The sequence below is a fragment of the Coccinella septempunctata genome, chromosome 8 (assembly GCF_907165205.1).
Source record: "Coccinella septempunctata chromosome 8, icCocSept1.1, whole genome shotgun sequence".
Classification (NCBI taxonomy): domain Eukaryota; kingdom Metazoa; phylum Arthropoda; class Insecta; order Coleoptera; family Coccinellidae; genus Coccinella; species Coccinella septempunctata.
In genome coordinates, this window is record NC_058196.1 from 15,360,943 (window position 1) to 15,649,300 (window position 288,358).

At 36.5% G+C, this 288,358-nt stretch overlaps 5 protein-coding genes across 11 annotated transcripts; 2 read left to right on the forward strand and 3 right to left on the reverse strand.

Annotated features, from left to right (window-relative positions):
- Window positions 1-24,666: 24,666 nt before the first annotated feature.
- Window positions 24,667-69,582, reverse strand: LOC123318922 (leucine-rich PPR motif-containing protein, mitochondrial). Its single transcript, XM_044905708.1, has 13 exons — window positions 69,212-69,582; window positions 68,777-69,155; window positions 68,503-68,725; window positions 56,128-56,316; window positions 54,279-54,480; window positions 51,718-51,930; window positions 49,939-50,153; window positions 49,451-49,618; window positions 44,081-44,454; window positions 40,150-40,326; window positions 35,662-35,893; window positions 25,072-25,234; window positions 24,667-24,828 (listed from the first exon to the last, which is right to left on the reverse strand). The coding sequence occupies exons 1-13, from the start codon at window positions 69,477-69,479 to the stop codon at window positions 24,668-24,670; spliced, it is 2,964 nt and encodes a 987-aa protein (XP_044761643.1). The 5' UTR covers window positions 69,480-69,582; the 3' UTR covers window position 24,667.
- Window positions 69,583-69,931: 349 nt separating this feature from the next.
- Window positions 69,932-72,314, forward strand: LOC123318793 (60S ribosome subunit biogenesis protein NIP7 homolog). Its single transcript, XM_044905534.1, has 3 exons — window positions 69,932-70,092; window positions 70,316-70,541; window positions 72,001-72,314. Exons 1-3 carry the CDS (start codon window positions 70,037-70,039, stop codon window positions 72,259-72,261), a joined length of 543 nt encoding a protein of 180 aa, XP_044761469.1. The 5' UTR covers window positions 69,932-70,036; the 3' UTR covers window positions 72,262-72,314.
- Window positions 72,315-82,851: 10,537 nt separating this feature from the next.
- On the forward strand, window positions 82,852-159,372 carry LOC123319007 (progestin and adipoQ receptor family member 3-like). Of its 7 annotated transcripts, none has more exons than XM_044905804.1 (7): window positions 82,852-83,151; window positions 117,743-117,863; window positions 148,943-149,178; window positions 149,238-149,394; window positions 150,701-150,853; window positions 157,077-157,265; window positions 158,936-159,372. In XM_044905804.1, exons 2-7 carry the CDS (start codon window positions 117,744-117,746, stop codon window positions 159,167-159,169), a joined length of 1,089 nt encoding a protein of 362 aa, XP_044761739.1. In that variant the 5' UTR covers window positions 82,852-83,151; window position 117,743; the 3' UTR covers window positions 159,170-159,372. The 7 variants fall into 7 exon arrangements, with proteins under 7 accessions (XP_044761739.1, XP_044761736.1, XP_044761737.1 ...); XM_044905801.1 differs by lacking the exon at window positions 82,852-83,151 and adding an exon at window positions 117,365-117,586; XM_044905802.1 differs by lacking the exon at window positions 82,852-83,151 and adding an exon at window positions 117,367-117,586 and having other exon boundaries at window positions 148,961-149,178.
- Window positions 159,373-242,744: 83,372 nt separating this feature from the next.
- On the reverse strand, window positions 242,745-247,778 carry LOC123318343. The gene has a single exon (XM_044904953.1). The coding sequence runs from the start codon at window positions 247,776-247,778 to the stop codon at window positions 242,745-242,747; it is 5,034 nt and encodes a 1,677-aa protein (XP_044760888.1).
- Window positions 247,779-251,768: 3,990 nt separating this feature from the next.
- LOC123319372 lies at window positions 251,769-254,317 on the reverse strand. Its single transcript, XM_044906290.1, has 5 exons — window positions 254,200-254,317; window positions 253,816-253,986; window positions 253,467-253,756; window positions 251,956-252,112; window positions 251,769-251,895 (listed from the first exon to the last, which is right to left on the reverse strand). The coding sequence occupies exons 1-5, from the start codon at window positions 254,270-254,272 to the stop codon at window positions 251,780-251,782; spliced, it is 807 nt and encodes a 268-aa protein (XP_044762225.1). The 5' UTR covers window positions 254,273-254,317; the 3' UTR covers window positions 251,769-251,779.
- Between the last annotated feature and the right edge of the window lie 34,041 nt (window positions 254,318-288,358).

The following is a 288,358-nucleotide window of genomic DNA, read 5'->3' on the forward strand; positions in this document are numbered from 1 at the left end:
GAGATATCCAAATCCGAATTCTCTACAAATCAACGTTATAATCGTTAACCGTTGATCCATCATCGAATTAAATAATGCATTATTCATTCGATCGCGTTGTGGAAGTTGGCCGGTCAGTTTTGATTTAGAATTCGCGGAGTACGGCTGTTAAATTTTTCCTCGCTCATTCGGGTTGTGTAAAGTGTAGAATAATTCAATTTTTTGAGAATTTTGCGATATATGCACAAAATTGTAAGATTTTGTTGAAATTTCGGATTAAGTTAATGACAAGTTGTATTGTTCGAAAATACCGTATTTTTTCAAATATCCAAATCCGAAATCTCTACAAATCAATGTTATAATCGTTAACCGTTGATCAGTCATTGAATTACATAATGCATTATTCATTCGATCGCGTTGTGTAAGTCGCCCGGTCAGTTTTGATTTAGAATTCGCGGAGTACGGCTGTTAAATTTTTCCTCGCTCATTCGAGTTGTGTTCAGTGTAGAATTATTCAATTTTTTCGAGAATTTTGCGATATAAGCGCAAAATTGTAAGATTTTGTTGAGATTTCGGATTAAGTTAATGAAAAGTTGTATTGTTCGAAAATACCGTATTTTTTCAAATATCCAAATCCGAAATCTCTACAAATCAACGTTATAATCGTTAACCGTTGATTCGTCATAGAATTACATAAAGCATCATTCATTCGATCGTGTTGTGAAGGTCGGCCGGTCAGTTTTGAATTATAATTCGCGGAGTTCGGAAGTTTAAATTTTCCCCCGCTCACTCTGGTCGTGTTAAGTGCAGAATTTTTCGATTTTTTCGAGAATTTCGCGATAAATGCGCAAAATTGTAAGATTTTGTTGAAATTTCGGATTAAGAATGAAAAGATGAATTCTTTGAAAATACCGTATTTTTTAAAATATCCGAATATGAAATCTCTACAAATCAACGTTAAAATCGTCATCCGTTGATTCGTCAACGAATTACATAATGCATTATTCATCCGATCGTATTGTGAAGGTCGCCCGTTCAGTTTTGATTTAGAATTCGCGTAGTACGGACGTTTGAATTTTCCCTCGCTCATTCGGGTTGTGTTAAGTGTAGAATTATTCAATTTTTTCGAGAATTTAGCGATAAATGCGCAAAATTGTAAGATTTTGTTGAAATTTCGGATGAAGTTAATGACAAGTTGTATTGTTCGAAAATACCGTATTTTTTTAAATATCCAAATCCGAAATCTCTACAAATCAACGTTATAATCGTTAACCGTTGATTCGTCATCGAATTACATAATGCATTATTCATTCGATCGTGTTGTGTAAGTTGGCCGGTCAGTTTTGATTTAGAATTCGCGGAGTACGGACGATTGAATTTTCCCCCGCTCATACGGGTTGTGTTAAGTGAAGAATTATTCGATTGTTTCGAGAATTTTGCGATATATGCGCAAAATTGTAAGATTTTGTTGAAATTTCGGATTAAGTTAATGAAAAGATGTATTGTTCGAAAATACCGTATTTTTTGAGATATCCAAATCCGAAATCTCTTATCGTTAACCGTTGATTCGTCATCGAATTACATAATGCATTATTCATTCGATCGCGTTGTGTAAGTTGGCCGGTCAGTTTTGATTTCGAATTCGCGGAGTACGGACGTTTAAATTCCCCCTCGCACATTCGGGGTGTGTGGAGTGTAGAATTATTCAATTTTTTCGAGAATTTTGCGATATATGCGCAAAATTGTAAGATTTTGTTGAAATTTCGGATTAAGTTAATTATAAGATGTATTGTTCGAAAATACCGTATTTTTTCAAATATCCAAATCCGAAATCTCTACAAATCAACGTTATAATCGTTAACCGTTGATCCGTCATTGAATTACATAATGCATTATTCATTCGATCGCGTTGTGTAAGTCGCCCGGTCAGTTTTGATTTAGAATTCGCGGAGTACGGACGTTTGAATTTTCCCTCGCTCATTCGGGTTTTGTTAAGTGTAGAATTATTCAATTGTTCCGAGAATTTTGCGCAAAATTGTAAGATTTTGTTGAAATTTCGGATTAAGTTAATAAAAAGATGTATTGTTTGAAAATACCGTATTTTTTAAAATATCCAAATCCGAAATCTCTACAAATCAACGTTATAATCGTTAACCGTTGATTCGTCCTCGAATTACATAATGCATTATTCATTCGATCGTGTTGTGAAGGTCGGCCGGTCAGTTTTGATTTAGAATTCGCGGAGTACGGACGTTTGAATTTTCCCTCGCTCATTCGGGTTTTGTTAAGTGTAGAATATTTAATTTGTTCCGAAAATTTTGCGATATATGCGCAAAATTGTAAGATTTTGTTGAAATTTCGGATTAAGTTAATGACAAGTTGTATTGTTCGAAAATATCGTATTTTTTTAAATATCCAAATCCGAAATCTCTACAAATCCACGTTATAATCGTAAACCGTTGATTCGTCATCGAATTACATAATGCATTATTCATTCGATCGCGTTGTGTAAGTCGCCCGGTCAGTTTTGATTTAGAATTCGCGGAGTACGGAAGTTTAAATTTTCCCTCGCTCATTCGGGTTGTGTTAAGTGTAGAATTATTCAATTGTTTCGTGAATTTTGCGATATATGCGCAAAATTGTAAGATTTTGTTGAAATTTCGTATTAAGTTAATGAAAAGATGTATTGTTTGAAAATACCGTATTCTTTAAAATATCCGAATCCGAAATCTCCACAAATCAACGTTATAATCGTCATCCGTTGATTCGTCATCGAATTACATAATGCAATATTCATTCGATCGCGTTGTGTGAGTCGCCCGGTCAGTTTTGAATCAGAATTCGCGGAGTACGGACGTTTAAATTTTTCCTCGCTCATTCGGGTTGTGTTAAGTGTAGAATAATTCAATTTTTTCGAGAATTTTGCGATATATGCGCAAAATTGTAAGATTTTGTTGAAATTTCGGATTAAGTTAATGAAAAAATCTATTGTTTGAAAATACCTTATTTTCTAAAATATAAGAATCCGAAATCTCTACAAATAAACATTATAATCGTCATCCGTTGATTAGTCATCGAATAACATAATGCATCATTCATTCGATCGCGTTGTGTAAGTCGCCCGGTCAGTTTTGAATTAGAATTCGCGGAGTACGGACGTTTAAATTCCCCCTCGCACATTCGGGTTGTGTGGAGTGTAGAATTATTCAATTTTTTCGAGAATTTTGCGATATATGCGCAAAATTGTAAGATTTTGTTGAAATTTCGGATTAAGTTAATTATAAGATGTATTGTTCAAAAATACCGTATTTTTTGAGATATCCAAATCCGAAATCTCTACAAATCAACGTTATAATCGTTAACCGTTGATCCGTCATCGAATTACATAATGCATTATTCATTCGATCGCGTTGTGTAAGTTGGCCGGTCAGTTTTGATTTAGAATTCGCGGAGTACGGCTGTTAAATTTTTACTCGCTCATTCGGGTTGTGTAAAGTGTAGAATAATTCAATTTTTTCGAGAATTTTGCGATATAATAATAATAATTTAATAATTCTCAGTATCAAGATACAGGAAGCGTCAAAGAAAAAAAATCAAATACAATAGTATTCAAAAAATATGTAATTTAATCTGTAAAGGACTAGTACCACAATTACACATAAAACTAACAAAACATTGTTGATCCATTTATTCATGTAAAAAAGAATGAAGGCCGGTCCAAAAATTCTTTCAAGCTATATACAGTAGTCTTCAACAGAGCCCTCTTTATCTCCCTGTCGAATCTCGTAGCATTTAACCGTTTTATAGTATCCGGTATCGAATTGTACAAAACGGCTCCCTAGTAATCAACAAATTGCTGTGATGATGTTAGACGATGAAAGGGTATTTCTAAGGCTGTTCTATTTCTCGTTCCATACGGATGCCTCTGCATATTCCTCGGGAAGTTTCTGATATTAGCATGCACATACTTCAGTGTGGATGATATGAAAATACTTGGGACAGTCAAGATGCCCCCAGCCCTGAATGCCTCTCTACAACTGTCTCTGGGTCCAAGGCCGAAAAGAGCCCTTATAGCCCTCTTCTGGAGTAAAAGCACTCTTTGCGCTTCCGATGAACTACCCCAAAAAAGAATGGCGTAGGAGGCCACACTATGGAAGTTGGCAAAATAAGTTAGCCTGGCCATTTCATATGTTGTGCACATTTTCACCCGTCGAATGGAATACACAGCCACTGACAGTTTTGCTACCAGTGCATCAATGTTGGTCCTCCAGCCTAGTCCAGATTCCAAATGGACTCCCAAAAACTTAACGGAGGCTCTCTGATCCAATGCATGGGAAAATGTGAGCTGCTGTGTCTTGCTCTCATTCATTTTCAGTCTATTCGCCTGAAACCATTTTCCGATGTCTTCCAATAGTTTCTTCGCTTTAGTTCGTATCTCGTCCACACTTCTACCTCTCAGCATAACAGAGGTATCATCAGCAAACAGTACACCTCCATAAAAACTTATATTCCAGATCAGGTCATTAATGAAGATCAAAAAAAGGATTGGGCCAAGCACCGAACCCTGCGGGACACCTATCTTAATCTTTCGGCTGGTGGACTGCTCATTCAACCAGGTAACCAGTTGTTCTCTCTCAGATAAGTATGAGGCAATTAACTTAAGTCGAATGCCCCTCACTCCATAGTAAAACAGCTTCTCAAGCAACGTACCATGATCAACGGTGTCGAAAGCCTTTGAAAGATCAACACACAACAACTCAGCAATGTCATTACCATCCCAAGCTGCAGCAGTAAGCTTGAGAACCTCCCATATGGCTGTCACAACCGATCTGCCCCCCCTGTAGCCGTGTTGATGATCGGAGAAAAATTTGTTCTTTTCAAAAAAATCAACCAATCTCTCCTTGATTGCCATTTCCAGCACCTTAGACAGGACTGGCAAAATTGATATGGGCCTGTAATTTTGTTCTTCATCGGCATCACCTCCCTTGTGAACTGGAACTACCTTTGCCCGTTTCAGCACAGCAGGAAACACTCCCTCTTCCATACACTTATTCACAACGAACGACAAAGGATCGGATAATTCCCTTTTTATCTTCTTCAATAGTTCCACTGAAAAATCATCCACATCTGTGGCAGATTTTTTTTTCAGATTTCCTATAATTGCTTCAATCTCTTCTGGTGTGGTAGGACGAAAGTAACACGATTTACTGTTATCTATTTTGACATTTTTCAGGAAATCTTCGGGTCTGATCTCTGATACAGGTATACTTTCAGCAACTGTCCCACCCAATTCACAAAAATAGGTATTTAAATTTTCAGCACATAGTGAGGTCTTGGCTGAAGATTTCCGTTTCTTATTTGTTTCTGTCCTAATGAGGTGCCATATAGCTTTCTGCTTATTCTCTGAGTTTTCTATAAATGAGGCATTTCTCTGCTTTATCGATTCAGCAATTTCTTGGTGAAACAATCTCTTATAATTATTGTGAACCCGGTAATCTTCATCACTTTTCGTTGTTGCTGCTCTTACTGCTAACGCATCTAATCTGTTTTTCATCCTTATCTGCACATCAGTGAAATAATAATTATTTTTCCTCTTTTCCGGTCTGTACCTCACTGGAAAGCATTCATTGTAATCTTTCAGGATAATTTCATAGATCGTGTTGAACATCTCCTCAGAAGATTTCTCCCTCAAGATATCCAACCACCGATATGACAGAAGCTTTTGTTTATATATCTGCACATTGTGGTCACTTATATCTCTTATTTTAATCTTTTTCACTTTTTCCTTCTTTATCCGCTTTTCAGTTATCGCCAATAGTTGTGCCCGATGATCCGACATATGCATATTTATTGTTCTCACCTTAATATTGTCCAAGTCATTATTTGTGAACACATTATCTATGCAGGTACTGCTTGTCTTGGTAATCCGTGTTGGCAATGTCGATGTTATAGCCAGCCCATGAGATTTTAGTAGATTCAACAAGTCTCTCATATCGTTACTTTCCACTAGGAAATCTATGTTGAAATCTCCTGCCAAGTATACTTCATGAGCAGGGAACCTCTCAGCCACCTCGGACAATATCTTGTCAACAACGTTCATAAACAGATCAAAATCGCCAGTCGGAGGTCTATATAATGCAATTACCACCAATTTTCGCTTGTTCAGTTCGACCGCCGAAATCTAAATGTGCTTCTCAATAGTGGAGGAAACAAGCTCAGACAGATTCCTATATTTTAATCCGTCCTTTACAAGAATCATCGTTCCACCATGAATAGAATTTTCTCTACAAAGAGACGAGGCTACTCGATAGTTCTGCATATTCAGAACGTCCATATGCCCTTTTCGAAGCCAGTGCTCCGTTAGGCAGACAACATCAGGATTTAACTCAGCCATGTAAGAATTGAATTGGTCAACTTTTTTCGATATACTTTGTATATTCATATTCATGATTGTAAAATAGCTTCCTATGACATTGACTTTTTCTCTTTCCTGATGGAGAAAAAATACCTTCGTATTATTACGCCTTTTGGCCATATTTCATGCTGCGCAACCTCGTTCAATAGCGAGAAATCGAAACCAACTTTAAACGATTTAGTTTTTCTCTCGTTTTCGTTTCCATCGTGCCTTTTAATTTCTTCTATTACAAAATCCTCATCGTTGAGTTTCCCCTTCAGGAAGTTTTTAATGTTTAACTCCGTTGCATTCACATCAACGTTACCCACATAAAGCCATGCTCGCTTACCAGCACCCCTGAATTCTCCACCAACATCGCTGCTGCCGACTATCGCATTGTTTCTATCCTGTCTCCTACTACGATTAAGAGTTGTCTTCCCATGAACTGGCCCAATTTCAACTCCATCTGTTGTCTGATTGTCGACTGAATCATGAACAGCCATCATCGAAACTGAATCCCGCATCGCTTCCTTGCGACATATGTCACCCGATTGAAGACTTCGACTGTCCCGTTCAGTAACACCCACATCCGAAGCAGATTTCTTCGCCGTCAAATTCTCGTCCACAGTGTCAACCGCCGATGACAGTTTCTTTGTTGAAGAAAATGTTTTTGTTTGCCTAATATTTTTCATCCGCTCTTCCGAAAATAGCTCCATGAAATGTATATGCTTTTTCAGTAAGTCAACTTTATCTTTAAGCTCATCTATGAGGATGTCCTTCTGTTCTATAATCAAGTTTAGGTATTTTAACTCATTGTTTACCTTCTCCGATAATATCGACGTTGAACTATCTCCACTTATATCATCCCCCCGGTCCTTTTCATTCTCATTTTCGCGATTTACATCACACATTATAGATCTCTCATATAAAGACTCATTCAAAGCTGAGAGCCTCGTCTTCAACTCTCTCACTTCCTCGTTTACTTCTTCATATTTTTTGTTTACGTTTTCGCAGCAAATAACCGCTCCTTCAGTGTTAACGTAGGCGCCCAAAATTCTCAGTACACAGCTAGGATGATATCTCAAAGAACATTTTCCACATAACACGCAATTTTTAACTTCTCTTGAACATTTTCTACAAGATGGATCTGAATCAACATCACCACGCGGCGCCATTTTGAATATATGCGCAAAATTGTAAGATTTTGTTGAAATTTCGGATTAAGTTAATGACAAGTTGTATTGTTCGAAAATACCGTATTTTTTTAAATATCCAAATCCGAAATCTCTACAAATCCACGTTATAATCGTTAACCGTTGATTCGTCATCGAATTACATAATGCATTATTCATTCGATCGCGTTGTGTAAGTCACCCGGTCAGTTTTGATTTAGAATTCGCGGAGTACGGCTGTTAAATTTTTCCTCGCTTATTCGGGTTGTGTAAAGTGTAAAATAATTCAATTTTTTCGAGAATTTTGCGATATATGCGAAAAATTGTATGATTTTGTTGAAATTTCGGATTAAGTTAATGAAAAAATCTATTGTTTGAAAATAGCGTATTTTTTGAGATATCCAAATCCGAAATCTCTACAAATCAACGTTATAATCGTTAACCGTTGATCCGTCATCGAATTACATAATGCATTATTCATTCGATCGCGTTGTGTAAGTTGGCCGGTCAGTTTTGATTTAGAATTCGCGGAGTACGGACGATTGAATTTTCCCCCGCTCATACGGGTTGTGTTAAGTGTAGAATTATTCAATTGTTCCGAGAATTTTGCGATATATGCGCAAAATTGTAAGATTTTGTTGAAATTTCGGATTAAGTTAATGACAAGTTGTATTGTTCGAAAATATCGTATTTTTTTAAATATCCAAATCCGAAATCTCTACAAATCCACGTTATAATCGTTAACCGTTGATTCGTCATCGAATTACATAATGCAATATTCATTCGATCGCGTTGTGTAAGTCGCCCGGTCAGTTTTGATTTAGAATTCGCTGAGTACGGAAGTTTAAATTTTCCCTCGCTCACTCTGGTCGTGTTAAGTGCAGAATTTTTCGATTTTTTCGAGAATTTTGCGATATATGCGCAAAATTGTAAGATTTTGTTGAAATTTCGGATTAAGTTAATGAAAAGATGTATTGTTTGAAAAAACCGTATCCTTTAAAATATCCGAATCCGAAATCTCCACAAATCAACGTTATAATCGTCTTCCGTTGATTCGTCATCGAATTACATAATGCAATATTCATTCGATCGCGTTGTGTGAGTCGCCCGGTCAGTTTTGAATCAGAATTCGCGGAGTACGGACGTTTAAATTTTTCCTCGCTCATTCGGGTTGTGTTAAGTGTAGAATAATTCAATTTTTTCGAGAATTTTGCGATATATGCGCAAAATTGTAAGATTTTGTTGAAATTTCGGATTAAGTTAATGAAAAAATCTATTGTTTGAAAATACCCTATTTTCTAAAATATAAGAATCCGAAATCTCTACAAATAAACATTATAATCGTCATCCGTTGATTAGTCATCGAATAACATAATGCATCATTCATTCGATCGCGTTGTGTAAGTCGCCCGGTCAGTTTTGAATTAGAATTCGCGGAGTACGGACGTTTAAATTCCCCCTCGCACATTCGGGGTGTGTGGAGTGTAGAATTATTCAATTTTTTCGAGAATTTTGCGATATATGCGCAAAATTGTAAGATTTTGTTGAAATTTCGGATTAAGTTAATTATAAGATGTATTGTTCGAAAATACCGTATTTTTTCAAATATCCAAATCCGAAATCTCTACAAATCAACGTTATAATCGTTAACCGTTGATCCGTCATTGAATTACATAATGCATTATTCATTCGATCGCGTTGTGTATGTCGCCCGGTCAGTTTTGATTTAGAATTCGCGGAGTACGGAAGTTTTAATTTTCCCTCGCTCATTCGGGTTGTGTTAAGTGTAGAATTATTCAATTGTTTCGAGAATTTTGCGATATATGCGCAAAATTGTAAGATTTTGTTGAGATTTCGGATTAAGTTAATGAAAAGATGTATTGTTCGAAAATACCGTATTTTTTGAGATAACCAAATCCGAAATCTCTACAAATCAACGTTATAATCGTTAACCGTTGATCCGTCATCGAATTACATAATGCATTATTCATTCGATCGCGTTGTCTAAGTTGGCCGGTCAGTTTTGATTTTGGATTCGCGGAGTACGGCTGTTAAATTTTTCCTCGCTCATTCGGGTTGTGTAAAGTGTAGAATAATTCAATTTTTTCGAGAATTTGGCGATATATGCGCAAAATTGAAAGATTTTGTTGAAATTTCGGATTAAGTTAATGAAAAGATGTATTGTTCGAAAATACCGTATTTTTTGAGATAACCAAATCCGAAATCTCTACAAATCAACGTTATAATCGTTAACCGTTGATCCATCATCGAATTAAATAATGCATTATTCATTCGATCGCGTTGTGGAAGTTGGCCGGTCAGTTTTGATTTAGAATTCGCGGAGTACGGCTGTTAAATTTTTCCTCGCTCATTCGGGTTGTGTAAAGTGTAGAATAATTCAATTTTTTGAGAATTTTGCGATATATGCACAAAATTGTAAGATTCTGTTGAAATTTCGGATTAAGTTAATGACAAGTTGTATTGTTCGAAAATACCGTATTTTTTCAAATATCCAAATCCGAAATCTCTACAAATCAATGTTATAATCGTTAACCGTTGATCACTCATTGAATTACATAATGCATTATTCATTCGATCGCGTTGTGTAAGTCGCCCGGTCAGTTTTGATTTAGAATTCGCGGAGTACGGCTGTTAAATTTTTCCTCGCTCATTCGAGTTGTGTTCAGTGTAGAATTATTCAATTTTTTCGAGAATTTTGCGATATAAGCGCAAAATTGTAAGATTTTGTTGAGATTTCGGATTAAGTTAATGAAAAGTTGTATTGTTCGAAAATACCGTATTTTTTCAAATATCCAAATCCGAAATCTCTACAAATCAACGTTATAATCGTTAACCGTTGATTCGTCATAGAATTACATAAAGCATCATTCATTCGATCGTGTTGTGAAGGTCGGCCGGTCAGTTTTGAATTATAATTCGCGGAGTTCGGAAGTTTAAATTTTCCCCCGCTCACTCTGGTCGTGTTTAGTGCAGAATTTTTCGATTTTTTCGAGAATTTCGCGATAAATGCGCAAAATTGTAAGATTTTGTTGAAATTTCGGATTAAGAATGAAAAGATGAATTCTTTGAAAATACCGTATTTTTTAAAATATCCGAATATGAAATCTCTACAAATAAACATTATAATCGTCATCCGTTGATTAGTCATCGAATAACATAATGCATCATTCATTCGATCGCGTTGTGTAAGTCGCCCGGTCAGATTTGAATTAGAATTCGCGGAGTACGGACGTTTAAATTCCCCCTCGCACATTCGGGTTGTGTGGAGTGTAGAATTATTCAATTTTTTCGAGAATTTTGCGATATATGCGCAAAATTGTAAGATTTTGTTGAAATTTCGGATTAAGTTAATGAAAAGATGTATTGTTCGAAAAAACCGTATTTTTTGAGATAACCAAATCCGAAATCTCTACAAATCAACGTTATAATCGTTAACCGTTGATCCGTCATCGAATTACATAATGCATTATTCATTCGATCGCGTTGTGTAAGTTGGCCGGTCAGTTTTGATTTAGAATTCGCGGAGTACGGCTGTTAAATTTTTACTCGCTCATTCGGGTTGTGTAAAGTGTAGAATAATTAAATTTTTTCGAGAATTTTGCGATATAATAATAATAATTTAATAATAATTTAATAATTCTCAGTATCAAGATACAGGAAGCGTCAAAGAAAAAAAATCAAATACAATAGTATTCAAAAAATATGTAATTTAATCTGTAAAGGACTAGTACCACAATTACACATAAAACTAACAAAACATTGTTGATCCATTTATTCATGTAAAAAAGAATGAAGGCCGGTCCAAAAATTCTTTCAAGCTATATACAGTAGTCTTCAACAGAGCCCTCTTTATCTCCCTGTCGAATCTCGTAGCATTTAACCGTTTTATAGTATCCGGTATCGAATTGTACAAAACGGCTCCCCAGTAATCAACAAATTGCTGTGATGATGTTAGACGATGAAAGGGTATTTCTAAGGCTGTTCTATTTCTCGTTCCATACGGATGCCTCTGCATATTCCTCGGGAAGTTTCTGATATTAGCATGCACATACTTCAGTGTGGATGATATGAAAATACTTGGGACAGTCAAGATGCCCCCAGCCCTGAATGCCTCTCTACAACTGTCTCTGGGTCCAAGGCCGAAAAGAGCCCTTATAGCCCTCTTCTGGAGTGAAAGCACTCTTTGCGCTTCCGATGAACTACCCCAAAAAAGAATGGCGTAGGAGGCCACACTATGGAAGTTGGCAAAATAAGTTAGCCTGGCCATTTCATATGTTGTGCACATTTTCACCCGTCGAATGGAATACACAGCCACTGACAGTTTTGCTACCAGTGCATCAATGTTGGTCCTCCAGCCTAGTCCAGATTCCAAATGGACTCCCAAAAACTTAACGGAGGCTCTCTGATCCAATGCATGGGAAAATGTGAGCTGCTGTGTCTTGCTCTCATTCATTTTCAGTCTATTCGCCTGAAACCATTTTCCGATGTCTTCCAATAGTTTCTTCGCTTTAGTTCGTATCTCGTCCACACTTCTACCTCTCAGCATAACAGAGGTATCATCAGCAAACAGTACACCTCCATAAAAACTTATATTCCAGATCAGGTCATTAATGAAGATCAAAAAAAGGATTGGGCCAAGCACCGAACCCTGCGGGACACCTATCTTAATCTTTCGGCTGGTGGACTGCTCATTCAACCAGGTAACCAGTTGTTCTCTCTCAGATAAGTATGAGGCAATTAACTTAAGTGGAATGCCCCTCACTCCATAGTAAAACAGCTTCTCAAGCAACGTACCATGATCAACGGTGTCGAAAGCCTTTGAAAGATCAACACACAACAACTCAGCAATGTCATTACCATCCCAAGCTGCAGCAGTAAGCTTGAGAACCTCCCATATGGCTGTCACAACCGATCTGCCCCCCCTGTAGCCGTGTTGATGATCGGAGAAAAATTTGTTCTTTTCAAAAAAATCAACCAATCTCTCCTTGATTGCCATTTCCAGCACCTTAGACAGGACTGGCAAAATTGATATGGGCCTGTAATTTTGTTCTTCATCGGCATCACCTCCCTTGTGAACTGGAACTACCTTTGCCCGTTTCAGCACAGCAGGAAACACTCCCTCTTCCATACACTTATTCACAACGAACGACAAAGGATCGGATAATTCCCTTTTTATCTTCTTCAATAGTTCCACTGAAAAATCATCCACATCTGTGGCAGATTTTTTTTTCAGATTTCCTATAATTGCTTCAATCTCTTCTGGTGTGGTAGGACGAAAGTAACACGATTTACTGTTATCTATTTTGACATTTTTCAGGAAATCTTCGGGTCTGATCTCTGATACAGGTATACTTTCAGCAACTGTCCCACCCAATTCACAAAAATAGGTATTTAAATTTTCAGCACATAGTGAGGTCTTCGCTGAAGATTTCCGTTTCTTATTTGTTTCTGTCCTAATGAGGTGCCATATAGCTTTCTGCTTATTCTCTGAGTTTTCTATAAATGAGGCATTTCTCTGCTTTATCGATTCAGCAATTTCTTGGTGAAACAATCTCTTATAATTATTGTAAACCCGGTAATCTTCATCACTTTTCGTTGTTGCTGCTCTTACTGCTAACGCATCTAATCTGTTTTTCATCCTTATCTGCACATCAGTGAAATAATAATTATTTTTCCTCTTTTCCGGTCTGTACCTCACTGGAAAGCATTCATTGTAATCTTTCAGGATAATTTCATAGATCGTGTTGAACATCTCCTCAGAAGATTTCTCCCTCAAGATATCCAACCACCGATATGACAGAAGCTTTTGTTTATATATCTGCACATTGTGGTCACTTATATCTCTTATTTTAATCTTTTTCACTTTTTCCTTCTTTATCCGCTTTTCAGTTATCGCCAATAGTTGTGCCCGATGATCCGACATATGCATATTTATTGTTCTCACCTTAATATTGTCCAAGTCATTATTTGTGAACACATTATCTATGCAGGTACTGCTTGTCTTGGTAATCCGTGTTGGCAATGTCGATGTTATAGCCAGCCCATGAGATTTTAGTAGATTCAACAAGTCTCTCATATCGTTACTTTCCACTAGGAAATCTATGTTGAAATCTCCTGCCAAGTATACTTCATGAGCAGGGAACCTCTCAGCCACCTCGGACAATATCTTGTCAACAACGTTCATAAACAGATCAAAATCGCCAGTCGGAGGTCTATATAATGCAATTACCACCAATTTTCGCTTGTTCAGTTCGACCGCCGAAATCTAAATGTGCTTCTCAATAGTGGAGGAAACAAGCTCAGACAGATTCCTATATTTTAATCCGTCCTTTACAAGAATCATCGTTCCACCATGAATAGAATTTTCTCTACAAAGAGACGAGGCTACTCGATAGTTCTGCATATTCAGAACGTCCATATGCCCTTTTCGAAGCCAGTGCTCCGTTAGGCAGACAACATCAGAATTTAACTCAGCCATGTAAGAATTGAATTGGTCAACTTTTTTCGATATACTTTGTATATTCATATTCATGATTGTAAAATAGCTTCCTATGACATTGACTTTTTCTCTTTCCTGATGGAGAAAAAATACCTTCGTATTATTACGCCTTTTGGCCATATTTCATGCTGCGCAACCTCGTTCAATAGCGAGAAATCGAAACCAACTTTAAACGATTTAGTTTTTCTCTCGTTTTCGTTTCCATCGTGCCTTTTAATTTCTTCTATTACAAAATCCTCATCGTTGAGTTTCCCCTTCAGGAAGTTTTTAATGTTTAACTCCGTTGCATTCACATCAACGTTACCCACATAAAGCCATGCTCGCTTACCAGCACCCCTGAATTCTCCACCAACATCGCTGCTGCCGACTATCGCATTGTTTCTATCCTGTCTCCTACTACGATTAAGAGTTGTCTTCCCATGAACTGGCCCAATTTCAACTCCATCTGTTGTCTGATTGTCGACTGAATCATGAACAGCCATCATCGAAACTGAATCCCGCATCGCTTCCTTGCGACATATGTCACCCGATTGAAGACTTCGACTGTCCCGTTCAGTAACACCCACATCCGAAGCAGATTTCTTCGCCGTCAAATTCTCGTCCACAGTGTCAACCGCCGATGACAGTTTCTTTGTTGAAGAAAATGTTTTTGTTTGCCTAATATTTTTCATCCGCTCTTCCGAAAATAGCTCCATGAAATGTATATGCTTTTTCAGTAAGTCAACTTTATCTTTAAGCTCATCTATGAGGATGTCCTTCTGTTCTATAATCAAGTTTAGGTATTTTAACTCATTGTTTACCTTCTCCGATAATATCGACGTTGAACTATCTCCACTTATATCATCCCCCCGGTCCTTTTCATTCTCATTTTCGCGATTTACATCACACATTATAGATCTCTCATATAAAGACTCATTCAAAGCTGAGAGCCTCGTCTTCAACTCTCTCACTTCCTCGTTTACTTCTTCATATTTTTTGTTTACGTTTTCGCAGCAAATAACCGCTCCTTCAGTGTTAACGTAGGCGCCCAAAATTCTCAGTACGCAGCTAGGATGATATCTCAAAGAACATTTTCCACATAACACGCAATTTTTAACTTCTCTTGAACATTTTCTACAAGATGGATCTGAATCAACATCACCACGCGGCGCCATTTTGAATATATGCGCAAAATTGTAAGATTTTGTTGAAATTTCGGATTAAGTTAATGGCAAGTTGTATTGTTCGAAAATACCGTATTTTTTTAAATATCCAAATCCGAAATCTCTACAAATCCACGTTATAATCGTTAACCGTTGATTCGTCATCGAATTACATAATGCATTATTCATTCGATCGCGTTGTGTAAGTCACCCGGTCAGTTTTGATTTAGAATTCGCGGAGTACGGCTGTTAAATTTTTCCTCGCTTATTCGGGTTGTGTAAAGTGTAAAATAATTCAATTTTTTCGAGAATTTTGCGATATATGCGAAAAATTGTATGATTTTGTTGAAATTTCGGATTAAGTTAATGAAAAAATCTATTGTTTGAAAATACCGTATTTTTTGAGATATCCAAATCCGAAATCTCTACAAATCAACGTTATAATCGTTAACCGTTGATCCGTCATCGAATTACATAATGCATTATTCATTCGATCGCGTTGTGTAAGTTGGCCGGTCAGTTTTGATTTAGAATTCGCGGAGTACGGACGATTGAATTTTCCCCCGCTCATACGGGTTGTGTTAAGTGTAGAATTATTCAATTGTTCCGAGAATTTTGCGATATATGCGCAAAATTGTAAGATTTTGTTGAAATTTCGGATTAAGTTAATGACAAGTTGTATTGTTCGAAAATATCGTATTTTTTTAAATATCCAAATCCGAAATCTCTACAAATCCACGTTATAATCGTTAACCGTTGATTCGTCATCGAATTACATAATGCATTATTCATTCGATCGCGTTGTGTAAGTCGCCCGGTCAGTTTTGATTTAGAATTCGCTGAGTACGGAAGTTTAAATTTTCCCTCGCTCATTCGGGTTTTGTTAAGTGTAGAATTATTCAATTGTTTCGAGAATTTTGCGATATATGCGCAAAATTGTAAGATTTTGTTGAAATTTCGGATTAAGTTAATGAAAAGATGTATTGTTTGAAAATACCGTATCCTTTAAAATATCCGAATCCGAAATCTCCACAAATCAACGTTATAATCGTCTTCCGTTGATTCGTCATCGAATTACATAATGCAATATTCATTCGATCGCGTTGTGTGAGTCGCCCGGTCAGTTTTGAATCAGAAATCGCGGAGTACGGACGTTTAAATTTTTCCTCGCTCATTCGGGTTGTGTTAAGTGTAGAATAATTCAATTTTTTCGAGAATTTTGCGATATATGCGCAAAATTGTAAGATTTTGTTGAAATTTCGGATTAAGTTAATGAAAAAATCTATTGTTTGAAAATACCCTATTTTCTAAAATATAAGAATCCGAAATCTCTACAAATAAACATTATAATCGTCATCCGTTGATTAGTCATCGAATAACATAATGCATCATTCATTCGATCGCGTTGTGTAAGTCGCCCGGTCAGTTTTGAATTAGAATTCGCGGAGTACGGACGTTTAAATTCCCCCTCGCACATTCGGGTTGTGTGGAGTGTAGAATTATTCAATTTTTTCGAGAATTTTGCGATATATGCGCAAAATTGTAAGATTTTGTTGAAATTTCGGATTAAGTTAATTATAAGATGTATTGTTCGAAAATACCGTATTTTTTCAAATATCCAAATCCGAAATCTCTACAAATCAACGTTATAATCGTTAACCGTTGATCCGTCATTGAATTACATAATGCATTATTCATTCGATCGCGTTGTGTATGTCGCCCGGTCAGTTTTGATTTAGAATTCGCGGAGTACGGAAGTTTTAATTTTCCCTCGCTCATTCGGGTTGTGTTAAGTGTAGAATTATTCAATTGTTTCGAGAATTTTGCGATATATGCGCAAAATTGTAAGATTTTGTTGAGATTTCGGATTAAGTTAATGAAAAGATGTATTGTTCGAAAATACCGTATTTTTTGAGATAACCAAATCCGAAATCTCTACAAATCAACGTTATAATCGTTAACCGTTGATCCGTCATCGAATTACATAATGCATTATTCATTCGATCGCGTTGTCTAAGTTGGCCGGTCAGTTTTGATTTTGAATTCGCGGAGTACGGCTGTTAAATTTTTCCTCGCTCATTCGGGTTGTGTAAAGTGTAGAATAATTCAATTTTTTCGAGAATTTGGCGATATATGCGCAAAATTGAAAGATTTTGTTGAAATTTCGGATTAAGTTAATGACAAGTTGTATTGTTCGAAAATACCGTATTTTTTCAAATATCCAAATCCGAAATCTCTACAAATCAACGTTATAATCGTTAACCGCTGATCCGTCATTGAATTACATAATGCATTATTCATTCGATCGCGTTGTGTAAGTCGCCCGGTCAGTTTTGATTTAGAATTCGCGGAGTACGGACGTTTAAATTTTCCCTCGCTCATTCGAGTTGTGTTAAGTGTAGAATTATTCAATTGTTTCGAGAATTTTGCGATATATGCGCAAAAGTGTAAGATTTTGTTGCGATTTCGGATTAAGTTAATGAAAAGTTGTATTGTTCGAAAATACCGTATCTTTTAAGATATCCAAATCCGAAATCTCTACAAATCAACGTTATAATCGTTAACCGCTGATCCGTCATTGAATTACATAATGCATTATTCATTCGATCGCGTTGTGTAAGTCGCCCGGTCAGTTTTGATTTAGAATTCGCGGAGTACGGACGTTTAAATTTTCCCTCGCTCATTCGAGTTGTGTTAAGTGTAGAATAATTCAAGTTTTTCGAGAATTTTGCGATATATGTGCAAAATTGTAAGATTTTGTTGAAATTTCGGATTAAGTTAATAAAAAGATGTATTCTTTGAAAAACAGTATTTTTTAAAATATCCGAATCCGAAATCTCTACAAATCAACGTTATAATCGTCCTCCGTTGATTCGTCATTGAATTACATAATGCATTATTCATTCGATCGCGTTGTGTAAGTCGCCCGGTCAGTTTTGATTTAGAATTCGCGGAGTACGGACGTTGAAATTTTCCCTCGTTCACTCGGGTCATGATAAGTGTAGAATTATTCGATTTTTTGAGAATTTCGCGATATACGCTCAAAATTGTAAGATTTTGTTGAAATTTCGGATTAAGAATGAAAAGATGAATTGTTTGAAAATACCGTATGTTGTTTCTTTGATTGAAACAACACTTGCTTGAAGTTTAGGGCAACTGAACGACCAGACTCAGAACGTTCAAGGGAATGTCTTAACTCCACAGTTGCCCATATATATATGGTATATTGATCAAACTGAAGATGAATGATGATTTTATTAATTACAATCTAAGCTTATATACTAAATTGAATAATGACGATAGAAATAACATTGCCATATTTGGTATTACTGCACTGACGGAGTCCCCGGTTGCATCAATTGTTTCTAGCCAGTCAGCGGATTTCGGTAGATCGACGTCTCGCTCGGCGTGACCCAGTTTTGTGAATAATTCAGATGGAATTTTCCATATTATTGAACCTGATTATTTTTTAGAATAATGTTCGAATTTCGAACACTCCCTTTCTGTAGTATAATATCTATCAATTGTTTTTTGTTGTTCAATTTTTTATGTGAAATGTGATTTCTTTTCCTTTTGTACCTGTTGAAGTATCATTAAAATATTTTTATTCTTATATAGTATTCTGTATTTCATTTGAAAACTTTGTAGTTCATTTAAAATTGAATGTGGTAACCTCAAACATTCAAATGAAAGAAAAAATGGCTTACAAAAGAATTTCATATAAAGTCTTACAAACAGCGATTTCGTGTGCGCAAATCGCTTTAGGAATGTTCTATTGTGTACATGAAAAGGCTATCAAAAAAACTTCTGAGTAGTTCTTTTTGTGACATCCCAGGGACATCCATATAATAGCCGCCTGCGGCGGACATTGGCTGTTCTATAAAAGTTCTATTCATGTATAAACAGAACATCGCAGTGGATGTTCAATGTCTCGAAATCTCTTACTTTTAACATCTCTGAGATGTTTTTGTGCTCGCTGGGACTCAGGCCAATTTCAAAAAACTAACAGAGATTCGCCCGATTGGAAGATGGCAAATATCCGTTAGTTCCAAATTTTAAGCCACAGTTGTAGGGAATTCTTTATCAAACCATCATAACTCTTACGAGTCACGAGTACCAGTATGAGGATGTCGGTTAGACCCACCACCTACTGATATTAGGTTTCGTGGACTGCCTGTCATTCCACACCTATTGAAAGTGGGCTAAGTGGGCAGTCATCCGGGGCTAGGTATATATGTATTTTTAAAGGAATTTATGCATACTATGCTTTCGAATATCAGTCTGGTGTAGTCTTCCACCATCGATCGATAAACATTCCGAAATGTGGGGAAGTTGTGAGTTTTGAACTCCAACACGGTTAACTAGTCAGTTCGGGAAAATAAATCGGGAAACAAGTTAGACAATAGCAATCGGTAAATTTCGGGCTGCGGAACTCCGCCTCTGGTAATGCTGCAAGTAGCATTAATTTCCAGTGCCGGTCCCAAGCCCGGATAAAGGAGGAGGGTGCAGCAATGAAATATAAAATTCTGAAAATTGTTGTATTATTGGTTGTTTTAAACATACTCATTCAGTAGAACTGGAATATTTCAAAAATTACCAAAAATTTAATCATTCAGATAATAATGGTAAAGACGTACCTTTGAATCAAATAAGTATTGACTCCTCATAGAGACTAATTGTTCTTGAAAATTGAAAATCTGAGAACCTGTATTTGCAAAATATTGTATTTGTTGGATATTCACTCAGGTCTTGTTAAGTGCAGAATTATTCGATTTTTTCGAGAGTATTCCGATATATTCGGGAAATTGTAAGATTTTGTTGTTCCGAAATTTGGAGAAGTTGTGAGTTTCGAACTCCAACTCGCTAGACGGTTCGGTTCGGAATAATAAATCAATTAATACGCGAATTCGGGAAACGGGACATAAAATAGAAAAATATAGAAGGGTGGGCTTGATGTATTATTTAATGAAAGTCTGGTGTAGTCTTCCACCATCGATCGATAAAAATTCCGAAACGTGGGGATGATGTGAGCTTTTTTTTAACTCCAACTCGCTTAACGGTTCGGTTCGGGATAATAAATCGGTTAATACGTGAATTCGGGAAAAGAGACAGACAGTAGAAAAATTTAGAAGGTTGGGCTTGACGTATTATCGAATAAAAGTCTGGTGTAGTATTTCACCATCGATCGATAAATATTCCGAAATGTGGGGATGAGGTGAGTTTTGAACTCCAACTCGGTTAACGATTCGGTTCGGGAAAATAAATCGGTTAACACGCGAATTCGGGAAACGGGACAGTCAATAGAAAAATTTAAAAGGGTGGGCTCGATATATTATCGAATAAAAGTCTGGTATAGTATTCCACCATCGATCGATAAACATTCCGAAATGTGGGGATGAGGTGAGTTTTGAACTCCAACTCGGTTAACGATTCGGTTCGGGAGAATAGAACGGTTAACACGCGCATTCGGGAAACGGGAGAGACAATAGAAAAATATAAAAAGGGTGGGCTTGATGTATTATCAAATAAAAATCTGGTGTAGTTTTCCACTATCGATCGATAAACATTCCGAAACGTCGGGATGATGTGAGTTTTGAACTCCAACTCGCTGAACGATTCGGTTCGGAAAAATAAATCGGTTAATACGCGAATTCGGGAAACGGGACAGGCAATAGAAAATTAGAAAAGGGTGGGCCTGATGTATCATTGAATAAAAGTCTGGTATAGTCTTCCACCATCGATCGATAAACATTCCGCAATTTGGAGAAGTTGTGAGTTTTGAACTCTAACTCGCTTAACGATTCGGTTCGGGAAAATAAATCGGTTAATACGCGAATTCGGGAAACGGGACAGACAATAGAAAATTATAAAAGGGTGGGCTTGATGTATCATTGAATAAAATTCTGGTGTAGTCTTCCAACATCGATCGATAAAAATTCCGAAACGTGGGGATGATGTGAGTTTTGAACTCCAACTTGGTTAACGATTCGGTTCGGGAAAATGAATCGGTTTACACGCGAATTCGGGAAACGGGACAGTCAATAGAAATTCGGTTCGGAAAAATAAATCGGTTGACACGCGCATTCGGGAAACAAGACAGTCAACAGAGATTCGTTTCGGCAAAATAAATCGGTCAACACGCGCATTCGGGAAACGAGACAGACAATAGAAAAATATTCAAGGGTGGGCTTGATGTATTGTTGCATAATAAATAGAAGAAAAATCTGGTGTAGTCCTCCACCATTTACTGATAAACATCTCGAAATGTGGGGAAGTTGTGAGTTTTGAACTAAAACTCGGTAAACGATTCGTTTCCGGAAAATAAATCGGTTAACGAGACAGACAATAGAAAAATTAAAAGGGTTGGCTTGATGTATTGATCTCGACGGTTATTCGATAGCATAGAAGCGAATGGTGAGTGGAGCAGTACCTTTAGGTTGATTCCTTATTTCTTGGTTCTTATGTAATAGGGGTTAACTTCTAGAAAATCTTGTATGAGCGCTCAAGAATGATGCATTCATGCAACTCTTTCCAAGCAGTAAATATTAAAGCTGCATCCACTTTATGACTCTTTGTACCTTGCGGTCTTGCCAATCGGCAAATCCATATTTTTCTGCTTCTTAGTATAATTTCATTCATTTTTTACTTTTCTCGCAGAAGCCTTGCACTCCCTTTTTTTCTATTCCAAAATTGACGGCAGCATATTGGCCGATGGTGCATACACATAAGCTTTGCAGAGCGGCCTTGCCGGTCAGCTCACAGAGTCATGATGTGGATGCAGCATAAGAACCGTAAAAATGGTGGTTTCATACAGCATTTCAAGAAACTCAGGTCACTGTAAAAAAAAAACAGAGATTTGCCCGACTGGCAGAGGGTGAATCTCCGTTAGTTCCAAATTTTTGGCCACAGTTGTTGAGAATTCTTGATCAAACCATCAAAACTCTTACGAGTCGCGAGTACCAGCATTTGGATGTCGAATAGACCTACTGATATATGGCTCACTGGATTGCCTGGCATCCATACCTATTGAGGGTGGGTGCAGTGGGCTGTCATTCGGCTAGGTATATATGTATTTTAAAGGAATTTTTGCATGCTTTGCTTTCGAATATCGGTCTGGTGTAGTCTTCCACCATTGATTGAATCGGTTAACACGCGAATTCGGGAAACGGGACAGACAGTGAAAAAATATAAAAGGATGGGCTTGATGTATTATCGAATAAAAGTCTGGTGTAGTCTTCCACCATCGATCGATAAACATTCCGAAATTTGGAGAAGTTGTGAGTTTTGAACTTCAAGTCGCTTAACGATTCGGTTCAGGAAAATAAATCGCTTAAAACACGAATTCGGGAAACGGGACAGACAATAAAAAAATATAAAAGGGCGGGCTTGATGTATTATCGAAGAAAAATCTGGTGTAGCCTTCCACCATCGATCGATAAACATTCCGAAATATGGGGAAGTTGTGAGTTTTCAACCCCAACTCGCTTAATGATTCGGTTCGGAAAAATAAATCGTTTAATACGCGAATTCGGGAAACTGTTGGAAACGAGTGAAAATCCGAGTTACCGATTGACCGTTGTCAATTAATAATTTCATGTTGTATTTTTCAATCACTTTGAAATATATTACCAGTTTCAATAAGAGAGTATCCATACCTGAATATATGAACAAGGCATCATAGAAGTGGCGACGAGGATGAGATACTGTGAATAATTATCATGTCGGAGCAATTCCAAAAAACAATAATCGAATTCGTCAAAGCCCAACAAGTCCAGGCGCAGTTTCAGCAGGATCAATTGATGAAGAATCAACAAGAATTTCTTCTACTTCTGTCTCAGAGTTTCAAGTCAAGGGAAGTTTCACCAAAGTCTGCAGAAGTAAGTGAAGAATTTCGTATGGAAACTCTAGGCAATGGAATCACTGAATTCCACTATGATCCAGAAAACAGCATTACTTTCGATGCATGGTACCGACGTTATGATACATTTTACATGATACATTTGATACATTACTCACATTCATAAAAAAGCATATCATGAAATTCAGACATTCCCTGTAGATTTCAATTCAAAAATATAATTGATTAACTTTATAGATAATACTTTATATAGAAAAGCCTAATTGTTTCTCTATTCCAAAGTTTAAAATCAAATGTAAAAAATATATTCTAGAATATTAACACATCTTGAATGATTTCCTCCAAATCCTTTTCTCATCTTTAGAACATTACAGTCAAAGATTATAGAGTTAACTCTTTAATCTTTGATTACAGTCTATGCGCTATTATTTTCAACATTCACTTCATTTTAAATAGATCATATATATGTCTCTTGTTCATATTTCAGGGTAAAGAATATATAAATTATATAATCACATGGAATTGAATCATTTTCCCTAAATAGATACCTTAAAAATCCCACCTCAGGGTGCATAACACTTTTCTTACTCAAGATGTTTCGTTTCTATATTCCCCTTCACAAATTTAGTCAATTCAATCTTGTTTACGAAACAGAACATAACCTCCCAATTTCCAATTACTGTAAATAATAACTGGGGAAAAAATGTTGGGCAGTGAAAATAAGAAAGATTCGAAGTTAATATCAAGGTTTGTTAACTGAAATATTGAATTACAAATCTGGATCAGCTGCTTACTGAAGGTACAAAGGCTACGTCAATGTCAGCTGATGTCCTGGTTCCGCTTGGCTGTTTTGCGAAAATGTACCTTATCGACTTGAGTGAAAGAAACGAAGTGATCTCGAATTTTTTCAATTCACAATTCATCTCGATATTTTTCGCCCGAATGTGGGTCACGGATTGTGCTACGGGATATGGAGGTGATTTTCTTGCTATGAGTTGTCGTTTTCAGGTTGGTTTCGTGTAGAAAGGAGGAGGAATAATAATAGAAGGAAGTACAACAGGCTCTAGGTTGAGCTGGATGCGTTTACAGTCTCGTTACAAAATCTCGAATTTCCGAAGCTTTTCTTTCTTATTTCGTATCCGTTTCCCGAGTCGGGAGTAGTACGTGCTTATGCTCTGGTTATTCGTCTTTCGTTTGGCATTTTCTGCGGACATATAAGTGCGGCGGTTTTCGAATGAACAGAGAATTCCCAAACCTCTAAATCATCTGATTTTCCCCTCTTGCCTCTCCCACTCGTTGTTTACGAAATTAGTACACTGACATCCTGATATTTGAATATTGCTATAAAGCAATATTTCTATGTTGAAAACATCTATCTGTGATTCTGGACATGAAGTTTGATAGACGAGTGAATAATAGCTCATAAATCACAAGTGATTAATGAATATTCGGAAGACTACCAGTGAATAATGGTTTATTAATCACAAGTGGTTTATGAATGCAATATATTGCTCAAGGAAACGGATTAACTTTTTATCCAAATTAGTGGCCCTGATTCAGTTCATTTGGAAACTGGAAAGAAAAAGAACGGACGAAAAAAAATCACTTCAATTTATATTTCATGTCTAAATTTTCAGGCGAATTAAATTTACATCTACTCAATAACTCGCAAAACTCGTTATCAACTTCAGTATCTACATGATCTTCTTCATCAACGAGCTCCTTCCAGAATTTTAACGCACCATCACAGTCATTACGTTTACCTGTAAACGACAATAATAAGGATGATATCATAATACACAATTTCACTTTATTAGCAGCCCTGTGCACCGACTTATTTAAGACAGGATTAACGTTAATTCGGTGATTGCTATGGAGACTGCTATAGAAATCAGTGAAATAAACAAGTATCAACGTTAATCTCGTCTTAAATAAGTCGGTGCACACGACTGTAAAGGACATATTCCATTATTCTATTGATCAAACTAAGACCAATAAAAACTTACTGTACAATCGCATGATAGATAATTGAATTTTTGGAATATTCAACAATTTGGAGGGCAATTCTTTCGCTGCTTCCAATAAAGTCTGAAGTGCTTTCATATTACTCATTTGAACCCATCTATCACATCTTCTTTCTATATCAGCGGATGGATTTATCGAACAACCCTGTAGGAAATTATTCATCAAAAAGAGTTTCACGAATAGGAGAATTATGTGACAGTAGATCATCTTATTTTACTATTAAAAAATTAATTTTACTACTAATAAATTAATATATCATTAAAGTAGAACATCGATAGTTGAAAACATTGATAATCAAAATATTTCATTTATCAATATACAGGGTGAATTACCGCGATGACCTATCAGACGCTTATGAAACACTACTCATAATAAGGATTAATTCAGATGACAGAAAATATATGGAATTTGAATAACAATTAATTCAGATACAAACAAGTGTTACGATCTGACTTGAACTAGCCAATTTGCCATCGTCACCGCACCATCGAAGAAGAGCAGATGCTGACCATGGTTTCGGACTCATTTGACCTCATCAGAACAACATAGGTTCTTCTCCGATGGAAAACATTTGGAATTGATGGATTCCTATACAATACTAGTAAGCGTTACTGAGTACTATTTGGTAACACAGAGCCCTACTGAGTACTATACAATAACACAGAGCGCCACCCATTATGAAACGATATCCGATTCAATCCCCTCCAGATATAATCCCAGACAAAGACAATATGCCGATTCGCTTTGCGAACAACATGCCTGTAACGAATTGAGAAGTCTGGGAACACGTTAAGATCACGGCAGAAATTATGCCAGCGGTAAAAATAAGCAAGAATGATCACGCCTAAGCGGGGTGGCAATAAATACAACAATAAGGATTAATTCAGATGCATACCACCCGCCGATATGAATATCAACAAGTGTTGTCTGAATTACACTAGCCAATTTGCCATCCCTTTTAGACGTGATCATTCTTGATTATTTTTATTGCTGGCATCATTTCTGTCGTGATCTGAACGTGTTCCCAGACTTTTCAATTCGTCACACGCATGTTGTTCGCAAAGCGAATCGGCGTACTGAATTAGAGAAAATATGGGACATATGCTATTGTCTTCGTCTGGGTTTCTATCTGGAGGGGATTAAATTGGATATCGGTTTCATACTGGTTGGCGCTCTTTGTTACTGTATAGTACTCAGTAGTGCTCTGTGTTACTGTATAGTACTCAGTAGTGCTCTGTGTTACTGTATAGTACTCAGTAGCACTTGCCAGTATTGAATAGGAATCCATCAATTCCAAACGTTCTCCATCGGAGAAGAAGCTATGCTGCTCTGATGGGGTCAAATGAGAGCGAAACCATGGTCAGCATCTGCTCTTCTTCGATGAACTGTACTCCATTTAGGGCCCTGAGGATGGCAAATCGGCTAGTTCAATTCAGATCGTAACACTTCTTGATAGTCATATCGGCTGGTAGTATGCATCTGAATTAATCCTAATTATTGTATTCATTGCCTTCCCGTTTAGGCGTGATCATTCTTGCTTACTAATCATAATTTGGTGCTGAATAATTGCATATTGAGGGTTTTCAACATTGAATTACCCCCTTAAAATATATTAGGACCTCTGGATCTTACGGTTATACCGGAAATTTTAATATTTTAAATGGCACAACCAGTATATCTCTGCAACATAAGATAGCTGATTTGATGAAAATTTCAACAGTATACCGTAATAACAACGTATATATTTTATTATTTGAGTCGATTCCAACTGAAAAAGAGGAGAGGTGTTACCTTGAGGTAACCTCAAATGAGAACTTTCCGAGTAATCAAGGGGAGTAGCAATTTCGAACTGCTTGTCTGTGGCTTCCAGAAGTCCCAGAAAAGGAGATCGATGTTCCGATAAATTATTATATTATCTTATGAATGGTTCCCAATAAATTGTTCGCTGAGATTGTTGAGAATCCATCAACAATTCATGGAATGTTACAGTTATTTATCGGAAATTCATATTCCTTTTTTGATTTCCGGAAGTCGCAGACTAATTAAACAGTTCAATATTGCGGTCCTTCCTTGATAACTCGGAAAGTTGTTATTTTAGGAAAACTGGAATAGCGTTTTATAAGGTACAGCTCTCTAAACACCAGAGGCGGCTCGTGGTCATGAGAACTGAGGATGCTAAAAGTTTTCGAGGAGTGTTGGAACAAACACTTCTCAGTCAATAAGGTATATTTCTTCAATATAATGAAAAGTTGGCTAATTTTCAATGAAAATAGTTTGCAAAATATATTTTATCGTCCAGCGAGAACCAGCGCAAGGTTCGAGTTCTCCACGAAGCCGTTGGAATCATTTAACAAACTACGCCGGACAACGCATCTACTGCCGGAGATCAAGTGAACATAGTCGAAGACGGCACGAAAGAATCGATGGAGAACAAGGGAGATGTGCCTCCTCTGATACATTTCACGGGCTTATATGGTACAGTAAGTCAGCTGAATTCATATTCGGCTAGTATGTGAGTCTAGAGAACGTACGCGTAAGTTACACTATCAACGGAAGCAGAAGGCCCAATAGCCTCCGTCCAAATAGGCAGTCTTAGGAAATATTCACATTCGACGCGGCGGACGCGGCCGGTGGATGTTGATTGTATGATTGTTATGCTGGATTTTTACGAGCGGAGGACCGACAAATGAACTAACTTTTATCTGAATATCTAGTTCAGGTGTTCGAAAAATTTATACAGAAATTACTTTCTGAAAATAAGGACAAGCCTGAAATGAATGTATTTTAGCTCTAAGCTTTATGAGGAGGCTTAGCCTCCCTTGCCTCCTCTGACGAGCCGCCCTTGCTAAACACTCAGTTCAAGAGGGTTGTGATCAGAGCTGTGGGAATGAATTCCTAAAGTGCTCTCTAGTACTTCTGGGTATTACTAAGCACTAACCCCTTCGGAAATCTTGTCGAAACATGAATAAGCGATCGACGCGTTCTCATCCTACGATCATGTATGGATACCACGGATCATCAACTTTATTGATGGGTAAGACTTTTTGATGAAGAATTAGTGGTCAGAATCAATCGCATCCAATGTAACCTCTTCAATAAAAAGGCGTAGGTTAAAGGTGAGCGTCCACAGTTTCGCATCGTACGCAACGCACTAATCGCATGAAAATGATCAATTTTTGGGAGTGCGTCCACTGCAACCGTATTATCGGATTGCTGACACAACTGCCATCAATCGGTTACAACGTTACTGAATTTTTGATTTTCATAGTGAGCGAACTAGCGGAAACTGTGTATGTTTGAGATAGTTGGGATAGAGGGAAATTCGGGATTTACTCGAGCGTTTCAGATTAATATAAGGTGAGATACTTTGGACCCTGTAGACCTCTACCGAAAATTAGACCTGTATATAGGGGGAATTGTCTAGGATAGCCTGTCAGAATAATAAAAAAAGCGATCATTGTACATACTCGAGCGTGTCAGATAAGGACATATGTGGTTAATTACATGTTGAAATGTATACAGTATGTTTCCAAATTAGACTTGGAGGAGGTATTATTATCACCCATTTGCTATCGTTTGAGCCATATTTATTGATAACCAAAAATCAACAGATCCCGAAATATTTGAGTTCTTGTGTTTTTCAAAATATTTCTCATTTCACTTCATTTTTCTTCACCTAATTGTATAAGGAATGGTATGAATACATTTTCTAATGAATTTTTGAGTTTAATTGCAATGAAAACATAGTCAATTCATTACTTTTCTTTCTTTGCTTCTATCCCCTTTCAAATCAGAATCTTTTGAAACGAAACTAGTGCTTGCATTCTAACGACAATATTTTCAGGAAATAAAGAAGGAATTAGGTTTGGAAATAATTTTTTCATACATAAATTTTGGAATTCGAAAGTTGCAGGCAAATTGATATTAGAAATTGATTCCTCTTTTCTTTATATACCAAATTTTAAATCATACTAATTCTTTTTCAACATATCATACAGGATAGTTTTGCTTTTTTCATAAGTATGATATCTTCTTTTTGATGAAAATAATCCAAAATTATAATAAAACTTGGTCAACGTAGAAAAAATTGACGAAAAATGAAGTAAGGTGAGAAATTTTTTGAAAAAACACAAGAAGTCAAATATCTCGGAAACTGTTGATTTTTGGTTATCCATAAATATAGCTCAAGTGACAGCAAATGAGTGATACTAACACCTCCTCCAATGTTCACGTCTAATTTGGAAACACCCTGTATATTCTCTTGATCTGAAAATTTGAGCGTGTCGAAATATTTGGGAGGGCGCCAAACTTGCAGAAAAAAGTCACGTGTACATTCCCGAGCGCGGTGGCTTTTTTCTTATTTTGAAGCTGATGATTCAAGAATATAATCTGACAGTTTCAGCAAGCAGAAACAATAAAAATTTTCCATGAAGGTCACAAAAATCAGTTTTTTGGAATATTTCCTCTCCTGGGCTTCAAATTGTATTTGCATTCATTATAAAAGTTGTTGAGCATAACATTTTCTACAAGTTTTGACCAGAACAATTTTTTCTACGTTTGGACGTTTTTGAGATATATGGAAATGAATGTACAGGGTGGGCAAATTTCGATGTTTTAGCACTACAGCTTTTAAACCAGAGGAGATAGACAAAATCTGATACCCCATTCTCGTTCTCTTTTTCTGAGAAACTAACAAGAGTAGTAGTCATTTTTGGCCACCTTCTTTTGTTTTCGAGTTATAAGCGAAAATTGGAAAAATGGCGATATCGAAATAAATTTATATCTCCGCTAATACTGATGATAGAGCTCTGAAATTAAAACATTATACAGGCACTTTTTCAAGTAGAATCCAGTAGCGTGCTTGCCTTTTCAGCAGGATTTTTAATTACGAAGCTATGACCCAAAGTTATGTTTTTTTGAATGGGAACACTAGATTTCTGTGCAATTTTTTGAAAGCTTAATTTTTACTGATTTCGAAAATATATAACATCATATGATTTGCATCAATATAAATAATAAAAATGGTCAAAAACCTTTTTTCTCAATATTTCTATGGTTTCAACTTTTGATGAGAATAGAAAAATATAGCATCTTATTATTACCACAGTCTCCTTCTATTAGTCTTTCATTTCTATGCTTCTTACTCAATTTTTCCAAGATTCAAAAAAATTGGTAAAAAGCATAGAAAGAATGACATTGTCGGAAGGAGACTGGTCTTTATATAGGAAGCTCTATTTTTCTGTGCTCGTCAAAAGTTGAAACCATAGAAATATTGAGAAAAAAAGTTTCTGACCATTTTCTATTATTTATATTGATACAAATTATATGATGCTATATATTTTTGAAATCAGTAAAAATGAAGCTTTCAAAAAATTGTACAGAGATCTAGTGTTCCCATTTAAAAAAACATAACTTTGGGTCATAGCTTCGTAATTAAAAATCCTGCTAAAAAGGCAAGCACGCCACTGGATTCTACTTAAAAAAGTGCCTGTATAATGTTTCAATTTCAGAGCTCTATCATCAGTATTAGCGAAGATATAAATTTATTTCGAAATCGCCATTTTTCCAATTTTCGCTTATAACTCGAAAACAAAAGAAGGTGGCCAAAAATGACTACTACTCTTGTTAGTTTCTTAGAAAAATAAAACGAGAATGGGGTATCAGATTTTGTCTATCTCCACTGGTTTGAAAGCTGTAGTGCTAAAATATCGAAATTTGCCCACCCTGTACATTAGACTGGGTTTTTACATTGACCCTTCGTCTGTCGCATGTGTGGCTAAGCTCCTCGACCTTGTCACTTATCCGAAAACGGTTAAGAGTATGTAAAATTGCTTCAGACAAAAGAAGGAGAATTTTATTATCTACAACTTTCATAACGAATACAGAAACGATCAGAGGTACAGGAAGGGAGATATTTAAAAAAAAAATGCCTTGGTATCATCTTCGAACTGTAAGATTAAGAAAACTCCCCCTGATTAGTGCCAGTAATGACACATCTGCAACACCGAGGTTAATGATCTATATGAAAATCTGAAACGCTCGAGTATGTACAAGTAAGGATTTTTTTTGCATTTTCAAAGGACCGCTGTGACCTTGCGTCACGTACGAATTGCCAGTCTCTTGAAAAATAGCTTCCTTTGGGTCCAATTAACACACCCTCTAAAAATCTGACACGTTCGATTTTTTTTGCCATTTTCAACTCTTCAGTAGGGTCACCCCACCACGCTAACTGTCAGATTAACACGAATTTATAATCAGAGACACGTGGGGCATATACAGTATCTTAATCTGACATGACACGCTCGAGTAAATCCCGATTGAGCATCGTCGGCTCCCCAACTAAGATGCACTGAGTGCGTCCACTGATCGGCAATCCGTATGACATTGTCAGCTTGCATCGGAATATTGAAAAAATTTCCCCCACTGATAATGCCGTCGGAATTTCCGACTGATCAATGCGTCCAGGTAGTACGATACGTATCGGTGGACGTACGTAATAAGTTTCCATACAAACCATTCTGAAATCCTATTGATGTGATCCGTGCGTTGCCTACAATGCGGAACTGTGGACGCTTACCTATAGGGTCCATTTTGCATTTTGCTCATATGATTTCGGAGTTGAAGGCATCTGAATTTTCCAGTATTTCAGAAATACCGACATAAATAAACCGCAACACGATAGCTATTTGTAAAGTACAGATTGGAACATTTGAGCACACTTTCGCGACAATCGTATAAACAGAAAATATGAGAAAATCCTCAGCATCCGTTCGGCAGATGCCGACCAAATTCCGCAAAGTATTATTTTAAGGGCTACAATCAATTTCCAATTTCATCTTAGTTCTCTGTATAATATTTTTTCTCCCATCCAAGCAGTGCTGGACGCGTTCGATACCTGAATGGATGACCGCTGTTTGTTTCACTGTATATCTAAACTAAATGTTCATCAAGAATCCAAAAACCAAGAAATTACGGCCGCGCGAAGTTAACGAAAAGTTGGTAGAACAAATTCTGAAATAAAGCTCAATATTTAGTACCTACTTAGTTTGGCCTGTATGAAACTTTTCAAGCACCGTTATTTCAGTAATTCGCATTTCTATAATTCAGTCATGAGTTCACTCTCAGCACCAACATTTCCAAAATTCGGAAAAATTTTAATAATTGTAATCCAATTCCTTTTAATTTGTTTTGTTGAAGTTATTTCAATATCATTTTTTTTCGTGTGATTCACTCACGTTCTTGATGAAGTGGGCGAAAAAGTTTAACATTTTCAATATTTTTTCAGGTCCTTAATTATGTATTACCCAAATTGTTCTTTGGAATGCCAACTACGAAAACTTCTTCAAAGCAAGCACAAATTTGTCGTAAATTGTATCTGTGGAGGCTGCGCCAGTTTCCAATCAAAAAAGAGAAAGCCGACAAATGTATTCTTGATAACTTCGAAAAGCCATCTGAAGATAAATGTGAATAGCTTAAAAATTACTAATGATATGGAACTCATGCCTACGAAAAAAATGAAACAGATTGTGTCCTAGATAATAGCCTGAAACTTCAAAATCCACTGATGGAAATCTAAATTGCGAAGTGAACAAATCGGATACTGAATATTGGCATTAAAATTTTTCCGCGAATTGAAAATGTTTGTGCAATAAATTATAGAAATGATCATTACTCAAAAACTATAACGGTGCTTGAAAACTTTTTTACTGAACAAACTGAATACCTACTAAATATTGAGCTTAGAATTCGTTTTACAAAATAACTTCACGCGCCCAGAAATGACCTAAGTACCAATATTACTGCTGCAAGAAAAAGTTCTCTTCATAACTGGAAGGTTTTCTTTCATATTTTCTTGTTCCTTTAGATCTATAACACCTAACTTTTGTTGAGACGAATGAGCATTTGCACGATCAGAAAAAAATTGATGTGGCTTTGGAATTCATATTTCCATTCGTGAAATCATTAATTTCCTATATGAAATCTTGAAACTTTTGGAGAGTAGAATGAAGAACTTTTCGTTCCGAAGATATTTCGAATCATTAAATTTTAAAAATCATTATTTTGCTTTAATGTTTCTTGTCCGTCAGCATTCCGTCGTCTTATATATAAGAGGTGTGTTTTTCAATCGAGTAAAGTTTCTATAAGAAAAAAATCTGATTTCCAATAGATTTTGAGAAAAGTGCTTAGTGCTTGCAGAATCGAATTAATTTTACAAAGTGCTTAGTATTCGCGTGCTTTTATTGACAAATTGCTTATTACTCGAGACTCGGGAGCACCTTTTGTCAGTGCTTAGTGCTCGAAGCAATTTTTTCAGAGCTCGTCACAGCTCTGGCTTTGATTATCCCATTTCAATTATTTTTTACGTAGAATTGAATGGCATAATAAACATATATGTCGTTTTCCGGAAAAAACCTCCTCTGCAGAAATATCAAAAAAATTCGACTTTCAGGTTTTTCATGTTCTTCATAAAAATTCCATTTACTCATAAACCGTTGATTTTTTACCTTGATAGGCATACTGTTGAAATTATTATCTAACGATGCAAAGATATAAGGCGAATTTCGGCGTTGGAAGTTGCCAACTGCTAGTTCTGTCTGATTTGTTGTTCCATTATTGGAAATGGAGTATTGAATGGAGACTAGAGGAAAATATTGTTCAATGGGGAGAAGATAAATACTTTTGTGAAAAGTACCACTTGAAAGGGGACTCAGTTTATGTGTCCATATCAATGAACATCTGATAATCTGAATGATATAAACAGAGACATGGGGCCCGATTCTCATATGTATACGGGTTATAACCGTATGCGACAGTAGTAAATTCCAACCAAAGCAGTAATCGGTAGATTTTGTAGTGTCCCATACGAGACTTATCGAGTAAACATTTGAGAATCGGGACCCCGGAATACAAATTCACACATATTTTTCACCAAGTGGAAACTTAAGATTCATTGCACTAGTTTTTCAAATAATGAACAGCAAAAATTTTGATATCAGTGATGGTGGACATTTAATGACAAAGGGGAGGCATTTCAATTTTCTACTCCCCGAAACAACAGTTCGGGTGCTCAAAGGAAGATGTAAGATGTGTAATATCAAAAGAGATCAGTACAACCAATTCCATGGGGAGAAAAGTGGAAATTGTTATTATCTATATATTTTGAGAGATTACAGAATATGCATTTATGAATTGCGCCTTTTAAAAGACCTGTTTTTTCACCCTTTAACAACAACAAACTCACAAATGTGAGTTTGTCTTACATACAAATGATTATCTTTTATTTTGAGATTTATTATTTCACTTTCTATACAGGTTCTAATGTAACGGAGGAGTGCTCCTATAAAAAAAGTAAGGGGTCTATTCATAGGGGAAATCCTGATATTTCGTTTCCCCCCACCGTTACTCGACATAATCCAATGAACGAAGGAGCAGAGTAGATTGATTCGCGGGTGGATAGCTACAGATCTAGGGTGAGATGAAATGCGGTAAAAGCCGATTCAGGATACAAGAAAATGTTGAGAGCAAAGATTATAGAGAATGAAGATGTGAAACGAAACGACTAAAGTGATGTGGGCGCCATCTCGTGATTAGAATGTGTTACTAAGACTAAATTAAATTAATTTGAGGGCCATTTGCAGAATATTATAAAATTTTGTAAGATTTCAGATAGCCATTTTGAATCTCGTACCGCTTGTTGTTTATCTAGCTTCTTCTAGTTGTTGATTATTCAAACTTTATGTGTATTTTCTTGGTGTAAACCTCTTAATGTGGTTCGAAAATTATTTCATTGTGAAGAAATGTGGATCAAATAAAAGGGATTTTTCGAAATTAAGTTTTATACTGTGCAAAAGAAATGAAAATGTAAGCATTAAAACTCGTAGCATGTGACTCGGACAATGACTTGATTGAGCATGTGCAGTGAACATTTTACTGCAACTCAATTGAGAACTGTTCATCCACGTAAATTTTATGCAAGAATTAACCCTTGCCTGAAGAGCCTTCTTAGGTAAAATAATGATCTACAATACGCCCATTCAATGATTCCCAATTCCTTTAATATATTCAGAATGAAAAGGTATTATTGATTTCGTTTTGGAGATCTAGTAACTGTCAAATCGTTGATCGGGCAGTCAAAGTTTTGTGAAACCTGCTGCGAGTCTTTTCTTCATTCATTAATCAATTTGTATATTGTGTCATAAAGAAACCATATCTTGAAGGAATTACAAAAAAACAAAGTAAAGAAACTACATTCATTCCGAGTTAACATACAGATCTTGTAAACCTCTGTGATGATTTTTTCAATAGTGGTTCTGAAAATCCTGTAACTAATATGTAAAGAACTGGAATGTGTCAGCATATCCGTCAATACGCCACAAATCGTTCAAGTATAATCTGAAACTCCATTTCATCGTTATTGCTGAGTGTTCTTATTTGATTGTCACTCAATGTTTTTGCCTCAATCAAAAAAGAACAAAATGGTTTCAGTTGTGAAAGTGAAAGGCGAGAATTGTTGCCATCTTATGTAAACAACTCTGATGATCTGCCGCAGACTTAACAGATGAGGAGCTTACCTGTAAAATTGTGACAACCTGTTTGACGAAACCTTTTTCACACATGGCTGCCACCAGTGCTGATCGTGCAGCAGTGCTCCCATGGACCACGGCTGAAGCATCCAGAATTCTCTGTAGAAGCTCATCTTTGCCAGCTTCTAATGCTTCAGACAGTAAAACAACATGCATCGGCGTTTTGCCGTATTTTTTAGAGAAATCAACATACAGGTCCACCGTGTTTTCTAACGTATCTCTGAAAAAATAGAAGGAATATGTACTCATATTGGAAATTGTAAAGAGAAGTACAACGTGCACATTTTCTCAGTAGGAGCATACTAGAATCCAATCAACGCATTGATCGCATTCAATATTTTCGAAATAAATTCAAACATTTTTGTGTAGGACGTCACCGTTGCAACGTAAACCCACCATAAAATGAGGAAGCTCAGGAGATTCGGAATAAGGGTTTCAGAAGATATAGAGAAGAACATGATTCAAGGGGGTCTAGGAGATCTAAAAGAAATAAAGATATCTAACTCATTCAATAGTGGTCCAGTTGTAGCAAGAAATAGAAAGATAGGAAAAGGAAAAAAAATACTAAGGAAAACTCCTTGGTATCATCTCTACCAGATCTATCGAATAAATTAAAATATACTTATCGCAGATGTATTTTTTCACCAGAGAAAAAACACATTGGGCGAATAAAACGGAAAACTGTAAATAACGAAAACGCAGAAGGGCCAAGGAATTATTTTATTTTCAATCCCGACTTAAGTCGGGATCTCAAGATCCCGAGATAACATGCATAAAAAAATATTGCGTTACCATAGCTCAACGAATAATAACTCATTATCAGTGTGAAGTTTGAGGTCAAAAAAGTAAATCAGAGTTACGCAATAAATTAAAAGAAAGAAGATGTTCACCGAAATTGTGAAAATCGAAAAATTGGAAGATCGAGCCATCATCAAGTACCTGTATTTAAAAGGGTTAAGAGGTAAGCAGATTTACGAAGATATGCTTAATACCCTTGGTAATCAATGTCCTTCGTATGGGTGAAAAATTTGACTGCAAGCTTCAAAAGAGGTAAATTTTCCATTGAAGATGATGACCGATCGGGAAGCCAGTTTCAGCGTCAGTGTCCGAAAATAAAGATGCAGTTCATGACATTATTTTATCAGACCGTCTCGAATTGGGCTAAAACGGATATCTGAAGCACTGAATACATATTTCATACGAACGCGTTCCTCATATAGTTCACGTCAATTAGGGACATGAGAAAAATTGCTGAAAAATGTATTCCCAAATGTTTGAATGTTGACCAGAAGCGTGCAAGCGTAGAAGCATCGCGTTCGATCTGTGCTCGATTTGAAAACTATGTAGACTTCTTAAACCGAATTGTTACTATGGATGAGACTTGGGTAAATTTCTGCGATCTAGAAACAAAGCAACAATCGATGGAATGGCGGCACTCTGGTGGTTAATTGCATGTTGAAAAGTATATATTCTCTCAATCTGACAATTTAAGCGTGTCGAAAATGTATGGGAGGGCGCCAAAGTTGCAATAAAAAAACGTCACGTGTACATTCTCGAGCGCGGTGGCGTTTTTTCTTATTTTGAAGCTAATGATTCAAGAATACGGAAAAATATAATCTGACAGTTTTAGCAAGCCGAAACAATAAAAATTGGCCATAAAGGTCACAAAAATCAGTTTTTTTTTAATTATCTCCTGCCCTGGGTTTCAAATCTTTTTGGCATTCATTATAGACAACTTTCATAATGAATACAAAAACGATTAGAGGTACAGGCTGGGAAATTTTAGAAAAAAAAAAGAATTTTTATATCTTCAAAGTGTCAGATTGAGAAACTCCCCCCCCTGAATAGTGAATAGTGTCAGATTAATGGGTCAATACGTTTACAACACTGAGATTAACCATCTGTATGAAAATCTGACATGCTCGAGTATGTAAAAGTAACGATTTTTTTTTTACATTTTCAAAGGACCGCTGTGACCTTGCGTCACGTCCAAATTATTATTAAATTGTCAGTCCCTTGAAAAGTAGCTTCCTTTGGGTCCAATCAACATATCCTCCAAAAATCTGACACGCTGGTAAATTTTTTTTTTAAATCATTTTCAACTCTTCCGTACGGCCAGTCCCACCGCGCAAACTGTCAGATTAGCATGAATTTATTATCAGAGACACGTAGGGCATATAGAGTATTTCAATCTGACACGCTCGAGTATGTACACCTGGCGATTTTTTTTTTTTACATCTTTGAGACCCTGCAGACGCTTTCACCACCGCTGAAAGTGCATACATCATAGAACCTTTTTTTCTTTCTACCATCTGATCTTCAAAATCCACTAGGTCTCCACGACGCTCGAGTAAATCCCGATTTAGCATCGTCGGCTCCCCAACTACACTGCGCAAAAAAATTAACGCACATTATGGAAATCTCAAATTTATTCTACAACTGAAGGTGTTCTCAATGATAATTATTTTTATCAGAATTATGCATGCATATGTTATCCACTTTCAACAGTTTTCTTCAATACAGATGTTTTTTCCCAGCAGGAATAAAAAAAGATGATATTATCAGATTTTGAATGTATTGGCTCCATTCTAAAATCAGTTGTTCTCGATCAATTCTAGTGATCAATAGTTTTTCTTTCTTTTGATTTTCTACACTCGATCGCTAAGCAACGCGAAACACGCAATTTGACCCAAGAGGAATGTGCCCAAGCGGTATTTTTGCGAGAAGAAGGGTGGACATACACAAGAATTGCAGAAAGGTTGGAGTTTCCCATACAAGTGTGTCCAGAATGTTGCAGCGATTCAGGGAGAGAGGTATGAATGTCCGAAGACCAGGACAGGGTAGACCACGGGTAACAACTGCCATTCAAGAACGTTACTTGAGAGTTTCTTCGTTGAGACAACGGTTTGCAACCGCTCGCCTACTTCAAATTCAGCTTGAGCAAACTCATGAGGTGCAAATTAGCACTCAGACAATAAGAAATCACCTCAGAGAATATGATTTAAGGCCTCGTGTCGCGGCAAGAGGACCAGCTCTTACCCCAGCCCATCGAAGGGCGCATTTGGATTTTGCGAGAGAGCATATCCATTGGGAAGAGGCCGATTGGGAAAGAGTTCTCTTCACAGATGAGTCTAGATTCTGCCTCTACCATTGTGATCGACGTTCCTTTGTATACAGACGTCCACATGAAAGATATGCTTCGTGCGATTTCCTGAATACTACTGCTTTCGGGGGAGGATCGATTATGGTATGGGCTGGAATATCTTTGAATGCTCGCACAGACCTAGTGGTCGTTGATAATGGAGCTATGAATGCTGATAAGTATATAAGGAACATTCTTGAAGAGCATGTAGTGCCATTTGTCCCATACATTGGTGAAAATTTCATTTTTATGGACGATAATGCCAGACCCCATCGTGCGCGCATCGTTCAGGAGTACCTTGAAGAGGTTGAAGTCTCTCGAATGAAATGGCCAGCAAGAAGTCCAGATCTCAATCCGATTGAGCAGGTTTGGGACAACCTCAATAGAAGGCTGAGCAGTTCAGAAAATCATCCAGCTACTCTTAATGACTTAGGAATCCAACTCGGAGAAATCTGGGAAGGATTAGATCAGAACATTTTAAGATCACTCATTTTGAGTATGAACCGTCGTTGCCGAGCTGTAATTAACGCAAGGGGTGGAAATGCCAAGTATTAAATCACTTATCAGCATTTCAGTATTTTGAAAATTGTTCATTTCTCTTCTTTCACATAAGATTCGGTGAAATCCTGAATTTTTCTTCCATTTAATGTGTCTTGTTTCGTTCAAAACCTTCCCGAGAGAACATAAAAAATAAGTTGTAAAGTCAATGTAGAGTTAACTTTCATTAAAATTGAGATTTTCAGAATGTGCGTTAATTTTTTTGCGCAGTGTATTTTCGTGGCTTGAAAAGTACGAGAAATTCAACCTTCCTCGGACGGCCTGTAAGCTGCGATTCTACCGATTACGTAGCGCTTGGCAGTAGTGCCAGTGCCGGGTGACGGTACATTATGGGCTCAGTTTTAACTGCTATGATTTCGAATACTAGATACATATTGGGTACCTATAGAAGATTTTTCGGTACACAGATTTAATAATTTCGAAAGTTCTTGTAATCTTCAAAGAAATGAAGAATTTCGGACGAAGCCTTCAACTCTTCAAAATCATCCTTCGATTTTTTCTTGTAGCATTGTGAATTTGCAGGTCAAAAACAATTTTCTGCTTTGCAAAGTAGAGAATAGAATACTATGGCGTTGACTGAAGTACCTATTTGTTGTAATTAACATATAAATCAACGACTAGTAGTCGTTGTCCAACGAATACAAAAATTGATATAATTATATCATCTACTATGTATATTCCGTTTTTGTTCTAAAACATGCATATAGATACTAAACTTCGATACTTTTTGAGGCGAATCGGCTCGTAACGGTAGATCTATCGAAATGGTGACTTACTTATGTAAATGCAGCTGAATGATGGCGCCCAAAATCACGTTGCTGGGTTCGCAATAACCGTTATCAAGTAAAACTTTGAATATCACATTCTGCTCATCTATATCCCGTGCACTCTTCAACAGATTCACACAGTTCCTCTCCCAGGACTTCCAAGCCTCTATAGATTGCCGAGATTCTCTGCAAAATAGAAAAATTTTTGAACTTGGCCTTGCGGCTTCAATACGATTCATTTCAAGGTCAAATATATTTTTTCGAGGAGGCAATATTCACTTTTCTTTGCAGAATATTATTCTTCGTAAAAAAAAAACTAAGAACATTTTGTACAATTTCAATGGAAACATTTTGTACAATTTCAATAGGAACATTTTGTGCAATTCCAATAGTTCTGAAAGTAGCTAGACCAGACATTCTAATAATCCGGGCACTACTATGATTCGGAATTTTGAAATTTTTACCCATTACTCGAGTGAAACGGTTTTCCAGATTTTAATTTTTCATGTGGATATTTCCTTTCATGCAGATTACCTATGATATAGGCTCGTCCTTGATGTTTGGATGTTTTGTTTAGCTTCTAAATCCTGAAAATGTAAAATTATTTTATTCCGAGGAGTCCTTTTTTTCTCTTATGAAAACACTGACACTTGATCTTGGATGGCAATGATGAAGCCCTCTGTCTCAACTTGCCGGAAGTCAAACAGTATTTCGACGCAGATATGTGGACGTAATCATGGTTGACATCGTTCTGGTGTCTCCCATGTAAAGGCTTGCCAATCATTTTTTGCATTTTGCTTTCTGCAGAGTGTTCGACGATTTCTTTGTGATCCTGTTGCAGCTTTAATGGGGTAGAATTATCAGCATGAGTAACTGCTTGATGAAGTCTTGATGAAGCAGCATAGTTCAGGAAATATTCTCTAAATCCTTCTATTTCCTGGGACATGCGGTTGGACAAATCGAAAATTCGTCGACCTCCAAGGTGTAGTTGCAGCTATGTTCGTTCTATTGAGCTTTTAAGGTGATGTTTTGACAGCATTGTTCTAATTTTTCTCTGTAAAGCTGCTAAATCGGTGGTTGTCCAAGAGATGATTCCGAATGAGTAGCTGCGAGCATTGAGCAAGCGTAGGTATCAATTTCTTTGGTCAGGTTATTGCTGTTTAGACTAGTTTCCATCATCCTTCTTAATCTTCGAGTTAACTCCTCCGTCAATTCTCCTTTCTCCTGATTCTGATTGATCCGTCTAGATACTTGTACGTATTTCCTTCCTTCAATGCTTCGATTTCCGCACCTTCCTAGAGTTTGAATGTACCGTCTACTATTTTGACTCTCATTATATTGAGGAGACCACATCTTTCTAGTCCAAACTTCATTTTGATATCGTCGGTTAATTCTTCTACCATTTTCAGATATGTTTCATCTGATTCATAGTAAATGCAAGGAGTTTTATGTGGTCGTTGAACCGTCGCCGTCTCGCCTGGTTAATGAAGCGCTGGAAGCCTATGCTATTGAAATGCTCGACAGACCAAATCTCCGGAAACACCCGAACGCTGACGCCAGTGGCGTACAGACTGATTCAGTTTGCATCATGAGGATTGGATGTATAATGGGAGACATAGTTCAACTATCAGTATATTGAAGACTTCAAATCTTCAATCGTTGTTTTTTCAGATTGAATCGGATATTGAACGTTCGAATCGGATAGGTTCATTGAAATTTCTACCCTCCAATTCCAAAATCCTATTTCATATGAAAACGTGAATCCTGCATCATAAAATTCACAGTAAATATTCTTTAGGGCGAAAGCATCAAATATTGATTAAAAAATTTGACTTCGGATGGGGCTCTGGGGTTGAACTTCCAACCCTTAGTATTGAAAATTCATATTTCATAAGAAAACGTGAATCCTGCATCATACAATTCACAGTAAATATTCTTTAGGGCGATTGCATCAAATATTGATAAAAATAATTTACTTCGTATGGAGCTCCGGGGTTGAATTTTCAACCCTTATCATTGAAAATTCGTATTTCATAAGAAAACGTGAATTCTGCATCATAAAATTCACAGTAAATATTCTTAAGGGCGATTGCATCAATTATTGAAAAAAAAATTGACTTCGGATGGGGCTCCGGGGTTGAATTTTCAACCCTTAGTATTGAAAATTCGTATTTAATGAGAAAACGTGAATTCTCCATCATAAAATTCACAGTAAATATTCTTTAGGGCGATTGCATCAATTATTGAAAAAAAAATTTACTTCGGATGGGGCTCCGGGGTTGAATTTTCAACCCTTAGTATTGAAAATTCATAATTCATAAGAAAACGTGAATCCTGCATCATAAAATTCACAGTAAATATTCTTTAGGGCGATTGCATAAATTATTGATAAAAAAAAATGACTTCGGATGGGGCTCCGGGGTTGAATTTTCAACCCTTATCATTGAAAATTCGTATTTAATGAGAAAACGTGAATTCTCCATCATAAAATTCATAGTAAATATTCTTTAGGGCGATTGCATCAATTATTGAAAAAAAAATTGACTTCGGATGGGGCTCCGGGGTTGAATTTTCAACCCTTAGTATTGAAAATTCATAATTCATAAGAAAACGTGAATCCTGCATCATAAAATTTACAGTAAATATTCTTCAGGGCGAAAGCATCAAATATTGATTAAAAAATTTGACTTCGAATGGGGATCTGGGGGTTGAACTTTCAACCCTTAACATTGAAAATTCGTATTTTATGAGAAAACGTGAATCCTGCATCATAAAACTCACAGTATATATTCTTTGGGGCGAAAGCATCAAACATTGATTAAAAAATTTGACTTCGGATGGGGCTCTGGGGTTGAACTTTTTTTAATCAATATTTGATGCAATCGCCCTAAAGAATATTTACAGTAAATTTTATGATGCAGGATTCACGTTTTCTTATGAAATACCAATTTTCAATGTTAAGGGTTGAAAATTCAACCATCCGAAGTCTTTTTTTATCAATAATTGATGCAATCGCCCTAAAGAATATTTACTGTGAATCTTATGATGCAGGATTCACGTTTTCTTATGAAATATGAATTTTCAATACTAAGGATTGAAAGTTCAACCACAGAGCCCCATCCGAAGTCAAATTTTTTAATCAATATTTGATGCTTTCGCCCTAAAAAATATTTACTGTGAATTTTATGATGCAGGATTCACGTTTTCATATGAAATAGGATTTTGGAATTGGGGGAAATTTCAATGAACCTATCCGATTCGAACGCTCAATATCCGATTTAATCTGAAAAAACAACGATTGAAGATTTGAAGTCTTCAATATACTGATATATACTATGTCTCCCATTATACATCCAATCCTCATGATGCAAACTGAATCAGTCTGTACGCCACTGGCGTCAGCGTTCGGGTGTTTCCGGAGATTTGGTCTGCTATCTTTGGCCGCTGTATTCACACCGGTCCATCTCGCTCTCCATGCGTGAATATGCCTGCGCAGAGATGTCTAGTCCATATAACTGGCCGCCCTAGAGTATCCTATTAACAAGATGGAGCAGCTTTCAACGCTTTAGTGGATATTTGGACCGTTTTAATCCAAAATTTCATGACAAGTTTTATCAAAAGTATATGTCGAATAGCAGAATGCTTGAGACGAGCTAGTGGTCGACAAAGAAGTACTAACTTTATCGAGACTTTAATTTTTTTTTGTCGTTTGATTTTTTTGTCAGTTATTCAAACCTAGAATGTCTCAAATATTAAATTAAACATTTTTTCTAAGAAAATTCCTGTTCAGAAAAAAAAACAGAATTACAACTGAACATACTCTGGTATCTGATAAATATAAACATCTTGAAGAGAATATTCCGTGATCCGAGATCCGTTTTGGAGAGTATTTCCAGTTGCACTATAGGTACTTTCAAGTGAATAAGATGAGAATACTTACTTTTGTATTGCTGATCTCTTCAGGATTTCTACAGCCTTTTCTAACCTATCGTTCTTCACCAGTAACCTGGCAAGATCAATAATTTTGAAACTATCCATCTTGAAGTAGGGACAGGAGGTCATGATTTCTTCGTAGATCTCGAGGGCCTCTTCAAGATCGCCCTCTTGGACGTGAGAATGAAGCACTGCCGATTTAATGCCAGGCGAAGTGCTGTAACCCTTCGCCGCTAGCTCGCCTCGCAGTTCTCTGACTCTCTCTGGGTTTCCGTGACCGGCATACTTTTGAATCAGTTTTCTCAGAACTCCTCTCGTCTCCATCCCCTTGCTCTTCAGCTCGATAAGGTGCAGTTCTAGCTGTTCGATAGTCATGTCTCTCTGTGTATTCAAATATTTTATCAATGACATTTGTTTTATTTATCGCGCTGAAGGAGTAAGAAGTGAATATTTTACAGTAAAACGCTAGTAAGATATAATTAAAATAATTCAAAAAAGATAATGAGCAGAACATTAAGAAACCTCACTAAAAAAATGAAATCAAAAAGAAATATTAATTAATAACAACAATACTCAACACAAAAAAATAATAACCATGTAACGAAAACCCTCGGAAAATTAAAAGCAAACTCCAATTATTGAAAGATTCGAGCAATCTTCCAAAAAAAATCTACAAGTGCCCACGGCCTACGACACTATCACTTATTACACTGTTAGTCCAAACCGAAATACTGTAACGTTTTATTCGCTTGATTAAAACGTCCAACTTATTAAAATTATTTATTTACACTTAATACACATATAACTCACAAACTATAACTATTACACTACTATTTATTTCCACTCTTGTTTATTTCCACTAGTCGCTTGCACTGTAACTGTACTTGTACTTGCCTACCTGCTCCTCCGCTGGGCTTATATAGGCGCCGGAAACATTCAGGTAGATTCGCGGTTATTCTGGAAGCTCTCGACCGCTCTGGTTCTCGAAAGGTCCGACCGCAAGGGCCGGACTGGTTACACTGTCCCCTCCTTAAGCCTGTTCTGTCCCAGAACAGATTTAATGAATTCCTCCGAGGACCGTGGCGAAACTTGCACTCATCACCATTCCTACAGTAGCCATTCTGATGGAAGTAGCACTCCACAGTTTTTCCAGGCTCCCTGGCCTGCTTTGGGTTGAAACTGCACACCAGGATCCGTATACCAGTCCACCTCCAACATGCTTCGCACAACTCGCCAATTTAGCTGGTCCAATCCACAACCGAGCTTGGGAACAGCTAATTTCCTAACCCCAAAGCGTTGAAGGTCTTCTTTCAAGCTATGCAGTGCCGTCCATAGATTCTGATAGGTTGGCTTCTGATAGGAATGTTGCTTTGTGACTAGATAATAAATGAACCGACCTTCAGCCTTCAATTTCAAAACTGTTCCGATTCTTGGCTGCTGTCGCAATAGTTGTTCCTGACGTCCAAATTTATTTCTGAATACTCTTGCTATTCCTTTGCTCATACGAAGGTCCTTCGCTACGCAATGAGCGAGAGAGTATTCCTCAGACACGGTAAAGAGATCTTGATGTACTTCCTGTGTAACGCCGAACCGTCAACGCGTGTCTCACCATAACAATCCATAAACTTCTGGTAATCGCTGCTACCTTGCATCGGGGCTTCCACAAGACGTACTTCTTCTTTGTCCTGCGCGTACGGGGCTAATCGGTTGAAATGGACAACCTTTGGTTTTCCTCTGGGGAGCTTCCTTATCCGGTAAACTACATCATTTATCCTCTTGATTATTTCATACGGTCCCTCCCACTGTCTCTGCAGCTTTGGTGAAAAACCTTTCTTCCTTTGTGGATTATGTAGCCACACCAGATCCCCAGTGGTGAATCCACCTTCAATAGCCTTGATGTCGTAGCGCATTTTCATTCGGTCACTTGCTTGCTGCATTTGATTGCGTACCTTGTCATGAATGTAATCCAGCTTGTTCCTTAATTTACTAACGTAGTCCTCCCCAGCTACGTCTTCTCCAGGCTTACATCCAAACTCTAAGTCGCAAGGCAGCCTTATTTCTCGGCCGAACATTATACTGGATGGAGTATCCTTGGTAGATTCTTGAACCGAAGATCTATATGCCATGGTGAATAGATGTAAATATTCATCCCAATCCCGCTGGTGATCAGAAACTACTTTGGCTAGATGTTTTCCCATGGTCCGATTCATTCGTTCGACCATGCCGTCTGATTGTGGATGAAGAGGCGTAGTCCTTGTTTTGTGAATCCCCAATTTGCTGCATACTTCTTGAAATAACTTCGATTCAAAATTTCGGCCTTGATCACAATGCAGCTCCAGAGGTATTCCAAATCTGCAGAAGAATTCTCTGACCAATTTATCAGCTACTTGGCTCTTGATTAGGAATACCGTAGGCTTCCACCCATTTAGTGAAATAGTCCATCGCTACCAAAATGTACTTGTTTCCATGGTCTGTTTCGGGAAAGGGGCCAGCGATGTCGATAGCTACTCGTTCCATGGGAGATCCGACGTTATATTGCTTCATTGGTGCTTTTCCTCTACCATAAGGTCCGTTAGCAGCAGCGCAAACCTTGCATCTTCTACACCAATTTTTAACGTCCCTCTTACAATTTGGCCAATAAAATCGCTGCCTGACTTTTTCCAATGTCTTGGTTATCCCGAAATGTCCACCTGAAGTTCCGTTATGTAGTCTGGTCAGAATGTCTGTCACACGGCTCTTCGGCACAATCAACTGAAGTCTCTGCTCAGTTCCATTTTCATTTTCCCAACAACGTTTCAGAAGACCTCCATCAATCTTCAACGTTTCCCATTGTGCCCAATACGACTTTACATTCTGGCTCAGTCTGGATACTTCTTCCCAAGTAGGTCGTCTACCGCTCTTCTTCCAACTCAGGATTATTTTCAAGTCGTTATCTTCCTCTTGTGCTCTTTGAATTTCTTCAGGTAGCCAGTCGTCTTCGATTACGGTGGTCCGCCTTAAATCGATCTTTTCTTCCAGGCGCGAACAATGGCTGGAATACTGGAGACACTCAATGGTTTTGGTCGAGCTATTGTCTACCACAGCGACTCCTTTTATTTTCCCAGCTGTAGCCCTTTCAAATTCTGGACGATTTTGCTTGAAATGCCTCCTTTTGTTGCAGTTCCAGTACACAACATCCTTTTTCCTAGCAAGCAATATTCTGCGAACTTTTTCTCTGACAATCTCCTCAACAGATCGATCTGTTTCTTGCTCTTGTCTTACACGAAGGTGTCCTCTATGCGACGCTTGCTTCGCTGCCTCAATTTCCAAAGCCTGGGCTAAGGCATCATCAATGGTTCTAGGGCGTGCTAGTCTCAGGGCTTGTTGTATTTCACTATCCTTTATCCCATCCACGAATGTCTGGATTGATAGCTGTTCCAGGAAGCTATCTGGAGCAGATGGATGAGCCAGCCTGACTAATCTCGCCACATCAGCTTCAAACTCTTGGAGATTTTCCCCTGTTTTCTGCACTCAGTTCTTTATTTGTGCATGGTATACTTGTTGTAGATGAGCATCACCATATCTCATCTGAAGTTTCGATGTAAGAACTTCGTAACAGGCTTGTTGACTCTCCGGAATCGTTTGAAGAATGTTGAGTGCCTCTCCTCGTAGAGCTATTATTAATGCCGTGGCTTTTTCGTTATCGTTCCAATTGTTCGCCAGCGCAGCAGCTTCAAACTGTTTCTGATATGTTGACCAGGGTATTTTTCCATCAAAAGTTGGAGGCTTGATCTTCATTCTACTACCTTCGCCGTCATTTTCCGCTTTCGCTGTGCTGTAGGGTGTTGAAGCCAGAATATCTGTTCTGTTTGACATTCTTTTCAAGGAATCTATCAACTTGGAATTATGTTCAATTATTCCTGCCATTTCTTCAAACTTGCCGTTAACCTTGTCAAACTTTTCATCAACTTCGTCAAATTTTCCACTCACTATATCGAATCTCTCGTCCACTTTATCGAATTTTCCATTTATGGTTTCCAGTTTCTCGTCCAATTTGTCTGTAAGTTGACTCACCACATCATTACAATTTTCCTTAATCTGGTCCATTTTCTCATTGAATTTTCGAGAATTTTCTTCCATTTGGACCATTTGTTCATTCAAATTACAAGAGTTCTCGTCCATTTTCTCATTCAACTTACAAGAGTTCTCGTCCATTTTCTCATTCAATTTTCGCAAAAAGTCCATTACCGCTTGAGTCTCCATCGCGTTCTGCAGTCTTGTGGTCACTGGCATGAACTTCAAATATCCAAAATTATTTATTTAATTCGAGCGATGTTGAACCCCACACCTGACACCAATGTAACGTTTTCTTCGCTTGATTTACTTCGTCCAACTTATTAAAATTATTTATTTACACTTAATACACATATAACTCACAAACTAACTATTACACTACTATTTATTTCCACTAGTCGCTTGCACTGTAACTGTACTTGTACTTGCCTACCTGCTCCTCCACTGGGCTTATATAGGCGCCGGAAACATTCAGGTAGATTCGCGGTTATTCTGGAAGCTCTCGACCGCTCTGGTTCTCGAAAGGTCCGACCGCAAGGGCCGGACTGGTTACAATACGATCATTTATCATTTCTATTTTTATAACCTCGCTTCTAATTAGCCGTCAGGAAGATTTTATTTCTTGCCTAAATTTGTAATGCGTCAACCTGTCATATCTCGCGAAATATCTGTTAGAAAATAGAAAATATTTTGGCACAGTCTGGATTATATATTGAAGCGTGGTGCAGAGAAGCACAAGGCTTGCCTTTTCTCTAGGCTTGAAATTGTTATTGTTAATACCGTTTTTGGAATTATTTTTTGTTTTTCTCCTCATTCACTACATTTTATTCATATTGTTGTTATATTTTGAAAGTAAGAATGAAGAGAATTATTATTAGATTATTATTATTATAGAACTATGCTGTAAGCAGCATTTTGGATCAGAAATGAATGCCGCAGAAAAAGGTCCCATTCATTGTCATATTAGTTCATTCCACGTCAGTCAAAAATCCTCTTCGAATGAAACATTATTTGGGCTTGGATTAAAAATGTTAAAATTGGTAATCGTGGGTTATCCACGCAAGTTAGATATTATGCAGGGTGTATATGAATTACTGCGAAAAAAATTAGGGGATGATTCCTTGTCAAAAAATAGGTTGGGTCTTTGATTTAAACTTTTCTTTTCTGCTTAGTTACAGCCCCCTAGATATGGCACCCGAAAATCAGTTTTTGATATTTTTCTTCAAAACCAAAAAACAATTTGGAACTGATAACAGGAGGCGTATGCTCCCTCCTGTTATTCTATAATACGACCTCTATGAAGAGATATTTGTTTTTTACTTACCGGATGTATAAAAGGTTGCACTGTTGGTATTTGAGAAAAATCGAGTAAGTCATTGATAGCACTTGTTAGTTCTTCTTTTTTGTCAGGCAGATATAAATTCCCATTTAGAAAGAAAAACAGAGAATCTGCAGTAGAGGTGCTAATCTGTAAGTTACGCTTTTTGTATTCCTGAAACGAAAATAACAAACTGATTTCAAACTCAATAATCAACATAAATTGCTAGTTTTAACAATCATTATCAAACACTGTATAAATGCTCAACATTCATTAACCGAATTTCAAAGAATAACATGAAAGTTGGCATAGGACTTGAGGACTGTATAAAAAACCTAATCGAAAAATGACTGAATATTTTCTATTGAAACAACCATTACGATTGCTAATGAATTTATCTGCTATATTATGAATGTACTGAATATAAAAGTTATTCCTCTGTGGTATGAATTCAGTGCAATAAAGTGATAAGAACTCTCATTAATGACACTCACCCTGAGTAAAGCAAGAAAGTTTTTCAGTCGGGAAGTGTTCCTCATTTTTTCCAACACGTCTATTAGAAATTTTCCTAGAAAAATTTCACTTTGTGGCTCAGAAATTTTTTGTAACAATGTGAGACATCCATTATGATTCCCTGTACTTAGCCACGTAATAGGTAGTGATTTCAGTATATCTTCTGCGTTTAGTTTAACGTCTTTGTAAGTATCACCTGGAATATAACGCTGAACTTATTCTATGGAAAAGAATTGAGCACGGAAAACAATATTTTGATATATTTATTCGTCTGTTTTCGACAAAAATCAATAAAATATATTCCACATTCTTAATTCATTCATTATTCTTAATCCGGCAGTAGAATATACATTTTTTTTTATGATTTTAGCTGTCAATTAGCAATTAGCAATGCATGCTGATTACTGAACGGACCGTGAGAGTTGGAGTCCATTGAGTTGATTGAATTTTTTTTGCAAAGATAGTGGTAGAAAGACACCGCATTCCGCTGGGTGCTCAGTTCACGAGCACTATTTGTAACACAAAAATTTTTGTTTGTAACCTAAATAGGATAATGGCATTCCCAAAATGCGAAGTTAGCACCCACTTTTTCGAAAATGAAGATAATTTTTTTTGCATTCGTTAGAACTGTTTGTAACATCGAAATTTTCGTTTGTACCTCAAAGATTGTGGGAGAAAAACATTGCATTCCGTGGAATATGTATCGATACAAACACAAAGATTCTAAGCACAAACATCGGATCCCAGACGAAAATTTTTATGAGAAAAAAACTAAAAACAAAAAGGAAATTTGTGCCACAAATATGTACAGCAGAATCTCAATTATTCAAACTAATTGGGAACAAGACTTTTTCGGATAATCATAAGTTCGGATAATCAAAATGTCGGATTTTTAAGATAAGATCAAACAAAGAACACAAGAACAGGTGAGTTTATTGAAATTTGAAATACATATATACATAAATAAACATTCAAATATCCAACTAATAAAAACAGTGAAATAGGTATGTACATTAAATACTTAATCTTTTTTCACAAAATATTCTAATATTTTACCTTCGCGTCCTCCGCCATTAGTCAGATAATTGAATGTTCGGATAAACTGATCAGCGTTCGGATAATTGAGGTTCTACTGTAGTTATAGATGGAGTATTTGCAATAAAGCAATTTTCCAAAATGTTTATGTGCCAAGTTTGCACTTTAGGGGTGCTTTTTGTTCATTACAGATTAGGTTAGTAATATAAAATTTTGTGTCTAACATCTAGTAACAGAGTACTATCGAGAAAAAGCGACATTGAGAATTTTACAACATACTGGTTCTAATTTAACACTTTTTCAAATTTTAAGTTGCAATTTTTTCATTGGTGGTTGGGTAGAAAAAAAAATTTGTCCCATAAATACTTATTTGGAAGCAAAACAGAAATAGCGAAATATCTTTGGATAAAATTCTCATTAAACATACAGTGTCAATTTGAGAAGGTACTACCCTTAATATCTCGACCCTCATGCAAAATCAGAAAAAAATTAAAAAAGGGAGCATTTATGGCCGTGTGCATCGCCTTATTTAAGGCGAGATTAACGTTAATACTCGATTATTTCTCTGAAACTCGAGTGCACCGAATTATTTAAGACAGGATTAACGTTAATTAGGTGATTGCTATGGTAACTGCTTAATCCTGTCTTAAATAAGTCGATGAAATCGAGTTTTAGAGGGACATTTTACGATACCTTTTGTTATGAGAATATATTTCATTACTTACATAACTGCAAGGCCGAAGTCGTATCCTTCCTCCTGAGTAAGGCAATTATCATTGGGGTTAATAACTCTCTCACACTGTAACCAATTTCTTTGAACATCGTTAAAACTCTTTGTGGATTCCTCAAGTTACATAGTGGTAAAATGATTGTCTCAAATGATTCAGAATCAAATTTTACATTCATTTCAGAGGCAGACCGCACAATTTCTAGAAGACCTGAAAAACGATTTATTTCGAAATAAATTGTGTATTAGCACTAGCAAATCAGCATAGTTTTTGAGGTTATGTCGAAAATTGGTATATGAAAAAGTTATAGATATGGCAATAGGGAATACTCCTTCTGACGAAAATGATGTATTTTTTATGAAATATCTTTGGAACGTCACATTTTGAAATAACCATTTCAACAGTTTCCCAAAAAAAATTATTTTGAGCACTTAAAAATGAAAAATGAAAATGGGTATTTGAAGTTTGAAGCGTTTTGTGAGAATTGCACAAGCTGGCAACATCGACTGAAATATGCCTTGATAATGAAGGACAACAAATACATCATCTTGATGAGATAAAAAATTTAATGGGATTTTTATGGCCGGTTGCAGTTGAGGCTCGCCAGTGAGTACGCACCTGTAAATCAACAGCTGTTATTTTATAAATAAGCTGATTGGACTTTGTTCTTCTTATTTTCTAGTAGGCGCTGTTGCAAAAATCGTGAACTTGAGACCAAACGATTTAAATTTTAAAACCCCATATTAGAAAAATGATTTTGAATAGTTTCCGCGGTGCATTTGAAAAAATCATGAATGAAACTCATAATTATTTGCATATGCAGTGATAACCCAAATTGAGGAGAATTCCCCATATTCCGGAAGTCTTAACTTCAAACTTTTTCGATACGAGATATAAATCAGCCGGAAATCTTAAAAATCATTTTCAACCCCTAAGAACCACCACCTACCCTGTTCAGAGTCCTTTTCATCAATTTAAATTCATTTATAATTTTCACTAAATTTTCGGACCAATCACATACAGCTAAGAATTTTTTTTCTCTCAAATCTGTTTGGCCTCGATCTATATAAAATTATAATCGGAAAAAATTGTACAGTAGTTATAAGTTCTTCAGAGTGATGTACTTAATTGTCTGTATACTGTCACACAGGGTGGGCAATGATAAATTATGTGAGTAGGTTGTGATTTAACCTATTAATACATCGGTTCCCACGACATTTTCAAATTCAGAGTTAGTTAGTGTCGTAGATATTAAGCTTCATTAATTTGTCAGGCAAATGTATCACCTCGAGAGGAGAGTTGACGTTGAAATTTTTAGCGTTTGCAAGACACGATAAAGCTGTCAGTCTGTATAGTGAAAGAGCTAGAGTTTTTATAACAAAAGTCATATTTCTGCGAAGAGGACTTAATCCGAGGTGTGGTGTATTCTGCTTTTTAAAACGCATTCGAACTGGTTGACAATAGAATATTGTTGAGAAAATTGTCCCGGTTTGGCCTTTCTCTGTTCTTTTTTATCATTTTAGGTCTCACTTGTCCAAATTGTCCAAATTCTGGGAATACAGTGATTTATAACATATCGGGATCTCGATAAAACAGGCATGTTTTTTCTTACTTTTGCGCTCAATCATATTTTCTTTAACACCACGTAAGGTTGAATTTAGAAAAAAAATAAGCAAAACTGAAATTTGAGTTAATCTTTGTTTAACAAAAAATATGCACGCCCCCCAAAGATCAGCAATCACATCCGATAGCGCATCTATTCAGGAATGCTAATAAAAAAACTTATTTGAAAATTCTTTCATTTAGAGTCTTGCACACCAAAATAGTGTCAAAAGTTATAATTTTTATGAATTCCCGGAAAATGTCGAATATTTCGTCGAATACCGAGGGACTCTTACTGAAGAAGCTTATTTTTCTGAACCGTTTCAACATCCCCTACTCGCAGGTATCATATTATCCATTCATTACGCCACAGCCTGTATAAATAAATGAATGAATATTAAGCTCCGCAAAGTTTTGTCATTCAGCACATGCTCCCTATTGATATTTTCGTAGGGATGGATACTCCCCCAAAGGGGTTGTACCTTCAAGACGGTGTAATACCCAAATATTTGTCCTCACGATTCTGAAGTTGTCGAGTCATGTAATTTTTGTAATATTTTCCAGTTATTGGAAATACATCCTTTAGAATGCCATAATCAGTATTTTATCACCTTGGTCCTTGAGCTGAAGTTGAGCAATTTGTTGTTTACGTGAGTACCCACACACTTTCAGTTAATGAATATTTTTGTGAATTCCGTGCGATGTGAATCTATCTATCAGCATTATGGACTAGATTTTTGTTTAACATTCAACATATTTTAACATCATATGATATATGAGAATATCTTGTATTGATAAATTTTCTCTCTCTTTCTGCCTCATGCATATCTAGTTGTCATATCACTTTTCAGTGGAATTAAAACTAGCTACCAAAATTAAGTGATATCCCTGTTCAAGCAAATAAAAAATAAATTAAAATATAATGTAATAATGATGATTATTATTTTCTACCTCACCTATTTCACCATCCCTTTTATGAGCTTCAATTAATAGTGGCCAAAAATAATGAGGCTTCAACGTACTGAAATGAGCAAGTAAATTCAAAGCAGACGAAAATAATTTATTCCTCATGGCAGCTTCAGTCACATTCTCTAGAGCATATTCATTCAAACCAGCCTGCTTCAAGTCGTCTGCGATCTCCACAATCTTATCTAAAGGCTGAAAAAGTACCATTCATGAATAATACAAGAACTTGCTTCTTTTCATTAGTCTACTTGGAATATTCAAAAGAACTTTCTTTAAATATTATAGAATCAGTTCTGGCTTTGCGGTGCCACACATTCGCGTATTCGGCAAATACTCGTTTATTGGAATATTTGTAAGTAATATACTGTTCAAAAACCTGAGTGAATACATGTAATAATACACAGGGTGAGTCTTTGACTCGTATAAATATTTTAACAGTAGATTCTTGAGGTCAAATGAAATACTATTTTCACGATTTTGATTCGGCGTTCATGGCGTTTTTAAATTTTTATAATGAGCTATGCCACCTCTGCAGAAACAAAATTCCCTTCAGAATAACAAGCTAAATCTATGACACTACACATTTATGGATCTTTCAAACGGAGTTGCATTCAGCCTAAATACCCAATTTTCCGAATCAAATTTTATTACTCAGAATAAACCCCCTCTAGATGATTTTTTTTAACTAGAGGGGGTTTATTCTGAGTAATAAAATTTGATTCGGAAATTTGGGTATTTAGGCTGAATGCAACTCCATAAATGTGTGAAATTATGTAAAAACTTACTGAGGTTTTCGATTAACTACTTAGAATAATGTTAATTAGGGGTGATAATACAATAATCTAGAATTGATATGAGCTAAAATCGCTATCCTTAATCACAAACTCGCCCTATAATTCAAACATAATAGTTCGAAAAACAGCAATTTTAGGTAATTCCATAAAATTCTAATTATTTTGGAAACGGTACATTTTCGCTGAAATAATATTGGTGTCAATCTATAGAATTTGGTTTACTCTATCGTGGTGCTATGTTTGATTCGCTTGTTTTAGGACACCCTGTATATTATGATTTATAATGAGGATAAATTCAGATGCATACTACCCGCTGATATGAATATCAACAAGTGTTACGATCTGAATTGAACTAGCCAATTTGCCATCGTCAAGGCCCCAAATGAAGTACGCTCCACCGAAGAAAAGCATATGCTGACCATGGTTTCGGCCTCATTTGGCCTCATCAGAGCAACATAGCATTTTTCTACGGTGGAGAACGCTTGGAATTGATGGAACTTTATTCAATATTGTCGTGTTCTACTGGGTACTATACATTTACCCAGAGCGCCACCCAATATGAAACGGTGTCCGATTCAATCCCCTCCAGATAGAAACCAAGACGAAGACAATAGCGTATGTCCCATATTTTCCCCAATTCAGTACGTCGATTCGCTTTGCAAACGTCAGACGCATGATGAATTGAGAAGTCTGGGAACGCGTTCAGATCACGGCAGAAATGATGCCAGCGGTAAATAATAAAGAATGATCACGCCTAAACGGGGAGGCAATGAATACAATAATGAGGCCGAAACCATGGTCAGCATCTGCTTTTCTTCGGTGGAGCGTACTCCATTTGGGGCCTTGACGATGGCAAATTGGCTAGTTCAATTCATATCGTAACACTTGTTGATATTCATATCAGCGGGTAGTATGCATCTGAATTTATCCTCATTATTGTATTAATTGCCTCCCCGTTTAGGCATGATCATTCTTTATTATTATGATTTATTTGATAAAATAAGCAATAATTTTAACCATATTTCAAGTACAATATATTACTTACTGCTGAACAAAGAAGCATTTCTCTCAAAATACACCCTCCATAAACAGTATCTGGCTTAACATCTACAAAGGTTTTGTATATTTCAAAGGCAGCATCATATTTTCCATAATGTACCAAATTTATACAAAGTTGCTCTAACTCGATAAAGAAATGTCTGCTGAGCAATGTTTTATCAACTAAGTTTGTAAGCTGAAATCAGTAAAATATTAATATCTAAGAGGAGTTTATACCACGTGACTTTCGCGCCATTCGTATAAGGGGGAAAGACTACCAGAATGTGGGGTGTTTCCGGAACATTTGAAAGATAAGTAGGAGTTACGAATATTACAATAGTTTTCACTTTCGTCGAAAAGATGGCAGCACTTAACGAACGTCTTTTTTCAATTTTACCAGGATACGATTTGTAGCCAATGGCGAGACTTTTCGAGAAAATTTTTTATGTGGAAATTTAAAGAAGAGATAATTGTTTCTTCATACGGAAATGAATATTTTCCGGCACTACTTTTAGAGGCCTCAGAAATCGTGCTTCTGAATTTATTCAAGCTAATTTGTCCAGTCTAACATTACCGTTATATAGGGTTTTTCAACAAGAGGTGACGGGTTTTGGTAGTAAATAAAATACAAAATAAACTAGATAATTTTAATATTCTTTCAGTAATCTTTAACATAAATTATTACAATTAGGTATGAAAAACAATATCTGTCAAATAGCGCAACGGCTTCTGTGACATAACACGACTCTCTTGGAAAAATTTGAGATTAAGTTGTAACACGATACACATTTGTGGTAGAATTTCTCAAATCTCGTGTTTTGAATCCGGAATGGCTCCTGGATGGTTCGCGTAAACCTTACTTTTAACATAGCCCCCACCCAAAGTAATCTAGGGGCATCGCACGATCTTTGCCGCCAGTTGACATCACCATTCTTCCTCTGAATTTCGTCTGCAATAAGACTATAGTTTCTCGGGCGGTGTGACATGTTGCACCATTCTGTTGAAACCACATACTTTGAACTTCCATACCCCCTAAAGCTGGCCACAAAAATTCGTTTATCATGACTCGGTAATGTTCACCATTGACGTTTACCGCTTGACCATCTTCATTTTTCGGAATATAAGGAGACCGGCGGGCACGAGAGGGGGGGGGCGAATGAGGGGGAACTGAGCGGGGTTCCACACCACCCAAAGCACCAGCAGATCCTCAAGGATCTTATTTGCTGACATATACGTCACGCAAATAAACTTGCAGCACTGCATAGCGGCAACCGATATTCTTCGGTTGCGGCTGGCAAAGTTGCACACATTTTTAACTCTGATTCAGGAGCCCTGGATTAGGGGAGGCGAGGTGAGGGGCCTTGCCTTCAAAGGTGGTAGGCTCTTCTGCTCGCCCAAGGATACGAATCCGAGAGCGTGTATACTTGCTTCCACTGATTTAAGGGCTCAATTTTACTAACAAATTTCTGTTTCAGAGATCTGGTAGCGGTTCAGATTCTAGACTGTAGAGAACCGCTGGAGAATCTAGTGGTGTGTTCGGCATACCTTCCCTACGACTCCCCGGACCCACCGCCATCAAGGGAATTGGAGGAGCTGGTCGAATTCTGTCAACGGAAGGGATGGCCCTTGCTCGTTGGGTGTGACGCTAATGCCTATCACATTTTGTGGGGTGGCACTGGGGTCAACCCGAGGGGTGAGGCGATAATTGACTTTCTATATTCAACAAGTCTTAACCTACTCAATAGAGGTGATGAGCCGACCTTCGTTACTTCGAGTAGAAGGGAGGTGCTCGACATAACTTTGTGTAGCAGTTCCATCGCTGACTTCATCGAGAATTGGCGTGTTGCAACGGAAGTGATCTCTCAATCAGATCACCGACACATCTGCTTCACTATCAAAGGGAACAGAATTTCAAAGGAACCAGAAATCTTCAGGAATCCGAGAAGAACAGATTGGTCCGATTACTTGACAGACCTCTCTGACAACCTGGGACAGGAGAACCTTGTACCAAAGACCACGAGAGAATTGGACACTGCTGCTGACAAGCTGCAGGAGTGCATTATCCCAGCCTACCACAGCAGTTGTAGACCTCAATTTCGAAGACCAAAGGGTCAGACGAAGTGGTGGACACCTGAGCCGACTGATGCCAGACTTACTAGCAGGCATGTCTTTAACAGGGCAATGAGATCTGGCCTTGGAAATGACTGGGATGATTACAAATCGGCGTGAATTGTGGAGGCGCTTCTGTAGCGACATAAAGGGTGCACCTGAAGCCAATCGGCCCAGGAAGATACTCTCTGCAGGAGGCACAGTCACGATAGACTACTTAAAGCTTCCTACCGGGCATAGAACATGCTCAGAGAAAGAAAGCTTAACACATCTCCTAGAGGCGCATTTTCCGGGCTTCACAGAGAACAACAACACGCAGGATGAGCGCTAACGACATGCCTCACGAGAAGACTGGAAGTTGGCTTCACAAGTGGTGACACAGTCTCGAATCCGATGGGCTATTAACGGATTCGAGACCTACAAAGCAGCGGGAGAGGACGGCATAATTCCGGCACTCCTTATTAAGGGACTGGATGTGTTGTCTTCCCCACTGCTCCACATTCTCCGAGCGAGTTTAGCTCTATGACATATACCATTGCCCTGGAGAAAGGTGCGGGTTGTTTTCATATCCAAACCTGGCAAACCCACGCATACGAGAGCGAACGACTTTCGTCCAATAAGCCTTTCCTCGTTTCTAACCAAGACGCTGGAGAGATTGGTAGAAAGATATATTTATTTTATTTATTTATTTAATGCTTACAAGGAATACAAACAGGCTTAGCCCACAGAACAGTATTCACCTATTAAAAACTACAAATACATCGCTTCAAACTATCACAAGTAAAAGGAACAATAGAGTTGTTTTTGCTTTATGAAAGAGTATTCCTGAGACTTCGCTTCAGATTTTTAAGTGTTATATTGAAGATGTCCAAGTCAATGCAAATGTTATTATATGCAGTGATCATCCTAAAAATTGGAGCATTCTGTGCACTGTTCGTCCTCCGAAAAGGAGCATAAAATGTGTCTCTATTTCTCAATCTAATATCAGGGACTCTGAACGGAATTGACTGCAATATATCCGGTACACGAAATATACCATTGACAATTTTATACAGAATAGTAATGTCAGCCATTTGTCGACGATTTCTTAGGTCCATTATACCAAATTTCTCCCGGATATGTGAGTACTCATGATTACTATAGACGATATTATTCTTGAAGGCTAGGAATCTGAGAAATTTGTTTTGTATTCTCTCAATTCTCTCTATATAGCATTTGTATTGAGGATTCCAAATTGTTGATGCGAAATTCAGTCGACTATAAATATACGAGTAATATAACACCAAAAATGTTTTATTATTTTTAAAAGTTCTACAGTGCCGAAGAACGTATCCGAGCAACCTATTGACATCCCGTAGAAGATTTTCGACATGCTGATCGAATAAGAGCTTTCTGTCAAACGTTACCCCTAAATCCTTAATATGGTCTACCTGCGAAAGAGAATAATCCGCCATGGTGTATTGATGCTCTATAAGTTGTACATTTCTACTAAAAATAACCTTGTGGCATTTGTTATAATTCAGGAAAAGATTATTCTCTGCACAATAATTTAATAATCTATCAATGTCCTGCTGTATCAGAATAATATCCTCCACTCCCTTAACTCCTCTGAAAAATTTTAGGTCGTCGGCATACAACAGAAAAATGCAATTTCTGAAACATTTTCCTATAGTGTTTAAATATATAATAAAAAAGAGTGGTCCCAGGTGAGAACCCTGGGGCACCCCTGAAGTATTACAAAATGTGGCAGATCGAACGCCATTTATTGTCACAAATTGAGACCTCCTACTTATATAAGAGGAAATCCATCTTAAAAGATCCCCGCATATACCCACTTCAGCGAGCCTCCGAAGCAATTTCGCATGACTTATTTTATCAAAGGCCTTCTTAAAGTCCGTACAAATAACATCAACCTGAGTTTGTTGGTCCATGGTTCTCTGAAGATACTCAGTAAATGTCAAAAGATTAGTTTCGATGGTCTTTCCTTTTTGAAAACCATGTTGTTGATCGATTATCATATTCTTAGTATGATTATAAATATATTTATGAACCAACGACTCAAAAATTTTTGGGATAATGGATATTATGCTTATTGGCCTATAGTTTTTAATTTCATTAATCGGGCCGCTTTTATGTACTGGAGTTATAGATGAGATCTTCCACTGTTCCGGAAATGTTGCAGTACTCAAGGAAAAATTAAAAATGTGGAGTAGAGGGAGGGCTAAAGATTGTGCACAACTTTTCAGCAATATTGGAGGAATACCGTCAGGTCCAGTGCCTTTAGAGACATCAACAGATCTTAATGCACCCATTACTTCGTCCAATTCGAAAACCACACTCGTCAGGTAATCACTACTATATAAATTTTGAGTGCATTCAAAAGCTGAACTACCCTGATCTTCCGCAGTTTCATAAACCCCATGAACAAATTTAGCAAAGAGCTCAGCTATGTCCCCCGAGTTATTGCCTCTTTCACGCCCGAGATTCATCTCGACAGGAAAACGAGAATTTTTATTCTTACGAGCAACATGCCTAAAAAATTTTTTCGGACAAATAGTAACCTCATCCTCTATCCTTTCCAAATAATACTTGTGATCCAAAAATATAAGTTTTTTACATAGTGATCTCAAGTTTCTGAAATGACGAAAATCATCCAAGTTCTGATATTTCTTCCACTTTTTATGAATTCTTTGTTTTGTTTTGATTAGTTTAATAGTTTTCATGGAGAAAAAAAGAGGAAATTTTTTATTTCTTTTTGTCTGAGGAACACTCTCTCTTACAATATCGTTCACAATTTGATAAAAAATATCCACCCTGAGATTCACATCACCCCGGAGAACATCAACCCAATCTACCGCTTCAAACCTTTCATTTATCAAATCGTAGTTGGCTTTCTTAAAGTTGAACGTGAATAAGTTCGCTCTGTTTTCTGAATAATGTGTAGTTTTAACATTAAAAGTAAATTCTAGCGAGGGATGGTATTCATCCTCCCTTACAAATGGGTTTTCATTTTTCATCAAATGAGCAACATTATTTTCAGTACACAAAACAAGATCAAGCAGTTTCCCATTTTTATTTAATACATTATTGAATTGAACTAGTTCCATGAAACAAAATGTATCAACTATACGGGAAGAATATACATCAACATTAGTTGCAACCAATATATTTTCTCTGTCATTCTGACTTACCCATCTGACGGAAGGGCAGTTGAAATCACCACACATCAACAAAATATTATCCTTGATGGTCAATTTATTCAATTCAAGTTTGGAGAGAAATGAAGCAGTAGCAAGTTCATCGCCCGGTGGTAGATAGACACAGCACAAATACATCCTTATGTTATTTAACCTAACCTCAACCCATACATCCTCCGCTTCACTATTAAAGTTCACCAGCACTTCAGGTCTTAGACTATTTCTCACCGCAATGAATACTCCGCCACCCTCCTTCATGAAAGAAGATGCAGAGCTACGATCTCTGCGGAAGATTGAGTATTGGCTCTCATCAATTAATTCGGAGTTAACCACAGTATCATTTAGCCATGATTCCGTTATAAAAATTATATCATGAAAATTAGATATGACATTCAGTTTGAAAGTACACAATTTAGTTCGTAATCCACGAACATTTTGATAGGCAATACTTAGAGACATAGTGATCCGTGTACTTCAGATATTTCATGTTAGCTTACATTTGTTAGGAAAGCTATTTTGTTATCATCTTCAAATCAGATTCACTCATTATGTGTAAGATCTTTGAGGTGTCATCTTTTCGTGCGAGTATGTTTCCATTCTGAACCCAGACATATTTAAAATTGTTGTTATGAGCCGCTTCTCTAGCACTTTTGTAAAGTATTTTATTTACTGTTGTGAGATGTTCGTTGATGAAGCATCTTGGGGAAACATTATCAATTTTGAACCCTTGTTTACCTCCCTGTTCAGTACGTTTCAATTTAACAGCTGCTAAGAAGTTTTGCTTCTCAATTTTTGATCTAAATTTGACAACGATGTTCTTGGGTTTATTTGTTAACTTGGTTGGTACTCTAGTTATGAAGTCCAGTCCTTCAGGCCGCACTTCGTGATTCACATAAGAGCTAATCTTAGTCATTATCTCAAACAAGTTCTCATTTTTTTTCTCAGGTACATCCATTATTTCTATGTTATTCTCTCTCGAGTGTTGCTCTAACTTGTTCATACGATGATTCAGGTCGGAGATTTCCTTTTTCATTGATTCATTTTCCTTCTTTAACTGATTAGTAAGTTTAATCGTGTCATCCAATTTCGACAATTTCTTCTCGAAGTCGGTGATCTTGCCCGAGCAGAATTCCACAGATGTACGTAGTTCGCGTACATTCCTATTCAAGTCTGCAATTATCTTCGTTAGATTCTCGATACCCGCGACTTCAGTGCGATCGCCGTCGATGTCCTCCCCATCTGATTCGACAGGTAAATCTGTTATATCCCTCATTGATCGGCATTTGACGCACAACCAGTTTCCACCGGGAAGATTGTTTATTAAAGACAGATGGTTTTTCGTCACATCAGAGCATCGATTGTTCGCATGGAAAAACTGCCTGCATGCACCGCCACATTGCAGACCTGGCGACTTTCCAGTGAGAGAATTAGTACACTTTCCACAAATTTTCATTGTAGAAGACGAGTATAAGAGTTTCTCCAACAAAAATACGAGTATCCACAGAACTTGTATCGAATTATATGGAAGTTGAAATTTGTTATTCAATATTTCCACGATATATTCACTTCTTTGAAGAGCACAACAAGAGCACAAGAGCACATATATCAGGGATGGTGCGTTACAGGCGTAGCCATTACACCCCTGCCAGCATGCTTACCAAATAGGCAAATCAGTAGATTCTGCTCTTCACTCGGTAGTTAACTGCATTGAGGACGGACTGCATCACAAAGAATGGACACTGGCTGTATTCCTGGATATAGAGGGTGCATTCAACAACACTGCGTTTGGCGCGATGCAAGCTGCGTTGTCCAAACATGGCGTGGAACCGACACTTTGTCATTGGGCGAGGTATCTGCTGAGGGATCACAGCATAACTGCTATGCCAGCCGGATCGACAATCTGGGGCTCACCGGGAAGGGGATGTCCGCAGGGAGATGTTTTATCACCTCTACTGTGGAATCTTGTCCTGAATGGGCTCCTGGTCGAGCTGACAAGGGCTGGGCTCGTTGTTGTGACCTATGCGGATGTCCTTGTCCTACTGATCAGAGGTAATCAGTGTCATCTTCGATCTGATGCAGAATGCTCTGCGTATGATTGAACGATGGTGCTTAGAGAACGAACTCTCGGTTAACCCCGGTAAAACAGAGATATTTCTTTTACTAGGAGGAGGGTGCCCCACAACATCAAGCTTCCTAGCTTGTTTGGGATTGGGCTCACCCTATCCGAGCAAGTTCGATATCTCGGTGTGACACTGGACCACAAGTTATTGTGGAACAAACACATTGAGACTCAATCGAGCAAGGCTAATGTAATTTTTTTGGTCTTATCGGAAAGTGCTTGGTAAAGGATGGGGCTTCAAACAACACATTATGCACTGGTTGTACACTGTAGTGGTGAGGCCTATCCTTACCTACGCATCAGTGGTGTGGTGGACTTCCATGGGGAAGAACTCCAGCCGCACCATTATGACTAGATGTCAGAGGAACGTATGTCTAACCATCACAGGCGCTCTGAGATCCACCCCTACGGCAGCTATGGAGTGTCCGTTGGGCTTACCACCTTTGGACCTTGTAGTTACACAGGTGGCTATGAAGACAGCTCTTAGAGTTTGGGAACAGGGATAATGGCGCGATAGAGGACTATTCAGGGGGCATGCAAGGGCTCTTAAGATGGTGAGGGATGCCAACGCATCCCTTCTCCATAGAGGGGACCGCGCGGGCACCAGCTTCTACTTTGCCGAACCCTACAGGGTAATTGTCCGTGACAGAGACCTATGGTCTACACCAAACAGGCTTCTTCTTCTCTGATGAGCCTGAAAGTCCCACTTGGTTCACCAATGGCTCTGTGATGCCCACAGGGACTGGAGTGGGAATTGTTCCATAGTGCAGGCTGTTGTGTGCTGTTTTAGCCTGCACACTGGAGAATATCCGCAGAGGGTACTCCGGAAAACACATCTATATTTGTTGTGACAGTCAGGGAACCCTGAAATCCCTTTCTGAGGAAAAGGTTAACTCACACCTAGTAGAGGAATGCAGGGAGGCTCTGCGGGAGCTGATAACATTGTGAAAGTTATCTGGTGCTCGGCTCACGCAGGACTTCCGGGGAACGAGAAGGCAGACATACTTGCAAAGCAGGGAGCCCGCCCAGCTTTTGTTGGTCCGGGACCGGCGCTGCCTATTTGTCGTATATCTGTCAAGAACTTCTTCAATAGATGGCTGGACAGGAAATTTTCCTCTGGATGGAGCATGAGAGGTGGTCTTAGACAATCGAGGCTTCTCATTGAGAGACCATCCTCTGTGCCTGAGTTCAAAAAACTCTTAGCTCTTGAGAGGAAACAACTGAGTCTAGTGACTGGAGCACTGACTGGCCATTTGTTTAATAAACACTTAAATAGAATGGGACTGACTAGCTGTTCCCTGTGCCGCTGGTGCAGGAGCACGGAGGAAACGGTTGAACACATTATTTCCTTCTGTATCAACCTTGAAGACTTAAGGATGACACACCTAGGAAACACAACACCCACAACTCCTATGGTGAGAGGGACACCTCTCTGTCGACTTGTGGCATTTTTGTCAGCATGTCACAGAGTTTAAGTCTCTCCAACTACAAGCGGACGAACAATGGGTCACGAGGCTTCAGTTCAGCCCGGTGGGGCACCGCAAGTAGAAGAAGATGAAGGTGCCCCATCCCACATAGCGCACCAAACAGGCACAAGTTGGGAGTGCATAGGCTTTTCGTATATGCGTCCTGGATTTTCAATGCCCCAAATGCGAAAGTTTTGTGTTTACATACCCACCTAAATGAAAGTGGGCTTCATCGCTAAACATTATCCTCTTGCATAAGTCATTATCAACGCCTGATTTTGCAGTATCCAATTAGCAAACGTACGGCGTACGGCGCGCGGCGCTGCAAGTGGTCGGCTGACTTTAATTCTTGAGTTAACCGTATATTGTATGGGTGGAGAGAAAAATCTTTTGTTAAAATTAGCCACATGGTAGTTTTTCTAAGAGTAAAGTGCTGCGCACGTCGTGGGACAGACATTTCTGGATCTGCAGCCACACTTTCACGAACCGCTGCTGTGTTATCCACAGAAAGGCATGCACGTTCATGTACTGGAGACTTCACATCTCGGACAGATACATCAGTTCCAAACTTAAGCACAAAACTGCGAATCGTTTTTTCTGTTGGGCTGTTATGGGGACCAAAGTAATCACGAATTCTGAGAAATGTCTTTATGACAGAAGACTCGTTTTCTCAATAAGTTTTCCAATGTAAGCACGCTGTTCTATATATATTATAAATATAATCTTTCAACATCAGGTACCTCTTCTTGAAGAACCCTATATTATATCTTTATATTATCCTGATTTTCCACAGGTATCGAAATACCCCTCAGAAGCTCACCGAGCTTGTACCACTTCAGATAACCACTTGAGTTCTGTGTAGGCTTTGTTAATCTATCCCTACGCCATTTCAGGCACCGTACTGTTATTTTTAACCTAACAGTAAATGATGGCCCGCACCCGTATCGATGAAAAAAATTTGTATTCTATCCCGGGTATACTAATCCGACGCCTTAACTACCAAGCCACGGGCGCTATGGAAATGCAGGTTGGACCTGGAGGGAGACCATTGTTCTTCCGCATGAAGTTTGGAGAACTCAAAAACAGCTCACAGAAATGCCGCGAGCCGACAAAGACTATAGCAGGCATGGGCAAACTTTTTGAGGGGAGGGCCAGATAAAATGAAAAATTACCTAGGCGGGCCAAAAAAAATACACATTTTTACAAGTGATTAACTTTTTTTCGATTTTTACATCAAACATGACTAACATCCTAAAAAATTAAAAAAAAAATTACAAAAATTAATTATTGTTCGGTAGGATACGAAAGAGTATGTGAAAAATGAAACTGTGATTGAGCTTCTAAGAATTGTCCATACTCTGGTAGAAATTGGCCGTGATGATGCTAAAAGCTGGTTACTAAAGGTGCCAACAGTGGGCCCAAGTCATAATGCGCATTATTCAAAAATCTAATATAGGATTTTTGCGGAAGCGTTAAATTAGTCAGACGTGACGTTGACACGTGTATTCCGACGTTCCCACATTGAACGCTTCCCAGCAAAATCCGATGTTAGATTTTTGAATCATGCGCATTATGACATGGGCCCACGTCACGTTAGAGTATTCTGTAGGCACATTTATAGTCGGTTGCTTACGCTGCTATTCATAGTTTCATAGTGGAAAACACCTGTTCACATAACAATGAAATATGCCCACGATACCAGATTCCGCCCGTCATATTTGGTGCTCCTCCCTCCAGTAGTATTGTTGTAAAAATTAGTCAAAGGTACTTTGAAGGACGTGATTGTTTGTTTCTTGAAATTTTTGAAAAATATGTGATATTTTTGTTGCTCTCATCAATGAAAATCAAAAGGTCAAAAATACTTCGAATTACACAGACGTTGACAACGAACCAAACGAAAATTTTAATGCTTGATTCGTTACTAACCACCACGAGCATAATATCATCATCTCAGTAACCGTGCTGTTGATTGCTATAACTCGAGGTCCCAAGACTCCCAAGCAAATCCAAAATAATTTAGTTTAGAATTGAGAGAACTAGAACACTACACCTATGCTAAGTTGCGCGCAAACTTTGCTAAACTAAAATTAATGTTAGATCCAATAAAATTAATACCGTTCTTAAAGCTCAAAAATTTTCATTTAGAAGGAAACCGTTACTTAATCGATTCAAACTACGCAGAATCGAATAATTGAATAAATTTTCATGTATTAATCACACTTGAATACTACCTTCATGTTTGGAGCTCAGCAACAAGCCATTCGTTGCAAGTTTTGGATTCCATGCATCACTATTTGTGTTCTGTGATGCAGTCCTTGGAACATCAAAGGAGATTTGGCGACTTTTGCTTTTTCTGGGGATTACAAGAAATAATGCCAGCCGCTGCCAGATGCACACGCAGTACTAAGGCTGAGCCTCGAGCACAACTCTATGCAATTTGAATAACAAATTGGTGGACTTTTATTTGAGGGATTCAGGGCTGAAGTGAACAAAGTCCATGCAGCCTAGTTTTGAGATACATGACATAGAAGTTGTTTATCACCAATTAATTCAAAAGTGACTTCTTTAGATTTGTGTAAAGTGAATGTAAGCATATGCTTATATTCTAACCTAAGTCATGTATCCCAAAACTAGGCTGCATGGACTTGGTTCATTTCAGCAGCTATGAAGCCCCCATTTATCAGTCCTTCTTCCACCTAATACGTTTCCAGCTAATTTGTCGTCTTCGATGTATAATTTTCAACATTTTAAGAGGATAATAAACAGTACGCAACTTACACTTTGAGACAACTCGGTATTAGGTGACATTGCTTTTCCTTATCAGGCGGTCAAACTTAGAAAACAAAAATACTGGTGATTGTTTCAAAATCTTGACGCGGGCCGGTTTAGACTTTCATGTGGGCCGGACCTTGTCCGCGGGCCGTAGTTTGCCCATGCTTAGACTATAGTAATAGTGAGTGTTGGTGTCCCTCAATTCAGTGAGGTTGCTATTTCCAGTGAAAATACATAGATGTACAAGACTCATTCTGTATATTTTGATTAAATTATGTTGATTGTAAAATATCAACCAAGTTGGTTATAGATGATTAAGCAGAATAAAACAAATATCGATTGAAATTTATTCTGGGGGGATTCTGCATTTCTTAATAAACTTTTTAGGGTTTTCACTCCCAATCTCTGAAATAAAATCAATTAAAAATGAAATAAACGATTTGCTCCTGCGTAAATTCTTGAACTAATTTTTGTTTGTTTTTACAACAAAAAATTATAATTTCAACGTTATTTATTTTCAGTTCATTGTCAGGCAACAATTTTTTCTAGTTAATTTGATACTGACAAATTAGTGCAAGAATTTACACAGGAGCAAATTGTTTATTTTATTTTCAATTGATTTTGTATTTATAAAGAATAAAACAAATCTTCATTCCTTCAGAAGCAAGAAGGAACAATCTGAATAAATATACAATCTTTCACTTTTGCAGTAAACTCACAAGTTTGACTCCAGCATGATTTCCACTATATCCCAATGATTCCAACAGTGATAATATCATATCCTCACTATAACTGATTTTGTATAGCTCCAGAGCATCATTGAATTCTTTCAAGTCTTTTCTCTGTGATAGTCCCTTGATGATGAAAAACAAAGTTTCACTGCTTTCTTTAAGTTTTGCCGTGTTCATTGTTTGCACTATGTTAAGAGCTGACTGCAGACCTCTATAGAAATTTAGTTAAATTTTGGATTATTTGATAGTCATTCAAACTTACCCCTCAATAGCATGAGCCAGAACAAGGTAGTTGAACACACTTTCATCCAAAACATACTGTCTGTTCTTCATTTCAGCCAATACTTTAAATGCCTTGTCATTATCTCCACACTCACAAACATTTTGCAATATTAACTTTAGTATATTAGGTGTTATATTATTTCCAAGAGAAGAAATTAATAGTTCTACATCTAAACATTGCTTATTTTTTGTACATATACTAATATAGGATTCATAAACTTTCTCTGAGAATTTTCCAGTGATTTCAAACTTTTTCAGTACAGCCTCACATAAATTGTGCTTAGTTTTAATATTTTCACTAGGAATAGAATTACTGCAGCAATCAAGTAGGAGTAATACTTGTTTTTCAGTCAAATTGTCTGAAATAGTTTCATTAAATTTAAACTATGTCATTGATCATACATTGCATACTCACCGTCTTTGATAGTAGTGAAGAGTTGTGACATCTGTTCAACTTGTATTCTTTGTTGATTACTTAAGTATAAAAGCAATTCATCGAAACTCGATACTTCTCGTTTTGGTATGATTCGACCTTCTTCGAAGGCAGAACTAACTGTATTATAATATCTAGGAATGATTCTTCCATTTGAATAGATTCTTCTGTTGTGTCGAATAACCGTATCCACTGTTTCCAGAGTAAAAGAATTGAAGAATCTTTGACAAAATCTCAGACAATGATACATTTCAATATATGAACATTTGTTTGAAATGGAAGTTTAAATTATTAAATAAATATTGAACTTTAAATATTTTGACTTTCAATGTAAGGTTAGGTCAAAAATCATAGAGAAAAAGTAGGGAGTCGCAGAACGGTGAGCTGAAGCGGAGTTAATCTTTTTGTTAATTATAAACCTAGGCCGAAGACTTTTTTATTTTTTGTTATTGTCTGTAAATAAGAACTAAAATAATATGATTATTTTCAAAAATGTAATAATGAAGTAAATATAATAATGAATATAATATAATGTGATATTATGATAAGAATTTGGATGAAAAACTGTATAACTGTAAAATTTACTAATCAGATGTTGAAAAAATGAATCATCTAGTGTCGTTTATTGAGTCCATAACATTGATAAATGAAGAAAGTTATGGAATATATTTTTTTCCATTCTGTAGTGGAAACACAGAAATGAGGACGAATTAACCTCAAAATTTTGTAACCTCGAAAGCTTCAAAGTTTGAATTTGAAAGCAAATAATTATTTTCGCAACACCATCAATTTGAGATATATAGCAATATGAAGAGATTGTCAGAAGAAAGAACGAAAATCTTATTCGAAAAATTGGCCAAGTAGTAAGTTCTGTTAAATCACTCATCTTGTTCTAATTGTATAGTAACTCACCTGTACCCAGAAAAAAGTACATGTGTTTCTCCGAACCGTAGCATTTTTAGACTGACAATTATCAAACCTCCGGTTATGTATAAAAAAAATTTTTGACTAACTTATGAATTCTCATATTTTAAATTTTCCAGATATTCATACCATGTTTCAACTTTTCAAATTCTTCATTTTCAGTATTGGACCTAATGTTAAACAACTTATAGAGAGACCAGATGGCACATATGCATTCAGGGAAAAGAAAGATAGAGTATATTATGCATCCTTGGATTTATTTAACTCCGGGAATACTATTCCTCCAGACGAGAAAGTCTCTTGTGGTACATGTTTTGGGAAATTCACAAAATCCAACAAATTCCGATTACACATAACTGCTCTCAATTATTTATCGCCTTATGCTCAGGTAATAAATGTCATGTTTTTATTTTGGTAGTAGGGAAGGTGGCTGTACTCAGTTGTTGTTGAACTCTCAACTGAACTAAAAGAGCTAATTGATATGTCTTATTAATTATTATTAGCTACTGATGAATTCTGCTATCTTTGAAAAGTGTTTTGGTTTAGCGATATACAGGGTGGGCAAAATTCGTTATCCACTGTGGGGATCTTGAGAACTATAAGAGCTAGAGGAAAACGGATGACACATTTCTGAGCTCTCTTTCAGAGAAACAGAGAAGGGTGAAAACCGTAGCCTCCTTCACTTCTTGCGAGTTATTAGCAAAAAATGAGATTTTGACGATTTTGAAAAGTTCTCATAACTTGTTGTCTTTGAAGTTACAGATCTAAAACTTGAACCTTTTATAGACAATTTTACGTAGAAGCCACTGGCGAGCTCAAAATATTTTTCCATTTCGAATCATTAGACAGGCTTTCATTCTTTTAAATGCAAAATTTTATTGAATTGGAAAAAAAAATTTCAGTGATTTCTACAAGAAAATAGCTATGGAAGGTTCAAAATTGAGATCTGTAACTTCAAAGACAAAAAAGTTATAAGAACTTTTTGAAATTGTCAAAATTTCGTTTTTTTGCTAATAAGTCAAAAACGAAAAATCGTAGGAGGATACGGATATCACCATTTCTCTGAAAAAGAGCTTGAAATGTGTCATACATTTTCTTTTAGCTCTTATAGCTCTAGAGATCCCCACAGTGGACAAATAATTTTGTCCACCCTGTACATAATGAATTATAATTTCTAATGTTTCCTCTAATTTTATCATTGGAAAAATATTCAACGATTATATTATGATTGCTATTATTCAAGCAGATGACATTTACCTATTGAGATGAAATCTAGTTTGATAAATCATCAATGAATAATGCCTATAACATGTGAGTAGAGTACTGTACTTTATCCACAATTGTGAAATTTTAATTTCTTAAATATCTCATTTTCAGTAATATTCATATTCTTTTCAATATCTCAATACTGTCTATACAGAAGCCTCTGACGTTTCAATATTATTATACAACATTATCTCCATGTTCAGAGCCTCTGTGAAGTTTGATAGACCAGTTGATGGTTCATAAATCACAAGTGATTAATGAATGTTAGACATACAATCATTGAATGGTAACGATCACTTTGTGCATCATTCATGGATAAATGTATTAGACTCATATATTTATTTCTTGAATATGTATTCATTTCTTCATGGATAAAATACAAATATCTGGGGACCTGATATCCAAAAGCGTCGGTTACAATAAATTGATAAACCATATTAATATATAATATTATTTGTTTCCCTTCACTACTAAAAAAGACGTTTTGAGAATGGATTTCTGTGGTTCATTGAAGGAGAGTTGCAACGATGCAAATTTGTATGAATAAAGCTATGAAAATTTCATATTAAATTTATTTGCAGGCTAAAATTTGGTTGAAACCTCCAGCAGAACAGCAATTTCTATATGGAAACAATGTTGCCAAATCTGGATTAGGAAGAATCAGTGAAAATACTGAAAAATATCAAGGTCTGATTGTGTACAGTATGTCTGACTTACCTTTAGGTTTTGGTGTCGCTGCTAGATCTACAATAGAATGTAGGAATGCAGAACCATCATCAGTAGTCTGCTTTCACCAAGCAGATATAGGAGAATATGTAAGATCAGAAGAAGATCTTTTTTAATGAATAGATAAGGCTGTAAATATATTATATATTAATATTTTATATATCAAGTAGTGCTTTTTTTTATTTCAACCTGATTGAACAATATCCGAGTCATAAAATGGATAACACCTTCACATTGAATGAACCCTTGGTCATTTTGATCTCTATGTCACCCCAATTGATATTTTATTTGGAGTATCATAATGGGAAATGATTCTGGTAAACAGTTAAACTCTTTCCGGTACAGCAATTTTTATTCAAAAAAATGAAAATGGATGAAACATACTGATTTGTTATATTATTATCATAATATAATAAACCTAAATTAAGGAAAAGAAATTCTGAACCATCATACTCATGTCAGTAATATCATTGGACAAAAAAGGAAAACTTAATTTTGTATTTTTTGGTTACTGAACTTCATATACTATTATGGATAGTAAAGAGAAGGAGAACGATCACAGTACTAAAAAAGTGTCCCCTTAAATGGGTATAATAAGTGAATTGCTAAAAATAACCATGATTACATAATCTTTGGAGCGAATTTTGGTATCAATTTGAAATGAACTGCAGGTTGAGTCTGAGTTTAGTTGTTGTTTCTGATGAATTTTCGAATATATTTCTCCAAATGAAAATGTAGTTACTAAGGAGTAACTTCCCATAATAAAGGTATTATGTCAAAAATATACATAAATTTATATAACGCCCGTTGAAAAAAATCGTTGTCAAGTGGGAGACTTAAATATTTAGAATTTTTTAAGATTGTTGTTCTGTGTCGGAATGTAGAGGTTGGTTTATACCACCTTATTATTCGCACAGTCAAAATATATTAATATTCCAAAACAATTCAATTCTAGCCTTTATTAAATGTGAAAAGGTTTTGAGGAATTTTCCTAGCAAATTAACGCAAAAATCCAAAAATCTTATTGGGTACCTAATATTTCTAGCAAATTTCAAAGAGATAGCCAAAAAAATTGTTTTAATGATTGAGATAGAATACCTATACTCAACGGTTTAAATTAACTCAAAATATGTAGGTACCAATTAATATAGTACGAAGACTATAGTTGAGTGCACGTAAAGCCCGTTTGCAACAGCCGAGAATTCTCTACAAAATTCTCGCAAGAAAACGGCAGAGATTATTTTGTATGGAACTAAACAGAATTCTACCGAAAGTGCGTATGCAACGGTATATAATTCACGGCGCATGAATTTTCGAGTAAATTCTCTAGAGAATTCTCGGCTGTTGCAAAAGGGGTTAAAATGAAATAATATTAGATAGATGAAAGGAGATATTATATTATCTTTATAAAGACCACATTATATTAAAGAACACAAAAACGGAAAATATTCTCCATTTCTTTGAAGTTCACAGGAACTTTCGACTTTATTGAATCTGTGTAGGTAATAAGAAATTATCTGTTGGTAATCACAATCACATTAATTTTGCAGTTAACACTGAGCCACAGCCTTCTAAAGTATATCTTGATAGACAGCTGTGATGTGACTTACCACCTAACCTAAGTCTATAATCTTTGAGCCTATAATCGAAGAGCTATAATGCTATAATGAGCTAAACCTAATGCTAAAATGCATCGGCAAGTGACAAGCACTACCAAGTACTAAACCTCTTTGGCGCTACACGTAGGTAATGCTAGAATCGCAGCTTCTACGGTGGGTTAGTGGGTTTATGCAGGGTTACTTTAATAACAATAACTCTAATAAGAATAAAAATAACTCTACCTAAATTGGGAATCCATTTACTTGGCAATTAGCCGCTCTGAAATTCCCTGAGAGGCCGAAACATCTAATCACAAACTGTACACCGGTTTCGGGATTTTTGTCCCTCATACGAATAGTGCAGTGATAAACATTTCAACCGGAGGGTGTGGACTTTAAGCGAAACCGGGGCGTAGCTGTGATGAATATTTTCAATTCTCATCACGATACGCCACCTGTCGCACCAAGAAAAAAGCTATTTTTTTTTGGATGATATGAGGCCATCCAAAAAGAATGCATTCGTATTTAAAATAAAGAAGTTGTTTTTTTTCCACCCTTTGTACAAAAGATAAAAAAATGTAAAATATGGTATCGTATTTCCAATAAAAAAGTGCATGTAGAAAGTTTTCACCGTTTTCAGATATTTTCGTAAATAAAGAAAAGTTACGGCACATTTTCGAAATCGACAAAATATCAAAATTTGGTCATATCTTGAAGACAAATGAAGATATCGTGAAATGGTTTTCAGTTAAGGACTTTCAATGTCAATTATTATTGTTTTTTTTTTAAGCGAATATGACTGAAAAATCAAAAGCGTTGTGTACAACGAGATAGAACACGTGGTTATAATATAAGAATAATTCAGCTGCACTGTTGTGAACCTTAACTTTCCCTTACCTACTCCTCGGATATCTCGCGTTTTTAACAGATGGCAGACGGCTATTTTTTCACAGGCAGCCATATATCATATTTGAAAAAAAATTAGCTATAAATTGATATCACAAAGATCCGTGTACGTCATGAACGTATAAATAGATCGAAATATTACTTGCTTACACCTGGCTGCAAGGTAGTTACGGCCGAGTGTGCAACGGAACCTATGGATTTTAGAATTCTTTACATGCATTGTTATGATGTGTATGATATTTTGAGTGAACGAAATTTTTCTTGGAATGTTGATTAACATTTATTCAATTAAAATTACTTGTGTTGCGGCCACTTTTGACAGGCTCATCAGTGTATTCTCCTATGCATAAACGTATATGTAGGAATGTGTGTTTGATTCAATATGTAATAAAATAAATAAATATAATAAATAAACTTTTATTGATCCCGTTAGACAATACAGTATAGGACAAGTCAATTTTAACAATGAGAAAAAAGAAGTATGTTGAATTCACAATAAACAATAATCAAAAACAAAGCATAGTGGTCCCATGATCAGGAAACCAATGAATAATCACCCAAATATTCAGATACAAAATAATAACCTTTGCTCGACAGAATGGTTTTAATCATCTAATCATATCTTCTTGAATTGAATAATTTTCAAATTTTTTATACTTGTTGGCAAGTGATTGTATATACGTATACTTTGGTATAGAGGCGAGTGTTCAAACTTAGATGTTCTATGTCTGGGCACAAGCAGAATATCTCCGTTCCTTGTTGAGCATTGATGACAACTTGATAGCTTCAAGAAAGATCCTTCATTAGAATTCACGTGAAGGAGGCACCTGTATATATACAAACATGCTACTGTAAAGATTTTATTAGATACAAAATGAGGTCGACATGAAGCTTGTGGAGGTAACCTAAAGATAGTTCTAATAATTCTTTTTTGGCACACAAGAACTCTATCCAGATCAGATAACGTGCGTTCAAAAAAATTCGTCGTCAAGTAGGCTATGCAATTTTGAAGGCTGATGTTCGGTATATCGACGTTCAAAATTCCATAGCCTACTTGACAACGAATTTTTTTGAACGCACGTTACATTACCCCATATCAAAATATTGTAGGACCAATGTGGGTAGGCAAGACAATAGTATACATCCAGGGGTGACTGGAGAGGAAATAAGTTTTTGATTTTGTTCAGAGCGTAGTAGGCACTATTTAATTTTTTACATACCATATCTATATGTTCATTCCAACGCAAAAATCTGTCGATCCGAATACCGAGAAATTTAGAGAAATCAGTTGAGGTCAAAGAGATGTCATTATGAGTCAATAGAATCTGATTGTATTGACTGATAATGAACGTAGTGATAGACTACTATTAGGAATCTTCTCTATGTTTGCAGAGTTCCTATACCTCTATATATATAGTTAATCAGTAACAAAATAAGTCTGTTAGGCATTTTTGTCCTGAAGAAGTTCTGGTCTATAAATTTTAATTCCAAACAACTTTTTTCAGTTGTAGCCGTTATAATCGTTTTAATCGAGTTTGTCAAGAAAAGGAAAGTGCTGATATGACCTACGGAAAACTGGATACTATTAAGTTATTGAAATTTATCAATAACAATCCAATCAGCTCTTTTATCGAATCGATGTGTTCTTAATTTTAGAGTTTAAGCCTAGATTTGAAGCCATCAGTCCACTTGTCCAGCCCTTTTTTTTCATTTTTCGTTAAAAAATGGTTACAACACAAAAAATTTAATAAATATAGCCTCAAGTAGCTACGTTAAAAGAACCAACTAAACAATTGTCATTGCTTCCAAACTATATTGAGACGATAATTTTTGTTAGTTGTATCAATTCAATTTTATTTGATTATATGTATTACTTCATTACTTTATTACAACTAATTCGGTTTATTTGATCTTACTGAAATAGTTTGATTACTAGATCCGTCTTTCCTCTTCCATCAAATAATTCATTTGATTATCACAATAAAACCTATTATTTGCATCGAAGAACGCATTCAATTATCACAATAGGATCCCTGTATTACTCCAATGCAATTTGTTCTGTTTGTGATAGGGGTAGTAGACAAAAAATTGATTTATGAAAAATTTTATTTATTGAAAATAAAATACCTACATAAGGAATGTTCAAAACAATGAAAAACTCAAACTATCCTCCAATAAATAATCTATAATATCTATAATAAGGATAATGAGGTTGTTTCCCTCAATATAATCCTATATAAATAATTTATATTTATATATAAATCAAAATGTGGGAGGTCAAACATTATATGGCTTGCAGTCGGTAAATCAAAACGAAGTTTTCGCTAATACTGTTTTCGTTCAAGTCAGTAGGATAAAACGAAACATCTTTTTCTGATAAATTCACGAATTCATCAAATTCAATCCAGTAAATAATAACTTTCAATTATAATTTTTAAGCAACTATTGCACAATAAGATAATTGAGATCATTGCCCATAAAAAAGAAATATTTAGGAAGTAAGAAAATATTCCAGAACGGTGAAGATCATTATACTAAAATCAATTAAAACATCTTATCTCGAAGCATCATTCAATCATTTCTTGATTCTTTTTTCTTTTACTCTACATATACTTTGATCGAAAAATAAGGAGAATTCCCGTATTTGATATCAGTTTCTTCAGTCTGCTCATCCAGTAAATCGAAGGCAGTGTCATCAATACATTTATCTGTAAAAAAAATCACATATGGAAAACTTCGTTTTCCTCTATAACAACTATAGGTAATATCCAGAATAAAATCCAACCATATAAACATAAACAATAGAAATGAGGAATTTTAAACCTATACGCAAACAAAAAACAACCAGCTCAATAATGAAATAGCTTTTTTCGTGATATTTGATGCAATATCCGAAAGTATTTTTGCCAAAACCAAAACCATGCACCTTTTAAAATTGATATAGTCAACTCACCTTCGAATCATTCAATGAGAAGAAGAAATCAAAATGTCTTTGACTTTTTCACTCATTATGAGTAGGTAGGTACCACTAGTCACTAGTTTTTCACTTATTTCCGCGTATCGTATGTCGCATATACTTACATTATCTGGCAGGAGTCTGGATTACTGGCGTAGGGTTGTCTAAGCAAGCTTTGGTCTAAGCAAGTGGACCGTTAGGCCTGCCGCAGACATGCAATTTTCAGTTTAGCGATAGTTGCGCAACAGTTTGATTGCAAGCGGTTCGAGGGCGCACACATACGCAATCGCTGAGTTTGTGTCGAGGCTGAAACTATTCGATCGCAAAACTTTTCAGTTGCATGTCTGCGCGGCCCCATATAAATGCATTGTACTCACTTCTGCAACTAAACAGTTGCAAAAATAAAAATTGCATGTCTGCGGCAGGCCTTAAATTCGTTCTGTTTATTGATTATTTGGAAGAAATGTTCTATTTGATTATTGTAACTCTTTGTTTCATAACTGGGAAAATAATACGTATTGGAGGAATGAACCTATGTGTTCGAAATAACTAACCAACTATATTTTTCAGTTCCTCATCACCACAAAGAAAAAGATGAGTTGGCAATATTGCATGAGTCTTATTGTAATAATTAACTGATCGAAAAAAAAATTGATGTATTCAACGGGCCATTCGAAATTGTAGGTTCAATGAAACATTTAATCGAACAGAAAAAAACATTTTAATTTACACAATGCGCAGCCTCCAACTAACAGATTTTAATTGAAATCTTTTTTCTTAGTGTATACTAATTTATTAGCATATTATGATTAATTCATCAGTATATTGTTATGCGGAGCCTCTCAAATATTTGCTTAGATTGCGAAATGAAAAACAATGCGGGGTGTCCAGATTCAACGTTCATTTATCTCAGGGGGTAATTCTAGAGCTCAATATAAATAACTTCATATCAACTTAGGACCTTAAATGTATCCCACCGACGCTAGAGCTTCTTCATCATGACCTCCAAAATCCAATCAATTTGCGATAGCTTTGTCAAAATTTGGAGTACCTATTCATAAAATTACTTATAATATTTGATCTAATTGAAATGGCGATCACAGAAATAAACTCTTCGAATATTTTCGAGAAAAAAAGCCACGCACTGATATCCGTGGACCGTGATCAAGAAATGGCTGATAAGAATTTTACGTATGCAAAAGCTGATGTGATTTCCCTGCTGCCAAACGATTCTACGAAGAAGCGTTTCCTGAACAAGTTCTTCCTTGCGAAAAAACGTTCTCTAATTTCAATCGGAGATTATGCGAACAAGGCACTTTTCTTCCTTCAGAACCTGAACGTTGTAAAAATCATTCTATACGGTTGAAAATGAAGAAGCTATTTTGGAATTTGGAATTTGCATGAGCAAACCTTAACATCAGTTTGCGACGAATTTCGATACAAAAAGGAATTCCAGAGAGGGTTCGAGCCCATTATATGGTACCTATGAAACCTGAAGACTTCCCAGCAAGATTGGAATTTTATTATTGGTTAACAAAGCAGACTGAATGCTGGCAATATTCTGATCACTGACGAAGCCGGATTCACGGTCATTTTCTTCTCGAGATTGATCCTCATCCATATAACGCTTTCAACGAAGGATATCTTTTTTGTACGAAAATAATCGAGGAGTCTATTTCTTTTATTTCACATAGATACTCAAAAATTAGAAGAAATTTTACAAAAGCTCTCCTATTATCTCCGCCACTGTCAGTTTTTTTTCAAAGGACGATTCATTTTATGAATCCTAGAACTGACATGCACTAAACTTCAATCGAATCCCTCAAATTTTGACAAGGCTACCTCAAATTTATTGTATTTTGGAGGTCTCGTTGAATATAGTCCGAGAGCTGGCAGCAAAAACAACTACCTCATAAGTTACCAAAGGTTTGGTTTGGCACTTTGGTTCAACTTTATTACCAAAACTTGAAACCGCTCGTCTGCCGGGCGTGAGTGGTCGCCTTATGGGATAAAAAAAATTGAAAAGATGAGAAAAAATCGATTGGAACTTCCTAATAGTTACCAAGATGAATGTTGTGTCAAAATGGTCTAGGATCTTAACTGAATTGAAATCGTAAGCGTCTGCCAACAGGGGTGGTCGCTATTTCGAAACAGACGCTGTCAAATACAGGGTGGTCCAGGTCATAACCAAGAAATTTCAACCACGTATTCTACATCAAAAATAAGCCCTAGTTTGTCATATGAACATATGTCGAGAAATGTTTCCTCTCCGAGATACGGGGTGTTAAAATTATAGAAAAAAAATGCTTTTTATTAATAACTTTCACACTGCTTGAAATATTTTTATGAAATTTGAGACATAGTTTTTGAGCGTCAAGGAGCACTTTTTGCATAATATCATTTCTTTTCTATTCTACCTGTGGCCTCCGTACTGCAGCGAGACTGAATATTTTCAGATGAAAAAATGATACGCCACTGGTTTTTCCGACAATAAAAATTACTTTTCAAATCCTTATTTAATTTGGAGCAAATTCGGTCTCTTGACTTTTTGCTGTACGAGGCACCGTTTCCGGTTAAAAAAATAAAACACATTCTCATGCAGGAAGAAATCGCAAAAATTTGATATAGCAATAAAAAGCTTACTACGGTTTTGTAGCAATTTTCTCCTATTTTTAGGGTAGATTAATTTGATTAGAAAACTTAAATGACAGTTTTGGTTTCCAATTACTCGTTTCAATACAAGCATAACCATAAAATACTGTAATTTCTTTATTGTGGAAAGCAAAGTGTGCCATGGAGGATACTTCGTGAATTTGATAGGAATCCAACAACAAGCAGTCGAATAGCAGCGCGCACAATTCGATTTTCTAAGTCAAAAATTCTTGCAACCCGTCCAAGGTTTACGAGAAGGTGATGAACAGCGAAGGTTATTTTTTTGCCAATGGATTCTTCGTTCAATTGAGCAGAATAGAGACTTTTTAAATTCTATATTATGGACTGATGAATCGTGTTTTAGTCGTTGGGGCGTGGTAAAATTTCATAACCAGCATGTATGGGCCACGAAAATCCACATCCCATTCGACCAAGAATTTAGTGTTAATGTTTGACTTGGAGTTTATAATAATCACCTATTTGCACCCTATTTCTTACCAGAACGAGTTAGTGGTGAAAATTTTTTACAATTTCTAATGGCAGAGCTTGCAAATATGTGGGAAAATATTCCAGTAGAATCAAGATTAGCAGCTTGGTTTCAACTTGACGGTTGTCCAGCCCACTTTCATAGAAATGTGAGGAACTGGTTGGATAATAATTTTCCAGAAAGATGGATCGGACGTAATGGGCCAGTCAGTTGGCCTCCACGGAGCCCCGATATTACCCCTTTGGACTACTTCGTATGGTGGTTTTTGAAAGAAATCGTATATATGACTCCTGTGAACTCAAGGGAAAAACTTATTGGCCGTATTCAAAATGCTTGCGACGAATTGAGAAATCGAAATTTAGTTGCTGCTGTCGGATCTATTAGACGTCGATGTGAATTATGTGTTCAGCAAAATGGGTCATACTTCGAACATCTTCTTTAAGTTCGTTTCGACTGTGGTTGTTAATGCTAATTTTTTTTTTAGTTACACGTTTCGTTCACAAAAATAGTCTTATTATTATATACCTACCATATCAAATTTTGGTGATTTCTTTATGCATGATAATGTGTTTTATTTTTTTAACCGGAAACGGTGCCTCGTACAGCAAAAAGTCACGAGACTGAATTTGCTCCAAATTGAATAAGGATTTGAAAAGTAATTTTTATTGTCGGAAAAACCAGAGGCGTATCATTTTTTTATCTGAAAATATTCAGTCTCGCTGCAGTACGGACGCCACTGGTAGAATAGAAAAGAAATGATATTATGCAAAAAGTGCTCCTTGACGCTCAAAACCTATGTCTCAAATTTCATAAAAATATTCCAAGCAGTGTGAAAGCTATTAATAAAAAACATTTTTTTTTCTATAATTTTAACACCCCGTATCTCGGAGAGGAAACATTTCTCGACATATGTTTATATGACAAACTAGGGCTTATTTTCGATGTAAAATACGTGGTTAAAATTTCTTGGTTACGATCTGGACCACCCTGTATTTGACAGCGTCTGTTTCAAAATAGCGACCACCCCTGTTGGCAGACGCTTACGATTTCAATTCAGTTAAGATCCTAGACTATTTTAACACAACATTCATCTCGGTAACTATTAGGAAGTTCCAATCGATTTTTTCTCATCTTTTCAATTTTTTTATCCCATAAGGCGACCACTCACGCCCGGCAGACGAGCGGTTTCAAGTTTTGGTAATAAAGTTGAACCAAAGTGCCAAACCAAACCTTGGGTAACTTATGAGGTAGTTGTTTTTGCTGCCAGCTCTCGGACTAATAGGTTTTAACGGCAGTGGGGTGCCTTTTAGGAAGTTGATATTATGAAGTTTTGTTCATTCGACCTCCATGAGAATCTCCTGAAATAAATGAATGAACTCTGTGTATATAAACAACAATGTAATAATAAACGTTTATTCCGAAATATAATGCAGGGTCAGAAATCCTCTCATCTTTTCTGATAACTCATATGATTAAAAACACGCTGGGTTATGGATATCTCTATCTTCCTTCTCTGTTTCGTTAATGAAACAGAGAACAGCTAGTCACCGGGTCCAGAGTATATGAATGATCAATATAATTTTTTCCAAAAAGTTTCGAGGATAACATTGAAAAGAATTCTATTTTTCCTTATATAAGTCGGGACCCCTAAAGACCCGGGGGGGGGTCTCATATTATTTATAGGGATGATACGGGGTTTTAGCGTCTCAGCACTCAACATATACGTACTTGATTTACTTTATGCGACGCCCCTGTTCATTTCGTCGAAAACGATGATTTTATATATTTTTTACAATGGTCCAGGTCCCATATTTACTTCGAAGGAGTTCAGTTCCTCCTTTATTTTTTTAATTCAAACCAAAATTTCCCATTCCTTCATTCTTCTCAAAAATAAAAATAAAAATATCAACTAAACATACTCTGGTATTTGTCCAAATACCTTGAACATCTCGAAGCAAATATACCTGAAATAAATTGATGGAAGGTCAGTGATCCCTATCACTTGTAGAGCAGTGTATTTCTTTTGAATCATTCGTTCAGAAGCCTAGTCTAACCAAAAAATTTTTTGCTATCTCGCCTCAGCCGGTAATAAGTGCAGTTTCACCAAAAAAAAAAATTAACAAATACAAAATTCCTCCTTCGAACCCGATGATTTCTCATCGGCGGCGGCGTTCTGAATAGAATCTAGTGGGGTACCTTATAGTCGACGAGGCCACCTTCTTCAAAAATATTGTCGCGAAAACGCGTACCTACGATGCGGCAGTGTAGTGAATCCGTCCACACACTCAGGAAGTGACTGACCACCGTTCAAAGTACGCGCCGGAGAAAGTCCCCCGCGGTAATCACATTTAATTGGATTTTGCTGCTATTATCTACCTGTGAATGTTTGTTTGAATTCTCTCCGGAGGTGAGTGCACTTGCTTGACAATAATATAATGTAGCATTGTATTCGAATCGAATTTCGGTTTTCGACAAAAGTATACTTGTCGAAAACCGTCTTTTTACCCGACTGTGCTGAAAGGAATAAGGAGGATATCTTTTGGTTGCCAAGAAGTGGTTATTCGATTCTATGATCATCCTGCAAAACGGGGTAGCAAGCCGCTGAAAAATTTTAAATGGCCTTAGGGATCGACTATCATATCAACCTAACATAGGTTTTATTCATGAAAATATTGAAAATTTCTGTTTGGGGTTCGTTTCGGTGTAAACAATATATTGGGAATGATGGGTGAATTGTAATAAGTATTACTGTTTCTGAATGAATTTTGGTTAATAAGATGTTCCAAATAAATTACACAGCTGGGTAAAATACTAAGTTTCTTTCTATCTTTGTTACAAATAAAAACACAAAAAATGTTTTTCTACAAGCGTTCTCACAAGCGAGTTTAACCCTTTTTTAGCAAGTTTTTCGAATTGCAAAGAGTGACTTTCCCGCATGCAAATGTCATGTCATCCACCGAATGCCAATGATGAGATACTCTTGGAAACGATATACAGAAATACGTCTGTCATTATAATATGAATAAATCAATTCAAATTTGATTTGTTTCGTGAAATGGAAATATATTTCATCCGCTTGTAGAAAAAATATTTCGGAAAGTGTCTTGCACGATTTCTGCTTCGCATCGTTCGGGCATTATCGAGCGGGCAAATGCCATTTCCATACTTGTTAGGAAAATAACTATTTAATGATAATAATAATAATAGCTTTATTGTCCAACAGTTCAACCCATTTACAGGACAATGCGAATATAAAATACAAAATATACAAAAAATAACAAAAGATAGCATAGAAACAAAAACAAAAATTTTATATTATCTGTGATACATTCCCTGAAAAATAACAAATTGCTGACTTGATCAAATTTCCCTTTGATGAGTAGAATATATCTTGGCCAACACAAAATGAATTGAAGTTCTCACACATTTTTGTGATAGGTGCCTTTTGCAGAATGTTCGTTCGAGCTCTTTCTGGCTTGAAAACCAGGATAGTTCTTGAGTTGAAACTTGGAACGCTAAAGTTGACTTTCGACAATATTTCAGAACAATCAATTTTATAATTAAAAAGGAATGATAAAGAAGCAATAACCCTTCTCATTTCTAAACTCAAATATCCAGTTCGCTCACACAAGATTACACCGTCACATCCTTGGGGTGGATAAACTCCATCAATCTTAAACAGAAGGAACTTCATAAATCTTCTTTGAACACTCTCAATTTTTTTCTTATGGCACCCATATATAGGACTCCACACCAAACTTGCATATTCTAACTTTGAACGAATAACTGCATTATACAAGATTTTAAGACAGTTCATCTCGGTGAAATCCCTACAATTCCCAATCATGCACCCATACAGCTTAGCAGCATCCAAAACTATCCGTGAAATGTGCTCAACAATTAACAAACGATAGCACCGTATCAAACAAAACGCCCAAATCCCTCAAAACAGTATACCTTTCAAGTCGTTACATTCATAATCGTAGGAATATATTTCAGTTCTTCTGGAGAAAGTCATAATCTTGCATTTGTCAACGTTCAATCTCAATTTGTTCTGCTCACACCAACCCAACACCAACATCAACTGGACCTGAAGGTTGACGCAATCGATGAAGTTCCTTATGACAGAAAACAGTTTCAAGTCATCAGCGAAACAAAGCCTTCCGCAAAGAATCAATTCGAGTAAATCATTAATGAACAAAATTAATAAAAGTCGTCCAAGATTTGATCCCTGCGGTATACCGGAAGATGGAAAGTAACTGACAGAACTGTATCCATAATAACTGACAAAATGATCATGTTGGGACAGATATGAATCTAACAGTTTAATTGCTCAACTTGTGCAACAAAACATCATGCTGAACTCTGTCGAAAGCCTTAGCAAAATCAGTATAGATAACGTCAACCTGGCCATTCTGATCCAATACCTCTGAAACAAACTGTGTGAAAGTGACAAGATTTGTAACCGTTGATCTCTTACGAAAACCATGTTGGAAAAGGTGATATGAAAGACTACAAGGAAATAAAAATTCGATTATATAACACAATTTCGAAAATCTTAGAAAAATTACTCAAAATGGAGATGGGCCTGTAATTTTCCACCATAGATCTGAATCCAGACTTGAAAACAGCACATACTTTGGTCTTCTTCCAATAATCAGGAAACTGTCCAGTAGATACGGACAACTTAAATATGAACTCAAGTGGCCTGATCCAAGATTCGGCACAATTCTTAATAAGGAACGCAGGACTTCCATCCACAACAGAAGTCATTTTATTTTTCAAACTGTTAATGGCATTATAGATCTCATCATCCTCAATTTTCTCGAAAGAAGTAATGGGAAAGTTTTCAAAAGAAACTCCAGCAGGAATGAAGGGCTCATCAAGACTAGAATAAACAGTCTTGAAGAAGTTTGAGAAACCATCAACAATCTCCTGCGGTTCGCTGAGGTTCATGCCCTCAAGGCTCATTCGACCTGGAATTCTAGAAACTCGTGCCTTAGAGTGAACAAAAGACCAGAACATTCTATCATCAGTATAAATCATCGATTGAACATTCTGCAAGTAATTCTCATACGAGGCTCTAATCTGTTGCTTTAAATCTTCTCTATCTACGAAACTCAACAATATCTGATTCCCTACGAAACTTCTTACACTTTGTTCTTAATTTATTTTATTTTCACAACAGATATACGAAATCAACAAATTGTTTTCAAATATATTTCACAAAAAGAAATATATGGGGAGTAAGTATAAATAAATTCGTGCGGTTTTTTGTCGAAAATTGAAGCTTAATTGCGAAAAATTGGTTATACATTTAATGTTCATAGTATTGTCCTATTGTCCGTCGCTAGCCACTATTTTTTTCCATCTTTCTGGCAGATGATCAAATCGTGAAAAAATTGCCAGCTCTCTGGTAGCTTTCCAGGAATTTTGTTCCATTTTTTGACTTCTTCGTAATTGGAGAAGTGCTTGTCAGCCAGGCCATGCTGCATCAATAGGAATAGTTGCTAATCTGAAGAAGAAATGTTTGGCCTCTATGGCGGGTGTACTAGTACTTCCTATTTGAGCCTCTCTTGGTATGTTTCAACGGGCGACGCAACACGTGGCCGAGCATTATCATGTTGCAGCCAAAGATTATACAGGGTGATTCAGAACTCGAGGCGAAAAATTGAGGAACGAATACAGGCTGCTATTTTTGATAAAAAAAAGTAAAATAAAATTTTCGGATACTGCATTGCTTCCGAGATATAAGTGTTCAAAACTTCTGCATGACATCAATTTTAAACTTTGATAGCATTAATAATATTAAAATTAAATCAAATGTTCAAAAATGCCACCATTGGCATCGATACATGCTTGGCAACGCAGAATAAGGAAATTGTACACTAATTTCATGTTTTGCTCATTCTAAGTGGATTCGACTGCATCAATAATTCGTTCCATTAATTGTTCTTTATCATTAATTTTAATTTAAACTTTTTGTTTCAAATTTTCGCATACAAAATAATCCAAAGGATTCAAATCAGATGATCTCGCTGGCCATAGTACCTGACCATGCCGACAAATCTATCTACCATTGAAATTTTGGTTTAACCAGACGACATTACGTCCAACATGCGGTGGTGCTCCATCTCGCTGATATCACATACGATTGTATACCAATTCCACAGGAAAATCTTCTAGCTGATTATCGTGATTGCTTTCCAAAAACTGCAAGTATGCATCGACATTCAAATATATATATTCTTTTGAATGTCAGCAATACATTTTTAGTTATCGAACAATATAGCATATGCATGAGTTTTAGCATGACTTGGATTGGTAGTAATTTTCCGTTAAAGACTCCGCCTCGTACATTAATGGAGAATCTTTGTTGAAAACCTCTTCCTTTAAAAGCGTGAGGATTTTCTAGAGACCATACATGTTCATTATGGGCGTTATTTATGCCATCTCGAGTAAAAGTAGCTTCGTCCGACCAAAGTGAACAAAATGAAAATTTTCATTTTGTTCATGCTACTGAAGAAGCCATTGACAAATGGCGACTGTGAATGTGATGAAATGGATGTAAAACTTCGGTTTCAAGGTTCTCCAAAGCAAAACTTGCTGTTATTTATGAAATTTAAATGGTTGCATACAGAAACATCAATGTCCAAAAACTCGGAAACGAAACCTCATTGGCCAAAAAATTTTTTTACGTTTAATCAAGAATATTAGTCTCTATATGACCCTCAATTTTTCGCCTCGAGTTTTGAATCACCCTGTATGATCTTTGGTTGCAGTATAACTTTATCTTGTGTGTCGGAGTATTATGTTCTTTTTTTCTCGAAATGCTAGTCTCAAACTCATCAATTGTCGTCCATAAACCTCCTTTGTGATCCTTTTGTTCGAGTGTAGCAGCTCATAATAAACCACATACCCAGTGGGTCCCAAATACAGAGCATGATCTTCGCTATGAGTAAGTACTTGGCTTGACAGTTGTTGATGAGGCATCGCCAGTTCGATGCAAAATCCCTCTTTCTTTGACGTTGGATAGTTGGAGCAGCTGTTCAAAACGTCGTTCGACGTCTCTCTGCTTCAGTTCATACGGCACCCACTATCTCTTTCGGATCCTTCCCATTGAATTTATAGGATAGCAAATGGCTCTTTAAGTGAGTCCAAGTTGTTTTTACTATTTGATCATGCGTTTGTGATGGATCCTCATAGGCTTGTATGAATTATCCCAAAACTTTGGTGGCGCTCTGGGTCATTCTTCGTCTTCCAAATTGAAATTGCCACTTTTAAACCGGGAAAACTACTTCCACTAATATGTTCGTTCAACTTGAACATGGTCACCTGAAACTTTCACTAAAATATAATTATTTTCGGCAGATTTTCACTTTTTATTGAAGTAATGAAATGAAGCTACCCTCAAACACATTTTCAGAGTACTCAGCAACAATGTTGTTAACACCTCAGCGAACTGCCAGATACTAAAGAAGAAAGCTTAAGGATGGCACTTCAAAGTGACGGTGTTACCAGATTGGAAAATGGAAAATAGAGCAGTAGCGACTGTTATCAAAACCTCACAAACTTATTTATATCCTTATCAGAGTGGACAACAGATTGAATGCAACTTCATTTTTTCAAATGTATCACCCTGTAAATTTTTCTACCTCTTCCTCTCCCGACTTCGAATAAATATGCATATATCAGTCTATCTTTCTTATTTCGAGATCTACAGAGTTTCAAATTTCGAGAACCACTTGGCAAGCTCAGTAATCAGCTGTGAAGGGGCAGGCTGCTATAAATCAACAAACTGCATTTGTAACGATATGCACTTAATCAAACCATGATAATGCTATCTCAAATAGTCTTCCCAGTTTTATTGAGAAAACGGTTTGAACTACGTATGAAATGGTGGTTGTATCCATTCAATAAGATGAACACATAAATATTTGTGTTGCTGGTTTTTATTAGGGAACGAAGAATTGAACAATACTGTAGGTCGGTCCTGGTCACTCAACGAATATTCTTTTTAGAATTGATTATTTTTGGATAGAAAATTGAAAAGCTTCTGATGAATTGACTGATGTATTTTCGACTGTCTTTTTATATTAACGAATCACCCTAGTAACTAATATGACATGAACACGCACGCTATTTTAATGAAAATTAAACATACTCCCCGGGCTGAACCGCTGAGGTTAAGAATTGAAAATAAAGAGTTCTAAAATTACGATGTATTTTAACACTTCATATTAAGATTCAATATTGTTATCGCAATATGGAAGAGGGCATATTTTAGTGATTGATCTAGTGAATGTTCCTCCTTGAGTTTTAACTTTGACAATACGAACGCGTGAGTCTTTGCCCTTAATCAATTCAATAACCAGGCCCGGATCTACGTTTTTTTCTGACCGGGGCAAAAATTCATGATGACGCCCCCCCCCCCTTCTAAGGTTCGTAGGAAAAATCTAATTGCATATTTCGTCATCGCTTCCAACCCGAGTTATTTTTTTCACTAATTTGAGGTCGTATAGATTACGAATATGCAATTAGATTTTTCTTAAGGTGTGTACTTTGGGAAAAAAATCCCTCTAATTTTTTTCCCATTGTTCCATCGAAAGTTATTTTTTTCCCATTGTTCCATTAAGGCCCAGTACTTTTACGTGCGAATAACTAAATTTATTCGATAGATAAGTCTTATTCTTAGGATAAGTAAAAATGCAGTCTTTTCACTTTCAGATAGTGTTATTCATGGAATAAAAATGTCATTGAAACTTAATAATAAGAGTTTATTGTCATAGATCGAATGTCCGTACGTCATTATTGGTTGAATTTTTTAGATGCTTGATGTATGGTTATTCTTTGTGTGATTTTCACGAAATATCTGCTTTCTAGATGGAATTATGACAATTTCTACAATGCGGTGTATTATATGTATAATCAGTGAAAAGTAGTATACAGTGTTTTCATAGAATTGTTATTCCTCAAATAAAATCATCTGAAAGCACCGAAATAAGGTATCCTTCAGATAGGAAATCATTTGACAGATACTTATTCACATTGAATAAAATTTATTCGAAGGTGAAAGTAACGGACCTAATTTTGTCAAATGGCACACCCTGTATATTTCTGAATATTTGGCTAGCTCCTTTTCCCCTGATTTTGAATATACAGGGTGTACCAAGTTCGAAGGCCTATTAGACGTTTCAGGAGAACTGGACCTATTTGAAATCTGAAAATTGGGATTATGATATTGTTCGACATTATCTACTTCAATTTCAAATAGGTCCAGTTTTCCAGAAACGTGTAATAGGCCCTAGAACTTGGTACACCTTGTTTAACATATGTACATATGCTCTGTCTCTTTTATTCTGAGTACCACAGATTCAAATTGTAAAAACCACCTGCCAAGCTCAGTAATCAGTTTTCAAGTGGTAGGCTGCGATAATTCGAAATGCCTTTTTCCTACTAGCGTTTCGAAAGTATTACTTTCCACACGCATTGACGGGAAAGTAGTACTTTTCCAAAATCGTGCTGAAAAAAGACCTGCTATTCACTTTCAGCACGCCTACCACTTGAAAACTGATTACTGAGCTTGCCTCTGTGGTACTCAGAATAAAAGAAAGAGACCATACATATGTTATATATTAGAAATCAGGGGAAAACGAGCTAGCCAAATATAGAGAAATATACAGGGTGTGCCATTTGAAAAACTCGGTACATCTTTGAAAAATTATCGATCTTACCGATTTCCACCAAAATTGGTGTTTTTACTAAATCGTGGGCATAGATTACGAATATGCAAACAGAATTATGCTCAGTGGATTGATTTTTAAGTAATGGTCTATAGAAAATCGGAAATTTTGGCCCTTAGTTCCAGATGAGATGGGGATGAGTCGGTAATTCCCCAGGCAAAGAAATTACTGCTTGCGACGCAGTGTAGACATATCAGATCTTTCAACCTATTTCACCCAAGTGTGGCGGTCATTCGTAGATGACTGAATAATATGCAGTTAATTGATCCCTCATTGATTTTAAAGATTTTAGGCATAGTGTTGGTTTATCATGTTTCCATTCTACAGTTTCCATTTTAGCACTAGGAAATTAATATTTTCCGAGAAAATCAAAAATAAAATTTTTTTAACCTCTGGTTGATTTTGGCGCCCCCTTAAGCTGGCGCCCGGGGCAAGCGCCCCGCTTGCCCCCCCCTAGATCCGGGCCTGTCAATAACACGTGCTAGTGGCCATTTGAGTGGAGGTGTTGCTTCATCCTTCAATAATACAATATCATTTACATGAATATTATTATAAGGAATGAACCATTTAGGTCTATTTTGTAATCTATTCAAGTAGTCGGTTTTCCAACGTGCCCAGAAATGCATTTCTGCCAAAGCGATAATCTATTCATTGGAGAACAAGTGATATCTTTTTCTGGATAAGTTGTCAAACTAGTCCCTATCAAAAAATGTCCTGGTGTTAAAACGTTAAAATCTGAAGGGTCATTGGAACTGCCACAGATGGGGCGTGAATTAAGTACTGCCTCAATTTGGGCTAGTACAGTACTAAATTCCTCGAAAGTGAAAATATAATTTTTCATAATTCTTATGAGATGATATTTTGCGCTCTTAATGGCTGCCTCCCACAGGCCACCATGATGAGGTGAACGAGGGGGAATAAATTTCCACTGAATATTGTTTTGAACAGCATACCTTTGCAATATTTCAGAAGTTCCAGGTTTTTTGAAGAATTCATTTAATTCCTTCAACTGGTTTTTTGCGCCCAGGAAATTAGTGGCATTGTCAGAGAATATTATAGAAGGATTTCCACGTCTAGCTATGAATCTTTTTAGAGTGAGTAGAAATGACTCTGTATTTAACCCTGAAACCAATTCGATGTGAACTGCACGAGTTGTCATACAAACAAACACTGCCATATAGCATTTCATAAGTGGAGACCTTCTCAGCGGAGAAGATTTTATTAAATAAGGACCACCAAAGTCAACAGAGGTGTTTGTGAAAGGGCGTGATACTTGAAGCCTTTCCTTCGGAAGATCTCCCATTAATTGTGAACACAATTGTGGTTTGAATTTATAACAAGTATGACATTTATTAATGATACGCTTTATTTCTCTCAGTCCATCTAGTGGCCAATATTTAAGTCTGATACTCGAAAGCGTGTTTTGAGGGCCTGCATGCAATAGTCTCAAATGTTCTGATTTCAACAAAAGTGTTGAAATATGATTTTTAGAAGGAAGTAATATGGGAAATCTTTGATTGAAGGGAAGAATAGCATTTGAGAGTCTACCTCCAACTCTCAGAATACCTATGGAATCGATAAATGGATTGAGTTTTTGAATAACTTTGTTTTTCAATATCTTTTCGTTCTTTATATTTCCTATTTCACAGGAAAAATACCGTCGTTGAGTAACTTCAACAATTTTGATCTCTGCTGAGTTGAGTTCAGTAACAGATAACGAATCAATCAATTTTTTGAATGGTCTTCTGCAATTTTGAATGAATCTGAGGCAATAGGCCATTACCCTTTTTAAGTGAAATAAATCAGAATACTGTGTGAAAACATCATAAATATCCAAAGTGTTTTGAACGAAATGAACAGTTTTCTTTTGCTCTGGAAGATTACCAAAGAATTCCTTGACATTGAATAGGGTTAAATTAAGGTCTGGTTGAAAAAAGAAACTGGGACCGTGCCACCACAAATCTGAGACTATCAATTGTGCTGGCAATGTACCTCTGGAGAGTAAATCAGCAGGATTGAGTTTGGAACTTATATGTCTCCATGGGGCACCTTTTGAATTTTCTTGGATTTGAACTACCCTATTAGAAACAAACACAGACCAAAGGGATGGATGAGATCGGATCCATGCTAACACTATTTCTGAATCAGACCATAGATTAATGGAATCAATATTTTGTAAGTGGGATGACAATGAATTAGAGATTTTTGAAATTAGTTTTGATAAGAGTACAACTCCCATCAATTCTAGTTTAGGTATAGATAAGATTTTCAATGGTGCAACACGACTTTTAGCTGTTATCAGCTTTGAAGAGACAGATTTATTCAAATAGACTGTCCTTAAATAAATACAGGCTCCATATGCCTGAGAGCTGGCATCGGCAAATCCGTGAATTTCATGTCGTAAAATTTTTGATTCAAATTGAAGAATAGTTCTTGGAATTTTTAATTGGGAAAGCATTGAAAGACCTTTTAACCCTTTCATGGGTGGTGGGAAGCAAAATTCCCACCATCAAATATCTGTATTGTGGGCAACGGAAATTATTTTTACCACTCGGAATTGATGCTGCCATATGGCGATAACATTAATGAATACCATATAATAGTTTCAATAACTATGGAGGAAGAATTCTGCATAGTATTTTTGAAGTTTATCGTGCACTGTTGGATTTCTAGTCGTTTGAAAGTTGATTTTCCGCAATTTTTTAATAAATCGACCATAATTCTCAGAACAAGGAGAGTAATAAGCTTTTTGTTTTGAATTTCTGATATTCTGGTTCATATTATACGGTTTCCTTCCATATACCCTGGGTTATTTCTTCTCTTGGTCGAGCAGTAATTTGATTTGGATAAGTGGGAAATATCCTTCCCACCGCCTATATTCGAATATTTTTTTTCCAAGGAAATGTTTCTCTACGATTCATTGCTACTTATTTATTCGTTATTCTCGCGCCTCCAGATATGTGGTCCCTGAATAATCCGCGTCACATGCAGTCTGCAATGGAATATCCTTACAGTCTGCCAGAAAACGAATTCGGATCAATTTGGCGAGACAACTGATAGGTGTTTTTTCGTCCAGAAAGCGTAGAAATAAGCCGGTATTTTTTTTAGCCAACAAACGAGTAGTCCCAGATAAAGTGCAACTATCGAATGTGGGAAATCATATGCCTCTTCAGCAGGCTACCTACAAAAGATGTCGACTTTGTAGTACTAAAGCTGCGGAAAAGAGAACACACTTCATATGTTCTTCATGTACAATACCTCTATGTATTCAACCTTGTTTTAATAAATTTCATGGAAAATAAAGTTGATTTGGAATAATACTTGTGCCATAATAGCAAATAATTACATATAAGGTTATTTTGAATTCCATGTAGCTTACTCGATAGACATAAAGATTTTTTTAATACCATTAATTTGGGCAGTGGGAAGAATACTTCCCACATGCGCTAGAAAGAATAAGACAAGAAAATTCGAATAAATTATGTTATGCGTAATTGTTAGGAATGCTACTGAAATTGATGCTTTCAATTAAACATCTTTTTTTAAAGCATTTCGGTCGTGCCCATGAAAGGGTTAAGGCAGTCTTCCAATCAAAAAGAAGTTCTGAACTTATGTTTTCATCCCATCCAATTTTTGAAATCCAAATTTTTTGCAAGAGAATTTTCAAACTAACAACAAAAGGATTTATGATTCCTAGAGGATCATAAATGGATGCTATGGTGGAGAGAACTTCTCGTTTACTATAAGATTCTTTCATTGAAAATTTTGGCAATGCAATTCTAAAATTATCAGACCGCGAATCCCATAGCATACCTAAAATTTTGTTTGAAGATTTTCCTGAATCTAAAGTATAATTTTCCTTGTGAGAATTTTTTGAAATAGAATTTAAGAATTCCTGAAAATTTGAACCCCACTTGTGGAGTGATATGCAAGCTGATTGTAAGCAATTAGTGAGTTGATGATGAGCCTCAATCAAAGTTGATACATCATGACAGCCAAAAAGAAAATCATCCACATAACAGGAGTTCAGAATTGCTTCGCTTGCGAGAGGAAATTTCTCCCTATTTTGCATTGCTAGTTCTTTTAAGCATCTTGTACTTAAGAAGGGGGCTGAATTTGTGCCATAAGTAACTGTTTTCAATTCTATACACTTCAGTTTATCTTGAGGATTGTCACGCCACAAGATGTTCAATAAATATGTGTGATTAGGATTTATTTGAATTTGCCTAAACATTTTTTCAATGTCAGCAATAAGAACGTACCTGAATGTACGAAAACATATTAATATATCGAATAAGTCTGGTTGTACAGTATAACCTTTAAGCATAATATCATTAAGAGAAAAACCAGTTGAGGTTTTCATAGAACCATCAAATACTACACGAAGCTTAGTTGTGATACTTTGATCACGAATGACACAATGATGAGGTACGAAATATTTGTTAAGGGATAATTCATTGGTTAGAGTTAAAGGTACAATTGCTGCATGTCCTAAGGATAAATATTCATTGATGAATTCTGAATATTGGGCCTTTCGTTCAGGGAAACTTTCAAGTCTCTTTTCTAAATTTAAAAATCTCTTTTTTGCTTGAGAGAATGAATCACCTAGTTTTGAAGGTTCATTTGGACCTTTGAATGGTAGGTCAACCTGAAATCTACCAGACGGCAACCGAATGGTTGTGTCTTTGAATATTTGTTCAGCTTGTTGCTCTGCTTGAGTCAATATAGATTCAGATTGAATTTGTACTTCTTCAATTTCCCAAAATTTGGTTAAAGTATCATTCAACATATCATCTGGATTGGCAGTAGGTTCTGTACATTCGAATAAATATTGTGATGCATTTAAATGAGTTGCACGAGACATGCATCCTGACTGAGGAATATTTCCAGCAATTAAATATCCTAGATGTGAATTTTGAAGAACAGGCAATCCAGGACCTAATTTAATTATACCATCAGTAATGATGTCAAAGTATATGTCTGCACCCAAAAGTATATCAACATTAGATGGAGTGTTGAAATGGATATCTGCTAATTGAATGTTCATTGGAATAGGAATAGAACTCAAACTAATTGGTAACTGTGGTTGTTTACAAGTTATAGTTTTAAGAACAGCACAAGAAACACTAAATTTTCGGTCGGTGTGTACTAATGAGTGAATTTTTAGATCAATCATTCTATTTGACATAGAACAACTTTGAGAGATACCGGAAATTTGAATTTTCTGGTCATAAGTTTTGAGATTAAGTTTTCTAACTAAATCTTCAGTTACAAATGATGTTTGACTTGCTGAGTCTGTCAAACAACGAGCTATAATTGTCTGGTTGTGAGAATTATACAATTTGACACATGCCGTAGCTAGAAGCACTTCATTATTAGAGGACTGTACTGAAAGAGAAGACAAATTTTGAGCAGAAGAATCAACCTCTTCTCGCACTGGAATGTATGGTTGAGCACTAGTGGATAAATGGGAAGATGCTTGCGTCGAACTAGTTGATCTGGATGGTTCATCATGAGATCTGGAATGGGAAAATGAATTTCGAGATGAATTCTTATTGAAATGCAATAAACTATGATGAGACCTTTGACAATTGGAACATTTGCGTTGACTAGAACATGACTGAACAGTATGGCCTAATGAAAGACAATTCAAACAGGCATTTTTTGCTTTAGCAGCAGCATGACGATCGTTTGGAGATAAATTCAGGAACCTTTTACAGGTCTACAGGAATATATTCTGTGCTCATCGGTACCACAGATGAAACATTTGAAGAATTTAGTTTTATCTAAAGTATCAACATGATAAGAACTACGAGAAGTATTATTATTTTTGTGCGAAGAATTTAATTTTGAATTTTGAGTTGACTCACTCAAATTTTCGAGAACCTTATATTTTCTTTCTAAAAATTGTATAAATTCTGGGAGCGTTGGAAAATCGCGAACATTTCTTTCCCCTTCAAATTCTTTTCTTAAACCAAAATCTAGCTTCTGTGTGAAAATTTGAATAAGGATCAAGTCAGTAAGTTTTTCTGATAAATTATAGGTGTTTAAAGCTGCCAAATTTGTTTTAATTTGTGAAATAAAGTTTCTCAGATTGTTATCATTACCTTTTGTTAAGGATGGAACATTCAGTAAATTTCTTATATATGCGTTAATAATTAGGTATTTATTATCGAATCTATCCCTCAACGTATTAATAGCTATGGGAAAGTTCAACCCGATCACTTCCAAATTTTCTATGAGTTGTAATGGCTCCCCTGTTAGAGCAGATTTCAGATACATTAATTTTTGAACATTAGATAATTTTTGATTATTTGTTATCAGTGCAGTAAATAGTTCGAAGAAGCTTGGCCAGTGTTTGATATCGCCCGAGAAATTTGAAATAGAAATTTCAGGTAACTTTATACTTGAATGAGATATTGTAGACCGATTATCAGTTGAAGAATTGGATTGTTGAGTGTCCTCAGACTGATTAACAATTTTAGTTACAAAAGAAATCAAATCAAAATATTTCTCTTCCATAATTTCTCTGTCTTGATGATGTGATTCATAATCCATAACCTCTAATTCAGTTTGAAAATTGTCATAGTCTTTGAAAATTTGCATTAGTTGTTCCAAACGTAATTTACATTGAACAATATCAAGAGGTTCATCTTGTTTGAACCAATTTTCCATTCTAGTCATCTTGGCTTTAACTATACCTCTGTTTTTAATCAGAGTTCTCACTTCATCATCGACTTCACTCGATTTTGAATTATCTTCAGACATTGTAATTGTTATAAGCACAGTAGAAAACAAAGCTCAATAAAAATGAGACGAAATTTGCACGATGATAGTGCTACTTATCGAAAATCCAGCGATGAACTCGCTCAGTAGAAGTATTAAACAACCAGCTGTCACCCGATTCCTCTGTCTTCTGGGGGTGATTAAAATCCAACCATGAAACAGCAAACCTCTTCACTACTCCTCGGGATAGGAATTGAAATCAATCTTCACTCTCAAATACGGCTCGAATTGGACCAAATTTATGTATCCATTCAATAAGATGAACACATAAATATTTGTGTTGCTGGTTTTTATTAGGGAACGAAGAATTGAACAATACTGTAGGTCGGTCCTGGTCACTCAACGAATATTCTTTTTAGGATTGATTATTTTTGGATAGAAAATTGAAAAGCTTCTGATGAATTGACTGATGTATTTTCGACTGTCTTTTTATATTAACGAATCACCCTAGTAACTAATATGACATGAACACGCACGCTATTTTAATGAAAATTAAACAGTGGTCATTTCACGCAGTTTCTTTACTTGATACGGTATTTATTGTAAAAATGATGCTTTTGAGTAAATTCATCGAATATAAAGAACTTTGGGATGATTTCACATATTTTTTGTATGACCGATCGGAAATGACAAAAATTGCTGCAAAATGAATGACCAAATGTTTGAATGTTGACCAAAAGCGTGCAAGGGTAGAAGCATTGCGTTCGATCTGTGCTCGATTTAAAAACGATGTAGACTTTTTAAACCGAATTGTTACCATGGATGGCACTTGGGTTAATTTCCACGATCCAGAAAAAAAGCAACAATCGTTGGAATGCCGACACTCTGGTTCTCCAAGAAGTTTCGTGTCCAAAAATCTGCTGGAAAAGTTCTTGCTTCAGTGTTTTTGGGATTTCCATGGAGTAATCATGATTGATTTTTTGGATAAGGGTAGAACAATAACCGGAGATTACTATTCGACATTATTGACCACTCTACGTGAAAAAATTAAAGAGAAAAGACGCGGAAAGCTATTCAAAGGTGTTTCGTTTTTGTAGGACAACGCCCCTGCACACAAATCTCATATTGCCATGCAAAAATTCGTGATTTAGGGTTTGAATTACTAGAACACCCCCCTTATTCACCATCTGGTGATTGGCTCCATCCGACTATCATCTCTTTCCTCAACTGAAAAAAAGTTTTAAAGGTAGTAAATTTTCCTCCAACGAGGAGGTAATAAAAGCTATGGAGGTCTGGTTTGCAGAGCAAGAAGAAAGTTTTTTTTTTTGAAAAGTCTAGAGACGTTGCAGGTTCGCTGTAACAAATGTATCCAATTAAGAGGAGAATATGTTGAGTAATAAAATATTTTGACATTGAAATTTTGTTTGGTTCTATAGTAGGCTAAGAATTTTTCAATATATCCTCGTATATATTATATATTTATATATATATTATATATTTATTTTTATTTATCTCTGTACAATTGAGATCCAAACGGGTTGAACCCCATATATGGTATACACGGTGTATCATCATAAACTGGACAAACATATATGGTCGGTAGATGACGGTTACGTATAAACCTTAATGTAACGGGTTCTGGTCCCATCTGACTCCATCTGAGTATTTTTACTATTTTTGAGTGCTCAATTCAGAACAGATGAAGAACTCCTAAAAAAAATTTACAAAATGGCGGAAAACCTGCAATGTTTGTGATCTTTTTTGCCAAATTGAATTTTATTTTCTGAAAGAATACAATTTCCGAAGAATTTCCGAGAAGAAATTTTTTTTATACGGTTTCGGGTTTCGATCATATTGTATCAACCCTGTAAGCATAATAACTAAAATCTTAAATGAAAATAAGGGACTTGAGTGACACTTTGTTTAAAGAGTAATTCACTTGCATTTTAAGGAATGCTAAATAATTTTTATTATTTTCCTGTTTCTTGGTAACTCTTGCTATCGTTACTATTCTACTCTTTTTTTATTTCTCAGAAAAAAGGTCAAGTATACCGAGTGTACGGCATTACTGAACAGGCAATCGAATGACCTTAAAAACAACACTCAACCCTCTCCTCATTCAATTGATTGCTTATCTTGCGTGAATTACGTCTTCTACGTCTGCAGGCAATCATATTCCGAGAAGGGGTATAGGGATGGTTGTATTGTTTACATTCAAATCTTAACTCATATGTACCATGCGCATATACATTCCGTACTGTCCACGAATATAGGGGCCGTATCAGTACCACACAGCGTCATTCTAGAATAAGAAGTCTATTCATTCACATCACTCATGTAACCAAATCCAACGAATATAGATATAAGGTTATTCACTGTTTTTTATTCAACTCAATTCACAAGTAGATCGAGTGAAAAATATCACAAGATCGAACAATGGTAAAAAAAATTACTTGAAAGTAACTTATTCCCAAGGAGGCGAGCTAAGTATGTAACTATAACTATCACTTTGGATGGTAACAATACAACTCTTGAACAATTGGAGGTCTGTATAGGTAGTGATTGTCAAGTTGAGTAAATCTGACTCCATTTGAGTTTTTGTTCGTTCAGATACCGCTTCACGCTTCTTGCCTTGCTTGCTCGGTTCCTTCTCCTTTTTGCTCCAATGAATCGTTAAATTAAAGGTTGATATCTTGTATTCTACGCGATTTTTTGCATAATTATATAGTGGATCTATGTATATTTTCAACATGAAAACAAAGACAATAATTTCGAATGCATTCTAGCCAGTCCCTGAAGAATCCATATACAAGGTGTATTTAAAGGTTAAGTTTTTTGTTAAACAGAAAATTCAAAGATAATCACGGAAATAGATCCTTATACATAAATAGATCAGTTGTGATCTGAATTATCGCAAAGCAACGGAAAAAATTATCTGATGATGAATAAATCAACCATATGGTTTCGTTTAGAATTGATCAGCAGTGGTACCACGATCGATCGACAATCTATCGACAACTTATCGATGTCGAATTCGATGAGGCGTTGTCGGCAATCTAATTACACCCGACAGTTTTCGTGTTAACAAGATGTTCATACAGAGAATACTGATCATCTTATATACAAATTTTCAACTATTCGACTTGAAGATAAGGCAGGAAAAAAGGGGAAAAACGGGATTATTGTGGAGTCGTGCGCTTGTCGTGAGCTTGTGGTACGTGGGCAGGTTGATTTTTACATAGAAATGGAAACTTAGAATTGCCGAATTTTTCTGCTTATTCATTTTGTTCCTATCTTTAACGATTTTATGAAATGGCTCTTTTCGATAACAATTGACATAAAAAGACTCTGGACATAAGTGTTGAAAAATAGAATATGAGTTTACACTCACCGATAAAATTGTTTAAAATTTTTTTCACAATTGTCATCACAGTCTCTTCTTCTCCAACAATTATCTTACCCGACGTGACAAAGGGGTGAAATAGGGTAGCAATTATAGCACTTTGTCAACACAAGCACTTTCAATAAAGTGTCTCCATTTTCTACACCGTTATCACCTTAAATCGCACGATACAAAAAATTCTTCAAGTGACCTGATGCAATCAATCAGGTAGACTTGGATTCATTGAACTATTGTAAACAGTGTTGGTCCAACCATATCTTTATGTTTCGTCGAAATTACGGGGGTTATAGCTTATAGCTTCGCCATCTTGAACATTTTATTCAGGAAATTCTTGGTGGAATTTCGATGACTGCTACGTTCTCTCACAAAAAAACTCAGTTTTTAAAACACCCTGCAGTTATCGATTGAAAACTTCAGTTTACAAAAGAAATCAGCCCACGTACCACAAGCTCACGAAAAGCGCACGACTCGACAATGATCACGTTTTTCCCCTTTTTTCCTGCCTTATCTTCAAGTCGAATAGTTGAAAATTTGTACCAAAGATGATCGGTATTCTTTGTATGAACATCTTGTTAACAAGAAAACTGTCGGGTGTAATTAGATTGCCGACAACGCCTCATCGAATTCGACATCGATTAGTTGTCGATAGATTGTCGATCGATCGTGGTACCACTGCTGATGTGTCAGAGGCACAGTCATTTTCGCACAAAAAGCTGTTTAGATTTTACTTAGATGTCACAAGCCATACCAGAGCAATTTTCCGGCCTAGTTCTTTACTAGAGAGACTACTTTACAAGATATGACGATATGATTGATCACTTCAGCTATTGATTTCCGATTTTGTAATAAGTTTCACATATCACAAACCAAGATTAATTGGTATCTAAATCAAGGATTCTACAAGTTCCGATCTTAACGATCTAATAAAAAAATAAAAGCTGTAATGGGTACGGATAAATAGTCACGTGAAAATTATAGTGCTGAAGGGATATAGGTACATAGCTCCCGTAATTTTGAAATTAATCCATATTGACATCAAGCAATTGAAACAAAATTATACTCCATTCTCTTTTATAAAAGCACTCGGTTGGCCATGAAATAATTTTCAGTTTTTGTAACCAGCACGAACTAAGGTTGGCACAAAGACATAGTCTCTATGTCTATGGGTTGGCACTCATGAAATGTCGTTACAATGTCATAGCGAGGCCGCCGTTGCCACAACTAATATTAATTATTATTATTATTATTAACAATTCTTTATTGGAACAATCCAAAAGGCCATCGACCGAAGTCCTTCAGCCAGTTTTGTAAACAAAATATGGTATGTTAACAAATATTGAAAAAAATTAATTGCATACAAATGTAAAAAAAGAAAAAAAAAAATTGTTTTTTATGAATAGTGAACTATGGTGTTGCGGACAACTTTTGTAGTTCTTCCCATATGGTGTTCGGCGGTGTCTTTCTGTTGGGTCTTCTGTTTGGATCTCTTTCAATGCAGTAGGTTTTCAATATATCAGTATTACTCTGCTTTACCGCGAATTTTTTCCAGAGATTTTTTATTCTTTCTTCAATTGGTATTATCTTAGTCACCCGGTATAACATGCTGTTGGGAGGGTTATACAAGGAGTTCCTGGGGTGTCTCATTTTAGTGATTCCCCTGAGCGATGTGGTCTCTGCGGTACTAAGGATCTTCCTGACAGTTTTATTACTGGTGATGTAGATTGGATGACAGTATTCCAACAGAGGGCGGCATATTGTTTTATAAATATGAGCCGCTGTTTTGGTGCTTATTCCTTTGTTCTTGTAGGTTAAGGATCTAAAATGCTTGCTCCTGTTGATACATTTCTTCTTGTTGTGTATTGTGTGGTTCATCAGAGACAATTTGTGGTCCAGCTCAACACCTAGGTATTTGGCACTATTTTTGCAAGCGATGTTGGAGTTTGCCAGAACCAGTTTGGGCGAGTTCGGAGTAATGTTGTGATGAAATATGACAAACTGAGATTTTTCTGGGTTTATACGTAGCCTCCATGTGTTGAACCATGTTAATGTCGAATCTAGTAGAAGCTGCAGATTGTCTATTGTTTTTCCAAGAGTTTTGTTGTGACTAATGAGTGTGTGGTCGTCAGCGAATTGCAGCACATACAGGTTTTTGTCAAAGTGCTTGGGATTATGGTTATAGATGTCAAACAAATAAACCTTACTAAGCAGTGTTGCAAGTGGAGAGCCTTGTGGAACACCCTGTTCACTGTGAAATAATGTAGAATATTAATTAATATCACAAAAATGCCGAAAGTGTTTGAAATTGAGAGAATACAGAGTATCAGGAAGTAGGACGTGTTATTTAGAATTGGGCACCGCTCATTCTAAAATCTACAATACCTACCTATATCAGACGGTATATCTTGCCTTAGAACTTCTTTTACCTATTTTGACTTTCATTAATGCAGGATAATTTTTGTTGTTTCTCTGAGAGATACCCATTATCTTTCTACTTCTGCATCAGATGAATTTCATCTTTGGGTTGATTATCTTGAACTCAACAACTGATTTAACGTCTTCAACCTTAAGCCACAGATATTAACTAATATTAACTCTTCTCAAGTAACTGCATGTTATGCGTCAATAATTTAATTCTTTCGTAGCAAAAATAAATATTTTGAAAAACTGATCCCTTATCATTTCCATGCAAATAACTAGATTAGGAATTCTTTCAAGCAGGTTGTATGAACCTTAACTATGTTAATCACAGACAAATTCATTTATTTTCTGAAGTAAATTCACATCGTGAGAAATACATAATGACTGAGACTTTACGTAGGACGTACAACATAGCTGTGATTTGAAACTCAAAAATGTTTTGACAAGCGTCATAACCTCACATGTTCATACCATGCAGTGTAAAATGTATCAAATTTCTATGGCCAACCGAGTGCTTTTATAAAAGTGAATGGAGTATAGCTAAACATGTATCTATATTTTAAGAATGATGATTTTGAATTTGCTCGAGGTAATTCTGCATAATATTGCTGAAATAAATATGAAACTGCCCTTATATCCATATATTCGTGTCACGAATCGATTAAGTAGTAGACCGATATTTGGATTTGGTGCAAAATAGATGAAGTTTCATTCAAGTTGGATTTTTTTCAATTATTTGTCTGTTATTCTTCACTGATTTTCGATTAGAATGAATTATTCGAGAAGTGAAAATAAAAAATCGTACATTTTAAGGTTTGAGCATTCAGAAACTACGAGAAAGTCCAATGATGATGATGATAAAATGGCCAAAATAAATTCCTTTCTCAACGTGCTTGTTAGAATCGTCAGGAATTAATTTCTATTAAAAAATGGTGTTCCCGTAATAATTTATTTACATGCCTATGTTCGATAGCTTTTTCGATATAGCATTGTTGGTTAGCTCATGAAGAATATTTTTCAATTTTGCTCAATAGGTAAGTCAAAAAATCTATATATTATATAAATAATGTTTTCATTTCAACATCCTAGCACAAACAGGAACGGAGATAATGACCAAAGTTGAAATCGCCCAAATTTCAATTTTGGCCTATAACTCGAAAACAAAAGAAGATAGAGGAAAGTAGTTGATGGCATTATTAGTTTCTCGAAAAAAGACGACATGAATGGCACATTAATTTTCCCCTATCTCATTGGGTAAAAAAGTTGTAGTTCAGGTATCACCAATTTTGCCCACCCTGTACAAATAAGTTTGTACAATGACAAGGTGTGCTAGAAATGGATAGACCACAATTTTTTGTGATCATTTTCACATTTCTACAGCAAGAAGTGGTGCTAGGTATTTCACCGGTTGACAGAAAAAGGAATCAACTTCTATCTACTTCAAACTTAAAAGTAGAATAATCCGCGCCCATCCAGGTAATGAAATAGCATGACGTAGCTTGATTTCCCGAAGAAATAATCTATTTTCTCAATGTTCTCAAAAAGGCTGATCATGTAGAAATGGTTAATTGTTCAAAATTAAATTTTGAAGGTTTCTGCCAAATTTAAGTGTCATCTGGCGAATAGTTTCTGGGATGCAAAATTTCATTCTAGTGATACACTTCCTACCTCAGCTTCTTTAGAAATTTGAGTTTTAAAGGTTGGACGGCATGTCGTAAAAACACGGATTTTTCATGAACCAGTCAAACCCAATCGTTTGAGACCCTCTTCGGCCAAAATATTCAAATTGTTGAGCAGAATCATTACGCATATATTCAGAAACAAACGTACAGAAATAAATAGTTGAAATGTTGTATACGGTTAGAGGATTTCAGTGCAAAGGTGAAGACGAAAATTGATACGCGAAAAACGTAGGTGTAACTGGAATTTCTTTCCTCAATTATTGATGTACGAAGTACTATGGATTTCTATCGTGATCGAGTAAAGGCCACTTTGACACTAATACGGTCACCAATGTTCGTTTTGAAATCAAATATAATCTGAGATTGCGAAAGTCAGAAAATTTATTTTACTATCCATTGTACGTTCCGCATAATATTTATAGTTCATTCGGTTTGCTCATATTACATATCAGTTATAGCATAAGAATAATTGGAGAATACTCTTATCAGAAGGATACCCACTTACATTTTTATTTAGCTCAATAGGATGAGCCGTTTCTGTGAATACACGTGAAGCTATTCTAATGAAGATTTTGGCTGATTCTTTGATTGCACCTGGAATCACACTCATTTTAGTATAGTTGACACGGTATGTTACTGTGAAATAATGCAAAGAATATACTCTATTCACTTTTATAAAAGCAGTCGGTTGGCCATGGCATAATATTCTTAAGTTTTTGTATTTACGAGTACGGAGAAAGGTACAATTGAAATCAAAGATTATATTAGAAAGATAGAAAAACCTCACATCTCTAGTATCTACTAAAAACCGACTACATTTTGGCCAGTTTTTCCCACATTTGACAATGAGATGGCGCTGAAAACGTAGTATCAACAGAAAAACTGTTTAGTAACATCTTTTATAATTGAAGGGCGCGGAATTCGAATCGTATTCCTTGTATTCAATTTCAATATCCACTTTGTTGAGACCAGAACAGAACATCCTGAGCGACAATACAAAAGTGAGGTTTTGCTTTGTGATCAGGATGTTAGTTTTCATGAGAACAATTGATATCAATGAAATATGCTGTTGAATGTCCTATATTTGTATTGGCAATTCATAAAAAAATTTAAAATTCAAAATAGAGCTTTGATTAGGACCCAAAAGTATAATATATGGTATGGTGATCTGCTATACGTCAAAAGTGTTATTTCTGTGCAATCATAGACATATAGACATGTCTATGTGTGCAATACATTTCAGAGTTATCTGCATCTACGATTGTCTCAAATTCGATGATTCGTTGGTATGCCCCATCCATGGATTATTTTTGATGAATAATTGTTTTGTGGTCATACGCCTGTTGATAAAGTAGCCTTGTATGAAAATGGATTTGTAAATGTTCAACTGACTTTTTTCGTTCTCAAAATAGCAAAAATATCATAGCTAGGCATATCTAGTTATTCAGAATTGTCATTTACAGTGACTAAACTTATGGAATAATGAACAAAGGTAGAAAAATAAAAACCTACGTTATATTCAAAACTATAATTAAAACTTGACATCTTCAGAATGAATCACCTTTTATAAAAAACTTGGACCTCAAGTACTTTTCCGGATTAATTTTCACCTCATTCGTCCTTTTAGTGAGGGCAATGAATGAATATTCGAATATGATAAATGCAGTTTCGAATTCTTCATTGATTTCGTTATTGACATTATTGTATCTATAAGAAGATCTATGGTCTCATTACTTATTACTCTTTGTTATTGAAACATTGATCATATTATTGCACAGAAAAAAAGTATTTATCAGTATTCGAGGCCCCTTTATCAAGTTGAATAGTTACAAATTCTCAGAATGCCTCACAAATTTACTAGAAGAGGATATGCGGACGGGTGGATTGGAAGGGAAGAACCATAATATTGGCTTGCTAGATCTCCTGATCTGACACCCCTCGATTTCTTTTTTTTGAGACTTGGGATTATCTGAAGAACCAATTGCATGATACATATTATCCTGACAAAGGAACAATTGTTATATCGAATAAATGCTACAACATACTACATACAGGTGTTTTCCATGAGTTTGAAGTTAAATAAAGCCTCACTGAGTTCGGTCCTGATTTTTGTCGAGTTTCAAAAACAATCTGCAAAGAAACTACTTTTCCCATTGATGAACTCTTCGAGTTAGCTAAGATTTTTACTGTCCGACAGCTCTATGCACAGTAATGCAGTATATAACAGTATAGAATTGATAAAAGTGATGAAAAGTTCACGCCCATTGAGAAACTTCATTTACCTTGCCCAACTCTCATTATACATATAATGTATAATGAATTACCGTTGCAAATTAGGGAAACATCACGGTTGTCGTACTGTGAGGAGCTTAAATTATGGATAAGACAACAGTCGACCATAACGGACGAAATTTTATCTGAGGATGTATGTTGGATTTATTGTTATTCGAAGTAGCTGTTCTCCCTGTTATTTTTTTATTTTATGGTTAATGTGTTAAATTGTTTTTAAAAAGTCCCAATTCCATGAACTGATGTTTATTAGCAAAATATTATAATTGGTAATTTCAATGAATGAATATTTAGATATCTAATGGAATTCACTATTATAGGAAATAATATGTATTAGTATGGAGAGTAGAGAGAAGGAGAACGATCGACGTACTAAAAATGTGTCCCCGAAAACGGGAAACGTAGGATAGGTGTCGCTGCGATTGCAGCGGGTGTCGATAAAGAGTGGGGATTCAAGCGTCAATTTGAAATGAACAGCCTTCATTTTATTTTAGGGTATGTGTCATCGTGGTTTTTCTGATGATTTTTCAAATACCTTTCTTCAAATCTATATTAAATATGAGTTCTCTGAATTATATGCAATAAAATGCAAGTCGAAATCAATGAAATTCAAAAGAAATCACTGATCAAAAAAATTGTACCTACTTTTGTTTATCATTGTTTATTGAAAGCAGCTATGTTAGTTGGTTTACCGTAATCTTCAAAATTATATAAATCCGTAGTGAGGAGTAGTACACATCAAGACAACAAAAGGTAGCAGTCTCAGATTTATCACTTAGGTATTAGAGTAGATTCTTTTGCCAATACTCAGCTGAGAACCGATATAAACCATATATTATGTTATGCCAACAAAATTCTTCATGAATATTTACTTCTGAACCATGTAGTTTTATTGGTTAGATATTCCTATTCTGAAGAGCCAACTTCTCACGAGGGATGACAATTTCGATTTCGTTTATAATGAATCCATCATCTTTTTGATATCTTCATCGCAAAAGTGCTCTTGACACACAAATTGATTCGGAGTTGATTCTTGAGATAAGGTTTTTTCCAATTTTCTCTCAAAAATGCTCCGGAAATTTTATCTCTTCTCCTTTTCTTTCCGATGCCAAAACACTCTTATACTAGCGCACGCTTCAACATTTCACCATGGTCATATGTTGTTCTCTTATCAAAAATCGAAAATAATAATATTCCTACCATCTGTCACCAGGGAAACAGTTCACTCAGCCAACGAGCCAACTACAATTTGATTTGTGTAAATCAAAATTTCGCACTCTCGTGATGGGCAGCGCGCCTGTTGGCGAAAGCATGAACTACCGTATTGGTACATATTTTAGGGGACAAAAAATCTGTGGTATTAGTTAAACTGGTGCGCATATAGATTTCATATTATAAACTCTTATGACCCTTTTCAGTAATCATAAACAATGATAAAATTCTTATACCATGTTGAGTTCATAGAAATGCTCAAACCAAGAAGATATAGCAAAGGAGGCGTAGGTGGAGATACTGGGCACTCGGGTTTTGCCTCCACACTATATAGCGTGCATTTTCGTAGATCGGATTAGAAGTTTCTGTTTAGGTGAAAACAGATAAAATGGGATTTTAGATTACAATGTACATTTTTCGTCAGACTGATGTGACCCGACAAAACTTTGATTTTCAACACAATTCATTGGTTGTTCTACATCTGGAGTTATGAAATCAAAATTATCAGTATATCTGGTACAGTGTTCGATAACGACGAGAACAGTAAGTGCGGACATATAATTTGAAGTACACCAACGGCAATATAGTTCTGAAGTTCAATACTCAAGGCATATGGGCTAAGTGCAATGAAGAAAAAATATCACTATGTGATTATCCGACCGAAATGCACATGGGGGGACAAAAGCAGTAGGACAACTAAAACTACCTGGGTATATAAAAGTTTTCTTGAATATCATTTAGGAAAGACATAAGAGTAAAATATGAATTCTCGTTGCAGGAAATATGTGAGAATAAGTTATAAGTAAAAACATAAGACGTCTAATTGATGAACAAGTATTATAATGAAAGGCAATTAAGTTTTTCTCTATACATTCAGTAAGTATGATATTCCAAAAAAGTACTTTCGAACTTGTCAGAAATGTGCTGGAAAACAATGTATTACATATTGTAAGGGGGAAGGATGCGTTTTATGGCCTCTCCTCTCAAATGCCAACCTCACCTACTCGCGGAGCACCCTGTTCTTGCGAACGAGGCTCTGGCGACCGAAGATGAGCGGTATAACTCTGTTTCCCACAATCACCTAGTCTAAACATTGGCTAGAGCAGGAAATGGCTCTCTGCGTTGCTTAAGTAACGTCTTAGACCTTGTCGTCTCAGGATACCTGTGACACAAGATAATCTAGTCGAAACCAGAACCAAAGTGGCACTGACAGCGTTACCAGAGCAGCTTTTAAACACCTTCTAACGCAGCTCCTACAAAAAGATGGATCAGTCGAACAGGACAAAATTTGTATCCGGAGATAAAATACCCATTGGGATCTCCGAGGGGGGAAGGCTGAGCGAGTGAATCATCGAACAACCACCAATGAAAATCACATAGCTTTTGCAGCATAGAACGTCAGAACCTTGCTAGTCAACGTCAAGGCCGACCGACCAGAGTGGCGCACTGCCCTAATCGATAAAGAACTGCAACGAACATCCAATTCAATAGTTGCTTTAAGCGAGACACGCTTTTCGGACGAAGGTAGCTTGGTAGAACAAGAGTATACTTTTTTCTGGAAAAGCTTGCCGAATGGCGAAATCAGACAATATGGCGTAGGCTTTGCCATTAGAAACGACCTGGCCGCTAAACTAACCGAAAATCCAGTTGGCATCTCAGAACGTTTAATGACCCTACGCTTTCCTGCAGCGAATAACACGTTTGTGGACATCGTTGCAGTATACGCACCCACTTTGAACTCCTCTGACAACTTAAAGGACAATTTCTACGAAACACTCGTTGCTACATTAAGTAAAATCCCAAAACGGGAACGAATTATTCTCCTTGGAGACTTCAACGCCAGAGTGGACAAATGTCAAGACTCAGAACTGTGGCCGTGAATAATAGGGAAACACTGCTCAGACAGCATCAATTCGAACGGAGAACATCTGCTGGCTCTTTGTGCAGAACACAATCTGTCTATAACGAACACCTATTTTATTACGAGACCTTATTCAAGGGGAACCTGGAGCCACCCGTGCTCAGGGCATTGGCATACTCTCGACTATGTGATCGTGAGAAGAAAAGATCTGAAAGAGGTGTTGGTTACTAAACCCAGAGCAGATCTGGAGTGCTGGACTGATCATATTAGGCTCCGATCATGGGTGCCCGCAGAAATTTTTTTCAGGGGGGGCAAAATATCATCTACGGTTAGCTTTACTGAAAGAAAAATTTCTCTAACGGTGACTATCGAAAAATTTCCAAAAAGATGGAATCAATTAAATGATCGTCAAGACCGAACGGCTGCATCGAGCTCCATAAAATCTTCAGATTTTTAACTAGAGGAGTTGCTCTTTCAGAATATGTATCACATTTCCATCTACGGTTAGTTTTATTGAAAGAAAAATTACTCTAACGGTGACTTTCGAAAAATTTCCAAAAAGATGGAATCAATTAAATGATCGTCAAGACCGAACGGCTGCTTCGAGCTCCATAAAATCTTCAGATTTTCAACTAGAGGAGTTGCTCTTTCAGGAAATGTATCACATTTCCATTTACGGTTAGTTTTATGGAAAGAAAAATTACTCTTACAGGGACTATCGAAAAATTTTCAAAAAGATGAAATCAATAAAATGATCGTCAAGACCGAACGGCTGCATCGAGCTCCATAAAATCTTCAATGTTATAAATATGACCGACCTTAGATGCGAAAGATTCAATATCTAGTAATTTTGAATTCTTGGGCAAAATATTGAACAAAGAAAAAAGCATTTCATGTTCTTTTGAGAATCTCGTTTCAAGGGCTGAAATCAGATGGTCTAAATGTTGGATGAATATAGATTTTTTGAAGTAATCTTCAGCTGAAGATGCTTCATAATTAGATATGAGGTTTGTTCGTAGAGTGGTTCACAACGGTTGTGAACAGTACAGAGCAAGCGCAATTCCATTTTAGGGGAACGAAAATCCATTTGCGCTTGCTCTGTACAGGGTGGGCAAATTTCGATGTTTTAGCACTACAGTTTTTAAACCAGAGGAGATACACAAAATCTGATACCCCATTCTCGTTCTCTTTTTCTGAGAAACTAATAATAGTAGAGTAGTCATCTTTGGCCACTTTCTTTTGTTTTCGACTTATAAGCAAAAAGTGGAAAAATGGCGATATCGAAATAAATTTATATCTCCGCTAATATTGATGATAGAGCTCTGAAATTGAAACATTATACAGGCACTTTCTTACGTAGAATCCAGTGGCGTGCTCGCCTTTTTAGCAGGATTTTTAATTACGAAGCTATGACCCAAAGTTATGTTTTTTTAAATGGGAACACTAGTTTTCTGTGCAGTTTTTTGAAAGCTTAATTTTTACTGATTTCAAAAATATATAACATCATATGGTTTGTATCAATATAAATAAGCGAAAATGGTCAAAAACCTTTTTTCCCGATATTTCTATGGTTTCAACTTTTGATGAGCATAGAAAAATATAGCATCGTATGATTACCAGTGTCTCTCTCTATAAGTCCTTTCATTGTTATAAAAATTTATGAAATATATCTTGATTCAAATTTTGTGAAAATAGGTCAAAAGCATAGAAAGAATGACATTGCCAGAAGGAGACTGCTTTTGTTATAGGAAACTCTATTTTTCTGTGCTCGTCAAAAGTTGAAACCATAGAAATTTTGAGAAAATAGGTTTTTGACCATTTTCTATTATTTATATTGATACAAACCATATGATGTTATATATTTTTGAAATCAGTAAAAATTAAGCTTTCAAAAAATTGCACAGAAAACTAGTGTTCCCATTTAAAAAAACATAACTTTGGGTCATAGCTTCGTAATTAAAAATCCTGCTAAAAAGGCGAGCACGCCACTGGATTCTACGTAAAAAAGTGCCTCTATAATGTTTCAATTTCAGAGCTCTGTCATCAGTATTAGCGGAGATATAAATTTATTTCGATATCGCCATTTTTCCAATTTTTGCTTATAACTCGAAAACAAAAGAAAGTGGCCAAAAATCACTACTACTATTGTAAGTTTCTCAGAAAAAGAGAACGAGAATAGGTTATCAGATTTTGTCTATCTCCTTTGGTTTAAAAGCTGTAGTGCTAAAACATCGAAATTTGCCCACCCTGTACAGTTCCCAACCGTTAGCAACCAGTCTACGAACAAGCCTATGTACATTTGTCTACCGCAAATTCGTGGTTTTCCAATCTCTATATTTGAGACTCTGAGCAATAGATGATGCTTTGGAAAAAATTTCTGTGAAGCATGCATCATCGGAACCATATTTTCCACATATATTTATAATAAAATTTATGTGACGTTGAACATCTACAAAATTGATAAAAACATCATGTAGTGTATTTGCTATTGGTTCCAATATATTTGAATATTTACTTGCTAACGTCGAACAAACCAAAAAAGTGAAAGGGTTTATTACAGCCCATAACTGAGCAGCTCTTTTTGTTGTTGAAGAATTCATTGAAATTTCTTTTTGAATATAATTTCAAAGTTTTCAGCGAAAACTCGCAAAGAGTTATATCTAGCTGACCAATGAGTTTCACAAAATACTATTGAAGGTGTTGTGCTGAAAAAAAATAAGGCGATCAGCATCTCAGGGGGGCCATGGACCCCCCTCCCCCCCCCCTGCGAGCGCCCATGGCTCCGATGACATCGCTTGATGACGAAATCTCAATGTCTGAAGTCATAAGTGCGATAAAAAATATGAAAAATGATAAGTCACAAGGTCTAGACGGCGTTCCAGCGGAGATATTTCAAAGCCCTGGATGAAGACATTGTCAATAGTCTCCTAGCACTAATCCGCAATATCTGGGAACAAGGAGATGTGCCACAAGACTTCAGAGACGCTTTAGTTATTAATCTTTATAAGAACAAAGGCGATACGTCTAATTGCAACAATTACAGGGGCATATCGTTGCTTAGTATGGCCGGCAAAATTCTCTCGAAGATTATGGCTAATCGTTTGATTCCAATCTTAGAAAAGCTTTTACCTGAATCCCAGTGCGGCTTTCGACCAAATCGAGGTACGGTGGCGGGTGGACCCAATTTTCACACTGCGACAGCTGCAAGAGAAGCCCCATGAATAACAATCAAGGATCTATACAGCCTACATCGATTGAAGCACAGCCCTCTGTGTTTAAGAGGGCTGTGATTGAAGTAAGGCCTTCGACTCGGTTAATCGGAGAGCGCTATAGAAAATCATGGGACGCCTTGGAGTACCCGAAAAATATTTAGCATTGTGTAAAAGCCTCCATACCAACAACACCGCTAGAATACAGCATAATGGCTCTACAACCGACCATTTCTTAACCAACTCTGGAATAAAACAAGGCTGCGTGTTAGCGCCTTTACAATATTTTCGCCATAGCTGTCTCGATAATTGCTGACATGAGTATGCCTGTAAGAGGTATTGGAATAAGATTCAGATTTGATGGAGGCCTATTTAACCTGAAGCGCCTCAGAGCAAAAACCCGTTCAAAGTTTATCACGGATCTTCAATATGCAGACGACTGCGCACTTATCGCTAGCAGCACAGAGGATCTACAGATAATGCTGGACACCTAAGAACATATACATATACGAAGCTTTAGGCCTTAGACTCAATATCGACAAAATCAAAATCCTGGTAAGTCTGCCAGAAAGCCTTCAAACACACATCAGCCTGGAGAATGAAACCCTGGAATAGGTCGAACAGTCCGAATAATTGGGAAGCTTCATAAATACTAGGGCTAACCTAGGCACGGAAATACACAACCGTATCAATTCGGCATCACGGACATTCTGGAAGCTGAAGGTCAGAGTGTTTCAAAATCACAACTTCAATCTGAAGACCAAGACAGCTGTTTACAAAGCAGTCGTCCTCCCAACGCTTCTTTACGGAAGCGAAAGCTGGATGCCCTACAGGCGACATATTAAACAGCTTCAACAAACGCAACAACGTCATCTAAGACAGATAATGCACATCAGATGGTTCCACAAAGTTTCGAATGCAGAAGTCTTGCAACGCGCGAGTTGTACAACAACTGAGACTCAAGTAACGAGGGCCCGACTCAGATGGAGCGGCCACATTCTGAGGATGGAAGACACAAGACTTCCGAAAATAGCTCTGTATGGCGAATTGACAGAGGGACTCCGGAAACCAGGAGGCCAGTATATGCGGTTTAAGGATACACTACATCAATCCCTGAAATCAGTTAATGCCAATCATAACTGGGAACAATTAGCGTTAGACAGGTTACAGTAGAGGTCTATGGTGCACTACATCCATTTGTGGTCCAGACATTCTCTTCAATATGAGTAGTATACAAAAAATTACGGTGTGCACACTACAACGGTAAATTTCAGTTCATAATATGGAGTTGAATTCAAGATTTGTGTTTAATATGAAATTCAAATGCTTTTTATTGAGACAGCCTTGGGGTAACCACTTCCGAAATCGATGTACTTTTGAAGTCATCCGAACTCCCGAAATCATTGTCGAAATCATCTTGATTTCCGAAATCAAGGTATATTTTTCACAGAGTGGTTAGCACCTCGGCTGCGCCCTTGTAGCCTTATGGTCGATGCAATTAATTGGGATGAAATGTGTAGAATATTGTCCAATGAAGTTTCATTTTTTTACAAAAATGCAGCCCTTTTTCAAGTAATTTGATCATTCATTTTATCGTTTTGATTTTAATTAACATGCTTTTGATTCCCATGCATGATTCCGACATCGATCGAAACTGTTAAACCTTCTGGACCGTTTTTATTCCATTTTCAGTACTGAAAAACGATGTAGCACCGTGAAAAACATCATGAATTTGGACATAACCGAGTGTTTATTCGCTTAGTACCGATAAGCCAGAGGTAAGACCTTTTTATCGACGCGAATTTCAGCGATTTTTGGCACATGAAAATTCCTTCGCCACATCTCACCGGTGGGTTCAAAAGCTGTTTCGTTCATTCTGATTAATCCTGATTTCGAGCACCTATTCTGTGGTGATGGTGTCTTATATTCATTCTAATTTCAATTAATCCTGTGTTTTAGTAGCGATTCCGATCGTTCTGCTTACGCCATATAGTGCCGAGCCCATTTCACGTGAAAATCCGCGTTTTTTTCTGTCAAGATATGTCCAAGTATAACTTTGTTGCCGGGGGTCCTTACCGTTAGACTTATTTCCGTAATTCTGCTATCATTAATTTTTTTGTTACCGTCAGCGTCGGAGTAGATTGCGTGAAGAAGTCCGCAGGTGCGCCACGTACAAGGTCAATTGCTGAGACCAAACCTCTAGAAGATCCGTCCAGAGATAAGACAACACTCCGTACTATTATCTGGGAACCGCAGCTCCCACCTTTGTGTTCTACCCCTACTGTTAGTACGATTCTCTACTGGTGTGAAAATCCGGGGGGAACAGAAAGTTCTCAGGGATAAACCGCCGTGTTTCTGTGCCGTCTTGTTCGAACCCTATCCCAGCTGAGATCCGACTTCCATGCCCGTTAAGTGTAAGTCTTGGTTCTGCCTAGCGAGCTAATCCGTAACATCAGTGGCGCGTTTGAGAAATCCTCACTTTCTAATGGCTATTTGTATATCACTCCGAGAAAAAAATCCATTTTCGTTGTGTAAAGTAAAATATTTCTATTCCATCTATTGCACTGTGATTTTCATTTAAATGATTCATTTTATATCTCTGTAAATCGGTGGATTTTCAGAGTTTTGTGATAATGCCTATTGTGTTCCTTATTACGAAACAACAAATAAACTTTGTGTACTCGGATTTCGATTTTCACTAGTTATCGCTAGCACCCCCAAAATAACAAGAAACATTCAGTAATAGCTAGTGGCCAAGAGGACTGGGGAAATAAAATTTTTATTGTAAAGATTTTATGGCACTGTGTCCCCTATGTTTTAAAACTGTAATTTCTATTTTCAGCCTTGATAAAGACCAGAAATAAAGGTCGAAACGTCGGCATCTCATGATGGATTTTATTTCCCCAGTCCTCTTGGCCACTAGCTATTACTGAATATTTCGAGAAGTTAGGACACGAATAGTGATGAATGATATCAAGAAACCTTGTCTTCGACTCGAAGCCACCAGGGCAGGTTTGCTATTTCCCTTTTAAAGAATAGCTGGCGCTCGAGACATTCGAGGAAACGCCGTTGCAATTGTTTAATTTTCTATTAGTATGTAGCACATACTTCCTTTATAATATGTCTCCTACAAGAATGCACAATGAATTGAAATAACTGTTTATAGCGCCTCTACAGATTGCTAGTCATAGTATTCTCATTTCTAATACAAATAGGCGGAAATAGGGGGAGCTGTGCCCCCCACCACTTCACAGATATTCATGATGCCCCCACCCTAGAAAAATAGAGAAATAGGAAAACAGAGGTAAAAAACAGCTATTCTGGAGCTAATTCGTTATTTTCAGCCATTTTTAGAATTGCTGCTCATCTTCTCCACCCAACATTTTTACCACGGGGGCGGTCACCTCAGACCAATCTGAGGGGTGCCCCCCACAGAAAATGATTATTTCCGCCTATGCACATTTGAAACTGAACTGAAATATCAAATCTAGAAAAATTTAATTGAAGAACAAATATTCATTCATGTTATTCACATTCCCAGGTGAAATGATTTTTTCTATATGAATTTCCACATAAAAAATTTCTCGGACAGTCTCGCCATTGTCTACAATTCGAAACCTGCTGAAAAAAGACGTTCGCAAAATGCTGCCATCTTTTCGACGGAAGTGGAAACTATTGTAATGTTCGAAACTTTTACTGATCGTTCAAGTGTTCTGGCAACACTACATTTTAGTAGTCTTTCCCCCTTATATGGATGGCGGGAAAGTCCCGTGGTATAAACTTCTCTTAAAGGTTTACTGAAACGGTGGAAACTGCCATTATAGCCCAACACTAGTTATTATAACGAATTCAATTGTTACCTAGCGCAACCTAGTTTGCGCTATATTAGGATATTGTCAAATGATTGCACTGAGTTTAAAATATGCAGTATGTGCATCTGTTCATCCAATTACTTATAGCGAATTCTATTGTAATAACTGGCTTTAGATCCCTCTAGTGAGTTCAAAATATGCACTCAGTTCACACTAGTTCTGCCACTGGAATTTGCTATCAGTGTTCTTTCCAATGTCATTGAAATGTCTTATATTTTTCAAAATTGATAGTTAATTCCTCATTCGTTTGGAGAAATCATTATTTTTACTTGGATATGGCAAGAATTCTTCGTAATTACATTCTGATGAAATACCAAAGACTGTAGAATGATCTGAGAAGGGACATAATGTTTCAAGAAAGGTTGTTATTTCCAATAAAATTCAAGCCCATCAATACCATTTTCTTGACTCAACTGGTACGTTCAAGGTGTAATATTTTGCCTTCTATTACTCTGAAGAAATATCATGAAATGGGAATTTTTATTTCAGTTTTACTGGTTTTTGAGAAGGAATTCGAATCGAGCATTGTTCGATGAAATGTCTTTACTGTAACAATTATATTATATTTTTATTTTTGTTTCAGGATGTCTGAGACAGTTTTAGATGAAACATCACACATCGAAACTATTCTGGAAGAATCAGATAACGAGAAAGAGAAATGTGGAGACGTTTATCAAGAAGAAAAAGAATTTGAAAAGGAAGAGGTTAGTACAATTGCTATTCGATTTATCTACATACAGCTAGCCAGAAGCCCAATTACATGTGTAAATACAGGGTTTCCCAAATTGTTTGGTTATGGCTGTTTCTGGTACCTACTTTCAGATTAGATAGGGAAAAATGTTGAAAGAAGTCCTGATCTGGATTTTCGTGTAAAGTCCATTAATGGAATCTATTTCAGTATATATGTTCATTTGTCTTGAAGATATAACCGACTTTTGTGTGATTTGATGTGATCTGGATCAAATGAGACATGAACCATAGTCATCATGTATTTTTTTCGATGGAGAATGGTCTTTCTATTGGAATCTTGAATGATGACTTGTAGCTAGTAAGATTCAGACTTTGACATTTATATATTGTTATGCATTTAAATAATTAATATTAGTTCATGAATCACAATCAGAATCATTTTAAGAAATCATAATTAGAGATAGGTATTACACGCAATGTGAATATCGTGTTCCGAAACATTGACACCAAATTATCGAGTTGACTGTTGACCGCAATGTATAATTGAGAAGCATTTGGACGAGCTTATTTCCAATGACAAGGAAACAACTTTTGTCATTGTTTGCACGCGAACAGAGAAAGTGGAATATAAAGCATCATTAGCTGTTATTGTGGTTGATAATTTCATTGGAATCGCTTATAAATTGTTTCATATTCAAATCGGTACTTATTGTAGGTAATTTGAAAACATTAAATTTTAACAGTGATTACTCTTTGACACATGTGTAATGGAATTAAACCAAAAGGAGGAAATACTGCATACAAGGATCATTCAAAAATAGTCGTCAAGAAGGCCATGGAATTTTGAACCCGTACAAGCTTTACGGAGCTTCTGAGGGGTAATTTGGTACCTATGGAGAATCAGGATAATATGAATATGAATGAATATGAATAACCTAAAAGTGGAGCTTGAGTTGCACAACCACATTATTCGCAGAGTGAAAATAGAATAGTACCTATGTAAACAGCTCTAGCATAATGAAAACTTCTCAAGAAGCCGATTCTCGCAAAATCCCATATATAGTTTGTTGGGTTTGGACAATAACAATCACAAATTTTTATAGAAGCATATGATCTAACATCTCGCTTTAACACACACCGGTTCATTTATGGCCGTATGCACCGTTTGATTGAACGAAGCTTAAGCTCGAAAACGACGTTTAAGCATAGAATCTCTATGAAAAAAAAAGGATGTTCAATAGTTGGGGAGCCGAAGTGGGAAATTCGGGATTTACTCGAGCGTGTCAGATAAGGAGAGATACCTTGGACCCTGTAGAGTATCTCTACCAAAAATTAGACCTGTATATAGAGAGAATTGTCTAGGATAGTCTGTCAGAATAGCAAAAAAAAACGATCATTGTACATACTCGAGCGTGTCAGATTAAGATATATGTGGTTAATTACATGTTGAAAAGTATATATATTCTCTTAATCTGACAATTTAAGCGTGACGAAAATATGTGGAAGGGCGCCAAAGTTGAAAAAAAAACGTCACGTGTACATTCTCGAGCGCGTTGGCGTTTTTTTTATTTTGAAGCTAATGATTCAAGAATAACGGAAAAAATATAATCTGGCAGTTTCAGCAATCCGAAATAAAAAAAATTGGCTATAAAGTTCACAAAAATCAGTTTTTTTGAATTATCTCCTCCCCTGGGCTTCAAATCTTTTCCGCATTCATTAAAAAAGTTGTAGAGCATAACATTTCCTACAAATTTTGTCTCAAGCAATTTTGTTCTACGTTCAAGCGTTTTCGAGATATGTATATGGTGATTAATGTACATTAGACTGGGTTTCTACATTGACCTTGGCCTTTCGTATGTGTAGCTAAGCTCCTCGCACTCATCGCCCTCTAACTCGAAAACAGTTAAGAGTAGGCAAAATTGCTTCAAACGGAACTTGTATAGAATTTTATTATCTACAACTTTCATAATGAATACAAAAATGATTAGAGGTACAGGCATGGAGATATTCGAAAAAAATGCATTTTCATTATCTTAAAAGTGTCAGATTAAAACCCCCCCCCCCCTGATTAGTGTCAGATTAATGAGTCAACACGTCTACAACACCAAGATTGACCATCTGTATGAAAATCTGACAAACTCGAGTATGTACAAGTAACGATTTTTTTTACATTTTCAAAGGATCGCTGTGACCTTGAGTCACGTCCAAATTGTCAGTCCCTTGAAAAGTAGCTTCCTTTGGGTCCAATTAACATATCCTCCAAAAATCTGACCCGTTCGAGAATTTTTTTTTAAACCATTTTCAACTCTTCCGTACGGCCAGCCCCACCGCGCAAACTGTCAGATAAACATAAATGCATCATCAGAGACACGTAGGGCATATACAATTGGCGAATCCAAAAATCTAGACGCCCTCTGCCGGCTGGATTACAAAACTACTTTGTCAGTACTGCAAAGTCAAAACAAGTTTTGTTTCTTATGTTTTCTCTCATCTCAAATTGTCCAACAAAGTATTATAATTATTATTTGGAGAAGTTATACTGGGATTATTGTCTGGGTTTCTGAATAGAAATATTGATTCCGAAAAAATATTGGAAAAGGTATTTATACCAGTGCTTTCAACTGGCAGGAGTTAGGTTGAACGATTTTTCTTTGCGAGAGTTTTCTGCTAAATTCAATTGACGATTTAGAAATACAATTTCATAATTTTCATACTTCCAAATGAATGCTTTTTCTCATCTGTAGAACTTGTTCCACGAGCTGAATCATATTTATGTCTCTTGAGATTTCAGTACGAGGAATACCTATATCATAACATGGAATTGAAATATTTTAAATAGAAACTTTAAAACTTCCACATAAACGCTTTACTTATCAATATGTTCAGTTTCTACCTCCTTAGCAAACTTAGTATATGCTACCTCAACATTATTACCTAGGTTTACTTCAAAAAAGAATCTATGATATAATAGGAATTTGTGTGTAGGTACACCAATATCATCGATTTTATTCCACAATTCATCCCTTTTAAATGAAGTATTTCCAAAGAATGTTTATCTTTCTTTACGAATCTAAATCAGTCAATTCACTTCCAATAAATATCTTGATTTACTAGAAAAACTCTGTTAGGCCGTACAAATCTAGAAAATAGTACTGACAAACGTCAAAGTTTGTTTGCATTTCGCAGCGCCCTCAACGGTAATTGGATTCGCGAATAGCTTAATATGACACGCTCGAGTATGTACACCTGACGATTTTTCTACATCTTTGACAACCTGCATACGCTTTCCCCACCGCTGAAAGTGCATACTTCACGGAACCTTTTTTTCTTTCTACCATCTAATCTTCAAAATCCACTAGGTTTCCACGACGCTCGAGTAAATACCAATTTAGCATCTTCGGCTCCCCAACTATAAGGAATTAATCTCGTTAATGAAACGGTGCATAAAACAACTAAATGCTTGTGTGCAACGAACGATCAGCTGATTTTGACAAATCGTTAGAGTAGGTACCCTATTTGTAAAAGTGGGAATTTATTCTGTAATCGTGGATCGTGGATTTGTTGACATTTTATCGAACCTAACAAATTTCGAATTTCTCGAGCTCTTTTAGTCATTTGTCATTTCTTATCTGGATGAGAGTGTTTAACCTTGGCATGGTCACATTATTCGACTTTCGTTTGGTTTCTTTCACGGCGCTTTGGGCAGAACGAGCATTTTCCGAAATCCTTGAAATCGCTTGTCTTTTCCACTCGGTGCTTACGAAATAAGTATACAGGGTGATTCATCGTGATGGCCTATTAGACGTTTACGTCTAATTACGATTAGCTCAGATCATAATTTTCTGCTGAAAATTTGCATGTTGTGATTTGCGGCAATGAACTTTCTTCCTAAAATATTTTGATCCCTGCAGCTACCGGTTATTCGGAAAACAACCTACTTCCTTATTTTAGAAGGCACACCCAGTTTATCTTCGCCTCGTAGGGTATTTGATCAGATGGAAATTTCAATAGTACCTATCAGTATCACCAAAAATAGTGAAAATGGAAAGTTATACTTCTTTTAATATTTCTGCTTAGGAGTTTTTCAAATGTAGTATTATGACAATCTTTGGTGTTTGAACCTAAAATGTACTACATGCAGAATGTTTATGAGAAGATTATCAAGTTGGACAAATAGAATTCATCAAAACTCAAGATTTTCAATCAACAAGCTATATCTTTATTTAACAGATAGATTTTTCGATCTAGTAAATTATCAAGATGAAAATACTTGTTGGGTTTGGGAACGTTATTAAAAGAAACCACTCTGTGTGATGGCCAACGTTTCGCAAAATTTATAATTGCATCATCAGGGCTCTAGAAAAACAACTAAAAGTAAGAAAACTACATCGCAACCGAACAATTTGATACAACCTTCAACCAACAGAAAACCAAGAGGAGTACAATCATTTGAAACAGAAATATAAATACGGACAACATATGAGTGGCTCAGAGGAAAAGTGATCTAAATACAATGTGAAATGTTGGAAATGAAGGTTTTACGTTTCAATTGATTGAAAAACCGCATTGATAGGTATGGAAAATTTTGTTGAGAGGAAAAACATTAAATGGGTATAACTCGGTCAAAACGACGATTTGACTCATACCACTCATAAGAAGAATAATATGCAACCTTTGGTACCCAAATATCGGTATAACTCAAAAATCGGAATTTTTGACTTATACCACTTTTCCTCTGACCGGCTCATATATAAAAAGGATTCTTTTCCTGAATGATATAAATATAAATAACATGAATATGAATAGAAAAATATAAAAAATGTAAAAAATATAATAAAAAATAGATTTCTCTCGAAATACTCACATTCACAGTTGTGCATTCTTTGGTCTATTAGAATATCACAGTCAAAAATAAAACGGTAAAATAACATAATGGGTACTAAAAAATTCATCGAAAATATCAGGGTAGCAGATATCCAGGAGAGATGAATAAATCGAATAATAATGTAGCAGTCTAACAAGAACAATAACACAGGAGTGACAACATGTTTGAAAACAATTCAGGTGTTAAATCTTGCTAACAATTTGAAATATGAGGAACTAAGTCCATTAATGTCAGATCTTTTGTTGACAGAATTAGGCTCTTTTTTTGAGATGATTTGTATAAAAATCATCAGTGATGAAGAAGAATCTCGACGACCTATGTAAACTGATCCGAACTAAACCGTTCCACATGAGTTAGGGATATTGACTTGAATTGCAAAAAAATATAGTTGAAATAAGATTTTTGTGATGAAAATTCATAGTAATATGATTTCAAGTTGCATATTAATTTTAGCCTGTAAGTCTGCAGCGTATACAGGGTGGTTAAGAAAAATCGAGTGAAATAACGAAATTTTATTCCCAGAGAATTCAAGCATTTTAAGACTATCAATACAATGTATGGCCTCCACGGGCATCAATAACATCTTGACATCTTCTTTGCATACTACACACGAGGTTGTTGAACACTTCTTGAGGAATTAGGTTCCATAAACGGGACAGAAGCTCTCTCAGATCATTTAAGGATTCTGGGATAGGTTGATGATTATCTAATCTTCTTTGGAGCATATCCCATGCATGCTCTATGCAATTCAAATCTGATGAGTGCGAAGGTATTGGTAAATGTGGAATACCAAACTCCTCGCGCGCATTCTCCACTATGGCTGCACGGTGCAGTCTAGCGTTATCGTCTAGAAATTGAAAAGTTTCACCAATAGCAGCGTAAAAATTTGGCACAACATTGTCAATGACATGCTCCCTATAGTGTAAGGCGCTCATATTCCCAGGAGAAATGTGTAAATCTGTGCGCCCGTTGAAACATATCCCGGCCCATAACACTACCCCTTCGGAATGGATGGACTTCTTGGACATAGCGACGATTACGAGGTATGCGTGGGATTGTCCATATCCTTATTCTTCGAGAATCTGGAAATCGTCCATATCTGGATTCATCAGAGAAAAGGACACTACGCCATTGATCGTTCCAATTGATATGTTGCCTTGCTCATTCCAGTCTTTGAGGCTTATGGTCAAGTGTTAATGGAACTCCTTTTAATGGACGTCTAACTAAAACCTAGATTCACCTCTCTCAAACGTCGTCTGATGGTTTCGATGGAAACTTGGACCCCATCTGCATTTTGAAGAGTATTCCGTAGCATTCTACACGTAGATATATGGTTTCTTCTCTCCGAAACGGTGATGAAACGATCCTGAGCAGGTGTGTTTTTCGTCGCCCACCAAGCCTTGGTTTTTCCAACACGAAACCTGTCTCCCTGAACCTATTCCAAAGTCGAGATATCACACTTTGGCTGACTTGGAGCCTTTCCGCTACAACAACCTGAGTTAGGCCAAGACTATATGGCTAGGAATAAACGGATGATATTATGTATTTACAAGAACATGTTTTCGGAGAATCATAAACGTAATTTGTTAGTTCGATGCAAATAGAGAAATTTCTATAACTGTTCAGCACACACCGATTAATGAAATCAATTTTGCACCAACTCACACAAGCGTCAGAGCAAAAAGTTACGATATATTGGACGTCGACTGATTGGAGAAAGTACCTACCATTAAAAAGTGAATTTGTCTATGTGAAAGCTCCGAACAATGACAAACACATTTGTGTCTATCGATAAATTTGCGATTGAGACCGTTGCACGAACAAAAGATATCCTATTCGTTGGAACACACAAATTTATATAAGAGATAGGAGATAGTATTGAACTTTGAGGACGCTGAAGTTTTCAAGTCGTTGTCCTTATTTGATGAGATTTTTAAGACAACAAATGAGATCAGTACAGAAATATTGGTAGAGGCGGTAGAGCTTATAATAGGAACGTACGCAATTAACGTTACTGTGTTGTCTAGTGCGATGCGATATGAAGTACGTTCAAAAAAATTTGTCATCAACTAGGCTATGGAATTTTGAAGATTATGTGTTTTGACTGAACGTAATGTTTGAATTGACATTCACTTACTCTTTCTAAAATGAAAAAATTTACTTATAATTCAAATACAACAACAATCCAGAACTTCACAGCGTACTTTACCTGGAAACTAAAATTTCTGCTTAGTTACGGAATATCTACCTTGACCACGAATTTTTCTGAACGCACGTTACTTTTGGCAACTGAATGTTACTTAGTTATCGGTTTTTGGTTCACGTTCTACAGGGTGTTTCATGAGTCGTTGGCCATAGCCTAATGGTGAATGCAGGTCATCCAGGACTTTCAGAAAACTTGCTTGTTATGTATCCTAAGGCTATTAGTTTCGGGGTGATGAATATTGACCTAAATTTGCTATAGCCATAACTCTGGACTGCAAGATCCGATTTCGATCAAATTTTATGGGTTTTTCAGGGCAGTATTCAGAATATCATGATTTTTCATTCAAGCCCCAAAATATATATTTTTTACAACCCTTAATGAAATTGCATTATTGCCATGAAAAACTACATAATTTATTCAAAGAAATTCACTTTTCACTTTGCATGGCACACTTGTTACAAGGGAATAGGAACCGGACGAATTCATATTTTATGTCTTTTTTTCGAAATACGTCCTGTTTTTATTCCTTCGGTGATAATATTTATTGTCCATTGCTGCGATTCTGAGTTATTTCAAATTCTGTTCAACTCTTCTTCATTGCAAACCCTCAGCACATACTGAGTGTTCGAAAAAAGTGTTTAAAAGTATGCAAAGTCGAGCTGTGAATTCTTTTTAAATTACAAATTGAAAAATTGAATTAAGATACAAATGATGAGAACCATCTTGGAAAATGTAATCCGTAAGTGTATTTGATTCATAACACACATAAGTATTAAAATTTATTCTTCAACGATGAAAATGTACTATCATGAGATGTTCGAAATGGAGTTCTTCTATCTCGACACATTTCTTAGCGCTTAAAACCAAATTATTTATTGCCCTTCTTATCATATCGGGATTTTGTTTAACTTCTGCACAGGCTGCTTCTATCCTCTGCCGCAAATGCTCCCGTGATGTCAGAAGTGTCAGTCACTTTTTCACGCACACTCAGTGGGACCTAAGGGTTCAAAATGAAAAAGAGTTGAACACAATAAAAAAAAATTAAATTTTCGACCAAAGACAATGGGTAATATCACCAAAGGTATAAGAACAGGACCGCATTTTGAATAAATGACATATTTGTACACGCACGTTTTCAGAAAAACGTGTTTCGTTATAACATATCAAACGGAAAATTAATCGTAACATTTGAAAAAAAAATTGACTATCATTATTGAGTTATTTCGAGAGAAAATTATTTTTCCGGCAGTTTGAAGCAGCATTTAATGCAGTTCGCTGTATGTCTTCCGACCAATACCGACAGTTATGCCGGTTTACAATGCTATTAAGGTAAAATAAACACTCGTCCGAAAAACAGATTTCGAACATATAGTTTTGATTACCGTCAATCATTTCACTGACCACTTCACAGAACTGGAGTCGATGATCAGGATCATCCTCATTCTGTTCCTGAACCAATCGTATCTTATAAGGATGGAATTTATGTTTTTTAAGGATTCTCATCATTGGTGTGCGTAAAACAAAAAATACATCGGACAATTTCTTACTAATAAAGGTCGGATCCATTGCTACATGACCTAAGACAGCCACGTCCCTCGCTTCGTCTTTTTCACGCAACCTCTTTTTGATTCCGACTGAACCAGTAGCGTCAAATTTGGGAACCAGTTGCACAACGTAAGCAACGGAAGTATAAAGCTGCTGTTGTTCTCGCAGTGTCGTTATTTTCGAAAAATAATTTTATCATTTCTATCCTTTCTTCTACGGAGCACACCATTTTAATTCCACTACAAATTTACAATCGCTTTGGCACACTTGTAACGTTCTCAAGAATTCACGATTGACTGAGGTAAATCAAAAACATTGTAGGTCAAGATATCTATTGAATTTCAATCTGGGAGGACCCTGCATCTTCTGAAACTCTTCAGTGCAGGATCAAATCAATTATTTCAATTAACTCCTAGATATATTGGATTGAAGATATTTTCCAAAAAATAATTACAGAAAACTACACTGAATTCTCTATATTTTAGATGATTTTTGAAATGGAAAAACAAAACCTCAAAATTTCTGAATCTGTAGAGAGATTATTCTGTATACATCTGAAATCAGAAGGATGAGGATGCGAGGGCAATATCATCAGCGTATATAAATTTCTCAGAAGAAGTATACAGGGTGTTCCTAAATTGAACGTACAAACGAAAAGGGGAGATTCCTTAAGTGAGTTTAAGAAAAAAAAGTCCCATAAACATGGGGTCGCAAACGTTTCGTTTTCGAGATACAGAGTGTTGAAGTTTGAATTTTTTTCAAGTTTTTTTCTCATAGTATCTACACTTCACAAGATATTCAACTGAAATTTGGCATAGATATTACATTTTAGAGTTCTCACCACGTGACATGGCAATTTCGATAGAAGATCTACAGGGTGATATTTTTTCTGGAACACTGCCACCTGTTCTTCTTCAGAACTTTTTTTTGGTGGGCAACTGTTAATTTGAAAAAATGTAAAAAGAAGCTTTGTTCTTATACTAAACTTTTCGGTCTCCTGTAGTTTTGTCGTATCTACCAACGATTTCGAGAAAAAAAATTTTGAACGATTCTCTCGAAATCCTCGTGAAAATCCAAATTATGATGGGAAGGCCACTTTGTAAGCTGTGGTGAATTAATTCAGTGTCAGTTTTTATGGAAATTTTCCTGATCTGTAGCGATGATTTATAAAGATTCGATAAACTCGTTTAATCAACACAAGAAATGTATTACAACAAGAAACGTAAAACACTCTGTATCTCGAAAACGAAACGTTTGCGACCCCATGTTTATGGGACTTTTTTTTCTTAAACTCACATAATGAATCTCTCCTTTTCGTTTGTACGTTCAATTTAGGAACACCCTGTATAGCATTAGGGATATCACACAGATAAAAATTGAAAAGAAGACGTGCTGAAACTGATCTGAAATAGAGAATTCGAAAGGTGGAAAATGTACGAGACAAAAAATCGAGTGAAACTATTTTAAATGGATATGAAAGTCACAATCCATTTCCAAAATTATTCAGAAACCGCGTGTATAGGCCTGAAACTATCCTGAAATTGGGACAATTATTATTAGCAAAATGATCTATTGTTTTTTCGGCTTTCTCGCGTTCAATCGGGCTCTACTGCGAGTTCTATCTAAAAAGCAGTGAATTTTTACCATTCAGTATTAACTTATAGTTGAATACTCGAAGATTTTACTGAATCATTCTGGCCTTATAATTGATAACTTCTTTTGAAAATAATACCGTGTATCACATCTGGCATTTTCTTCTTCTTCTTGCAATGCCTATTTATTAATGGATGTTTACGATCAACTTTTCCATCTCATTTCTACTTCTCGCAGTGTGAATTAAGGTCTGTATAGTCTCTTGAGTTCAGTCCACATTAATTGTGCTTCTCATCTCTCATTACGTGCCACAAATACGCACATTTTACGTTCCGTGTCCACTTGTCTGAGTAGGTACCTCGTCAGTCGTCATTTGTCATTCTACAATAGGATCCAGAAGATTTTCACTATTCTGAGGTACGTCCCCATTTCGCATAGAAAATAGAAAATAATGAAAATCATTGAACAAGATATTTTCGTCAATGCCAGGGTTGAAAATGAAAAGTATTGTTTGCAACAGCCGAGAATTCTCTAGAAAATTTACTCGAGATTTCATGCGCCGTGAATTATGTACCGTTACATAAGCACTTTCGGTAGAATTCTCTGTTCAGTTGCATACAAAATAATCTCCGTTTTCTTACCAAAATTTGGTAGATAATTCTCCAGAGAATTCTCGGCTGTTACAAACGGGCTTTAGTATACATTTGTTTAATACATTGTTCTTTGAAAAATAACATCTATCCTCTAAAAAAAGTATCAGTCTTACACAGAAAACGACAATGTGATTCACATTCTCTATGAAACCCTTATATAATTTTTTGCTCTTCTAATATCCGCGAAAGCTCCTGCAGTTAAACTGGTACTTACGCTTGGTACCCGTTGCTTTGATAGTTGATAAACGAGGTCAACGATAAATGAGTCGAAGGTACTTGACACCTAACAGATGAATGATTATCCGGATGCTCTAGCCTCTTCATCTGGAGATGAGTTCATCAAACTTTTCGAGTTGTACAATTATCGATTTTATGTAAGTATGGAACGTATGAACGTGTCAGGGCCGCCGCCACACATTTTGCCGCCCCGGCAAAATAAAATTTCACCGCCCGCGCAAAATGATATTTTGCCACCTTGCTCTGACTATATTCAGTTTGAGTACATCACTGTTTATGGAATAACGTACAGCATGTTCAAAATGTAGATATTGAGAGATAAGTCTTTCTTATGAATTGATATGCCTTAGTAAATGTTGAATCTAAAAAAAAGATAAGAAAAAAAGAATACAAAAGAGTGGGTTATATATCTACTAACTACGCCGGCGCCTGTATCATACCGTAAGATATATACAGTGAAACGTTTGAAAAATACAGATATTGAACTGACCTTCAATATGATTCAATTTGAAATACTAAACTACACAGATAAAGAGATATATGAAAATCTACAACAGTCTCAATTCGTATAAACGCACGATATACTATATACTATTGTAAAGGGTTGATAGGTATCTACTCTTGGTTCTCAAGTATTTTAAATTCCTCTTAGAAATTAACATTTCCAATTCAGATTGGCAAACAGAATATAAAAATTATTTCTGAATTATCTTGGAAGCCGTCGCAAAAACTATACAGTCTGTGACGACTGACTAGAGAGCAAAAAAAAGGGGGAGTGAGTGAGCGCTGCGGTGGAGATATTTACAGGCTGACTTTGATAGTTATTTTATTAGTAGAATGCGGCATCTTCGATTGTTTTCTTTCTGTCGGTATTCCCCTTGCTTCTTGTTAAGTGAGAAGAACATATGTGAATTGTTTGGCGAACAAGCGCAAGAAGCCGCCTTTTCTATTTCACTCTAATAATTAATAATGTTCGTCTTTTCGCTTTTGAAAAAATTTGGTGTGAAAAAATTAGTATCAACTGATTTCTGATTTGCCGCCCCCAGAATATGCCGCCCCGGCAGGGTGCCCGGTTTGCCGGTCCTGACGGCGGCCCTGAACGTGTGGTTCTTCTTGAAGCAGGTTGTATTCTGCTTTTCATCTGTAAGTTACAAATCTGTAGCCTACGATCGATTTGTCTGTGTCCGGTTGACAGATTCGTAAATAATGCAATTCTGGAAATGTTCTTTACAGTGTTAGTTTTGAACTACTTATCGTGAATAGATACGGATTTCTGTAAGCTACAGATCACTAAAAACGTCCAGAAATTCATAATTTTTCCAGTAAGCTTATGAAAAGTTATAGGTTGGCTTACAGAAAAAGCAGAATACCACCGTTAGTCTTGGCGAATTACGAAAATTCCATTCACAGGTAAATTAAAAAAATTACCTATTGGCGTTTGGCTTGATTTTGTTTCATGGATCAGTGCCAGATTACTCCAACCTATACCATGGCATAGGGCGCAAGCTACAGGGGGTGCAAATAATGGAAACCCTTAAATGATTTTCAAATATTTCACTTCACGGAAGCTCAGTCTTTGGCATGCATCTGCATCCTCATGCAGATTAATCCGTAGAGAAACTGGATTTCAACGAGAGATCATTGTAGTGCAATAATAATATTTACTTTCGTCAGATGAAGAACAATTACAGAATTCATATATCATTTCATTATTGGTATATAACAGTTGGACTAAAAAGTTCGTAGGCTAGCTTAGAAAAATCTTTCTTTTCTCATAGAATTTGATTTTATTATTCAATATAGTTGCCTTCGAGGGCGATACAAAGATTATTATAGCGGTCATACAATTTTTCGATATCATTTTTGTAGTACAAGTTGTCTTTAGCTTCAAAAAATTTTTCAGTGTCGGCGCATAATTTCTGTCGTGCTAGTATTCTCTTGAGGTTTGAATAAACGAAAAAGTTGAAGGGGGCCAGATCTGGAGAATACGATGAATGCGGAAGAATTCGAAGCCCAAATCATTCATTTTTGCCATCGTTTTCATTGATTTGTGACAAGGTGCATTGTTTTGGTGAGAAAGCACTTTCTTTTTCTTCAAATGAGGCCTTTTTTCCGCGATTTCATCCTTCAAACGCTCCAATAACGCTACGTAATAGTCACCTTTTATGGTTTTTCCGTTTTCAAGATTAGTCGATGAATATTATACCATGCGCATCCCAAAATACTGTTGCCATAACCTTTCCAGCCGACTTTTGCATCTTTCCACGCTTTGGAGTCGGTTCATCACGTGCAGTCCACTCGGCTGACTGTCAATTTCTTAGGACGTAGTTCTTAGGAGGAACCCACTAAAAATATTCCCTCACTATAGCAGACTATCTACCGGGTCAGCTATTTTTTTAATCACATACCTACTTCCTGATATTTTCTGTTTATCGCTATATCCCTTTAAAATTAAAATATCAGTTCTCTCTGTTTCAGTCAGTAAAAACGACCTACTGTTATCAGCCAGCGGTGCTTTTTCTTATTACTGTCAGATTTCAAACTATCGATCGAATATCGCATTGTTTTCCATTTTCATTTGAAACATCGATTTCTAGGAAACTAATGAAAGTAAGATGAAACATATAGTATATGGTTAATAAAGAATGTTTAAAATTGAGTGGACAATCAAAATGATCATGTGGCCCAGTTGGTAAACCGAGGTGACTCGGAGCCAGCTGTTGCCAGAGATTGCGGGTTCGAATCCCGCCGCGCCCATGGATGTTGTGTATGTTTGAAGAGTTGCAATAGTTTATGAGAATTTGAGCCTGGGTACATAGCCAAGTAGCTGAGCCCATGAAATGAGAATAAAAAAAAAAAAAACAACAATATCATTTACAATAACTACAAGCAACATGTGGAGTCCATGGCTTGTCTTGATTCCAAACAGGAAAGTCAAAATATGCTTCATAGGCTTCAGAGAGAATGTGAGTCTTTGATTCGTATTTCACGTCACGTATTATAATGAATTGACCACATATAAAACAAAATGCATTAGCATCGTATTTACACATTCTTGACGACATTTAAAGTTTGTCTGGGCTTGTAAACAACACCTGATCGTTGTTTATGTCTCGAGTGTTCTCTAGCGGCACCTTGTAAACGTAAACACCCCACTCTCATCGCGCGGTCTTATTGAATTATTAAAAATTATTAAAAAAATGAGGAATGAGTCATGATACAATAACTAGCACAAAAGTAAACTTTATACCAAAAAAAGGTATTTTCTTTTCGTTTTTGTGCATAATTAACCGGAAAATCTTAGTAAAAACGTTAGGACAAAAATTTTTTCTGTAGAGTCGTGTTATTGTTATTTGGAATAGCTAAGTCGATGAATAGTGCTTTTGTACTCATCCTTATTGAGCAATATGAGGTCTGGTCTATTGTGAGTTATTTTCCGCTCTGCGAGAACCGTGCGATCCCACGATACCAGTAGAGTGTGATAATCATTATCATTTTCCAATACAAATCTGGATGGTAAATGTAAAAGCCACCTTCTTTGAACTCGAAAATTTTCATTTTATTTCCAACTCCTGGTGTCAAATCTTGTCAACAGCATCAGTATATTCTTATACTCCGTGCTCGCAAACTTCTGGCATCCCCCGGCGATGTGCTGGATGATTTCATGTGTCTCAGACACATAATGTCAGCTATCGTCCACCTCTGAGGCATTCTTGGCGACATATTTCATCTAGTTCCATGTCGGCATCACTTGATCCTGGCTGTCATTGATAAAGATAAAACCCTTTCTCTGGGAATAACTTTCCAGAAGTCAACCAGTAGTTCGACGTAGATAAGTCGATGTAATTATAGTTGACCTCTGTCAGGGGTCTCCCATACAAAGGTTTGCCAATTAATTTCTGCATTTTGCTTTTTTTAGAGTGTTCGACTTGCTCAGGAAATATGCTCAAAGTTCTTCAATTTTCTAAGACATATGGTTGGACAAATAAACAATTTCTCGACACCCAGAGTATCGTGGCAGCTCTTTTCTTTCTATCGAGGGTGATGATTATGACGTTTGGTCATAATTTTTCTTATTTTTCTGTGTAGGGTTCTCTCGAATAAATAGCTCAGTGTAGTGCAAGTGAAGGTATTAATGGTTTCTGTCAAAACCTTGTTTTTTTAGACTAGTTTTTATTATCCTTCCTAATCTTCGAATGAACTATCCGTTGATTCTTTCTTCATCAAGCTCTGATTGATCCGTCCAGCCTGATGTTGGATCCCTGGAAACTTTTACGTCTCTTCTTCCTTTAATGCTGCGATACTTTTATACTTATCATTTTAGGTATAGGATTCTTGCTTCAAATTTAATTTTTCTCAAAATTCTTCAAATCAAAAGATCGATTCACATTTCAGTTTATTGATGAATGAAATGTTATGGCATGGGTATTAATTGTAGTGGTTGTTGGTTTATGCTCTTATCTTATCTTATTACTTTAAGATGGCCTGTATATGGTATGCACCAAAATCCATTGTCAACAGAGTGAGTAGGTACATATAAAGATTGATTTGCTTTTCTATACTTTCTACTTTCTACACTTATGGAGGAGTATACATATTTAAAAAAATATTGTTTCGAATAGTCCACAGATGAGGCTGAATGAGAGGGTACCCATAGCAAAAGATATTTCGGGTGAATAGAAACAATATTATTCTTATATTCAAATTTTCCTGGGACAAATGTAACTGAATTTGAAAACTAATTATAATCAAAACAATGGTAACCTTCAACCAAATTGTTTATGATACATGAGCGTATTGTATGAAACGATATTACGTAAACTTATTGGGATATTTCATTTTACGAAATGGATCTAGTTCAAGGTTAAGAACGAAATTTCGAAATGAGTTATAATAATTATTATACAGTATACCCGGGCAACAAGATTCTATCATGTCTTGGGAAGTAAACTATAAACGAATGGAAGCGAAATTGGCGAACTTATAAAAAGTCAAGTTCAAGAACTCCATTGATTATAGTAAAACCTGTATATTGCTATATTCCTACACTAATGAATATAATTGAAAGGTCTGTCTGTGATTCGCGGTCTGACGGTTTTTGCTTGCACGTTACCAGTTTTTTTCTACTTTTTGTCTTTCTGTCTATCCGAATACGGATACCTGAAGGGTAGGCTTTAGTTATCCAATTCCTGGCTATTTCGCCTCTAAATTGAGAAAATTGAAAATCTTTCTAACGATATACAGGGTGTATCAGTACTAATTGGATATATTTTTGAAATATTATAATCATGTGCTCAAAACACGAGGGTTCAACTCAAATCACCAAGATGAATTCTATCTTTATCAGAGTTACAAGGTGTTTGTTTCATTGCATTTCCGAAACGTTTTGATGAAATATCACTTAAACACTGAGCAAAAAAATTGACGCACATTATGGAAATCTCAAATTTATTCTACAACTGAAGGTGTTCTCAATGATAATTATTTTTATCAGATTTATGCATGCATATGATATCCACTTTCAACGGTTTTCTTCAATACAGATTTTTTTTCCCAGCAGGAATAAAAAAAGATGATATTATCAGATTTTGAATGTATTGGCTCCATTCTAAAATCAGTTGTTCTCGATCAATTCTAGTGATCAATAGTTTTTCTTTCGTTTGATTTTCTACACTCGATCGCTATGCAACGCGAAACACGCAATTTGACCTAAGAAGAATGTGCCCAAGCGGTAGTTTTGCGAGAAGAAGGGATATACACAAGAATTTATTGCAGAAAGGTTTGGAGTTTCCCATACAAGTGTGTCCAGAATGTTACAGCGATTCAGGGAGACAGGTATGAATGTCCGAAGACCAGGACAGGGTAGACCATGGGTAACAACTGCTATTCATGAACGTTACTTGAGAGTTTCTTCGTTGAGACAACGGTTTGCAACCGCTCGCCTCCTTCAAATTCAGCTTGAGCAAACTCATGAGGTGCAAATTAGCACTCAGACAATAAGAAATCGCCTCAGAGAATATGATTTAAGGCCTCGTGTCGCGGCAAGAGGCCCAGCTCTTACCTCAGCCCATCGAAGGGCGCGTTTTGATTTTGCGAGAGAGCATATCCATTGGGAAGAGGCCGATTAGGAAAGAGTTGTCTTCACAGATGAGTCTAGATTCTGCCTCTACCATTGTGATCGGCGTTCCCTTGTATACAGACGTCCACATGAAAGATATGCTCAGTGCAATTTCCTGAATACTACTGGTTTCGGAGGAGGATCGATTATGGTATGGAGTGGGATATATTTGACTGCTCGCACAGACCCAGTGGTCGTTGATAATGGAGCTATGAATGCTGATAAGTATATAAGTAACATTCTTGAAGAGCATGTAGTGCCATTTGCCCCATACATTGGTGAGAATTTCATTTTTATGGACAATAATGCCAGACCCCATCGTGCGCGCATCGTTCAGGAGTACCTTGAAGAGGTTGAAGTCTCTCGAATGGAATGGCCAGCAAGAAGTCCAGATCTCAATCTGATTGAGCAGGTTTGGGACAACCTCAATAGAAGGCTGAGAAGTTCAGAAAATCATCCAGCTACTCTTAATGACTTAGGAATCCAACTCGGAGATATCTGGAAAGGATTAGTTCAGAACATTTTAAGATCACTCATTTTGAGTATGAACCGTCGTTGCCGAGCTGTAATTAACGCAAGGGGTGGAAATACCAAGTATTAAATCACTTATCAGCATTTCAGTATTTTGAAAATTGTTCATTTCTCTTCTTTCACATAAGATTGGGTGAAATCCTGAATTTTTCTTCCATTTAATGTGTGTAGTTTCGTTCAAAACCTTCCCGAGAGAACATAAAAAATAAGTTATAAAGTCAATGTAGAGTTAACTTTCATTAAAATTGAGATTTTCAGAATGTGCGTTGATTTTTTTGCGTAGTGTAGTTGGGGAGCCCAAGAGGGAAATTCGGGATTTCCTGTAGAGTACCTCTGCCAAAAATTAGACCTGTATCTAGAGGTAATTGTATAGGACAGCCTGTCAGAATAGTAAAAAAATCATTGTATATACTCGACAGTGTCAGAAAAAGATATATGTGGTTGATAGCATGTTGAAAAGTATATGTTCTCTTAAACTGGCAATTTGTGCGTGACGAAATGTCTGGCAGGTCGCCAAACTTGCAAAAAAAAGTCACGTGTACATTCTCGATCATGGAGGCTTTTTTTCTTATTTTGAAGCTAATGATTCAAGAATAGCGGAAAATATAATCTGACAGTTTCAGCAACTGGCCATAAAGGTCACAAAAATCAGTTCTTTTTAATTATCTTCTCTCTTCGGCTTCAATTTTTTTTTCGCATTCATCATAAGTAGAGCAACAAACAACAAATTTTGTCCGAAGCAATTTTTTCTACGTTTGAACGTTTTTGAGATATATGGCGATGAATGTACAGGGTGGGAAAAATTGGTGATACCTAAACTACTTTTCTATATTTTTTCTTTTCAGATATCTTTCAAGAAGTATTATTCTGTTCTTTTGTCAATTGAAGCTTCTATTTTAATTCAACAGAAATACTTCCATTTCACCAATCCTTCCAATAAACTTTAACTTAGAAATTCAATCTTACTAATCTTAGGTATGAAGGAATAATCACAAGTCGATCTCAAAACATGAATTTGCGACAAATTAAAACAAATGAATTAATTTCACAAGTGGAAATAAATTGTGAAAAATGTTTCAAGGCAAATACAGAATATTATTCTGAAGCCGTTAGACACAGATGCAAATAAAGGTGCTAACTTCAATAATTGAAAAAAAATGTATTGTAACTCTGGGACTTGTGCAATGAAGACACAGAAGTAATTTAGGCTATTGCTCAAAGATGTGGCACATTTTCGTATTTGGGGTAGCATCCCTAAAGCAACCAATGTCGAATCCTGTTGATCCCGAATCGTATGTACTACTTCCCCTAAAGCTAGGATGTTGAAAAGAAAACATTATATAGACACATTTTGATAGCAATCCAGTGGCGTACAATGATTTTTTCCAACAGATATATTTGCTGAGCTATAACATAAAGATGTGTTTTTTCTTATGAAAACAGTGGAGGTCTGCTTTGCAGAGCAAGAAGAAACATTTTTTTTTGAAAGGTCTAGAGACGTTGCAGGTTCGCTGTAATAAATGTATCCAATTAAGAGGAGAATATGTTGAGTAATGAAATATTTTGACATTGTAGTTTTGTTTGGTTTTATAGTAGGCTAAGAATTTTTCAATATATCCTTGTATATCATAGTCTTCAAGCTGGAAATTTGAAAAAAGTTGTTTTCTTAGATTGGAAGTGCCCTTGTGAGAATATTAGGCAGAGACTGAGCTCGGTTTGCTTCCTCCTCAGAAACTTAAAAGATGTCTTAACCATGGAACAACTGATTTTCGTTGTACCATGCATAGGTTTCATCGAGCCTGAGGTATGGCCTTGCCGTCTGGGGTGCATCTTCCGATGCTAAAGAAAAGACCCGCTCCTTGATCAGAAGAAGGTGGTGAGATGTTTAGCAGGTATTAATCAAAGGGAATCAGGCGGACCATTTTTCAGATCCTTAAGGATACTTACTTAACCATCTTTGTTTATTTTAGAGCTGGCTACGTAAGTGTACAACTATAATAGTCCGAGAGCTGGCAGCAAAAACATATTCTACATCAAAAATAAGCCCTAGTTTGTCATATGAACATATGTCGAGAAATGTTTCCTCTCCGAGATACGGGGTGTTAAAATTATAGAAAAAAAAAGTTTTTTATTAATAACTTTCACACTGCTTGAAATATTTTTATGAAATTTGAGACATAGTTTTTGAGCGTCAAGGAGCACTTTTTGCATAATATCATTTCTTTTCTATTCTACCTGTGGCCTCCGTACTGCAGCGAGACTGAATATTTTCAGATGAAAAAATGATACGCCACTGGTTTTTCCGACAATAAAAATTACTTTTCAAATCCTTATTTAATTTGGAGCAAATTCGGTTTCTTGACTTTTTGCTGTACGAGGCACCGTTTCCGGTTAAAAAAATAAAACACATTCTCATGCAGGAAGAAATCACAAAAATTTGATACCTATAGCAATATAAAGCTTACTACGGTTTTGTAGCAATTTTCTCCTATTTTTAGGGTAGATTAATTTGATTAGAAAACTTAAATAACAGTTTTGGTTTCCAATTACTCGTTTCAATACAAGCATAACCATAAAAGACTGTAATTTCTTTATTGTGGAAAGCAAAGTGTGCCATGGAGGATACTTCGTGAATTTGATAGGAATCCAACAACAAGCAGTCGAATAGCAGCTCGCACAATTCGATTTTCTAAGTCAAAAATTCTTGCAACCCGTCCAAGGTTTACGAGAAGGTGATGAACAGCGAAGGTTATTTTTTTGCCAATGGATTCCTCGTTCAATTGAGCAGAATAGAGACTTTTTAAATACTATATTATGGACTGATGAATCGTGTTTTAGTCGTCGGGGCGTGGTAAACTTTCATAACCAGCATGTATGGGCCACGAAAATCCACATCCCATTCGACCAAGAATTTAGTGTTAATGTTTGACTAAGAGTTTATAATAATCACCTATTTGCACCCTTTTTCTTACCAGAACGAGTTAGTGGTGAAAATTTTTTACAATTTCTAATGGCAGAGCTTGCAAATATGTGGGAAAATATTCCAGTAGAATCAAGATTAGCGGCTTGGTTTCAACTTGACGGTTGTCCAGCCCACTTTCATAGAAATGTGAGGAACTGGTTCGATAATAATTTTCCAGAAAGATGGATCGGACGTAATGGGCCAGTCAGTTGGCCTCCACGGAGCCCCGATATTACCCCTTTGGACTACTTTGTATGGGGGTTTTTGAAAGAAATCGTATATATGACTCCTGTGAACTCAAGGGAAAAACTTATTGGCCGTATTCAAAATGCTTGCGACGAATTGAGAAATCGAAATTTAGCTGCTGCTGTCGGATCTATTAGACGTCGATGTGAATTATGTGTTCAGCAAAATGGGTCATACTTCGAACATCTTCTTTAAGTTCGTTTCGACTGTGGTTGTTAATGCTATTTTTTTTTTAGTTACACGTTTCGTTCACAAAAATAGTCTTATTATTATAATATACCTACCATATCAAATTTTGGCGATTTCTTTATGCATGATAATGTGTTTTATTTTTTTAACCGGAAACGGTGCCTCGTACAGCAAAAAGTCAAGAGACCGAATTTGCTCCAAATTGAATAAGGATTTGAAAAGTAATTTTTATTGTCGGAAAAACCAGTGGCGTATCATTTTTTTATCTGAAAATATTCAGTCTCGCTGCAGTACGGACGCCACTGGTAGAATAGAAAAAAAATGATATTATGCAAAAAGTGCTCCTTGACGCTCAAAACCTATGTCTCAAATTTCATAAAAATATTCCAAGCAGTGTGAAAGTTATTGATAAAAAACATTTTTTTTCTCTAATTTTAACACCCCGTATCTCGGAGAGGAAACATTTCTCGACATATGTTCATATGACAAACTAGGGCTTATTTTTGATGTAGAATACGTGGTTTAAATTTCTTGGTTACGATCTGGACCACCCTGTATTTGACAGCGTCTGTTTCAAAATAGCGACCACCCCTGTTGGCAGACGCTTACGATTTCAATTCAGTTAAGATCCTAGACCATTTTAACACAACATTCATCTTGGTAACTATTAGGAAGTTCCAATCGATTTTTTCTCATCTTTTCAATTTTTTTTATCCCATAAGGCGACCACTCACGCCCGGCAGACGAGCGGTTTCAAGTTTTGGTAATAAAGTTGAACCAAAGTGCCAAACCAAACCTTTGGTAACTCTCGGACTATAAGAGTACTGTCGATAGAAATAACGACTTCCATCAGTATTTTGCACGAATCCCTGATGATTTTATTATCTGGTAGTTTCTTCGGATCTTCGGTATCAGGCATGTGAATGAAATGACAACAGATGTAGTCCTGATATCTTTCAACTTCCACTGTCTCCTATTTTGTTCCTCGAGATCTCTGTATTTCCAAAATCTTTTCGATGTACATATCTAGTAGGTTTATCGCCACATCGCCGAGTCGATGAAAAGTGCTTTGTTCTCATCCTTATTTAGCAATATGAGGTCAGAGGTCTATTGTGAGTTATCTTCCTGATGTCTGTGAGAACCGTGCGATCTCAGTAGAGCTTGTGATGGTAATTGTGATAGGGAACCTTTTTTGGCCTCAGAAGTTGGCTATTTTATTGCCAATTCTTAGTGGAAAATGTTGGCATAATCATTATTATTAATAGATGGAAATCTGATTCAAGCCGAGGTGATTTAAATTTCGGAATTTCATGAGAATTACTTATTTACGTTCATCACATCTTTTCGAATTAATTTATTTTCAGAAGTAAATTCGCATTATGAGAAACACCTTTGAGTATTCAACTTGAGTTAATACTCGATGGAAATACGTAATTACAAAGACCTTTGTGTAGAACGGTACAACGCTGATTTCTTCTTCTATATACCCTTCTGTATACCCACGGCTACTTAGACCATTCAGACAAATTTTTATATTTTGGCAATTCCAATACTCAATTGGAAATTTATATTCTTTTTAAAACTATTTTGAAAACAAAAATATTCTGACAAATGTCATAACTACATTTTCGACCTACAGTATGAAATGTGTCAAATTTCCAAGGCCAACCGACTGCTTTCATAAAAGTCAATGGTAATTCAAACTATTCTCCATCAAGATTTGTGAAAACACCTTCGGGAAGTTTCATATTCTCATATATCTCTAATAATACAGAAAATATTTTATTTAAGGAAATGAAGGACAACAATAAGTCTAAGCATAGAGCAGTCTTCTCAATTTCGAAGCTAGCTAATTTCCCTTCCACATTTCCTTTCCTCACCTCCTTGTTTTCCTGCTCTCCTGTCGTTTCTGGAAAGCGGAAAGCGCTGACGTCGTTGACGGACAAGTGACGCCAAGAGTCGCGTCGGTCCCCCCCCTCTCGTCTTTCCAGGCTTCATGTGACGAGAAGGACGGCGCACGCTGTTTCCAGAATCCCTGACCTTCCTGAACTTTCCAAATAGGGTCGACATTTCATGGGGCGAGTGCGTTATTGAGGTGGGCTTGAAAGCATAATTAAATGGCTGGCTGGAAGAACGCAGTATGTTACTTTCACAAAGTTTTCAGGACTCGTGTTTCTACACTCGAAACTCATTATTTGATGAAGCGTTCTTTCACCAGATTTACAGTTTTTCATCATAAACTGGACAAACATATATGGTCGGTAGATGACAGGTCGGGAGAATCATTTTTGCCTTATGACATATACCTCGTTTTCGACGCATAAGCGAGATACAGGGTGTTTAACGTCATCTTTGATCAATATTCTAATCGCAGGGTGGTCAGCTCATTCATTCATTCATTGCTGTATCCCGTTGCCGGGAATGAATCTACAAAAAGACCAAAAAAAGGGAAAAAACGAAAGGAAAAACAAAAGAAAAAAAAAAGTGCGAACAGACTTATAATTTTTCAGGGCTAATTGCGACTGTGTGCTCTCCTCTCCTCTCCCAACCGTGACCTACAGATCCTACCACACTCCAGGCATGGATAGTCACCAACCAGATCTGGCCGCCGCTGTATCCTTCTCGAGTCTCCATTATAACTGTGTACCAAAGACCTCCACTGTGACCTGTCTAACGCTAGTTGTTCCCAGTTATGATTGGCATTAACAGATTTTAGGGATTGATGTAGTGTATCCTTAAACCGCTTATACTGGCCTCCTGGTTTCCGGGCTCCCTCAGTGAATTCGCCATTTTTTTTCTAGGTTAGACTATTGCTCAAAAATGTACCCCTGAATAATAATAATAATAATAATAATAAGTTTATTGCAATAATATAAGATCCATACAACTATCCATTATCCATCAAAAAGAACGAGGAAAAAAGAAAATTATACATTGCAAACGGTCTCACGTCAGTATAACTGTTATTACTGTGACACCGAAAAATCCCACAAAAAAAAAAAAATACATACAAAAATTCGAGAAAAAAAAACAATTCACCCATGTTCCACACACCGCCCAACAAAAAACCCATCATGGATTGAGCACCCCCTGAGGAGAAACATATAGCATTGAAAACAATCACATGTCAGATAGCAAGTAGCCTTAAAATCCACACTACGCACTTGAAGAGAGGAGTAGTTTCCGATAATTGGACTTGAACACCTCCGGTTTGCAGGACTTAGGGTGAGGTGGTAAGCGATTATATAATGAATACACATTAAATGAAAAAGAACGACGAAACAAGGCAGTTCTGAAAACAGGTGGAGAAATCATACCTCTGAACCTTACATTGATATTATGAACATCCGATCTGAATCGTATTTTGTTATACAAATAGGGAGGTGATTTAAAGTATATAATTGAGCGAAACATCACTGCAGAGTGTAGCTCACGTCTTTGCTCCATACTCAACCAATTGCAGCATTTCAACTTATGAATGACTGGTTCATACTTTCTAACGCCATAAATAAAGCGAAGACACGCACGCTGGACCCGTTGTATTCTCACCCTATCATCAACACGCAAGCAGGGACCATACAACACGTCACAAAAATTAAAATGACTTAGTACGAGTGAGTCAGTAAGTAATATTTTCAGCTTCTGCGGCAGGAAATGCCTATGGGGGTAAAGACTTCTCAATGCAGTGTAGGCCCTCTGAACACATAATGATATATGCTCAGTGAACCGAAGTTCAACGTCTAGAATGATTCCTAAATTTCTAGCCGACTCAACAGCTGCAATTTCACTACCATTGACTCTCAATTTCAACCCTCTCACCACCTCAGCAGCCCCACCGCCAAAGACAAGAACCTTTGTTTTATCAGGATTTAGTACTAAATCATGCTTCAGGGAGTCCGTTGACAAGCGATCAAGATCAGAATTTATCTCCCGATTTGCTCTAACAATATCTGAAGCCAGAAAAGAGTACAACAGCTGAGTGTCATCGGCGTACCGAAAGTCAGTACAAAACTCAAGTCCATTAGTGATGAAGATAGTATATATACAAAAGAGAATAGGTGCAAGTACCGAGCCCCGTGGAACACCACATCCCACAGTGCCTGTCTCAGATCTTCCCGACGAAGTCTCCACATACTGACACCTATCTCGGAGGTAATTCCTCATCAGCTCAATGGCAGATGAAGAGAATCCTATGTGCCTCAACACTGCAATGAGTATCCGATGGTTCACTCTATCGAACGCTTTAGAATAATCTAGTAAAGTTAAAACACGAACCTCACCCGAATCCACTTTCGATATTATAGAGTCGACAACATCAAGAAGAGCCGTGCAACAACCAAAGCCTCTCCTGAAACCTGACTGTCGAGCTGGCAAGATATTATACTTTTCCAGATGGGACCTCACCCTATTCACTAAGACTCTTTCAAAAATCTTTGCACAAGGCGATATTATAGATATCGGACGAACATCGTTGAAAGTGGTAGGTTTATTCACCTTTGGAAGAGGTAACACTCTCGATATTTTCCAATCCCGAGGGAACCTCGAGTCCAGAATGCAACTATTGAAAATGTTGGTCAAAAACTTCAATATATGAGGGCTACAACGTATCAACATTTCTATATTTAGTCCATCCGGACCAGTTGCATTGGAACGAATCGATCTCATAATTTCTGAAATTTCCTCCTCATTTGTCAGTGCAAAAACAAACTCCTCGCTGAACAAGGTGAACTTTTCTGAGTTGTAATACTCGACAACTAACCCATCATTTACACCCTGATCACGAACTACATTTAAGAACCAATTGTTCAGTTCCTCTGGAAGATCTATGTTTGATGGCAAATTTTTCTTTGATGGTCTATTATATACATTTAGTTCCGCAATTTTTTTCCACAGGGATTTGGGATTCCTTTCGTTCCCTACTGAATATTGTAGATAAGCTTTTTTTTCTCGAATCACGGCGGCCGATGTCTCATTGCGAATTTTCCTATAATTTTCCCAATTTTGTGATGTTCTATCCCGCTGAAACTTGTGAAGCGCTTTATGCTTGAGGCGAGTCATAATCTGAATTGTGGATGTGATCCACGGTTTGAAGTTCTTTCGACATTTAACAGTTTAAATGGGCGCCAATTCATCAAAAAGATCTAGCAATAAACGATTAAAGTGATCCACTTTACCATCAATATCACCTATGTATATTATATTCTCGAAAGGAGTAGCCATCAAGTAATCTCCCAAAATATCCTGTTCTATCCGACGCAAACATCTAGACTTATAACTTTCCGCATACGAGTCCGCCTCCCCACCTACAGCCTCACCATAAACTAGCCAGTGATTTGAAATCATGTCCATGTTCACTCTGTCATACCGAAATTTCCCTTGGGATTTTTTTTCAACGATTATCACATCCAGTAAAGATGCCGACCCAGGACCAAAACATGTAGGGCCCTCAATAACCTGCACCAAGTCAAATAGATCAATCGAACGTTCAAAACCCTTTACTTTACTATCATCCCGAATCAAAAAATTGACGTTTACATCCCCACCGCAAATCAACTCATCACATTCCGCTATAAATGATGAAACAGTTTCCTCAAAAGATTCCACAAACCTAGGAAAACTTCCCTTGGGTGGTCTATAAAGCGTTCCTATGATGAAAACCCTCCTATTATGCTTGAACTTTACCCAAACCTGCTCCAAGTTTTCTGAACAGTCTCTTACAATTACTTCATACGTTATTCTATCCGAAAGAAATACTACCACTCCGCCCCCCCTTGATCCCCGATCTAGCCTGACGCAGCGATAACCATTTATACTTATTGATTCAGTAGGAATGAAATCATTCAGCCAAGATTCACTGAGCCCTACAAACTCAAACCTTTTACTCATCAAAAGAGTTTTCAAATCTGTCAAATGGGGAAACAAAGATCTGACATTGAAAAAACAGAAAGAAAACTGAATAGGTAGGTACTTAAATGTCATAAGGCAAAAATGATTCTCCCGGTGTCATCTACACGGCCATATATGTTTGTCCAGTTAATGATGAAACATCCTGTATTCACTACACACACGGGAATTCATTTATTTCGACGATAAAGCATAATTAAAAACAATGTAACATAAAAAGAATAAACCTAAATTAAATGATCTACGTGGCCTCCTTCGACTTCTATGCCTTTTCTAATTCTTTTAATAAAGGACTTTCGAACTTCGAAGAAAATATTATTCTGTCCCCTTATAAAAAATTCAACTTTAACGCCCTCTATCTTTTTTCACAGCAATATTTTATTGAGGTATATTTGGTCCAAACAATCTGCCCTTAGCTTATGTCCCAATAGTTATGAATCACCCTGTATATATATAGGGAAAAGCATTGTTGACACATTTAAATTGTGTTGACACACATATTCTATAGAATTTTAGGTGCTGTGGTCAACAAAGTGAATTCAATGTTTCGGAAAAAATTTTAGCCTTCTAGGAAATTCATGATACGTCGACTGATAGACACACCCAGCTTCAACAGCCGACGACAAATATCGTTACGTCTTTGATGCTACCCTATTTTCGCAATTCAATGAAAAATCGTGATTTGCTGTTTTTAGTTATATACAAGGTGTCCCAACAAAAATTTGACCCTCCCTCCAGAATTCAGAAAAGAAGAATTTCCCAAGATTTGAAAAAAAAACGTCAACATCTGTTTTGAGGTGGACGAATTTCCATTATGAGTTTGCTCCGAATAAACCAACCCCATGAGGAAGGCATCAACCCCCAACATTTTTTGAATAGAGAAGAGATATAGTGTTGGTTAGTTTGAAAGTTATTATCTTCTTCAAGTTCTGTATTAGAGAGAAGGAATTCTTATGATGGCATTATTCTGAAAAAAACACCTGAGGGTGGCAACAACCCCCAATATTCTTTAATAGGAAAGAGATGGCGGATGCGTTTCGGTTAACAAGCTTTTTAAATGAACTACTTCTAATATTTCCTCCCTATTCAAAAAATATTGAAGTTTTTTCGGAATAATGCCATCATAAGAATTCTTTTTCCCTTGTATAGAACTTGAAAATTATTTTTAGATTGGTGCCAATTTGTGCCGTTAAAAAATTTTGTGCCCGTATATTTACAAGATATTTCGACTTTTCTGATGAGTCTCTAAAGTGACGCTGAGACCCGTCTATGGAATTTCCACAAATAGATATTATGATAATTTTGTGTCAATTTGTGCCGTAAAAAAAATTGTGCCGGTATATTTTCCGAGATATCCCAGCTTTTCGATATGTCTCCAACTTGACGCTGAGACACATCTATGGAATTTCGAAAAATGAATATAATGATAATTTTGTGCTCATTTTTGTAATCGTGGTGCGATGGGAACATTTGGTGCCATGCCGGTTTATTTTCAGTGACATATCGACTTTTCCGATGGCCATCCACCTCGTCTATGGACGCTAATTATTTGGAAATTCTGTGAAATGTATGCATCTTCTACGGAAATACGCTTTTCCATATGAGGGAAATATCAAAGATGTTAATACAGACAAAAATTTTTGCAATCTATCAGAAGAATCGTGTACGATTGAATTTTCCGAACAATAGTGTTGTCAATTTTTGATTCATTCGATATAACCCCACTTTTTTCCCAGTGTCAAAATCCTGATCAAATCATAGACATAGAGACATGGACTGTGCCTTCCCTTTATATCTATGCATGAAATACGGTCAAAAAAAGTGACAGAGAGAAAAACACGTCGGGAATGCAGTTGTCTTTTTCTAGAATTTTGATTGGTCTACACTCACCTCTATGTGAACAAAAAAGAGAAAGGTATATCCCGACGAGCTTTTCTCTCTTTCTAATAAATAGCCAATTTCATGCTGGCATTGCTCAGTCCATGTCTCTATGTCTATGGATCAAATATACTGAATGACCTTATCAGCCATGGAGATATTGGAAGAAAAAGGAAGAACAATCTATGTTTGCTCGTTTTTTCAAAGAAAAAAGGAAAGTCTTTTTTTTTCTTTGTACGATTTTTTCTGAAATATTTCTTTGTATAAACTTTGTGCTGACAATAACGAACACAACACCTAAATAATTATCCAATTTGGTGCAGTCGTTTGAACGTGATGCGCTTACATAGTTCTCATAGATTCTCTTTTATTTATACAGATTTATAGTTTTCGAGAGATTTTAAATTTAAATTTTCTGTTCACGACATTGAAAAGTTGATTTACAAACGGAAGAACATGAGTTTTTCTGTTTCGTGATAATAATAGCATGTTCAGGAGGGCGAAGAAATACTTTCTGTTGTAATAGCGAAACACGTGTAATAACTTGCCCGAGTGCAAATAATGGAATTCAACTAGAAAGTTCAATTCGGTAGTTTAATTTGTATTTTCACCTTTTTATCGAATATTCTTAGCGTCTTGTAATTTGCTTGGGTTTCGATTTCGGTTTTCTGTGAACTTAACCCTCTAATACCCAACTCCGCCTTGAGACTGGTTGCATATAAGTGGATACAAAATTATTCCCTGTGAGCAGTTTAGTTCAACTGTACATGTCCGCTTCAGTATAGGTTCACTTTGTGAGAACAGGTGTTAATGTAAATCATTTAACTATTTGCGAAAAAAGGTGTAGATTATACATAAGCTAACTTGAAACTATACGGAAATAATTTTAAAAAAGAAAAAAAACTTGTGCATTAAAGGGTTAAATACTTGAATTGATAGGATAACAAAAAACACAAAAACTAAAAACAGAAATTACATGATTCTCATTAGGATGAGTAGTACATACGATTCGAGATCAAGATGATCGACATTGGTTGCTTTACGGATGCTACCCCAAATACGAAAATGTGTCACATCCTTGAGCAATAACCTGAATTGAATACTGAGTCAGTTGAAAATTAGAAATTACCACGTGAGAGGTATTATTAGGAATATTGAATAATTTTCAGTTATTCTTGAATTTCAGCGTAATTTTGGTATATAACGCTATGAAAATCTTAGCAATATATAAAGAATTGAATCGTCGATGTCACCCCGTCGTTATTTTTATCGAAATATGTCGAAAAACGGTCAAAAACCAGTTTTATTGAGGTTCAAGTTTTTTTTTCTCATAAAAAACAACTAAATTGGAAAAAAAGAGACGGGGCGACATGAACACGTTCTTTAACATTAATTAAAAAAAAAAGTCAAGGCTTCATGTAACAAATTGAGAGCGTAAATTAGGAACATTTTTGGGTTTTAAATCAACGCTATGTTGCCCGTTCAAATTCTTTTTCATCCTCTTCATTCACAATCTTTCTGATTGTGGAAATATTCATCTGAAATATAGGTCTTTTAGATTCAGATGAAACATTATATAAATTATCTTACATTGAATATGTTCGCTACCGTCTGACGTATTGTGGATTTTAGAATATCAGGGTATAACTATGAGTGCCAAACTTACTCCGTTCTAGCTACAAAAAATTGGGAAAATTATTTCATGGCCAACCGACTCCTAAAATAAATGTGAATACATTATAGTGCATGCCGTTTTTGAATGGAGATTTTTGAGGTTTACTTCCCCTTAACCACTACACGTATTTCGCGCAAAACCGCGCTTCTTGCTCGGTGTGCACGGTTGAATAACATCTAGCCAACACAAGAAATCTCTAGTTCCTCAAGAGTTTTGCCCGATGAGGATAAGAAAATTATATAATAAGCAGATATAAGTTGAAAATATTTCAATTTGTTCGGGTCTTTTCCCTTACAGCCAACGTTAATAAAATTTGGTCAAGTAATCAACTTTGTAGCTGAGAAAAAAGTGTCTGTTAACATTTTCAATAGGAAACAGTGTATATAAGAAAAGTATTGTCAATAGTGCCAGTGTCTAAAAGACAACTTATACTTAGATTTTGCTGAAGAATAAAAAAAATGAGTATTTTAGGTTCTCTTTGTTTTTCAGGAGTTCAGCTACAGGGAGCATGCCAAAGTTTTTAGCAAGGAGGTACTGGAATATTTCTTCAGTTTTGTGAATGGTGAGAAAGATTTCGATTATGAAGAACGCTACGCAAAGGCCAAGCAGCTACTCCCTTACAAAGAAGCACCTCCCTTCCTTCAGCACAACCCCTACATCTTATCGGGTTATCGAGGAATTTTAAGCACCGCACACTGTATCGATAGGTACGTGAAATTGTTCGGACAGAAGTAAGGCGTTATAAGGTTATTTCATTGTTTTTCAGCGTATTTTGGTGGACCAACGAGTCCATCAACATTTGGTCACATCTATTCGGATTATTGCTGTTCACTGGACTCGCAATAAATGATTTGTTTATATTGAAAGTTGAGGCTTCTTTCTCTGACAAATTCATCGTGGCATCCGTTTTGGTCTGCTTCCAGGTAAGTTTGAGATATTCCAATAAATAGAGTGTGGTCAGACGAAAACCGCGATTTTAGGGTTTTGAAAGGAAAATGTGGCGATTGCTCGGACCTGTCGATTTCTCATTTGAGGGGAAACAACTTTTCCGCTCTTTGCATCCTCGTAACTGCAACCCCCTAAAAATTTGTCTGAAATCTGAAAGAAACAATCAATTTTTTTCAAATAGTGCTTCATTCCAATGTTGATAACTTTGAGATTTTTGCATGGTGTCTTCTATCTGAGAACATACCTTCATCCTTCTCCTTCATTAATTTCAAATTCTATTGAACATAAAGGGTGTTTCGATTTCAATGTCGAAGTCAATTATAACAAAAACCTAAAACTCATTTTTATCAAAGGAGAACCCATTTTTTTTGTTGATCAGTTGGAATCTACGTAGAAAAATAGTGAATAAATGTAACCTCTAAAATGCTCATTTCCTAAGATATGCAATATAGGACAAAAACTCAATTTCAATTTAAAGAATGATTCTCGTTTACATTTCTGAAGTTTAAACCATTCTTCAGAAGTCATAACAGAACATATAATCATAGAAACTAGAAAATTTGAAATTTTCATGCAAAAATGTTATTAACATTGGAATAAAGCCCTATTTGAGAAAATTCGATTGATTTTATTCATATTTCAGGCAAGTTTTTTGGAGAACATATGCAAAAGTTACATTAAAGCAATGTGGAATTCAACGAGTAATCTGATTATGAATAATAAATCTGGGTGTTGTATAACGAACGAATGTCGGTATCATTTCTAGTGAAATCGGAATTCCAACGAATCTGAAGTGTCTTCCAAGAATTCATCTCTACAAACAATGCTCAACTGTTAAATTTCAAGTGTTTATCTCGAATGTTTCTCTGAACTATTCTAATCAACGGACTTCGTGAATTTCTTAACACTACACTACACCTGGATGGGAGAAGTTTTCTCAGTGACATCAAAAATATATTCGAAAATAGGATAAAAAAATACAAATCAGTTTAAAACATTATTTCTTCTACGACCTTTTCTTCTCAATTTTCCTCAACCTCCTTCCTCCTTCAGTTTCTGAAATATTAATTTCACTCACTAGTGCGGGAAAAAATTAGTTTCGGCAAATAGCAGGGAAGGAATTCACTTTTCCGCACTAGTGAAACACTTCAGAAACTGAAATGAGCGCGGGAAATGAGGTACAAACGCTCAGAAGTAGAAAACATGTTTTCAACGTAATTTCATGTGTAAGGGTAGTTTAGTGTCTTTATTGAAAAATGATCAGTATTATGATGTTTGCAGATATGTATGTCCCTGTCCTCCATCTACCACACATTCAACTGTAGATCTCATAGAGACTGTGATATATTTCTCAGTTTCGATCTCTTTGGGATAGCTTTGTCATTGCTGGCTATCTACACATCAGGAATCTATTATGCTTTCTGGTGCGACTCAGTGAGTATTATTCTATTATTATTATTGAATAAAATTGATGAGAGTTCGAATATATAACTTGTTAGATAGAAAGCTAGGCCACTGTAATGTTTGATTCAGCAGTTTCAATTCTTTAATTTATCATAATTTAGCTGAATTTATTCATTAAACATTTAATTTAGTTTTTAGATTTGAAAAGCAGGAAAGAACAAATAGGGATTTAACTCGACTGAGAGACTTCTCATAGTATCGTTAAATATTCCACATTGACCAAAAAATTTGGTGAAATTAAAATTTTATGAATGAAATTTTCCAGAAAAGTGACTCAGAATACAGAGTGAGGAAAAAGTAGTAGAAAATCCATATCTTCGGTACAATTTTGAGAAAATACTAGAACTTTTATTTTGAATAACTTTCCACTTTCCATACTTAATTGAGAAGTTTGTCATGCGCCATCTACTAGGAGTACAGGCTACTTGAAAACCAGAACTTTTGGGTCGAAAATGTATCTATAGACTGTTTATTGCTGAGGATGATTTAGTTATGCATGGGGTTCATTGAAAAACCTTTTCAATTATAAGAAATATATGAATGTTGATGAAGATTCGTGTGCTTTGTTGAGTGTTTTTGTTGTTTCTTCGAATTTTCATGTTAATTTCTTTTTACCGATTTGTATTTTTGTTTATATTTTGAAAAACTTGAAATGGTCATATTACGTGGATAACAAAATAGTTTTCCTACCTGTCTAAATTCTATTCGTTGATTAAATAAATTAAATAAAAGTCTTCGAAAAAGAGTCATAAGAAAAAAAAATTAGTTGCAAATATTAATACTGACTAGATAAGAGAAAAATTTACTGAGAAACTGGTGAAAATTCAAATTTTTTGGGGAAGCCTACACAGAAGCATTTCTTTTTCTTCAATTTGAATCATAACTTTCTGCACTTGTTAGGAAAATAACTATCGCTTGTATACTCATCATTTTCTCTGATTATATTAGCATTATTTTTTCTTATATACAGGGTGATCCAAAACTCGAGGCGGAAAATTAAGGAACCCATAGGATAGGTGCAGGCTGATATTTTCGATGAAAAATACAATTTTGAATATGGTTTTGATCTCGAGATATTAGACAAATTTTTTGCAGTTCATGAATTTTCAACTTCAACATCAACAACTTATAAAAATACAGAAATACTTGAATCAAATGTTCAACAATACCACGATTATTATCGACACAGGCTTAGCAACGCAAAATAAGGGAATCAAATACTAACTGCATGTTTCGCCTATTTTGACTTGGCGTAAACTTCATTGATAATTCGTTGCATTTATTTTTATTGGTTAACAATTTCTCCTGCGTAAACTTGTTTTTTTTCAAATGCCCCCATACAAAATAACACAAAGAATTCAATCCTGGTGATCCCGCATACGACGCGTCGGCGTCGTTCTGTTAACACATACAAAATTCACTGGAAAAGCTTCTAGAAAATTTTTTAGATCGTTTTCTGAAAATACACGACACATCGGGATTCAAACCTGAGATCATTGGTATTCGTATGAGGACCGGAAGTTTGTTCCATACGCCTCTCGACTCATGTCTCCTGGTTTTTCTGATTTTTACTGGAAAAGCTCTACTAACATTCTCTCTAGCTTTTATGTATACTTTGAATGAGGTATTTTCTTTTGTCAGTTTTTCTGACCGGTATTTATAATTTCTTCTTTATTTGTTTATTTTTGTGTTTTCATTTCTTCAGTTGCTCTCTTCGTATGTTTCTCTACCATTCCTTTAACTATTTGAATTTTTAGTTGTTCTCTGATTTGATTATTAGCTACTTATGTACCATGGAATATCTAGTGATGATGTTCGTATTCGTATACCCTATTCGGGTTATTTCTTCCTATAATTGTGTCCATTAAACCAAATTGATCCATCATATATTATACCTACACGCATTTTTGGTTTTATCACAGTTTTGATTATTTTCTATTTATTTCCCAATTAGAGTCTGTTTCCTTTGTTGCGGGGGGGGGGGTATAAATTCCACGTAATTGCCTTGTTTTTGTCCCATTCTCTCCATTTGTTCGCTGAAGGTTGGCTTTTCGTAACACACCGTGTGTTTTCCTTTACCATTTCAATCAATTTTCTGCCCTTCTATCGTGATGTTTCCAACTAATCTGGTCAATTTCGACGATCCGAAGAGTGTTGCTGTTGTCTTGTTTGCATTCATTTTTATTAATTTTTTTTCTTCACTTTTTGAAGTATTTTATTGATTTTAAGACAAATTATAATCGTCTGATCTGTCTTGAGTTCCATTATGGATTTTCATCAAGTATCAGCCACATCAATCCAGTATTCCAGTATTCTATTAACTTGTTTCTTAGTTGGATTGTGACTAATTTTTTTTGCCTACACGAGTGGTGTCGTCTGCGAATTGGGCTATTCTGATCTTTGTTTCTGTTAAATTTGACATGTAAGTACACATTGAAGAGCATAGTGGTCCTAGTGTGATAGACTTTTTCACACACTGGCCGCTCCTTGCCTTTGGTTGGGCGCCAGGGGGGCAATCAGTGAACCCCACGTCTGTCACAGAATCTCCAAAAAAATAGAGAGCCGGGGTAGACTTGAAATTATCAGTGGAGAAGGGTATCAGTGAAGACTAGGATGGTAGCTTCTTCTAAGTCTCTGCTTTCCAACGGATTTTAATCGTTAAAAAGAGTACCTACCTCTTCTAACAAAAACCTAGATATAACTGATTTAAGAACAAACTCTCAATGGCAAAAATAACTGGCAACAAAATAAACGTTCAGTTCCTTATTCCTACTGAATTAACTTATATACAAAAATGTACAGGTAATAATAAAAGTTGATATCCACTGGCGAACTGGTCGACGTGTGGGGGTTGATGAAATACGGTCACTCCAGGAAAAGACGGTTGAAATAAACGGTAAATACGATTAAATTTTGAAAGCCTTGCGAGTACGGTGGCTGGTACCGGTCCAATTGCAGTGCACCCTGTCTCTCTCTCCCTCTCTCTCTCTCTCTCTCTCTCTATCTATCTCTCTATCTCTCTCTCGCTCTCTCTCTATCTCTTTCTCGGTGCCCCTCAAAATGGCTGCCTGTCAGACAGCAGGTCGGAAGAAGCTATTAACCTGTAACTTGATCGGTCGGAAATCGGCAAAATATTAACAAAATAGGAACAAAATACGGCAGGGGCCCCAAGTCTTCTTGGGACCCAACGGCGGTCGAACGGTCGCGGAAGTCGGCGATCTACGCAGCCTAAAATGACAAGATCAAGTTTAAACGGTAGGTCGGTATTTTCAGCTAGTTAAACGAAATATCACCCCAGGTATGCACTTCGGAAGGAATAAAAATGCTACAAGTGACTTGCCTTAAAGTTTCAAACTTCTTATCGTAATTTCCGGTAAAACACGGTAAAACGGTAAAAACACCTCACATACTTTCCTTGGCACCTAGATCTCAATTCACTCTTGACCTTCAGCGCCGGGTCTCGAAGAAGTACCCCCTCTCCGCGGAAAACTCGTCCCACTACGGGTAACTCATCTCTCCATTGGATACACTCAAATTGTTCGATCGATCAACTGGCTCGGAAAGAGACAGAAACAATCGAAGAGAAGGAAAAACGGAACAAGTTGGAAGACCTTTTTCGACGAAAAAGTACGGTTGAACGGAAAGAATAATAAAATATATGAATTCTGAAAACAAACGATATATACGGTTTCCGCTACAAACATAGGCCTGGTCGGTGGGAAACAATGACATAATATCAATCGCCCCCTTATGATAATATAACGGTTTTCTTCCAAATTATTTCGGTTGTCAGGTCTCATTATGAATGTATCGGTGAAGATATTTCCTTTTGTGGAGGAGCAAAAATCTGCCACGTCACACTAGTACCGATCTTTGTTTTAGGTACCCCTGCATCGATATTCCTTGTTTCTGAACTTGTGCCATATATCTCAACTTGAAACTTCCTGTTCTCTAGGTATGATTGTACGAATCTTATCAGATTTTGTGGAAATTTTAACTTCTTCGATTCGAATATCAGTCCTCAATGCCACATATTGTCAAAAGTTTTTTTCTATATCTAGGAATATGGCTCCTGTTCTCGTGGATAAGTTCAGTTTTCCTCTTATTTCTTCTGTTTTTCTTGATAGTAGTTCTATGGTTGTAGCCATAGGCGGAAATAAGGAAGGGCGTGCCCCCCCCAGAAAAAAAAAGAAATAGGAAAATAGCAGTGAAAAACAGCTATTCTGGAGCTTTTGCGTTGTTTTAGCCAGTTCTAGAATTTTTGCACATCTTCTCCACCTAACATCTTTACCTCGGGGGCAGTCACCTCATACCTCAGACCTCAGAAGGGGTGCCCCCCACAAAAAATGTTTATTTCCGCCTATGTCTGTAGCTCGGTGGATCTTTCTTATTTTTCCCTTTTTTCCACATTAATATCGTGTCTGCCGTTTTCCATATTTTTGAGAAATTGCTTCTTCTCAAGATTGTCTTTGCGATATTTCATCATAAGCTTCCGATTGCAGATTCTTCAGAGCTTGTTTTAGGATTTCATCCTTTCCAGGTGCTGTCCTATTTTTGAGCTGTTTCTGAACCTCCTCTATTTCTTCTCTATATTTTCTTGTGTTTCATTCTCTTCTGTAATTTTATGACTTCTAATTTGTTCGATATATGTGGTCAGCCCGTACGTTTTCGCTCAACAGTATCGGTATCTTTGTTTTTGTTGTCTATCTTTCTAATGATAAAGCCATTTTCAATAGAGATTGATAGCGGGTATTCAAATTGTCTTATGTTTTGTCTCAATCGTCCGTCAACTCCCGAACTCTATATTAATTCTATGACTCACTTCATTCGTCAATTTTTTTAGCACATTATATTATATATCATAATTAAAATTCTTGACGTTTCTAGAGTGGCTCCACGCCACCACTCTCGTTCTCTCTTTGACAAAATGTAGAATGCTCCTCTATAATCTTTGCGTTTATGTTTATGCGTCCGGAATCCGGGCCAACCGTCCTCCTGTATTCATTTTTACTTATGTATCTTCTTTTCTTATAAAAGTATCTTCACCTCGTTCCGTAGTGGTGATTTCTTGGGTATTGTGTATTGTTTTTATTTTTGTTGTTTTAGATTGTGTTCTACCAATTATTGTTTTTTCTCTCCTTGGGTTGTCTACTTCTATTTCCAGTGATAATAAAACTAGGCAATAGTCAGATGACAATTCCATCTTTGTTTTATTCTTTTAGTCCCACATTATGTTTTTCATAACTACAATATCTAACAGATCCATTGACTTGAATAGGAAGTAATTCTTCATTGAAGACTCCACCTCAAATATTAATAGAGAATTTTTGTTGAGGAGCCCTTTTTTCAAAAGCTGACGATTTTATAGAGACCATATGAGTTGAAATTTATTCTGGGAGGATTCTGCATCTCTTCATAAACTTTTTATGAAGAGAACCATATGAGTTCATTATGCCATCATTCATGCAATTCCGAATAGAAGTAGCTTCGTCCGACCGTTTTTCAAGAAATTTTATTTTTTTCATACTGACATTTGTCAATGGCTTTTGCATGTGATATTTTGGGCAAATTATATACTTTTTGTTTTTGAAACGAATGTAAGATGTAGAATTTCTGTTTCAAGATTTTCCGAACAAAAACTTTGGGACAAATTAAAATGGGCAGTATTGCTTTCTAAGTAATTATTTCCGGATATTCGAGCGCACAATATATCTCTCCTTCTTCCCTAACATTTCCCTTCGGAAAACATCCGGTGAGATGGTTGTCCTCTATTAGAGAATCTTTTTTTGTACAACAAGTTTTTAATGCATTGTCAGCACAAGTATCTTCTATTCTTCGGTAAGAAACTGTAATTTTAATGAAATTAAACCTGCACAATAGCAACTTTTTAATTTTCAAACAAATTTTGTTCTTTCACCAAGTGACAATGAAATTATCTACATCTACTTAGTTATAGGCTCTGATTTGTTCAATGGGATTGGTTGCATAAAGAAATTTCGAAATCCAATAACTCGGAAAAAAAGCCACATCGACAAAAAAAAATTTTTACATTTCATCAAGATATTAGTCTGTATGCGGCTCTCAATTTTTCGCCTCGAGTGTCAAATCACCCTCTAGATCGTATTGAATAATGAAAATTTTACAAAATTTTTATCAAAAGAAGGTATCTTGGAACACCGAATGTTGTTTTTAGGACTTGCAGAATTTCTACATGAGCACAGTGACGTTCATCTTCGTGATAGCCATGCTACTTCAAGTGCCTCATTTCCAAGTCGATCCATTCATCCAGATATTCGTATTCGTTGCCTGGGCTGCTTATGGTGTCGTTCCTACTTTTCACTGGACGGTTGTAATGGGAGGATGGGAAAATCCCATAGTATCTGTGAGTACCTAATGCATATCATACATTTTTGCAAGTTTTCTATAAAACATATTTTTTCCAAATATCCGCAATATACTCTTTCTGAGTTGATCGTTCTCACATGTCGTTTCTGTAGTAGTATCTTTTTTAAATACATATGAAGGGTACAGGCAAAAAACCATCAATGTCAATTTTTGTCCGAAAATGAGTTGGACACACAATTCGATTCAGAATGAGGAGTAGTATCTTATGGTATATTGAAACAGGCATGAAACTAGTTCAGTCATACGTTAAATCGCTGCCGAAGATTTACCGCACAGGGAAAGAATTAACGATGTCGATCAATACACGGAAAGAAATATCTAAGTCATTTCATGAAATGATGATATAAAATGAGTGCATTACATGTAATGCACTCATCATACATTTTATGTACCTATAATATCATTAATAATGATCATTTCCGAGAACAATAATATTTAATTTGTCATATTTCAAATAATATGAACGGATTTTGAAGTTGGAAACGCGTTTTTCCCTGTACCCTTCATATATACCCCATGTTTTTTACACAATCCAGTCCCACATTTATGTCTTCGACTCGTCCAAATAATTAAACTGTAGATTCTTGAGGTCAAAAGAAACACTTTTTTCCTATATCATATTTTCCGATTCGGCCCTGATGAAAAAATCATTTTAAGTTTTTATAATGAGCTTTGCCACGCCTAGAGAAACAAAATTCCCTTCAGAATAACAAGCTAAATCTATGTTTTCAGCCAAAGTACAAAGTACCTAATTTTTCAAATTTCACACATATTTTTTATTTTTGAACATTAAATTACTCGATTACTCGAAAACAGCGCATTATACGAGAAAATATGAAAAGTACTTTTATCTTACAAAACGTTCAAATATTCATTGGGTAACGTTCAACTTATAGTTTCAAGAAATCGATTGAAATTCAATCTGGAAGGACTCTGCATCCTCTGAAACTCTTTAGGATTCTCACTCCCACTCTCTAAAACAAAATCAATTAAAACATTGAAATAATTGATTTGCTTCTGCGTACATTCTTGCACTAATTTGTCTGGAGCAAATCAGATAGAAAAAATTGTTGCCTGACAATGAACGACAAATAGAACTTTAAAATGGTAACTTTTCTTTTTTAACCTTCATCAGACGGATTCTTGAAAAACCTTCTGAATTGTAGTTTCTCAACTGAAATTAGTTTCGGAGTTGGGTTCTTTGAATTTTTGGTATTTTTATGGTTCGTAATGGTCATAATGAAAAAAACTAGAAGACATAGATGATTCGCCGATTCGAAAAAAAAGGTTAACGAAAAAGTGTTTCTTTTGACCTCAAAAATCTACTGTTAAAATATTTGTACGAGTCAAAACCTCATCCTGTATAATATACCTACGTTGTATCTCTAATTTTTCTTCCAATAAAAAAACTCAAAAGTTAGTTCACCAATAAGTTCGCATAGCGAGCTGTATCAAAGAAAGGGTTGCTCAAAAAAAGAATTATATATATTATAGACCCACACTTTTTTTTTGACAAGGGCCTCTCAAATTTTGTCGCAACTAACCATTTACACCATGTATTCTTATCACCAGTTTTGCTAACTAGACGAAATGATTATTCGATAACAAGAAATTAAATACATATAAATAATTGTTTCTTTTTTTCAGCTGCTTCTTCCCAGAGTACTGGGTATGTACATCATCACAGGAACAGCTTTCTTTATATACCTCACAAAAATACCAGAACGTTTTTCAAACGGTCGTTACGATTTTATAGGCCATTCCCATCAGTGGTGGCATCTATTTGTTGTACTTGCTCTTTACTATTGGCATAATACGGGCATGTTATATGTTGACTACAGATTGAATCACGGATGTGCTAATCACATGAAATTGCCATGAATCAGTATGAAATCGAATATCAAAACATCGGTATTCAATGATTTTGTATCATAGGTAATGAAAAATAGGGAAATTTTCCTATAATGAAAACAAGGAGATCAAACCTCCAAATAGGGTTATGTGTACAATTCTGGAAAAATGTATGTATGGATAGTTGTTGTATTTGTTTTATTTATTGGATAATAAAAATATTTTTTCATGTATTTTATCCTAATTATTCGATATCTTGTATAGCTTGATTTAGAGTTCGGATTTTACCCAACCCAAGAAGATTTTATTGGATCGTGAGTAGGTATATGAGCTCACAATTTCTCCTCGTTTAATCCAAAAAAAGAATTGTTTCACAATTAAAAAAAAAATGATAATGATAATGATAAAAATGATACACAGAGTCAGCCTATGAGACAAAGAACTTTTTTGTTAAAGAATGTGTTTCTGCTCTGAAGCAATTTTTAATGGTTTTGAAGATATGTGCGATCTAATGGAATTTCATAATTTAAATGTTATCATTATTATAAATTGTGTTTTTTTGCTTATCGATTTAACTGGTATTATTGCATGCTAGGCAAAAACCTTCTTCAAATAGAACATTATTTCGTATTGAATTGAAAATGTTTAAATTGGTGAGAGTGGTTTATGTTCGAAAGTTGCACATATACCATAGCAAATTTTTACACAGAACTTCACGGACTCTTCAAAATTGCACTTGATCATTCTCTTCTACCTCTAATAGTTTCCTGCATGGGCTATGAAAGACTGAAATCAACCATTCACGACTTGTTTACGAAAAATCGATAATCCTTGTCATTTTTTCATGATAAAGAAATAAATCTCAGATGGATATAATTTTACATTGAAAAACAAAATTAACAATCAAAAACAGCCTATCTCACAATCCTAAACATCCGGTGCGATGTCCAATGGATATCCAAATCATGCAATACGGATATCCATTGGACGTCCTTTGACGGACAACGGACGTCCATTGGATATCCCATGGATATCCGTTGTCACCAATTTGGATGCCCAATGGATGTCCATTGGGATGCCCAATGGATGCATTTTGGACATGCATTGTACCAAAACAGACAAGCATTCGATGGACGTTGCCTGGACAGCTGATGGATATTAACTGGACCATTTTATATGAAATTTGGGCTAGTTATGAACCTCTTATCGGCGCTGAATCAGTTGAATGAACTTATATGTATATTGGTTCATTTGAAGTCGATATGACGTCTATAACCAGCTCAGTTTACATCCATTAAAAGGCTCAGTTAATCTCCATCAGCTGTCCAGGCAACGTCCACCAAATATCCAATGTTCGTCCAGGTCTTAACAGAATGTCCAATTATGCAAACAAAGTATATAAAATTGAAAACTTAAACTAAAATATCACACTCTTCGTTACCAAAAATATAATCTAAAAAGTCATTTTTTTCTTCTCGTGTTTACTCCTTTCCTTGGCTCTTCCAAGTCACTTTTTTACCAGGTGATTGCATCACAACAACACATTAAACAAGAAATTCCTAAGCTCCCTGATGAATGATAAAAACTTAATACGTTACTCTTCCTTAGTCTTCAACAATAATGAATGACAATTGACATACTGTCAAATTCCTGCATCCGCCGACAGCCAGTAATGCCAACCACAGATCTACCAAAGCTATTCAGGGTAGTTATATCCATATTTATTTTCCATCATTGAGTATGAGGGTTTGATACTCAATAAAAAATAGAATGCAATTCCACGTGATGAATAAGGACATACTGCAGAACATACGCAAGAATACGAAATATTCTCGAAATTGAGTATTTTCTGTTCGTTCAACACATATGGTTTTCATAAAAATCAGCAGATATACATATATATTATAATATAATAATATACCGAAACCATTGAACTCAAGAAAATTTCTTGATGACGGAAGAAGTTAAGCTTCGATTTTGGTGATAATTGATATTCGGCAAGATATGGATATCCATTTCTGCTAACAAAATATTTCAATATTTGAGAACAGATCATTATATCCCTAGTACGTCCATGAATGAGTGTACAATGGATATCCATTATTGATTTGATCCAAAGTACGTCTATGAGTGGATGTACGATGTACAATGGATGTCCATTATCGGATATCTACAGTACGTCCATGAATGAATGTACAATGGATATCCAAAGGATGTCCATGTCCATGTGTACTAATTATGGACCTCTTATGGATGTCCAATGGATGTCCTGTGTTTACTGGGAAGCTATTGATGAAAGAATTCTCAATATCGATTCGGTGGTTCCAGAAATTAATTATACTGCCTCCAAATGCAAAAACTTTCAAACTTACATCTTAATAATTTCATAATTAGTGTTTGTAGATTGTAACGTCGCAGTTGGATTTGAAATTGGTACTCAGTGCTGATAATATAGATTTGAGATGAGAAACAATTTCTTGAAAATGCACATCCTGACACCTATCGCTGCATTTGAACAACCACAAAAATATTTCGTACAGACTTCTATGCAAACTCTGATAGGAATAATCTATTTGTTGAAACAAGGACTAGATGGCAGAACATATACCACTATTACTCGAGATTCTCCTCCTAGTAATTTTTTGTACCAGGGGTTTAAATTCGCACTATACTAACTAATTTCTTATTTTGGTTTTGGGTTGGAACTTGACAAAAATTAACGAAAAAGCCTACCTTTTCAAGGAAGTCTTCACGACAATATAGCGGTTACGCTACTTCTCTTTCGTCATTAGGTAATGCATTTTTGATATGAATGGAACGATGAACTTACAACACTGCATAGCTCTCAGAAAAAAATTTTCCCTTTATTTTGAACCTTGCATCAAGTTGAAAATTTGTTCTTGTTCTTGACTCTGAAATAACGTTTTGAAGGTTCATGTATTGGTGTGTCGTCCAGCATATTCTTTTTTCCATTTTTTTTTTAATTATCCTTACAAAATTCCTTGAATAAATATACCTTACGCATAGGTACTTACTGAGTTTCAATTTCATTGAACTCGTACCCGGAAAGCTGAAAATTCCGAATATTTAGCTCTCTTCCTTCGCAAAGTTTATGGTTCCTCATCAGTTATTAGTGCAATCACTACAATCCAAACGTTTTTGAGGACATTTTTGTCTTGAAATTCGAAAATAATGGGCAAAAACATATTCCAGCTCCCAATGTTTGATGTCAAATAAAAGTTTCCATAAGGAGGAAATAATTTTTGTTAAATTCACAACAGTATATATACTTCGTAAAGAAAATGATGATAAAAATATTCATTCGAGTGAAAAATAATATATAACTAGGTATATTCATAACAAACATTCATGAAAAAACAGTTAACACCCAATGCTCCACGGCTTCTGATAACTGAAGTGGTGGGAGTAGCAAATCGGGGTAGTGAACCTACATTTCGCAATGCAATCAGGAAGGAGGTTCTAGACCTAACCTCCAGTAGCCCAGCCCTATATCACAAAATTTTAAACTGACATGTCCCAGATGAGGCCTCTCTCTCAGATCATAGACAAATCCGGTTCGACATCGACACTGAGCCGATATTACAGGAATCTAAAAGGAATCCTAGAGGAACTGACTGGGAGCGCTATCGATGCCTGTTGGAAGGCAACGGAGAACTCTTAGGGGTCAGGGGCATGGACTCTGCGGATGGCATAGACCTGGCTGCGGAGCACTTCCGAAGTCGGATTCTAACGGCTTATGAGCATAGCTGCCCGCTCAAGCGGTCAACATCCAGAAGATACGTGGCCTGATGGAACTCTAATCTGGCAAAGCTACGGAAAAAAGCCGCACACTGTATAATAAATGGTCTAACTCTAGGGCGCTAGAGGACAAGACGGCATATAGAGCGGCAACAACTGAATACAGCAAAGAACTGCGCGAAGCCAAGCGGAGGTCGTGGCGCACCTTCCCCAAGGTATTGAGGACACGCCAACGGCCTCTAGACTACATAAGGCCCTATCAAAAGACCACAGCAATGGTCTGGGACAGCTAAGTAAGATGTATGGGGAGATGACTGGCACAGACGAGACGTTGTCACTTATGCTAGAGACTCACTTTCCAGGCTCCCAAATCTTTCAGGGCAATAAACCGAATCAGGGTATGTTTGCACCCAGACGAGGCGCCAGGAAGATAGCTGCCAAACTCTCCTCCTTTTTATTGAGAGCGATGGAGAAGATAAATGATCAAGATATCAGAGCGGAACTACTTTTCATGTTCCCTCTGCACAAGGATCAATATGCATATCAAGCAGGGAAATCAACGATTTCAGCTCCTCACTGCCTCACCAGGAAACTGGAAAAGGCCCTAGAGTTTAAAGAGGTTGCCCTTTGCGCATATATTGAAATTGAAAGCGCGTTCTCGAATACGCCACGACAGTCCATACACTCTGCGCTGGTTAGGAGGGGTGTGGAGCCGGCAACGGTGGCTTGGATCATGGCATCGCTGAACAGCCGAATGATAAACATGCAACTAGGCGCAGCTTCTATAACCGCGACGCCCGGAGATGGGTGCCCACAGGGGGGCTGCTTATCGCCACTACTGTGGTCGTGTGGTCACTGGTCGTTGACGATCTCCTGGTAATACTTGCGAATGCTGGTTTTGAGTTCCGCGGCTATGCAGATGACCTTGTGATAATGATTCGGGGTAAGCATGACGGCATTGTAAGTGACCGGATACAGTTTGCCCTAACCTTAACTCACGAGTGATGTCTCCGAGAAGGTCTCAATATAAACCCCAAAAAGACAATACTATTGCCATTCACCAGGAGGAAGAAAATTTCTCTTGAAACACTTATGATGAACGGGACCGCCCTAACTCCGACTAACCACACTAAGTATCTCGGTGTTATATTCGACCAAAAACTCTTCTGGGGTCGACACCTCGAGGCCGTGATCAACATGGGCCAGACGGCTCCATTCATGTGCCAGAGGATGGTCGGAAGTACGTGGGGGTTAAAACCTGAACTGATGAACTGGATTTACAAATTCATTGTTCGGCCAATCGTTAGCTTTGCAGCTCTCATGTAGTGGACAAGAGCAAAACTAGTGTCGGGACAACCAGCACTAAGAAAACTACAAAGAACAGCGTTCCTGTCAATAACAGGACTAACAGGAGCATCTCGCTCTTGCCCAACTGCTGCCATGCAGGTCATCTTGGACTTGCCTCCACTATATATTTTTCAAGAAAGCGAGGCGGCCAGGTGGGCTCTAAGGGTGGCAAGGGAGTGAGAACTGAAAACTGGCGATTACTGGGGACACCTTCACATTCTAAATTAATGTAAAGAGTTGCAGGACGCAGTTATAGATAACGTTACTCAATTTACTCGGAGAAAAGAACCAAGTCAATCTTATTTGGGTGCCTGGTCACTCCAGGATACACGGCAATGATTCAGCAGACCAACTGGCCAGGGAAGGAGGGGTGGTCCCCTTCACCGGGCCAGAGCCGTTTTGCACCTTTCCAGCTAGCCATCAAGCTGCGGCAGTTAAGAACTGGTAACAGACGAGAAAGCTTGCGTCCCGGCGCACGATCAATAGTCAAAGACAGGCCAAATCATTTCTCTCTTACTCGACCAGCTGGATCAAAAAAGTTCTCTCACTCAGTAGGCCAGAACTGAGGAAATTGACGGGCGCACTCACAGGGCACTGTCCCGTGCGGTATCATCTCAAACATATAGGAAAAACGGCCGATTACACATGTCGCGTTACACGTGTTATGCGAGTGCGAAGCTGTTCATCGAAAAAGGCTACAGCACCTTGGTTCGTTGTTCCTAGAGCCGGAACAAGTAATGGATGTGGCCCCCAGAAAGGTGTTCATTGAGTTTTTACTGTCTGACTGGTAAACTACAGAACTCGTCCTCCATATTCGAATTGTCATTAAAAATAAAATTTTGACAGAAAAATTAGGTATAATTTTCGACTCTGTAAACCCCACACATTAATTTATTATTGCAAACTGCAAAATTCGTCCGCCATATTGTACTGCCACTTAGATTTTTTTCTTTAACTTAAATTTCATGATGCACACCTATCAGATTTCAAATCAATCGGACTAATTAGAAATGGTCAAAAAATAGAGATGTCCTCGAGACCAAGAAGACGACGAGACTTTATTTTACAAGTAGAACTCGTATTGTAATCTCGTTGTTCATAACGTTTTTTGAGAGCAGAATATTTATATTTAATAATTAAAACTCATATTGTGATTAATTTACAGGTATTGCTTTCCAATTTTTACGGTTTTGGAAGTAGATATCATTATAATAAAGAAAATAAATAAATAAATGTTTATTCGTCCTTAAATATGTCACAAAGATATATAGGATATGTCAACACACAAAAGGTAAATAATATTACATATAATAATCTCTTAAAGAAGCTTATCTGAAAAATATTCAACTGTGTTATAGAAACTTTTAGCGTATAATGTTGCTTTTATATTATTCTTGAATTCTCGTAATTTCATATTCTTGAATCTATCTGGTAAGTGGTTATACAATGAAATACCTGCGAATATGGGAGAAGACCTAAATTTGGTGGTGGAGTGCCTGGGTACAATGATTGTATTAATATGTCTATGGCAATTTAGAATATACACGCATGGTAGTGTGAGAATTTTAGAATTTTTGGAAATTTCTCTGCGGGAGTTTCTTGGTGGTACATTAAATATCATTCGTATAATTGTTTTCTGTAAAATAAATATTCTACTCATTTCGGGCGAAGCACCCCAAAGAATAATGTTATAGTTGAGATGGCTGTAAACTAAAGAGTAATAAACATTCAAAAGTGCATCTCTTGGAAGCTTCAGCTGATGTATAGCATAGTACGACCTGCTCAATGTTTTGCAAAGATGTTCAATATGCGAGCCCCATCTCAAGAACCTATCAACATTTAGTCCCAGAAACCCCTAACATATTCAACTGATTTGATTTGTTGATCAGCAACGGACAAAACCAGTGGAGGAGATTGAATTGTCTCCCGATATTGGAACCGAATAATTTGGGTCTTATTTAAATTGGTCATGAGAGAATTACTTCTACACCGTGTAATAAACTGTTGAACAAGCTCCTCACAGGTTTTTCTCAGTTCTTCTAGATTTCTTGATCGTGCAGCTGTAGAAGTATCATCAGCAAATAAAATAATGATGACTGCCTTTAGGTGGTCTGGTAAGTCGTTAATAAATAATAAAAACAGTAACGGACCTAAAACTGAGCCCTGAGGAACACCAAGCTTGGTGCGATATTCTCTTGAATTACAGCTGTTTTGGTCGACAAACATATTACGATCCGATAGGTAACTCAATATCCACTCAAGAAATATTCCACGGAATCCAACCTGATAAAGCTTATCTATAATGAATTGGTGTTGCAAACAGTCAAAAGCTCTCGATAGATCGAAGAAAATGCCGACGACGTGGTAGGATTCGTCCAGAGAGCAATGGACAAACTCAACAAATTCAGAGAAAGCCGTTTGAGTCGACCTTCCTGCCCGAAAGCCATGCTTGGACAACTGGCTAAAAATTGAGATTGGACGATAGTTCGCTATCATTAGCTTTATACCCGCCTTCGTTGGAGGGCGGATTTTTTCAGAAGATATCTAATCACATAATTAAACAACCTCCCGGAAGAGAAAACAACACATCAAAAAATTACTTTATTACTACACCATCTTAATGATCTAAAGACCAATTAAATTGCATTCCGTCTGCAGATGCGTGAGAGAAGAAATATATCCAGTGTACCTAGTTTCGAAACCTACAAATAGCATTCAGAGTACAAATATACAGGGTGTCCCAAAACTATCAAACGTCACACCACGATAGAGTAGACCTAATACTACCGAATGATACCAACATTACTTAAGCAAAAATGTACCGTTTCCAAAATAAATTTGGCATTTTCTAACTATTTTTTCAATCACAGGGCCAGTTTATGTTAAAGGATAGAGATTTTTGCTCATATTAATCCTAGAATATTGATTAAAATTATTCTAAATAATTAATCGAAAACTTCAGTAAATGTAAGTTGAAAAAATGTTTTTTTCTACATAATTTTTGTTACTGAACTGAGAATACTGCAATAATCTAAGATTAATATAACCATAACTTCCTTTTCATAAAGGCCTTAGAGGTGTAAGCATGATGATATGGTCCTTGGAAGATAATAATAATAATAATAATAATTTTATTCATTCTTTAGGGCAGGTTACATCTGTATAGAACACGTCAGAAATGAAAACAAAATGAAAAATTAAGAAAAATAGATTAATACCCCAGTAACAAAGAAAAGTAAATGAAAAAAATCCATAAACCTCAAACAATAGAAAAATTCAAAAATTCACCAACACTATAAAAACAATTCACAATCAATAACTCCTTTATTTCTCTCTTGAATTCTCTGTACTCCAAAACTTTTAACTTCTCTGGAAGATGATTAAAAAGCTTGATACCACAGTACATGGGTGAGTGTTCAAATTTAGTTGTTCTATGTTTTGGAATACAGAGAATATCCTTATGCCTGGTATTGTAACAATGAAAATCAGAGCATTTCTTCAGTGAACCAATGTTTCTTTTAATATATAGTAAACATTCAAGTAAAAAAATACAGGGAAAACTCAACAATCTGCTCCCAACAAAGTAGGGTCTACAGGACTCCATAGGTGAAAGATTGAATATGACTCGAATGATCTTCTTCTGTGCGATAAATACACGATAACTCGTAGACGACTCGCCCCATAATACTACGTTATAACTCAGATGAGAGAAGACAAGTGAGTAATAAATACAAATTAGAGATTCCTTTGGTAGAATCTGCTTGAGACTCCTAATGGCGAAGTATGCACTACCCAATTTCGAACAAACTGAGTCAACATGATTCTTCCAACTCAGAACCCCGTCAACCCACAGTCCGAGGAACTTTACACAATCGGAATTCTTCAACTCACCTGTCGAAAGTTTCAAGCTCAGCTGGCAATTCATATCTCGCGACTGAAAGTACAGGAGATCAGTCTTATTTATATTCAGGATTATAGAATTCCGAAAACACCAATCAGTAAAACAGCGCACTACAAGTTCACACCTAGCTGTGAGTTCAACAAGGCTGGATGCTCGAATTATAAAAGAAGTATCGTCAGCAAACAAGACTATTTTGATATGTGCTAAGATCGATGCATAAACAATAACATAAAGAGGAAGATCATTGATAAATAAAATAAATAAAAGAGGTCCCAATACAGAACCCTGCGGGACTCCTAGTTCCGTCAGATATTTGGAAGATTCTTGCTGGCCTACACGAACGTAGAAGTCCCTGTTTTCCAGAAAATCTCTAACCCAGTCGAGAAAGACACCCCTAAATCCGAGGCTATACAACTTAGCCAGAATAAAATCGAAATTCAAACAGTCGAATGCTCTCGACTCATCAAAAAAAAGTCCTGCCACATGCGATTCGCCATCCAAGCAGTCGTATACAAAATTGATCAAGTCGCAAGCAGCTGTATTGGTCGACCGGTTGAGTCGAAAGCCATGTTGGCTTTCTGTGATCAACGAAAATTTATTTAAGTAATCCAACATTCTATTGAGAATTAGTTTCTCCATGACTTTCGACAGAGTGCTCAAGAGAGATATTGGACGATAATTCGCAATATCGTCAGCAGCATTCTTCTTGTGTACGGGAATAACCTTAGCAGTTTTTAAGACGCTAGGAAACCTGCCTGAAGTGACCGACAAGTTAATCAGATGGGCGAGATGCTCAGAGATATAAGGTGAGAGAACCCTCAAACCCTAACGGAAATCATGTCATACCCAGAGCTATTTTTATTTTTCAGGCCATTGATAACGGCATGGACCTCCTCGGTAACTACCGGAAAGAAAAAGAAGTTTCTATCCGATATATATTTGAACAGATATTTGAACGATATTGATAGAATTTATAGGTACCAATGATGTTGTAAAATTCTGAAAGTTTCAGATTTCTAACTCACTTGTTTACTGAGAAAGAACAAATTATGTGGAAATGACGAAAAAAATTTTCTTTCAGAAACTTGTGAATCAATTGTTCCCAAATTTGGATATGTTCGTAAGGCTGACAGTGGCTTCTAGAAAAAAAATTACGATCTTCATCGGATTGAAAGACTCGTTATAAATGAAATTTTTATTTTTCATTTCAATTTTTCACCACAATACAATTCTGGCACTATTATGAAACAATTTCGATTGGAAACCTTGTCCCTTTTTCTATTAAATCGTGATATTTTCGAATTCGACTGTGATTTTTCTACTGGTGCTATTGTCTGTGGCAATTTCAGTCCAGTTACAATAAACTTTTATAAGTTCTAGAGTTTCACCATGAAAACGTTGATTTATTGAATGATTTCGACACCATAGGTATATCTGGAATATAAACTCGCCGTTTTATAAATGATTGCATTCGAGTATTTTGTGGAATTCTTGCCAAATCAAGAGTTGTATTATTACAAAGGCATCAGTATCCATTGGTTGAAATAATTCTTTTTATCGGAACAATATACTCTGCACTGCCAGTTGAGGACGAGATTTTTCTTCAAAAGATGGAACATCAAAATTCGTTTGAAGAAATGTTTACCATATGAAAATCCATAATTCTACTTGAAACAGATTATGCGATTTTCATCAATCAATTTCTTTTTTCTTATACAACCCCAAACGACAATCAACACGGACAATATCACCAGCAGAAAAATCACAATCGAATACTATAGCAAGCTCGTAAATATCTTCATATGATAATAAACGTTTAGAAGTATACTAGAAGCTTTCTTCAATAATTTGGAGCAAACACTACACTTCATTAACCATCTCAAATGAAGACATCTTATTCGCCCAATGAACGTGGAATATACCTTAATTCGTCAAAAATGAACCACGCTTATGGCAGTTGTGTTTGAGTTTGTGCTTAAAATCACATATATATAATATAATATGGCGTTTGGGTCGCGCGTTTAATTTCAGCAGGTTTAGAATTGTAGCCAACGGCGAGAATTTTCTAAATTTTGTTTTATGTGTAAGTCCATTGAAAAAATCATTTCACCTCTGAAACTGAATAACAAGAATGAACATTTGTTTTTCAATGAAAAAATTTTTCTATTTGTTTTTTGTTTGACGAATAAAGAAATTTCTGGCTTCCCAAGATGACGAACTGATTAATGGTGAAAATGAAAACTCCATAATAATAATAATAACAATAATAATTTTAATAATTCTCAGTATCAAGATACAGGAAACGTCAAAGAAAAAAATCAAATACAATAGTATTCAAAAATATGTAAATGAATTTGTAGAGGACTAATACCACAATTACACATAAAACTAACAAAACATTGTTGATCCATTTATTCATGTAAAAAAGAATGAAGGCCGGTCCAAAAATTATTTCAAGCTATATATAGTTGTCTTAAACAGAGCCCTCTTTATCTCCCTGTCGAATCTCGTAGCATTCAACCGTTTTATAGTATCCGCCCTAATAGCACACAACGTCCATGGGACGTACAATACATGTCCATTTAACGTCGGAACGTCCATGGACTTGATTTGTATGTCCTTTGGACGTCCGTTTCCGGACAGTTTTAGAAAGTCCAAGATGGATATCCATTGTTAGTCCAATTTATGTACAATGTCCGTATCTCATATCCATTGGATGACCGTGATGGACATAATACGGACTATATGACATATGTCCGTATCATATAGTTCCAAAATAGTCCCTAATCGACTTAATACAGGCAATGTCGAAAATATGTCCTTACTGGATATCCATTAGGTGTCCGTGATGAACATAGTAGGGACCATATAACATACATATATATTACATGGTCCATATAACGTCCATCACGTACACCTAGTGGATATCCGGTAGGGACATCTTTTGAATGTCCTCACCGGATATTCACTAGGAGTCCATAATGGACGTAATATGGACCAAATAACATGTATATATTACATAGTCCGTATAACGTCCGTGACGGACACCTATTGGATATCCGGTAGGGACATCTTTTGAATGTCCATACCGGATATTCACTAGGAGTCCGTAATGGACGTAATATGGACCAAATCACATATACACATTACATGGTCCGTATAACGTCCATCACGGATACCTAGTGGATATCCGGTAGGGACATCTTTTGAATGTCCATACCGGATATTCACTAGGAGTCCGTAATATGGACCAAATAATACATACATATATATCAATGAACACCAAAATTTAATATTATTTTTCTCTAAACTCCATTTTTCCGCTTTGTAGTATATGAATATCTTATGAATATTATATTATGTATAACGTTATGATGAACGAAGACTAAATACTTGAGGAATTACTATCATAAAATAATCTATGTTTGAGTTTTAAGACTTTAGTTTTTATTATATGGTATTTCTGTATTAATCGACCACTATTCCATAAATCAGTTAACAATATAATGAATATGTTCCTACAAGTAGGTATATCGTATAGTCTCGTTAGCTAGGACGGTTGCAGCGAAGACTCAGTAATGCGATGTCCCCACGTACTCGCGAGTTAAATCCGGGCCAAGTGTAGAAACTTTCTAGTAAGTATGAATGGAAACGAGAACAACACAGAAAATACCATCTGCGTCTGAGTGTAAGACATTGGGTTTTAGGACATTAAAATTCTAATAGATAGGATAGCCAATGTCGTGGTAAATTTTTGTACCGTTGAGATAGCTAATGATGGTCCCAACGGGATATCCATTGGACGTCCGCAATGGACTTCCGAATTCGGTTCAAAGTTGTGACATTTGTACGTCCCTCGGATGTCCATAGAACGTCCATTGTACCAGAAATGGACGTCCCATGGATGTCCGTGATGTCCGAAGAGGACGTCCTATGGATGTCCATAGGACTACTTTGTGCTATTAGGGCGGTATCGAATTGTACAAAACGACTCCCCAGTAATCAACAAACTGCTGTGATGATGTTAGACGATGAAAGGGTATTTCTAAAGCTGTTCTATTTCTTGTTCCATACGGATGCCTCTGCATATTCCTCGGGAAATTTCTGATATTAGTGTAACGTTTTCTTCGCTTGATTAAAACGTCCAACTTATTAAAATTATTTATTTACACTTAATACACTTATAACTTACAAACTAACTATGACACAACTATTTATTTCCACTCGTATTTATTTCCACTAGTCGCTTGTAACTGTACTTGTACTTACCTACCTGCTCCTCCGCTGGGCTTATATAGGCGCCGGAAACATTCAGGTAGATTCGCGGTTATTCTGGAAGCTCTCGACCGCTCTGGTTTTCGAAAGGTCCAACCGCAAGGGCCGGACTGGTTACATTAGCATTCACATACTTCAGTGTGGACGATATGAAAATACTTGGGATAGTCAAGATGCCCCCAGCCCTGAATGCCTCTCTACAACTGCCTCTGGGTCCAAGGCCGAAAACAGCCCTTATAGCCCTTTTCTGGAGTAAAAGCGCTCTTTGCGCTTCCGATGAACTACCCCAAAAAGAATGGCGTAGGAGGCCACACTATGGAAGTTGGCAAAATAAGTTAGCCTGGCCATTTCATATGTTGTGCACATTTTCCCCTGTCGAATGGAATATACAGCTACTGACAGTTTTGCCACCAGTGCATCAATGTTGGTCCTCCAGCCTAGTCCAGATTCCAAATGGACTCCCAAAAACCTAACGGAGGATCTCTGATCCAATGCATGGGAAAATGTGAGCTGCTGTGTCTTGCTCTCATTCATTTTCAGTCTATTCGCCTGAAACCATTTTCCGATGTCTTCCAGTAGTTTCCTCGCTTTAGTTCGTATCTCGTCCACACTTCTACCTCTCAGCATAACAGAGGTATCATCAAGGAGCATATAACATAGTAGAGTCTGACGTATGATATAAGTTTTCTCTTTTTGAACCGACCACTCTTAATCGCGTGAGCTGTTGGAGCTAATTAGTTTTTTCGTTCTACTGAGGTTCAAAAGGGATTTCCTTCATATTCATCTTGATCAAAATCAAGTACAAACGCACAAATTTTACTAATTTTTCAACAATAGATGCTTGACTGTTCGAAAATTTGTAATTTTTGTTTCTATTTCTGTTGGATACCAGAAGATAAGTTTTCAAAGTGTACTTTTTTCATGGTGTTATATTTTTTCAAGAAAATGGGTTTTAATGTTCAAATCATATTTGTCTCAACGAGTTTACCGTTTTGTATGATTATTTGAATGAATAAAAATTCAACTCTCGAAATCAGTCCATGGGACTCTTGATCCACAGAGAATGGCAGCCACCAAACTTGAAATATGAACTGTTTCGCATGAAATTTTATCCGAATTTCATTGACTCCAAAGTTTGCAAACTCCAACAATCCACATTCTTCCCCCTGCCCTACCGTTTTGTGCTGGGGTGAACGCGACGTATTCTTCGGAAGGAGTAAATTAAGCGGGAAATCTTTGCGTGCATAATTAGGAGCAACGAGTCGTGTCGGGCTTACAGAAAGTCTTAAGAGGAACTGCAGTTTGAAGAAGGGGGAACGAGGCTGGCTGCCCTCTTCAGGATATGATGGCGAGGCGAGAAAGTGAGGCCGTTGTTGATTTATGGAATTTCTCATTTGGCATCTTGCTGGCGGTTGAGGAGAGAAACGGGAGGAAGTGAGCTGTAAAGGGAAATTTGATTGATTATGGTCTCTTTGAATTCGTATGTTAAATACCCATAGATATAGAGTCGGGATTAGGCATAATGATGCTGGTTTCAGTATGGAAAATAAACGAAGAACTAGTAGTTCAACGAGGAATCTGTATCTCTACCTCCCCTTATACAGTGTGGTCTAACTTAACGGACCCGACAATATCTGATTCTAGGCGAAACAACTTTTCAGCTCTTTGCATCCCTCTAACAGCAATCTATTTTTAATAGGGATGAGGGATGTTGTGATACCTCATGTTGAAGATGTTATCAAGTAGGTTAACGAATTCCAAATTTCGAAAGGAAATGAAGGACATATTAATCAGTAATTTTTCTTTATTCAGTAGAGGAGTTCATTTCTTTTTGGAAAGCATAATAGCTGGAGAGCTAGTGAACCCTGGGAGTAACGGTCTCCCTGAAAGGTTAGAAATTTGTATACTTACGATTTATGACATGCTAAGAGCAATAGCCATGACCTGGCAGGCGTCAGCCCTGCACGTCATCAGCCCCTTTATTTTTTGGACTGTTAAGTAAATTGAGTTTCAAAACTTGTTTCTGTAAATTTGAAAATTTAATAGGATAAAGTTTATTTATTGTACATCTTAAAAAAAAATTGACAGGCGATTACAATAAGCAGAATTATATGACAGATCAATTAGAAAACGTACAGTTGATGAGGTAAAATAAACTTTATCCTGTATACTTAAATTTTTTATATGTTTTCAAGTAAACGTCTCAGAGTAAATATGTACAATGCCAGGCGGTTTTGAACAGCATAAGACCTTGACAGGCGAGGGGACAGCTGCTAAGGGCGTGCAAATAAGAAATGTTACATGAACGCATACAGTAAATGCAATGTATTTTATTGGGTTTTATGCAATCTACATTATTTTTAACATTCATTTTCTTCAGCATCATCCGAAATTTCGCTATCACTGTTTTCATCATCATCTGATTCTTCAACAATGTTTTCCTCATCTGAAATTAGTAAAAAAAATATTTTAATGAATCAATAAGGTTGTTAAGAATTAAATATCAAGCTCAATTACATAGGACTGCGTATTAAATGTTACGGAATAAAATAGTTGTTACCTGAAATGCATTCCTCTGTTTCAGTCGATTGTGCTGTGGCAGTATCAGCAGGTCCTTGTAAAAGTATGTCGTATATAGGAGATGGAACCGTATTCCTCTCAAACCAATTAAATTCGTAACGACTATCAATTAAGTTCCAACCGTTATTTTCAGGTGTAAAAATTGTTGGTTCTTTTAAATTACAATTTCGCCATATATTTGTAATGTAGGCAGTTCTCAATAATTGTTGATGTAGTTCACGTTTGCAGAGTGGTAAATTCGATGAATCATAGCTCACTACTTTTTTCATAAACACTTTAGGATTATTTGTGTTGTACGTAGCAAGGAACTTTTCATAACGTGCATTATTTAACATTGAACATTTCAAACCATACATTTGGCATACAAATTTCTCTAGTATCGGGAAAATTTTTTCTTTCTTCTGTACTATTTCTGCGTTTCCTAATTCTTTGAATGCCTTCTGATATACACTCGATTTCTGCAATATTTGCACGTTATGCACGTTATGAAAAGTTCCTTGCTACGTACAACACAAATAATCCTAAAGTGTTTATGAAAAAAGTAGTAAGCTAAGTTCTTGAACCAAACGTTATAAGAAAACCGAATTTCCGAGAACCCTTTTCAATCCACGAATCCAAAAATAATTCAAAATTATTGAAAATTTAATCAACGAAAAACGAAAGAAGAGTACGTTATGCTCGAATAACCAACGACCTCTTCATAAAAGACATCTACAGGAGCAGAGCATATGCACTAAAATTTAGCTCTTGAAATTAAATTATTTGATTTGAATTTATGTTGCAAGGATTCTCATGATTGCTGTGCATGAAACACCAAATATATCGGACAATTTCCTAGTACTAAAGGTCGGATCCATTGCTACATGACCTAAGACAGCCAAGTTCCTCGCTTCGTCTCTTTCATGGATCGTCTTTTTGTTTCCGACTAAACCAGAAGCGTCAACTTTGGCAACTATGCTCCATTCACTTTTATTTTAGCAGTCGGTTGACCATGGAAATTTGACACATACCACTCTGTATAGTACGAAAATGTGGGGCTATGAAGCTTGTCAAAAAAATTTTGGGTTTCAAATCAACGCTATGTTGCCCGTTCTACGTGAAAGTATTTTATCACAATGTCGAATCTATTCGGAAAATATGTGACGAACATATCATAATTGTTTTTTCCCTTTTTTCGTCTTTTTGTAGATTCATTCCCGGCAACGGGATACAGCAATGAATGAATGAATGAATGAATTGAAGTTCATACAAACAGATTGAAGGCATACCAAATCCAGTTATTTGCATGGAAAAAACAAGAGATCAGTATAATATCATAATATGCACTAGCTTGAGGATAGTTAATGTTCGTTATCTTCTTTGGCTAAACTTTGAATACGTTACATCAGTTGTAGATTTCAAAAATATTAACCCGAAGACGAAATGCATATGATGCAGTGGTTGGGAATGGGTAAGTTCCGAAGGAATCAACAGATAATTACAAGAATGTTAAATTCTTCAACAAAAATCATCTTGCATCAATATAAGTAAAAGGAATTAAAGGAAGTTTCAAGTCAAGATGAACTTCACCTTTGAACAAAAATTTCACATGAATAAACAATTAACAGGACAACTGGCGCGTATTTGTGGGTGTTCATCTTAATACATTGGTATTTATTGGTACCTTGAGACATTTACAATGTATAGGACAAGTCAAATGAAAAATAGAAAAATTAATTTTCTCTAACTTATTCTATGATGACATTAATCGAAAATCCTGTAGTAAACTTTTCACATTAATTCACTCAGACATAAAATTCTCAAATGCCACCACTTTTTTGGGTCTCCCAATAGATAGAAACTCTTTGTCATCCTCTTCATTCTTCTTCTGGTACATTGAATATGTTCGCTACCGTCTGACGTATTGTGGATTTTAGAATATCAGAGTATAACTATTTGAATGAGCGGTCCTGAATTCCAAATAGCACTTCCTGAAACCCTGTCTTCTCTTTTTTTCAATCTCTTTCGGCTTTTTCGTAATAAAAATTGATATTAGTTGTGGCAACGGCGTTATGACATTCACGACATTTCATGAGTGCCAACCTTACTCCGTTCTAGTTACAAAAACTTGAGAAAATTATTTCATGGCCAACCGACTGCTGAAATAAATGTGAATGGAGTATAGTTGCACAACGTAAGCAGCGGATAGAAAAATTTTCTGCTATTTCGAACTTAAACGTTGATCGAATACACATGCTTACAACCTAACAAAACAAACCGGCCAGCATGTCAGAATATTGACATTAAAACACAACCCACTGGTGTTATCTGTGAATAGGTAGGTATGTGACATGTGAGTTTCCTGCATTACCTGCATAATATATCATATAGGCTATAAGGTTTTGAACTACTGTAGCTTGGTTGGCTGAAATTACCACTAAGCATTTACGAAAAACTTAATGAATTTGTGGTTAGCTCTGCGAACCATTGGTCCTGAAAGGGTTAAGTATAATGGTGTGTAATTGAAAAAAAAAAATCGAATAACAAACTAATTTTTTTTTATTTTAAATATTTTTTAAATTTGAGCACAACCCTTTCAAGGGTTATGAGCTTTTTAGTAGGTACGAAACATGTGATTCTTCCATTTGTTCGAAAATTTGATGGAGTAAAACAAAGAAACGGCTGACTGGATTGAAGTTCTCCCAATATTTTCGAGGTAGCGCTTGATTTTCCGAAAAACTGCAAAAACCCTTTTTATGTTGCTTTTTTAAAATCATGTCAGGTATGGAAATTTGTTTTTTCAAAAACAGTGGCTTATCGTTGTAGAATTCATTCGAAATTTCGGAACCAAACTTCAACTTTCTGTGCGATCGATCATTGGTTGCTGAGATATTGATTATCAAATACAAAATGATCGTTTTCCATTCAAAGTCCGGTATCTTCGTGGAAAATGATCGTATCAAGGTATAAAAAAAAACAAAATTGAAGCTAAATAAACAAGTTATCCGATCCATGTGGTCATTTAAGTCGAAACAAAATTTTGGAGTCCGTAGAACTAAAATAAAAACCAAACCTCTACGATGATTTTTCTCAAAGTGGCAGCCTCTTGAAAATAACCCAAATATAAAAAAAAATCTGATCCTTAATTTTTTCCTTAGTGCATTATTCGGGGTTTTATCTTGTGGAACTCCATTATTCAAAGTTTGAAAGCTACTGTTTACATCACTTAACCAAAGCTTCACAAAAATTCTTGTGTTGTTGGAGTAACGAACAGCCTATGCTGCGCAATATGTTAGGAATGTGTTTGGGGCTTGTTTATAGGGAAATCCAAAATATGCTTATCAATCTTTCTTAATGTGCACTGAGAATTTTTCTCAGTTGCGAAGTTTACTTATCAATAAGTTGAAATTTGTAAAAGTTCATTCATTGCATTAGGATCATTCATCGTTCCAGCAGGTATAGAATACAATTTCACTTCAGTCAACTGTTAGGTTTATCGATTACAATCCCCAAAGAAGGCCGTAAATGGCCCAGTACCTACCTATTCGCCTTCCTAAATAAACATGAATAACAGTTACAGATCTCCAAGGAAGAGGAACACGGAAGGAGCCGTCACATCCTGGCCGGCCAAGAAGAGCGTCGCCATGGAGACGCGGGGGAGCGCCATTTTGTCCCCATCTCGGTGCTGGAGTTAACGAAAGCGCCACAAATTTATATCTGCCTCATCCGGCGGCTCAAGAGAGATCATTACCAAAGCTTTCTACTCAATTGAGGATCGCCCCGAGTTTGATCTATTTCAGCCAGCCGCCGCCGTCTTCTTCGGGCTGATTCTTTTCAATATAACCACCTATCCGACGGGCTTAGCTTTATTACCATCACTCCGCAGGATTTTCCGCCGATTTCCACTCCGATTGATGGCCAATTTTGCATTTCAATAAGGGGCAGGATGGCGGAACCGAGATTGGGGGTTTGTGGTGGGAGGGTCCTAATCCAACTCTACGTTCTAAGTAGCTACGACAAAAGTGCATAGGAATAATCAAGTTCTTTCATTCGACCACACTGATGTAATGTGCGTTCATGAAAAATTTGTATATACATATTTCGAAATTTTGAAATACTAACGTTATTTCAGACCAGATAACTTTTTCGAAAGAATTTCTTGATTATCTTTATCATTATTATCATTATATTATCCTGATTCTCCCTAGGAACCAAAGGACCCCTTAGAAGCTCTGTGAGCTTGTACGAGTTCGGAGATGCAGTTGTGTTCTGTGTAAGCTTTGTTACTGTGTCCTTTCGCCACCTTAGACGCATCACTAGTTTCACTGTTCATTGCTCTCATCTCTTAATAATTAAATTCTAGTCTATAAGTTACCTATTCGCATTTAACACTGCGCAAAAAAATTAACGCATATTCTGAAAATCTCAATTTTAATCAAAGTTAACTCTACATTGACTTTATAACTTATTTTTTATAAGAAATGGATCACGCCTTCAACAGTAAGACAGGTAAATAATAAACAAATTAATTCAGATGCATAACATCCGCAGATAATTAAATCAACGAAGGTTACGATCTAAATCGAACTAACATACTACCAACGCTCCGAGCATTACCAGAATTTTCATTTCGTCGACAAAAAGTAGATGCTGACCATGTATAAATACATCGTACCGACATCTGACAGAGTCAGATGTTCTCTTGGGAAGGTTTTGAACGAAACAAGACATATTAAATGGAAGAAAAATTCAGGATTTCACCGAATCTTACGTGAAAGAAGAGAAATGAACAATTTTCAAAATACTGAAATTCTGATAAGTGATTTAATACTTGGTATTTCCACACCTTGCGTTAATTACAGCTCGGCAACTACGGTTCATACTCAAAATGAGTGATCTTAAAATGTTCTGATCTAATCCTTCCTAGATTTCTCCGAGTTGGATTCCTAAGTCATTAAGAGTACCTAGCTGGATGATTTTCTGAACTTCTCAGCCTTCTATTGAGGTTGTCCCAAACCTGCTTAATCGGACTTCTTGCTGGCCATTCAATTCGAGAGACTTCAACCTCTTCAAGGTACTCCTGAACGATGCGCGCACGATGAGGTCTGGCATTATCGTACATAAAAATGAAATTTTCACCAATGTATGGGGCAAATGGCACTACATGCTCTTCAAGAATGTTGCTTATATACTTATCAGCATTCATAGCTCCATTATCAACGACCACTATGTCTGTGCGAGCAGTCAAAGATATTCCACCCCATACCATAATCGATCCTCCCCCGAAAGCAGCAGTAATCAGGAAATTGCACCGAGCATATCTTTCATGTGGACGTCTGTATAGACGTCCACATGTTCCCTTGTATACACAAGGGAACGTCGATCGCAATGGTAGAGGCAGAATCTAGACTCAACTGTGAAGAGAACTCTTTCCCAATCGGCCTCTTCCCAATGGATATGGGATATGGCGCCCTTCGATGGGCTGGGGTAAGAGCTGGACCTCTTACCGCGACACGAGGCCTTGAATCATATTCTGTGAGGCGATTTCTTATTGTCTGAGTGCTAATTTGCACCTCATGAGTTTGCTCAAGCTGAATTTGAAGGAGGCGAGTGGTTGAAAACCGTTGTCTCAACGAAGAAACTCTCAAGTAACGTTCTTGAATGGCAGTTGTTACCCGTGGTCTACCCTGTCCTGGTCTTCGGACATTGATACCTGTCTCCCTGAATCGCTGAAACATTCTGGACACACTTGTATGGGAAACTCCAAACCTTTCTGCAATTCTTGTGTATGTCCACCCTTCTTCTCGCCAAACTACCGCTTGCTCACATTCCTCTTTGGTTAAATTGCGTGTTTCGCGTTGCATAGCGATCGAGTGTAGAAAATCAAACGAAAGAAAAACTATTGATCACTAGAATTGATCGAGAACTACTGATTTTAGAATGGAGCCAATACATTCAAAATCTGATAATATCATCTTTTTTTATTCCTGCTGGGAAAAAACATCTGTATTGAAGAAAACCGTTGAAAGTGGATAACATATGCAGGCATAATTCTGACAAAAATAATTATCATTGAGAACACCTTCAGTTGTAGAATAAATTTGAGATTTCCATAATGTGCGTTGATTTTATTGCGCAGTGTAGATTTAGTTTATAGTTTTTGTAGATTTCTTGTTACTAGGCTCTGCCCAAAAATAAAAAATTGGAAATAAATCCTTATTATTATGACTTTAGCCTTGCGGCTTTCACACTCCTCTCCAGAGAAAAATTCACTTACTCCAGATATCTCAGATATCAAAAGGATTAAGCTCTGTTGGAGCCCTTTCCAGGTTTTCGGGCTCGTGGTGGTGGTTGGGTCCGGGTCGCTCCTCGGCTCCCTGCCGCCGGTTGGATTCCTGCTAAACCCGCACTTCCTTTCGTGGCAGACTCTATAGATTTTTTCGTCCAACTGAAGTTTCCTCAAGTTCTCTAGTAGTTTCTTCGGTATCAGGCTTGTAGATGATATGACAATAGGGATTGTCTTGATATCTTTCAGTTTCCACTGTCTCCTGGTTTGTTCATCGAGATCTCTGTACTTTGACATTTTTTCAGTGTGCCTATCTAGAAGATTGTTATTATTTGGAATCGCCACATCGATGAATAGTGCTCTGTCCTCATCCTTATTCAGCAATATGAGGTCTGGTCTATTGTGGGTTATTTTCCGGTCTGTGAGAACCGTGAGATCCCAGTAGAGCTTGTGATGTTCATTTTCCAACACAGCATCCGGATGGTAAGTGTAATATGGAACCTTTTTCGAACTTAGAAGTTGGTGTTTCAGTGCCAATTCTTGGTGAAGAATCTTGGCAACGGCATCATGTCTATTTTTGTACTCCGTGCCCGCGAACTTCTGACATCCCCCGGTGTTGTGCTGGATAGTTTCATGTGTCGCACAGCCATAACGACAGCTATCATCCGCCACTGAGGCATCCTTGGCGATATATTTCATGTAGTTCCTTGTTGGAATCACCTGTCCCTGGATGGCGAGCATGAAGCCCTCTGTCTCAGGAAACAACCTTTCGGAAGTCAACCAGTAGTTCGACGCAGATATGTCCACGTAATCATGTTTGACCTCGTTCTCTTTGCCTTTCTGCAGAGTGTTCGACGGTTTCCAAGTGGTCCTGTTATAGCTTCAACGGTGTAGAACTATCAGCAACACAAACTACTTGATGGAGTTCTGATGAAGCAGCCTTGCTCAAAAAATATTTTCGAAGACCTTCAATTTCCTGGGACATACGGTTGGACAAATCAACAATTCCTCTACCCCCAAGATGTCGTGGCAGCTCGGTCCGTTCTATTGAGCTTTTGTGATATTTATTGGGTTTAGTCAGCATCGTCCTTATTTTTCTCTGTAAGGCTGCTAAATCAGTGGTGATCTAATGTTCGCGAAATTCACATTGAGATAAAATAAAAATTTTTACTCAGACTTTTACGTAGAACGGACAACATAGCGCTGATTTAAAACCCAAAAATGTTTTGACAAGCGTTATAAACCCACATTTTCGTACTATACAGAGTGGAAATGTGTCAAATTTATATGGGCCAACCGAATACTAAAATAAAAGTGAAGAGAGTATACGTTTTTCCCATAATGAAAAAATCACTAATTAGAAAACAAATACTGAAAACTGAATGATGTAACCACATAAACATTTTAAGTGAGGTGTTTCTCATGGTCAGTGAAGAGAAAAGAATAACTTTATTTCAGTAGTTGCACATTCCCCTCCTTAAATTGCAGATTACTGTCGGTCGTCCCCAAATTGATATTTCAATTCTCCCTCACCCCCCACGAGGCGACGGACGTGTGTTCAACCCCCGTATTGTGTTTACCGGTTCAATAAGCGTATAATTACTTAACTACGTCGATTGCGCTTTTCGGAACAAGTTTCGACGTTAAGCTCAAAGCTCAACACTATCGAATATCGTCAGGAAGTTCTGAGCAACTTGTAATTTGATGATATTGCGATGCAGATTGGGGATGCTGGGATGGATTAGGGATGACTCCTGAGTCGAAAAGGATTGTGGAGTTTACCAAGGAAAAATTCCTTTACAATCTGATCCGATGGGGACATACATGGTACATTCTACTTACGTACTTACAACATACTTATCACGGAAATTACAAGCTTTCATTACTGTCATAAGAAGATGAAAGAAATTAATCCAAATTTTCAGCTGCCATACAGATCAGAAGTATGTTGTTATGAATAGTTGTTTCTATGCAAGGTGAATCGGAAATGTCAAGCAATAATTTTAGGGATGATATGACTTCAAAAAATCAGTGTTCCTTGTCTAATCAACCATGATGTCCAAAACCGCTTATTAAGGCTCCTATAACTTTGGAAATGTGCCTTAACCCTTAATAACCTGAGTTATGATCACTATTCTAATTGAATAAATATTCTTTATAGAGTGTACAAGACAAAAACAACTCAATTTCTGTTTGAAAATTGTATAGTTTTTTTTGAGAAAAATGGTGTCACATATATGTAACGCTAATAGCTACAGTTACTGAGAAATAAAATAGATTTGCCAGTGAAATTTGCGTTACATATATGTAACACTAGGTTATTATGGCTTAAGATAATCGTTTTTATTAAAACGCTTCGATTAACTTGACCTGTTTGTATGGAACGTAATTTTCACCAACTTCAAAAGTCTGATCAACTACATAATAAATTTGCACATGTTTCAACAGCCGATAACAATACCATTTTGTCGAATGTTTGATCGAATATATCATCCAAGATACTCAGAATTAGAGGAAAACATGCCGAAGCCTCCTCCAATTCGCCACTGAAGGAAACTACAAAAAAAGTCAATTCAATTTCGAATGGACGAGTTTTCCAACCTTGTAAATATTCGACAAAACACTTACAATGAAAAAGCATTTCTTTTAAATTATATTATTGCTCTTTGGTTTCTTAATCATTTTATAATCCTTGGAATGTCGCCGGCTTTCAAATCCAAGTGATATGTTTTTATTCCAGAGTTGGTTAAGAAATGATCGGTTGTAGAGCCATTATGCTGTTATAATGGAGACTCGAGAAGGATACAGCGGCGTCCAGATCTGGTTGGTGACTATCCATGCCCGGAGTGTGGTAGGATATGTAGGTCACGGTTGGGTCTCTACAGTCACAGGAGAGCACATAGTCGCAATTAGCCCTGAAAAATTTATAAGTCTGTTCGCACCTTTTTTTTTTCCTTTCTCTTTCTTTTCTTTTTGTTTTTTCCCTTTTTTCGTCTTTTTGTAGATTCATTCCCGGCAACGGGATACAGCAATGATGATGATGATGATGCTGTATTCTAGCGGTGTTGTTGGTATGGAGGCTTCCACACACTGCTAAGAATTTTTCGGGTTTTCCAAGGCGTTCCATGGTTTTCCATAGCGCTCTCTGATTCACCGAGTCGAAGGCCTTACTTCAATCGATATAGGCCGTATAGATCCTTGATTGTTGTTCACAGGCCTTCTCTTGCTGCTGTCGCGGTGTAAAAAGTAGGTCCACCGTACCTCGATTGGGTCGAAAGCCGCACTGGGATTCAGGCAATAGCTTTTCTAAGAGTGGAATCAGACGATTAGCTATAATCTTCGAGAGAATTTTACCGGCCACGCTAAGCAACGATATGCCTCTGTAATTGTTGCAATTTGACGTATCGCCTTTGTTCTTATGCAGGTTGATAACGAATGAAGTCTTGTGGCACATCTCCTTGTTCCAAGATCTTGCGGAATAGTGTTAGGAGACTATTGACAATGTCTTTATCCAGTGCTTTGAATATCTCCACTGGAACGCCGTCTAGACCAGGTGACTTATTATTTTTCATATTTTTGAATGCACTTATGATTTCCGACATTGAGATTTTGTCATCAAGCGATGTCATCGGACTATACGCGGGGAGCCGGTCTAAAATGGATAAATCCGAGTCGTTATTTTGATTGAAGACCTGAGAGTAATGTTTCTCCCATTTTTATATCATCTGTTAGGTTAGCTTCATGTGCATCTCTCATAGGAAAGTTAGCTTTTCTGATTGGACCGTAAATAGTTCTAATAGCTTCGAAAAAACACTTGTAGTCATAGTTATCGGCGTAAGCTTCTATTTCCCTAGCTTTTTCTTTCCACCAGCTATCCTTGCTTTTTCTTATTTCTTGCCGTACCTCGCCTCTTATGTTTATAAGACATTTCTGGGCTCCAACATCGCCAGGCTTGTTAATTGCTGCTTTCATCGCTTTGTGTTTTGCCTCCAAAAGGGGTGCGATATGAGTTTCGCTATCGGCTAACCAGTCTGGGGATTTTCGGGAGTGTTCTGTGCCCTGCCCAGTATTTCTTTGGCTGTATTAGAAAGAGATGATTTGAAGCGGAGCCAATGAGTCTCAATGTCGTCGTTATAATCCGGTGGTGTTAGACTATCTTTGACGGCAGCTCTTTCTGTTGTAGAAGGATTTTGTAATTTGGAGAGTCAAGACGCTGCTCTCTTACGGCCGTTTTCAATAAACCTATCTATCCATTGTTCCAGTTACTGAAGATTGAAAAACCATCTATCTGTAGATATATTTTAGAATGGTTTCCAACCGTCAGTAAGTGAAACAATGGATAGATAGGTTTATTGAAAACGGCTGTTAGTAACTATGGCTAGCGTTGGTATTCTGGGAGCACTGAGATCTTCGTTCTCGAGAATACCAGCCTATGATCAGTCCAGCATTTGAGATCTTTTCTTCTCACGATTATATAGTCGAGAGTACGCCAATGCATACACAGATTTTGTTCTGCACAAAGAGCCAGCAGACGTTCTCCGTTCGAATTGATGCTGCCTGTGCTGTGTTTCCCTATTATTCCTGGCCACAGTTCTGAGTCTTGACATCTACCCACTCTGGCGTTGAAGTCTCCAAGGAGAATAATTTGTTGCCGTTTTAGGAATTTACTCAATGTAGCAACGAGTGTTTCGTAGAAAGTATCCTTTAAGTTGTCAGATTAGTTCAAAGTGGATGCGTACACTGCAATGATGTTCACAAACGTGTTATTTGCTGCAATAATTAAAGCGTAGGGTCATTATACGTTCTGAGATGCCAACTGGATTTTCGGTTAGTTTGGCGGCCAGGTCGTTTCTAATGGCAAAGCCTACGCCATGTTGTCTGATTTCGCCTTCCGGACAGCCCTTCCAGAAAAAAGTATACACTCGTTCTAACAAGCCACCTTCGTCCGAAAAGCGTATCGTGCTTAAGGCAACTATTGCAATGGATGTTCTTTGCAGTTCCTTATCCATTAGGGCAATACGCCTCTCTGGGCCTTGGGGTTGTCTAGCAAGGTTCTGACGTTCCTGCTGCAAAAGCTTTTCATTGATGGTAGTACGATGATTCACTCAGTCACCCTCCCCCGGAAATCCGATTGGGAGGGTATTTTACCTCCGGATACAAATTTTGTCCTGTTCGACTGCTCCATCTTTTTGTAGGAGTTGCGTTAGAAGTTGTTTAAAATCTGCACTGGTAACGTTGTCAGAGGCTTTAAGACTCATCCTTGCCCCTTACTCCCCAAATGTATAGGTGATTTTTGGTGAAACGCTTCATTTTAACCAGTTGTAATATAGTAATATAATATACAGGGTGAATCATAATTATTGGGACATAAGCTAAGGGCAGATTATTTGGACAAAAATATGGCGATAGGACCAAATATATATATATATATATATATATTCGGGTTAGAACGCCCTACGACGTTGTCCGATACCCATTTGCCAGTGCCTCCTATCGTTGCAGGCTTCATCATCCAGTCCCCTCTCACTCATTGATTTTCTCACTCCCTCAATCCATGTTTTCTTCGGTCTTCCTCTCTTTCTATGTTCCGGCGGAATCCATCTCATCACTTTCTTAGGACCAAATATACCGCAATAAAATATTGCTCTGGAAAAAGATAGAGAGCGTTGAAATTGATTTTTTTTTTATTTTTTGCTAATAATTTCACTGTATATTTTTTCATCCGTTTTTAAGAAAAACAAATTGAACAGTTCAGAGCATCGGAAGGGAATTTGAAGTTATGATTTATTTATTTTATTTATTCATTTCGACGATAAAGCATAATTAAAAACAATGTAACATAAAAAGAATAAACTTAAATTAAATATTCTACGTGGCCTCCTCCGACTTCTATGCCTTTTCTAATTCTTTTAATAAAGGACTCTCGAACTTCGAAGAAAATATTATTCTGTCCCCTAATAATAATAAAATAATCAATTTTAACGCCCCCTATCTTTTTTCACAGCAATATTTTAGTGAGGTATATTTGGTCCTATCGCCATATTTTGGTCCAAACAAGCTGCCCTTAGCCTATGTCCCAATAGTTATGAATCTCCCTGTAAAGTATTCATACAAAATTTTGATATGCAATGAAATATATTGTGTTAATTCAAAATGTTTATATATAAAAAATAATTAATTCTCTAAATTCATTCACTACAGAAAATATTCATCATCAACAGTATGTTGATAACCTTTCATTTCATATCTGTCAATTCAAATCCGGTATTTGAGAAATAGCATGGCACATATGTTTCACATTATGTAGCCAAGTAGGTACATGTGAAAAAGTTCATGACAGATATCGTGACTCACAACTAAATTAAAATTACTGTAATTGTTTGGGGATGTGGAAATCAAATAGGATCAAACTTCTCAATTAAAATCTTGTATTGAATAAATAAGACTTTCAGGAAATATTATTATAAAATGTTTATTCTTGTTTGTGTTTAAACGTTACTTTCTTTTTGTTTTTATTTTATGGTAATCGGTCTATACGTTAATTCACATTCGAATTGTTCTGCACTTAGGTGCATTCTAAGATGAGTTAATCATCCTTTTTATCTCCTACAAAGAAAGGGGAAATAATGGAACTCGACCTCATTGTGTCCCCTAAAAAAATCACGTTGCTCAGTATAAAAATTTGTTTTATGAGTAGATAACTTTTCTTTTATTCCATTTGAACTGCCGTTGGCGAGCTGTCAATTGAGCATCCAACGACTCATCATTTAGGCTGGCAATTCGATTATCCAGGATCTTACTAATAATGCTAATATCCAATCGAAACCATCGATAGGCGGTAAACAGTTCCCATCACGATTGGAAAACACCGAACGGTGTACCTACCGTTAAAACTAATTGACTATTTTGTAATTGTTTGTTCGGTAAAGCTCCCGTATTGGTTTATATGCGAACCTAACTCCCCTGTTCCGCGAAATTGGACGCACGCCATTCTCTATTTGGCATTGACGTTTTTTTGGTTAACGCCAATATACTTTATACCTGAAATATTAAATATGTAATGAAAAAAAAAGTAATTGGGTATATTTTTTTTTCTTAGAGTTGTAAAATCGTAAATGAGTAAGCACAAATGAATTTTCACATGATTGAAATACAGATGAATAAATCGAAATATGAATGAACTAATCTGCTTAAAAGCTGAACATCATAGACTTAGAGAATGGACTGAGCATTCCCTAATCCATTGAAGGTACAGTAAATATGACAGAAAAAATGTGGAAGAGACAACCCAACGTGCGACCGGAAGTTGTCTTTCTCTAGAATTTTGAATGGTCCACACTCACGGAAAAGACACAAAAGTTCCGTTGCTTTCTCTCTTCTACAAAAAATACACATTCATCCTACCACCTACTGCTCAGTCCATTCTGTACGTTTTCTATATAATTCTTCTATAATTCTCTATAATAGGGGAAATACGTACAAAATGACATAGTCGCCTTATTTAAAGATTGGTGTGCTTTAGCGACTTTCCAACAACTTTACCATGTGAAGGCAACCTTATTTACAATACTGTGAAATGTTGAGCGCCATTGCCACAGTCGGGCCGCAGTAATCAGTTCAAACGTGTTTCGTGCATTCAAAAAATTTTTTTACAGTGATTTTCTCCTTTCTCTATGGTGAGATATTTGTTGCTTTATTGTGATTATTGCTATTAAAATCGATAAACTATGGAAGTATCTATAGATTCCAGTTAATTTAATTGCAATTATTGGTTGTTGTATGAAATTATGATTTTTTATTGTTTTTTGTTTACATTTGGACAAAATGACATACATATACAATGGACACATTGACATAGTATGTCATTTTGTCCGTAAAGTTTCTGTTAATAATAACTACGAAAGAAAAACTAATCGGCAGTCTTGGACCAAAAATCTATGAGTAAGGGTATTAAAGCATGGAAGCAAAAAAAGGGAAGCATTTGGTATTTCTCAGGCGACGCTTAGAAGATGTGCTCTCAATATGAACGGAACCTTGGAGTGTAATTCTAAAGGTACGATTCCACCAAAACAGTATGCGGCACAATTGTCACGAACATTTTGTGCAGCACTTTAGCGTCCGTTTCCACCGGGTTAGCTGTACGTTACTTTTTAATGTTGGCGAGTCCACTGCAATGAACTTTTGTGCAGCACAATGTGCGCAACAGTGCCGCACAGTGCAGCACGGTGGAATCGCTCCTTGAAGATTTAGGAAATATTCAAAGCAACGTTTTCAATTGAAATTGAGCTGGAGTTAGCGGAACACATGAAATTTCTAGAAACGCAACCCATTTACAAATTGGGTGTTTGTTTAATGAAGCGTGTGAAAAAGCTGCAACTGTTCAGAATGCAAGTAGGCTTCGAATAGACAGGCATCTGGTCCATCAATCCTGATATTTTTCCAGACTACCCGTTTGAACCTGCAGAAACCACGAATATTCCGTTGAATCAGAAGGATATTGGAGACATTACATCTGAACTTATTCCCAGCTCACATTTGGCATCAATTGAATGTCTCAACACTTCTTCAGCCCAAAAAGATGCGAATAACGATGCTGAATCTATTTTACATCCAACGGCAACAAGTAACGATAAAATAAATTCCTCGCAAAAGACAAACGACCTGGTACCAATCACTGGCATATCTAGTTGCTACTAGTTCGCCAGCACCACAGAGCCAGTTCATTCGAGGCCAAGGAAAAAGATAAAGAGTCTAAACCAGACAAAGGTGATTTTTCTTAAGTACTGTTCCAAACATGCAAGAAATTATTGCTAAAAACGGACTAAAGTATCCACGGGCAGAACATAAGAGACAGCTTAAAAATATTTCTGATGATGATGAAGGAAATATTTCTGCTACCAACACTCCATCATCAGAAAAGAGATTGAGACTGTCGAGGCACCGTACAACTGCTCATATAGATGATAGCTCAAGAAGCGAAGATTTCTTTTCACCTTCTTAGCCTGGTGAGGGTTGGTTACGATGTAGGATTTGTTCTCTTTCTGAGATCATGCTTATGCGCTGATCTCCCAAAGTCTACCAAACGATAAACTTGTGAATTGTGTCTTTAATATTTTAGTATGTCATTTTGTCCGTACTATATGGACAAAATGGTTTTTGTGATCGGTTGCATTTTTTCTTAATATGTATATATTTTATTATAGTTCCTACTTAATCAAAAGACTTTGATACTGATAGTCAATGAACCTAAAATGAGTAAAAACCAAGGAGATTGGTTAAAATTGCGTTAAATAAATAAATATGATGGAAAAACAAAACACCATGTCATTTTGTACGTACTTCCCCTATTTCTATGCTAGTGGGTAAGTACCTACTAATTTCCGATTTGTACAAATGACCAAAAGTTCCCGTTCGTTTTATTGAATATCTAAAACATTTATCTACGTGTTGCTATAGGGTCTAAAATCGGTTTTCTTGAGAAACTACGAATATTTTTGCCGAGAGAATAAGTTTTCATCAACATTAGCATTAAACTTTTTTCGTTTTTTTCCTTTCACTTAAATTCTCAATACTCAACTATTGTTGACAGAAAAATTCTGATATGGATTCGTGAAATTTTTATATTTTTTCATATGAAATCTTGAATTGTAGGAAAATAATTCGTTTTATAAAAGTTTGTTCTGCTTTACTCTGTTTTATACATCAATAATGATTTGTCTTAAATATACAAGGTGTCTTTCTTCAACTGAATACAGTCTCATTTCTAACAGCTTAGTGCTCGAAGTACTTTTTCATTGCTCGTCATAGTTCTAATTCTGGTTTATCATAGACTGGACAAATGTTCGGTAGATAACACCGGGAAAATTATTTTTGCCTTATTACATATATCCCGTTTTTCAAGCATAAATATTCTAATGAGTGTGGTTGTATATGTTGTAGTCTTATTGTAAAATCAGTCATATTTTAATACGCCTAGGCTTTTTCAATACGACTAGGTATATTGTAATATCACAGCAATAATCCAGGATCTCACAGTTTGACTGACAATTTGAGGCGTATTATGATACGATTGCTGCTCATTAGGCTTATTATCGTCAAAATTCAAAAACGCGCGAATACTTTGGATTCTGATTGATTATACTCGTCGTATGGTAAAAGAACTGACGGCTTGTCATGCTAATTGTGCAATTTATGCAAAAATGAAGAAATAGTGATAATGACCAAAAAAAGAGTAGTAGTAGTGTAATGTAATGGACCAAAAAAGACTGCAGAAAAAATGCTGAACGTGAGTAATAAGAAATTGAAACTTTTTGAGATAGGTCAAACCTTAGCAATCGAAGTTCCTAGATAGAGGACTTCTGGATTCCAAAAATATCTTAGGAACCATAGTAAAAATCTCCAATGATGTTCACCAAATTGGTACCATCCATGGACTGTTAAACCGATGGTTTCGAGGGATGAGTAATGAAGTGATTAATATTCAAGAGACTATGGTAATTTCCTCAAGGGAAGCTTTAAGATTATTTCCAAAATTGGAAGGACCGGGATTCAGAGATTGTTCTCGCAAACTAAATCAAATCCCTTATGAAATATACAAGCAAATGTGATAAGGGTGGACCATGTTGTAATAAATAATCAAAATCTATAATTATTTATTTTTTTGTCCTATAAGGGATTTCTATGATTTGCCTGGTACACTGCCAGTCGTATTATTATACGACGTATTTTATACAGTCTAATTCTAAAAACATCACGTACAATAACAATAAGACTAACGGTGGTATTCCGCTTTTATCTATAAGCCAATCTGTAACTTTCCATAAGCTTACGGGAAAATTTCAATTCTGGACGTTTTTATTGATCTGTAGTTTACAGGAATCCGTAACTATTTACGATAAGTAGTTCAAAAATAACACTGTAAAGAAGATAGTTACAGGAACATTTCCAGAATTGCATTATTTACGAATCTGTGAATCGGACACTGACAGATCGATCGTACGCTACAGATTTGTATTACAGATAAAAAGCAGAATACAACCATAAGAAGCGTCAGGCTTATTATAACACGTCCTAGATAATAATCAGTCATATTGTCCGATTTTCATTTACTTTGTTAGTTTTACAATTCGCCTTGTCATATTGAAAAAGTCTAGGCGTATTATAATAAGACTGATATTATGATAAGCCTGCGACATATATAAACACAAAAGTGATGGTTTCTGATTACATGCCTCAATTCGGAAAAGGTGACGAAGTCCGAAAGCACTGACAAATTCTGTGACTAACCGATGCTTAGTAACGAAAATTAATATCGACAGATAAGATTCAATTTACATTCCGCATCTAATATAGTATTACTTCAACACTCAACACAATGAAAATTTCATTGAAACTTTTTTTTTGTAACAAATTCATGTTCCCGTGAGTTTTTCTTTTTTAAAATTATGTTAGAGGCGAGAGGCCATTTGTAAGGCTGTAGTAAAGAAACCGCTTGATATTTTTCGATTCTGTTTTATATTCGTGTTAAGTACAAGAGAATATACAATCCTGAAACATTTCGGAAATTCAGAGTGAATTTTTTTTCCACTGTAGATTTGTAAGAAAAAAGTTGTATTCCATTTATGAAAAATATTTTGCCACGAAATTCTTCGAAAATTGTGTTCATTCAGAAAATTAAATTCAATTTGACAACCGGAATAATAATTCCCTTTTCTGAATTGAGCACCCAGAAAATAATCAGATAAAGGTAAAGAAACCGTTACTTTGGATTTATACATAACTGATCATACTCATAAGAATATTGAACAAGAATGACGTTGTATCTGGCTGATGCTTCGGGGTATTATGTCATGAAGCAAAAATGATTCTCTCGGTGTTATTAGCACAACCACATATATTTATCCAGTTTATGATTAAAAACTCTGTATATGTGAAAAAAAACATACGTTAAAAATTGGGATAAATTCTACAGAATGAACACTGTCTGTGATTATCGACCCCATAGTTGATTGGATATTTGAAAATACCATCGATATTAACAAATTAATATTATTTTCCTTAACTTTTTGAATATTAAAAGATTGCTTCAAAACCTGATCTGGGAATGGAAAAATGTTTTTTTCCCTATTCAACTCATAAGTTTCCCAGTTTTCGACCACCTTCAGTAGGAATTCAATATGCAGTTGATCGTAATGAGTGGAGTAGGTATTGGAAATTACACTTTCCTTTTTTGATCCATTTTGTGAGGTAGGTGTACATGATGAGGTGATTTCCCTTCGTATGGAACGTATGCTGAAGGTGATATTATAAAATTCTGGAAAATGATTCGTGAAAATGAAAAAATTCAGAACGTATTGTAACCTTATAACGCGATTCCTCCTAATACTTATAGATAATCCGTGAAAGTGCTACACTTTGATTTTTCAGAGAAGGTCAACTGTCGACAACTTCCACATCGAACATTATGAAATGATTTCCATCACTTTAGTGAGGAGCAGCCAGTATATGCTATCCTCTACTGGAGCTTGAAGCCACGACTCCAAGATCAATACAATATATATCTAATAATATATGGTCGCTGAAGTTGAACGAAACTATTATAATAAATTTTGAAAATGTTGAGATGAGATATTGAATTTTCGTGTGAGACACAGACGAGATTTTGAGAAAGTCTAGATTTTTGAATCTGCTCTGACAGGAGTGGGAACTTATGGTGGAGAGCTCTTTATGTATTTAAGGTTATACCTTCATCACCTGCAGCGAGTCTTTATTTCAACTGTTAGATTGGGTAGCTTCTTGTTTTATCCAAGAAGATATAACAAAAAAGGTGCAATAGGAGATCGGAAGTACTCGGTTCACTGTTCACTTCGGTATCGCCACACGCCACGTCACACTAGCCCGCAATGACGTTACTATCATTTAGGCAGTGCCATGCATCAAATTTAAACAATTTTCTTCTCATCTATTCACTCGACTTACTAGAGAAAGTACCTTCAGCACTACCAATGGCGTAGTCATTAGACAAACAACGTTTTCGCACAAAAGTTAATATGGTATGTATTTAAAATTATTTTCTTCACCCATAATATACCTACAAGTAAAGTCCAATGTCGTCTATGAATAGATGAATGGAATGATCATTTTCCATTTTTCAATACAGAATATGGATGGTAATTGTAGATAAAGAAACTTTTTCGACTTGCGCAATAGCTTCATGTCTATTCTTGTACTCCGTGCATGCGAATTTCTGGCATCCCCGGTGATGTGCTGGATAGTTTCATGTGTCGCCCAGCCATAACGACAGCTATCGTCCGCCACTGAATCCGTTAAATACTTAGAGGAATACTTATTGATCAGCACCTGAGATGGGATAGGCATGTTTCTAAATTGATAGAGAGGAAAAGGAATTCTTGTTATAATATATTTTTTAAAACCTGCGGAAACTTCTCTCTAGAGAGATGATATATAGGGTCTATGATTTTATAGTGTGCTCAAATTGGCGATACGGCATTGTTGTGTGGGGTGGTGTTTACGATGTCTACCTGAAAAATTTACAAACTGTACAGAACACCATTCTGAAAATATTCATTAGAGTTGATAGGATGTATAATACGCTTGAATTATATAAAGAGAGTAAACAACTGGATGTCAGAAAAATATACATATATGAGATCCTACTCAATGAAATGAAAAAAAAGAAACAGTTTATTGATCATGCTCACCCAACTAGAAAATCGTCATAAAATCATAGTTCCTAGATTTGATAGATCACATCTGTGGTAAACTTTTCTTTACTACGGTCCAAAGTTTTATTGTTTTCTTCCTACTCAGCTGAAAATGAATTTCAATATTGAAAAAAGACAGCATAGAGATGAATTGAAGAACTTTATTTTGGAAAATTCAGAATATTTTTCTGCTTTACTTACCGGGACGACATAACCCAATTTTAAATTAACGCAGTGAATTAAATTTATGTACCATGTACCTACTGTTTGTGCATCTAATATCTTGCATAATCCTGTGGCCCAGTGTGGGCCTCACCATGTTTAGGTTCTGGTGAAATTGATGGTTTTGGCTTGCTCTCCTCATTGGGCACTTCATAGTTGTAGATGTATTTTTTCTGGTGTTCATCAAAAAGTGTTATATAATATACAAACCTGAGTTTAGATTGTATGACTCTGTACTTCTATTTATAACATTGTTTATATTTGTTATGATGAAAAAAGAATTGAATTGAATGATCGTCCTGGGCTTACTTGCGTTGGAAGATAGACTTTCGATATCAATTTCTTCTAGCTGTTCATGCCTAGGCAAATGAATAGCATCTGGGTCGTTGGTATTGCTCTCTATTACTAACTAACGCTGATGTTCCTGTTCAATTGAGTCGATCCTGGCTTTGGGTATGACATCATTTCTAAAGATTACGCGGTATTAGTATGGTACTCATTGTTCAGAAACATTGAGATTTGGGTAGGCATGACAAAATTCGTCATGAAGCTTTTTTCTGTAGTTGCCTTACTAACCAATTACTGAGAGAAAATATAGAGGAAGGGGCTGCGGACAGCATAGGCATGCATGGCTGGCTGCACCGTCTACGTCGTTATGGTGGCTACCTTATAAACAGGACAGATTATTACCCATTTTTTTCCAAGAACTTTTCCAAGTTGTGGAAATATCTGCAGCACGTCCTGTGCTTCCTGTGCTATTCATCAGATAAACAACTTTTCCGCACAAAATTTGAAAGTGTTCTTTCCAACATTACCCATTGTCTATATATGTTAAGCCACTGCTAACAGAGTTCTGTCGGTAAGCTCTACATTTCCACTTTCTATATAATCTTCTTGTTTTCAGCATGGTAGATTTCCACCCTTCGAAAGTCAGGCATTGCAAGATATTCGAAGTGACCCAGTTACAAACCCATTTCAAAGTGTAGGTGCCTAGCTATTATTTACCTCACTCAACTTAAACAAGCATAATAAACAGTTTCAAACGGCCATTTGGAACTATACGTAGGTAGTAAATATTACTCTACAAAAAAAATTTCGTTCTTTGTCCTAACGTTTATACTAGGATTTTTCGGTTAATTATGCACAAAAACGAAAAGAAAATACCTTTTTTTTGTTATTGAGTTTTCTTTTGTGATAGTTATAGTAAGAATACTCATTCTTCTTTTTTTTATAATTTTTAATACTTTGAAAAAGACCGCGCGATGAGAGTGGGGTGTTTACCTTTACAAAGTGCCTTTAGGGGGCACTCGAGTCATAAACAACGATCAGGTGTTGTTTACGAATTGAAGACATCTCACGTTCTCTATGAAGCCTATGGAGAGCAGAGAGAAGGAGAACGATCGCTGCTTTGAAACCACAGATTTTTTGTCCCCTAAAATATGTACCAATAGGGTAGTTCATGCTTTTGCCAACAGGCGCGCTGGCCATCACGAGAGTGCGAAATTTTGATTTACACAAATCAAATTGTAGTTGGCTCGTTGGCTGAGTGAACGGTTTCCCTGGTGACAGATGATAGGAATATTATTATTTTCGATTTTTGATAAGAGAACAACATATGACCATGGTGAAATGTTGAAGCGTGCGCTAGTATAAGAGTGTTTTGGCATCGGAAAGAAAAGGAGAAGAGATAAAATTTCCGAGAGCATTTTTGAGAGAAAATTGGAAAAAACCTTATCTTATGAATCGACTCCGAATCAATTTGTGTGTCAAGAGCACCTTTGCGATGAAGATATCAAAAAGATGATGGATTCATTATAAACGGAATCGAAATTTTCATCCCTCGTGAGAAGTTGTCTCTTCTGAATAAGAATATCTAACCAATAAAACTACATGGTTCAGAAGTAAATATTCTTGAAGAATTTTGTTGGCATAACATAATATATGGTTTATATCGGTTCTCAGCTGAGTATTGGCAACATAATCTACTCTAATACCTAAGTGATAAATCTGAGACTGCTACTTTTTGTTGTCTTGATGTGTACTACGCCTCGGATTTATATAGTTTTGAAGATTACGGTAAACCAACTAACATAGCTGCTTTCAATAAACAATGATAAACAAAAGTAGGTACAATTTTTTTGATCAGTGATTTCTTTTGAATTTCCTTGATTTCGACTTGCATTTTATTGCATATAATTCAGAGAACTCATATTGAATATAGATTTGAAGAAAGGTATTTGAAAAATCATCAGAAAAACCACGATGACACATAACATAAAATAAAATGAAGGCTGTTCATTTCAAATTGACGCTTGAATCCCCACCCCTTATCGATACCCGCTGCAATCGCAGCGACACCTATCCTACGTTTCCCGTTTTCGGGGACACATTTTTAGTACGTCGATCGTTCTCCTTCTCTCTACTCTCCATAATGAAGCCTATGAAGCATATTTTGACTTTCCTGTTTGGAATCCAGACAAGCCATGGGCTCTATGTTGCTTGTAGTTATTGTAAAAGATGTTTTGGGGGTTTAGTGAGAGAAAGTAGTTATGAACACAAAGTAAAGAGTAAAAGCGTGCACTTTTGAATTATTTTCCACTTTTTTGTGAGTTAATTTATTAGTAAAACTCAATAAAAATAATAAATATATTTATTTAAATAGTGTTATTTTCAATAAAAAATTTAAATCAGAGATTTCGAAAAATTTCATTGAATCAGTCTCCTGAACACAGAAGCAAACCTTTTCATGCCGTATATTTTTTTTGTCTAACTAGGATCTAAAACATCGAAATCTTAAGCCTTGCAGTCAAAGTCAAATTTGGTGTTGACCCGTGTTTTTGTTTCAGTTTCAGAGTAGTGAACGTTCCAATAAACGACACGTAGGTTCCTGATGTACCTACACGGTTGTGGGTCAAGATTTGTTTCAATTATTTGAGAAGATGAATGTAAAATTGATGACATTCCGAATTATTGAGTACAAGAGATAAGGTTCAGTTCACCATCTAACGTTATGATTTCCAATAAACCCATATTTGAGTTACCTATCTATTTATTCAGATTAAGGATATGTTTGCCAATCTACCGCAAATAATTAAGGGATAAATATGAACATCGGTAATTATTATTAACATGTCACATATGTTAACTGATTAAAGAACAGAACCGTATATGAACAATTTTAACCAATTCATTTTTGTATGCTCCTCTCTTTTGCATAGTGGTAGCAAAAAATTCAAACAAATTCGACATCAAGGTGTATGTAGACTAAAAATTGGAATTTTGAGGTATCAAAAACCCAAAATAAAGCTCTAGTTTTTCAAAAATATAGCAACCATACTTCGAGTATTTTGGAGATCTGTTTTTAGGTATTTGAAACAATGGAAGCCCATCCTTTTTTCAATGCGGAAATTCAAGTTTTCCAAAAAGGTAACAGTTTAAATCGAATCCAGTTACCTAGGTGGAAAATTTATTATAAATATTACAGTACTTGTTTCTGATACGGTTCTGCACCGAAACTGTGTGCGACAAGAATTTCGAATATCATGACGTTTCATTATCATGATTGGATCAATCACAATAATTTAATTAAATTCATTTACGGCCAAATATCGAATTGCCGATTATTAAACGTATGACATCAATTCTTCACAATGATTAGATATTTGTTCAAATCTGTTCTTCCCTTCAATTTTTGGATACACATTCTGGTATCGCAGATGATATAATTGAATGTTGATTAATTTTTTCCAATGATTAACCATGCGAATTATGCGGTCAAGAAATTTGTATACCACTTCAATATTCACTGTTAATTCATGGGTTATGGGTTTATGTCGAATTTAACGAAGAACTATTGAAGAAAATCCTGCCAACAGGTTTTCATTGCGGAAATTCTGAGGATATTTCTAAAAAAGGATGAATAAACCACCCTCACATGTGGGCGAATACAGCCTATGACCAAGCTCGAGTTCTTTAATTTGATATTAAAGTTTTCTTTACTTGATTTAATGTCTGGTCAACTCGGAGACCTTAGAACATAGAATAACAGGAAGGAGCTTATGAGAATAAATGTTATAAGTGGCAGAATTGGATGTCTCACGAACAAAATTATGTTTCAACTTAATTTTGGCAATTTAGATTCTTGAAATTTGCTGGAAATGAGTATTTTGGATATTTCAGCATTAATATTTAGTATTGAATTCAGTGAAGTTAGTGTTATATGCGTTTTTAGTATTACTAGATAATATTGCATTTAACAACTACTTTGCTGATATTCCATCCAAATTAACGGCTCAGTTAACGCATACCTCTTTTTTCAATGTCAGGAATCGAATTGACCAGTCTTCCTTTTTGTTTGATGTCACTCATGATGAGATTCTGTCAGTTGTCAGATCCCTTAATAATAAGGCTTCCTATGGATATGATGAAATACCGATGAAAGTCATCAAGCTTTCTATTCATTTAATTGTTGAGCCGCTTTGTTTCATCATCAATTAAAAGTGGCTATTGTCAAACCAATTTTCAAAAAAGGTAACAGGGATGAGTTGGTAACTATCGACCCATCAGCATCTGGACCTCTTTCTCTAAGGTATTCGGAAAAATCTTGTGTAATAGGCTAGTCAAATTTTTCACCAAATTCAAAGTACTTTTACCTTGTCAACACGGGTTCTTCAAAGATAGAAATATTGAAACCGCTATATTCGAACTGTTTAATGAAGTCACTATCTTTCTTGAGCAAGATAATATTCCATTAGGTCTGTTTCTTGACCTTTGATTGCGTTAGTCATCAGAGGTTACTGGAAATTCTTGAAGATTGTGGAATTCGAGGCAACCAACTGAAACTTATGGCAAGCTTCCTACACTCAAAAAAATCGTATACTGGAATTGCCTGTAAATTGAAATCCTGTTACATAAAAACTACTTTTGTAACAGAAACTGGAAACCTACTGTCGACCTAACATTTCGATTCCTGTCGAACTGGAGTATGTTGTGTGAACAGAAAGAAATGAAGGATTTGCAGGAAGCAAAACTTTGGTATTCTCTATAATAGATTCTTGTTATAGGGAAACATTATTTTGTTGATGCAGCTAGACTGAAATGTAATCATTACAGGAACTGTTGTAATAACAAATCGTTTCTCTTTTGCGCTACACTTTTGTTAGAGAAACTGGAAACATACTGTCGACCTAGCATTTCGATTATCCTAAGTCAATAGATATTTTTGATGATCAAATTATGGTGCAAGATGATGTTCGATTCCTGGGAATTATTCTCGATAGACATTTGAAATGGGGGCCTCACATTGACAAACTCAGTCCAAGACTTAACACTGCATGCTATACTCTCTTTATGCTCAGAGGTAAACTCGATTTTAGTACCTTTCTGAAATTGGTATATTATGTTTATTTCCATTCTCTTTTCTCCTATGGTATAATCTTCTGGGGTAGTTCTTCATCTATGAATGACATTTTTATTATACAGAAGAAAACTTTGCAAACAATGTTATTCCTGGGTTATACAGAATCTTGTAGAAGCTTATTTAGATCCAATAGGATTTTAACAACTTATGGATTATACATATTCAAACTACTTGTATTTTTCTTCAAGCATTCTTATTATTTTGTAAAATTTAGAAATGTAAATAATACTAGGAGAATTGAAGCCTTCCACGTACCTACTCGTGTTTCGTGTTACCACATTGAGAGAAAGAATGTATGGGTATTAATCTTTTTAACGTACTTCCTACCTCTTTCAGGAACATTTCTTATCTAAGAAAATTTAAGATATCACTTAATGTATTAATAATGAATTGTGAACCATACAATCTTACTGAGTTCAGAGATTACTGTAAAAATAGACTCGTAATAACTTGATATATTCCTATTCTTGTGTTATTTGACTTGTTCCATCTTCATTTGTAATTGTTTGGAATCAATGAAGCATCTATCTATCTATCTATCTATCTATCTATCTATTACAATATCGGAAAAACTGGTAAGTTTTGCAGCTTGTGGCTATCTAACATCAAGAAATGAAAATTTTGGTGTTACATTTCACAGGTAGATGTTTTTCAAGCTGAATATTTGTTATTAATCACAAATTTTATGACATTTCAAGATAATCCTATGACAATAGGTGGAAACAGACTGCTATCACGTCACGTGAGCTCATGTGATATCATGTACTGCATTATTTGACGTGATATCATGCCTAGAAACAGACTGCTATCACGTCCCGTGAGCTCATTTGATATCATGTACTGCATCATTTGTCGTGATATCATGCCTAGAAACGCACTGTTATCACGACTGGTTGTCAACAAGCGGTGACGTCTGAGTAGCCATGAAAACAGAAGGGCTTTGTTTGGTTTTCTGAAAGATGACCTCCTCGAGTCAGATACGGAATGGAAGAAGAAATGGAGATAGTGGCTACTTCTATTGTAATTGGCGAGAGTGCAAAACGGGTTTGGGTACAAGCAGGCATACCCTCTCACTTTTTCAATAAGAAGTTCTTCTAAAGACATTTTCATCAAACAATTAATAATGGCCGTATACACGGTTCGATTGACAATAATTAAATTCTTAAACCACAATTATTTCATTGAATTTCTATGACATACCGTGCCGTTTTCGCATCTTTCGATGTTCTTAATATTTTAACGGATTTTTCTCTTCACGGGAACACAACATGAGGAATGCATGAAACACATAGATGAGTGTATGGTCACCGGGGAAATTTTTTACGTCGTTTTCGTCGTTTTTCAATTTTTGAGTCGGCTATACTAATTTATGTGGTTTTTCCGCCTTACACTCCATGTGCGTAAGCGATGATAGATCATATAATAGACCTTATACCATGTATGTTTATGTCTATGTATGATTATCAGTAGTTTTCTTTCGAAAGGACATATTGAATTGGTAGAATCGTGTTGATATTATATTGCGAAAAAACACGCCTAACAGTGGGCAGAAGTTTTGAATCGATTTAAAAATATGTCAGTATTCTAGTTCTAGATTTTCTGAAGATTATAGCAAGAGGCAGGAATGAATAATCCCGAATTATGATCCGTAATTTTTCACAGTTTCTATCGAGCATCTAAGCTGATAGTGAGACACTTCCCTTGATAGTTTCATAGCAATTACAGTCTACCGTATGAAATATGTAATATTGACGTCCTCATTGGAAGAAAAACTATAATAATAATAAATAATGTTCGCAAATCTTTATTATCAAGTGAAAACACTAAATCAAGAAGTAGTATGTTCCATAATAGGGATGGGAAATGAATCTACCACTCATTATTATGGATTGCAGGAACAACAGTCTTCCTCGACTAATATCTCTGCTTTATAAAGAAGGCTTACCTTCTCGAGATTTAGGGTAATGTCAGACGCGGCGGTTTTGACCGAGACGGTTCCCGCTAGCGATCGCCTGTTCGATGTCACACGCGTCGATTCAATCGCGTCGGTTTATATCCAAAATACAAGGCGGTGTGAGGTCGATAAAACCGCCGCGTCTGACATGTTCCATATACATACCACTGATGACTGTACGAAAGGCTCATAAAAACCGAGACGGATAGTGGTCCCGACGACCCTTCGAGTCGGTTTTAAAATCGCCTGGCGATTCATACCGCTACGTCTGACATGGTCCATTTGAAACCCATTGACGACTCTCCGATACGGTTCTACTCTCGAGAAACGTCTCGGGCAAAACCGCCGCGTCTGACATTACCCTAAGGGAACTTAAAACGGAAGATGAGCGACTTACAAAAAATTTTAAATCTGCGATATTATTCAAAGGCCAATAAATATTCATTTATGACTCAATTTATTCTTTACCTTGTCGTCATCATTTTACTAAAATGTCTGTAGGATTGAAATTTTGAACAGAAAATGGTGTGGAAAGAATTGGACTGGACAATTCCGAGTGAAATTAATTTCTTTTCAGCCGTAAACACTATAATTTCCAAAGAAAAGAGCTAAGGCCGGTAGGACTAGGAAGTATATTTATAAAGTACCAATACGATGACTTGTGAAAAATTTAGTTAAGATCCTATCACAAAAAAAACTTCATTCACCAAATTATTGATCGTACGAACTGCTCTATTTTATTATCATTTTTGGCGAGAATGCATCAGTAGAAGCAGGAAATGATCACACTCTAGCTAAGAAACAATTAGACGTGGATAAAACAAATTAAGTTTTTTGATTTTCTGTTTTATTTATCCTTCCAATATTAAAAATTGAGCCTCTTTCGAACTTGCTCTTGTCTACACTACTGAAGTTCAACTCTATGGTGCCTCAAACAAAGTGACTCGATAGTTGACCGACGTAACCCCCTCTCAACAAGATGTCAGATCTTCCCGTTTCCGCTGAAGCGAGTACCATTCTCTTTGTTCACTTTGTTGAGATAACTTCTTATTGTGTAAACCTAGATTATTGTAAAACTTCTCTAATCAAAGTAACACTCTTTCAAGTCTTCTCATTCAATTCTGGTGCTAAATTGTTCTACTTAAAAGGTAATGTACTTTAAATCTTCTCAAAATTATTAATTTAACCACTTTCATGTTGTATGAAATGAGTCAACGTGCAAGATTTTATCAGAATCTTCAAACGGATTTATAATCGTTACTAATACTCCTCAATTGATATGTTCATACGAGTCAACTCACTCAAATGCCTCCTCCTGAATATGTATTTTATGATTTACATAGATTTTCAGACCTCTCTAGATTTTTCCACTGCTAATGGGTATGTATCACCAGAATTGTACTTTCTCATTGATAATGAATGCTGCTTTATTGTTTTCTCATGATCATCTCATGTATTTTAATCATTTCTCAAGTCAACTCTAGTGCTAACCTCTCAAGTACATATGACCGATTACTGTTGTCAGATGAATGAACCCACATGTTCTACAGTTCTACAGTTGGAATTAGTAGTTTTTCTTCAGAACATGTGAAATCCTCAAATATGGTCCAACGATCAGTAATAAGCATTGGCATTCATTGACCGTTTCTCGTCCTGGTTCTACCCTGGAAGGTCTGCTCTGGTAATCGTGTATTCTCTCAATTGGTATGATCTCCTCCTTATAATTCTCTCATCGATATATTCTCATATTCATTCATCTTTCTCAATATACAGATTAGTTCTCAAGACTTCTGCTCTTCTCGGAACCAACGATTAGTGGTTTCCCTCATTAGTACTCCCATTTTGTACCTCCCATAATTTATCAATTGTATTTTCTATTTTTCCGATGGAGGTTCTAATCGTGCTTACTTGTAAGCAGTCCGTCCCTGTAAATGTTGAATTCATTGATAAATTTTGCACGCTTCCAGACCAACTTATTTATATTGATTAAAATATTCTTCGAGATATTCTTATATTTACATTATAATATTCTGGCTCTACTCATATTTAAAATATAACATTCTTGCTGTGCTCATATTAACTGTATTGATCTTATTATTGGTGACTTAGACAATTTTAGTTTCACCTCTTGGCCTGCAACATCATTACAACGCACTACGCAGCCTTCTCATTAAAATACATTATTCTAACCGTCTGTTTTTCTGATGGAATAAAGATCAATTCATTGATTGCTCTGGCTCTGTAATCGTTGTGTTGATTTTGAATTCATCGAACTTTCTCAAAGTCTAATTCTGACCTCAAGTGACTTTTCATTTGAACTACTCTTGACTATTTCTGTTTTTTAGATATCGATCGAAATTCAATCTGGGAGGATTCTGTATTTTCTGAAACTTTTTAGGGTTTTCACTCCCAATCTCTGGAACCAAATCAATTGAAAAATTGAAATAAACGATTTGCTCCTGCGTAATTTGCACTTATTTTCCAGGAGCAAATCAAGTAGGACAAATTGTTATGTTTTGCCTGAAAATGAACTGAAGAATGGAACTTTGAAATTATAATTATATGAAGTAACGTTTCGGAGTCTATATCAGACTCCTTCATCAGAAGAAAATCAATTTCCGAAAATCTTCCGAATTGTAGCCGATTGTTATTATTATTATTGGGTCTATACTGTATAAACAGGATGTTGCAACTATTCAGCATCAGTCTGTCTGATCTAATAATACCTATATCCATTTGACGAACATTCTCGAATATTTTCATTTCGACTTCTGAGCAGAGTGCATATTTGTTTTTGAGAACTAGACGTCTTCCTGACTTCCATAACCCTACGCATATACATAGATGTGTATAGCGAAAGATAAAGAGCTTCAAGTTGCCATATCCCAAGCCTTGAAGCCCTAACTCAAGGATACAGGAGCTCCTAAGCTTCCTTCCGATAAATCGAAACTGAGGACTGCTCTGATATTTTTCAAGTTTTGAATTTTTTATGAGCATGAATGGAATAAATGTTCTCTGTTACAAAACAGACCCCCGGCGGACGGCCCTCCTTGGTGTTTTGTTACTGATATAAGAAGATAGCTGAAGGTGGTAAATCTTATGAATGATTTCTGCCGTATGTGGAAGATTGGAAGAGTTCAGAATATGCACAAAATCGTTCGGAATCTCTTTGATTCTGTGAGTGCAACAGAGAGTGAATGAGCCATCCCCATGCTGAAGGGGCAATTTTTTCTTTAAAACGTTACAGGAAGATTTCGAAAACCTAGAGGAGAAACGCGAAACATATACGGAAATACGGAACATCTGAGATCGAGCAGGAAATAATTGGATGGGGCGATATCCCGGTTTCAGTCGTCGGGAAACCCCAACAACCCTGTCAGGAGATAAGGACGGGGCGGGGTAGGGAAGGGAAAGGGGAAATAGAGGAGGGAACGAAACGACCGGCAGAATATGAAGGTAAGACCTACCAAATCCCGGGAGCTTTACTTTCGAGTCATTTGATCCTCTAAGAAAATTTGTGCGCTATACTCTTGCTTTTTACATGTCTGCCACTATTACGCCGACATTGATTTACTAATTTAGGATTGCCGGGAAAACCGCTCTCTTTGCCTTTTGCCTCTCGGCTTCTTTACCCGTTACTCTTTTATTTTTGTTACGACGGGTGCTGGAAGGGGTTGTTACTCTCAGGTTTGGTTCACCGCTATTGATCCAGAAATGAATAAAAATAGATTTCGTTGATTTGATCAATACTGTTTCAAACTAAAAATAATTTTCATTAACATGAGTTATTCAACCATGAAACGTGTTTACAAAAGCATTTTCACGTGGGTCAAGATGGTTTGATAACTCATGTTAGTGAGAATAATCTTATTAAGTTTCAAGTTTCATCATGGATATTCATCAGGAGCAGCCGTTAGGGACGGCAGAATCGGCAGTGCCTACCCAAAAAATCTCTGTCAGCAAAGATGTGAATTCTCACTTGTGTAAAATCACCATAATCGAATTGCCCGTATATAATATAAAAAATCAGGTTTGTATATGATATCTATGGATTATGAAACTCCTTGAAAAGCTGTTTCAATTCAAATCCATCATCATCTACTGAGTCCGTAGACCAAATACGCCCATCTGGAACTGTACTTAGACGAAAGCTCAGTCGATGGGATAGAAACTCATCTAGCGACCGCGTGTTCAGGTACCATCTGCTCTCCCTGCTCGGTCTGGCCCTTGCCTAGCCTGGCAGGGTAAGAGAAGGCCTGGTAAACTGCGGTCTGTATATCCTAAGATGTCTTGATTCTTAATTCGCTTTCTATCGTTTGCTCTCGAATTATGTTTGTTTCTCGCCATCTGTTTTTTTATTTGTAATGGAACGTTTTTTCGTTTCCTAGGCGCGTAAGTGGTTTGATCTTTTTCTCTAGACCTATTTTCTATGTAGATATGTGCAAGGAATTTGTTGCTTCTAGTGAAACTCCATACGTAGTTGGTTTGTTTGTGAAAAGTTCATCCCACGAGAATAGGCGGTTTTTGAAAAACATGCGAAAACCTCGTCTGAAAATAAGTAGTTTGGTACAGAAGGGATATAATAAATGAATCTTCCGATCCACGGTAAATGTTTGTTGTTTATTCACTTTTGCTAGAAAATTCATTCTAATTCGGAAGGAAAAAAAATACTCACCAATATTTCATATAAGTATGGACATGGCGATTTGGTAGATGTAGCTACCGCTATAACCTTGTCTCACTTCGATCCTTCAAAAAAGAAAACTCTTTCAATTATTAATGCCAGTCCATATATACGACTTAAGAGCTACTATCAGTCAGCATAATAAACAACCTATTTAGTTTGCCTCTGTATCCCTTACTCCAACTCAACAGAGATATAACCAGATTGTCAAAGAACTCCATGCCGCATTTGGAGATGAACCATATTGTCAAAGAACTCCATGCCATTTGGAGATGAAAGGTTTTCTCATTAAAAACTTTCCATACCGTGCACTTCAGAATTCTTTTTTCATCGAAATTTGTCGCACATTAGGATTTGATTCTTCCAAACGGCTTCTTCATTTTCAACAGTCCATGCAAAACGATCTTCATAGCATTCAGATTTCGAAGGGAGGAAAATGCATTTTTTCAATTAGGTTCGCCAATGTTTTATAGTAAAAAAGAACTCTTTCAGGAAACGCTTCTTTCATCGTCTGGCAGTACCCATGCATGTTTTCATCAGCAATTGCATATCACAAATTTCTTGATTTGAATATGGTACCATTTTATCAAGTCAGATCATTTTGAGACACTGGAATGTTCAAAACGCCCAGATAATTTTAGCGTCTTATTAAACTTGTCAAAGTAACAGAAGCTTTCTATGTTTTTCGAGATGAGCAGTCCTCAGTTAGAATGCATATCATTACAAAATCACTTTTTTCTACAGATTGGTGCTCCATAATACTTCCAACGACGGATATCTAATTTTTTTCTTCAAGAACGTTTGATCATCTATTTCTTTGATTGAGATGTGAATTAGATCTTTTACTCAAAAATCAAGCTTTTATGAAATACCCCGTATTATCTCATCCACTAATGGAAATCAGTATGTTCAGTTTATCGGAAAAACTCTATGCACTGAATTTCATCTGAATCCGCCAAATTTTAACACGGCTCTTGCATCTTGATTGGATTTTGGATTACATTTACATTTTGAAGAAGCTCTAGCACCCCGCCCTCTGGATGTATTTTGGGAAATTAGTTCATATGAAGTTTTCTTTATACTATGACCTCTAAAATTATCCCCTAAAATATATATCCCTTAACACCTATTTAATATTGATCAGCCAATGGGCATGCCTTGAAATGCTAAACTTGCGGCATGGTAAATAGTGATGTGTTGTACACCCCTACGTAAATCATCTCCAATTGTTGTATCTCTTGTCTGCTCTCAGAGGAAAATTAAAATAACTTGATTCATTTTAGATAGATAAACCTCTACTATTCTGAGAATGTGCTCATGCTGAAAACAAGGCATTGTTCTCTTACATTTTATAGTTGGAAAAAAAATATTTGGATACTTGATTCACGCTCCTAGGAGAATACATAAGGGCTTTTATTGATATTTGAGCTATGTACATTCGATACTTTTCCAATAACAATATTATTCCACAAATCTGAATTTCATTTTGTTTTCTTTTTCCTTTAGTCTTCGTAAAAATGTCGCTAAAGGAAGCTTTGAGCAATTTGAGCATGAAACTGACCATTAGTGTACATCGAGCATGCTGAATGATTTAGATTCTAGACCAAGAAAAGGCCATTCCATCCATACACACACCAGAATCAACATTGTTCGATTTTTCACAGTGAAAATTATAGGAATCTTGCCCCAGATTCGTAAAGAAACTCCCCAATAAAACTGTCGACTACCTCTAGCCTCCTTAATGCCCGGAATAGACGCACTGTACATCGGATCAGGGCAGATCGGCAATAATCCCGACGAGATTTAGACGCGCCGACGTGCGACCGGGGCTTTACCGGCAAAGCCGAGGTTTTTGTTTCAATTTCGTGCGAATTTAAAAGCTCCCGGCTCGAATTAACAACCTATTTAAATCTAATGGCTTTCCGATGGAAACCTTTCTATTATATCTATATTTAAAAACTAACGGGATTCGATCGGCGCAAGCCACAGGTTGCTCGTTCGGCTATTACGGAATTTTTGCGGGATTTGGCGGTTTTTACTTATGGTTGTAATAGATTCCAACAGGATTTTCGAATGTGTTCACTGAACTTATGGATTCTTTTAATTACTGTTTGTATCCCGTGATCATGGGCGTTCGCAGAATATATCTCAGTAGGGGCTCAGTGAAAAATATTTCTTAAAGGGAGAAGTACTTCATGAAATACTCGCCCCTTATAATTGTTTACATTTTTTTTATTTTAAAGTCGGAGAAATACATACCGATGTTACGTGGCAAGCGCTGTCATAATAAAATACAAAGTTGAAGTTACTGTCGAATCAGTATATATGTTACGGCTAAAGATAGGTGTGAACATAAACTCAAGATTAGCCGGCTAAACTTAGGTTTAGCTTCGGGTATTTGCTAATGTTAGTTTCTTCTATCTTTAGCCGGCTAAACTTAAGTGTAACCATATGCCATCGGCTAAAAATGTAGAAGCTCATAGAAAAGAAGAAAAGTATTGGCAAGGCTTGAGTGGCGCAAATTTTCGGCAATTAAAAAAATATGAAGAAATAGAAATATAATCAAACTATTAAGGCAATGCATTTTTTGTACGAATTTCACATATTTTTAATAGCAGAAAAGCATTCTGTTCAGCAGTTGAGAAATTAAGAATGAAAATTTTTTCTACTGTGTCTCAACGTAATCTGATGAGCGAATCTAAAAATGTGAACGACCGATGACAAAATTCGAGACGAACATGCTATTTTGAGAAAACTGTAGAGTTATCTTTCATCTTGTTATTATTCATAATTTTCAAGGGAATTGAATGAGCAGAAGGAGAGAATGAAGACAAGAATGATGCCGCGAACTTCTTCATCAAAATACCACAGGTCAAATTCTGGAGAAATATATAAGTAGCAGTACCCAAATCTTGTATGTAGCTAACAGGACTATTTGGCTAAAAGCTTCACGATGACTGCACTTGAATCCTCCGGGATGATTCATCAAGGGTGGCGACAGGCCGTATTTTGGTATCCGGTGACTTGGGAAGAAATTTTTAACAAAATCAGCTAGAAAAGGTGTTTTCACCTATTTTCATGGTCATAGTTTTTTTTTGTTTTTTTTGCAAAAGAATTGGTTGGAAAGAAATTGCAACATTAAAAACTATCTTTTCTATTTCGTAGAAGGAAAATAGGGAAAATATACTTCTGTTCACAGAAAGAAATTCTCTATGTCTAATATCTTATATATCATGTCCTTGTAAGGTCATATTCTCGTTTTTCACAGGACAATTGAATATCCACGTTCCTATTGTCCTGTTGAAAACTGTGTATCTAACTTCTGTATGTTAATTGATTTTAAAAAACTTAGGCTCGATTTGAAGAGAAAAAATCTTCTGAACACATGAAAATCACTCATTGAATGTTAAATTGAAAACCCATGGGCATTATGTAACCAAACCTCAATACAATAGCATTCGATGCAATTTTGCATATTTCAATTCTAAAAATTGAAACAAAAATGTAGCCGCGTGCTTTCGTCTTCTCTCATCCGACCATTCAAAATACATCACCCCTCCGCGTGTCCATCTTATACATTTTTAGCCTTTTCGTTTTGGGTAATGTGCACATTAGCTAGCTAAAGATGAAATTTCCTGACGCAGATGAATATTTTATCGAATTTTAGCCGGTTCTCGAATATAAACCTAAGTTTAGCCGGCTAATCTTAAGTTTAAGCTCACACATATCTTTATCCGTGACATATATACAGGGTGCGTCTTCGACTCGTACAAATATTTTAACAGTAAATTGAGGTCACAATATACACTTTTTCCTTTACCTTTTTTTTCGAATCGGCACATTTTAAAAGATTCAGGCTGTTGAAAAATCATAAAGAAATGTTATTTTCAGTTCTATCCCACAAATGGTTTCATAGAATGAAATGAATTTCGGCATATAGTTTTTCAATACAAAAAGAAGGAGTACTGTACAGTATACAGCACTCCAGTTCAAGCGCCTGACCGGGCGCATCGGAAGAATGAAATATTAATGGAACAAAAATTCCGAAAGAACAACAACAGGCGCTTGAACTTGAACAAAAACATTCAAATTGAAAATAATATAACCTAGTAAAATATACCTGCGAATTCAAATTTCCCGCCAATATCTTCCTTCGAACATACCGAAATGGCGGCCAATGAAATGTCATCGTGTTGCACTGGTTTTGAACCACGTTTGCACTTCTCTTATATTAGTGTTCTGTGACTATGACCATATCCTGGTCCGAAAAATACAATACAAAAAGAAGGAGTGCTGTACACTGTACAGCCAAGGAGTACTGTACAGTGTACAGCACTCATAGTGAGCGAACACCCTCAACTCGCCCGTGGTCCTTGATGAATGTTTGCACATTCGATGACTGCGGGAATTAGTTGAACCTGGGAGCCATGAACTGTTATAGGAGTCTGCAGAAAAAATGAGGTTTGGTTCAGTCTTTGCGTGACAGGTGCCGTATCGTGATGAGAATATCTCAAAACGGCGTCCCGAGATCGCATAAGAGTACCATCCTCTGTTCGGAAGATTCAGTGCTATACTGTACTGACGAGAGAAAATGATCCCGAAACCTGTCTACAGTGAATGTTTCGACTTCTCTGAGACCTCCTATTATGTTAGTTCATGACCAACTCACATTATTGGAACGACAATTCCTTCGGAATTGTTGTTTCCATTAATATTTCATATATTTTTTCATTTATTTGATGAAAAAATCAATCAACCTGTTTTTTTATTATGTCCATTATATGAAATACCAAATCATTCAAAGAACTTGAAACTGAGTTGGACGCTATTTAATTCGAACATTTTGTAAAATTAAAGTATGGGTACTTTGACTGAATGCAACTCTTTTAAAAAGATTCACAGATGTGCAGTGTCACAGATTTAGTAAGTTATTATGAAGGTTATTTTGTTTTTCCAGGGTTGGCACAGCTCAAAATGAACACTTGAAATGGCTATATCTTTTTATCAGGGCCGAATCGGAAGAAATGGTAGAGGAAGAAAGTGTTTCTTTTGACCTCAAGAATCTACTGTTGAAATATTTGTACAATTAAAAGACTCACCCTGAATAGTTACGCCAAATCTTCAAGAAAATAACTTTTTTCGGTACTGTTAATGCAGTGTTACTGAATCGAATTCATTGAATAATGAATGATACCGAAAGTTTCATTTTCGGGAAAGCAGCAGAAAAAATATTTCGTCCACGACTATGTGCTTTTATGGATAAATATTCAAACATTCAGAATCCAAGAAGAAGCAAAGAAGGTGTAGTTTAGTTCAAACCTGATTGGAAGGGCGATGAAGTAGAAGAAGAAGTAGAAAACGTTGTTTATCTAATTAGGACACCCTTAGAAGTGTTGAAGATACCTTCACAAGTCAGTCGAGTGATCGAATGAAAATAATATGATTTGAATTCATCGCACACACCGTCTATTTTTTTGTGGACTTCACCTATGCGAGCTCTGTGAGCTTGGAGAACCAGTTGTGTTCTGTGTAAGCTTTGTTACTGTGTCCTTACGCCACCTTAGACACATCACTAGTTTCACTGTTCATTGCTCTCATCTCTTAATAATTAAATTCTAGTCAATAAGTTACATATTCGCATTTTAGTTTTAGTTTACAGTTTTTGTAGAATTCCTGTTACTGGGCTCTGCCCAAAAAAAAAATTGGAAATAAATCCTTATTATTATGACTTCAGCCTTGCGGATTTCACACTCCTCTCCAGAGGAGAATTCACTCATCCCAGATATCTCAGATATCAAAAGGACTAAGCTCTGTTGGAGCCCTTTCCAGGATTTCGGGCTCGTTGTGGTGATCGCGTCCGGGTCGCTCCTCGGCTCCCTGCTGTCGGTTGGATTCCTGTTCCACCCGCACTTCCTGTCGGAGCAGACGGTGTTCCTCTGCATTTCCCATGTACTTGCGTACAGTTCTCGCCGTTCCGAGCAGTACCGCCTTCTGCATAACTCTACGATATTTTCGTCCAACTGAAGTTTCCTCAAGTTCTCTAGTAGTTTCTTCTGTATCAGGCCTGTAGATGAAATGACAATAGGCATGGTCTTGATATCTTTCAGTTTGTTCCTCGAGATCTCTGTATTTTGAAATTTTTTCAGTGGGCCTATCTAGAAGATTGTTATTATTTAGAATTGCCACGTCGATGTCTGTCCTCATCCTTATTGAGCAATATGAGGTCTGGTCTATTGTGGGTTATTTTCCGGTCTGTGAGAACCGTGCGATCCCAGTAGAGCTTGTGATGTTCATTTTCCAATACAGCATCCGGATGGTAATTGTAATAAGGAACCTTTTTCGAACTTAGAAGTTGGTGTTTTAGGGCCAATTCTTGATGAAGAATCTTGGCAACAGCATCATGTCTATGTTTATACTCCGTACCCGCGAACTTCTGACATCCCCCGGTGATGTGCTGGATAGTTTCATGTGTCGCACAGCCATAACAACAGCTATCGTCCGCCACTGAGGCATCCTTGGCGATATATTTCATGTAATTTCTTGTTGGAATCACCTGATCCTGGATGGTGAGCATGAAGCCCTCTGTCTCAGGAAACAACCTTCCGGAAGTCAACCAGTAGTTCGACGCAGATATGTCGACGTAATCATGGTTGACCTCGTTCTGGTGCCTTCCATGCGAAGGTTTGCCAATCAGTTTCTGCATTTTACTTTCTGCAGAGTGTTCGACGATTTCCAAGTGATCCTGTTGTAGCTTTAACGGCGTAGAACTATCAGCAACACAAACTACTCGATGGAGTTCTGACGAAGCAGCCTTGCTCAGGAAATATTTCCGAAGTCCTTCAATTTCCTGGGACATACTTATGACTAATTACTGTTGTCGAGTTTCAGATGAATGAACCCTCATGTTCTCCAGAGTGGACCCTGGATTTAGTAGTTTCCTTCAGAACACGATGTGAACATCTCAACTATGGTTCAACGATCAATGGTAAACCATGATACAGGTTGATACATTCTCGTCCCTGGCTCCACTTGGGAAGGCCTGCTCTGGTAATCGTGCATACTCACTTGGTATTATCTACTCATTATAACTTGTATTCTCATGATACGTCCCGTTCATTCATCTTGCTCAATACACATATCAGTTTTTAGCCTTCTGAACTTCTCGAAACCAACGATTAGTGCTTATCTCAGCACTTCTCGAAACCAACGATTAGTGGTTTCCCTCATTAGTACCTACTCTCGATATGCACTTCTCATAATTTATCAATTTTATCTTCAGTTTTTCTGGTGGACTTTCTAATCGTGCTTACTTGTAAGAAGTCCGTCCCTGTAAATGTTCAATTCATCGATAAATTTTAGCACTCTTAAAGACCGACGGAATGTATATTAATTATACTATTCTTGCTCTTCTCAGATTAATTATGATTGTTCTTCTCATTTGTACTTCTCAGATTGATTATGATTGTTTTTCTCATTTGTACTTCTCAGATTTATGACCTTTGCTTTTCTCATTTGACTTGTACGATTCATGAACTGCTCATACTTAAATCATAATTATTGGTCAACTCACATTTAATGTATTTATCTTTCCTTGTTGATCAGACTTAGACAATGTAGTTTTACCCCTTGGCCTATTTCACTGTTACAACTCGGTCTTCTCAGTAAAATTCATTATTCTAACCTTCTGTTTTTCTGATGGAATACAGAGGCTCTCGCAATCAATTTTCAATGATTGCTCTGTTACTGTAAACGCTGTGTTAATTTTGAATCTATTAAGCTTGTAAGTCTGACCTCAATGACTTCTCATTCGAACTGCTCTGGATTATCTTTTATTTTAGTTGAATAATGTCTTTCCGAGTCTATAGATGTTGTTAATATTTGTTTTTTATTACTGTATTAGCTTCATTCAGGTGACTTGTTCATTTTACAATTGTAAACGATGTACAATAAATTGTCTTATCATACAGTCCACTACTCTTCTTTGACAAAATCTTAACACCCTCGATTTCGAACAATACGAGTTGACCAATTATTATAATTTAACTCTGAGCAGAGCATGAATCTTATAAGTTGAATGGGAAGAGCAAAATTAATAAATCCGAGAAGTGCTAGAATATTATAATTAAATGAGAAGAACAATAATAATTGATCTGAGAAGAACAGGAATAGTATAATTAATATACATTACGTTGGTCTTGAAGAGTGCAAAAATTTATCATTGAATACAACATTTACAGGGACGGACTGCTTACAAGTAAGAACGATTAGCACGTACATCAGAAAAACCGAACATACAATTGATAAATTCTGAGAGGTACATATCGAGAGTAGGTACTAAAGAGGGAAACCACTAATCGTTGGTTTCGAGAAGTGCAGAAAGCTGAAAACTAACATGTACAGGGTGGGCAAATTTCGATGTTTTAGCACTACAGCTTTCAAACCAGAGGAGATAGACAAAATCTGATACCCCATTCTCGTTCTCTTTTTCTGAGAAACTAACAATAGAAGTAGTCAGTTTTGGCCACTTTCTTTTGTTTTCGAGTTATAAGCAAAAATTGGAAAAATGGCGATATCGAAATAAATTTATATCTCCGTTAATACTGATGATAGAGCTCTGAAATTAAAACATTATACAGGCACTTTTTTACTTAGAATCCAGTGGCGTGCTCGCCTTTTTAGCAGGATTTTCAATTACGAAGCTATGACCCAAAGTTATGTTTTTTAAATGGGAACACTAGATTTCTGTGCAATTTTTTGAAAGCTTAATTTTTACTGATTTCAAAAATATATAACATCATTTGGTTTATATCAACATGAATAATAGAAAATGGTCAAAAGCCTTTTTTCCCAATATTTCTATGGTTTAAACTTTTGACGAGCACAGAAAAATAGAGCTTCCTATAGCAAGAGCAGTCACCTTCCAGTAATGTCATTCTTTCTTTGCTTTTTCCAATTTTCACAAAATTTGAATCTAGATATATTTCATAAATTTTTATGATAATGAAAGGCCTAATAGAAGGAGACAGTGGTTATCATACGATGCTATATTTTTCTATGCTCACCAAAAGTTGAAACCATAGAAATATTAAGAAAAAAGGTTTTTGAACATTTTCTATTATTTATATTGATACAAACCATATGATGTTATATATTTTTGAATTCAGTAAAAATTTTAAGCTTTCAAAAAATTGCACAGAAATCTAGTGTTCCCATTTAAAAAAACATAACTTTGGGTCATAGCTTCGAAATTAAAAATCCTGCTGAAAAGGCAACCACGATACTGGATTCTAAGTAAAAAAGTGCCTGTATAATGTTTTAATTTCAGTCCTCTATCATCAGTATTAGCGGAGATATAAATTTATTTCGATATCGCCATTTTTCCAATTTTTGGTTATAACTCGAAAACAAAAGAAACTGGCCAAAAATGACTACTACTATTGTTAGTTTCTCAAATAAACAGAACGAGAAGGGGGTATCAGATTTTGTCTATCTCCTCTGGTTTAAAAACTGTAGTGCTAAAACATCGAAATTTGCCCACCCTGTACACGAGCACGATGAATGAATATGAGAATAGTAAAATGATTACAAATTACAATGAGTAGGTACATAGATCATACCAATTGAGTGTGCACGATTACCCGAGCAGGCCTTCCAGAGCGGAGGCAGGGACGAGAGTGTATCAACATGTGTCATGGTTAAGCACTGATCGTTGAACCATAGTTGAGGTTGAGAAATTCACATCGTGTTCTGAAAGAAAACTACTATATCCAGGGTTAAGCCTGGGGAACATGAGGATTCATTCATCTGAAACTCGACAACAGTAATTATCATATGTACTTGAGCAGCTAACAGAGTTGTCAGAGAAATAATATGAGAAAATAAACTGATTCAAATAGAAGAAATTAGCATGAGAAGACACTGAATCAGTATTCATTGCCAATGAGAAAGTCTTGAGAAAATTTAATACTGGTGCTACATACCCATTTTCATGTGAGAGGTCTGAAAATCTATGTAAATTATAAAATATAATGAAATATATATTCCTGAGAAGGCATTTAAGGTTCTCTTGTGTGGACGTTTCAATTGAGTAGTACGGTACTAACAAGGATTATAAATCTGTTTGAAGATTCTGAAATATCTTCAACGTGGACCCCTGTAATCAGAATCAAAAGATCATAAAAATGGTTGAATTAATAATTTTGAGAAGACTGTTGTAATGAATTCCAGTTTTCTGAGGAAAATTGGGGTTCATTTTAGTGCATTCCTTTCGTTTTGCATTTTCCGCCTTCGAAAATATTTAATTCTCAAATATTCATTCGATAGGCAGAGTAAATGTAAAAAAACCGTTTATTTGTGTTTAACGTTGTTTTTCTTGCATGCCGTTGAAGATTTCGACGTTTTTCTGATGTTGATATGCGATAAACCGGAGCTGACGACGTTTTTCATTCTTGTCGCATTCTGGAATTTTCAGATTTTTAACGTGTGGGGGGATTCGCCTATAAAAGCAAATTTTCCCCCGCGACAGTCACTTTTGCTCTTTTACTTCAGTCTTTCACTTGGTGACTTCTACTTTTGATTCTGTTACTTCAGTCGCTTTTGCTGCTCTTTTACTTCGGTTAGTTTATGCTCCGTACTTTCTGCGATTCGACGTTTAAGAATAATTTTGTGTTGCTAGCATCAGTGATATTAAGAATTGATTTTTAGTTTTTTCTTTCCTTTGATTTTCGCGAGTGCCTGAAACAAAGGAGGTAGGTCCCCGTCTTTACCGTTCAGTTTCTTTGTTAGACCTACACCGGTTACTTCTTTGACTTTGACACTGCTGTACTGTTTCGCTTTCTGTTATATTTTATCGTTCTTTACCCTGTTTCGCGAGTCTGACTTTTCCCTACGCTATCAGTCATGGTGCGGAAGCCCTTGGGGTACTGAAGGGAAAGTCCGTCAACCCCCCTGTCCGCGTCATAAGTGTTGAATCCGAAATCTCTTCTTTTCTATCAGTCTTGACGCGTTATAGCCCATGGGGTAGATAATAAGAGATACCGCTCGTCGTCAGTGGAATCCCGTAGTTGTGCTAAAATAGACCTTTTCTTCGCTATCAGTCATATAGCGTTATAGCCCTTGGGGTAGCGAATAGAAGTCTCGAATAGAACCGCCCTGGTTGTGTTTCATTTCTGGAGAAATACAATTACATCCCGATACCGTATAGCAAGTCCTTAGTATTCATTCCGTCAGTTCTGGTTGGCGCATTTTATTGAATCTTTGATTTTTCACTGCACCCGGTATAAACTTTATAAAGTGCTCGTGACTGGATAAAATTTCCCGAATGTATGTTCGCTTATAGATTCGCTCATATTTCATACCTACACATATCTCCCTTGTACATATAATCAGTTTCCGAAGGTGTGAATAAACTAGTACACAATTTGATTTTGACTACTTCGTTATCGCTACCACCCTAGATAAGAGCGAACTCTGTCTCCGACTAGCAGCTACTCTGGTAGGTTTGCTATTCTTCCTAGTGAAAAGAATAGCTGGCGCTCGAGATAAGTTTTCTCCGTGGTAACCACGTTACCATTACATTACCTCGAACAAATTAGCACCAGAATCGACTGAGAAGACTTGAAATAATATTAGTTTGATGAGATGAGCAATGAAAGAGGTGTTACAAATCTAAATTTGAACAATGCGAAGTGAATTCCACAGAGTTCCAAAGAGAATGATAAGAAAATGTGGAATGTCTAGTTTTTCGCTTCTGAAAAACTTTGAGAGTGGGGCTGCTGTTCGTTCAATTAGCGCATCGCAGAATCGGGGTACTATTCGTGGCTACCAGAGCTGGCTAGGAGCGTCGACTAGAGAAAGATCGGAGGGGGGCTTCGATCAATTTTTAACATTCAGTAATACCAGCAAATATAGAATTATTAGTTATTCATGGAAAAAAATGTGGATTTCCAGATTGTAAACATGTGATTCATGATTCAGAATTGATTCTTAAGGCGCGTATACATCTGATCAAAATAGCCGAATGAGCACGCCGCACCGAATGAGCGTTTATGCGGACAATTTTTCTTTCCGATGCACGAACAGCATGAGCATGTGTTCGGAGCCGCCCCAACGGATGTGTCAGTTCAGTGCTTACGAACGCAAACGATGGAAAACTTGGATTCCGCTAGTGCCTCTTTCATAATTCTGTACGACTTGCTTAAGAAGAAGAGACGACAGCGTACTAGATGGTCTTCACAATTATATCTACAAAAAAGTCGAAACCGTAGCCTCAACAGCACTTTTTTATTTCGCGACATTCAAAGTGAGATGTATTTTGTCCGTCCACATCTGAATGCTCATTCGACGCGATGTGCTCATTCGGCTGTTTTGCTCAGATGTGTAAGCGGCTTTAGGACCCCAGTAGATTCCAAGGAGGTAGAATTCAGTTCTAAAGCTCTTGCGCTCTTTCGATCGATGACATATCTGACAATTCGTTTCAAAATCAAACCGCGCAATTCGCATTTTCCGCAATTCATAAAAAATAACTTTCACTTTTAGGTGATACTGGATTGCTTTCTAGTTTTGGCAGTGGAAAATATTTGTAATTCTCACAGATACCACCCGTACATAATTGCAAAGCTAACAAAATTATTTATCATGAATCCAGATTCTGCATGATGGCCGTGCAAGGTTGGGAAGGCGGTAAGGTAAAAGATGTTATTGCTCATGGAAATAAGTGACCTTTGGTCTTCATCAGAGTCACATGACCACCGTGAGTTATATTCACGAGATGTTGGAATCACATGTGCTGCCTCATATTAAGATGCTGCTCAACCTACTTTTCCAAAAAGCTCATGACCGATCACATGTATATAGAATTACGTTGCCTTATTTTGAGGATAATCAAGCAATAAATCAAATTGCGTTGACCTACAGGATCTCCTGATCTTCCCCCCATATAACATGTTTTGGGACATGTATGGAATGTCAATGATAAGTATCCCACAGACTTTAGCGGCACTTTGACATGAGGTTTAAGTTGCCTGAGATGAAATCCCTCAAGAGTAAATAGACTATCTTGCTAGAAGTATGCCCCGACGTGTTTCTCAGTGAATAAATCATCGTTAAGATCCAAAACATCATTGATTTTTCCTTTTTCTCATACCGTTGCATATGCACATGTACATATACAAAAATGTGTATACTGTACTGTACTGAATTCATTAATAGCGGGTAATTTTTCAGATGAAAGATTCATTAATTTCATCTGTAAACTTCACCTAATGGGAAAATTAATGTTTCATACATCTTTTTTTCCTACCACCTACCTTCAATCTTTTACAAAATGAAATAAGTATGTATTCATCCCATTTTATGATGGAAATAGAAGCTACACTTCCTTTCGAAAAAATAAAAACAGTCGTTGTGAAAAAAATTCATTTCAAAAATGGATATTTCTGTTCTTTTATTCAGAGATCTTAGTAGCGCTCCTATGAAGTGTTTGAGGTTTATCTATTCATTACATTATGGATTCAAATATAAATTATTAGATACTAATACTGGGGCAAAATGAATTCTCCTCCATGCAAATTCATCGATATATCGGACATCAGACTTTTTCTGAATAACGAACGACTTGTGGTGAAAGGATGAAGTAGCGTTAACGATTTCAAATGCATACATGGAAATCCGGTAAATCCAGTCGACAGAGTGAATGGAGTTGAGGGGAGGATACGTCAGCTAAATCTTCATTTGGAATGTAACGTGTTTTTGATCGAGCTTCTCCAGAGATTTTGCTCTGGTCCTTTTCGATCAGGAGCGTATTAGGGAAGAGAAATATACCAAACGTTCATCTCTTCAATACCGTTGAACTATTTGAATTCAATTACCAAGTAGTATTTATTGAGTTTTATGAAAATCAGGGAGGCCATGTAACAATGCTGTCATATTGCCCCTTACGAAAAACAGAAGCTATAATCTGCTCTGGTCCACGCATAACTCCAACATGTGGCTAATTCTCAGGGCTTATAGTATGGCCAAATTCGATTTTTTTCTCTCGCATTCTCTAAATTACAAATAGGTATCCGCCAACCTGCTACAGTTTTCATCAGGAAAATCGACAATTTGAAGATTACCTGGAACAATCAGTCAGAAGTACAACATCGTTGCCCGACAGTCAAAATAATCCTAGCATTTTCTGTTGATATAAGTTATAATACTAATAGATAAAAGAAATTTAACGGACATAACCCTCTGAGAAATATTAACCGTAGACACGTGTTTCGGGCTTTTGGCCCTCATCAGTACAGTGAAAAAGTGCACAGATGGACAAAATTTGGTGGAACATCATATAAAAACCAACCAACGTTGGTAGGCACAGATAGGAAGGGAAAGCACAGTCCATGTCTCTATGTCTATGAATATAATGCACGAAACACGAAAATAAAAACACCTGAATAATGTCAAAACTCACCTTGAAAATTCCATATGAATTTTGTATTATATCACTTGGATTTGAGAGCCGGGGACATTCCACGGATTATGAAATGATGAAAGCAACCGAAAGGCACAAATTTAATTAAAAAATATACGTTTTCATTGAAAGAGTTTTTTCTATTATTTTCAAGGTTCTTGAACTCGTACATTGAGACGTGTTTTGCAAAATGAACAGCTTGCAGCGCAATAAAGTTCATAAGTTAATTGAGCATTGAGCTCATTCTGCCGGTTATTTTAGAAGAAGTTTAGGAGAAAATTTGCGTGATAAATAATCAGAGGCCATGTGTACGAGAATAGATAAATAGAAAGGATCAACTTGGAGATACCAATAGTCTACTGAAAGAATTAGCAATAAAATATCTCAAAGAATACGTAGATAATTTGAGAAAGACATTTCCAAAACATAAGGAACCAAGCTTAGACATATGGTTAACAAACTGTTGTACAACATAAGTGATTTTGTTTTGGCGTAATATATTTTTGGTTGTGTCAATATTTCTGATTTTGTGCCAAATATAATTGTCTTTTGCGGGATGTGTTGATTTTCATCTTTCATTCGAAGAAAATGGCGAGTGAAGTGCATCGAGAAGTTCAAAAAGTTCTCACATCGTAACGGTATTGGAGCTTCACCTGGAATATGGAAAAAAATTGTAGAGAACAATGGGCAAAGTTGCATTTTCATCAGAAAATCAGCTGGAATTTAGTTACGCACCTAATAATATTACGAAGGCACTTATGAACTTTTGTCTCATATAAAATGCTTCCCAAAATTGCACTTAATCATTCAACGTCAAAGATGAAATCAAACTAAGCAATAACTTGATGGTCATTTTCGCCTTTCTAATTCGCGCAGGGGGGCAGGCGGGACGTGCCCCCTACTTTTCCACTGTGCCCTTCTTACCAGAAAAAAAGAGAAAGAGGAAAAGGTGAAGGAAAGGGCGAATAGGAAGAAAAAGGGGGAGGAAGAAACGAAGCCAAAAGAGAAACATCAGCGGTCAGAAACAGCTATTCTGGAGCTTTTTCGTTGTTGTTAGCCATTTCTAGAATTTTCAGACATCCTCTTCAGCCAACATCTTTACCTCGAGGGCGGTCACCTCAGACCTCCCTTAGGTGTGCCTCCCCCACAAAAAATGTTCATTTCCTCCTATGCCTGATTGAATAACCGAATAATCTACTCTCCTAAATTTCTACTTTTTCCAAACGTATAGTGAATAAATTACTCGCTACTCGACTATAGTCGATTCAAGAATGACTGACATCCCCGTAATCCTTGAAAGTCCAGCTGCAGCTTAATATCTGGTCACAAAAAATCTTTCCTCTGTACTTTCAATCACAGAACTGGAATAGGTATATTAATATAACCTAGAAAAGTATATGAAGATAAGAAATATTCAGATTTGCAGCATATTAATCAGCATTCAAAATTGTGTTTCCAATTTATACGATTAAATTAAGAGCATGAACAGCTGTACAAAATTCAAATCACCGACGGTAAGTGCATAGATTCACATATAAGAGGTCTATAGATCAATGTTTATTCACAATACCAACATAAATTCCGCAACACGAAATCTCAACTTATGGGCTATTACCAACTCAAATTCGATTTTCCATAGCCACCAGAGATGTCAATCATTCTTGAATAGACTATATACATAAATTATATATTAATATTATAAAAAATTCCTCGGGAATTTTAAAACTGCAAGTTCCAAGAATTATTTGGATCTGAGTAGGAATAAGTTAAGCCTCCTCTCCAGCTTCCTCACAGGACATTGACGCCTTAGAAAGCATATGATGAGAATGGGCTCACCCTTCTCACCAGAAACTAACAAGTGTAGATTCTGTGAGGAAACTACTCCTGTTCACCTGGTTACAGAATACAGAAGTCTATGATGAAGACTCCTTGAAGCTCTCTCAGATACTTTAGTTCACTGGAACTCTGGAGCTGAAGGGCGAGCTTAGAGGGCGTAGTTGTGAGTACAGTTTTGATGGAGGGCACAATAGACCATAAGGTCGCAGTGAAAAGTAACTCCCTTACCAAACCATTAACAATCATACATATTCTTCTCGTTTCTTCGAGGACGATATGAATTTATTAAAATTCCAAAAAAAAATTTTCTTAAATACTGTATGATCGATTCTGAAACGATTTTTATTGAGAACCCAAAATTTCAATTCGCTCTACAAGTATAATGGACAATGAGTATAATACATGGTCTTTATAAATTATTGTTACATCGTAGTCGACTTATGTGCTACTCATCACTTAAGGTTTTTGGACTAAATATCATATAATTAAAAATTAACTCCTACTGCGATGTTATAATAATTTATAAAGACTATATATCATGTTAATTGAAAAGGATTCAAAGAATCTCGATATTATATATCGAAAACGATAATTAATTCCTTGAATATAAATCAATTTCAGAGAAGAAGAAGTGATAATTTCATTATTGAAAATAAATAGTGATTTACCATTGAAAAATTCGAATGAAGATGTTGAATAAATTAATTCCACTGAATATTTTTATTTAGTTAGTTAGTATTTAGCTAATCATATTTAATTGGTCTTTGGGTCAGAGTTATTTCCTATACCAACTTGAATTCCGCCACTCAAATGAAGAAATAAATTTAGGTAACTGTTTTCTAGATATCAAATTTTGAAAATTACGTTGTTATAGATTAGCCAAAAATATTAATCAATGGCTTGAGTTTGAAGTCTGTCATGTTATCTATGAGAATTTCTAGTTTTTTTTTATGGAATTGAAAATATCTAGGACTAGGAACTTCTTTGAAATAAGGATAAAATTTTTATTTTGTAACACTTTTATCAACCCTGAACTGATTAATGGAAATTTGATCATCATTATATAATTCAACTTGTTTTTTTATAATAAATCATTTGACAGTTTTTCTTCAATTAATTCGAGGTAGGTACATTGATTGAATTTAAGGTAAGGTAAGCCACGTCAGTATTGTCTGAATGTTTGTGAATAATCGAAATTAAGTTCCATTCTGTTATACTGCCCAGCCTGTATAAGTAAAGATGTTGTGATGCGCATGAAAATTCTGACATGTGTTTTCCCTATGTATTCGTTGTTCCACAATAAATCAGTATTAAATCGAATCTCGTATAATTAACCGCAAATAGACAACGAAATTTGCCCACCCTGTATATAATGACATAATTTCTGTTAATTTTGCTATATTCAGAAAAAAATCTAGTATTTTCACATTTTGAAATTCTTAACTATATATCTTATATCTTATTCTAGGAGATAAATGACCGTTGTCATTTATGGCAACGGTCATTATATGAAGTCGCTGATATTTATATCAGCGACTTCATATATTGATATTTTAACATTTTTGTTTGGAATTGTTTGAAAAAAATTTTTATACTCATATTTCGTATAATGAAAAAGTATGATTAGGAAATGAATCAGTATTGATGGGCAGTAATAAACATGGGTCTGTTTCTGTCCACACCACGAGTTCACGCATCTTAAAGAATTAAGTAGAAAAATATCGAAAATTTTACAGCAGCCCTTATGCCTGAAAAAGCTCACCTTTTGTCTGGCACCGACCCTGTATAGAATCTCACTCTCTCAGAAGTTAGCTTTGTAAGGATTTTCCTTAGTCCCTCTAGTACCCGGAAAAGCCGGAAACTCGTTCGGTTTTCATATGTATATACTTCTCTCCTTAAGTCAACTTTATTTATACATTCGGCTTTTGATTTATGCTGTGCCCAGAAACTGAATTATCGACGTTTGTGAATAATGCAACAAACGAGTCAACAGTCAACTGGCGTGTTTCTGATGAGGCTTTCGAAAATCTTTTGAGAGTATTAATATTACAAATCGTTTGTCAATAAGTTAGAAGAATTTTGATTTAAATGCTGCTGTGAATCAAATGGTTTATTAATCCAATAACTTGGAATTTTGAATTGATGTGGCCGATACTTGACGGAAATCCATAATTGAACTTCAAAGAGATTATACGATTTTCTTAAAATGAGTTTCTAAACCACGACACGTGTTTCGATATCACAATAGCATCTTCAGGTGAAATATTTGGTACCGAAACAAAAATATACAGGGTGATTCATAACTATTGGGACATAGGCTAAGGGCAGATTGTTTGGACCAAAATATGGCGATAGGACCAAATATATCTACCTCAATAAAATATTGCTGTGGAAAAAGATAAAACATTAAAGTTGAAATTTTTTTTTCGCTTTTTGCTAATAATTTCACTGAATATTTTTTCATCCATTTTTAAGAAAAACACAATTGAACAGTTCAGAGCATCGGAAGGGGATTTGAAGTAACGATTTATTTATTTTATTCATTTATGTCGACGATAAAGCATAATTGAAAACAATGTAACATAAAAAGAATAAACTTAAATTAAATGTTCTACGTGGCCTCCTCCGAATTCTATGCCTTTTCTAATTCTTATTAAAGGACTTTTGAACTTCGAAGAAAATATTATTCTGTCCTCTTATAAAAAATTCAATTTTAACGCCCTCCATCTTTTTCTATAGCAATATTTTATTGAGGTACCTATATTTGGTCCTATCGCCATAATTTGGTCCTATCGCTATATTTTGGTCCAAACAATCTGCCCTTAGCTTATGTCCCAATAGTTATGATTCATCTTGTATAATTTGACTATAATCCTAAGAATTTGCAGGGAGTAATGACATTTTCTGGAACTTTCGGGGCAGGAACAAATCAGACTAGAGATAGTAATGGTAATTTCCGGAAACGTTAGAGCAATTAAAAGGCAGGTAGCAATCGGAGGAGCGGTCATAAAATAATATAAAAGATGAAACTTTCTATTAACATTCTATAAGTTCATAATAAAATCATTATTTATTTTCCGAAAACTATCATCTACCCTCAGAATTTTTTTTAACATTCGAATTTAATATAATTTTTCGTTTATTTCATGTTAGCGGCTATACTGACAAAATACTACTAGTTGAACACAAATATTCAAAATAAGTTCAGTAATGGGTAATTATCGAGTTAATCCGACGATAACTTCAATTTATTGATTTCCAACATTTCTGAAACATTCAGTTTCTGACTTGAAGTTCTGCTTTGCATTCAACAGAAGAATTTCCATTGCCTTTGATGAAACAATTTGCTCTTATATTTTTTTCTGAAATTTTCTGCTGTTTGACCCATATAAAAAAAAGAACAATCCGTACAAGTAAATTTTAAAACTCCACGTATATCTCCCTTATTCGTTTGATTTTTATCTTTATTTAAAAATCAAAATTGCTCATAATGAAAAAACTGTCCTTACCCCCTCCAGATTCTTAGGAGTATAGTCAAATGCTTGCTCATATATAGATATTTTTGTTGCTGTGCCAAATATTTCAGTTCACCTTCACCCACCTGAAGATGATATTGTGATAGCGAAATACGTGTTGTGGTTTAAAAAATCATTTCGATAAAATCGTATGATCTGTTTTGAGTTAAGGAAATTTACATAATTATATTTCGATCGACCTGAGTTGTTGATACCCTGTTATATTTTAATTTAATTTAATATTTATATATTCACCGATAGTTATTGATAACAAGCTATAACGTCCAGTTTCATAATCAAATTTGAAGACCCTTTAAGGGGATGTCCGATCGTGAATAGGGTTGTCTGAATTGGGTTTATCAGGCGTTTTTTGTCCAGTCGATAGCGACACTTCGCGGGCAGGAGAAGAAACTTCCCGTCTGTCAATCATTACAACGATATTAATATCGTGTTCTAACGCTCCGAAAGTTTTTAAGAAACCGAGTAATCCTCTTCTGAATCCCTTTGAGTGAAGTGACTTGTGCCTTCTATATCAGCGAGCTGATAACCACGAAGCCGGTACGGAAGGAAGGTTAGTTCTCCGTTTTCCTTACCTTTGGAACCCCATTTCTGCTACTAGACCAATGGAGAATCGCCCAGGTTTCTTCTTAAGCCAATTGGGGTAAGTAATTGCATTTTCACCTTTTCAGTTGCTCAATATCCGCAATAATAATCATCTGAAATAGGTCACAAACCCTACCAATTAGGGCAAGTAATATCTGAAGAATCTCCATTCAAATATATTTCGCATTTACGCTATCAATTTTTCCCCTAAAGTATTCATATTTATTTTTTTCAAATTAATGTTAAAGGACGTCTTGATTTCACCCCGCCTCTTTTTTTCCATTTAGTTGGTTTTTTATGAGAAATTAAATTAAATTAAATTTAATTGGTTGCATGCAGAAACATTGATGTCCAAAGACTCGGAAACGAAGCCTCATCGGCCAAAATTTTTTTTACGTTTAATCATGAATTTCAGTCTCTATATGTCCCTTGATTCTTCGCCTCGAGTTTTGAATTACCCTGTATATTGCAAAGATTTTCATAGCGATACATGCCAAAATTACGCTGAAATTCAAGAATAACTGATAATAATAATATTCCTAATATTAGATCTTGCGTGTTCATTTCTATTTTTCAACTGACTCAGTTTGTAATTCAGTCTATTACTCGAAGATGTGTCATATTTCCGTATTTGGGGTAGCATCCAATATATCGAATCGTATGTAGGGGATAGTTGGACAAAACAAGATAGTTCGGTAAAACTGGATATCGGGTAATATTCGAAAACAAGCAGTGCCATTTGACGACTGGTAGTATACCTAACGTGACCATTTATTTTCTGACTCAAAACGGGACACACTGGTTTATTTCGGTCAATATATATGTATATATAACGGGTATTCAATGAAAAAAAAATTAATTCATTTATTCACAGAAAATAAACTATTAGGTTTTACAAATAAAAACATCTCCCAAATGTTTAGTTGTATTAATATTTATCAAGGGAACAAATTTCTTTCAATACAGCTTGTGATGATTTTGTAAGAGTGGAACTCTTGGCACGTTTTTTCTATATTCACCTTAGTTATCAACATCGTCTTTAGAACTGGAGTTTGCTTAAAGACAAGACTCCCTTTCCTAATCTAAGGGAATTTGTAACTGGGTATTTTCAGATGTCCACAATTTTTTCATCATAGAAAGTTCAATTCAATTAATATACTTAAGTTTTCATGCCGAAGATTGTTGGTGTGAAAATGTTTGGATACTTCCACCCAACGAGTTTCCGTGGAAAGATTTAAACTCGGATTTAAATTATTCCATTCCATTATTTTTTGCTCTGTGATGTAAATAGTTTGAAATCAATGAAAATCCGTCAAAAACTTCTGAATCTTTATTAGAGTCAATATATTCCTTCTCAATTAATATATCCACAGATTTTTGAACATCTTCCAGGAAGGTAATTTTTTTAAATCTACCCAATAAAATATCTCCATTTCTTTGGTAAGGAAACAAGTCCACTGCTCCAGATATTTACCGGCCAGCTTTTTAATCTTAGGGCGGTTTTCGAAAACGGGACAATTTTGCGTCCCGGAGTTCAGTTCGGGGACACCGGGACGAGCAATCAAAAAAAGGGACAGTCCCGTTCAAAACGGGACGTCTGGTCACGTTAAGTATACCTCGCTGTGAATAAGGTATCTTCAAATATAGCAGTTCATTATTCAAATGAATTGTAAATCTGTAACGTGTGACAAGCTGCAATTCGTGAAGGTAGTGTTATACTATTTCGTTTTGCCGGTAGTTAATGGAGAATTTTTCAATTTGAATAACGAAAATAAATAATGATGAGTATTTCATATGAAAATTTGAATAATTGACTATATGTCACGATATTTACAGATATGAAAAAAATATTTTTTCTCGTAAAAATCCTGAATAATATTTTGGAAAACGCGGTCGGGCAAAATGGGACACCATGTAGTGGGCTAAAACTGAATACTATCCCGTTTTGCCCAACTAAGAGATCTATTGGTTTCAACAAAGATTTTTAATTTAATTGTTCAGCAAGTCTAAAGGTGGATGGGAAAATATGCGAGAAAAACGAATCGGCAGTAATAAACAAGAATAAAGAGAAGGTAAAAAATATAATATCTCACAAAAAGTCGATAAAAGAGAAGGGAGGAATAAACAAAAAATGTAGTAGTTCAGAAGATGAAGAGAAAAACGATGTAACCTACATTTACTGCTCAGAATTGTACGTACGGCACAAAGAGTGATGACGGTTGGTTAATGTGCCAGGACTGTCGTATTTGATGTAACGAAGCTTGTGCGGGGGTTGAGAATGATGTTGATCCGTACTCGTGCGATTTTTGTCGTTGCTGAAGTCTTGATTTGTTTTTTGTTATAAGTATGAGTTTCCTAAGGTGTTCTGTTTTCAATTTCAATAGATATATCTAACTCTCATAATCATTTTCATTTTCATTCATACATCATCTCATTTTACCCGACTAGGAGGGCAAAACAGGATACTTTACCTTTTTTTACAAATATTACTTTTTCTACATAATCATCAAACAATGAAGGAATGCTCGATATTCAATGTATAGAGAAGACACCAGAGAAGTTATTGTGCAGAAGTAGCAGTTATCAATAGCTTGTTTAGGGAGTTATGGGTTCCCGTGCGATGGTCATCACCTTGTCGTGGTGCACGGGCTTAAGTAGTTGCGAGGAAGCTTAAGACTTCTTTGTTCTTAAGGGGAGCAACGAAACCAAGAATGACCAACCCCTTCATTACCTTTCCCCTACCATCATCCTATGCCTCCTGTCCCTTCCCACTCCTATACCCCCAACAGGGATGTGTGCCTCGCACTGCCCAAACAACAATTATGATGAATATGGACCGAGAGGAGATTGAACGAGCGGAGGAGGGATACCTCAGCACGGTAGGTGGAGTGTGCAGCGCAGGCACCAGCAGACCGAAATCCAGCGACTGCGTAGCCCCACAGGGACCCCGAGCTGTGGACGCTAATATTGTTACTCGGGAAGAAACACCAGACAGGGCAGATAAGAGGAAAAGAGAAGAAGAAACGGCAGAGCAAAGCAAACCCAGGAAGAAGAAACAGATAAGTATAGCAAGTAGCCAACAAATGAACAGACAGGTTATTTTCAGGGATATGAGGACTAACATGAGCCTTGAATACCTCATAGAAGAGGGGATCAAGAACAACCCCATAATAGCGGCTCGATATGACAAAGAATGGAAAGCCATAAAGATCACGGAGCGAACCACTGAAGCAGGAAAAGAAGAGTGGTTGATGGAGGTAGCACCAACTCTCGAAACTTTCCTAATAGCCGAAGGGAAATTCTACCTAAAGAAAACGGAGATCACAGTAAGTCGGGCCCGGCCAGCCGAAGATCCACCAAGGCCCGCACAAACAGAAGAGAGAAAGAGAAAGAGGACAGATACCGGAATCAAGGATAAGGAGAAGAAGAAGAAGACAAAACAACCGATAAGTATCACCATACGCCAAAATAAAAAAGTTATTTTCAGGAACCCTAAGAAACGTATGGCTATGGAATATATACAAAGAGAAGGTATAAAAAACAATCAGGAAATAGCCACCAGGTTCAAAGAGGAATGGGAGAAAATGAAAATTCTAAAGCGAACAACCACAACCGAAAAGGAAGAATGGATCGTTGAGGTCGCACCAACATTAGAAACTTACCTAACAGCAATAGGAAAAATCTCCCTGAAGAAGGCCGATATAGAGATACTCCCGGTAAGAAAAATAAAGATCTGTTTCAGGTGCAGCGAGATTGGCCACAGCCAAAAAACTTGCAAGAAGGAGACTAAATGCAAGAGATGCGGAGGCAAACACCATAGAAATGAATGCAAATGGAGAGCGCACTGCCCCAACTGCAGAACGGAGGGATTACGCCCAAGAGGCCACGAAGCAGACAGTGAAAAATGCCCTGTCCTATTGAGAGCACAGAGAGGGAACAGGGAAGAAACAAGAGAACTAATGGAAATAGCAGAAGAAAATGAACCAGACGAAAGCGACGAAGAAGAAACCGAAGCAGGAAGAAAGATATACGTCCTCCAGAACAACCTCCAACGCTGCAAGAAAGCGCATGACGTGCTATGGGGTAAGATCACCACCCAAAACATCGACCTAGCTTTGTTGCAGGAGCCGAACGAGAACATAGCAACACAAAAGAAACTGCTGATGGACCAACAACAAGTCAGCGCCATTCTACCCGGAGGCGACCTGAGGAAGGGAAGAAATGGAAGAGGCCACGGATTCTGCTGGATAGATGTAGAAGGCATAAGGATGATCAGCTGCTACTTCTCTCCGAATGACAAGAGCAGGAAAAACCTCGACAAATGGCTGAAGGACATAGAAGCCACCATACAAGAAGGAAAGACAGCCATAATAGCAGGCGACTTTAACGCCAAGTCCGAGCAATGGGGATCGGCCTATACCGACAACAGAGGGAAAGTGGTGATGGATTGGATCGAGCGTCTGGGACTGGTGATTCACAACGTCGGAAAAGAACCGACCTTCATCAGAGGAGACCAGAGGAGCAGGATTGACCTGACTCTGTCCACCGAAGACCTCGCAGATCGTATAGAAGACTGGAGGGTATCCTGGCAAGAAACGTTCTCCGACCACGCCGACATAAGATATACTATCCGGACCAAAGGCACCAGAAGAAGACTAGAAGCTAAAGGCACGTGGAAGATCGACGAAACAATAATAAAGGACCTAAGAGAGAAATTCCAAGAGCACCCGCTGCTAAGACAAGACGCGCCGGAACTGAATCCCACCAGCTTTACGGAACTGGTAAGTAGTACCTGTAATGAATTTGCTTCCAGGAAAGCCAAAGGCGCCGTCAAAAAACCAGCCTACTGGTGGAACGACGAGATCAAAGAGCTGAGTCGAACCTGCAACGTGGAGAAGAAAATACACAAGAAACACCATGGAATAAATGACAGGGAGTACGCTGAAGCCCGAAGAAACTTAAAGAAAGCGATCCGAAGAAGTAAGAGAGAGAAATGGAAGGACCTTATAGACGAATTGGACGAAGATATTTGGGGCCAAGGATACAAGATCCTGGTCAAAAAGATGGGGCTGAACACCAGAGAGTGCCTAGACGAAGAGACCGAGGACCTAATTGTAAGTACTCTTTTCCCAACAAGAAATATTGCAGGTATAGAGGAAAAAAGCCCGGGAACAGAAGCAGAGCCGTTCACGATGGAAGAACTGATGACAGCCGCCGGAAAAATGAAAAAGAAAAAGGCACCCGGCCCGGACGGAATAACGGCGGAAATAATGAAGATGCTCCTAGAACACAGTAGTGAAAAAATCCTCGGGATGTACAACGACCTATGGAAAAAGGCAGAATTCCCCGAAATATGGAAAGAGGCAGAACTAGTACTAATCAGAAAGCCCGGAAAGATAGACACAGAGCCAAGTAGCTTTAGACCCATATGCCTACTGAGTGTTGTCGGCAAGCTATACGAACAGCTGATCAAAGAAAGACTTCAAAAGGAATTAGACGGTAAGCAAATAATTGCAGACAATCAGCACGGTTTCAGGGAGGCGAGATCGACCATAACAGCCATAGAGGAGGTAGTACAGTTTGCGAAATGGGCCAAAGGAGGTACCCACAGAACACGACGCATAACCCTCCTGACTGCGTTCGACGTCAAGAACGCTTTCAACACCGCCGGATGGAAGGAGATTCTAGAAGTATTGAAGAACAAAGGCATTTCCGAGCACCTACAGAACGTCATAAAGAGCTACTTCCAGGACAGGAAGCTGATAACCTCCTACAAAAAGGTAAGCCTAACCTGTGGGGTACCCCAAGGCTCTGTTCTAGGTCCAATGCTATGGAATCTCTTATACAACGGAGTGTTGGAGCTGGCGGACGACGATCTAGATGTCAAGCTTGTGGCGTACGCCGATGACCTAGCCATGATTGTCACCGGAAAAACAGAAGAAGAAGCCTGGCAGAAGACCGAAGAGATGGCAGCAAAAGTGGCACAATGGCTAAGAAGCCGAGGATTACAACTGGCACCCCACAAGACAGAGATCCTCGCAGTAACAGGGAGAAGACCGCTTGAAAAGACAAGCGCAACGATAGAGGGAGTGGAAATAGAGGCGAAGAAAAAACTCAAGTACCTAGGAGTAATCCTCGACAAAGACCTCAACTTCCTCCGACACATCGAGTACGCGGTAGAAAGAACCAGAGAGACTACCAACGCCCTGCGAAAGATCATGCCGAGAGTAGACGGACCGGCGACGAGAAAGAGACGAGTCCTAGCGGCAGCAGCAATGTCCAGGTTGCTGTAAGGAGCGGAGATTTGGGCAGAGAGCATGACCACCTACAAAACCGGCAGAGAGCAGATCAGGAGAGCCCAACGAGGAGTTGTGGTAAGTGCCATTCGGGGTTATAAAAATGTTTAAGGTGTAGCAGCGCTCATCATCGCTGGAATGATACCAGCCGACCTCCTCGCAGAAGAAAGACGAGAGATATACCAAGACCGAACAGGCAAAAAAGAGGCCCGAGAGAACACCCGAAGAAAATGGATAGAGGAAATAAGGAACCACAGAGGTGCCAGATGGACGAAGGAATTAATACAAGACCCGCTAAAATGGATGGACCGGGCACACGGAGACCTCGAATATGAAACCGTCCAATTCCTGAGTGGACATGGCTGCTTTGGTACCTACAGAAAGAAGATAGGAAAGAGCAACAACGCCCAATGTTGGAACTGCCAAGGCCTCGACAAGCCAGACCACATCCTCTTCTGCAGAAAATGGGAAGATACCAGGAAAGACCTGGCAAGGGCAATAGAAGGAAACCCGGACTTTCAACTCACCAAGCACAATATAGTAGCAAAGATGCTCGAGAACGAAGATAAGTGGAACCTTATCACGGAATGGATCCGGACCGTCATGAAGGCGAAGGCAGAAGAGGAAAGAGAAAGGGAAAACGCCGGAAGGTATGATTAACGAATCCAACATTAATAATTTCAGGAAATGACCAATAACAAGCAAATACTGAGATGACGACACCCAGCGCCCGATGACGACAACCCCACCCGATCATGACAATAATACCCTAGACTAAGTGTGTTTTAGGAAGCCCGAACAAGCCAGAAAAAGAGAGAATGCAGCCCATGATGACGACTCAGCCCGATTATGACACACCCGACCCTAATTCCCTCACTTCCCAAGGGCTAAGTCTAGGCGACCAGCTCGCCGGAGACAGAGCTATCGAGAAAAGGCTTCGGATGATTCGCGGGAGGAAGTGGCGTGGTTAACTATGGCTTTCTTGGCCCCTCTAGCCCGCGGACAAGAGGTAGACCCAAGAAGTACAGTTAGTACCACCTACAAGAAGCAACTATGGCTCTCCTGGCACCTCGAGTTCACGGACACGGGGAAGACCCAGGGAGCAATGTTAGTGCTTCGACTCGGATCTATGACTTGTCTAGCTCGGCGGGAATCCGAGCGTGGCCGCAAGGAGTACGTCTCACTTTCCCCCTCGGAACCACCAGGTGGACATAATTCGTGGTGATACGTCGGAGAAACTATGACTCGCTTGGCCCCCGGTATCTCCGGATCCGGAGGAGACCCAAAGAGTACCGTTATTGTCTGACAGATACCACAACCTCTCTGCGCAATCTCCGAGGGACCAGGACCAACGATCTGCTGTAAATAGTTTGTATCGTGTATGATCTATATAAAGCGGATCGGGTCAAGACCTTCCGAGGATCTACCCCGGACAGCTCGAGTTCCGTAGCCAGAGCCAGGGGGACATACACGGAACTACTCAAGCCAGTCAGCGGGCCCCACAAGTTTCTTGCGGGGACTGCAAACTGTGAGAGCGTAAGGCTGGGTCTTCGCTCCCCCCCCAATCCCTATTTCCAAGGGGGTAAGGGAGGGATATGCGCACCTAGCTGCAACCCGTAAATACCAATCGCCTTGGTCGATACGAGTTGTCCTGGAACACAGCAACTTAGTCGTACGGGTCAGCGTCCCTGAGACCCCGACTATGTTGTTGAGGAGGGGGTTTTGGTGGGTGAGAGCCCCACACGAATCCGCAGTATTGCACAGCCCGCTGCGGAGAAGCCGGTATCGGTTTCCCCCTACCTCGTGGGCAAAAAAAAAAAAAAAAAAAAGGGAGTTATGGGTTACATAACGTTAGCTATCCCTTTTTATCCAACTCTCCCCTATTATACTTCCCTTTAAGCTTAAAGCTTCTAGTACGAGATCTCGCTGCAGAATTACTACGTTCATTGCGTACAGAGACAAACACACATCTTTACATACGTTTATGGATAGGAGAATACAATGATAACACCGCAGCCTGTCAAAAGTGGCCGCAAGTAATTTTAATTGAATTAATGTTAATCAATATTCCAAGAGAAATGTCGTTCACTCCGTTTTGAAATAAAATATCATCCACATCATAGCAATGCATGTAAAGAATACTAAAATCCATAGCTGTCGTTGCACACTCGGCCGCAACTACCTCGCAGCCAGGTGACATTTCGATTTATTTCTACGTTCATGACGTACACGGATGTTTTTGATATCAAATTAAAGCTGATTTTTTTTCGAATAGGATGATGTATGGCTGCCTGTGAAAAAATGGCCGCAAGTTAGGTCTGTCATCTGTTAAAATAGCGAGATATCTGAAATAAAGTGAAAGAGGTGGCTCGCAACGCCACTTGTTACATGAGGATGGTGGATGCCAGCCGCCTTAACATTCACAAAATTATAATTACGTAATGAATATTATGAAAAAAACTTAAAGTTTTAAGAGGTTTATTTTATAATAAAAAATAATTTATTCATCATGTAATTAAATCTGAAGAATTTTTTTTCGTGTTTCTTCAAAATCAGTCTCTTGAATCAAGTTATATTTTATATCAGTGTATTACATTTTCTAGTCCAAGTCCGATTCCTCGCTACTTTCCCAATCGCAATTGTCACTATCGTCGTCGCAATCAGAAAATGTGTTAGCTCAATTACATAATACATTTTCTATTTGTATCGGAGTTGAACTTCCCAGAAATCATGTTGGTTTCAGGGCACCATCCAGAAGAAGCCAACCGTTTATTCTCCACACTAAACTTTAAACAGTGGTACTTAGTAGCATTGGGCAATATCGAATTGACGAAAATCGTCCGTAACACCTTTTATTTTAATGATTTCCAAACTATGATTTTTTTAATGAATTTTTCATCATTCTCTTTTGCCGCATACATCTTGTTGAACATGATAAATCGTCCGGTGTCTTTGGAATGAACTTTGGTGAGACATCATCTTTTAAAAAAAATCTTCTTTTGTTTCGATGTTTATTTATTTGGACCTTATTCTTATTAGAATCTATTATATGCATTGCGTCCGAACTCTCAATATTCGTATAGCGCCCGACGAAGGGTAATTACATAAATAATATCAACAGCGTTGTGTACAACGAGATCCAACACGTGGTTATAATATACGAATAATTCAGATGCACTGTTGAGAACCCTAAGATCCACGGGTTTTTACCGGAAAACAACCGAATGAAATTTACTCATCATTTTATCCGTACGGTGGGCACATCAAGCTCTCGAATCTCGTGGCGATAAGCGCCGCCGAAAGTTCAATCTGGTTGTTTTCCAGTGCGAAACTAAACCGGAACATGTGTGAAAGATCCCATAATATCAGTAGATATAATTCGGAACATCGGGTAAGAACCCGATGGTGCGAAATGAGTCTAACTCTCTCTTACTTTATTTCGGATATCTCGCTATTTTAACAGATGGCAGACCTAACTTGCGGCCATTTTTTCACAGGCAGCCATACATCATCCTATTCGAAAAAAAATTAGCTTTAATTTGATATCAAAAACATCCGTGTACGTAATGAACGTAGTAATTCTGCAGTGGGATCTTAGACTATTCCTTTAGTGTCATTTTTGGTAGGGTTGAAGGAAGCTTTAACATTAAACGGACTTCAAGTTTGATTATAAAGTTGGCCGTAATAATCAATAAATTAATAACGTCAGTTTGACAAGTTTATTCGAGAAATATTCCCCCGAATCGCACAAGTGCATTAGGCACGGTTCTCACTGGAGCGATACGACAAGCGATGCAACATGAGCAATCTTTTATCGCCCGATGCAACTTTTATCTTCGCAACACTCCAGTGCACACTGAAGCGATACGATATCCAAATTAAGCGCTTAATTGTCAATCAATTACGAAATTCTATGCTACTTTTTCCGATTTGATTCTCAATCACCTTTCTGTCGCTGAAGCGACCCGGCAGTTGTGTCGCCCAAACCGACGCGATTTCGATATTTATCGATGTAGTATCGCGATCGCTTCAGTGTGCACTGAATTAGTTGCTTCCATTACGTTTGCACGGTTATAAGAGATCGGTGTCGAATCAGGGTCGAGTTGCTTATCGAATAACCTGAAGCATCGTTTATCGTATCGCTCCAGTGAGAACCGCGCCTTAGAATCACCGTATAATTTCAGAGTGTTGTCTGCATTCGGTCATTTTCATATCCATGAAAATGATGAGTTTTTTGACAACACGCTGTCATGTTAAATTATCGGTATATTTTTGATACACTTGTGCAATTACTTACCAAACAGCAGGTGAGTAGGTGAGATCTGATTTCAGTATAGGTAATGTTGTTCTGATTAGTTGTGGTCAATAAACTGACCACGAATTAACTGATTTCCTTGGATATCTACTAGAGCAAACAATTTTCATTGAAATTATCGCGAATACTTCTATTTCTATTGTCTTGGGGTGGCTAGAGCGCAGATTCCCTCTATATTAGCGAAAGGTTTTCAAATGTTTTTTATAGCTATTATATAATTTAGAAGATATGCAAGATATGGCAAGATTCTGAAAACCCACCCTACATGTAGAAAATTGTGTTCGACGCAACAACAAACGAACGAACAAAACAAGAATCACAATATCGCGAAATTCATGCCGATTAAAAAACCGAATCGATAACAGCCGTCGTCATTCGAAAATCCCAATTGAACCCCCGACGCCCGTTTCAAAACACCTTAACGCCCGGCATCCAGACCCGTAAACGATATTGATTCAAATTTCGCGTTTCGATAATAATTGGCAGTAAATTATTTAGAATTCCGCGCATGGAGTGGCGTCGGGGGTAGCCAGGGTGGACTGCGGGAAGCGGGGGTGGAAGTATAAGGGGCCAGAGCCGGGCGGCCGTCGGGGCTAAAGTGGGATTAGTGAAGCCAGAGCCAATCAAGGCTGGCGGCGCGAGGGATGCGTGTTAGGGGGACGAGTGGTCCCGCCGCCCCCCAGCAACGGGAAGGAAATGCCGCTTTCACGTCCGAGAGACGGGCACGCATATTGCTTTCTTTCGAGGGTTGTTTCTCGGAGAGGATCATTTTTCGTGTACGAAATAATGATGAGCAGATCCAGTGATCTGGTTGTGGGAGGACAGTGTGGTATTTTCTTCAATCTTTACGTGACACTTTCTCGCATAACACGGAAAAGTTTTTTTTCCGCCGACCTCTTAATAATAGCACTGTTTAACGTACACGAAATTAGCTGTTAATGAACCGTTTTATTGGTTAATTTCCTATTAATGCATTATTGTCATGGGTAATCCAACATGAAGTATTCAGCAGCTTACCAAATAATTATTTCGTTTGTATGTCGCATTGATTTTTCTAGTACCTAGCGGGTGAATTGGGAAGAGATGAATTGTGGAGGTTGCAGAAAAATTGTGATGGTTAGACAGTAATCAATATATCTATGTACTTACTACAACTCCGAACTCAAACTTCCACCAGCTCCACATATTCTTTAACAGATATTATAGGAAAGGATATCAATAAGATGTCTAAAACTCTGGTGTATTCACTGATTCGATTTTGTTTTTAATTTCTTGGGGATATGGGATCAGTTTCGTTTTTCCCACTGTAGGAAGCGCTGTTTGTAATTTGACATGTTGTATTTATAAGCGATTATTGGTGTGTGAAAATATTTTACTTTCGAGAAAGGGATGTAGAACATTCATTTATTCAACATGTCGTTCAGTTTTCTGTATGGACAATCAAGAACTACAGCTAAGAATCCGGTGTTGTTGAAATTTGAAGCAGAACCAAATGAGATGAACGAATATTCGGGACCGATATAGCTAAGTTTTATGGAAACTTCAGCAATGTTTCAAAGAAACTGTATTGGAAATACGTAATGTGAATTGTGAGAATGTATTGAGAATCAGAAATACATAAATCTATTCGAGTCTGTTACTCAAAATATTCTTCCCGAGTAGATATAGTGAAAATTCCCTTTCCGTCAACTGAATATATTGGATATTTGACCAATCAACTGTGTTTTATTAATATCATATTGAATTATCCCCCTCACGAATTCAATTTGTCAAACAGAAATTATCTTGAAGAAAAATAGTAAATACTCCTTCGAACTCTTATTCGATAGTGTTAAAAATATTGACAGATTTTTTTTTTACAAAGAAAATTTAAGAGTAAATAACAAATAATCCTTAACAGACAAAATGGGCCAGTTCATATTTTGAACTAGTTGATCGATATTCGATATATCAACGCAAAACAAAATAAAACGAGAGGTCATTGGACTTCCTTTGGTAGAACAAGGATAGAACGAAGCAAATGACATGTTGGCGCCGCCACGAAACTGATCCCATATCCCCGATTTTCTGAAATGTTGATGCTTGCAAAAAGTGACAAGTGCACACACCAGTGTTTTAGACATCTTAGATATCAATGTGATTTACTCAAAATGTCACAACTCGAATATGCCTTCTATGGACTTCTCGAATTGTTCTATCGGCCGCATAAATATCAGCCATAGACATAGAGGGATGGACTGAGCAATGTCAGCATGAAAATGTCTTTTTTATAGAAAGAGAGAAATGATCGTCGGGCATTTACCTGTCTCTTTTTTGTTCACATAGTGGTGAGTGTAGATTAATCAAAATTCTAGAAAAAGACAACGGCATGCCCGACGTGCGTTTCTCTCTGTCACTTTTTTTGACCGTATTTCATGCATAGATATAAAGGGGAGGCACAGTCCATGTCTATATGTCTATGGATCGGCCGCATAAATATCAGCCATAGACATAGAGGCATGTCTATATGTCTATGATATCAGCATTCCGATATGAACATAGAAAATTTATAAGGTGTCAAATTTGACTAGGTATCGATAGGAAATTTTTGCAATCAAGAATTCACATTCAATTCAAAATGTGGTGGACGGAAAAATCTTGTAATCAACTCGTTTATTAATTGAGCGATAAATGATCTCGAACATTAACGTGCTCGCTTCGCTCGCACGTTAAAATATCTCAATCATTAATCGCTTTCATTTTCATTAATAACCTAGTTGATTAAATATCTATTTTCGGATGGATGTTTGTTTTAATTTCGCTCTACATATTATTCTATTCTACATATTAAAATGAGATTAAAGGCCATAAACTTGTATAAACGTTCATTCATGGTTTTCTTAACCATTTCCTCAAATCTCGTATCAACGTATCGAAATATTGAAAGGTCACAGATTAGTTCACTATCCATGCTTGATTTTACTGAACACTATTATTCAAACCACGTACCTAATTCACTCGTAAAATCTGGCCGATTTTGTAAAGAATTAATTTGACAACAGCAAATGACACTTCATCAAATTCTGTATTCACGAAATTGATTCAATAGCCCCGCGATCTATATTGGTATCTTAGTGACGAACAGCTAGATAAAATGTGTTTGAGGAGGAAAGTGTCAGCGGACGAAAAGTACTTGCCTTGCCTTCAAACATAGTCAACTTTTCGCTCGAAAATTGGTACGAAAAATGTAATGTTCTGTTCAGGTTGACGGAAATCTTTTTTTGTGTGAATATCTCGCTCCTTATAGTTTAAATGGAATTTGTATTCATTATAAAAATTTTAGGTAATAGGATTCTCTAAAAATTTGATTCGAAACATTACCTTTCACATTTAACCGTTTTTGAGATACGCTTACCTATTATTCACTACACAATAAAATGTCAACAATTAATAGAATACCACATGAAGTCAAAGGAAGTATTAAAAAATAATTATGAATAATAAGAATTGCTCATTAATTAATACATTGTACTCAATTGTTCTTAGGTTATCGTCCATTTAGTTAGATGAAATGAAAGAATATTGGGATTCTTGGACTAATTTTCTTTATTGTTCTTCAATACAATATTCTTTCATTTCATTGTACTCAATATTGTTTTCCATTTGTCGTATACCCATTTTAGCTGTATTAAAAATAGAGAAATAAATAGATCACAGATCGCAGATCATGTTTGTTCTAATACAGGAGACAACATAATGGATTGGAATAACACTAAAATTTTAATGACAAAAGCGGATCATCATAAACAAAAGTCCACGTGTATTTTGTTGGATCAAAATAATAATTTGGCCAATTGTTCAATAGGAATATATCATATTTGGATTAATTTACTGAAGAAAGAACTGTCAAAGAAATTGAATGAAACAACGTTTCTATGCAGTCTCTGTTTCTATGTATTGACAAGTAAAAGCTACAATTCAGAAGATTTTCGAAAAATGATTTTCGTCTCATGAAGGAGTCTGATATAGACTCCGAAATATTACTATACAAAATTATAATTTCAAAGTCCTTTTTTTTTCATTGTAAAGCAACAATTTTTTCTACTTGATTTGCTCCTGACAAATTAGTGCTAGAATTTACGCACGGGCAAATCGGTTATTTAAATTTTTATATTGAATTTTTTGCTGGAGATTGGGAATGAGAACCTTTGAAAGTTTCAGAAAATAGTTCAATTATACTACTTTCATAATTGCATTTCAATAGATATTCAAAGTATTCATATTTGTTAAGTCGTCTCACAGTAAATAAAATTCCGGTGTATCTCAAACTTGTCTTTTTTATAGTCACTTCACATTGACATTAAATTACAACTATTGTCATCAAGGGACCTACTATTATTTTTCAAACAAATTTCTAAGGGTGTGATAAATATATAAATTCAACAAAACATAACATTTCTCCCCGCCGTGGCAGAAGTATCATCTTTGTCCACTATCTTCGATATCCAATCTACATAACTTGGCAACAGGTCGTTTATAAGAACCATTCGCTGTTTTCACTTGAACGACTCTAATTTTTCCATCGGGGATGGGAAAAATCTTTTCAATTAATCCGAGTTTCCGGGATTTTCTAGGATCATCTATAAACGTTTGCAGAAGTTGTCCTCTTCTTGCTATCATTCGTCTCACTGCCATTAGCGTTGACTCCGTTGATAACGAGTGTGCTACTTCAAGATGTACAGCTCTTATCGATAAACAGGTGAAAATAACTCCCCATCTTTTCTCGCGTCGACGTCCAACTGTTACATACAGGGGTCCGAAATAATCAATTCCTGTGTATGTGAATGCATGAGCTGGTGGAGTCAATCTGAATGTCGGAAGTTGGCCCATTTGTGGAATTGCAGGTTTAGCTTTTAAAATTCGGCATTTTTTACATTCTGCAAATGTGGTCTTCACGGCTGATCTACCATCAATAATCCAAAATTTTTGTCTAGCAGTATTCAATACAGTTTCGATACCTTGATGAGCACATTGTTCATGGTAATGATGCAGTAGTAATTTAGTCAACCTATGTTTAGATGGCAATATTATGGGTCTTCTGGTTGTCATTTCCATTTGTGTGGCCAAGTCAGTCCGTCCACTCACTACCAAAACTCCATTTTTATCCATGACCGGTGAAAGTTGTTTTAGTCTACTCTGATTCTTCAAGCACATGCTTTTCTTTAAGAAAGAGATTTCTTCTGGAAAACTTTCCAGTTGACATTGCTTGATTAATCTGATTTCAGCTTCTTCAAGGTCTGAAGTGGTAATTTCTGCTATAATTTGACTATTTTTGGAACGAAGTTTTGAAATCAACAATTTAACGACTACCAGCACCCAGGCCGTGGTTCTAATCAACCTCATCCATTTGGAAAAACGGTTTATATCCGGTAAACAGGAATCATTTTCTAGAATAGTGGCCAAAAATTCTATCGGTTGAATATCTTCTTCATCTTCAGAATTTTTCAAAATTCCCCCACAGTCGGTTTTCTTGATCGGCCATGTCATTTCATCGTGGAGTTGTAGAAATTCTGGTCCATTATGCCAACGAGTGAAATCCAAATTATTTCCATCATCAAAATAGGTTCTTGTGGCATTGTCGGCAGCATTTGACTTGGATGGAACCCAATGCCAATCAGAACTGTCTGTTGACTCTTGAATTTCACCTACGCGATGAGATTCAAATTGTCCCTGTTTACTCCCATCGTTTTTGATCCAGTGAAGTACTGTTGTTGAATCAGTCCATAGGTACGTTTTGTCAATTTTGATTTCTAACGTTTTGATCAGCATTTTCTTGAGTCTTGATCCCATTAAAGCGGCTTGAAGTTCGAGTTTCGGAATTGAAATCGGTTTGTTCGGTGCCACCCTAGCTCTAGCAAAAATTAAAGATACATCGATTGATGTCTGGGCGATCATTCGTAGGTAAGCTACAGAAGCGTACGCCCTTTTGCTCGCATCACAGAATATATGTAACTCTACTCTTTCAGCATTAGAAATACTCGTTGAATAGCACCTAGGTATAGAAATATTTGTAATTTTTTGAAGATCCAAAAGCCATAATTTCCATGTCTTATATTGTTCATGTTCGACTGAATCATCCCAACCAATTCCGGATTTCCATATATTTTGAATGAGGATTCTTCCTCGTACTGTCAAATTAGCAATAAGTCCTAATGGGTCGAAAATGGACATCACTATTTTCAGAATTTGTCTTTTCGTTGTGCCATTTCTGGTTTCGACCTCAAAAATGTTGGATTTCAGTTTAAAACAGAAGCTATCTAGTTTTGAATCCCAGGAAAGTCCTAAAATTCGTTGTATCGACCTATCAGAGTCCAAATCAAGATCTTTGCATATAAAATCTTCTTGTGTAGAAAGAGCATCCATAACATCTTTAGAGTTTGATGTCCAGTCAACTAATTCAAATCCACCCAAATTTTGAATACGTTTCACTTCAAAAATCTTTTCTAAGGCTTCGTCTACAGTGTCGGTGCAGTCTAAATAATCATCGACATAGTGTTTCATCTCAATAGCGTCCAAAATATCTTGTCTTTGTGTTAGTTGTCGGGCATTCAAATTCTTAACGAATTGTGCGCAAGTCGGAGAACAGGTAGCACCAAATGACATGACCTGCATTTCGTAAACATCGTGTGGTTTTTCGGTATTTCCTTCTCTCCAGAGAAATCTTTGGGAGCATTGATCCGAAGTAATGATCTTGACTTGATGGAACATCTCACGAACATCACTGCAGAAGGCGATCTTTCGTTGTCTAAACTTTATCGATACTTCCACCAATGGTTGTAAGAGGTCTGGTCCAGCAAGTAAATTTTCATTTAGGGAAGTTCCACACGACTTTGAAGCAGCATCGAAAACAAGTCGTAGCTTGGCTGGTTTATTCGGATTTATTACTCCAAAATGAGGTAAGTACCAGCAACGAGGACCTTCTTCAGATGCTTCTTCAGCTGACAGCTTCCTGGCATATCCTTTCCTTAAGTAACTTTCAATTTTCTCACAGTATCTTCTCTTGAAATTTTCATCTTTGTGCATTTGTTTTTCCACATACATAAGTCTTCGAACGGCTACATTTTTACTTTCAGGCAAATGAATATCGTTCTCCCTCCAGAGCAGTCCTATTTCAAATCGGTCACCGATTCGTTTTGCAGTTTTTTGCATTATATCAAGCGCCCTGCTGTCTTTTTTGTTGGATTTTATAGCTACTTGAACTCCAAAGGCTTCAGTACTAAAAGAGTGTTTCACCATCTTGTGGAGCTCGTCGTCAGCAACAGTTTCACAATGACAAATATGAAAGGAATGAAAAATTCTCTTATTGCCATGATGATTGTCCACATCACCGTGTAAAATCCAACCGAGATTGGTTTTTGTTGCAAGTGGAGAATTTTCTGGACCCTGAATAACTCTTCTGGCCACTGTGAGTCGGATGTTATCTTGGCCTAAAAGAATCATCGGACGTCCTTGAATTTCATTGAAAGGAATGCCCTGTAAGTGAGGATATTTCTTCCAGTCTGTTTCCTTAATGACTTGAACAGGTAAAGATAGATTTTCCACAGATCTCACATTTTTCATAGTGAATCTCTTGGCATTTTCATGGATTCCCGATATATCAAGGTCTAGGCGATGAGAATCTTCGTAGCACGATGTCATATTATTCGTCCATTGTATACAAAGAGATTCCACATTCCCTTCTATTTCCAGGTGGTCAACAATGGATTTGTCTATGAGAGTCACAGTCGAAGCTTCATCACAGAGTGCAATGGTTTCCAGAAAATCATTTTTTCCATACAATCTCACCTTGATCATCCGCAAAAGAATATTTGCCGCACCTTGTCCCACAGCAAGAACGTTTTCCTTTCTAAGATCTTCCGTCTGGGTAGACTGTGTATATTCGAAATTTTGTTGTGATTGATCTTTATGAAGGAGCTTATGATGAGATCGTTTGCAGTTATTGATACCGCATTGACGTTTGGATCTGCATTTCATTGTCTGGTGATTGTTTTTCAGGCATGAGAAACATAATTTTCTTCTGGTCACAGTCTCCCATCTGGTCTCAACATCGTCTTGATTTATTTTTGAACAATCCTGGATATAATGTCCTTTTTCTCGACAATACGTACACAATTTGTCAGTTTTCTTGCTATCAGCTGTCGTCAAAGTAGTCTCATATCGTTTTGTCGAAGAATATACGAATGGCTTCGATCTAGGCTCCGTTTTATTCATTGTTGAAGAACTCGGTCTACTCACGTAACATGCTGCTGCTGCTATGTCTGAAATCCAATCTGAGAGATCACCGAGGTCAACAGTACCATGTTTTTTCATAACTTCCTCCCCCCAGCGAAGTTTAATCATATCTGGAAGCTTTTGTACGATGTCTCGAACCAATGTAGGATTCTGAAGATGTTCGTTATAACCCAAGGATTTGATTGTTGCGACTAAACAAGATATATGATTTGAAAATTTGATCAAACTCTGTATATTATGTTCTCTGATGGGTGTCACAGCTTTAACCTTTGATATAAGTCCATCGATTATCAGATCAGGACGTCCGAACCTCATTTCTAATATCTTCAGCACTGAATCAACGATATCAGGTGAAATCATCATGCCCGATACGGCTAGTTTGGCCTCACCTTTTAAACATTTTTGCAATTTTATCATCATTTCCTCAGAAGAATATTCACACAATGAGGCAATTTTTCTGAATTGTGTGATGAATACTGGCCACTCTTCAGGGTTACCGTCAAAGTGAAGAATGTCTTTCTCTACAACTTGGCGTGCAATAAATCGATCTCGTCTTGGAGCACTACCTACTGATTTCACAGCTTCACTTATGGTATGGCATAATCGTTCGATGTCGGATGGTTCTGGAGAACGCACGGGTCTCTTATCTGGTATTGTCGGTCTTGGAGCTTCCTCTACAACATCCATTTTCCGTCTGGGAGTATTGTCTGGAACATTTTGTCTTTGACTTCTTGAACTATGCAATGATCTACCCGAAGATCTTTCCATGTCATCTGAAACCTGGGTCTCAAACACTTTCTGCTCTAGCTCTAACAATTGTAATTTATCTTCTAGTTTCTTCATTTCTATGGCTTGTTTGATTTTTGCAACTTCAACAGCATGCTTTCGTCTTTGTAATTCAACACTACTTGAGTTCGATTGTCTAGAACATACTGAACGAACAGATGCAGTCTCTTGTTTGTCGTCCGCAGATGGAAGAACTTTTCGATGAATCGAGTGACTTTTGGTTGTGTTGTCCTCTTCATCTACTTCTAGAACTGCATCTTTTCCTTCCATTTGATTCAGTTTTGAATGACTTTCTTCTGAAATCTTTGACATTCCACTGACGGACTTCCTTTTTGACGAACCAAATTCTGGTGGCCATAGGTAACAATCGGCAAGTCTACTGTTGATACCTGCATTACGTCTTGTTGTATTATTTTCTTCCGAATTTCTGTCCATAACTGTCTTTGGATCTATATCTATCCAAGAACTAATTCAAACGTCTCGAAGGACCAATGTTAAGTCGTCTCACAGTAAATAAAATTCCGGTGTATCTCAAACTTGTCTTTTTTATAGTCACTTCACATTGACATTAAATTACAACTATTGTCATCAAGGGTCCTACTATTATTTTTCAAACAAATTTCTAAGGGTGTGATAAATATATAAATTCAACAAAACATAACAATATTCATTGAGGCATTGATCATTGATCATATTCAAAGTAGGCATATATGCCTAGTTAACTAGTCTTATTTAGGTTTATTATGAAATACAATGAGCTGTGATAGTAACTTAGAATAAATTCGATAAATAAAAGACGGTTTTTGTTGTAAATATACTCTGACAAATTAATTGATATTTCAATTCTCTGTAAGAAAATGTTATATTGCGTGTACCAAATTTGAGATAAGACGTCATTTTTTTGAATGCGAATCCTAATTTTTTTATGAATATTCACACATGCGAACCAAATATTAAATTAGGTATTCTTTATCGTTAAAAAGTAGTATAATAAACATCAACTGAATCGAAAATGAAGAGATCTGATTCAAACAAAAAAGGAGAATAAATTAAATAGTGATACTAGCATCATATCCAGCGAAAATTGGCGAGGATATTTATTAGTTTATCGTTTTGTAAGAAATAACATTTGTTGACCAATTGGACAAAATGCTGTTGTTTAATAAAACCCACAGGATCGAAATTTTGATGATGATTTCCTAAAGAGATAAAACAAGAACAAGAAATGAAATAATTTATTTATACAGAAGAAAGTATCCTCATTTACCTCACTCCATGTCGCAAGCTACCTTAAATATCCCTGATACTGTTTTCTCGAAATGATGCTACTAAACTTACTTATTGTAATTCAACTTTTATGTTTGGCAAAAAATGATGAACATATTTTACCTCTTGTCATTCCAGTTTTGAGCTGCTTGAATTTTTCCATTGAGTTCAATCAGATATCAAATTCCTCAATTCTCGAATAATTTGGTATATTTGGTAAGCATATGATTGTCAATCAACAAATTGTCGATGAACTCATATCTCAAATATGGGACCCGCTTCATAACATTTTCTTACATCAAGGAGAACGCCTATCTGAGCATATTCAAAACAAAACAAAAAGTGTTTTTATATACCTACTCAATATATTCCAAATTAGAGACTGTATGTATCCCATATTCTGGATTCATCTTTAGGTAACATTAATCGAAAAGGCGGTTGATGACTTGAATATGATTAATTAAATACATATGGATAGTTGGGGAACACGTGAATGCCGGAATTGAAACATTCAAAAAATTTTTGAATGAATGTTTCATATAAATGAATTAAGTTTTACTTAACTAGCGTACTAGCATAGGATAGGACAATCAGAGAAAATATCGTGAAATTGGGGATATTTTTCCGGAATAGTAGAGTTGGTAGCTACTCGTAAATGTTCAGGAGAGTAGAATTGAAAATTTATTCGAATGTTATTCTGACGACGGAGACGCAATTCACTGCACCAGACTTCAAGTTCATATCCGAAAAATCCCCATTCGATGGCCTGGAAGAATCCTCATCAACTCCTTCCCCCATGAGCCGAACAAACGAAGCGAAATCGGACAAATATTCAGGTCGCATCCAGCTAGTAGCAAACCTCCCGAAATCGATTATTCGAACCGTTTATTTGGCCCTATGCGGCGGCCATAAATCTCCAACCTCCGCCGGCAGTTTGATTCACTACTCCTACCTTGGAAATTGAGAAACAGCAAATTTATTGTATCTACGTATCGGGCATACGCCGCTTCCTGCAACGCGTCCTACCGAGGTTATCAGGGATTTATGTAGATGATAACTACAGATGTAGGGGATGCTTGGGCGGATCGCTCTATAACTCTCGTTCGACTAGTCCGTAAACTTCACCTCACTCATGACTAGAATTGGGAATAAATCCAACCAATAACTTGTAATTTATCGATAACAAGCTTCAAACATCGACTCACCTACCTACCTACTGATGAGTGTTAGTGACAAATCTCTTTGGAGGAGATATTTTTCTGGTGAAATTGAAAAGGTTTACGGTAGCACGCATCCAAATGGCAACAGCTCAGCAAAATCTCTATCTGAGCCAATCTGCCACAATCCACCTCGCTTCATACAGCTCGTTTTGAAAAGAAAGGATGGAAGTTTAAAAAAGTCAGTTGGGAAAATGCTTTTCGGCATTCTGATTTCGAAGTAATAGAAAATACTTTAACCCAAGATTTGGAAATCCTGAAAAATTATTTCTTTGAATGGCGGTCATGTCCTAATCCAAATGAAACAGAAGTTTCCTGTTTCCATTTAAATAATCAGCAAACATATAGAAAATTGAGAGTAACTTTTAATGATGATGTTTTACAACATCATTTCAATCCTAAATTTCTTAGAATGAAATAAGACTGTTGATTCTTCCTTGAATTTCAGACTAAACAATATAAGTGAGACAATAAGGCAGCATGCAAGTAATGCATCACAAGTACATAATAACAGTGGGAACAAGATAGCAATGACCCAACATATAAAAAAGGAAAGACATAAGTTCAATTTCAACAACGTAAAAATTTTAGATAGAGAACAGAACTATTCAAAAAGACTCATAAGAGAAATTGTGTTCATAAGGAAAAAGTATTCGCTCAATTTTAGGGAAGACACTAAAATCTTAGTAAATTTTACGACTGTGCTATTTCAAGGGTGACGACTGGATGATAGTACCCAATAAACACAGATACGTGGAAGTAACGTTGAGTTCTCCAAAGTAACGCTACGTTGAGAAACCGGCAAAATGTCGTTAGGAAACACGTTTCGTTCTAGTGTTACAGTAACGTAGCGGACAATCTTTTTGGAATGGAAATTCTACGGGAATATAACGTTGCCCTTCAATTGAAGTAACGTTGCTAAAATACGAAATCTAAACGTTGATGTTGATTCTCTAATGTCACCAAAATTATACGTAGAATTTCAGAGTTTAGGTAACGTTGAATTCTTCAAGTAACGCTACGTTGAAAAACCGGCAAAATGTCGTTAGGAAATACGTTTCGTTCTAGTGGTACAGTAACGTCACGAACAATGTTATTGGAATGGAAATTCTACGGGAATATAACGTTGCCATTCAATTGAAGTAACATTGCTAAAATACGAAATCTAAACGTTGATGTTGATTCTCGATATCACTAAAATTATACGTAGAATTTCAGAGCTTAGGTGATGTTGATATAGTCGGTTGAATATACGATGACTATACAAATATTTGAGACGATATTACTACCCGTTCTCAACTTCATAACAACGTATCTTGAAGTGCGGTGAGAAACATTAGTTTTTATATTAGAGTATATCTGCTTACCTTAAACGTCCTTCAAATATTTCTAAAATTCAAAAAGTATAAATAGATAGAAAAATCTTTTGGGATGCATATATATTCATCCATTTATACTTTTTGAATTTTAGGAATATTTGAAGGACATTTAAGGTAAGCAGATATACTCTAATATAAATACTAATGTTTCTTCACCGAGGATTATTAAATAAACTCATTTTATCTCTTGAAAACAGCTTAGACAAGCTTGAATGCAATATGAAACTGTACATTTTAAATTTGAAATAATAACTTGTAATATATTTTGAAATTCTGGAATCATTTGAATAGCTGATGCATGAAACCTGGAAAATATTTCAAGCTACTTTTAATGATGAGGATAAAATTATTGTTTTAGAATTTTCATCTTTTCTCAACTTAGTGTGTTGAGTGGTATTTTGATACTTCAATTAGGGATACATAATTTGGTATTCCTGAACAGGCTGGGATAAAGAGACAGGTTTTTGATTGTTTTTTTTTTAATGAAATATAGGTGATCTACAAGAAGATGAACAAAAATAAAATATTCACAAAAAATAAGGAACAATTCTGATGATTTATCTCATCTTTCTTTTCAAGCGAGTCTTTTTTTTGCGTCATTTAATCTTTTTTTCGCGAATTTCAGCCAATCCTTTGTTGCAACTTCTATTTGACTGTCGGTTGCGGATGAAAATTCTTTTTTCACAGCAACTGTAAAAATAATTCAATATAATTTCAATAAGATATAGCTCATTAGCTTTGATGACCTACCATAAATTATTTGCATAATTTTTGTATCCCTAAAAGGTTTTTTATCGGTTCCTCGCCAATTGAAGAGACAAGCCAGCTCATTTCTCATCAAAAACCTCAATATTCTTCTTGTATGGTCCTCAGCAGAATTTCCACCAATGGACTTCAACCTTGTCACCTGAGAAATAAAATAAGTGGATGCTGTATCTGAATGTATTTATGAATATCATTATATTTATATTATTATATATATATTATATATAATATTTAGTATTCCAGAACATTGGCATTGTCATACCTAAAGTAATCAATCAAAAAACGAAGTAATTTTTGCGAAATGTGCATGTGTACCTAGACAATGTATATTCAGTATGACATGATATTAGAGTCACATACATAATTGATTATTGCATATATTTTCACATATATAAACACATAGTAAGTGTAAATTTTTTTTCGTAGCTCCCTAATGCCGCCCACAGACTTCGTTCTTTTCCATCCGTTCGAATCGCCGCGATTCGAACCGCCTTTCCAAAAGCGCCAAAAACCGACGATTCGGAACGACGGTTTTTCACCACACACATCGGTTTTTGGCGTTTTTGGAACGACGGTTCGAATCGCGGCGATTCGAACGGATGGAAAAGAACGAAGTCTGTGGGCGGCATTAAATTCGAATTTATGCGCACTAATGCAGATCTTCAAATACGCTATATATATGCTATATAAATTAATTTAGACTCTGGCTTTGGAACACAGGACCCACAGAACACACCCTTGACTTACTTTATGACAGGACCTAAAGCTGGCCAGTTATTCATTACACAGGGTGAGTCTTCGACTCGTACAAATATTTTATAATAGTAGATTTTTGAGGTTAAAAGAAACATTTTTTTTTCGATTCGGCCTTCACCCTTGGAGAAATATTATTCCTTTCAGAATAACAAGCTAAATCTATCATTCACACATCTGTACCCAATTTTCCGAATATCACAGATATATTTTATTAGTGAACATCAAATCATCGAAAACGGCGCTTTATACGAGAGAATAGGAGGAATACTTTTATTTTACAAAACAAATATTCATTAGATAGCGTCCATCTTAGGTTCAAGAGTTGGGTTCCTTGAATTTTTGTTAATTTTATGGGACGTAATGGTCATAATGAGAAAACTGGTAGACGTGGGAGATATCAAAGAAATGAAAAACTATATTCCGAAATTCATTTCATCCGATAAAACTGTTCGTGAGATATGTAGAATAAAAAACAACATTTTTTATGGTTTTTCAACAGCCTGTATCTTTTAACCGAGCCGATTCGGAAAAAAATGTTGAAGGAAAAAAGAAAAAATTGTTTCTGTTTGAACGAGTCAAAGACTCACCCTTCATACTAGTTAAGTTTTCAGCTTCAGTTAAATTCCAAACTAGATATAATGACTCGATAATCAAATTTCGTTTATTCCTGAAAAGATTATCTAAGTAATCTTCTTCATATACTTCTGATGAGGTTCATAAATATTTCAAAGAAGACTTACCATGAATTTTTCGTGCTCGGGATTTTTAATAAAATCTTCTAGAGCAAAAAACTCTTCTTCCAGGCCAATGGGGAAATTTGGACAATTGGGAGATTGCTCGATAGTGTAAGGCTCATTTCTGAGAGTGCTGGCTATGTTATTCAGCATTAATAATAGCTGCTCCTGTACGGTTGAAATTTTCGCCACCTCTTTAGCAATTTCCTCAATTGATTTTTCTATTTTTTCCGAATTTTTGGGAATGCTGCTAGATGTGCATGCATCTAGCACTGATTTTGTGAATGAGTCTGAAACTATATCATACGATTAAAATCGTTCAATTATTCGATTATGTAACTTCAACTAAACTTACAAGCTAAGTCATCATTTTGTCGTGCATTCATAAGAACAGATTCATCATCTGAATCCTTGTGATACATATCTTCTAAAAGATTTGGTATGATTGGTTCTATATTGGAAAACTCTGATTCTTCAGAAGAGCTTTGGAACCTCTCCAGCCGCAGTTCAGCTTCCTCATAAGATGCTGTTGAGATAAAAATTATCAATACAGAAAGGCTCATTGAGAATTCTTTTTAATAATTCGTATGAATCAAGTTTGCACTCTATGAGAAACCCCACCGAGAGTCCAGTGTGATAATCATCGTTTTAGGATGATTCATTAGGGAACTAGTATAGCTACAGCATGTATTAAAAAAACCAAATTATGCATCGCGTTCATGAAGAAAAAAATACTCACATGATTTGAAAAGGACCTTTTTAATTTGATACGTTTTCCATGTAAGGTCACAAGGTGCCTGTTTTCTGACCATCTCCTCGAATTTTTTTTTGCTCACAGTAGGTGGCCAATATACCAGCGTGTTGTTGCTGTTCAACCACAAAAGTGGAACAATACTGCACGGCGCGCTCCTTCCTTCCTTAGCTCTGAACTCCACAGCACAGTACATTTTTTCTTGGACAAATGGAATGCCATAAAGTTTTGAGTATGTACACATTGTACAGAATACAAAAAGAGGGGAAAATGGAGGAGTGCAAAAAATGTGACAGGATCGTCATAATGATTTAAATGTATGCACAAGAGGAAAAATTGCATATCCATTTTTATGTGGAATACAAACACATTTGTTCTTAACTTTAGATACACAGACTATTTCAGCGGAGCTTTCGGCGAGACTTTGGCAGAAGAAAATCCCCATATCTGATGACTTTGAAGGTGTGGTATAAAGATCATATTGGTATCTATAGGGAATAACTTTCAGTTTGTAAACACCGTTAATGAAGAATATGGAACTGATGGAATATACTTTTTTATGGATTAAAACACAGTTGTCTGGCGTTGTGTTAGATAGAGTTATAGTTCCAATAATAAGTTTTCTACATTCGAAATACTGATGTTCAGTTTTGTCCTTAAACACCTCATTAAAAATCCCAATAGGGGTATTGGCGGATTTTTGATCACATATATAATTTTTCTCAAAGATCTCCATCAATCTCCTGTGGATCTGTTGTAACGGTTTTTTTTTCGATCTTATTTTATTTTTGATTTGGCCCAAAAAGTTTTCGAATGGATAACTTGAGAAATTATTAATACAACCATACTTTTCAATATCATCGCATATATGCTCTAAATTATGAATATTATAAACCAGAAAATTTTCCCCATACAATCGAACTGAACGTTTTAAAAATGTGTTTAAAAGAATTTTACATGTTGGAATCCATTTATGAGGTTCTGGTGATGAAAAACAAAATATAGAAAAGTGTAATCGCAAGAAGTTCAAATAACTATCTTCAGGGAGTATATCATAAAATAATGTAACGCCAGTATACAAACAAAACTGGCGAAACTCCGTAGCTTTCCAACGATTGAAAGTTTTCAAAGAACGTGGTTTTCGTACGAACTCCAACGGTATGTGAGCTGCAACTATGGAAATTCGGTTATCAATTTGTTCAAGCGCTCCAGCAGATAACTTATGTGGTCTTTTTCCAAAGAATAATACATTTAAAAGTCTTTTCGTAACTCCTAAATCGATAAGATGCATGGGATCTAAAGGAAACTGACTTACTAAATTCAAATTTATCTTCAAAAGTTCAGATTTTCCTTTTATGTGGTTATCATCTGAATTAATTATTCTCTCATCTTTCTGGGGTGAATTGTCCAAAGTATTTGCGAACACAACAAAATCTTCATCTTTTCTCTTTCTATGAACATTTGTGTCATAAATCATTCTATTATCTATCGATTTTGCTACTGAAAAGCAACGTTCGCATCCGAATTTACTTGTATGTCCCGAAACATTCTTGAGAAATGATCTAGCTGGTGCATCACAAATGAAACAATGTATTTGGAAAGAATAATTAATATTTTTATAAGAGAAACCAACTGCTCGCAGATGGTTGACTTCCTCTATGAATTTTTGTAGAAAGATATCTATGGGATTTGGCTTTCCCCGTCCACTAAAAATGGCAATAGGAAATGGTTTCGACATTTTAAAATCTCTGCACAAACCTAGAATAGGCCAAAACTCAATATCACTACTTTTGAATAAAGGCAGTCCATCTATATTCACTTGTAACCGTATAGAATTTTCGGAGAGTCTTGGTTGGTAAGATTGCATAAATGATAATGATTTCAAAAGATTGCATTCTATTCCAAAATACACCATTTCGCCATTATTAAGTTTTATTGTTTCTGTTGTGCGAGGAGTAGATAATAATGATCTTGCGTCAATGCAAATATTTGTTTCTGAAGGAACTGATGTTTTTATTATCCGCAAAAGATCATTGAGAGCAGAATGAGTTATATTATGATCCAGTGCCCAATTTCTGATTTTAGTTGAAAAAGATGCTGATTCCAAATCTGATGCAACATCATTGTCAGAATAAGATAAAATATCATCGCCAGAATTAGATAAAATATCATCGCCAGAATTAGATAAATCATCATCGTCGTCACTATCAGATATAATATCAGCAACTTGCAAGTTGACACTTGGATCGTTTTCAACCGAAACCTCCGAGGAGAAAATTGTATCAGATTGTTGTGGAGTAGGGGAAACATTGGAAGGACTATTGGACGAACTTGCATCTGGTTGCGTATTCAAAATTCTGTCTGTTATTTTCTTCACTTTTCGTTGATGCTGCCTCTTGCTCAAAAGTTTCTTTGATTTAGATTTCAACATCGTATCTTATCTTTTAATTCTGAAAGCAAAAGTATTCAACAATATTTGCATCAAGGATACGTGAAACTTTGATGGTGAAAACTTGAGGTAAAACTTCGATTTATACCCCACCTCGGATTTTAATGATTATTTTTTTATAGATAGAATTTTTTATAAGGAATCGAATGGTATTAGTCTCAATCTGCGGAAATTTATAGTTATGATTTTTTGAAATTTTTGTAAAGTGCTTTTTCTCGAATTCGACAAAGTGCCTACGTCAGATTTTTTTGCCGATTTTTTCCTGGATGCAGGAGAAGATACAAAATCTATTCGTACAACTATCAATCTCGACAAACTTTTAATTTGAGAGAAATGATTTTTCGAAAATTTCATCAAAATACGTGCTTCATCATTATATTATCATGAAAAATTATATTTTCACTTTTCGGTCCTTTAAACTTAAATTTAAATCACCAAAAATGATATTTTCATGTATGAAATTGTTTTTTCACTGTCCTTACCCAACCTAACAACCTAACCTAACCTCAAAATAATTCAGTTCATTTTTTAGCCAAAATTGATCAATTATTCACATTTCTTCCAATGAATTACCTCAAAAGCCCAAGTGGTTGATTTCTGTTGAGAAAAACATTCGAATTAATCGAGAATTACAGTGAACAAACATTCAAATGTCATAATTGAGTGCATTTAACGAACATTTCAAAAAATCATAGCTAATGAACTATAAATTTCCGCAGATTGAGATTACTACCATTCGATTCCTCATGAAAAATTCTATCTATAAAAAAATAATCATCAAAATCTGAGGTGGGGCATAAATCGAAGTCGAGCCTTTCTCTAATATTATTTGCCTAAAAATTATGCTTAATTGAACGAAGGAAGAAAGTTATCATAATAGGTATTGGGGGCTACATGTAGCAGGTTGCTCATCTGACGCCACGCCATAGATGCCCTTAACGACGCTACCGACGCGACGTACCACATGGTATGGTAGATAATTATATAAGATATCGACCTAAGAGCTATATGATATTACATGACTGGTATCACAAAACTGTGTATCAGTGTTTTTAAAGCAGTATCGGTAATATTATCCAAACAATCACCATTGAGGCGGCTGTGCTATTCACGTTGGATATAGGTATTCGTAGCCACGTTCTGAGAACGAATACCCGAAAAATATATGGAGTTTGCGCAAAATGATCTTTGATAACAATTAATATAGGTACTTACCAGCTAGTAATGTAGAGACAAGGCACAAATTATAATGCGCACAATCCAAAATGGAGCACAATGGTTATGCGTACTCGAGCGAAATGCAACTGACCAACTAACTTCGTGACCTTCGTGTCGAATGTCGTTTTCGAGGGGAAAGGATTCAAGACAAGGAGCATCACAGCGAACCGCGAATCAAAATGATGAGGTGAGATCGGAAGTACTCGGGTCAATTCGGAATCGCCACACGTAACATTACACTAGAGTGCATTGGCGTAGATCTGATAAAATTTGGCAGTGACGTGCAATAAATTTAAATAATTTAATTTTATAATATTATTATTATAACAATTTTATAATAAAGAATCTATCTATCTATCTTAATTTTCATCTACTAAATCTTAAAAGTCTCTTCCGCATATCCAATGACGTAGCCATTAGTTCTGACTATGTGACTATGTATGTCTCAGTCACAGATTAGACGAGTTTCCTAAAGCATTTGCCTGATGAACAAATTGATAATTTTCATGAAGGTTACATGCACCTCCCCATATACTAGATCTCAAATCAGATGAAATGTTTTGAAATTTCCGAACTTTCTGGCCTAACTTCAGGTAATACACCTGACGTTTCGCTCAAAACTGTAGTGGTCTAGTGTCAGACCGAGAATCTTGTGTAACACTGTAAGATGCCTACCTTGATTGTCGCCAAAATAACGTAAGGCATGGCGACGCGATGGCTATATATAGAAAGCCAGGAAATTTCAAATATTTCATTTGATAGTTCGATTCTCATATTAAAATAAACGAAAGCTTTCCGTTGATTCACAACTTCAAATAATAGCTATTGAAGATGAGGAAAGAGGAAATATGGATGTACCTATATGAATCAGAATACCATGCTAGCATGATATTCTTTCTGAATGCTCAGAAGTCAGAACTGAATTATCGACCAAAAACATATCGACGTAGAAGCCGTCACTTTATTATTGGTTCCAAGATCAAGCTTTGTGAAACCGAGCATAATAATACTCTCACTAAGTATACGACCTATACCTAAGCAATATAATAATTGTCGTCTTTCTATCAACCGGCTTTTACTTACATTGATTAGATATAGACAATGTATATTTTCAAAAAGCTAGGGTGAAACCATGATTAAAGAAATGACATAAGATCGAAAACCATGTCTTTGTATCTACAAATAATAACCAACATTAAAATATAATATATTGGTATCCCTTTCGAAAGTTATGTAAGAAAACTCAATTTTTAAGGGTTGTACACCAGAAACTTTATAAACGGTTTTGGACATTATACAAAGAGCCCTTATATTTTTTGGTGTTCGCAACATTTCTGATTCATCTTGTATATCGTGATAAACATTGCATTTTGTGTTCATCAATGACTGAAAACATAATAGAGGCAGTTGACAGTTTTCCACTTGAATATTTTTATATCCAAATCCAAATTTAATCGCATCAGTATGCAGCGTTTTATCAAACGAGTTTAATTTCTCAAACGTCCTTTTTTCCATATAACTTCTATGCCTCAGCGTCGTTTAGGAGCTAATCTTCGGTTTATGAAACGGTGATTACGGCCATAAGTAATGTTTCTGAGTTCAAATTAATCAGCAGTGATATAACCGTGATTATCTTTTGTTGGAGGACGAAGCAAAAATCATGGTTTTATCTCTGTATGCAATCTAATGGTGAGAAATTTGGGAATTTGTGGTGAATTGTAACTAGTACTGTTTGTTAAAAATATTTTTTCTTTCAATAAATATTATATCTACGATAAATCATAACAGCTATGTTTCATTTAGTTTTATCGGTAATATAATTCCATAAAAAAACACCCTGTAACTTTGTCAATATTCACTTAATAAGAACACAAACTGCAGGTTCATACAAATTTGAACCCACGCATACATTTGTGCTACAAAACTACCCACTTTCCATATTCAAATTCCCGATGATGGAGTTGCAACCATATCCAGGGGGTTGTTCGTAGAAACTAGCTTTGTATCACAAATCATGTCCCCCTGTCATTAAGAATCGACCTGTATGAGTGTTTTCACAAATTCAGATTAGTTGTTGAGTTATTGAGGGTGGACATTTTTAAATGAGACCCCCTGTACAGGCCACCACCATTTTTCAATATACTACATTGCACGACAAGGAAACGTTTCATAACAGTGACTACAGAAACGGGTTCTTGGATAGTTTCGTTTTCAACGTTATTGTAATATTCCTTGTCTTCAATTGAATACACGTTGAGGAAACACCATGGGATCACGTTTCATCTTCGTGGTTACAGTAACAAGTTGTAGAATGATTTCGTATACAACGTTGATGTTATGTTCTTTATTTCCTATTGAATATACGTTGAGGAAGTACGCTAAAGTCACGTTACATATTGGTGACTACATTAACGAGTTGTTGAAAAGTGGCATATTCAACGTTAATTTAACGTTTCTCACTCCCTATTTGATATACGTCGAGGGTGCACCAGAATTACAACGTTTCATATTAGTGGTTTCAGTAACCAGCTGAATCATAATCAGTAGACTATTACGAGTTGCAGGTTTTTGAATGGTCATATTGCACGTTAATGTTTTGTTTTTACTTCTTTTTTAATAGATATATAATGAATTATTCAGATGGGAAGTGGTATAAGTTCTAATAATAATTATCAATATCAAAGATTGCTTTTTTCCATGGTTTTATTTTTTTCTTCCCAGTCCCCCTCTTCTTGTATCGTGAAGATTAGACATTACCTCTCATCGAACTAGGTTCATCAAGGCCATAGACATAGAGACATGGACTGAGCAATGTCAGCATGAAAATGTCTTTTTTATAGAAAGAGAGAAATGATCGTCGTGCATTCACTTATCTCTTTTTTGTTCACATAGAGGTGAGTGTAGCCCAATAAAAATTCTAGAAAAAGACAACTGCATGCCCGACGTGCGTTTCTCTCTGTCACTTTTTTTGACCGTATTTCATGCATAGATATAAAGGGAAGACACAGTCCATGTCTATATGTCTATGATCAAGGCATGCACCCATAAACATCCATAACCACTACCTCTGGCGTCCTAGCCGACATCGCTGCCAACCATACCACCGAGGCAGTCTATGGTTTTATTTGTGAGATCGGTTTTGCTTTTACAATGTCACATACTGTCAACCCATTTTTTTTTCAATATTCTACTTCGCACGACAAGAAAACGTTTCATAATAGTCGTGACAGAAACGGTATCTTGGATAGTTTCGTTTTCAACGTTATTGTAATATTACTTGCTTTTAATTGAATAAACGATGAAGAAACACCATATGATTACGTTTCACATTAGTGGCTACGGTAACTTGTTGTTGAATGATTTCGTATACAACGTTGATGTTATGTTCTTTATTTCCTATTGAATATACGTTGAGGAAGACACGTTACATATTGGTGACTACAGTAATGGGTTGTTGAAAGGTGTCGTATTCAACGTTGATTTAACGTTTCTTACTCCCTATTGGATATACGTTGAGTGTGCACTGGATTTACAACGTTTCGTGTTAGTGGTTTCAGTAACCAGCTGATTCCTAAACGTTGATTATATGTGTAATCAACGTATGGTTGAATTTAGGTTCCGAAATACACGTTACAAAATTCAACGAGTAACCTTTTATCAACCTCCCCCACCAAATATAAACGTATAATACACGTGAGTGTGTTTATTGGGTAAGAACAGAACATTTGAAAGAAATCAATATGAAAATTTCATATTTTGTATCTGCTGGTTTTTTTTTTGTTTTTTGCCTGGTTAACCACTTTAACGGCCGGTTTCAAAATCAAACCTAAAGCCGCTTTAACTTTAAAGCTTCCTTTAACCCTACTAAAAATGACACTAAAGGAAGCTTTAAGCTTAAAGTGATTTTAAATTCGATTATGAAACCGGACGTAAAAATGACACTAAAGGAAGCTTTAAAATCAAAGCGTCACAAACATAGAACTCAAATTTAAATAAGCATAAGTTGGGTCTGATTATGAAACCGGCCGTAACTTATGCTAATTTAAATATAAGTTCTATGTTTGTGACGTATGTCAGAGCTGACAATTAATGAATTTATTTACGTGTGCTAATCCATGTTATTTTCAACTATTAAGATCTTCTGCCGTATTATAACGAGGTAATGATTGTAGGATTGTTTTGTGTATTTATACATTTCTTCAATAGAGAAAATTTTTTTCCAGTCTTGAGAAAGGAACCATCGGTTCCGAAACGTCGACGAAGTTATAAAAAGCTTTATTGATTTGTCCAACTCTCTATGATACCACTTTCATCCTATAGCATGAGAATACAGAACACAACCGAGTCGATTGAATTTCAAGGTTCATTTGGAAAGTTCACGTTTAAAATTGAACTCGAGGAACAATATACTTCAAAAATTTGCTGGTTCTTCATGGGGTGCTAATGCCACCACATTTCGTATTGCAGCTCTGTTTGGTTCAAAAGTGCTCACTTCAATAAAATCGATACCCTACTCTATGAGGATTGCTACTGGAACTATGAAATCTGCACCTCTGCATTCGTTACCCGTTCTGTCAAACATCGTACCACCTCATACTCGCCGACAGGTGCACTCTGGAAGGTTGGAATAAATTCCTTTCCTTCCCAAATTTATTCCCAATTTTAACATATTCACCAGATTCTAGAAGTGCTAGATTGAAATCTCTTAAGCCTTTATGAACTAATGATTTTGTTTATTCGACTAATAGTCATAAAGAATGTTGGCAATCAAAATGGAAGTCATGTAATCTCTTTTATGAATTATAATTTCCTTAAACCCTTCAGCGTTCACCATATTTGAAATCAGAAAGGAACCTCTTTTATAAAGGTTTGATTATTGATCCTTCAAAAGGCCTACATTTGATCCTTCCTAGAAAAATTTGGTGTACCTACGCAAAATCGACTTAGCCATGGTCGGTATAGGTAATAGCATGCTCTTAAAGTGGAATGTTGTTGATAGTCCAAGATGTGTTACGACAATTCAGTCAGAAGGGTCACATCGGTCATAATTATGAGATCTAGTGTGGAGGCAGTCTGATCATGCATTTACATTGTGAGCTGTAGCACGAACGTACAGGTTAGGTTAGGTTAGGTCCTTATAGAACTTAATGCATGATCATCGGAAAGAGACGAGCCATAGTGAGTATGAGTTGCGAACGTACAGGTTAGCACTGATCAACGTTGATTTCCTGCTATTTAAGAGAAACTGTAGCTAGATTCGCATATGCCTGATGAATGGACTCAAAAGAATAACTACTGAAGTTGTTCTTATGCCATATATACGATTAGAAAATCGAATCGTACTGCATAGAAAGGCAGCTTTACTTCCGACGAAATGCTTGCGGGTTATGTACAAAGTTGTAGTAGCTAAGTGTGATCATTCTGAATTTCGTTTTGATGGAACACCTGTGAATGTTGCAAATAATTACAACCAATTATTTCTCGAATTGATACCCGGCTTGATTCAGAATTACAAGAAATCAATATTCAACTATAAAAACTCTCCTAGCAAGCATGCAGCCTCTTTTTTATACCTCAGTAGCTCCAGTTGAGCTCAAAAATCCCTCAGATACATTATCAACAAGTAACTTTTTTTTTTAATTTTATGCTATTTGCGATGAGAAACGAGACCATTAGAACATAAATTCAGGAAATAAGACATGATGTGTGTTTATTAACATATGATATCGACAAATACATCACGAATCGAGCAAATCATGTGTATTATTCAGCTGATCAGAAAATACATCCGATTTCCATATGGAAGTTATATAGCTCTAACAGTTATATAACCGTTTATAATGGTTTATTGTTAATACGAGGCCAATGGATATTATACCGAAAATAAAAATATTTAGATTTCTAAAGAAATTTATTAATTTAAAAACTCATCAATTTTATTGATTTTTGAAGAGAATAGCTTTTGTTCTTGAGGATCTTACCCTCACAAATTTTCATCCATACTGCTGGAAAATTCATGAAATAGGTATTCTTATTTTGAAATATGCCTGCAGTATAATAGAAGTGATCTCCATAATTTTTAAAATTGTCTCCAGGTAAATCGATCATTGTTCTCATCATCATGAGTTTCACAACACTGTAATTATTTGAAAATAAATTCACACTTGATTTCATGAACCTGAACGATTTTTCACCCTGCTTACAAATATTGATGCCTTCGTCAATTTTCCATAAGTCTTTCTAATTTGGAGTTTCGAATATATCTCGTCATCTTCCAATAACTGTCAGCATTTCGAGCACATTACAGATGACTTGAGCTTTCTCACCGCAAACCCAGAAATATATTCAACAATTTCCTCTACGTAGTCAGTCAAGTTCCAAATGTTGGAATTGAGGCAGCCCTCATCAAGGAAAAATGCCTCCATGTCAGTTAGCTCCTGATTTGGTCCATCTTTCTCTTTCAAGAGTTGACGGCTTGTACAGTGTGAGATGGAAGTGGAATACAGTGAGATGGCATTTGCTGATTCGGATCCTCTCATATCTTGTATCGATTATGAGACGTCTCATTGTAAAAATAGACTGGTTTGCACTTGTATTATTGTTGAATCCGCTTTTATTTCTTATGCAACTGAAAAAAATTTCCAGATGATCCTGAGATAATTCATATGTCAGGAGTTATTTCAATCATCTGGAATTCAACACATGATCTTCAAACATTTTATGCAAATCACTAAACCAAGAATCCTGTCTTCCTCCAGCTTGCAATTAATAACTCTCCATTTATCTTCAACTCAAAAATATATTTAACTGCCATATCTAAAAACTCAAAATATTTTTATTCAACAGCCGGTGAAAGAGGTATTTCAAATGGGTTTTTCGAAAATATTTCTTGAATTGAGAATTTCAAATAAATTATTGAAAATTTTGAGAAATTCGGCAGTACTCTCAGATCCTTCAAAATCTTTCATTTTGAGATCTAGATTCAAAAAATTTAGTGCCTCTGCAGTGTTTGAACAGCCAACATCACTTTCATATTTTCATTGAACCATAATAAATGCCTCTTCTCCAATTTATTGGCAATATTTAGACCCTGATCTTTATAAATGTTAACGAGTTTTTTAATATATTTTTTGGCCCGTACTATTTTCTAGCACTCCAATACTGCCAAAAAAATCCTCACATATTGGATCATGTGGCTAGGATCATGAAATATATATATTTTATTTTTTGTGATGGGATGGAGGAAATATGTTCTCGAAGATGTCACGGATAAATCAGCTCCTAATTTACTGGACCTACTCTAGTTAGTTGGTGGACCATAAAAAAAGAAACTGAAGTTACAATCACACCAGTTCCTTGAATTAATTCCAAGCAGCTTGGGAGTAGATTTGATTTCTCATTGCTATCTGAGGCATCCATCAAGAAATAGGCTATTTCGGTATCTTCCAACGCTGATTCAAAGCAACCAACATAAACACAATAGCTTCATTTGCTTCCTCCAAATTATCTTAATCCATTCCAGTACCAATATCAACAAAGCCATAATACTTTTTTCCATACCATTCAATTTGTTTTCTAATAGCCATTTCATCAAATACAACATCAATTTATACCCCTGAGATTCTGCTTCTATTGATTTTTTCCTTAATGCTTCCGATGCCTCCATAGAGAAACCTGGAGAAGCATCTATGGTTTCATACCACTTTCTCAACGTTCGTAAGTGTGGTAAATTTTTATTGAATTTCTCCCTCACATATTCATAGGCCTTTTTTGAACAGAAACTCAGAGTTAGAGCAAATCTCCTCAACTTAGGTGAATATTTTCTCGCTTTCTTATTCATCAGCTCCAAAAATGTGTTGTTTGTGGATTCTCTGGTACTGAGGCCTGAAATTTTATAAATTAAACAATCATGTTATATCTAATTTGTAGAAATTCAAATTAATTATGTTTTCATCATTTTCAGAAATCATTCTTTTATCAAGGAGAGATTTCAATGAATGTATTTGGCCCCTCAACCACTTTTCTCTTTGCCATGAAATTCTGCATCTTTTTTTTGCAATTCCACATTTTTTTTTTTTTTTGATGATCCTCATACACTTTGTTCTTGATCATGTCTCATATCATCCTTTGTGATATCACCCAAATAGCTCAGTCTTTTTCGTTTTCTAAAAGAAAGAGTGTTGAATATGTTTTCTCCATTCAATTCGAAATATTGGATTAGATTAGAATTTTGGCTCTTGTTTGTTCTTATAACACTGGACACAGAAGCAGGAGATCTGAATATTTCTGTGGAATCTATTGATGTGGGTGATGCAGGCGATCTGAAATGAAAAAAATTAATATCTAATATTTCAGTTCTTTTCTTTTATATTATTCTTGAAATTTTACCTATTTTCCACTTTCATCATGGCTTTTTCTGTCTCTGATGCTGTCAATGTAGTAGAAGAAGCAGGAGATCTGAAAAATAATTTAAATTATATTTTCTGCTCTTTCCCGAGTTCATATTCCTTATTTGTTCCAAAAAGTTAATGTAGTATATACAGGGTGTTTTCTAATTGAATGTCAATATTTATGGGGGTGATTTTTGGGCCCATTTTAAGAAAAAAATTCATATGGACATATGTCCTAAACGTCTCATCTTTTGAGATACAGGGTGGTGAAGTTTTCGGAAATGAATCATTTATTATCAATATCTACAATACCACTTCAAATATTTCAATGAAATTTGTCATACATGTACAGGGTGGGCAAATTTCGATGTTTTAGCACTACAGTTTTTAAACCAGAGGAGATACACAAAATCTGATAACCCATTCTCGTTCTCTTTTTCTGAGAAACTAACAATAGTAGTAGTCATTTTTGGCCACTTTCTTTTGTTTTCGAGTTATAAGCAAAAATTGGAAAAATGGCGATATTGAAATAAATTTAAATCTTCGCTAATACTGATGATAGAGCTCTGAAATTGAAACATTATACAGGCACTTTTCATTTAGAATCCAGTGGCGTGCTCGCCTTTTTAGCAGGATTTTTAATTACGAAGCTATGACCCAAAGTTATGTTTTTTTAAATGGGAACACTAGTTTTCTGTGCAATTTTTTGAAAGCTTAATTTTCACTGATTTCAAAAATATATAACATCATATGGTTTGTAGCAATATAAATGATAGAAAATGGTCAAAAACCTTTTTTCTCAATATTTCTATGGTTTCAACTTTTGATGAGCACAGAAACATATGGTATCGTATGATAACCACTGTCTCCTTCTATACGTCCTTTCATTATTATGAAAATTTATGAAATATATCTTTATTCAAATTTTGTGAGAATTGGTGAAATGCATGGAAAGAATGACATTTCCGGAAGGAGACTGCTTTTGTTATAGGAAACTCTATTTTTATGTGCTCGTCAAGAGTTGAAACCATAGAAATATTGAAAAAAAAGGTTTTTGACCATTTTCTATTATTTATATTGATACAAACCATAGGAATTTAGTGTTCCCATTTAAAGAAACATAACTTTGGGTCATAGCTTCGTAATTAAAAATCCTGCTAAAAAGGCGCGCACGCCACTGGATTCTACGTAAAAATTGCCTGTATAATGTTTCAATTTCAGAGTATCAGCGGAGATATAAATTTATTTCGATATCGCCATTTTTTCAATTTTCGCTTATAAGTCGAAAACAAAAGAAAGTGGCCAAAAATCACTACTACTATTGTAAGTTTCTCAGAAAAAGAGAACGACAATGGGGTATCAGATTTTATCTATCTCCTCTGGTTTAAAAGCTGTAGTGCTAAAACATCGAAATTTGCCCACCCTGTATACTATGAATCAAGAGGCATTTTGTAATGTATCACTTTTTTCTTAATTTCCACCAGTGGCGTTCGTACGTAATTTGGCCTACCTATTTTGGCAGACATTGATGGTACCCCACAAATTTCTAATGAAATAAAAATTATTCTTGAAATTCCCAATCATTTTTTACCAAAATTGATCACTTGACATTTTTTAATCCGATTCATGGTTTCCGCTAAAAAAAATAAAAACCGTTTCTCTGCATGATCATAACAATATCCTGAATACATACATATGACAATATCACCATGCAAAGATATACGTAAATTTTATTTTTTAGGGGAAACCCGTGAGTCGGACTAAAAAAATTCAAGAGATCAAATTTGCTCATGTCAGTGGCGTGTCACTGACTGTCTAAATAATACCACCCTGTATCTCAAAAGGTAAGACGTTTAGGACATATGTTCATATGAAGTTTTCTTCTTAAAATGGGCCCAAAAATCACCCCCATAAATATTGACATTCAATTAAGAAACACCCTGTATAATAGTGTGGCTATGACCCAATGAACAATAAAATAAGAAACAGAGGTAAAATCCGCCTCATGTTAGGTCACAATATGTGAGTTTTGAATAAAATAAAAAACAAATTAGTGTTTCCGCCCCAATCAGTACAAATAGAACAGTTACCTTTGTAAAGGAAAGTCAGCACTGACATACTGACATCCATCATAGCCTTTTCTGTCTCTGATGCTGTGATAATATTAGAAAAAGCAGGAAATCTGAATAATAATTAAATATATTTTCTGCTCTTCCCGAGTTCAATATTTCTTATTTGTCACAAAAAGTAAATTTTTTATATAATAATATTATAACAATAGCAACCCAATGAACACGAGGTCATAAACTCTATACAAATAGAGGTAAAATCAGCCTCATGCTAGGTCACAATATGTGAGTTGTGAATAAAATATAAAATAAATTAGTGTGTTTTTACACCAATCAGAACAAATAGAAGAGTAACATTTTTAAAGGAGAGTCAGCACTGACATCCAAATATAAAATAAATTAGTGTGTTTTTACACCAATCAGAACAAATAGAAGAGTAACATTTTTAAAGGAGAGTCAGCACTGACATCCATCATAGCCTTTTCTGCCTTTGATGCTGTGAAAGTATAAAGAGAAGCAGGAGATCTGAAAAATAATTTAATATATTTTCTGCTTTTTCCAGAGTTCAATATCTCTTCTTTGTCTCAAAAAGTTAATGTTGTATGAATTAATAAATAAAAATTAAAATAATGTGTTTCTACCCCAATCAGTACAAATAGAACAGTTACCTTTGTAAAGAAGATTCAGCACTGACATCCATCATAGCTTCGACTACCAAGGTCATTAGCCCATTGACAAATTATTAAGGTACATGCATTCTCACATTTGATGTTTTACACAACATCACTCAAATAAAAAAGTGTATAAATAGAATATTCACAAATTTTTATATACAGAGATAAAATAAATAGGTTAATCCGATATAATAAAATACATCCTGCGTATCAGAGTTCGCACCTCTACGTGATTTTTTATCAGCTTCTTCGTTCACTTCTATTCCCACATGATTAGGTACCCATATGAACACAATGTTGAAATCTCTTCTTATTAGATGACAGTTTGTGTGTGTGTGTGTGTGTGTGCGTGTGTGTATATGTGTAAAGGCGGCCACAGACGGAAAGGCAAGCCTTGGCAAAAGTCCGCTCGTTCCAACTTTTGCGCATCGTGTGTATGCAAAACATATGGCAAGGCAAAGCCAACGCTGGCGCTGGCAAGGGTTCGCCTAGAAGGCGGTATTGTGAACAGACATCAAAAGGACTTGTCGAGACTCGCCAATAGACTTGATCACCGTACACACGACACGCGAGTCATGTTTGAAGTTATAAGGTGTTTCGACAATTTCTATCTGGCTTGTATGGTTTGTGGTAGGATCTCTTATTAAGGAAGTTCGTAATTTTTGGTGTTTTGTGAAGTACGTGGTGTCGTCGTGCATGGTTAATATTGCAGTGGATTTAATAATGTCTCTTGTTGTCAATTATTATTGTTTTTAAGCTAAACTGACTGAAAACTGGAGCAATGACACCATTATATAGTTCCTTAGTTTGTATGATAAGTACCCCATTCTTTGGGGTCAATCATAAAAATCAGTCTCTATTTCTTCGCACGCTTGTTCAATGTTCGCCTTCTTGAATATACCAACGTTTCCACAAACGTTCGTTCAAACGCTGGCCAAGGATTAACATGCAGCCTGTAGCCGCCTAATTATGCAAACATACGCCTCTACGCCATGATATGTACCGGAAAAAGTATTAAAGTGCAAAAAGTAAGTTTTCTTCCGAATATCTACATTCTTCAGCAGTGTCCCAAAAATAAGAAAATATTCCTTGAGGACAAGAAGTCGAAATCAGCATCGTTTCAGACATTACATTTTTTGATATTTATATCAACGGGGGTTCAATTCCATAAGTACCTAATTCACTATTAGTAATTGACACGGGAGTGGCTGAGTTTGGTCCAAAATGATATTATTGAATTGATGGGATCATTACTTGATGAAAATCCACGATCAAACTAGAAACTTAATTAGTACACGATTTTATATCGGATAATTTATTCAACCACTGCACGCGTTTCACTATCACATCACCAACTTCAGGTGATAGAATGTATGTATACTGACAGGTTAAATATCTCATCCCAGTGAAAATCATTAATTTTAGTTTCTATTTCAAAATGATATTTGTTCTCCTCCAGTATTCAAGAGGAAAGAACCAGGATGAAATGAAAGGCAAAACCCCAAAGTAGGGATACAAAATAAAAAAGGAACTCGATTAAATGCGAGAGAAAGAAAATGAATGTCCATATTGTTTTAGGTGGCACAACGAGAACTTAGGACACCCGTGTATGTTACTTCATTTTATATTCCCATTCTGAGCTGCAGATTCGAGGAGGATACAGAATCGGCTGTGCTTTCCTCATACGTCCTTATCAGAGGCGTAGAGGACAGATGAAATGATTTGTAAAAACAAAATTTTTACGCCTCGAAATTTTTATTCTTCATTGAATCATTTGCACATTTTCCCCAGAAAGTTTGTCGAAAAATATCTTCAAAGTATGCCTTCCTTCCAATGTTGATAATTTCGAGATTCCTGCATAAAAATTTAAAATTTTTCAGCTTTTAGCAGAAGATATACCAGTGCTTCTCGTCCGTTAAATAAATTTAATTGAACATACAGGTTGTTTCGATTTCAATGTCAAAGTCAGCATTGAATAAAACATCAAATCCCATTTTGTCAATATGAATCCATTTTTTTTATTGTATATAAGTCAATGTAGTTAATCATGGCCGCCTCCCTTCCAAAATGAATAAGGAAATGATTTGAGTAAAGTGAACTATATCAATGAATCATTTCATGGAGTAAGCGTCTCGCCCCCTCCCGGAAATATTGGCAATATCTGTTGAAAATTGATACATAGCACCTCCAACCTTGTTCTTGTCTACGCTCCTGATTAGTTCCAAATGTCAACCAAATAGTACGCAAATTCTATAGTTCTTATAAAACAGCTAATTGAGAATTGCAGAAGCCACATAGATATAGAGACATGGACTGAGCAATGTCAGCATGAAATTGGCCTTTTTATAGAAAGAGAGAAATGATCGTCGGGCATTTACCTGTCTCTTTTTTGTTCAGATGGGGGTGAGTTGGACCAATCAAAATTCTAGAAAAATACAACTGCATGCCCGATGTTCAGTTCCTCTCTGTCACTTTTTTGACCGTATTTCATGCATAGATAGCTTAGAACATAAATACATGGAATGGACATTGACATGCTATAAATGTATTTGTTGTAGTACAAACACTCGATGCTTCTCTGTCTAGTGCGACACTAAGGCAGTGGCGTAAAATAAATAAATTTATATAGCTCCTGAGAGAGAGAGAGATCATAAAGAATCTACAAACAGATTGGTAATCCTCACTAGTATTGTTCGATTTATAATTTCACTCGAGTCACCTCATTTATATCCTCGTGTACAGTCCATTATTTTTTATTTTCATTTACTTTTCTAGGTTATATTAATATATTTCAGATCTGTGATTGAAAGTACAGACATTTTTTAGATCTTCTGTGACCAGATATTAAACTGAGCCTGGACTTTCAAGACTTACTAGGATGTCAATCATTCTTGAATGGACTATATATAGTTCATTCAAGCATGATTGACATCCCAGTAGGTCTTGAAAGTCCAGGCGCAGCTTAATATTGGGTCACAAAAGATTTCTAAAAATTTCTGTACTTTCAGTCACAGAACTGAAATATATTAATATAACCTAGAAAAGTATATGAAAATGAGAAATATTCAAATTTGCAGCATATTTATCAGTATTCAAAATTGACTCAACAATGTTTCCAATTCGTACGATTAAATTAAGAACATAAACAGCTGTACAAAATTCAAATAACCGTCGGTAAGTGCATAGATTCACATATAATAAGTCTATAGATCAATGTTTATTCACAATACCAACCTGAATTCCGCAACACAAAATCTGAACTTTGGGACATTACCAACGATTTTCCACAGCCACCCGAGATGTCAATCATTCTTGAATGGACTATATATATATATATATTTCATTATATTTTACAATTCACATAGATTTTCAGACCTCTCTAGATTTCTCACACCGAAATGGGTATGTTACACCAGAACTGAACTTTCCATGTCTTTGTCTTGATTTATTGTATTCTCATGCTCATCTAAATAATAAATAATTTTTATCAGTTTATTTCATTTCTCAAGTGAACAACCTCTCAATTCACATTGGTAGTTACTGTTCTCGAGTTCCAGATGAATAAATCCTCATGCCTTCAGAGTGGACCCTAGATTTAGTTGATTTCCTTCAGAACACGATGTGAATTTCACCGATATGATTCAACGAGTAGTTTTAATCCATGAAACTAGTTGACAGTCTCTCTTCTACCAGGTTCTACCCTGGAAGACCTTCATTGAGTGCTTTGCTACTGTGAACGTTGTGATTAATGTTGAAGTAGTTGTTCTCAATGTCTGACTTCACTGACCTCTCATTTCAACTACTCCAGATCACTTCTGTTTTTGGATAACGTCACCCTGAATCTACCTATGGATGTTGTTAATATAATATTTATATATGTTACTGTATTGGCTTCATGCGGATGGCTTATTAATTTTTTGATACTAAACGATGAACAATAAATGTTTTTACACTATAATCTCCAACTCAAGGATATGGTAACAGTCCACAACAGCAAGTTGCTAAAATCGGAACATCCCTGATTTTGAACAATATTCGCCACTGAGTTACAGAAAGAATAAGGAGATGGTGCGTCACGAAACTGGCCAAAAATTCAACAACGGCGAGAAATGCCGAAGTTATAGCTAGAACTTCAAGAAAAAATCGAAGTGGCGAAAACGTCCCGAGGTGTTGACCTGATAACCAACCCAGCATCAAAAACAACTTTGTCAGGCCCCTCTACTATTCCCAAATTCTCCGCAAAAAAAACGGAAATCTTTTTACTCTCCTGCATTTGTAACCTGTAGAACAAGACGGAATTGAAAAAAAATACCTTGCGTCGATGGCACACAAAGGACCACTCTTTGTATCTCGGGGTAGGACAATAGAGTACAAGAGGAAGGGCTTGTCATTTGACCCAATATGTCAAAGAACAGAGGAAGAACAAAGCCTTGAAATAGCCTTGTCCGGCTGAAGACTGGCTACTGAAAGGCAGTTTGGGTGTGGATGAGGCACAATATACTTTGGATTTTTAATTGAGTCCTGTTGAGTCGATTTGAAAAATTTTGTTCTCAGTTGACTAGTGACAAATTTAACGAAATGATGTGTCCGGATTTTCAATGAAGCGTTACCAAATTTTAAGGATAAAGAATTAGAGGCAAGGCTCGATGAAAACTCATTACAAAAACAATAGGATACGAAAGGTATCGGATATTGAGTGCGAATAAACTGAAGCATAGAGACGTCTAACGCAGTTTTTTCACGTTTGAGCAACTGCTCCAACGGCAAAAACAGGCGTTTTGCATCGAACTTTAACTGGAGATGAAAAGTGGGTACATAACGATGATCCAAAACCTCGGGCAACAAATGTATACCCTGGCCATGCCTCATCACCAACTCATGGCGTGAAGATCATGCTCTGTATTTGGTTGAACCAGCAAATTATTGAACCAAAGGATTAAAGGAAAGGTCTGCAGATTGATACGTTCTGCCAATTGATACGTTCGAGAAAACTAGCCTCAGTACGCCGACTGATATGACAAAAGTCTGCAGCATGATAATGCTTGGCCACTGTGATGGGCTTTTTCTCTCACCCTGGACCCTCCTTACCTTTGCTCGGGCGCCAGTGGGACAATCAGTGAAACCCCATGTCTCTCACAGAGTCCCCAAAGAATTAGTAAACTTAAATGATCAGTAGAGAAGGGTAGCAGTGCTAACTAGGGTGGTAGCGTATTCTTGGTCTCTGCCTTCTGGCGGTTTTTAATCGTTCAAAAATAACTGACAACAAAATAAACGTTGTTTTTTTTTCCTACTGGATTAAATTATATACAGAAATGTAAATAAAAAAGTAATAACAAATGTTGATGTTAACCGGCGGTCTGGTCGGCGTGGGGCGGCTGATGGAACACAGTCTCTCCAGGAAAATTCGGTTGAAATAGACGGTAAATACGGTTAAATTTTGTACAGTCACTCCAGAGGAGTACGGTGGAAATAGACGGTAAATACTGTTAAATCTTGTACGGTCACTCCAGAGGAGTATGGTGGAAATATACGCTAAATATGGTTAACTTTTGAAATCTTGACAAGTCACTCCCTCTGTCGGCGGAAATCGGTACGGTGGCTGGTCTCAGTCCAATTGCAGTGCACCCTGTCTCTCTCTCTCTCTCTCTCTTTCTCTCTGTGACCCTCAAAATGACTGCCAGTCAGACAGCAGGTCGGAAGAAGCTGTCAACCTATAACTTGATCGGTCGGAGGTCGACGATATATTAACAAAATAAGCACCAAATATACGGTAGGAACCCCAAGTCCTCCTGGGAACCAACGGCGGTCGAACAGACGCGGAAGCCGGCACTTTACACAGCCTACGATAACTAGATCAAGTTTAAACGGTAGGTAGGTATTTTCAGCCAGTCCAACGGACTAAAAAAAAGCGGAAAATAGCGGAGATATCCCCTCAGGTATACACTACGTAACGAATAATAATGCTAGAAGTGACTTGCCTTAAACTTTCAAACTCGTCTTATATCTAACTGTCGTGAACGGTAAAACACCTTATACACTCTCCTTGGCACCTCAATCTCAATTAATTTCGCTCAGCGCAGAGCCTCGAAAAAGTACCCCTCTTCGCAGTCTTCGCGGAAAACGATCCCCACTACTGGTAACTCATTTCCCCATTGGATATACTCAAACTGTTCGGTCTATCAACTGGCTCGGAAAGAGACAGAAACAATTGAAGAGAAGGAAAAACGGAACTAGTTGAAAGACCTTTCTCGAATCAGAAAAAGTACGGTTGAACGGAAAGAATTATAAAATATATGAATTCTGAAAACAAAAGATATATACGGTTTCCACTACAAACATGGGCCTGGTCAGTGGAAAACAATGACATAATATCAATCGGTATAACCCTCCTATGATAATATAATGTTTTCTTCCAAAATATTTCGATTGTCAGGTCCTATTATGAAAGTATCGGTGAAGAAATTTCCATTTGTGGCGGAGAAGAAATCTGCTTCGTCACCACATGTTCCGTAACCCGTTAAAAGACACCCAGAAACGCTCAAATGGCAAGTACTGCCCCACCCGCCTTACAGACTAGACATTTTTCCTTCAGATTACCATTTATTCCGATCGATGCAAAATGGCCCGGGCCAGCATCTCTCCAATTCAAGACCTCAAAAATGGACAGCTACCGCAACTCAAACAGACTCAAACGCAGGTTTGTCACCTGACAGAAAGATGACAAAAAAAAAGGACCGACGAACAATACTTTGAACATTAAGTGTAAAACCAATTTATCACAAGAAAGCTTCCATTTGCTAAAAACCGCACGAACTTATTTATACCCTAATTCATAGAATCCATCAATATAATAATCAACAAATGTTACCTAAGATCCAAATCGAAACAGATAACCACAATCACTCAAAGTATCAACAGAAAGACAATTTCGTCGAGAAGAGTAGAAGCTGATCATGGTTTCGATCTAGTTTGACCTATCAGAGGAACTCTCAAGAAAAGTGGACTGTTATTCTATAATTGAAATCGAAAAGGTTAAAATCAAACCAAGAAAAGATAGCACCAAAACGATAACTGGTTCACCTTTTTTCTCCTGTGTCGAACATACACTTGGAAAAATTCACCGAATGTGAAATTCTGATTTAATTTTGCGACGATCAGCGATTTATCTTCGAATTCTCAATAACTAACTCCCAAATGCGACAATTTCTATCATGTTGCTAACTCGACCCATGTTGCCAAATATACCAGCTGTAGTGCGAATTAAAGGAAAAGGCCAAAACAAAAAATCTAATCCGGTACATGACTATTCGTTCCCAACCAAGCCGAAGAGAAGCTAAACCCCTTTTCAGAGAGTGGGGGACGCTTGCAACCAATTAAAAAATAATCAAGAGATTATAAGAAAATCAATGACATATGTAATTAAACGACATAGAAATACATGGAGCATCATGGTACCCATAGTGAGCAATTTTCGTGAAACTTCTTTTACCCTATTTCAACGATTTTTATTGTATCAAGCTTCTTTATAAAGAAAGAAAGTTATATTTCTCAAGATTTCATTGTTTATATACCTAATAAATAAATCCTCTATGTTATCAATTTTAGTGGTGATATCCTTAATGGCTAATACTCTCTTAATAATAAGAGAATAGTAGTAGTTCTGTTTCAAGTTTGTGACTCAAAAAATTCAATAAAATTGATAATATTAGAAAATAAATATGTATCTATCGAATGAAATTTGATTTTGGCTACTGTGTTGTGTGAATATTCAGATGTGACTAGATGAATTGTGAATCAAAATTGGATGCGGAAGAACGATAAAACCTTTTTCCCTTCAGTTTTTCCTCATCCTATCAAATTCTGTATCTTGATCATAAAGAGTGTTAGACTCACCTCAGTGTCCTTCATCTGCTCCTAGCTTCTACCTATTTTCCAACGAATCAACTCGTATTTTCCCGGATTTTCGTGAATAGCCTCATGACCGAGGTCAGCAGTATTATGCTCTATGGAGGTATTATCCTTTTTATGATTCCTATGTCAGGAACGACTTCTCGATAACCAGAATAGCTTGGTGATTAGAGCGTCGGCTCAGTAAAATTGCAAGGTACTGAGTTCGATACCGGGCTAGGGAAGAAATTTTCTAGTCAATACGGGTACGGGCCACCATTCCCGTTGGGTTAAAATTAACAGTGCTGTGCCTAAGGTGGCGTAAGGACACGTAGTAACACAATTGGTTCTCCGAACTCGCACAAGCTCACGGAGGTTCTGAGGGGTACTTCGGTACCTATGGAGAATCGGGATAATATAGTATAGTATAGTAAATATAGTATAGAATGAAAACAAATAGATAAATGCTGCCATTTCAGAGAGTTATGAACGTTAATTGACTTCAACCTCGATAACTGGCATCGAATAAATGGGCCATCAAATTCATTTCAATCTGTCAAGTCGAGAGTTGTGCTGCTCTCACGAGGTTAATTAAGACCGAAACCATAGTTAAATTCAATTTTTTTTCGACGATCTTTCTGTTGGCGCTTCGAGTGATGGTGGTTGGTGACTGCGATTCATATTGTAATCTTTTTTGATTTTATACAAGGTGTGGCAATTAGTTCTCGCACATTTCAAAAAATCGTGGAAAAAGTGATGGCGGGGTTTGTGACATTGGACGCGAAATGACATCTAGTAATTGGTTGTCGCAATGGTTTTGTCACGCGAATATCGTGCGTCGAGGTGTTTTTAGAAAAAATGAATCCATTATAGCCACTCAGAGGGCGTTCCGCACAAGGTATGGTTTGCACTCCACAGATTCAGTTCTTGATCGAAAAACAATTTTGAGTTAGGTTAACAACTTCAGGACCACATCATCGGCTTTAGGATGTAAACGTAAAGGCTCATCGAAGTAGTAGGACCTCTGAAAACATCGCCAGATTGAGGGAATCCATTGTACAGTCCCCAAGGCGCCCTACCAGAAAACATGTGGTGCTCTTCAAATTCGGAAAGAACCATGAGACGACTTTTACACTGTTACCTCATGTTACACCCGTACAAGATTGCTGTGGTCCAGGAATTGTCCTCAGCTGACTGGGAAGGACAACAGGATTGTTGCAAAGCGATTTTCGAGGCAGTGCACCCACTGCTGTTTTATGGTGCACATTTTCACGTTTCAGAGCTCATCAATAAGCAAAACTGCTGCTACTGGGCACCCGAAAACCCTCATGAGCTCTATCAGAGACCACTTCACAGCCCAAACGTTATATACGGTTTGGTGCGCCGTATCCGCTATTGGGATCATAGGCCCTTACTTCTCTGCATGAGGAAGGTGGTATTACAGTCACCGTGACAATCCAAAGATTGCGGAATATGGAAAAGAGCACAATATAGAGGACAAAGATTACAGAGTTAGGAAGATATGAAACCAAGCGACTACACTTGCGGTAGCGCCATCTGGTGGTTCAATTGTGTTACTAAGATGCTAAGAATGGTTAAAATATTCATTCGACGGCCATTTGGAGAAACATAATTTGACTTTTGTAAGATTTGAAGAAACATGGCCTTTTCTTTTATTCTCTTTCCGCACGTCGTTTATTTAGCTCGTTCTAGTCGTTTATTATTAAAGTTTTTTGTGCATTTTCTTCCTGAAAACTTCAAAATCAAAGAAAAATATCTTTGCTCAAAATGTCTACCAAATACTGAGCAGAAAAAAGAAATTTGTTCTCTGATTGATGAAATTAGTCTATGTGAAGAGTTGCACTTTGACAATCACCACGTTGTCTATGAGTAAGTGGTAGGACAAGCAGAGGATGGTTTGAAAGAGTAAGTCCAAAACTTCAAGTGAATAAGACAGAGCAATACAAAGTACTTGAGAAACCAATAGGTCGAATTTGGGAATAATTTTTAACTTTAAATCTGATTTTATCAAAACCAAATAAAATGCACTTGTACTGCTAGGCTCTTACACACCGTTTTGTGAAAAATGTGCCCTCTTCTATATTTTTAATTCGGACTGCTGAAGTTGGGGCAAATGTCTCGCAAACTTTTTGATTCATTAATTAAATGCCTCCCCGCTTCGGACAGTCAGACATTCAACAATTCATACACTTCAATTTTATGCATTAGAATAGATACATGTATTTCAATTTATCACTGAATTTTATCATTTATAGCTGGATATATGTATTATTATGTTGATATGTAATTCATGTTATTAGTGAAGTTATTCGCATTTTGGAGTTGACTTGTTATTCTTACATATCTTTACCGACATACAGGTTACACCTATGTAAATTTGTTTTTAATTGTGGTTCTAAAAATTCTGTAACTAATATGTTAAAGAACTGTTTTATCGAATATTTGTTCATATCTATTTCTGATAAGAATTGTACAAGTTCAACTGATTTTATTGATTGAAAAAAAAATGTATTGTGTAGATATAACACCTTTGATATATAACATTTCACCATGTTCTGTTGTGTCCTATATTCAGAGCTCAATTATTTGTGTACAGGGTGTTTTCAAAGGTGAATTATTTTCACCAATTGTACCTTCTGTTAAAAAAAGCCTGATCTTTGAATAAACCATGTACAATCTTCAATTTTGTCAAATTTTTCTATATATTTCAAATAAAAAGTATAGCAAATCTAACACATTATTTCATTCATATTAATTGATTCACAACAATGTTTGAATGAAAAAAACATCTTGATCACAAAACAAAGGCCTATTTTTGTTTTGTCGCTCAGGACGTTTTTTCTAGTTTCGACCAAGTCTATACTCGAATTCAATAAAAGGAATAAAATTCGAATTTCGCGCCCTTCAGTTATGAAATAGAAAACTGTTATTTAACAGTTTTGACAGTGCGATTTCAGCGCCATCTGATTGTCAATTGTGTGCAACACAGGCTAACACGTAGTCGGTTTTTAGTACTAGCGATATGAGTCTGTTTCCTATCTTCCTAACTCTTTAATCTTTGATAGAGGACTTCTGGTTCCAGCAGGACCGGGCTACGGCCCATTGAACCCATCGTTCTCTTGAGATTCTTCAGGACATGTTTCTCGATCGAGTGATCTCCTTACGGCAAGACATTGCTTGGCCTCCTCGCTCGCCGGATTGTAGTCCGTGTGACTTCTTCCTGTGGGGTTACCTCAAAGCTGAGCTCTTCAAACCTCACCCTAGGACCCTTGAAGAGTTAAAGAGGGCAATTCTGGAAGAAATCATCAGAATTAATGCCAGTATGCTGACGAGAGTCAAGGAAAACTTCCGCGAAAGACTCCAAATGTGCATTACTCGCCAAGGCCGCCACTATTTTCAAATCATAGGTGAAATATAACTAGAATACAGAATACACAAGATTTTAGAATGAAAATAGTTTTTGAAATGTCTCATTTCGTATGCTAATTATACTGAGATGGTCATTGAGTGAACCCAAATTTTCCGTAGGAATGTCAAATTTTTCAGTGGGTTATATGGTTGTTTTGGGGTTTTTGGAGATCCTGCATTCTCGGGCGCAACCCGCCACTGCAGCTGGAGCAGACAACTCCTCCGTCCTTTCTTCCAGTATTTTCCCGTTTATGTGCAACATCTCATCCGGAAAACTGAATTGGATTACTGGGGAACACACCGAGAGAAATAACGGGGGATTACCTCCAGTGCGTTCCCCATGATTAGATTGTAAAATACTGGAAGTGACGCAACGCCCGTCGCCCCGAAGAGGGTGGATAAATAAGGAGCATAAAACGGGAAATGAAACTGATATAAAAACGGCGATAGTGTGTAATGCAATAAAACGACATATTTATTTTCCTTTCTTTCCGTACGGATCTTCGCGCGTTTTGATGACCCATCAATTCGGCTGGGTATTGCCGTTTGATTGGAGGTTGTAAAGGATTCGTGATGTTATTGCTGTGGTTCCAGCCATTCTTTTCTTACTGGTAAATAGACATGGTTATTGGCTACGTTCGGATCATCTTTCTTATTCTGTTCTTGATTGAATAGCTTGCTATGAAGTTGGAATGGAATATCTCGAAGTTGAAAGGAAACTTTTTATATTGGGTGATGAGTTCGTTAGTATAACGATAGTGAATAACACCATGTAATTTAGACATTTAGTTCAATTCATATATTTATGAGAAAAGCCATTCAGAACGCATAATTGATACAATAATATAGAAACCATTCATTCATTGCTGTATGCTGTATCCCGTTACCGGGAATAAATCTACAAAAAGACAAAAAAAGAAAAAAAAGTGCGAACAGACTTGTAATTTTTTAGGGCGACTGTGTGCCCTCCTGTGACTGAAGAGACCCAACCGCGACCTGCAGATCCTTCCACACTCAGGGCATGGATAGTCACAACCAGATCTGGCCGCCGCCGTATCCTTCTCGAGTCTCCATCATAACTGTGTACCAAAGACCTCCACTGTGACCTGCCCAACGCTAGTTGTTCCCAGTTATGATTGGCCTTAACGGATTTCAGGGATTGATGTAGTATATCCAAACCGCTTATACTGGCCTCCTGGTTTTCGGGCTCCCTCTGCCAATTCGCCATACAGAGCTATTTTGGGGAGTCTTGTGTCTTGCATCCTCAGAATGTGGCCGTTCCATCTGAATCAGGCCCTCGTTACTTGAATCTCAATTGTTGTACAACTCGCGCGTTGCAAGGCTTCTGCATTAGAAACTTTGTGGAACCATCTGATGTCCATTATCTGTCTTAGATGACGTTGTTGCGTTTATTCAAGCTGTTTAATGTCGCTTGTAGGGCGTCCAGCTTTCGCTTCCGTAAAGAAGCGTTGGGAGGACGACTGCTTTGTAAACAGCTGTCTTGGTCTTCAGATTGAGGTCGTGATTTTGAAACACTCTGACCTTCAGCTTCCAGAATACCCGTGATGCCGAATTGATACGGTTGTGTATTTCCGTATCTAGGTTAGCCCTAGTATTTATGAAGCTTCCCAAGTTTTTGAACTGCTCGACCTGTTCTAGAGTTTCATTCTACAGGCTGATATGTGTTTGAAGACTTCTGGTGGATTACCAGGATTTTGGTTTTGTCGATATTGAGACTCAATATAGAAACCGAAAACAGTATCAGCCCCAGAACAATGTCTGGTTTATCTTTTCGAATAATTAAGGGCCTATGTCATCAAGAAAGATTTCTATGAATTTAAAAAAATCTCTTACGAACGAACTGGTCACAGATATCATACTTCTACTCAACAACTTCAAATCCGCTTATACTATATCTGTTGTTAGGCTTAAAACAGATTATACGATTTTCACTAAATGAGTTTCTAATCTACGACACATATTTAGCTATCACAATATCATCTTCAGGTGGGTGAAGGTAAACTTTTTATCAGTTCACCTTCACCTCAGTTATTTGTGCAGACAATGGTATAGTCAACTTTCAGGTACTTACAACAAGTTACAAATCGTAACGTTTGGGGCGTCATTATCGAAAACATGTTTTCTGACAACTTGGCTTTTTAACTTCTTCAATTAATTCGTCGTATCTTTCGATTGTAGAAATATTACGGAAATTGTTTGATTTCTTGATAGTTTAAGTTTCCCCATGAATTTCGACTTCATGTAATTTCAACACAGCACTGGAGTGTCGAGGAATGCTAAGATGGTTTCTGCCCCTCACTACAACTGAATGAACAGGCGGTCTAGGAATAAGTTTAGTATAGAGTTCAACGGGAATTTTATATTTGACTATTTTATATAAGAAAACACAAAAATTATATTTTCTTCGAACAATCATTGGAAGCCAACCTGGTTCTCTGATTTTATGAGAGACGGGATCATATGTTCTTGAACTCAAACATAGTTGTCCGCATTCAAGTCACAATAAATCTAAGTATCATCAGCGAAGGCTTGATACCTACAATGTTTAATGGAAGTAAGGAGATCACTCTTATAAATTACAAAAAGCAGCGGTCCTAAAACGGACCCCTGTGGTACTCCAGAAGTGACTCTACTCGAAGTAGATAAAACATTATCTATTAGAAACCTCTGAGAACGGTTATTTAGATAAGAGCGGATGAAAGAGATGAAAGAGATCTTCAGAGAAACCGTAATATTTCAATTTAGAACAGAGCAATGTGCGATTGACGGTGTCAAATGCTTTCGAAAAATCCAGGGTTATCAAAGCTGTTACGTTTTTTCCATCAGAATTTTTGACGATATCATCTGTCACCTAAACTAATGCAGTCGACATCATAGACATATTAAACACATGGACACGGCGTAGAGAGAGAGAGGGGGTGCGGCCGAAATAAGATGGAGCTAGTATGGGCAAAACATTGGTTTGCACTTTGTATTTATCGAAATTTTCAGAATTTTTTCATCAACTTTAGATCAACTGTGAATGTTGTATCCTTTTTCTATTATGAAAGTTATAATGGTGTCCTCGTAGAGTGCAATTAATAGTACGAAATGAGTTGAAAAGACAGATAAAGTGAAATTTCACAGGTATAGTAACTTCGAATGTATTAATCGATTTATTATATCATAGTTCAATTATTCATTTCAAATCAATAAATGTATGTCAATTCTTTTCTCATCTAGATAAAATAATACTCAAGAAGCACTTGAGATTAGAAAAGAAAATAAATGCCCAAAATGCGACCTTTTCCATTGGGACAAAATATAAATATGCTTCCTAAAAGTTATCCTCTGTTGAAAAATTAGTTAGTATGCTGATTGTAATGTCTATTTTTCAACCTCTTGATCAATATTGATCAATGAAATATTTTTTCAGATATTGAACCAACAAGAATCAGAATATTGTGTTGGCTAAAAATGTGCTCAATTGTTTTTGTTCAAATCAATTTATTCACAAATTTTTCATGAACTTATCTGTTGTATTTTCCGAGGAATAATTGTCGAAAACAAAAATTGTGCTCTTTAGTTTTAATTGCATCATTAAACGCAATCTAAATGATACTGATATTCGTTCAATTTTTTTTATTCGATTATAGGTACTTGTTTTTATCTCTAACGGGCGCCAATATAGAAATATAGCTCGGAAATTAATACCTAAATTAAAAGAATTATGTTTATAATCAACTATCGGAATATTTCTAAGCAAATTTCATTTCTAATTTTCCCTATATTATAAAAAAAATCGAAATAAATCATATGCGCTTAGCGCTTAGGCGTTCTAAGGAACGTTTTCTTGCCCATACTAGCTCCATCTCATGTTGGCCGCACTCGTGGCTATTGAAACTCACTGGAAGGGCGCGTCCATGTGTTTTATAGGTCTATGGTCGCCGTGCTATGCCCAGCCCTTGACAATTTGGAACAACATTGTTTTCCGTAATATATAATACAATGTAATTTGACGATGAATAGCCCTTTCAAGAATGTTTGAAATAGCTGGCAAAATACTAATCGGTCTGAGATCTGAAAACTGCTTAGGGTCATTAACTTAACCTAAGGTTGAGTCTTTGACTCGTATAAATATTTCAACAGTAGATTCTTGAGATCAAAGGAAACACTTTTCTCCAGAAACATTTTTCCAAATTGTCTCGGTTTAGAAGACACAGGCTGTTGAAAAACCATAAAAAATGTTATTTTTAGTTCTATGTCACAAACGGTTTTATCGAATCAAATGAATTTCGGAATATAGTTTTTCATTCAGGTATTTGATCAATCTTCTTCGAACACAAAATAAAACCCACGTCTTCCAGTTTTCATTATTACCATTACATAAAACCATAAAATACCAAAAATTCAAAGAACTCAACTCAATTTGATATTCAAAAATAAAAGATATCTGTTATATACGGAAGATTGGGTACTTTGGCTGAATGCAACTCTGTTTAAAAGATCCACAGATATGTAGTGCCATAGATTTAGTTTGTTATTCTGAAGGGAATCTTGTTTCTACAGGAGTGGCATAGCTCATTATGAAAATTTAAAATGGCTTTATTTTTTTATCAGGGCCGAATCGGAAAATGGTATGGGAAAAAAGTGTTTCTTTTGACCTCGAGAATCTACTGTTGAAGAATTTTTATGAGTTAAAGACACACAGTGTATAGAAAATCCATTCCATCAGATTATGAATGAATCATACTTAATCTTCCATTTCACATGAAAATTCGTTATAACTAATGTCACTAATAAAAGCTATGATTATTTTGACAGTCTGGCATCGATGTTGTACTTCTGACTGCTGACGTCATTTAATGCATAAGATGAACCAAGGATACCTTGTAGTTGGGGATCAGAAGAGGGAAATTTGGGATTTACTCGAGCATGTCAGATCAATATAAGAAGAGATACCTTAGACCCTGTAGAGTACCTCTACCAAAAATTAGACTTGTATATAGGGGAAATCGTCTAGGACCGCCTGTCAGAATAGTAAAAAAAAAACATCATTGTACAGGGTGGGCAAAATTGGTGATTCCTGAACTACAACTTTTTCAACCCAACGACATAGAGGAAAATGATTGTGCCATTCATGTCGTCTTTTTTCGAGAAACTAATATTGCCATCAACTGCATTCCTCTATCTTCTTTTGTTTTCAAGTTATGAGTCAAAATTGAAATTTCAACTTTGATCATTATCTCCGTTTCTGTTGAAGCTAGGATATTGAAATGAAAACATATTACAGACATATCATATTATATACAGGTATATTTGCTGAGCTACAACATGAGATGTGATTTGTCTTATGAAAACAGTACTTTAAAATGACTTAGAAAGACTGAGGGCGATGTATGATATATTTCTGAAACGGTAAAAAATTGCGATTCTTTTTAAGTCATTTTAAACTACTGCTTTCATAAGAAAAAACAAAACTTCATGTTATAGCTCAGCAAATAAACCTGTAGGAAAAAAATCATAGTACGCCACTGGTTTGTAGTCTGTATAATGTTTTAATTTCAACATTCTAGCACAAACAAAAATGGAGATAACGAGGGAGATAACGACCAATGTTGAAATCGCCCAAATTTCAATTTTGGCCTATAACTCAAAAACAAAAGAAGATATAGGAATGCTGTTGATGACATTATTAGTTTCTTGAAAACAGACGACTCGACAGGCACATTCATTTTCCTCTATATCTCGTTGGGTTGAAAAGTTGTAGTTCAGGTATCACCAATTTTGCCCACCCTGTACATACTCGAGCGTGTCAGATTAAGATATATGTGGTTAGTTACATGTTGAAAAGTATATATTCTCTTAATCTGACAATTTGAGCGTGACAAAAATGTGTGGGGGGGGCGCCAGAGTTGCGAAAAAAAGTCACGTGTACATTCTCGAGCGCGTTAGCGTTTTTTTTTTATTTTGAAGCTAATGATTCAAGAATAACGGAAAAAATATAATCTGACAGTTTCAGCAATCCTGAACAATAAAAATTGGCCATAAAGGTCACAAAATTTTTGAATTATCTCCCCCCCTTGGCTTCAAATCTTTTACGCATTCATTATAAAAGTTGTAGAGCATAAAATTTCCTACAAATTTTGTCCCAAGCAATTCTTTCTACGTTCAAACGTTCTTGTGATATATGACGATTAATGTACATTAGACTGGGTTTCTACATTGGCCTTGGCCTTTCGTATATGTGGCTAAGCTCCTCGCCCTTACCGCCCTCTAAAGCCGGCCATAGACACAGAGAGAAGACGGCGTGCAACATGCAACATGCAAAGAATGACAACCATCAACTTTCGCACTTATTGCCCACACACATGAGAGAAAAGAACGCGGAAAAATGCGAGAATTCGTCAGTTCGAAAATGTTATCAGTGGGAGATGAGGAATATTTTCTGATGGCAGTGGCGTACGCTTGTTTGGTGAAAAAGAAGCAATTGAAGTCGCTTCGAGAGAGGAAACTTCATCCTCTCCTGCGCCTGATCATTTGGATTCCAATACTTTTTTGAATTCTCGTCAGAAACCACCACGAAGGGTGTTAATTTTTGATTTTACCGATTCAACTGTTGAGGATTTTTCAACATCTTTCAACTTAGCAAGTAAGACATTATAGGGGTAATGCTTCTTCGATCGGTCCATATATTCTTTCGATTTTGTTTTCCACAAAGATGGGAAGGACCTATAAATTTCTATGAACTCCATAAGGAATTCGCGGGAGAGATTTCTCAGATCCGACATCGTCCTTGGTGAATTTCAAGCCGAAACAGTATTGAAGACTAAAGCTGCAGCTGCTCGATTTGATATACTGTATGTATATTGCCTACTGCACTGGTGTAGAAGTCCGTTCGTGCATAAAATCGGCCACACACGGACGTTCATGCTACGCGCATCATGCAAGTTTTCAGGATGGTTCGGAAGAGAAGAATGACGGACAACATGCAACATTCATGCCCACACACGAGCGTTGATGGTTGTCATTCTTTGCATGTTGCATGTTGCACGCCGTCTTCTCTCTGTGTCTGTGGCCGGCTTAACTCGGAAAGGGTTAATAGTAGGCAAAATTGCTTCAGACCGAAGTTGTATAGAATTTTATTATCTACAACTTTCATAATGAATTCAAAAACGATTAGAGGTACAGGCGAGGAAATATTCGAAAAAATGCATTTTCATCATCATCATCATCTTCAAAGTGTCAGATTAAGAAAACCCTCCCAGATTAGTGTCGGATTAATGGGTCAACACGTCTACAACACAAAGATTATCCATCTGTATGTACAAGTAACAAGTATGTACAAGATATTAATAATAAAATGATTTATTTTTGAAAACTTTACCACCCTGTGTCTCAAAAGGTAAGACGTTTAGGGCATATGTTCATATGAAGTTTTTTTTACTTAAAATGGGCCCAAAAATCACCCCTATAAATATTGACATTCAATTAGGAAACATCCTGTATGTGTGTTATAATTATCGTCAATATTATTGTTTTTGCCCTACGAGTTTTTATCACTATGAAATGAAAAATTTTCAAATTTTTTTTATGGTTATAAGCAAGAAAATAATTGTTGTCTGATGCCTGCTGGAGATGAGTTATTTCAGGTGGGCTCAAAGTTAAGGCTTAATTTCTCATATTGATTTAGCAGTCACCATAACAACCTCTGAAATGAATATCACTTAATGTTAAACCTGCCCCAAATATGTAAATTGGTGCATGCACACGAGCATAATATCTCCTATATATCATCTATTGAAAATCAATTTTACTCTCTGAGAACTATTTCAAACAATTCCATTAGCCTCCATCAGATGGACGATAGACATCCTGTTTGCGCTAATGAATTACGCCGGCGTAAAAAGAAACCCCAACTCCAAAACGCATTAGCCGAAACTACCCAGACCGAGCTTCGCGAAAATCTAATGAAAGAAAGCTCATGCAGAAGATTGCACCCCCGGCTCTAACAAATATAACAACACGGCA

Bases quoted from the DNA above. Each gene is read 5' to 3' on its own strand.
- LOC123318922 (XM_044905708.1), bottom strand. From the start codon at position 69,479: ATGTATCATTGTCTGAGATTTTGTCAAAGATTCTTCAATTCTTTTACT. The intron at 69,156-69,211 runs GTGAGTATGCAA...AAACTATTTCAG, and splicing joins CTTCACTACTATCAAAGACG to ACAATTTGACTGAAAAACAA. The intron at 44,455-49,450 runs GTAAGTAAAAAA...TTGAATACACAG, and splicing joins TGCAACCTTTTATACATCCG to AGAGACATGACTATCGAACA.
- LOC123318793 (XM_044905534.1), top strand. From the start codon at position 70,037: ATGAAGAGATTGTCAGAAGAAAGAACGAAAATCTTATTCGAAAAATTG. The intron at 70,093-70,315 runs GTAAGTTCTGTT...CTTCATTTTCAG, and splicing joins TTCGAAAAATTGGCCAAGTA to TATTGGACCTAATGTTAAAC. The intron at 70,542-72,000 runs GTAATAAATGTC...ATTTATTTGCAG, and splicing joins ATTTATCGCCTTATGCTCAG to GCTAAAATTTGGTTGAAACC.
- LOC123319007 (XM_044905801.1), top strand. From the start codon at position 117,507: ATGTTTCAAGAAAGGTTGTTATTTCCAATAAAATTCAAGCCCATCAAT. The intron at 117,587-117,742 runs GTGTAATATTTT...TTTTTGTTTCAG, and splicing joins ACTCAACTGGTACGTTCAAG to GATGTCTGAGACAGTTTTAG. The intron at 117,864-148,942 runs GTTAGTACAATT...TGAGTATTTTAG, and splicing joins AAGAATTTGAAAAGGAAGAG to GTTCTCTTTGTTTTTCAGGA.
- LOC123318343 (XM_044904953.1), bottom strand. From the start codon at position 247,778: ATGGACAGAAATTCGGAAGAAAATAATACAACAAGACGTAATGCAGGT.
- LOC123319372 (XM_044906290.1), bottom strand. From the start codon at position 254,272: ATGGTCAGAAAACAGGCACCTTGTGACCTTACATGGAAAACGTATCAA. The intron at 253,987-254,199 runs GTGAGTATTTTT...TTATCTCAACAG, and splicing joins AAAGGTCCTTTTCAAATCAT to CATCTTATGAGGAAGCTGAA. The intron at 251,896-251,955 runs GTAGGTCATCAA...TTATTTTTACAG, and splicing joins AATTATGCAAATAATTTATG to TTGCTGTGAAAAAAGAATTT.